Raw genomic sequence first — 288,358 nt, forward strand, 5'->3', positions numbered from 1 at the left:
TCCAGTTTCTCTATGGAAATACTTTTGTCTCTAGTAATATAAATAAACAGATACATACTATAATCCTAATAACCTTCAAAGTCCAATTAATCCTTCAAAGATTCGGGGGCGGGGGTTGATAATGATCCATATTGTATTTCCTAAAAAAGACCGGGTTCACATTTATTATGATGTGAAGTTCTTCCATGTTAAATCGCGTGGCAATAATTCTAGCTCTACCCACCACATGTCTCATTTGTGAATGTTTCCAAAATTAAATCTTCACAAAGCTTTTGTAAAACCTCGCCAAATACTGGCATATTACTAAAGCCAATGCGATCAGCTGTCATTTATTTACGAATTGTAGGTGTATACAGAGTGAAGTCGGTGAGGGAGGAGAGTGGATTAATATGCAGTGCTTAATAAACCACTTCAGCTTGTGGTCTTACTGTGGAGTTTGCACCTGGTCTGTCCTCAGCAGGTAACACCTCCCTTGGAACGACTGTCTGATATCCATCCAGCCCCACAGGGAAGGAGCGGCACTATGCCAAAGCACATGGCCAAAATATAGTAGCATCATTTCACCCACTTACTGTCATGGCTCAGTCCCTGACAGTGTTTTCATCACATTGTGCAGATACAATTACTATATAAATACATATGTGTGTACAGGTGTGTGTGTATGAATGTCAACAGTGACTTTAATTAACATGTGTATATAATCATACACAATGTGCCCACCAGAGATGAACATAGCTCTCTCCCGTTCTCTGTACTTAAAACATTCACACTTTCTATCTTTTGGTTTTATTGGTGACATTATTGACATGGTGAGTATTTAGATTTATGATACACAAGAGTAATTCAGAAAACAAAACAAAAAAGACAATCACCAAAAGTATAGTGTAGCTGTCTGGGAAATTATAATTTGTTTAATTCATTTACTTTTTTCTCAAGGCCCTTTTTCCTGTACAGGGAATACACTTATCCACACAGGTGTGTCGAGGAAAGATACATTACATTACATTACATGTCATTTAGCTGACGCTTTTATCCAAAGTGACTTACAATAAGTGCATTAAACCATGAGTCCAAACTTAGAACAACAAGAATCAAGCAAGTACAATTTATTCAATAACGTTAAACTACAGAGTACTATCCGTACGTGTCATTTAAGTGCTACTAAAGTGCTAAACAACAAAGTGCTATCGGTAAGGGACATTTAAGTGCTAATACAGATCCTTTGTCTCATAAGACATAATTAGGCAACATTTTTAGTTCAAAATTGCGGCGACTGTGGGTCAGTGGTTAGCATGCACGAGAGCAGAGATCATCTCAGAGTCGGTCTGAACAAAGAATATAAGTAACAGAAGACATTACACTCTTCAACATGTCATCCACTTTTTCACTTGTAATGACACTCTCAAAGAAATAAATGAAACAAAGGATTTTTTAAATCAAATAAATGTCATTACATTTTTCGGGGCTTTGAGTATATACGCTTTAAGTAATTGATATTCAGAGAACTCAAAATGTGGTGATGGGGCGAAAAACAAGATCGGTCAGACAATCTGAAAATGTATATTGAAAACCACTTTATTTGGAAGTAAAACAAAAATGATGGAGAGTGAATGTGTCATCATCGCACAGGAAAAGAGCGTGTTTTTTAATTCAGTTTGACTCTTCTGTCAGGTAGTTTGCAACCTTTCTGATTCTTGCCTCATTTGAACTATTTATGTGTTGTTTCGTTCCAAGACCTGATCAATTACTTTGGACAGTTGTTATAATAACCAAGAGAACTGATGGTTAACTGATGCCCCTTAAAACTTGCTTTCAAACCTTTTTAATTTCTGTATTTCGTGTATATATGTATATGCATGTGTATCTCTCTCTCGTATATATACACCTATATGTGTATATATATATATATATATATATATATATATATATATATATATATATATATATATATATATATATATATATATATATATATATATATATATATATATATATATATATATGTTTGTATGTGTATATATATATATATATATATATATATATATATGTTTGTATGTGTATATATATGTGTGTGTGTATATATGTGTATATATATGGATGTGTGTATATATATATATATATATGTATATATATATATATATATATATATATATATATATATATATATATATATATATATATATATATATATATATATATATATATGTATACATACATATATACATACATATATATATTCACCATACCTGGAGGCAAAATAGCCCCTCAACATAGCCTCAAAATGTCCCTGGATATATCCTGGACTGCAGGGTTTCTAAGCAAGCCCTCGCACCACCAGAGGGCTGCTGTTGGCCAGGATCTCCACGTGTCCCTGGCAGAATGGCGTGGTGGTGGTTTTGACCTCTGAAGTGTAGATAAACAAGACAAACAAAGTCTATCAGCCAAACTCTATGCCTCGTTACACTCCCTCTACCAGAAGAGGTGCCACCTGCTACCTCCTCAAGGTTGCGGTGTCCTTCCGCTACCACCAAAACAGCAGAGAGATGGCTAATTCCTTGCCTACCTTCGCACACACACACACACACACACTCTCTCTCTCTCTCTCTCTCTCTCTCTCTGTTTCTCTCTCTCGCTCGCTCAGTCTTTCACTCTGCTACAGACAGACGTTGGTTATCACTGCCAGAACTGCTGCCAGAACTGCTGACAGGAGTCCAGGGTGAGTGTCAGCTTTAGCCACAGTTGGAACGGGTGGAAAGATGGAGGGAGTGGTGGGAGGAGCGAGCGATAGGAAGAGTATTTCAACGGCCTCTGCCAAAAGCCCCTCTTGGTGACCGAAGTGATGATTTGGTCGATGACACAGGATGATAACGCAGCAGTTGGCCACTCGATCGCCATTTCACCATCCCACCTGCAGATTACAAAGATCAAGGGCTACTTTGACACTGTGAGGCAGACACTCGATGCCATTCAAAGTTGCACTTTCAACATGATAAGTAGATAGTACACAACTGAGACCTATTCTGAAACTATTTAGAAGAGTAAAAACACCGTTCTAAAAGTTTAATCTGATCAACTCAGTTTGAAGACGCAGCTCTGCAGGCTTGGCAAAGTAACACCGCTGCAGGCTCGCTGACTTTAACTTCACATTGATTATTTTTCCATAACTACGAGTGGTAACCATAGAGACTGAATTATCAAGCTCTATTCTTACATCTGCTGAGGGATGAATACCATATGCATGGCACCAATTTAGCATCAGCGACAGGCTTTGTGTGTTTCTCATGATGAAACAAGTGTTGACAGGATTACACACTTAACTCACAGGATGTCTGCACATCATGGTTGATGTTTATGTGTCTGAGTGCACCTTTTGTTACTCTTATTTGATTTCAGGTCTAGATTATGCTGTAGGCATCACTGACATTCAAAGGGGCTTTGTCGAGTAACTATAAAAATGATTGAATTACATTTGCAGATGTTTTCAATGTACAAGACATGTGGCTGTCTTGACTTTAGCGACGAGGAAGGGAAGAGACATTTTGGTGGCAGTGATGAAGTCATTAATACATTTCTTTATTTGACAAGAATGATGTGTTGTTTGTGAGTAATGGCCTTTTTCAGGGCAAATACTTGCCGCACAGTATAAATCAATCCGGTGATTGTACTTAATGCTTTGGGAACTACAACAATGTTTCAGAAAAAGTAAAACAAATTGTAAATCATCATCCCCAATTCAAATGAAAATGGTTGAACACAAACACTTGCTTGTAATTCATACACATGTTTTACACGTATATGAATAATACATTAATGCTTTCACAACCACTACAACCATAAATTAAAATGAAATGTTTGCACACATTGACATGCCTCAACATATACACTATATACATATATACATACATATATATATATATATATATATATATATATATATATATATATATATATATATATATATATATATATATATATATTGAAATAGTTTTGACTTCTTTGTGTATTTCACTGGGGGCTGTTGGCCAAGTTTTACACTGCAGAAGGTCAGCTGAGGCAGTAAGAAAATAAAGTTTCTTCAACAATTTGTTTGCAGATACAATTAATTGTGTGTGTGTGTGTGTGTGTGTGTGTGTGTGTGTATGTGTATAATATACCATGTATACTGTATATGTTTAATTTCTATAGTGATATTTGGAGAAATCAATTATAATGCATACCATTTACATTACAAACATTACAAAGCTAGAAGCAATACAGTTTTTAATGAACTGCATTTGTGTTTTACTGCCCTCTCTTTGGACTGCAGGCTGTTGGCAGTTGTCCAGAGGAGTTCACTGTGAAGCTTCTGTCAGGGGAAAAGGTCAATCGAGACACTGAGGACAGCTGTTTTTCTCAAAATCAACATTTATTTTATCTTATTATGATATGGTTTGGTTCCCATGGAAACTGCACTGGAAAATCTTTTTTTCTTTTTTTCCAACAGTCGAATCCACTGGAGGTGGTGCAGCACATCATGTCTGAGGAGCAGAGATTTTAAAGAACGCCTGCCTGTGTTCACTGTTGTGGGTGTGTGGCTACGGGGGAGAGAAGAATCCAGGCTGAAACCCAAAGTTTTAAAGTAGATCTTTAGAATGAGTTCACTGACGAAGAGGCACTTTGTGCTGCATGTTCATCCAACCGCTAACCCAGGCACACAATACCATGCCCAATACATTACGCCTAACATATACCTTTAATTGGGAATCTTCATCACCAATATCTTTTTCCTATAACTCCTATCTTCCAACGTTCCACCACTACCTAACCTTTCACTAGAAAACATTCGTAAATACAACTCTTAGTTCAGCAGTTTTGACTACGACATACTGACTGAACCTCAACTCACACACTTACCTTAATTAAGTTCATTTTAACTTTATACAACCCTACACCACATTCAAGTCACTTTCAGAAGCAATGACCAGAAATTCCTCACCTTTCTATTCCTGTGAAGACATTCAGTTCCTAATAGCCTGGAAGTACACACACACACACACACACACACACACATTCCACCGCACATGCTGAGCTTTTTCTACTGTAAGTGGTTACCATAGATACCACATGGTGAGGCTCATGAAGTACAGTGGGTCCATCTCACGTGGGAGCTATCGTGTATTTATAGAAGCACTGTGGTGTGGCCAGGAATGAGTTTAGACAATGCGCTTTTTGGGGCGATAAGAAGCTATGAAGTGCTGTCGCGGGTAAGAGTTACTGTGAGCCACATTGTACTTGTGTGTTAGCAGTGATGTTTAATCGTCATTGTATGCACCACTTCAGTTTTAATACTAATAGGTTGCACGTTGGAACCGTCCATGGTGCTGGAAGTAACGTGAGGCATTCAGAATATACAGATATTGAGCAAAATATATTTCTTCTGTTTCTTTCTTTCTTTGTCATCCATCTCTGCAGCTATTTGGTTACTCTTCCTCACGCCATGCCTTTGTGTATGTCAGTCTCTGTCTGTCCACAGTAAAATTAGAATGACTAGCACTAAGCAAACAGCTTAACAACCCCCCATCCACCTCCCACACCCACCCTCCTTTTTCTTTTTCTGCCATCTGAGAGCTCCTCTTCGTTTAAAAGGTCAGCGAGTTTTGGAAAGTTTCTTGTAATAATCTGCTAACTCTGCACCAAGCCGCGTGTTATTGGGAATCAAATACAGAGTACATCTCATGACATGTTTAATTAAATCCTATTTAGTTGAATAATGAACTAATTAACAAACTCCTACTGAAGGCTTTTTTTCTTCTTCTTCTTCAAAACACGTTGGATTTCCAAGTATGTCCCCTTATCTTCCCAAAGTAATTGCACATCCTAAACTGACATAATTGAATTGCTACCCAGCCTGGCATACGAGGTGTATTGTTCTCAAGGAATGAAGCATACGTAATTACAATCCATCATAATCACTGCGCCTTTTTCATCTCAATTCAGTCTAATAATGGTTCAGTGATTATGTTTTGTGGAAATATTGTCTATAAGATGTAATGGCCACCTATTATTTAACTTTGTGCCAATGACACAGGCTTTAAAAAGTAACGACCAGGTTACAAAGAGGCATGACATTGGCCAAATGCAATAGAGAATGAGGTGTCAGAAGATGTTGGCTATAGCAAGGTAATCAATAAGACTGAATTGATTCACCTGAGCCTACTATTACCTCTATTGGCTTTCGGTTAGTAGGATTAATATCTGTTTTCATGTAATGATGTGCATTTACACAACTCCCTATGTATCCAGACTAACCATCTGCTCCTCTGCCTCTCTGAAGCACTTATGTTTGGCCGGGTGCCTGACGGAGCACTTGCTTCAAGACACGGTATCCAGGAAGACAGTGATCCAGCCATGAAGATAGGCATTACTTTTGAGTAGCTGTCTATAAGTCAGTCAGTCTTCCAGACATTCAGGAGATGCATCTCAGCCACTCAGGACACCATTCTATAAATGAGCCATCCATCCTGCCAGTCAGATTATCAACCAACGATACTGACAGGACAAACGGGACACAGATGTGAGGCCACATCAATCATCTCTACTCTAATCAACATTGTTTCATCAAGTATGAATTCGGTGACGTGTCGTGCTAATTCTGTGGAGTTTGTAACATACGTAAAAAGCAGAGATTAATAATGACTGGGGTGTGCCCAGTGTGTGATACATGCCAGGCATAGAGGTGGATTAAAGAGTAATGGCTCTTGCCCGGGTCATGTGGGTATGTACACAATACACACACGGGTCTCTGCTTGCTTGTGATGTCAGAAGCCATTGCATAGCATGCTATGGAGCACATTCGCGACAACTGGGGAGAGAATAAGTTGCCCTGGGTCATCCACAAGCTCGTCTAGTGCCAGCAAAGTGAATCAGGTCAGGAGCCCTTCGTGGTTAGTGCGCTGTGGTTGGTCAGTTCAGCTGACCTCATGGTTGATAAGATCAAGTTGATCACAGCATTAGAGTCAGATTACTTTGTCTACCAGCAACTTGTTCGCAAATTATATAAGATTAATTCTCAACTGTCCGAGCAACTGCTACTATATACTCCAGTACTTTAACGTGTTTGAATACTGCTGCTGCTTCTCCTACTTGCTCTGTGATCATTCCCACTATTCCTACCGCTATTCTGCCAATGCCGCTACTTCTACGTCTTCTGTTGCTTCAACTCTTAGATGGTGGGTTGCAGTGAATCCTGAGAAAAAAAAGATCTAAAGTTGTTTGATTTTATCCTCCAGTACATCAAGCAAGGTTTCGTATGTCCCTGAACACACCAACATCAATAAACTAGTTTCTATATCATGTGGAACATGCAAAGAATGCTAGAATGTGCTGAAGCTTCTTGTTTTTTTACTATATGTGGAGCAAACTACTCGCCAGAGGTTTTTAGTCATCACCACTACGTCTAATCTGTTAAAGGTTTAACTTTGGATGCGCCTGATCTGAAAGTGATCCATTGTTTTCTGCATGTGATTTAAATAATATTTTGAGATCATTATATAACTTGTGTTTTCTGTCCAAAGAGACCAGAGTTGAGGGATTATGTTGCGTAATCAGTCTCCACATTAGAATGCTGTCAGAAGAATATCCTATATGTTTTCTCTCTCACATGAATTATTGATAACTACGATACCACTTGAAAAAGGTAATGTGCTGCAATAATGTATGCTTGCCAAATGATCAATAGGGACACAATATGGTGAAGATATTTGCTGAAGTTGGAACAATCACATTTTTTTGTTTTTATTTTCTTATTTCTGTTTTTGTTTAAAGGCTCAGTGAAGGTAAAGGTTATTAGTGTTATAATTAGCATACAAGTATAAACTGGTAGTGCTGTCAACAATCATTACCACCCTTGTCATAATCACTTGATGGTTGGTGTGACACCTGAAAGAGCAACTTTACTGAGCAACAGTTAAAATGATGCAATTTTCTTGAATTGTGTTTTTTGCAGCAACAGATATGAACTCATGTCAGCGCTGTATGAATAGCTGACGTCGTGTGGTTTCCCCTCGCGCTCAGTCGATGGATAGTGTGAGTTTGAAGTTGTACTAAATGCATCTACCACCTACTCCACTCAACCACCCAGCCACTATATGAATCACTGTTCATCACGCTTTACTCTAGTAAAGTAAGTATTTTCCGTCTTTCTATGGTCCAAGCCTTGTTGGTTTCACACACACACACACACACACGGACACACACACGCGCGCACACACGCAAAAGAAAGAAAAAGAAGGCGGTCGCAAAATGATATAATTTAAAAATGATACCGCACTCAAAAGGTCACTGGTATACTGTCCATTGATATGATATAGTATTTGTGCACTTCTCCCTTCAGTCTCTCTTTTTTTTTTCTTCTCGCCATCGCTTCTCCTCCACCTCCTGAAGTAAACGCGTCACCATCTCCATCAAACAGATACATATGTTGTTAATATACAAATTGCTGTCGAGACCGCGCAGTGTGTCTTGAAAAAGTGCCTTATTTCGGTTCATGCAAATGCCCCACCTCGTCCTTCCTCTTCACTCTCCCTAAAAAACTCTTCAGGTTTTTTTTCTAACTGAGCGATTCTGAGGCGGGCGCAACCGCACTAGAGGCAAAGTCAAGTCGTGCTGGACTGGCGCGATATCCTCGCACGGTTCGCAACTAAAAGAAGACCTGACCCGCATTTAATCATGCATTTAAATGATGGAATATGCTGATTTTAAAAGTTGACCAGGGATTTTTAGTTGTGGGGTGCTTGCGAGGCATGGCTTTCCTTTTAACTTGCTTATTTCTGTCTTGGTGAGTATGGAAACTCTTTTCTCCGCACGTTCTCCGACTTTTACGCACGGGAACCAAAGACCGTGGATTGACGTGCATTTGATACACTCTGTAATTTCCAGCTGTTTAATCATCTGTTGGAATGAGATTTCATTCGTGCATATCTTACTTTAGTTACAGTGTGAGCAGTGTTTGGGGAAATAAGCCCGGCGAAAATATCTATTTGGATAACATCACGCGCATATTGGATAGATTACTGGACGGCTATGACAACAGGCTGCGACCTGGATTTGGAGGTATGCTAATGACATATGATAATTTATACAATATTGCCTGATTTATTATTGGATCATTGTGTCTTTTCTCAGGAGATAAAGTTTTACTCCAGCAGCTCTGCATGTGCCTCATTTTCATCCAGCATTCATACTGTAACGCTTCAATATTTGACTGCATATGATAACACTACAACTCAACTCAGTTTGAGAATCAGCTGAAATCAATTGCATGTTCATTTTTTTTTATAGACTATGCATTACATATATCTTTGCTTTTCACTGCTTTATACATTGAAACAAATGGTCAAATGTCTGTACCAAAGTTGTTGTTTTTGTCTCTATCAAATCAACTACTTATCCTCCTGTTGTAGGTCCAGTGACAGAGGTCAAAACTGACATCTTTGTCACCAGCTTTGGACCCGTTTCAGATGTTGAGATGGTATGTAAAGCATGCTGACCCCCCGAAACACTCTGTGCGCATCGTCATGGCTCTCCCAGCCTTCATTATTCCAGCATTTGGGCAGGACGTCATTAGTGCAGCTTAGGATTTTAATCTGGTTGACAATCCCCCGTCAGGGAGGGAGAGAGAGATGTGGCTGATGTTGGGACGGGATAGGTTTGCTCTGTGTGTCATGGGATAGGCTGAGCGCTGTAGGTCTGTACCCTGTTCAGGCTTTAGCTTTCACGGCATCTAAAGCCCACTTGAACTGCCATGTGATAGGCTAGTTGCAGCTCTAGGGATGCATGCAAGGCTCTTCAGGGCAGCATGGCCACCCATTTGATCTAACAGCATCCCGGACTGTATGTTGGCTCTAGATAGATTAAACTGTCTTCATGTTCAATGATTGCAACATCAATCAATCAACTACTTTACTTGGTTTTCATTAATGGCAGTCCATAGAGAATATGATGAACATGTACATGTTGCAAATTATGTTTTTTTGTCTTGGTATCTGTTTGAGTTGCATTGAAATCATTTAATATCTAGAATGAAGAACACTTTTGAGAAGATGACAGTATGTCTGTGTCACACATATACTTGTATCTAAAACTATGAACTTTAATATCCACATATCCACAATAATAGAATAGTCCAGAAATGGAAAGACATATACATAATTATATACATATAATCAAAGGACTACCAACCAAAAACATGGCTCATGCACAAAACCATCTGCCATTTTCTCCGGGGGTAGTAAAGATAGTAGTGGCAGGAGCAGAAGCAGCACCGGCAGTGGGATTGGTAGTAGTAGCTGTGGTAGTAAATAAATCCTCAACCCACACTCTAACATCCATCCAGGAATACACCATGGACGTCTTCTTCCGTCAGACGTGGATTGACGAGCGGCTGAAATTTGAGGGCCCCATCGAGATCCTGCGGCTCAACAACCTGATGGTCAGCAAGATCTGGACGCCGGACACCTTTTTCCGGAATGGCAAGAGGTCGATCTCTCACAACATGACCACCCCCAACAAGCTGTTCCGCATCATGCAGAACGGAACTATCCTCTACACCATGAGGTAACAGTGCTGGACGGTGAGCTCCAAACCAAGCCAAGACCGGAATAGAGCACAAGCCTGGAAACCAAATCAAACAAACAAGCATCCAAGAATATGCACAGACATGAAATGAAAACGAGGCGTGCCATTCCAAAAAAAAACAAGATATGTGCCATCCGATATTGAAAACAGGCCTGGAAAGTGATTCAAACAAACATGACTCCAGCTTGGTTCCAATGTAGCATTAAAAAAATACGTTACGGATGGCACAAAAACAGATTTAGAAAATGATTTGATTATTTGAGTGGTATTTTAAACACTGAGTGAATAAGTTCAAGATCTTTATTTAATCAACATTGTTAACTTGTTATTTGCCAGGTGGTTCAGTTAAATGATTCTCTCCTCTCTGTACTTTTATTTTATTTATGTATTTCTTTTAGTCAGCCATTGTACTGCATGGCACCACAATGACTGGTTTCAGTAATTGCTTAGCAGGCAACAGTGTATCAAATATCAATATTAAACACTCCTTTCAACTCTTCTCTATTCTGACAGATTAACTATAAATGCAGAGTGTCCCATGCGTCTGATGAACTTCCCGATGGACGGCCACGCCTGCCCGCTCAAATTTGGGAGCTGTGAGTTTGTTTTTGTTAAGGTCTCACAGATGTTGTCACTCTCAGATGATCACTCTGTCACCGAGTAACTGACCGTCTGAACGCGTTTGAAATGTCTCAGACAGTAGGTTACATTTGGGGAACTGTAAAAAAAAATCAAAAAAATCTATTCCAGTCTTCCTTATCCGATAAAACTGTCAAGCAAAAAGGTTTATGAAAGGAAAATGTAAAAGTTATCTTCTCATTTTGCATCAGCAATAATATCACAGCCACCTACTTGCCCCTGCAATCTTGAATGAGGTTTTCGGATAATGCTTCAGTTGATTGCTCGGTTGTTTCATTATTCATTTTGCAAGTTTGTTTTTCACGGTTACTTGTTTGTGTGCTTATTCCGTTTATTATATTATTTTCATAAATCTATTTTAGTTAATGCTATTTGAATACTTATTTGTTAAGAATGTAGATAATAAAGTCCGCTTTGAAAGCCAGAAACATATTTTGTCCCTTCGCAAAAAAAGAAATATAAAAAGAAATCTTCAGAAGGTGGATGTTAGTTTGATCACGGTTGTCGTTCATCCGGTCCAGATGCTTACCCCATCAGCGAGATCGTGTACACGTGGAAGAAAGGTCCTCTGTCCTCTGTGGAGGTGCCAGAGGAATCGTCTAGTTTGCTGCAGTACGACCTCATCGGTCAGACGGTGTCAAGCGAGAGGCTGAAGTCCAACACAGGTGAGGAGAGATTCTTAGAAATATGCTCAGAATTGTGCTGTGCAATATGCAGTCTGTGCTTATGTTAATATATAACCCTTCAGGTCACCATTTCACAGCTCTTTGTTTATTTGTGTATGTGATGTGTGACGTGTTCTTTACGAGGTTTCTCTGGGATGAGATTGTATCTTGTGTAATACATTACTAGAGATATTATTTCAAACCAACAGTTATTCAAAAAGATACAATCATGTTACTCAAATCATTTATATACTATGTGTGTGTCTATGAATTACTGCTGTCCCACCATTAGAGATACAAATGTCTTTGCTGTTTACTCTCTCAGGTGAATATGTCATCATGACAGTCCATTTCCACCTGCAAAGGAAGATGGGCTTCTTCCTGATCCAGACATATATTCCCTGTATTATGACCGTCATCCTGGCCCAAGTCTCTTTCTGGATTAATAAAGAATCAGTTCCAGCGAGGACGGTGTTTGGTAAGATTTCTTTTAATTTTCCAGTTGAAGTTTCAAGCCTGTTTTAAAGGGAGAAGGGAAATCAATTTCTGCACATTGTTTTCCTGCTGGGATGGATATTTTTAATTTTAGCAGCCAATATTACAATAAAATGACTTGCAAATACCAGATTGTTTTTCTTATAGCCATTTCAGTTGTTATTTTACAAAAGAGGAGTATAATATTTTATAAAATGTAAATCACGTCAGTTCACTGAGTTGAACAGACATTTCTAAAGCTGTGCCCCTGACGGATCATCTAGTACGCAATGCTTGTAGCTCTGATGAGTCAGATGAGGTTTGTAAGAGTTTTCACTCAGTTTTCACCTCTAAAAAAAAGTATCAAAAACTCAAATAAATATGTATCAACTCTCCCACTGCTCGACCCCAGTGTGAGCTTTAAGCAAGCATACCTATCGCTATTTTGCTGCGCTCTGATTGGTTTGGACTGCACGGAGAGGTCCTTAAAATACAGCATTCCTGCGAGAGAACAAAGACAGACACAGTCAGCAGAGTGCGTGTTCACCTTTTCTTCATTATCTCCATTCTTCTGTCACTGCGGTGGAGCTGAATTAATTGGGAATAAATGTCCTTTTTGAAAATTGGTCATGCAAGGGCAGTGAGAGTGAGGATGTTTACTTGGCCCTCTTCCGAGCACTCACAGGTTCCGCTCGGTCACATTACATTACGCTACAGTTGCCACCGAGCTCTAGCCTCGGGAGCAGAGAGGGTGAGAGACACTGAAGAGAGACAGAGCAAATGAGACCGAGAGGAACGAGAGACGAGAAGACGGAGACAAAGCGGGGGGGGGGGGGGGAAACATGGGGAAAGTGTGTGAAATTCCCCTCCTATAATTCTTTTTCCCCTTACGTTCATTTCTTACAACAAGCTGCAGCGGCTGAGCGGAGTGACATTGTTGTATAGATGATGGTTCCTCTAGTCTGTGCGTGTATTGGGAAGTGAGCCAGCGCTTCAACGAGCCTGCCCGCGTCTTCAGAGAATAGATCCCAATTATTAGTGTTAGCATGAAAGTTGAAGCCCCCGTGCGGAAAGCACATCTGTGGAAACTCATCAACCTCTCTCGTCCTGCTGTTTTCGTTTCACCCCAGTATTGGGTATCGGATGAAAAGAAAACACCAACTATTCATTCTCTGGATTTGCTGTTGTTAAAAATGACTTTCGGGCAAATCAAGGGAGCGCTGGGTATTTTAGAAGAGGTTGTAGAGCAAAAATCAAATATCACATATTCAATGTTTCTTCGTAGCCAAACTTTATCTTCCAATAAAGTATGTATCATGAATTTCAGCACCATCCTTATGAGGTCTTAAAAGTACTGGTAAAAAAAAAAAAATCAAATTGCAAAAAGAAAGCCGTTATCTGATTTGTTTAATTAATACTCTCGATGGTGCATGTGTGATGGAACGTCGGAAACCAGGGAAAAGAGAAGACACATTATCGTATGGATGTGATCCACCCGGGCAGAACATTAAGTCATCGTATGTTGCGCTCGGGATTGTCAACAACCTCTCTAAAAGCTGAAAGTCCCTTGAGCACAAGTCTCACAGACTTAATTGAGTGTGCCCTAATTTGTACCTTGCTTCCTTTTTTCCATGTAAAAGCACATAAATGCCCTAAGCATTTAATTTCTATCCTGTCTTTATACTTCATCCCCCTCCCTCCTACACTCTTTCTTCCTTTCTCTTTCTCTTGCCTTTCCCTCCTACCCTGACAGGCTTTTCTTTCCATTCCCCTCCTCCCCTTCGCAGCCATTTAACTTGCGCTTGAGCTTGAGACAGTCGGCGTTGACTGGCTTTCGGAGGAGGTTGTATTTGAGAGCTACTTCTCTAGTGTTGTGTAGAGTATACTTTTGATACATTATGGGGTGCATTAACTCCCCCATAAGTTCCTACGCTGCGAATGAAATGTACACGACTGCAGTGCACATTTGCTAAAAGCACGAGCTGCGTCATCCAATGGCCCCCCATTCCACTGCTTGTTTTGAAAGTGAATTAGAAATGTACTTTGTTAATGGGCCATGAAACGAGTTTGTTCAATGTCAGCATCTGTATCTGACTTAACAGGGTTTGAATATGGGAAAGACGGAGGAAAATCCTTTCCTACTGATTAAGAGACATTATTCCAGAGGCAAAAATTGCACTTCGTATTTTTGTTTTTGTTGTGTTTTGGTAGTTTTGACACTTCAAAAGTGCCCCGAAAATGCACCTGCCATGGACCTTTTGTGTTCATTCCAAACTGTCATGTATCCAAGGGAATTCATGAACGGCCTGCATTCTCAGATCTATACGTTGTTGTTCTTAGTTTGACACACTGGCTCAAAAGGATCTTTGCACTCTGAGCCAAGGCCAGAAGTTGAGAGGAACTTTTGACCGACTATGAAAACTCTTAATTCAGCTGAGAAAGATATCAAAAACAATGTTGCTCTTCACTCAATTTATGCATACCTTTTGTTTGTTTTTTTCCACAACTCCGTAGTTCAGTCTGTTTATCCTTTCCTATCTGACCCATAGCTTCTATTGTGAGGTACTTATTAGCAGATAAACAAATATTAGCAAATGCTTTGTGGCTCGTGTCTGGGTCATCTTATTGGATGGCTTTCTGGAGAATGTTTACAGATTTTTGGTTTAATATTGGCGCGCCAGTGCAGGGCCACGGGTTAGTCTGCTTATGGACGGATTAGCTTCCGCTCAAGTGACTTTTTGGCAAAGCTTGCTGGGCAGAAATGCCACATGGCCGGACCTTCTAGTTATATGACATCGAACCGAGTTGCTGCCATGTGTCAAAGATAATCCATGGGAAAATCAATTGTGTACTCATCACTACAATTGACTTTGAATTTTTGTGTTAAATGTAATTACATTTCATGCTGTCCTCGTTATACTTTATATGTTTTCATAATTATTTTTAGACAAGAAACAAGATTTCTTTATTTTAACATTCCTCCTGTCAAAAGCATAATACGGGACTAATAAACTGCCTTCAGGTTCAATTAGATTTTTTGCAGTTTACACGCATATTTAAAAGTCTAATAAGGATCTGTCTATTGGAACATTTTAATCAACATAAAGCACTCAATCCAGAGCTTCAGTTTTTCTGTAATTAGGTTGTGCATGCCATGGTATTTAGACATGAGTAGACATAAAAACTAAAATGTAGCCCCTTTTTAGAGGAGGCAATAATTGGCATCTACACATACAAGTTCTATTTCTATCTCATGCACCTGTGAATCTTGTGCATTCACAAACGAAGCCCTCAGAAAATCCCTTTATCATGGTGTTGATCGCTGTCCGACCTGTAAGTCAATGATTAATTATGGTACATGTCAAGACTTCACTCGGGAGTATAGCTTTGAATCATTCTGCAGCATTTTGGTCTAATAAAAACTGAAACCACGAGGGATTCAACTGCTATCATCTCGGCAATGCTGACGTGATCACACGTTATTTGCCAGATGGTATATCTTACTAAGATAATTAAAATTGATTTTTTTTTTCGAAAGAGATGCTGCAGTTTTGTTCGTCACTTAAATGATGAACAAATAATTCCATGAGCAGCCCTGATATGATCTATTGATTTTATGAAAAGGTACTCTGAAGTGAAATGGCAGACTGAATGGTAGCTGCTTACCTTTATGTTGCTTATATCATTACATTTGTTTACATTTGTGTGTAAAGTGTTTATGTGCCTGTCCGAATAAAGCTGATTGCAATGGCCTCTCATAATCAAACCTCTATATTGTTATGTATTGACAAACATGCAGGTGTAAACTAATATTTATGGTTCCGTGAAACAGAATAATATAAACCAGCATGCAGACATTTCTCATTGTTCTTTATCTTTCTTTATTATTCTGCCACATTACTATTCACAACACAGAGTGCAGTTCATGGTAAATAGCCCTCCTTATATTAAAGAATATTGTATTTTTAAATTGTCATAGTCTTGACTATGTGTGTGCAGATATAATTGTTAATTAGTAAGGTTTTGGTATGGCAGGCATATTTGTTGGAGAAAAAAAAAGGAAGCTTTTTTCATATTCTTTTTCAAAATATCCAAAGCAAAGCTAACAGCCCGCAGGCTCCCGGCCCATATTTATCTAAAATACATGAGAGTGTTACCGCTCTTATCCTCTGACTCTCTGATAATCATATTTTTAAAAGGTCTGAATATTTAATTTAGACAAAAAACTTTTCAACTAACATACTACCACAGTATACTATGCCAGTAAACACAACAATATCAAGCCAAGTGCTATAGGATGATAAGATGTACCGAGAGCAGTGCACTCATAACCTCTGTCTCCTCCCTGCATCCAGGTATCACCACGGTCCTGACCATGACAACACTCAGTATCAGCGCCCGCCACTCCCTCCCCAAAGTTTCTTACGCCACGGCCATGGATTGGTTCATCGCCGTTTGCTTTGCTTTCGTTTTCTCCGCCCTGATTGAGTTTGCGGCCGTCAACTACTTCTCCACCCTGCAGGCCAACAGGGAGCTGAGGAAAGCAGCAGCCATGAAGGCGGCGGCTCAGGAGGCGGCAGCTGCAGCTGCCTCACCGGCTGCAGCCGCGGGGAACGACGGAGAGGTTTCCTCTGTAAGTATTGCCCCAGTGTTTCACACGTGTTATGCTTACATGCCATAACACATCAGCTCTGGCTCCAGTTCAAATGTGTGGAAACTCACTAAACTGTCAACTCAAAGAAAGGAAAACAGGTTTTCAGAATATGTGGTTGTCAAAATGCATATGTTACGTATAGCCATGCGCCATGTAACGTGTTCATCAGTCAGAGTGATAGGTAGGATGGAATAATGCTACAAATACCAATACCAATACTTGTGCTTTTTTCTCTCTATTTCAAACTCTGTAAACATCACTTATAGTTTCCATTCAATTGTCAAGCAAATTTTTAAGCGACCTTTAAAAGTGTTGCAAAAAAAAACTAATGTTCTGTTTCAATTGGCCAAGTTTTAAATGTTCTTGTATGTCGGCTGATATTGGCCATGTTTCATGTTGTCTGCGGATGAAGACAATATACATATTTTTCAGGTCATGTGAGTCAAAATGTTTCGCTGACTCAGCTCACATCTGGCACAGATGATTCCACATTCCATTTATTTCCGTTTTATCGAATGTTGTCATTTACTTATGCCATTCTAATGATACTTGAATAAAATACTGTAATGTATATACTGTGTCGAAGTAATTAGGATAATTAAGATCATTATTCTCTGTGTCACTTTCCGTCTCGTCTTATTAATGTGGTGTACATGCAGAGGTAGGATTACTTACTGCAGTTTCTGTGATAAATGATGATCAGTGCTGATGCTGCATTCACAGGAAAGGAAAAGGGCTTCACTTGGCCCCATTACATGCCTCTCCATCTCTTCATCAAACCATTCCACTGGCTCCGCCACAATTCTGTCTTTTTTCTCAAAAATCTCAACTGAGCTGCCAAATAACATAACTCTCCGCAGGGCTTTTTAACTACATTTGCTAAAAGTTTGTCAACATTTCAGTACTCGTTGTTCGTAGTGATGAGCTGACTACAAACACTACGTACACACCAAGGATGAAGCATCGCTCTCACATTAAGAGTCAGTGAAGCACCCGCAGAAAGGCATAGTTTTAGTATCAGCTGCCCTTCGCTATCTATATCGGCCAATTTCTGGAATTTTATGCACTAACAAAAAGCTGTTCCTATTTGCATTGTAATGATGCAGATTCCACCAACAATATGCTCCTCATGACTTATTCGTCTGGTTGGACTGACATATAACTACAATAATATTGATTTGTCTGGTAATGATTGTCATTTGGGTGCAAGGTGTTAACCCAAATGAGGGAGAATAATGCCTGTTCTGAAGTTGGATACTATTCTGGATGTATATATGTAATCCGTATGTCACTATCATCTCTCAATATATCATCTCTATTTCACGGGCCCTTTTCATCTTTCTGGTTCTCAGTTGTTGTTGTTGTTGTCTCTCGCTAAACAAGTCTCTATTTCTCCTCCTGCCTGTCTTGTTGTGTTTGTCTCTCTCCTTCTGTCTGAATCCATTCTCAGATGTTTGCTTTTATATAAAAATTTCAATGTTCTGCTCTTAATTTTTTCTCCAATTCCAATTATCTTTATTAGCATAACGTGTAAACACAGCTGTGTTGCAAAGCCGTATGAAATGAAAAGTGGATCGAGTAAAAGAAAGCAATTATAAATATAATACGAACTGGTGAACAGATATCAACAGTGAACATTAAAGCAAATTATTCAGGTGTGACTTGTTCAAATAAATTAATGTCACATGCTCTATATGTGTTGATTGCATACACCACACATACACGTACTGTATAGGTTTTTAAAGGGCTGACGTATGTTGACAGGCAACTTGTCATTGCTCTGTCTGGCCTTGTGGCAGCAGGTACCAAACAGCAGAACAGAAAATTACATTATCATTTTTTTTCATCATTATTAAACCCTGAACTTTACTCTCTTTAGCAAAAACTCTGATATTTATCTGTTGTGTATTTGGACACAAAACAGATAAATGTGGCAGCGGTCCTCTGGTGGCTTTCATCATATCATAGACCAACTTCTTGCACTCTCCGGTTCATTGTTGTTAACGCTCCATTTTGTTTCCGATTTTGCTTCCCTGCAGATGCGTATCATTTTCTTGTATCATTCCACCAGTTCAACATCTTTGTTGAGAAATTGGTGCTGCGTGGTTTTCTTTTCTTTTCTCCATTGTGGACTGCACTTTCACATGGCACTGATGATTCAAGAGAGGTGTATGACTGTGACGGATTTAGATGGTGTGTGTTATTTTCACATCACTCGTGGAGAATTTCTACTTCAGGACATTCCTGTTCTTCCTTCAGATCTCTTTACCCACCTATTCACTAATGTGCTTATTTGCAGTCACACATGCAGCATGTGCAATGTAAACAGAGCACACTGTACCGTGTTCTCTTTCATCATCTGCCCCGTCCCAGACCAAGTCGTACTCTCGCCTATCTAATCCTTGCATTCATCCCCCTTTCCTTTCTTCACCCTTAAACACATGCACACACACACACACTCTCACACACAAAACTGCACTAACGTGTAACATTATGATTCTTTTTGTGCCTCTTCTCTAGCCCCCTGCGGCGCTCTTTATTTGAACCCTCTATCCTTGACTCTCTCTCTCTCTCTCTCTCTCTCTCTCTCTCTCTCTATGCACGCACACATCTCTTGGCCATCCCTCTTTTGCCTTTTTTCCTCTCTTTTGGCCTGAATGTGCTGTCCACATATACACACACTGACATCTCCACTTTATCCACGCCTGTCCTCAGAGCCCCACACAAGAACGCACGTCCGCACATAATCTGCGGTACACACTCAAACCCACATACAGGCCTGTGTGTGTACGTATGCACACACGTAATCTTCAGCAATTTATGCCCCCCCACATCCACACAATTCACTCATCACTCTATATGACGCCTTATCCATCCATCCATCTACAGCATATCTATCATCAATCCATCCCTCTCTCCCAGTCCTCTATTCTGCCCTGTGACTGTGTGATAACCACAGAGTGACACGAGGAGACAGCCAGTGGCTCCGTGAACGATGTTGTTGCAGATTATGTAAGAGCCATAGATTAAGGGAATATCCAGCAGATCACTGCGGGCTCACATGAAGGAGGGCAGCCAGTCGAGTGGGGGCTGAGAAAGCTGGCCCAGTCCGTTTTGTGTGGCGCAAGATGGAGAGATGGATGTGAGGGACCAGTGGGGTTTGTTTTTGTGTTGCGTTTGTAAGAGAGAGATACACTGAGCGAAAGAGAGAGTGGGAGGGATGCATCATGGAAAATGACTGGCTTTCAACAAATATGTAGGAGGAAAGACTCTTTATTACACAGAGAAAAGGCACCAAAAAAAACACAATGGTGTATCGTTGGGGATAGAAATAGCCACCCAACAGTCACGCCGGCAAACACTACCTGTTATGACTGTCAGGTAAAGCCTTCACAGGAACGAACACCTCACAGCAACAAGATAATTGTTTTGTTTAATGAGTTAGATATACAACTGTAAACACAAAGGGGAAAGGGGGTGCTGCATGCGTTTTCTGTGGATTGTGTGAGTAGGCGGAGCAGTATGTGGTGCAGGAAATAAACAGAAAATAAAATATTGGTGGGAGGAAATACGGGAGAACACAGAGAGTAAGAGAGAGAGAGAGAGAGAGAGAGAGAGAGAGAGAGAGAGAGAGAGAGAGAGAGATTTATCCATCGGGACAGGTTTGATTTTTCCAGCATTTTGTCCAGTGTCCGGATAATTTGTCATAACATTTCATGTACTGTACATAAAGTGTACATAACTGTGGAGTTTTCTTGTTTGTCCCACAATACGGTTTGTGTATCCTTGAGGCCGGCCACTTTAACTGTACTGGGATCAGTGGAACAGGTTGAAAGCCACAGCCCCCTTTATGTTAATTAGGCTGTGTTGCATGGCTTGCGTGCACATACTCGTTTGCATTATTGACCTCTGCAATCAGCAGGAAAGGGTACTCGGTCAACCACCTGCTCATGCATGTTACCATGTGTCCCCGCTTGTGTCCTGTTAGAGAACCAGTGGGAATTAAAATGTCCTAATGCTCATCAGAAAGTGCCCCACAACAACACTAGTGAACAGTGGAAAAGCTCCACTGGGTATCTTTAGTCTTCATACAAGTTTAAGAATTTTATATTTATATGTTTGTCGGGATTATTAGTGATACAATATGGATAGGCTACATTCATAGTGTTGTTATTAATCTCATACAGAATCTCAGCACACATACATTACTCTGTGACTTGGTAATGCATTAAGGGTGCATCAAAATGTTCTTTTTTTCTTTACTTGCTCTCTTCAAAGGTATTTTCATGATTTCGCATGATGCCATAACCAACGTTTAAATCCGACATTCTCGCACGCCCGCGGCCTAGCAGACTTAACATTCGCTCAGCAAAGCAAAGGAGTAGAGCAGTGTCTGCTGAAATGTTGGACTAAAATATTATTTTTGCCCTGAGCGACCACTGTATCACTCCGAATAGAGAGAATGTTTGACTTTTCCTCTGAGCTTTGTGTAAGGGAGACCATATGACCGCAAATGGGGTTGTGTTATCACTTGTGTTTTTGGGATGCCTTATCATTTTTTTATAGTTCCCTTTTGGGCTAGTCACATGGGAAGCTTGTGGTTAATATTAGACCAGGGTTCAGCTAAGAAGAAGAAGAGCATGATTTGTCAGAAAAGTGTTTTTTTTTCTTCTATTTTTCTTGGATGTATACAAGCCAGTAGGTTTTATATTATTATTTATATTATGAATGCAGTGTAATATTTAGAGGATGTTTATTTGTAGCTGATGATCAGGTAATATTTCCCTTTTCAGCTTTATTACATATTGTACTGGTTCAAGTGCTTAATAATTAATATAATGGCACAGAAACCCAAATTCATGAAATACTCTTTGTTTTATTTTGAATCCCGACTGCTCCTTTTTATTCTCTTACTTTCTAAAACTAAACAATGGAAGTAGAGTATCATTGCTGATGTATTCAGGATATGTACTGCTTAATACTTGCTTCAAATATATTAACACATTCATACATACATATCCCCACCACTTATGATCATCTATAAGTGTATACACACCCACTCAACACCCACTTAGATGGACCTCCATGCTCTTTCACCCATAGCATAACGGTAGCACACATTTAAAGTGACCTTATTTTACACACTCGCACCTACCCATACATAATGAAACACACTTGCATGTAGCTCCCACCCACACAAATCAATACCCACACCCAAACAAACATCCATCAGTCAGTCAGTCAGCGCCCATCCTCCCAGAGTCAAAGTGGTTCTGTTGAAATCCTCAGCAGTGGATAAAGAGAAGAGGAGCTGATCCCTCTGGGATTTGACCAGGAAGAAGCCAAACAAGCCTGTTGTCATTACCAAAAATAGCCTATCGGATCAGCTGTGCATAGTACACCGCGCAGACAGGGCATGCATAAAACGTGTAGGATCTTTGACAGCAACGGGAAGCATCATAGTTCTATAGAAGCTGCAGCCTGGTGTTGTTACAGTTCCTGACACCAGCTTGTTACAACAGAAAACAATAGACCCTGAAGACCAAATTCCACCGAGGTTAAACGTACAAATGGGCAGTTATTCAACAGCAGGAAGTACCTAACTCACACATAGGGGCAGCAATGGTAATTGAGGGATGAGTAAGCTTTGCGCTGGGTTGACCAGCTGTTGGATCGCCAGGACCCACAGCCCCTGACTCACAGCCCCTCCCCACGGTCTTGTTGCTAAATCCCAATCCAATGTTTTTTTTCATCCCTCATTCCTCCCATAGACCTTTCACAGTGCCCTCGTGCATGTTAAGTCCTGATGGTGTCAAAGGTGCTATGCTGATACAATTGGTGTGCTCTAGATTGGAGCCCCTTCTCACACTAATAAAGATAATTAGATTTCTTTCTTTTTTTTCTTCTCTCTCTTTGTCCCTTTGTACTTGTCAATTAGCAGTACTATACCACAGGAACTAATTATATTGTGTTTTAAGGGTACCATTGATCATTATTAAGTTGTATGGTTTACCGAAGAAGAGAGAATATGTTTTTAGTATCATATGTAGCCAAGCCTTGCATCATACAACACCCTCTACCCATAGACATTCATGTTTTTTTCTTCATTTAATGTTCCCATGGTTACATGGTTTTACTCATGACATCGGACCTTCATACATAATTGCAATGAGGATGACTCAATTTAATCAAATCAGCAGAGCTGTTGCGTGAATTGTACATCTCAAAATGGCTGCCTTTCAACGACTGATGTATTTGTTGTGAAGATGAGCGTCAGGATAAAGTCCTATTACTACAACATAATTGAATGCTTGAATACACAATTTGTTTTATTGTGAATGTATTGTTGGGTTAAACCATTGCATTTGCAAACATTTCATGTTTTGGGATATGAATAACTTGTAGTTGTTACATTTTAAGATTGGCCAACATGCATTTTTGGTAGAGTCCCAGTTTGAAGCTGGACAAGTCAGTGAACTATGTATGAAGTATATTTTCTCCACACTGTGGTGAACATTATTCTGTTAATATATGATTTACTTCAGAATCATAAACCTGTTTTGGTGAATAGTTCAGGAAAACTTGATAAGCACATGTGGCATACACTTAACATTAATGGTTGTTGTGTCTTTTTTCAATTGATTTGGACCCTAAGGTTCTTTTATGAGTCTAACCTTCCTCTCCATGGATGACAAAAAGGACAGGGCCTCCTTTGGTATACATGGTAAACACATGGGTTAAGCGAATAATGAGCTTCAGGTGGTTGCTTCTGCACCATGTGATGAAGCTCTCTATAAGTCCTCTGTACTTCGCTGTGAATTATCCACTGGAATCATACGTGTCTACAGTGATACCTTTTATTAAAGATATAATATGTACTAGCATTGTCGGTTGTGTTTTGCAAACACCTCCTCTTCTGCTCAACTAGGGAGCAAGTGAGCAAGAGAGAGAGAGAGTGTAGCAGTGGTAGAGGGAGCTAGAAAGTGAATGGGAAGAGGCCTGTGAGGTCTGTGAGCCTAAGTACACTATAAACAGTCTTGCAATCATATGTCTATATGACAATATGCTAAATATTTGATTATTATGTTTTCTTTATGGAGAGAAAATGTATAAATGTTCTATACTGCTCATCTCCATAATAGCTTAATGGAGATACTGTTAGGTCCATTGATGCTGTATACCAATAACTTTGTTATAGAGTGTAACTGTGTACAATGTATATGGCACTTCAGATACAGTAATTTATAGAGTTTTCTTTGTTTTACTTTCAGTGTCTCTCTCACTACAGGCAACACTGTGTTCATTGACCCCATTTCCAAGATGTATTCTCCCTTTCACTCTATACACGTACTGTAGCCGATTTACAACTAACTGAGATCACACTAGTGTAATGAAAGCTGATGAGGCATAGCAATAACCATGTGTCAATATACTGCAAGTCTCTTTTGTTTAAGATGTTTTGTTTGCTTTCCATAACTGTATAAATCTTCATGGAACAGGTTGATTGAAATGACGTCAAAAGGAAAATGCAATATTATGGATTTCCTTTGTTGGGCTTAATTGCTTGTGGTACTCATTTCCCACATGCACTGATCAACTAACAGCCGTGTAATTATGGCAATAACATCAGGATAATTTGATTTATTTAATAAAAATATATATTTTCTGATATGAATACATTTGAACAAGTCGTCCCTTTTAAACAGTTTGTACTACAGTATCAATATTTTAGCACCTAACATATGATGATTTTATGACTCTGGAAACAGCACTGCACCCGTTTCATTATTAATACCCTCATATTACATAATGCACTATTCTCTTTAAAGTCAGTTTCCACAAAACCAATTATATACATATACATAATGTTCCCTCTCCAAGGTGGATGCCAGCAGTGTGCTGAAGAAGAGGATGAACTCTGCCCCAGTGTTTGACCGCCCTGCCAAAACATTTCCCAATCCACCCGTCAATGCCCAAGCCTTCCTGCAGCAGGGTTCAGCGGTGCCAGCCAACAACGTTCTGACGGGCACCAGCATCATCGACAAATACTCCCGCATCCTCTTTCCACTTTCGTTTGGCGCCTTCAATCTGGTCTACTGGATCGTTTATCTCACTAAGGACACGATGGAGATGTCCAGGTGAGGAGATGGCATGTTTGTTACAAAGAATTCCAGCAACCTCCTCTCTGAAAATATTTTGTTTGGGTAAATCTCGCAAGTGTGTATATTAATTAGGTTGGTTATAACAATATAGGACATGTAAACAAGTTTAACACTGCCCCTTTAAAGTCTTTGCGAACACGTTTTATTTTAACCTAATGGATTGCTTATGTGACAAAAAAATTCTAAACTGTCTGATTACTTGTAGCAGATGTTCTTGAGCTGTTTCAGGTCATCAAAGTTGTTGGATCTTACATTTGTTATTGTCTTATTCTTTAACATAGAGAAATGACCACATAGAGGTAGGCATGCAGTAAGTTATATCAATGTATTATCTGATGTTGCAATTTGTAGCTTTGGTCAAAAAAAGCCACCTCACACTGTATATTAGATCTGTGTGTGTATTGTGTATGCGTGTGTGTGTGTGTGTGTGTGTGTGTGGGCGCATGTGTGATGAGGAATAGCATGGGAATGTAAAGTATGCATCTGTCAGTATATGTATTTGTTTTTATTTTTTTATGTATGTTTGCCTGAGAGTTGATGTATTTTTCGGCAGCCACACAAAGCTCTCACACTTTCAGCTCTAATTATTTACCATATGGCTTTTCCAAATGGGTCAGCAGAGTGCAAGAGTTGGTCAGTAGTTATGTTACAACTGCAATACAAGACCACCAGGCAACACTGGCAGGCCGGGTATTTGTCATGCAATGCGTTCCACGTGTCTAGGACCATACAATGCCAATAGGCTGAAGTACTCCTGTAGGTGTCTCTGCTTTCCAGACACAGTGAACTGTAGTCTTAATGATTGCAAGAAAAGTGTTTTTGTCTTTAAGAGGCTATCTGTCTGACATTGATTAGTGATTATAAAAGTCTATCACACTCTAACCCTGCTGGCTGGTTTCCTATCTACTGCCGCTGAACCATTTTGAAACAATATCTGGGGTATCTGGTACTGTGTTAATCAAAACAACATACAATTCAAAAATCACTTGAAAATGAACACGATAGCTACTGCCAATGCCGGGCTGAACTATGGAGGCTCAGAGGCACATTAATGTCATTTTCAGAAGTGGTGTCTTTAAATGCACGAGACGTATATTTGATTCACAGTCGTAACGCATGGCAGTCTTTGTGGAGTTGTTATTGCCAAAAGCAATATGTCTGTCAACAGATGAAATCACTCTGTGGTATTTTGATGACACCCAGATATGTATGTTGCTCTTGTACATCACATCTTTGGATACTGTTAGTGCTGAAGGTTATGCCGATTGAAAGAGAACGCTTTATTTATGCACATGTGTGTATGCCAGTTTGTGAGTTTGATTTGTCCCAACCAAAATGCTACAAGAAGATGCACGTGCCTGAATGTGCATTTATGTGCATGCTATCGATGGGCTTCACCTCTCCTAACTCTGGGGCTTTTCAACTGTGTGGATGCAGCGCCTTTCATTCCCTGCATTGCTCTTTCTCTAAAAAGGGAACAGCTCTGAGGCCTGAACTGAGACAAGTCAAATGACGTGACAGTGTTGGCAGGCACTGTGATAGTTCTGTGTGACTAACCCTCTTAGTGACACTGTCTCAACTGTTTCTATTAATTGATTGGGAGAAAGCAGATCCTGACAAACTTGTATGAAAGCAGCAGCCTTCAGGCTGTGGCAATCAACAGAAATTAGAAATAAGGAAATAACTTGCAATCTAATTAGCATCTTTGTTTCTGCATACAGTTGTGTGCTAAACACAATAATGTATACATACATGATCCAAGTGTAGGCTACTGTATAACTGAACAAGTGCAGTGTGTGGGGGGGAGTGATGACAGGAAAGAGGAGGTGACACCACGCCCCAGGGCTGATAACTGTAAATCCCAGTGGTGTTTGAACCTGTAGCTGACCTTGCCAGTGGAAAGAAGAAGTACGACCACAGTTTATCACTGTGAATGATTTTGGTTACTTTACTCCCACCATGACAATCAAGATGTCTAACATGGATAAAAGCTGCGACACAGGGTTGCTGCAGATAGTGTGGTAGAATTTACAGATAAGTTCACTTTAACTTGAACAAAAATGGCCGCATACCAACAACTAAGTCTAGCCGCCACCAGGTCGTTTGGGGTGGATATTTATGCACCACAACATGATCTAATCACCTGATCTCTAATGGATGCTTCCCCTGAATGATCTGCATGGGCAATGGAGTGGTGATCTGCATGTTGAGTGAGTTGCCTGAGCCTGTGATGATGAGCGAAAACCACTTCATGTGCATTACCAAAACCCACTCGACTGGACTATAACTTGCCCTGATTTGTATATTTCCCGATAAAATAAAATCTGGCTACTGAAGATGAATATGAGAGACTGGCGTGGTAAGAATACAATACCACACATATCATTGAGTATGTTCAGAGTTTCGTAGAGACCAGCTCTGGTGAAAATTGAAAGTGTTCCTGCTCAGGGATCTGGGCCACAGCTGAATCACAGTCCACCATACAATGCTTCACACTTAATTAACACTTTACATTTCATAGCTATTTCTATGCAGCACCACCCACACTTGCAGCCCTTTGATTCTCTGTTAGATCCACTTTAATCGACATATCTCATCTATTAAATGTAAGCGGGCAGTTCTTTTCAATCCAGATAGATACACATACAGCTCCATTGGCACCAACTGAAAGCAGATAACAGCGCATGCAGCATCCCTCTTTATCTCTTGGTAGCTCTTTCCTTTTAATGTAGAGGGCACTCCTGCAAAGATGAGCCTGACCAGAAGAAAACACTCTCTGTTTGTGCGAGTGTATGTGACATGTGTGCAGGTGGATTTGTATGTGTGTGTGTGTGTGTGTGTGTCTACTTCCGTGAGGATACAGGCGGACAAGTGTATAAATGTGCCATGGCAGCACTGCCTACCGACTGGAGGCTATTTGAATGAATAGCACCATTCAGGGCGAGACATGAAGGAAACAAATTTACTGAAAACACTTCCTTCCATGAAGGGTCCCAGCTGGTTTGCTGACTGGTTAAAGGCTGGCTGGCTGGCTGGTGTATGTGTGTCAGAGTGGGTACAGCAGGCGATAAGCCTTGCCCCTCTTCATTGCCCAGCAGAGTGCCAGGCTTGAACAACAACTTCCCCATTGTTGGTCATGAATCAAAACTACTAAATGCTGTTTCCAACTCAATCCCTATTTTTTCGACTGCGGGTCCGTAGACATAACTTTGGTGTAATGATCATTCAATTACAGGCCACTCAGACAGGGATTGAAGAAGACTAATACATACAGCGTTCCCCTATCTATCATATTTCTCCATGGAATTGCGACATCCGCTTTTGTCACCTAGACTGAGTTTTTGCATGAGTGCATTTCTCACACATCTTGTGTTTACATGGGCGTCTGTGTGCCCACTCAAGCGTAGAAATGTGAACATTTACAATTCCTTATGAGATAAACTATCACACAAGAAAACTGATCTTTTGCCCCTGCTTTCTCTTCACATAGACAGGCTTTCTCTCTCGTCTCCCATCCCTCACACTCAATTGCGCTCTCTATTTCTCACTTTATCTCAGTGTCACTCTTTCAGACACACACGCTCCCTCTCTCTGCTACCCACTCCCTACCATGCTCCCCCCCCCCCCTCCCTCTCTCTCTCTCTCTCCCATAAAGAAATGGGTGTTCCATGCTTCCTCTTTGATAGGACAGGATGAGCAAAGATAGTGTCCCTCTACCTCATCTACTCAGCATTAATCACCCAGTCATTTTAGTGCAAAGCGGACTCTCGTCTCCATAGGACTTTGCAATTGTGTCTCGTCTTTCTGTCTACTTTACCGTCTGTATAGATGCATATTGGCCATCCGGCTACTTTGGCAAATACAGTTAATGCAGCACGGCAGCCTCGTCAAAAGAGAAATGGTCCCATCAACAAAAAGGTCAAGAGTTCAGTTACTGCAAGAACCATTATGGTTCTGTCTGTGGTTGAATGGCCTGTCCGTGTACACTAGAGCAAGACACTACAATCAGTATGTTCAGTAAGATGAATTAAACTGCAAATAATGATATCAACATGTTGTCTCATAGTGTGTCACTAGTTATTAACCCTCAGTGGTGACAATATCTAACCATGTATGACTACAGTGTGACAAAAGGTTTTGTGATTTGATCACTTTTGTCTTGTACAAAAATGCTGTGTGTCATGGAATTACTGGGTAGACTGCCAGTTCCCAATATAGCCACATGACCGACTATGGTCTGAACACTATTGGAAGACAAAAGTCTGTGACATAGTGTTTAAGATCATGTTGCCAGGTTGGCTTCTGGGTCAGCCAGGGGTTCTGCTGGCTCCAGTGAGCGCCCAACTGGAACCTGCAGCTGATTAGCAGGGAAATTGAGGTAGTTGACCATTGTAGGCCAAGTTTGCATCAGTCCCTGGGTCCCCTTGATTGCAGCCGATCAAGAGGAAGCTGAAGCTCACACCCCATGAAGGGCTTAGGAGCTGCCAGTAGTGGAGTGTGGTGTCGCCCGGTAGTACAGCAGGGTGCGGAGAAGTGCAGCTGAAAAAGGAAGGTCATCTGCCAGTTGCAATATGGCACTGGAGCTGGATCGGAACCTGTTGCCATTTTGAATGGAGGTTGTAGGCTGCCACCAGTGAGTGCTGATGCTGTGGGATGCCACGGAGCTCCCTATAGATGTCCATCTAGATTGGTTCCCAAGGCGTGAGTGGCTACTGCAAAGGCTACAGAGGTGGATTCAGTCTCTCTCTGACAATGCAGGCTGTGCCATCTTTACCAATTCCCGGCCACCGCACTAAGCCCCTTCCTTCACAATGTTGAGGTATCCTTTGTCGATATCATGGGCTGGGAGATGGAGGGGCTGTGGGTGCAACGCCAAACCAGCCACATATTCAGAATGCTATTTCCACCACATTTGCTTGGGTTAAATCATCAGGGAACATCACCAGTGCATCACTGAGTTGCAGGTTATTAGTGTGTTCAGCTAGCTGAGTTTTCTGTTCATCCTCCAGTGCCGCACACTTACAGAGGTTACCCAGGCACCCCATTTTGGCTATGTAATGGTGGACTGACTCACAATCCGCCGCAGTATAATGATCTGTAATGCAGTGGAATGTGAAGACAGCCATATGACACATGCAGCGTATCTGAAGGCGGGTCAGAGAGTCCAAAGAAATCAGTTGTCCCTCGCTTCCCAGGTTGTGGATAAGTATGGCTCTCATTGTTGCTGGCGTCTGTTATTCCGATGGCTGCTATGAATGTTTCAAACCATTAATGTCAAATGGAAAATCCAATCCTTGTTGCCAATGTTATGTCCAATAACTTGTGGACAGCAGCTTCTGTTTCACGCGTTTACCTTTATTGTGTGCTTCACATAACAACTCATTCAAACACAGCAAACTGTACTTACAACAACAACTATAACCACGAATAGTGTGGCTCATACACAACACTACATACATCATATACAATATCTACACTATTGAGCATATGGACAGCTTACCTATTATTTAGCTGAAAGATTCACACCATCCCACAGTCACTTAAAGCTATATACAAGCACACTGCATACTGCATACTGTTTGGCCTTTAAAGCAAATGAACACAGTAGCTATTGCATCCCATATAGTGCCTCCGTCACCTATTGACCAACCAACACAAAAAGTTGGCTTTTATTGCCAGAAGCCATGCAAGTTCTCTGGCTGAAAATGGCTCTCAGTGCTGTCAAAAGTATCTCCTGCTTTAGCACATCAGGTGGAGGAGGTGGAGGTGTGAACTACCTGGCAGAGGTTCCTAGACGAGTTTCACAAGGTCTTTGTGAACAACATTGGCAGCTAGGGACTGAATGAATTCAAATTTTAAATTCTGCCTCGAACGGATGCCAAGCTTCACAGCAAGACTGATCCGGAGCACGTCGTTACATCATACCAAATGTGCGCTGTACTGGCAGATGTGGACGCATGTGAGATGGAGTAGGTGTGTGTGGAGGTGTATGCATGTATATTTTAATATGATCAAATATATATAATCCGTGATTTGAAGAGAAAACCTTTAGTTACTCGTGGCAGCATACCAGGGTGTCCCTTCTTTCTCTCCCCGTCTCTCTTTACCACACACACACTCACACAGAGGCAATTATTTCTGCTAATTCTACATGTTTCTGTTCTTTCTGTCTTACAGGGATACCGTGTAAACCAAGTGTTCGTCTTCCTGGAAATGCACACACATTTCATACACCTGCACAGACACACACACACACACACACACGCACACACACACTAAATAGATGACGGACGCTTGCCAAGCACTGTTTTATGCCGCCTTAGTGCATTGTATTTCTTTTTTAAGTACTCCCCTGGAAAGTGAGTGTTTTGAGAGCAGATGTACCAGCTCCGATTGCCAACTTGACCTGGGAGCTCACAGCCTGTGGGCCCCAGGCTCTGGAATCATTTCAAACAGGTACAACATCTCTCTCTGTGTTCAGTTCTTTATTTATTTTCCCTAATATTTAAAAAAAAAGAAAGTTGTATGACACTTTTTGAGTGTCATTCCTGTATTCCCTGCCAGAGTGGATGGGGCAAGATGCAGTGGCTAAGCTAGCTAGGCTGCAGAACCAGAGGCAGAGCCACTACTTGTGTGTATGTATTTATGTATGCGTGCAACATGCATGTAGTTCCACACATAGTGATTTTGCATGTTTGCTTGAAATGACTCATTCCCTTCTATGATATTTAGAACACACTTGAGGGAATGAGTGTACCCATCGTCCTGACTGAATCCAATGTGACTGACCCAACTCCAGTTCTTCTTTCCACTTCTTTTCCACTTCTTTCCACTGTTCTTTTCAACAACACACGCCATTTGTTGGTACATTAGCTTCATTTTCCTCCACTAGTGGAGTACAGAGGATGTGATACGACATATTTCAAGGGTTTTTAAGGTGTGTTTCACAGATACATATGCCTGGTTGAATATTAACTGTCACAAGCATATATGGATGGAGAAACGTGGACATATAGAAAGAAAATTGATAGTATTCTAGGTCCTGGATTTCCTTTGATAGAAATATACTTTGACACATTAGTGCTTGACTATATGACCATCACAAAATAAACGCTAAAATCTGTAATCTATCTGGTATCAGAAACACACAGTACCTAGACAAGTGAAGAATACATGCAAAAAACACATGTCATTTATGACATGCAAGACACTTTAAATGATAAGTCCTTGGTAGTCCTTTATACGCTATAGCATTATTATAATTCTTCTTTTATATTGTTTAGACTTATTGTAGCATTTTTAATTGAAGTTAAAGAATGCCTACAGTGGTTGCCAATTCATTTTGGAGACGAAAGCACAGGCTTCTTTTAAAAAAGCAGCAAAAAATAGACACCTAAACCTATCATCATCAACTATACGAAAGGCCAAAACATTTGCATAAATAGTCCACTTGTGTGGATTTGCATATTATTATGCAGAGCTTCAAATTAAGTAGAGATTCTAATATGTTTAAGCCATTTGGTGTTTAAATATAAACTAATGTGTGTTTGCTTCCTCGTGACATCCATCATCCATGAGGATGTTCTCATTAAAGGTGTCTCTTATTAACACAGGCACCTTTTGAAATGGAAAAAATAAAAGCCTACTCATGGTGCCAAAAAATTACAGTACAGATGGAAACTGTACACCTCATCTTGTTGTTTAGTGGGTGTTAAATTTTGATGAAAATTCTCACTCAGACTTTATGTAACACAAAAGCTATACAATAGGAGGAATTTACCCAGTCGTTCTTATTCAATATAGACTGTACTAAGGGGCCTATCTATAGAATGTATTGAACAAAAAGCATCACGACATCCTGGTTCTTTATTATCGTGTTTTGGTTTTATTCTGGTTTGGAAGGAAACTCTTCAGTTGTTGTAATTATGTATATTTCCTATGAGTCCTTTGATTTGTGACAGGACTAGAACGGTAGAGCTCAGTTCAATAATACTGTTAGCATACATAAATAAAGCATGATTAAAACGCTTCATCAATAACATGTAGAATAAATATAATACAACACAATAAAAATACAATATAGAGTCTTGTTGGACCCCCAAGGTTCAGATTCATTGCTTAATACTGGTTGCAAACACGCAACTCTATCACCAGAACATATTGGACACTTCTGCAATACCTCAGATTACACGGGTTAGGTTACTAAAACATATAAAGGCAAAGTTGTGACACAACACAAACTCCAGTTTCCAGTGTCAATTATGGGATGCAAAGGATTTCTTCATTCAGAGGACTGTTGCTGCATGTTTTTTTTCTTTTCTTTGTACCCCTGAGGACTAAAGAAACAGTGGTGTCAGACTGTATGAACTGTCTTTGTATCCCTCTTTCTCTACTTCATTCATCACCTTCCTCCTCCCCTCTGTCTTTGAGGCAGAGGCTGATGAGACAGGGCATTTCAGCCCCCTTCTGCCCTGTATGTCAGGCACCTTTGCAGTTAAAACCTGACCGCCAGTGAACTAAGACTGCTCCAGATCTGCTGGCTCAAACCAAATGGAGCCTCAGAGCACCAACGACCTCCCACCTCCAGCAGTATGTTTCTGCAGAGTAAACTACAGTCGAATGGTCAGACAGAAAAAAAGGCTGCAATGGGATGGTGTGTGTGGATGCGTGTACGCATGACTGAGTCTGCTTTTTTTCTTCATTTGATTGAGCTCATTGGCTTTTATCAGTGACACTATTGATCTGCCCTCTAACCCCAGCCTAGCTGCTCAGCTCTATCGCACCACCGTGAGAACCGCACTTGCATGACCTCCGACCCTTTATGTGCTTGTTAGGGTTGCTGAATGTAGAAGGATGTGAACTCCATAGAACATAGACTTATAAACTAACTGTTCATGGACTGCGGCCATGAACAGTTAGTTTCGTTCCACAGGCATGGGCTTTATTGATTCTTTCATTTAGCCAGTGTTTATCTCTTTCTTTCTTTTTCTTCATTTTTACACTTCATAAGTCATTTGCCTAGAAATTGTGGACACAATTTAGAAGACAATGAATGCTCTACATTATTATTTGTATCTGTATATTTTGTGAATATGATTAAGTATTTATGTAGATTGCTATTTGTATTCCAACTATATGACACTGCGCGATGATCAGCTGCACTACATTAACATTTGTACTGGTTTGAATGACAAGAACACCAACTTTTGTATTTCTAGCATTTTAAACCACATTTTCTCATTGTACACATTCCTCTCCATTAGTTTTAACTGTCATCAGGAAGGCCTGTTTTTACTGGGACAGAAAATGATATTTGCATATCCAGGTCTCTTGTTCCCTGTTAATAGATGAATCCCTACTTACTTTTCCCACATGATTGTATATTTATATGTTCAATAAAGCCAGATTATGTATATAATGAATTAATTTCTGTAATCCACTTTGTATAAAACTGCTACTGTGCAGTGAGAGATACATCATTTAAAAGTAACATTTGAGGCTCTGCTTATTTTGAGAATACAATCTTTGTTGTAAGACTGTGACGATGCAATCTCTGAAGCCCTACTTAGCTGGACATTTTCACAACATTATTACCACACAATATTCATACGAAGATCACAATGGTTTAATCAAACCCGTTCCATTTTTTACTTTTACTCACAAGATATGAAGCCAATAATTCTCTTTTCACACACGAATGCTACTGGACACTAAATGTGAGTCCTTTACCGCTGCTGATGATGATAGTAACGATGATATATGAGATGTCATGACACAACTGTAGGAATGTTGTTTTAGTCAGTGACTCACACATTGATGTAAATCAGTCTCAATGTCTTCTACTCTGAATGGGTTATACATTACATTACATAACATTTCATTAAGCTGACTTACAGCAACTTACATCACATTCATACGCAGTAGACAAAGCTACGGTGAGAAATATAGGGGTTTAGTGTCTTGATCAAGGACACGTCGGCGTGGGCTAGCGGAGCCGGGGATCGAACCACCGTTCTTGTGATTGTAGGACGGACCTGCTAACCACTGACCCGCAGTTTCCCCATTGCCCCATTATACGACAGTTAACTACAGATTATGACACTGTGTGACACCCAAACACATGCACTCAAACAATCATGTTTATGCTGTTTATATATATATATATATAAACATAAACAGACATATATGAAGTACATTTACAAATAATAAAACCAGTCAAGTCGTTGTGGGGGTTATTTTAAATTAAAACACCTAATGGCACACATAAAGGCATGCTTTTAGCCCTCAAGGAAAGTAAGCTCCTAACCCCATCAGGGATAACTCTCCATTCAATCACCAAGAGTGGTGTAACCTCCACCCCCTCACCCCTGTCACACTGTCATCGCACTCTGCTTTTATTCCTTTACACTAAGAGCAGCCAGCAGCAGAAATAACTAGAGGCCTGCATAAAAGGTAGTTGTCTCATCCAACTTCGTGTTCCATTCGGATGAAAACACATGTGCTTTCAGACCTGTCCTCGGTCACCGTAGCCAATCACAAAAGGGTAGAGTGCCACCTATTGGTGCACAACCTGAATCCTCTTTCCTCTCCCTCCACCCACAGGCACGCTGGCGCTCAACTCCTACACACTGATTTACCATATGTTTTTTACACATGCACAGAGAAAATCACAGTTTGACTAAGCACAGTACCCGCACGCACACAAAGACTGACATGTTGTTCATGCATGCACTAAGATTAATTTGAGATGCAAAAACTTAACAACTCAACAATAATATAAAAGGTTACACAGCTGAATAATGTAACCATAGCATTTTTGTTTTATTTATGATTTTTGAATCATGGGTCTCGACTTGCCCTGGTAGCTTATAAGTGTTTAAAGTATCAATTATTAAACGCATTATCCCAGTTTGAGACAATCTTGGGACCTTTGTTATTTTTCCCCCTTCTTTGTTGTCATTGCTCCACTCTCAAATCTATAATAAAGGCATAAAAAACACAAACACTTTATATATATGTTGCCACTGTTGTCACTTCAGAATACATTTATTCAGTATTTAAAACCTCTAATTATGTGTTTCTTTAATCAAATTTAAATGCAATAGTTACAATTCAAAGGGTCTTTTGGTGACTCTTCTGGCGTAAAATCTAAACCACTATATTGAAATAATCACTATTTTTAAATTGTCATTTGTTCTTCATATGATAAAAATGTAAACAAATATTTTATGGAATTCAAATTATATCAAGCCTTTAGAAAACTTTAAAAAAAGAAACATTTAAGTGTACCCCAAAATCTTGATATATGAATGTGATGCTCCATTTAAGTTAACACTTAGTGTCAATGTAAATCAAATGTCCGTTTAAGGTGTTTTAAGTGTTTTTCAGCATGCTTAAAGCTTTGTCCATTATTTGCTGTGGTAAACAAAGTTCAGACTGAGAAAGACAACCAGAGTTCCCCACCAAGTCATTCACAGTAAGTCATTATCTAACATGAGGTTTGTGAGCACCTGCTTTGTTTCCTGTAAGGCAAACACCGTGCTGAGAGCTGGATGTGAGTATCACTTTAATTCCTCCAGTGAAGCTCATGTGCTATCACTGTCATGGTGTTTGGAACTCTTGAAGGAATCGCTGTTACATAAAAGATGATAAGTGTGGGCAGAGAAAAGGGAAGGCACCTTATTCTGCTGACCTTTGACCCCGCAGGAAACAAAACACACATACACACCTACACACGTACACACAATAAACACGTACATCCCCTAAGAGGACACACTAGCAGTGGAGTGAGTGAGGGCAGCGGGGCCAAAGTGTAGCCGTGTCTCAGTGCTCCTCCACTGTGAACAATTTCCAAAGCTCTGTCAGCAGGCACCATATTAACCACATCAGATTCACTCAAATACCCGACTGTCCCATGTTGTCTGATTCATCAACTTTCCACACTGTCAACCCAGGAGAAAAGAAGATAGAGCGACAGAAGGTGGGAGAGATGAAGGCGGCCGAGAGGAAAGATGCAAAGATGGAGAGGTGGGAGAATAACCTGAGAAGTGGACCAGAAGGAGAGAGATGTATTGAGTGGAACAAGGGATAATAGATGTTGGTTAAAATATATATATATATATATATAAATAAAAGGGGGCACACAAGCAGAACGCCAGCTCTCCTGTGCCTGACATGCCAAGCTGTTGCTCGAGGAGAAACACAACGGTGTAAACCAGCCAATAACCCGGGAACGCTGAGTGCTCCACAGATGGGAAACATTCTCAGTCTCTCTCTTTCTGTTTCTCCCAGTGAGAAAGAGCCACAGAATACACTCAAGGTGGTGTTTTGTGTGGTGGCGCTGGCCAAATTTCATTTAATTTTGTTCCGTCTCCTTTTCCTCTCAAGGATACAATGCGGTGCACACAGATCTCCAATTCCTTTTGCTGCTCAGTGGCAGTACGTTACATGAAACAATGCTTAGGACGTTTGACTTCATGTGGAGCATTTTGAATGAAACCATCACCAGGCATATCACATTTTAGCTGTTAAATATATGGAACCATATGGGCCTGACATGTTTTGAAGAGTGTTGATCCGGCAAGGCTCCTTATTCCGTCTGTCTTCTTTAGACCTGAGGAGTAAAAATCCTCAGTGTTAAGTGATATTATGCAATGTGTCACTGTTTGAAATGCAAATGAGGTATGCAGAGGCTCATCACAGATGGAGTGAATTTCTAACTGTCAACTTGTTGCAAAATAATGTTGAACAGGCAGGAGTTTGATGACAACATAATTGATGTGTCATTTAGTTTTTTAACCTGTTCCCTTCACACACATGGACATTGTACTGGTGTTAGGGTACTGGAACACTGTTGATACACCAGCAGGGAGGACATCGCCTCAATGTGAATACACTGGTAGTTGTAAAATATAGGACTATAACCTAAATTAACATACTTCATACCACTTGTTAGGCAAAATGTATTACAGCAACTGTCATAAATACTTTAGATTTATTGTCATAGAATGAGCTAATCTTTTCAGTTTTGATCATTTTGTTCATGCTAAAATCACAATTTTAACAGTTCAACCCTGTTACAGAATTACGTTTACATTTCATTGTTATCACAGGACCGTGAAAACTTTGTTAGCAACAAATGCAATGTGCAGGTGAGCACAGGTGAATCAATTACTAAGGATTCCTTTCACAAAATCAAAATTGTAAATATGTATTTTGTAAATAAATGACATACCAAAAACCCATAATTGTTTTAAAATCTAAAACAAAACTGGAGGCTCTAATGTTTAAACAGTTATGATATAATAAAAACTTTTATTTACACCATTTGCACTTAAATTTAAGATTGAGATATTTGCCAAAAGGTCCTTATCTTTCCACATAGTTGATTTGGAAAATAAAAAAAGGTGTATATTCAATTATCTTTCCTTTTTTTGTGTTGCCTTCAATAAAAATAAGAAATAAGAATTGCATTAATTTCAAATATGACTTTGTCTGTGTGTTATTGCCCCATTACGAAGTAACTTAACCTCTTCTGATTATCAGCTAGTGGAGAAATGGCAATATTCAACCCAGTAGGTTAACCCACCCGTGTGATTGACCCTATAGTTCATGCTAGGCTAAATGTACACACCCAGTCACATTTCATGACAATATATTCCTGGTTAATTTGATGAGGAACATCCTGTTCTGATTAGACGTGCACACGGGGGACGGTTAAAAATAACCCCAGAATCAGTGACGAACGACCTCCTTCGCTCCACACGCTCTTTTGGAACAGAAACACTACAAAGGGCAGATGAGGAGCTTCAATTAACATTTTAATGTGAGATCAAAAAAAGAGAGATTCTGAAAAGGATTACATTGAGAGCATTGTGTCCATTGTTCTCTTTGAACAACACACTGTTGCTTCATTTGATCAATTAGTCAAATTTTTTTAATTCAAACTTCAAAAAGATGCAAATCCTCAGACATCACAACCAAGTTAAAACAAGATCGTACGGATTCAACGCATCAGTTTCGAAAGCTTGTCGCTAGTGTTTTCTTTTCAGGCTCCACACCCACGGAATCTGATTGAAATATTTTGGCCTGGTTCAAAAGAGGTTAAACACTCAGTGCTTCATGTTATCACACATGTGACTGAAAAGCTACTTTCTGCTTTGTTCATTTGACAATAATATCTGAATCCGGGTCTGTATTTGGATATATACCAGAAGTGGACAGAGCCTAAACTACAAGTGGAAATCTTGACTGCTTTATTTTAAGAGACCAATAATTGTCTACTGCCATGTATACTCATCAGGTGTGCATGTGAATTAAGCTTCTCACAAAATGAACAACATATTATAATATATTAGTTGCACACAGTGTAAATGATTTAACAGAGGGGAAGATTCAAAGGGTGTGAGCCCTATTGCATGAGCCGTCTATTAAAAGAAAACCTGAGGTTACGTTGAGCCTAATTGGAGGAGGCCCAGATGAAAATAAAGTTGCTCTAAAGTGTCTTTCTCGTATCCTTCGCAACAGATTTACAGATGTTTATCCTCACTGGCCTCCAGAGATCCATCCACTATAGTCTCAAGACTGTGCCTGTGTGGGCCGATTAAACTGCTTTATGACTATGGGAAAAAATAGTAGTGTGACATATCTGTCAAATTGCATTAATTAGGTATCAAGGGAACAACACAATTCCAGAAGAAATGTGGACTCTGCTCCCATTTGTGCAAAATCCTTCAAATTTCTGTTTTTATGAGCATTTCTATGACACTTTATTTTTATGCTGTAGCAGCTCATGAGGATGAGTGTTCGTCCCATAAACCACAAGGTACCCGGTTGATCCCCGCTCTCCCCATAGTTGCATGTTGAAGTGTCCTTGAGCAAGACACTGAACCCCCAGTTGCTCCACGGGCGCTTCACAGCAGCCCACTGCTCCTTAATAACTAAGGATGGGTCAAATGCAGAGTATAATTTCCCCACGGGGATCAATAAAAGTCTACATTTCTTTATTAATTTCTTCTTCTTCTAAAGTGTTTTTTTTTAATTCTTTTATTAGTCATTTGACTTATGCATTGTATATTCATGGATACATGTTATTCTGTGCACTATTAACACCAATGGAGAGCAACATTCACCACTACCTGGGTTTTTCTTATTGCGAGAGGTCAGTTGGAGCTTGTAGTGAAGATGGCATGGTACCAACGACTGGCTCTCCAGTGAAAGGTCCAACAAGTTACTCAGTACACATCTGTTTCTTTATTTATGTTGGTAACATCAAAGCTTTATTTCACAGACACTCAGAAGCTCTCACTGAATGACACATGCAGATTTGTTGTTTTGGCTCTTGCTGTGTTTCTCACCATCTTCGTAAACACCTTTTGCACAAGACACTGCATTGCCTTAAATAAGATCAGTTTTGTGTTTCATACATTACACTTTGAAAAATATTTCACATGAAATTAGGCACAAATTAGCTACTATGTTAGTTAATTAAAATGAAAGTATTACAAATAGATTATCTACAACAGGGAAACACAATAGCATTTGGTATTGAGTGTAACATATTTATCTGAGTTGAAGGCTACACTTAATAAAGGAGTTGCTGCAGTTTGTATGACCAGTAGAGAAATTAATAGAAGCAATTATGTGGCCTGGGCGAAGGGCCAACTGAATCATAATCAAAACCATCTCATTGAAACAAGGCATTACAGCTGCTGTATATACGAGACAAAATAACAAAACAACTCACCTCTTCTATTTCATATGCCGTTACCACGCCTGGTAATGTCGTTTTTAAACGAAGTGCAGGTACATACGGGAAATAGAAAAGGCAGACGCAAAATCAAACTCGTCTTTTAGAGACAGACAAAATGGTTTGAAATGATCACAATTTGAGGGTTTTAAAGAAATGGAACATGTTGTTATATTTGATGATCTGTGATCCTCACAGTGTGTGAGTCTTACCGGTTGTTCACTCTCATAACAAAACCGCCAGGATGCAATTCATTCTGAATTGAACCTTGAATTGACTTGCCGGTGCCGCCCATCACGACTCGAGACTCACAAGCAGCCCAAAATATCGTCTTTGTTCGTTTACGCAAACCAGGGATGCAATGAATAATCAGAGCGAGTGACTTGGTGCAGCGAGCTTGGCATTGAGTAAGTGAGGGGATATATCGAGCGACCGCTATTGATCGTTACTAACGTCCCATGAATTTGACATGGTATAACGATGGGTAAGATGCAAAACAGCCCACAAAGGGTGGGACTGAGGTCAAACAAACACAGGACTTTCACCCAGGAGACCCTTGGTCCTGTCCTGTGTGACACCAAAAGTCAACGTACTTTCATTTACAGTAGTTACGTTGTTACGGACGGTGCTTTACCTCATTATTCTAAGACACACCGTGATATTTGTTCTCACCATAACCAGAGAGTTTAATGCCAAAATCGAACCAATTGTTTTACAACATTAACCCTGGGTCATCGTTTGTTTAATCCTGATTATCTTTGTTGATCATCAAGGACTACAAATTTGAATATGAATCATTGCAAAAAATGTATTTTTGCAATGATGTTTGGCATATATGCATCAAATGGTTGGTTTGTATTCATTATTGACACGACACTACACAACTACACAGTACTGCAGGTAGCTCTACTGGCCAGGGATGTATGCTTTAACTCTGCCCCATGTCCACAAACTGGTACACATAAATATCATATTTATTCTGAGTGTGAAGCATTGTGTTACCCCTGACACTGCAGTTTAGGCAAAAGACATTCATTGTGCGGATTACAGCGAGAGGGAGAGAGAGAGAGAGAGAGAGGGGGGTGATGGGGGAAAGGCCGATCTCTATACTTACAGAGGAACCAGTGCTATTAAGCAGCTTGGTGTGACCTCAACATCTAGATTATACTGCAGATATACAGTACTGTGGAGGCACTCGGCCATTAATCCACATAACATGGAGCAAGAAACAAGCTGATGTTCTCTACCTAAAGTATCAGAATGTAAACGTACACATAACAAATGAATGCCAACCATGTTAATGTTTGACATAGATACATTCATATTAACATGCACTACATGACAAACAAAAAGAAAAAGAGAGGGGGAAAAAGTAGTAAGATATACACACATCCTCTAACCTGCACTATAAACAGCTGCATAATCAATTCATAGCCTCCATCACTATATTAGGGCACCTTGATTTTTGCATTAAAGCATCTCTATACATCAACAGAGCTTCCTGGCTTCATGCACTCAAGAGGGGAAACTCTTGAGTGCATGAGCTACTAACTGCCTTCTTAGCAGTTAGTAGCTCCTTATTGAAATCAATGCATTTAGCTTTATTTTTTTAGGCATTTTGGCATCGGCCATACAAAAGGCAGGTTGAGACTGAGATGAGTAAAGACCAAACTGATGGAAGGAAGACAGAGTATATTATCCTGTAAAAGGAGGGATCTAATAAAAAGTTAAGCAGCTCAGATTTAAGGTAGTTGAGGGTTTCTTCTACGACAACCTTAATAAAGTTTATTTAAGTACACTGACCTTATCAGTTTAGATCACAGGCTGGAGTGGAAACTCATAAAGAATACTACCCAATACTTTATTTATGAAGTTATGAAGCAGTTGCATGCATCTTAGCCATCAAGGCTGGGCCGACCTGTGGACTTTATGAAACATAAAGTAGATATTAAATATAAACACCAAAATGATTACTGAAATGTAAAAGTGCTTTCCGTGCTTCAGCACAACTCGGGATTTTCAGAATCTGCAGAATCTGCTGTTTCAAAACTTGGCTGAAGAGTGAGTCTTTCTAACGATACGATATAGTCTTTGGACACATGGTACCGCTGTTTTTATTTACTAGTCGTTATATTACATTACATTACATGTCATTTAGCTGACGCTTTTATCCAAAGCGACTTACAATCATGTTGCATTCATACACTGTAGACACAGCTACAGGGAACAATGCAGGGTTAAGTGTCTTGCTCAAGGACACATCGACTAGGGCGGGGATTGAACCGCAAACCCCCTGATTGAAAGACGGGCATGCTAACCACTGACCCACAGTCGCCCTTATATCTTCAGAAGAAAAAAGTGCCATGCACCCGAAGACGAAATATTGTATCATAAGTAAATTACTTTATCTCAGAAACAACAAGGGGGAGCATAATGTAGTATTTGGTATCGATTAATTCAATAGGATTTGAATATTTAAGATATGCTCACATATTCAGCATGCTTCTTTTTTTTTTTGTGTGATTTAAAAATGTCAAAGTTGTATCACCCAAAGTAATAAAATTATATATATATATATATATATATATATATATATATATATATATATATATCATGTCAAAGTTAGTCAGGACAAACGGAGCTTGCTTCTTTAAATATGATGGTCCTATATATATATATGTATATATATATATATATATATATATATATATATATATATATATATATATATATATATATATATATATATATATATATATATATATATATATATATATATATATATATATATATATATATTGTGGCATTCTCAGAAATATAGTCTCTGGTGAAATTCACAAAGTACGCAGATCTAATCTGCTATCCACCATTAGACTCCGATTCGGCCACAGTCCTCTGTCTTCTGAATTTTTGTCCTCCTTTTTCTTGCTCCAAGTTTGCATATTTTGCATATTTTAAGTGGAAGATTGATGACAGGCCTCATGCTGTGGACAGAACCTATGCTAATGAGGTACACAGGAGACCTCCCTTGGGCTTAGAAAGCATGTTGAACGACAGAGGCAACTGTTACTCTAAGCACAGCGGCTGTGGGCAAAACGGGTTTAAACGTGTGTTTTTCTTGGTGGCTAAGTTAAATGTGTTTAGATGGATATCCATGTGAGTAAGTCTATATGTATAAAAGTATGGAAATAAATGTCGACATTGTTAAAGAATGGATTTGGTGGGAGAAATATTAGACACAAATAAGGTCAAATCCACATTACCATGGTAACCCACCAGAAGAGACCAGCTGGTCCATCTGTTCTTCGGCTAACTTTGACTCGGTTCTCCCACACCTCATACGAGCTGCTGTTGTTATAGTCATACAAGATCTGCTCACTCAGGCAGCAACATCATATGCAGTTTCACTGGAATCCAAATCTGAAGAATGTATTCAGAAAATGCAATAACAGAAAAAAGACATTTCTATCCAGTATGCATTTAATGATTATGGATCTATGAATATTTTTTTTTTTGCCTCTATTGTTGCTCCTTCATTCCGCATCCCAGAAAAAAACAACAGCGTCCTTTAAGGACACTTTAAGTTCAATTTTCCTCAAAGATCCAAATGAGATGTACATAAAATGAGAGTGGGGAACGAGAGAGTGAGCTTTCTTCCTCTAGCTGCACGCCGTGAGTTAGACTTACCAGATATATCGACCATTTTTGCTCAGCTGTCTGTATGAATACATCCTTTCCTAGCAAGGCAACTAAATATCATACATCAAATATTATCACAATTATCTTAAATTATTTGGAATCATGTGGAGGTGTAAATAATACAGTGCTCAGGCTGGTGCCTGTACGCAACTCACTTATTCAGGGGAAGTGGTAATGTTTTGATTTAGCATTTGATTTATTTCGCCACAAATTAGCCAATTTTTTATATATCTCACAATGTATAATGTGGCACACATGTATGTTCTATTAGGATAATACATTATATTATTTATGCATTTTCCACTTTTAGTTAATAATGGTTAAATAGGTTTGAAATGTTTTAAGTTACATTCCACACATATACCATGTTTTACAATCTCCTAACCGGTTCATGGCAATTTTCTATCCTCCAAATGCCTTTTTACCTTTTCCACTTGACGCAGCCATATCACTGACTGTGACACCAGCCCCTCCACCCTGGTCTAAAAAAAAATATTTCTCTCCATTCCTCCTCACCTGACCTTCTCCACCCACCTCCTCACCTGTTCTCACTTTCCCTCATCAGCCCTGCAGTTGACTGACCTTCACTAACCACCTGCTTCCCGTTTTCCATAATCAGGATATTGTACTTATACCGGCTTGTCAAAGATGTGATGCTACAATGATGTGCCTTTGTTTTCTCTACAAGTACCTGCCTATAAGGTTTTCTTTCAATAAATTCAATAAATCACTGAAAATCTTTTTTTCCTATCTGCATTCGGGTCCTTCCCCTGTTGCCTAGCACACACCAGTGACAACAAGTTCAAATTATAACTCAACTTAAGAAGTCATACTTACATTAAGTCAAGACATAAAGTCATTAATTTGGTCAAATGTATTTCCTCACATGAAAATCAGTAGTTGCTTTCATATGAAGCATCTTCCTGCACAGATTGTGACATTAAGTTCACCCTTTGTAGAAAACCATTCCCATAACACTGGAAATGTCAGCGCCATATGCTCCATTCAACCTCAACTGCTCCTTTGCTAACCATTGCAAGTGGCAGCTGAGTACAATAACAACCCTCAGTTGGGAAATTAAATTGTATCATAGCACATAGCGCTGGTGTCCCAAACTCAAGTTTAGGAGGTGTCTCTTGTGCAGAAGGTGCCAACAATTAAATAAAGCCCTTTTAATTAGTGCTCTAAATCAACGGACTGGCGTTTCCTGCCCCATAGTGCCTTCTTCACTGCTAGAGCGCACAGAGACCAGGGTCACAGTTGAATAATATTTTTTTCCGTCTGTATGTCAAATGGATATTTTTCTGGGTAATTTCTCACCATTGGCGGCCTCTCTGATTATAATATGAGTGTGGGGGGTCCAGAGCCAAGGAGCTAATGAACTGCTTACACAAAGTCTTTAGCCAAGGTCGTCTCTCTCTCTCTCTCCGGCAGGATGTTTGGGAAAAGAAGCTCACTGTTCACTGGAGCAGGGCGCTCATATTATAGATGGTCTTTGGGAGAGAGAGAAAGCGAGCAAGAGGTAGCAATAGAGGGGAGTGTAAAGAGCAAGGGGTAAAGTTGGAAAAATACAAAATAAATAATCTATCGCTGGAAGGTGGATGAGGGGATGAGGGGATGAGAGCGGTTTTCGATGAGTGGATACATGGATTTATACATTCCTGGATGTATGGTTTGGTTTTAGCTCAGAGATCTAGGCAAAATGAAAACTCAAACATCACAGACAGTTGGGGATTTCTTTTCTTTATTTTGTCAATTCAATCATTTTGTAAGTCCCCCAGAAAATACAGACAAATGGAGAATGAGATCAAGAGATCAGGATGCGGTCTATCTGTAATATCTGAGCAAACCTTGACCAACATGAATGAATGAACTAATCGTACTGAATAAGAAACCTTCAACTGAGTGATGAGCACTGACCAGACAGTTGTGTCACATGGGTCAAGGCACGGTTGTTTTTGCTTGAATGGTTTGCTGGTCTGTCTGGACACTTGACCTACTCTTGATTGCCTAACCCTGATGAAAATTAAAACAAAGACGAGAACAAATGTCTCAAGAGATTATGATTTGCAGTGTCTCAGAAATACAACATAGAGTTGGGGACCTGATTTGCCATTAAGGCTATACTGCAGATCAGGTTAATGAGAGACGCTGTTATGACCAATGACTTTACTCTTTTTTTGGCCTCTTTTTTGGAGGAGAGCCGTCTCTTTGTGTTTCAGGTCTGCCATCATGCCCACACCTGGAAGTCACCAGGCCATCAGTGGAGCCGGATACCAACCCCCAGATCCAGTCTTTCTGCCCCCTTTTCTTTTGGCTTTCGAGTTGTGTGTAGGCTGCTGCTGCTGTAGGCATTGCTACTGCGGCACCTCTGTTGTCATTGTTTCTTGGTACAGGTCTAAGTAGTGATCCTCTGTCTTGGCAGGCTTGTTGGTGGGGAAGTGTTTGGTAACCAGTCTGTGTAACTTTGAGGAATCCGTGTTGGGGTTGTTTGCCAATTACTCTGTTGTTTCGGGTTTCTCCTGTTTTAGTATTGTTGTGTGGAGCTCAGTATTGTTTTTCTGTTTGTTTCTGTAGGACAGTTGAACTCCTTATTTTCATGTTATGGTGGAGATTTGATGTGATATTTTGGCTTAGAGATCCTAACGTGCCTGCTTACATTTCAATTGGTTTGTTTCTTGTTATTCATTATTCTATTAAGAAATGTTACTCAAGTCTTCCAGATGGCTTCTCTTTTCATTTTGTTTACACTTTTGGAAAGGTTTTTTTAATAACTATGATACTCCACATGTACCACTAGAAAAGATTATCCATCCATCCATTATCACCCGCTTATCCGGGGTCGGGTCGCGGTGTTCAGCAGGCCGACCCAGGCTTCCCTCTCACCCGCAACACTTTCCAGCTCATTCTGGGGGATCCCGAGGCGTTCCAAGGCCAGCCGGTAGATATAATCCCTCCAGCGTGTCCTCGGTCTTCCCCGGGGCCTCCTACCAGTTGGACGTGCCCGGAAAACCTCTAATGGGAGGTGTCCAGGAGGCAACCTGACTAGATGCCCGAACCACCTCAGCTGACTCCTTTCGACACGAAGGAGCAGCGACTCGACTCCAAGCTCCCCCCTGATGTCCGAGCTCCTTACCCCATCTCTAAGGCTGAGCCCGGCCACCCTACGGAGGAAGCTCATTTTGGCCGCTTGTATCCGAGAAAAGATTATATTCAAAACTATTTTTTCCTCAAGCAGGGAGATTAATTAAATTATCACAATGACATTGCACAATGGCAACTTCATGTTATTTAATATGCACAAATAATGTAACCGTAAGTCATTGAGTTAAGCCTAATCAATAACATCACTTATTCCGGGCTACTTGCTGCAGGCTATGCAGTCAGCCATATGTAAATGCTGTGGATTTCCCACTGGTGGGTGGTTTTGCATGACCAAGCTGAAAGCGAAACCTAAATAATCCCTGTGTGTGTAAGATTAATATTTTTCACATTAATTTGGCAGCTATTTTTTATTTATTTTTCCTTCTGTCTCTTTTCTCACTGAGTAACAGGCTGTATGACATAATGTGGCTTGATATGCAAGCAACAAACATTTTGTGATAGGGTTTTACAATTATCAACACCAGCTTCACCAAGAAAAGCTTTTTCATGTGTTAATGTATGAGTCATTCCCCAATCAAGTAATGTATTTGTAGACTATATTTCAAGTTCTATTAATACAACATGCATGTAACATCAGTAAGTATTCAAACTACCCTAAATGACACTAGGGGGCATGTCAGATTGACTAATAAGGACAGCAGGGTGAGGGAGAAGAAAGGGAATGAGAGAGAAGGACCTTACATTTCTATAAATACATTTCATTATAGAAAGTAAGGGGATGGTTGTAGAAAAAAGTTGGGAAGGGGCAATGAAGGAATGATGCAGAATAATAAATTATATTAGGAAGACAGAGACGTGTTGAATTGCTAAAGGTGAAATAATGTGTGGGGCAAAAGGACAAAAGGAGCAAATGGAGGAGTAAAAAGGAAGAGCAGAAAGGGAGAGATGAATACTGTCAAGGGAAATCTGTAATTAACAGATGTGAAGGAAAGGAAGGAGAAGGAAAAATACAGCCAGCAAAAAGATCAGGGCCGAGGCGAAGAGGTGAGATTGTTTAGAGTGGGGTTATTGGTTAGGAATTGAGAAGGAAGAGAAGAGAGGAAAAATGGCAATAATGTAGTGGCAAGAGACCAAAACAAAAATGGACAAAGGGAACTATAGGAAATCTGTCTTTGTGTGCATCTAAGAAACCAAAAAATAGCAGGATGGGTCAGAAAAATGGTCCGAAAGAAGATACCAAGAGTGAAGAATAGTGGTGCGGAGGGCTGAACAAAGAGGGAATAGGAAGAAGATAAATTAGCATGGGGGTTGAAGTAGGGAACGAAAGGATGAGAGACATATACTGTAACAGCACAGGTGAACGTAGGATAAGGGATGACAGGCGGAGGTAATGGACACTGTGGGAGGAAGATAAAGAATTGGCTGGATGGACAGAATAACGTATATATGGGTGAATAAATTATTGGATGATAGCTGGATGGGTGCGTGGATGAAGGTTATAAAGGAGGAAAGAGGAAGGTAGCCAGACCAAACAAATGAGAAGGGAGGCATCTGAACATGGTCAGTGAGCTGAAAGGACAAGTGAGAGTGGATAAAAAAGCAAGTATTAAATGAAACTGATTGGAGCTAAGATACAGGACAAACAAATTGTATCGACATGCAGTGCAATAATTGGTAAATAACTATAACAAGGATGATGATGAGGATGAGGATGCTTTGCCTCAAAGTCCAAGCCCTCTATTTTGTGTCTCTCCAGCATGGTTGGCCTGCTTGTCGGAGATTGCTGCCCATAGAAATACACATATGGACTTGTGCAGCAGTATTCTACATCAACCAATTTATAGCCTGGTCCAATATGCTGACGGTGCTCTCGTGAATGCCTGCTCCAAGGAGAACCTTCAGGCCAATGTTGAGTTGACATATTTCACATCAGCATTAATTTAAAACTTTAGATTTAACACTCAAACCAAACAAAAGAAAACATCCCTTTTCCCATAGCCCTCAGAAGCACATCTGTCATATACCACAAAGGCTCATCCAAAGAGGGATACCTTGAAAATAGTTATTTCCAGGCAATTTAGTATAGACGGACTACCCAGTAAAAATAAAGGTCACTCGTTTGATGAATTCAGCATAAAGTGGAGTTCCAGTCAAACACTTTTTAGAGATGAACTTCAAAAAGAAGCCACATTTGAACATCAATGTAGATAGATTTACCGGCTCACAGTTATGCCTCCGCCAACCACTCAAGTTGCAGTTTACATATTCAAAATGTCATGACTTTAGATATACTGTGACCTGATGATTATATTTTATCAGATATTTTTGTGAGATTGTCATAATTAGCATATCTATTCTCGAATTAAGGCCAAAAATGTGTTTTGATTTGACCACCAAATGTGAATCAGTTCACGCTTTAATGCAAGTTTAGATCAAATTCAGCTGTAAAACAGGTGTAAAATGATTAATATACTTTTACAAACACTTTGAAGTGACCTTTAAATATATCCTTTTTTCTTTGTTTTATCCAAAAAGTCCAATATAATTGAAAAGTCTAAAATAGTAAAAATGTTTCTCTAATGTGCATGCACTATGGGTACAGTTAAAACCTTTTGATCTGAATCAATTTAACTGTAAAACAGTAACCAGCTCTCGTAATACACCAATTGCTGCTCTTCATTGTTTTGCTGTTGTCATGATTACACATAGTAACACCAACCACATGTACTTTTACTGCCACAAATCATTCCTCATAAGAATCAAATGGAATAGTGTCTGTTGAATGTTGTCTTCTCCCAAATAGCCACTGGATCATCTGTCAGTAGCTAAAATTACAGAATGTACGCCAGTCTCACCAAGTGTTTTAATTACTTATTCACTGCAACCTTAATCAAACTGACATTGAAATACCACTGTCAAAATCACAGCACGTATTTTGACTTCTCATTAACAATTATCTGTCCCCATAAGCCAGTGTGACCAAGAGCCGGCATGCACAATACCAGGGCCCGATTCCAACGTCCACACTCACTGACTCAGACTTTGAGGCACGTTCTCAGGAAGTCCATGAGGATTTAGGGCTGTCCCACTGTCAAATTGTCAAATGCTTGCGCGCAGACATCTTGAGCCCTTTCTGTAACTCCCCATTTCAGCCAACTTTGCCTGAGGGAATTACTCACAATTCATAAAGTGATGAGTTAAAACATAGGCATACAAAACAATAGTAAACCCAGAAGATGGGCACAGGAATATTAACGTTAAGGTTTTAGGATGCGTACACATAAAATGAAATAGCTTATTGAAGTTGTTTTGACATAAATTATGAAATAGATTATTGACAATAACCTATTGTCTCATAAGGCAAGAGCCTGGAAGATGTTCAAATCAGGCAGTAAAAAACTAAACTTTTGGTGTCATCAAAGTAATGCAATATGTTGTTGCAAAGTACTGTCCCATTTGAATTTATACAAATTGAATTGTTGTAGCCTTTCACATTCAACCATTTACCATGTCAGTTAAGTCCTTAAGTGGCCACGGCTTAACGTTTATGGAGGACATTGTAATTGGGCCCGCGACACTAAAATTGAAGCACCTATTGTAAACGGAATTCATCCATCGGTAATTGTAATATATAAACCCATGCTTTTCCTAATGTGACCTTTCAAAATGTCTTCTCTGAAAAAGACTAACAAAGAAACTCCAAATAATTCATACACATTTGTCCAAACTCTTTCTAGAGTTGTTTTAACTTGCAATGGCAATTCCATTTCGCCACTGTAGTTCCAGCTGTGAGTGGCTCCTTTATGTGCCACTCACAAAGCATGTGCATTGCTTTGTGAGAAAATAGCTGACAACAGCATTTCATGCCACAACCATGTCCTCAGGGGGAGTCTGTGCACCTGTGACTAGTTTGATACAGAGTTGAGTCATCAATGTGTTGATTTATTTAAAGTTAATCTACAAGATATGTAATGAAATGAGTTTTCCTTGACCAATTGTATGAGCTTGTTTGTGCAGTGTGTGGAATTAACATCTGATGTTCCCTTGTTTTTACCAGTGGCATTGTGGTCATTGGAAATCTGGGTTAAAGAGGAATGGTAGGGCCCAGTAGTCTCTTTGTCTTCTTATGTGTGACCCTACACTGTTGGTTAGTTAAGGGGTTGGGAGCAAGTTCATCGTCGGGGAAAGAGTTTATTAAGTAGTTGCTCACTATGAAATATTATTGGCATCCAAATGTTTGCTTTGTTCAGAATCAGAAACGGTGTATTGCCAAGTACGTTGCACATACAATGAATTTGGATTGGTGACAATAAACATTTTACAAAATAAAAGACATAATCCAAAAATAAAAATGATGAACAAGTCGTGGAGGGACGGTAGTTTACAAACCAATCACCTTCTTAGCAGAGCTAATGATACGCTGCAGTCTGCCCTTGTCCTTTGCTGTGGCTGCAGCGTAACAGGTAGTGATGGAGGAGTGAGGATGGACTCAGTGATGGTAGTGTAGAAGTGCACCGCCATTGTCTTTGGCAGGTTGAACTTCTTCAGCTGCCTCAGAAAGTCCATCTACTGCCTAGCCTTCTTGGTGATGGAGCTGAGGTTCAGCTCCCACTTAAGGTCCTGGGTTATGATGGAGGAAGCAGAAGGACTCGACAACAGCAACCAGGGAGTCACACAGGTAGATAGGGACAGGCGGGGCTGCGTTCTTCTAGAAATACATAACCATCTCCACTGACTTTAGAGCGTTGAGCTCTAAGTTGTTTAGTCCACACCAGGTCACCAGATGGTCGATCGTTCACCTGTAGGGAGGACTCAACCCCACCAGAGATGAGTCCAATGAGGGTGGTGTCATCTGTGAACTTCAGGAGCTTGACAGACTGGTGACTATTCGACTGCAGCTGTTGGTGTACAGGGAGAAGAGCAGAAGGGAGAGAATGCAGCCTTGTGTGAAACTGGCTTAACATGCTGCTTCCTGTCAGACAGGAAGTCTGTGATCCAGGTGCAGGTGGGAGAGCTCGTTCTAAATTTTAAACAACCTGTTAACGTCCCTCTGCAGAATAGAGTCGTTATTGTGGTGTTGGATGGGGGAGGGGCTCTAGGATAAATGGTTGTACGGCATGGGCCCACTTAGCTGGGGGAGGGGCACCTGGTGCTCTGGAGCTGGTGGATGCGGTCGTGGGGGATGGGACCAGGACGGTCCGATCGTCTTTCAAATCAACAGGAAAACTTTTCAGGTCGTATGCCAGGCGTAAGTCATTAATGGAGTGGGGGGCTTTATGTTTGTAGTTGGTTATCTGTCTGAAACCTCTCCATAGAAACAGAGTCACTTGCTGAGGACTGGTGTTGAGTACTGGTCGTTTAGCATCTCTAACTGTTTTGCTAAACACTGTCTCTTTAAACCTGTCCTTGTCCTCACTGTAAATGCATGTTCCTTTTCCAAACTTAGCTGTGTGAGTTTAGCTGTGAACACGGGTTTGTAAGTGTTATAACACACCCTGGTGCATGATGGTACACATCTGTCTTCATCGAAGCAGATGTATGATCCAGACTCATCCAGACTGTAGGTAGCAGTCCAGAAAACACCCCACTGTGTCCAGTCTAAGCATGCCTGATGATCCTCCATAACTTCACTGGTCCACTGCTTTAATATATTCACAACAAGCTTACCAAGCTTTAATTTCTGCCTGTTTGTGGGAATCAGGTGGGCCAGGAAATGATCAGCGTGTCCCAGTTTAGGGTGAGGAACTGCGTGATGGGCCCAGCTTATTGTGTTGTAACACTGATTTCTGTTCTCCTTTCTGGTTGAACATACACTCTCGCTATTTTGGGAGTTCATGGTTGAGGTTACCATTGTTAAAGTCTCCAAGGACAATAAATAAAGAGTCCTGGTTGGACCATTGTAAGCACAGTATCTGTCTCCTCTTGAAAAAATCAGAAACCAAATATTTCAGAGTGAATTATTATCACCATAAAGAGGTGAACAGCGCTGCCTTAGAAAAATACTGACCATCAACTGGGAAGTTTAACTAACCCCTGTGTCCTGGAATTTACCACCCACTTTGACACAAATGGCATCACCGTAAAGTGGATAGGTCATCTTAGCAGAGTGAACGGCTCCAGGTGTCCTACACAAATCTATTTCCTCTTCAGAGATTGATGTCTTGGCCCTGGAGGTCAGAAAAAGCATTAATATGACAATTCTAAATCATAGCTTGAGAAATGCCACAGGTGCAAGAAGCACACAGGACACAACTGGAGGATTACAGTGTTGCCTTTAGGCCTGGTGTGATATATGTTGAGTCAATCACCCTCTCCAAAGGCAATACACATTTTATCTTTCACATGCCCATTTTTTTCTCGAATGTACAACATTCTTACTGAAAAAAACCGCAACAAAAATTATTTTAAAAAGTAGAATGAATCCCATGACTATTTTAGATCGTGCCAAAAAAATATATATATTATGATATTTCTCTGCAGAAAATTGGAAAATGTGTACAAAACATAACTATATTTGAATATTTAACATCAATGCATTTCAAGAGTATCGCCTTTAGTCAAATCATTAACGTAAACCAACCAGTACTTCAAACTAATAGAGACAAACCCAACATGTCGTAGTCTGAAAACCACACCTTCGTCACAATATGCAACCAATATTGCTAAAAAACATATGATTTGAGCACTTTACCCCATATTTTCTGCTTCTCTCCTGCACATTTTCCATATTCGTAAACCTCTCTAAAAAGAAAAAAAGGCTGGCAGCAGCACAAGGATTCAGACATGAAAGGACATGAGATTGATGTAGGACTACCGCCAAAAAAAAGTATTTCACGAAATGCGAGAGGCTTACCCGTACTTATTGAAGAGTAGCATTGGTCATATATTGGGGAAATATGCCACACAGATTGTAATACATCACACAGAGGGAAAAGCGATGTGAGCTAGGATGACAAATCTGCAAACATCCTTATGCCAATGACTGCATTTATAACTAAAAACCTTTCTGAGGCAGATCTAGTGACCAAAGCTGAAATGTCAAAGCTCCGAAGTATTGGAAAATGTTCCTTTTTTTGAAATTATTTTTTTTTAAAAATGTATTAGCCTTTATTTAACCAGGTCGGTCCCGTTGAGATACAATGACCTATTTTTCAAGGGAAGCCTGGCCAAGACAGCAGCATAGAAAAATTGCCACAGTCACAAGACACAACAGAAATCACATAACACAGATAAAATCCATTAAAAAAAAAAGATACGGCAACAGGACTAAAGCTCCGGATTCACACCAAAACAAGAACAAGTGTGGTATGAAGCCGCTCCAATTTCTCTCACACGAGTCATCAAAGTTTCAAGGTTGATGAGCTCCTTTAACTTTAGAGTTTTTTTGCAGTGCATTCCAAGCAGCAGGTGCAGCGAACTTAAAACAGTGCTTACCAAATTCAGAGTGATTTTTGGGCATAATTAATAAATAAAACTCATTGGAACGTAAGCAATAATTGCTCTGGGATTTAAAGATGTAGTTACATAAGTCGTGGGGGAGCAGACCCAAGATAGCTTTATAAATAAAAATATGCTAATGTATAAGGCGGCGTGCTGCCAGAGATGGCTACTCAACTTGAGCATACAGCGGTGAGTGAATTATAATGTTGACAGGTATGAACTATCCCCATACTACATTCAAACAAACAGCTAAACCACAGTATTCATGTCTGGTAATGTTTGTATCTGTCATTAAAGACTGTTTGACTGAGATGAAAAGTACAACTCAAGGTTAGAGTAATTTATTCACAAAGTATACACAGAGATTAATGTTAAATCTTTCTAACAACTTTCAATATAGCAGATCATAATTTAATTAAAAATTCTCATTTATTCTCAAACAAGCAATAAAGAAAAAGGTCTTGCATTTCAAAATCAAGTAAGACTGAGTGCCAGAGCCATGAGCATCATGACAAGCAATGGTTATCTGCAATTGGCATCTAGAGCTTTTTCAAATCTAGCCTGCCAGAAATGCCATCCATACAGTTTATTCATTTCATTGTGTTTTGGGTATCTACCTTCTGGTATCGGTGTTACCCTTGTATTGTGTGGTTAACTGTTTAAAGGCCATTTTATGCACACTTTAAAGACGTATGATGTGTGTTAGTATGCATGCATAAACATTGTATGTACTTACATTCTTAAAATACAGGAAGTAATGAACAAAGAACAAAATAGTTGTAGGTGTGTAATATGTTCTGAAAGCAAACTAAGTGTTTTTGTTGCCTGAAACCTAAACTTCCTGTGAAGACTGAAGTAAAAAAAAAAAGGGACACTGAATATAATGGGAGTATTATAGACTCTCGCTATCACTGGCGCCCAACACTGACACTAGAAGAGTTAATAGAGCATCATAGTTTGAAGCTTAGGAACATTGATCATGCTGCATTATTTGATGCATTGCTGTGAGAATAGGTTGACATGGCTTTAATATATTAACATGATTGGTGGCAGACTTGTTTGACTGTGGAAACACAGCCTCCCTCTTTCATTCCTTCAACCACATGTTACAGGTCCATGGGAACCTTGTCATAGACACACATACCCTACAGAAATGTTAACATAGCCAGTTATCCAGAATCTTGACGAAGAAGTCATTAGATTTGAATGGGACGATTTTTCAGCAAGACCAGTAAGAGCATCCTGTCATATATTTAAAATATGGCTCTTTATTTTCAACAGCAAGAGCTGTTATTTTCTTGTGCATTGAGAACCTGCCGAATAACTTTTTCATACACGTTTAAGCCACAAGACTCTCAAACTGCCATAACCTGAAGGTCGTTTAAGCCAGAGCGTTTTATCCAAAATGGGATTGATGCTTAAAAGAATGTGAACCTACATTCAAGTGTATGTGCCACTAATACATTCACTGCAGCCATCTACACCACAATCACACCTTATTACTACCTCTGTGAGCCCCAGTGGTCACCTCTTCCTCACCATTGTGGTGAAGTGCCTGTCATCAATCATGCATCAACTAGCTATAGAGGCTGAATGGAGCTAATGTAGCCTAAACACACAACCCGTAAGCACTGTTTACAGATGATATGACATCTTATCAGAATGTAATTTACACTTCTGATACAGTTTTCTTGGGATATACAAACTCCGTTATTTTTTTTTTATACATGTCTGTCTTTTATTCTCACTTTTCTTTTTTTTTTCTCTTGCCTGTTGACACACAAACACACAGCCGCACACCAACATCAATCTTCATTAAGCATTTGACCTTGGATGTGGCCGGCGAAGAATGGATATCACCTACAGCACGAAGCTAGAGGGCCATCGTGCGCTGCATGCTTTTTTGGTTCATTGGTTGTTCAATGTGCAGCACTTCTTTATTCCATTATTATTTTTATTTCTGAGTATTGTTGATGCCTCTCTGTGACTGGCAAAAGCACGTGTGAGAAGACTGAGTATTTGTATTTTATGATTCTGTATGCCGACGACTCGGTCGGCCCTGGCTCTCTAATAAATTCAAATTAAGGAGCAAATTATGTTATTTATATTCCAGCAATGGGTGTAACAACTTGAAACCTTATTAGAAAATTTACTTGACAGACCACATCTTTTACTGGTTATTGATCGCTCCACAATTAGAGAAACTGCAGTGTATCTCATCAGTAGTACATCCTGTAAGCTGTTCATCCAAAAGACTCTTCTGTTGCCTGCTCTTCAAAACAGTTGCATGTCCGAAGGTCATGGATGAAGGCTGCTCTTTCTGACACAAGGCGATGGTGCTCGTGCTAATCTCCAAGCTTTTTGTCCACAGGGGCTTAGAGGGTCCGCTGAAATTAAAAGTCTAAGTCTGCTTTTCAAACCCCCCTGAACCACAGGATGCACTGTTTGTTATTGATTCGTTGACGGAGTCTGGTAGTGCTCTGAGATGTTTTATTAAGACTACTGCTTTTTGATTAGATTTGTTTGTGATTGGACACAACATTTTGTTAATGGCTTGTTGCATGCTGTAATGGAATTCATGGTAAGTGTGTTGAACATCCAATGAGACATATGAGACCTTCCACATCACAAGAGGCTCCAGTCTGGTCTCCTCATTGACTTCATGATTCCAATTATTAGTGACCCAGATTGCTATTGATGAGGCTACCTTATTTTGACTTTTAGAGACTCTTTCATTCCATCATCTAACTAATGCAAATCACAAGTTAATTAGCTGTTGCAATTGTGGTAGTTGGTTTTCTTTGAACACACTGTGGTCACATATGTGGTTGGAGTTGAAGATCAATTTATCAGAATTCTTTATTGGAGATGAATCATGGGAAAAAAAGCACAGTTTGCTGGACTGCAGAATCTCTGTTGAGAAGACCTTTATACCCTCCCGTCAAATAGAAGTGGGTGTCTTAGGTCGGAACATAGAGGTCAGCTATTTACATTCCAGGGAAAAATGCTGAGCACAGGCATGCCAGAGATAAGTCCATATCGGAAGATGGTCAGAAAATAAGTATGCAGGACATAGGTCCCTATATAGATAAGAGTTGACCCTACTGGGTCAACCAGATACATCTGTTCAACCAGAGTGCGTCTGGTCTCAGTTCTATAACAAAGCTGGACATATACTGTGGCAAACCAGGGGGTAAAGCCGAGCAGACAGAGCACAGGGGGCGGATCCCCAAGCTCAGGTTGGGGGAGGTGATCGAGAGAGTGTACTTCCCAGTGCAGGTGCTGGAGCCAATCGGCACATGGCAGTGGTCACACCTGCAGCCCATCAGGTAATTAGAGGGAGCATATCTTCTCGGAGCCGGGAAGCAGCAGGGGAGGCTGAACAGGAGACAACAAGGATCTCCTGAACCTCTGGAGAGGAGGTAACCAAGCGCATTCACCTCTCTCCTCTGCCCACACAGGACCAAGGAACCGGCTCACACCAGGCGTGAGACCGAAGGCCAAAGACCCCGACCGGGAGGAATCTTTTGTTGATGTTTGACCTCATAATATAAATGCTTATATATTGTTAGAATGTTATGCTTGTGTCAGGTTACTCAAGTTCAGAACAACACCTAGAAGGTGAAATTTGTGTCTAGGAATGTGCGGCTGTCTCGTCTTGGAAACACACCCGAATGTTAATGACCAGTCATCAAAACATGGCCTGGCCTTGGACGGCTCAGTCCTGTAAGAAGAGAGTATATGGAATGACTCTGATCATTCAGCACCAATTAGAAGTGAGGATAGTGCATACAAACCTGTGACGAAATCTTTGTATGTAAGGGCCGAACTTCCGGGTCTAGAGAGAGTTGTTGGGACTCCACTGTGATCGCGGTCGCAGCGCTTGTACTTTGCTTGTGATCAGAGAAATAAATCTACCAGAACAAGAGAAGTTGTTGGCTGAATTCTTCCAAAGGCTCTTCCCATGCAGACAATTTTGAACCACGCTAACAGACCCATCCCCCTTTACCCTATCCTATTTATAAAAGTACACTTTGTGTTACTCTACCACTGTCTCTGAATCTCCTGGTTTTGTTATGAATCTTGCCTACAAGTCCCCCCCGGGTTGCCACAATAATAAGTTGTGTGGAGACTGCTCGTAAGCTGCTATAATATGACATACAATATTATCAATCCTAACCTGTATATACAGAAGATATAACATATCTCCACACAGTAATTAACGAATTGCGTTAGTTCAGTCACCAAACTCACATGATATGGATAATTCTGTGAATTAATTATATGTACAGCGTTGATATTTGACATCTAAGCTCTGATCTCATCACTCCACAAGGAACCACCACAGTAGCGAATGGGAAAGGGACAATAATAACTTCCACCTTTTTAGTGGAGTGTTAGTCTTGGGCTACCAGACTGATTGTCTGGGAATTTCCTAATGCAAAGTTGATGCTATAAGATCAGCGAGAAAGGCCACTAACATGTTGCATTCGGACAGGCCAATCGCGTCTATATACATGCGTGGGGACATACGAGTGTGCCACATGGGGATAAAGCGCTCTAGGTTATTGGTCCACATCGTCTAGGACATGCCTAGATTCCATCCCTATTCTCAAACAACAAACTTGAGAACACCTCGGGATCCCCCAAGATGAGCTCCAGCGGGTGAGTGGGAAGTCTGTGTTGGCCTGCTGGGCTGCTGCCACCACGACCCGACGCCGGATAAGCGGATGAAAATGGATGGCTGGAGGTTGAACCGTCCTATAATGCACAGGCTGGAGGTGAAGAGCTAATACTCAGCAGCTGGACAGAAGGCTCACAGGAGCCTGAAGATTGAAGACCATGACTCACAGTCTAAAAGTAGGAGAACTCCAAGATAATTAGTTTTTCCTTTTTAAACTCTGCACAGCAGCATTAGTGAATAAACAGTCTCAGAGTGCCTGTTAGCAGAACAGCTGTTGTAAAAAAACGTTCTGTGCATGTGTTTCTGGTACAACAGTGTTGTACCGCCCAAATATGAAGGGCTGCCCTAAAGACAACACAAGCAGCATTTATTTTACTCTACAATTGTTTTCACCTAGTTTTAGCAACGAAACCAAGGAGATTGTCTTCGGCCTCTGGACGAGCGAAGCGTTTAAAGACTGACATTAACGGGAAACAAATGGGTGTCTATTAAAATTTATTAGTACAACCCAAATAAATGTCATAATCCTGTTATTTGTGCTATATTATAACTTTTCTCTCTCTCCACTTTACACTGTTTACCTTATCTTAAACAACATGTAAGTAGGGCTGCTAAAGGCCAGCAGCTGTATTTGAAAGCGGAGAGGCAGACACACAAGCAGACACTTGTTTTGCTGTATTCTAAATATCACTTCCTATTCGTCTATTTTGGTTCTCCCTCAAACATATTCTGAGTGGCAGCGGATTACGCTGAATGAGTGCTAAAAGAGAGAAGAAAAAAAAAAAGCAGCCATCAGGTTTGTTCATTTATGTCCATGCTAGACTTGGATCAAGGAGGGATACATGTAGGTATGTGTCTATTTGATTTGTTCATGCAATAGCAACAATACATTGAAGTAAGGATGTCTAAAGTATGGCAAAATAGAAGTCATATAATAAGATCTATGAAGTTGTGTCTGGTGGTTATGTTGTAATATGTGACTTTCTTTCCCGGCTTGATCTTCCCGTTCTTTGGTTACCTGTGTGTGTAACCAGTTTGTTATCCACTGCTCAACACGAGACAATGATAACACAGAAAGTGCTCCTATGTGTTGTCATTATATTATTTGCTTTACAGTTTTGTAGGCAGTTTATGTATTTTTATTCAATTGTCAGTGTATACAGTTTATACTAGTTCTTTGGATGGAATACAGCATACAAATTGGGATTTTTTTTACACATAAGACGATCCCTGTACTTTTCCTTTTTTTACCCAAAATGTTCTGTTTGTTTGTTTTGTTTGCTACTTGTCTTTCTATTTAGTGTTGTTCTGTTTGTCTATGCCTTATGTAAAGTGTCTTTGAGTGTCTAGAAAAGCGCTATATAAATTTGAAGTATTATTATTATAAGCAGTTTTCTTTTCTTTTTCTACAGTGACCGAATGGCAAGAGCACACAAAGCACACTGCAGTGCACAACAGCAAAAGAACTGTCACTGTCGAGTTCCAGTGGTGGTAGAAATATGTGAGGGTTCCAAAGCAATTCAGCACAGTACAGTGATCTTCAGAAGGACGAAGATTCATTGTAGAAATGTTTGTCGTTGCATTGTCTGCTGCCTTTATTCCATATAAGAGTGTGTACAGCAGACTGTTGTTCTTCAAAGCATACCATTTGACACAATGAGATATTCTGAGAACAACTCTTATGGCATTAATCACAATAATAATAGTCAGAAAGAAATATCCTCAGTCTTGGCTGCATGGTGTGAATTGAAGAGCAACTATTTTTGTGTGTGTGACTGCAAACCAGAATAGCACCTCCATAGAAATTCACAGTTTTGCTCAGTGACTGAATGATAGGCTCTAATGAGGTAGGAGATGTGTGAAAAAGATATATTTTCCCTCCATTCCCTCCCTTTATTTCTGTTTTGTATTGTAACTTTCTTTCGTTCACATTCACACACAAACACAGACACATGTATGCACATTCTGACACCATCCGTTTCTCTCTCAATCACAGAGGCACACACACACACACACACACACACACACACGCACAGGCACAGGCACACACACAGACGTGCATACACAAAACTCCTACACCTCCAGAAATAGAGGCAGCAACAGTCTCACTGAATCTCTCAGCCCACATCTTGATAATGTCACCTTTTCAGTGTTTCATTATCTTGTGCTAACAATCAGAGAACATCTCTCTAAATCTCTCTCTCTCTCTGTCTCTCTCTCACACTTTCTATATATAAAAAAATATATATATTCCATGTAATTGCCATAGTTACAAATGTATGAAGCTCCACTGCAATTTCTCCATTACATCTGTAGAGGAATAGGAGTTTATGGTGCATTAATGTGCACACGTGAACTGCACTCTGAGGAAATAGCGGACGTATGGAGGACACTACTGAAGCGAGGTCCATCGCAGAGGAGGTTGAGTCATGACTAAAGATGTGGAGGGCTCCTCAAATATAACATTCGGTTGCTCTTCAAAGCACTAAGGACCACTGACATGATCACACATCAGTTCATAGGGATGCGTAACTATAGGGTTGCAGCAGAAGCGCTAACCTTACTGTGACACTTTGATTTGAACATGGATGTCTATGTTACAGAGAGACGTATAAGGGTAGATAAACTGAGTGTAAGTTTACTCTTGACTGTATGCCTGTTCACAATTTCTCATAGACCTTGGGAAGACAAATGGTCACTGAAGGGTCAGCTAATATTAGAGAAGTGTACAGAAATGAACACCTCATAGGTTGCTGCTGGAATAGTATTACTTTTCAAGATCTGACTGGTTGTATCTCAGAGCTCGGACTTATTTTAAGGTGTGCTGCAAAGAAATGTGCAGGGTAATAAGGTGTCAGAATTTAATAAACATGTCCTGCTAAATGGAATGAATATGTAGATGGCCCTGTACTAAATTACTCCATTACTCCATTATAGTAATGTGTATATGCAGTGAGGAAGTTATAGAATTAGAATATCATATTAGCATAACTGAAAGGAAACATATGTGTTAACTACTGTTTCATTTTGTGAGATAGGGATTTAAGAACAAGTATTATAAAGTATGCTATCTATAAACATAAATGAAGAGAAGAGGCATCCGTTATCGTGAAAAATGTGTCTTCCATCACAAGCTCAAACAACCATTAGATACAAGAATGAATATAAATAACATATACTAAACATAATGGCAGTAACATAATATTAAATTACAGCTCTTTCTCATTCTCAATCAGCATATATATTCTGATTGAGAATGAGAAAGAGCTGTTGGGACATTTTATATATATATATATATATATATATATATATATATATATATATATATATATATATATATATATATATTGCAATTGCAGGACCATCATATTTAAAGAAGCAAGCTCCGTTTGTCTCACCAGCCCCTGACTAACTTTGACATGAAAATGATTGAAAATAGTGATCTGTCCCTGAATAAAATGTGGTTTCAATCTCCAGAACAATATATTTATACATTGCATGGTTTGAGAGTGAAATATTGATAACTTATCAGGTTAAAAAGAATATAACATCCATTTACTCAACTTAATATGTGTACCTATAAGATACAACTTTATTTTCCCCAATATCCAAATCAATTCGTCATATAACTGGCCTTTATAATAATGTATTTGTATTCATAATAATAATACTAGTTATTCATGGCGCAGTAACTATTTTTACCTTTTGAGCAAAAACAAGTAATCTGGTGTTATTGCTCTCTGATGTTTGAGTGGCAGTAGCGTACAGTTTCACGAGGTAGAATCAGTGCCCAGAAAAAGTATTTAAAAGAAAAGCAACTAAGCAGCGGAGCAGATGGTCAGTGAGATTTTTTAATGCCCAGGCCAAACTAAACTGTTGCACGTCGGTTGGATAAATCTCAGGGTTATAATCAGTGTTATGTAATCTGACGAGTGAGAGCGCTGCTGCTGCTGTGCAGTCGGCCTCCGCTCAGTGGCCCTATGCGCTCCATCCACAGCGCTGTGTGTGTGTTTGTGTGTGTGTGTGTGTGTGTGTGTTTAGAGTGTATTCACTTGCAGACATCCGTGTTTTTGAGGAGAGAGAGAGAGAGAGGCCAGCAGGAAGAGAACAAATGTACTCTGTGGAATTCAAATACGTTTTCTACATTAGAGGCATTTGAATGACGCCGACAATGTCAGTTCATCTCAGTACAACCACCATAGCTGAATGTTGTCCAAAGAGGCACTTCCTCTAATGGCCACTAGAGGCTGACCACAAAGAAACTGTATTGGAGTGACTAAGAAATCCCCAACATATCCACGAGAGCTTTAGATCATCTTCACAACAGGAACTTATTGTCATTTTGTCCCTTTGTTGCTCATTTTGTCTAATTGCGTCTCTTTGAAGTCATTGTGTGTATCTTGGTGGTCGTATTGAGTCTCTTTGGGTTGTTTTTCCTCTCTTTGTAGTCATTTTGTTGTCTCACTTTTATCATTTTACGTCAGTCAGGACATTTTGCTTCTCTTTTTATTGTTTTAAGTCACTCTGTGTTCATTTTGCACCACTTTATGGTCATTTTTAAATTTGTTTTTCCTTATAGTCATTTGATTTACTTTCCAATGATAAATATCATAAGTCACTTCATATAGATGTTCGATCAATAATCCACCCATGATACTAACAAGCCAACTTCACCTTCTGTCTTCTGAGTAAGTGCTACCAAGTTGGTATAGAGCTGAATATTGGTGCAGCTTTAGACTGCTCCCTTTGAAAATGTTTGACTATATGTATTGTATACATCTAATAGCATATTTTGTCATGGGAGTTCATTTATTAAATCATGGCTTGAGCCTACTGAGTTGATCTGTTGCTGTAAATGTAAATAACGTCATAGGACGCTGTGGAAGAGTTTATGAACAGCGAGTGGGCAACTACTGAATTGTATAACATGAAGAGGCAGTGGAACATTTAACCTTACTGAAACAGTACTGACTGTGTCACTGAATAACTTTAATTTAAAATAAATCCTTCTTAGTCTCCAAGCACTCTGATGTTTGCTATTCCTGTTGAATCCTACAGTATAAATAGTTGTTTTGAAAAGGAGTAACTATGTAGAAATACTGAGAAGTCCAAGTTTATGATATGTCAAAGAGTGTTTACACACATTTATGTACAGGGTATATTCATGCACACACCCACACCGTTCACATGGATACAAGTATGACAATGCAGTCCATTGGGGGTCTTCGTATACAGTAAATCAATGGTATAGTGTGTGTATTTGGTGGTACAAAGATTCAACAGGGAGGCCCCTGAATTATTAATCTCAGGTCAGCACATATACATACATAATCTCAAACATAGAGATGACCAGTGAACTTATTTTGATAATCACCCACATGTATTTATATATTATGGTGTTTTATTGGCAATCATGAATATTTGAGTGTAAAAGATCAATTGATTGCTTAGTGCAGTTGCCCGGACAGATTTACAGATTTACAAATCCCTCCTCTAGCTTTAGTTTTTAGATTTACTGCATGTATATATATATATATATATATATATATATATAGTTATTCACAAACCTTTACAATATGTATTTGTATGTGCCTTTTGTAAAAGTTACTGTGCAGATTACATTCTTGAGTTTATCTTACTTATCTATGTAGTGTAATGAAGCAGTATACAATAGACTGGAACCATTTCAGTATGGATTTAATGTTTACAAGTGTATTTGACTGTTGATTTGTGTCTATTGGATTGTATTTATTTATTTGTAAAGTGCAATATTCAATATAAATTTAGTTTGTGATGCAATTGAGGTTAAAACATACGGATGGAATTATTCATCTTCCTTTAGAGAGTTCCACTGGGCAGGGGGATTACACAGAAAAACCTTATTTCCCAAATGTGGTATGGCCAAAGGGTACAGTTTAATATTATACAAAATGTAATGATGTTCTCAGACCAAACAGGGACAAAGTCACATAACAGAGGAGAGAAAAGGTTATTCATCTGTAATTGTCTTAAGTCAGAAGGTTGTTTCACTACTGCGGTGGTGAAACAGAAGTTGCTTTTTATATGAGGTACAACCTGCAATGCCCACCACCACACATTTAAACACTGAGGACCTACTCACGCCTCGAAAGTGATTGACAGGTCTTGCAATACACAAGTAAACAACACTCATTTATGCTTTCCAGGGCAGTTACGTGTTTGTTTACATCAGTAATGATTATTTTCTCCAGTCTGCTGGTAAGTTGCAGCACAATGCAACATATGGGAAGGGATCAAATCATTTATAAATGCTCCATATTGGCAGCATTGATTAAAAAAAGAAGTCTAAAATACGCTTAGCTGAACAACGATGTTCTTTAATTCCTTCAACATGTTTAAAAAACAATGTTTTTAGTCTAAAATGATACCAAGATTGTAATACCAATCTTTTCACCTTGACATAAATGTCTGGCTTTTTTCATTTTAAGAAATGTAAGAATAATAAATACAAATTAACTGATCAAATCATGCAACAATCTAGATGTTGTAATATCGCAGCTGTGCACACTTCTGTATCTGTTTGCAAAAACAGAATGTTTAGTTGGATTTCTGTCCGTATGTTTATGTACAGTATGCATGCACAGTGCATTCCGGTGCCTGTACCTTCCTTTATTCGTATTCACTGTGTGTTGTTCTCCTCCTCTCGGTACCACCTGTGGGAGGTCTCAATTAGCCTGCTCCATCCAGATCGGATAGCAGCTGAAACCAGGAGCTCAACAGGAGGGAAATGAGACACTGTTAAGCAGCAGGCTCCAAGTCCAGGTTCAAGAGCCAGAGCAGTAGCACAGTTTCCAACCCGCTGGCACTGTGAAATGCAAAAGCCCATAGGGGCGAAAAAGGAAAGCACAAATCAAGCTTTACTGCAGTAATTGAACTGAAGTATGGCACTTGGGTTTATCTCTCTCTTGCTCCTGCAGCCTCAGTTGGAGGCCAGATCGCTGCCTGCTGTTGCGTACGAACAGTGAGTGGTCTTAAGTGACCTCTTCATCGAGGAGCGGACTCGTCCTAACCAAGGAATCTCCTATTCAGTGACATCACATGCCAACTTAAGACATCCCTGGACGGTCAAGAGTGCTCTGGTCCAGTCCAAAAAAATAAATAGATTGAATAAAACTGAAAATAAACCTCTCACACCACTCCTGTTTTTTATTCCTCTTACTGCCTGCAGACTCTATCTGACATTAAAAGAATATGCAGCTGTTTCGATTGTGAAAGAGTCATTACAAAACAAACAGAATTGAAATTGAATTAAAAAGGTAAACATCGATATGATATCATGCAGGTGTTTAGATCTGACTTTAAAAGAATATGCAGCTGTTTCGATTGTGAAAGAGTCATTACAAAACAAACAGAATTGAAATTTAATTAAAAAGGTGAACATCAGGGTCCCAAGTGTTCAAAGGGCCAAACATGAACCAAGCTGGTTCTCATATACTCTGATCAAAGGGCCTACCCGAGGAGCAAATGGTTACACACATGACAACACGGTGATAAACTCAGACTTAACTTCAAAAGGTCAAGTGGACACATATTACAAACACGTTTCAGATTGATTGTGCACAAAACATGAACGAAACACACATGGCCACCTGAACAGTATTAAAAACCCACTGACACACATGCTAAGTTCCATAGAGACCCTGCCACACACGGCTTCTGGATATCAATTCACCACATGTTGTCACTTTAAGTTTGTGTGAGGCAAATAAATTAGCACCGCATGATGGATGCACAAACAGAGGAGGGGGGGGGGGGGGGGCGTAGTCCGTCAATATCCCTTTTTTTCACAATTCAAAAGCACTGTTCCCAGGGAGCGATTATTTCTCCATAACCTGCACATCTCTCACCTAAATTACCGTCATCCATCTCTCTCCGTTTAGCCCTGCACACACGCTCGCGCACCTCACTCGGCTATCCGCTCCCCATCACCTGCAGAGACGGAGCTGCGAGAGAAGGCGAGTCGCCTTTGCTTGTCCTTATTTGTCTGAGCGACGTCAGTGAATATTCGCCTTAATTGATCACGCGCAGTGTTTTTGGAGAGGCTGCCTTCTGTTGCGCACGGAGAAATCCCTCCGCTTACGTAGAACAGAGGCGGGTGGAGAGACGAGAGTCGGCTACTTTGTTTCCTCCTCTCCACGATCCCTCTCGGGCGTGTGCGCCAAACACGACGCGCACGCGGGCACGTGTTGGTTATGCATGCGCGTACACACACACACACACACACACACACACACACACACACGCACAGGCAACTCCAGTCACATGCAGCGGTGGCGTCTGCATTGAGAGAAGCGAAGCAGCTTGAAGTGATCCTCGCGTGCGTGACAATAGCGTTTAAATGTACGGGAGGAGCTCGGTGCGGCTCTGTGGACGTGTTTTTGTTGTTGTCATTATTTAGATGTAGGCGTGCACCCGCAGCGTCAGGTTACGGGGACGAAATGTGAGCAGAGCACAAGACACATGGGGAAGAAGTCCATGTCAAATATGTTGATTATTTTCTTGTCATTTTTGACAATACTTTAATTGTGTGTATTTAGATGGTTTGAAAATGGTATTTATGCAACGTTCATATCATAAAACGTCAAACAATGGTATGCTTGATTGATTGATTGATAGATGTCTCATTGAATACATATATAGGCACAAGCCCATGACGTCCCTCATAACTAATCACGCTCATGCACTACTTTAATCACGCGTCAGGAGGCAACACACACACACACACACACACACACACGCACACACACGCGCACACGCGAACACGCACACTCAGAGGAGACGTTGCACTGCAGACCAGTCTGACGTGACTCCACTGAGTGCCAGCTCACTCTGCCTGCTCTGATGAAAATAAACCCCCAGTCAAAACTAAAGGCGAAAAAATGAGCTGCTCCTCTGTCAAAAGCATTCCAAAATCAACAGCTGGGATTTAGAGCAGTCTTATGCAACCGTGAATTACACTGGTGTGCTTTAAACTGCCCATAAGAATGCCCTTGCTTCCCTCTTATGCCTCCTGCTGTAGTCCTTGGCGATGAAAATGTCTTCTGATTTGTAGTTTAACTTGAAATACGCAGATGACTACAAAAATATACGCTGGGTAGGCTATCATCAGCCCAATTTTTTTTTTTTCTTCCTCCCTTGCAGATGCACGCAGATCAGCGCTCCTCGCCGTTCAGAGCTCAGTCTGGAGTGGCGCGGCTGTAGCAGCAGAATATTTGGCTGTAAACAGAGACACAGTGCTGTTGTCTCGATGCGATACGCAGGCTTTTAGAGACGGTGAGTGATTCGAGGGGGATTTTTTTTTTATTGCAGAGCAAGGCTCGTCGCATCAGTGCAAGCTGGTGAGGGAACGCGATTTTCTTACAATTTTGGAGGTGTCTTTCCCTCTTGCTTGTGTGCGCCCGTATCCGAGCCGTGCAATCCATTCGGTGTTTCATTCGCTCTCTCGTTATTTTTTTCCGTCGTTGCTTCGTCGTAAGTACTTACTATCCGTTTTATGACTGCTATTCTTGTCCATAAGATGCCCTAGCTTCTCTTGGTCGCGAGGCGATCGTTTGATGCATGCCAATTTCATCTCCTTGGAAATCATCACGCACAGTCGGAGTCAGGCAGCGAGACAGAGAACGCGCGATGGGGGGAAAAACCAAAGGATCCTAGTTGAACATGTAAGAGGATTTTTTATTTAGCAGCCACTGAAAAGAGATTAGGGCGACAGCAGTGGAAGTTAAATTGTGCTGCATGTAAAATGGGCGGACTAGTCTTTATATTAGGTTGGTACAGCCTATTCCAAAATTAAATGGTCTGAGCGTGGACACAGACTGTTTGCCATGCACTTTATTTACTGGCACGAGCGATGAACTAAAACATGTATTTGGGATAGCGACCTCGGCACAGAGATCAGATTTGTAAGTTTAGTAGATTTTTTTTTTTTTTTTTTTTGCTGACAGACTAAGAGAGTTCAACTCACTACAGCACCGCCAGTGAACAGTGAGAGAGACCTGCGCATATCGTCAGCAGCCGCTTCTCCAGCCTCAAGCTAAAATTCGTCAGATCTGAGATCACAGAGGATTTTTTCTCATTCAGTCCGGCAAGAAAAATATATTCTCAAAAGTTTGAGGATATAACCAGCGGACACCGAATATATACCCCGACTCATATGCTGTAAGTGATTTTCTCCATGTTTTTTCCTCGCCTGTTCATCAGGCAGAAGAAGGGAAGAGGGGAGCAACACTCGGATTTAGAAAGGGGATGGTTTGTGTTGCCGGACGCCGCTAGAATCGAAGACGAGTTTTATTGGGGAGAAGGGGGAGTTTGCCGTCGAAATTGGGACCGTTTAAGGGTTATTTTACGGGAAACCAGTGCCGTTTGATGTTTTGTAACGGGAGACGCCTGATTTCAGCACCATGGACAGCGCTCCGACTAAAACAGCATCAACGTACATTTGCTTAATTACTCCGCCACGCACGAATTGGATCGCAATGCATGTATTTAGACCAACCTTGCAGGGATGTCAGTTGCACGCTAAATGTCTCCCCGTGCTCAGATATATGTATGTATAACGGAGAGGGTGACATTTCCTCTGAATAACTTAGAAAGTGGGTTTGTGCGGGATTTTCTCCCCCAGTCGTTAATCTGCATCATCCCCGCCTCGTCAAATCCTTGTCAACCAAAGGATTATTATTTATTTTTGTATTTGTATTTCATTTTTAGCAGAGCATTGTATACGTTTCCCCCACGACTCCTATCCGCTCACAGTGCACCTTGGAACATCACACGCAAGTAGCACGGGCATTGTCTTTTATGTGGGCTGTGCTTCACTGGCAGGATCTTGTGGTCGTGTTTAGCGCTTTCAGATAAGTAAGTGATTGGTCCTCTCGCGGACACCTCGATTATGCCTCCGAAAATGGACCGTGAACCCGAGCATTGTGTTTCGCATGCACAGTAGCGCAGGCTAATTGCTTACATACTTTATGACCCGGCTGACATCATAGCTTATTGAATGTGGAGGATGCCAAATGCTCTTCTTTCAGGGGGATATGGTTTGATATTGCGGTATTGCGCGTCTCACATTGCAGGGGAGGCTGTGTACAGGTGCTACAAGCTCACACCGTGGTGTTATGTGGTCGATGATGTGTTGCCTCGTTGTTTCATCTTAATTAGTATGCGCTACAGATGTAGCCGTATCGCATATGTAATGAGCGTCAGTTATGAAAGTCGTAATATTTTTGATTATCGACATGATGACCAGCTTTTTAAAATGTGGTCTACCACACAGACTAGTTTGAGTGTAGAGTATGTCTCTGTCAATGTGACCCATTATTTAGAATGATGACGTAAAATCTTTGAGTCGTGCGTGTGTCAAGTAGTATGTGATGGCCCAATGCGTGTGGCAGAGGCCATTTGGTTTGATGCATGTCCTGTCAATGGATCTCTAAGGGATGTTCAGGAGCAGGACCAAAAAACGCATCTCTATAGGAACAAGCCTCTACGTTAGCTGTTGTTGTTTTAGCTGATCTACATGTTTATTTACCTCTAGCTGTGATGAAATGTTTGAGTTGATGGATCATTGGTTTATACGTCTTGGTAATGCTGTTCTTTCTCTCTCTCTTTGACCTTCAGCAGTGAAAGGTCCTCATATTGCAACTATGTGTGGACGAAGCAGGACGGCCTTTGTGTTTCTGTGGGCTGGCTTGCTTGTCACCAATGGCGTTCTGGGTGGGAAAAGGTAAGAACAAACTTTAACTTTACATTTGCATACGTGCCTGTATTATATTGGGTCCCTGGATCATTCTAGATGGTTGAAAGCCTCAAATGTCTTGCACACTGTTCATATGATTGGGATTTGAAGCCTTGCGCAGACTTTGACACAAGCGCCCCGCGAATTCTAAATAGTGCCGATATGATCAAGATTACTGGAACACTGCGATTCCACACAGTGACATTTGGAGGGCAAACTGTAAAGACCACACTGCATTTGACAACATATTGAATGCACTTTTTGGAAGAGGGCAATTACCTTTTAATGTGGTTTTCAGTGCTCGCCAAATGGTCAAACTGGACAATAAAAATGTCAGTAAATCAGTCAGCCAGCGAGGGCTGCAAACAGTAGTCCACCAGCTGAGATGTCTTCCTACCTATTTCTTGCGTTATTGGGTCACAACCCTTAAGGATATTCACTGTAGATGTAACTGGGGCATCCCCACAGGACACATGCTTATAATTGCATAGAGGCCATAAGAAGTGCAGTACAGAGAGAGAAGATGGGGAATTGAAATAGCCACTATCAATATTACCATATAGTATTACACAGTTGTCGATTTTCTGGTCATCTGGCCTTGTGGGAAAACATCTACATTCTCAGTTTTCACACCTGGGCTGTGTACAGTAGATGACTTGTGTTGCACCGGGATATTTTGGCACAGATGTGTGCACTCGTCATTTGACAGCGACTGCGGGGATAGTAGGGTCGATGTTCAGACACACTTCTCAAAGTCAACACTGAGGTGTCGGATGCCACCTAACCAGAAGCAGACAAAGAGAGAGAACGATTGGATAAGAGGTGGCAGCAATTAGATCCACGTTATGTGTCTGCACCTGCATTAATTGCCACCTGATTAAAATGCCGGCCAGCCACCCATGTGTAGCATGCCTCAAAACAACGATAATCTGACGCCGCTCCTTGGATTAACGTGCGGGCAGCTCTGACATTGAAGCCTTACAGTAAATAAACACAAAGACAAAGATGAGTACAATTCACTAGTGGTTGCGTGCGCATGAGATCATATTAGCTCTCATTCCGTTGTGGTTCTTCTCAATAATCCTGGAGGGACTCAAGAGATCAGGCTTTTCAACATAGTTGAATAATTCAGAAGGACCGTCAAAGAGAGTTGACTCGAATGGTGGTGTCTTGAGATGGTCCAGTTTGCTGCTCTGTCAGTGACACCAGAATACACCACAAAAACACACATGCAGACAGTATAGAGTATATTGTATTACATATTTTATTACATGCCCTGAGCACACGCAGAACACAGATGTGTCCTATTTTAATGCAGGATGCACTATGATACATTATTATTGCACACTGATTTGATCTAATGGATTAATCACGTCTATAGCTAAAGTTGAGATGCACTGACTGGCAAATGGAGGAGTTGATCTACTGGGTTTGATGTGCTATATGTTGAGCACCTCAGAGAAAAATCTAAAAGTACTGATCACTTTACTCAGGAACTGTCACTGGAAACTGCAAAGCAATTATCGCCCAAAGATTTACTGTATAATCCAGTCCCCCTTTTGAAGTCAAATACAGAATCTCTCTCACACACACACACACATACACACACACACACACACACACACCTTGGGGGATTTCAACAAGACACGGTAATCAGGAAGACCTAGCACTCTGCTACAGTATGTTGCCAACGATAGAAATTGCCTTATAATTAGATATCCGAGTGACGAGAGAGAAAGGGACCGAGAGAGAGAGACGTGCAGTAAAATGGAGAAAGGGAGACGGGGGAGAGAAAGAGAGACATTGGCAGAGTGAGTGTGAACGGCACTGTTGCTGTTCAGATGACCTGTAGATGGGGATGGTGTACAATGTTTTATGAGGAAGTGGCCCCTGGCTGATACACATGTGTATTTATCCACGGCACCTTTTTCTCACCATTTCTTTTTATTTTCCTTGACATACAACCCCAACCCCCCACCGCCTCTGTTACCCACGTACACTGGAAACAATTTATATCAAGAAGAAACACATCGGCCATATTATTCCATCTATTTCCAAGGTGTAAATAATATAGTTTTCTATGCTTGATATGAAACATTTGACTTGTCGGTATCTCGATTAATGGTAAAAAAAACGTAGACTATCATTCGAAAAAATTGCAAGGTCAAAGAAGTATGCCCATTGAAAGATCGTTTCTTACATTTATTTTTACAAAAGAGTGTTCTTTTCACTATTTGTGCCACTGATTAATAATTCCTTGTAAGGATGGATTATTCTCTTGTTCATCCCCCTATTATTTATAATTGTCCTAATTGGTTAACTTAAAAGAGAAAAGGGACATCCTCGCTTGTTTTCTCTATTGGTGGAAACTATAACAAGAGCACTTTGTGGCAGACCAAAAAGGTTTCTGATGTTTCTCTCTGATTTGAAAAAATTGGAAATGCCGAAAATATATGTGGAAAATAGGAATATTAATTGGCAATCGAAGAAGAGGTTGTGTTTTATTTTCGCTTCAGCTGATGTCCCATGGATGCAATTTACACTTCCTGCATTTATACATAACTGGCTTTCCAGACCTGAACAAAACAGCAAAATAATTATTTTGAATTTGAGTATTCAGAAGCTGTTACCTCCAAGATTGCTGCAAAAACTAAATTGCTCATCCCAGTTTTCACAGTTTTAATGCTGGCTTCAGTTCTTTTTTTTTTTTTGGCAGACAGAAGGACGCTTGCGAATAAAGGGGGAATTGGTGACAGAGAGATGCGCAATAACCCTTTTCATACAAATCCATGTGTGATGCGGATGCAGCATCCTTGTTTCCAAAGCAAAATGTTCAGCGGCTCACGTTCAAAGACGTGGGATTGAGGCGGACCCTACAGCTTTGAGCGTGAGCCGTCTCACCGAACGCCACACCCCAGTGTCACTTCACAATTTCCTCACCTTTTCCCAACCTCGCTCTTCTCCCTTTTATCCCCCCCTCCCCCTCCTAGATCTCCATCATCTCCATCTTTGTTTCTCTTCTTTGTCTTTTCTTTGGAGCGTTCCTTGCATGTTTATCCAGACGGCACTCGTCCTTCCCATTGCAGGTCCCTGCTAAATAATCTTGATGACCTCTCCCTCTCCTTGGAGCCGTTCAGCTTGCAGAGCTTGTTTTCAAACACTTGCTGTTTATTTAGCATGCAATCAAACCAAAAACGCTATTGGCGTAAAGAGAGGGAGAGGATGATTGCTTCAAGGCAATACAATGCATTGTGAGAGAGTTTCATCTCATTGATCTCAGCACTAAAGCACATGCAAACATATGCATGAATATGTACACAAGCTTGCATTAGCGCCCGGACCGTAAATGCATGCAATGACTCAAGTACGCAAACACACACAAGCAAGCACGCATCTTCCTGTCGCACCCCGCCGTTATAAAATGTAATTAGGAGCTGTATTCCTGATTATGAGTGCTATCAAATATTTATGCATGGAGATGCTGCAAACTCTGCTCTTACAATTACTGATTGGGACTGTTTTTGGCATTGCTCTAAGCATTTTTGTTTTATGTTGTTCAAAGAGCACATTCAGCAAAGGCATTTGTGGTCTAAAAGACCATATTAAGGTATAAATAATGCATTGTTATTCCTCTATTCTCTCTCTTTCTCTCACTCCGTGTGAGATTGTGCCTATGTGTGGGCGGATGTTCGCACGCACGCATGTGCTCTGAATGCCCAGTTTTACATTTCGATGAAATAACTTTTAACACTTGCCACACTTTCCGAAGGGATAATACAGGATAATGTGGCTCTGTGCAATGTGTTCCTTTCCAGTCTTAACAATCACTTGTTCATTCTTCTCATATGGATACAATATGAAACCTCATGGTCACTGAATTGTAAATTGGCATTGACACGGAAAGGCGTCCGTGTCAATGCAGCATTTTGGTTGTCTTGTTTGTTTCTATGATTAATTGTTTTATGATTAATATGATTCATGATGCATTCTGTGTTGCCCATGTACTTCAACAGACTTAAGATCCTCCTTTTTTTTGTCTTTGATATATTATTCAGTTTGTTCTTAGTCTTTTTGGCAGTTTTGACTGTGGTTTTTGGAATCTTGCTGTGACGACTTTAAATCTTCTTTTTTGCTTTGGCAGCGCTGGGCAGAACGGCATGACAGATGAACAGAAAGATAACACAACAGTGTTCACCAAGATCTTAGACAGTCTTCTGGATGGCTATGACAATCGCCTCAGGCCAGGACTAGGAGGTCAGTTATCCCAAGTCTTTGAATGTCTTTTGTCCTTCATGGTGACTGTTTGGATCTTTTTTTTCTTTTTGTCAATATGCAAATACCCTCTTGAAGGACTCCTAAAAATAGCTTACTTTCCACATTGTAATATCCATAGGAGAAAATCTTATGGAGATGAGTTTGCTTACAGTGTCAAGATTATGTGAAGGATAATTAACCGGAGATTCATTATTCACCTGCTGCTTTTGTGAAACAGTGAATTGGCATGAAGCAAACACGTCTAATATAACATAGTGAGTGACATTTCTTTGTTTAGGCAGCCCTTGACTCTATTGTCAACTGTCCATTGTTTGAGAGAGAGAGAAACAAAATGGCAGGGAGACTGAGAGACAAATCCAGAAATGGAAAATGAGAGAAACGGAGAGTGAAAGAGAAAGGGGAGAGAGAGATAATGTGAGAATTGGTGTGTGAAGGACACTGAGAATCCCACACTGTGATGCAGCAGGCATCAAACAGGCGAATAAAACCATGCCTGCTAGAAGTTCAGCGACCGTGGGGAAGAAATTATAGATTACGATGGGTATCATTCATAAATCAAGCTGTCATATTTCCGTTTCAGAATCAAAAGGAACGAACCCTCACACACACGCACACACACACGTACACACACATTGCTTCTGCCACCCCTTCCAATTGAGTCCCTTGTGGACCCATTTTGTCTATCAGTATTATGGGACCAAAGTGCCATTTTTTCAGTAACACAGTAATGTGCAAATGTATTAAGAGATTGAACCACCGTCCGGGTTATGGAGCTGACACTGAAACCAATAGCAGCAGAAATGGTTATCGACATTCAAAATGGGCATTTTTATCTTTGTTGGTTTTTTTTCCAATTTGTGTGTGTGTGTGTGTCCAAATGTAAAAAAATAAATAATGTTGAATAGATTGAATGGATTAGAGAGCATAGCCAGGTGGTCTTGTATTAACAGGTAGTTAGGAGCTAATGAATGCCACAGATAGTCACTCACTGGCAATTTCCTGCTTCAACAGAGCGTGTAACCGAAGTCAAGACTGACATTTTCGTGACTAGTATTGGACCCGTTTCGGACCATGAAATGGTAAGACTCCTTTCGCCTCCTTAAATGTCACTAGGTTCCGCCTGTTCTTGTCCCTCCACGCTCACCCCTGCCTTATAACCTCTCTGGGCACAACGGTCTCCAAACTGTAAAGTAATTATTCATTTAATGATTCATTTCATTAACTCCTGATGTGTTAATAAAACACATTTGTGATAATGTATTTTCTGGTGCATGGTTCGTAATCCCACTCTACATAAATGCCACCCCTACTCGTAAATATGACTGCATGTGATTTTTATGTGGATGTCAAAATATGCTGTGTGCTTCGACCCCAAACTCAGTTTATTTATTTTGGTATTAAAATAAGTATAAAAACATCCCTGCTTGTGATAGAGCATTCACATGTATAGATTTATAGACCCATGCTGATGTCTTTAAATAATCTGGAGCAAAGAAACGGTCGGATATTGACGTTCAAAGACTGAAGGTCCATATCTCTCCTTAACTACTAAATTGCAATTAATTTGCAACAAACATAACTAATATATAATATGTCAATGTGATATGGAAGGTCAAGCTGTTTTCATATCCCATTTTTAGATAATCGATAAGCACTTACCATATGATGAAATCTTTTTAACGTCAAACTAAAATGCAACATTTAACTATAATTGATTATTTTAAAAATGGCAAAAAAAAAAAATAGAAAGCCGTGGGCTTCTCAAACATGTTCATCTGATCTTTACTCAGCGCTGGAAACCAATTAATCTCATCCAAATGTCTCATTGCCTCTCCTTTGGATAGAAACCACTCCTGCACGTGAAGTGCTGTACTCCATTTGACGTAATCTCACTTAATTGCAGTCACAGACATGAGGGCCAGGACTATTTCGCTGCTTAGTTGAGGCCAGAAGGAAGCGCTCAAGAACATTTTCTCCATCTCCAGCCTTTCCATATCCCCCCCCCCCCCCCTCTATTACCTTGAAGCTGTTTCAGCTCACACTAATTATCTTACGTGGGCCAAGTGGAAATGGGGAGAGAAGAGAACAAAAAAACATGCTGCGCTGTAATTTTTACTTTGCCGGGCAGTCATGCATTAGAGTCTGCTCTCAGCTATAGTCATTAGCTGCCTTCAAAATGAAATATCCTGTTAATTCTGTGTCCCGTGCTTCCCTTTTGTGTCCAGTGTGATTTTGATTACAGAACAAAGAAGTTTCCCCAAAAGATAAATACAAACAGTGATCATTTTTGGCACTTACGTAACAATGCAATAAAAATCTATGCTTCATTTGCATCTTGTGTATTTAAAAAGGACCATACCGTAGATATGTCAAATATGAAATAAAACAAAATCAAAAGAACACCTCACATATTAATGAGTGAAATAAAGAACAATTACTAAACTGTACAACAGAGGCATACTTTTAGAAAAGATACCAGCCAGAAAACCGTGCTCCTCCATCCACTAGATCCTCGCCATATTTTGCAAAAGCACTTAACGTGAAGAGACAGTTAGCAGCAGGGAAACTAGGCCAAGACTTCCATAAGAAAGTCAAAGTGACAAGAGGAAGAGAAAAGGGAAAAAGTGAAAACACGAAAAAAGGATAAAACGGAAAAATAAGGTTGGATGACTCATTATCTTCCCCAAGCCAGCTTTAGTAGATGGCGGTGGAAGGAAAACAGCTACAGGGTCGAGGATTTTCTTTGATTGTCTCCTTTTTGACTTTTTCTTTTCTCTACCTGCCACTGTCCACCTGTAGGAGTACACCATTGATGTATTCTTCAGACAGAGCTGGAAGGATGAAAGGTTAAAGTTTAAAGGACCCATGGCCGTACTGCGTCTTAACAACCTGATGGCCAGCAAGATCTGGACCCCCGACACCTTCTTCCACAATGGCAAGAAATCGGTGGCTCACAACATGACCATGCCAAACAAACTACTGCGAATTACAGAGGAAGGCACACTGCTGTACACCATGAGGTAGGTTGACTGTATTTTACACTGGTGCAATGCAGACCTAGCTTAAGTTTGAGCTTAGAGTTAAATGTTTTTGAGCTGACAGTAAATATAGATTTATTTGTGGACTAGTAAGTATTTGCAACACCATAATGGTGTATGTGGAAACTACTCATGATACATTTCAGTTGCAAATTTACACATGTGTGTGTATAAGATAATGCCATTTTGCATATTCAATCATAACATTTAAGAAAATGTGTAGTACAAAAAGGTAATTGCCTTAACCAACAGGGGAAGTTCCATGATATATGAGTTAAATTGTATACTCTTCACCACTATTGTGTGTAATCCCCTTAACACGACAGTGTGTTACATTTACATTAAAGATTATTCACTATCATTATATATTGATTTATTTATTGTTCTTTAAAGATTGTAGTCAGCCATTTATAAGTTATGTGTACCACAAACATTTTCATTAGAATTTGTCATTTTCCCATTGGGATGTTCACCAGGAGAAATAAACTAGTTTTATCCTGTCATGATTTATCACTTTGGGGATGCTGTTTGACAGTTGCGAGCAGGAAGATAAGGTGCATGACCAGCTGAGCTGAGTGTAGAACTAGTCGTGGCACCTCGGTAGCCTTCAGCAGACTGTGGATAAATACATGCTTTACAGACAGTACAATCCTTGATGCACACCGCAGAGGGATGCTAATGTGAGATGTCTCAGGCAAGGATTGTACAACTTTTGTTTTAGTATGTTTACTAGCAGGGGGAGGGGGTAGAGGCGGAGCCCATATTGCTATCACAGATGAGCAAGATGAGGGATGGATGGGAGATTAGTGTGTCACGGGTGGCCTGACGTGCTGTTTTTCACAAAGCTGTCAGGAAAAGGAAACCCACAGCTCAGGGAACTGGAGTATTTCTGTTGGTTTGGGGGACAGTAGCTGGAGAGCTAGAGAGTCTGAGGGAAAAAACAGTACACCAAATGTCCCTGATGCATCATTGTACTAAATTGTCATTCCTGTGCCTTAATTCGTACAGTCCTCTTCCTGAGCCCTCCACCAGTGCTGTCACCATGATTTCTTTCTTCCTGCCTCTGCCATATGTTGTGTTTTTCATTATTTCCTTGCCTTCCTTTTGTTTTTTTTCATTATTCGCTATCAATGTCTGTTTGAATCTCTCCAGGCTTACAGTAAGAGCGGAATGCCCCATGCACCTGGAGGACTTCCCTATGGATGCTCATGCTTGTCCACTGAAGTTTGGCAGCTGTAAGTGGCCTCTGCACTCACACACAGCCTTATATACATGGACGTACATGCACATCACACAGACTCACACTCGCCTCTCTGACACGCTGTCACTACCTCATCCAACTGGAAGCACGACCCCAGCACCAGTCCCTGATAAGGGATGACAGTGTGGTAACAGCTGTTCTCCCAGAGGATCTGTCCATCAAGGCCCCTCTGGTCCCCCCCCATTCAACCCCACCAGGCCCTGCAAGACCCTTGCGGGCATGCAGCGCACAGACCTGTGTTTATCCAAGGCAGCGCTCTTTGTAACATTTCCAGAGCATCACACCAGCTGCTCACCGGTGACAGCTAACCCTTCCCGGCATCATCCTTGCGAGGACATAACGAGAGATAGAAAGATAGAGGTTGGAGACAAGAATATAGAATGAGAGGAAAAATAAACGGGAGAAAAACATAGGAAGGATGGGGGGGGGGGGGGGGCGGCGGAGCAAGCAGAAATACACGGAAAGTGGAAGAGATTAAAAAAAAAAAGTGAACATTACAATGTCTCTGTGCCATTCTTCAGGCAGCTGCACAACGTGAGTGAGAGTACCGAGTCTCCCCCCCCCCCTTTAAATTGAACTCACTCCCTAAATATTTCAGTGATGAGCTCTCTTCCTTATGCTGCAGTCTGCAGTCGAGCCATCTTTTCCTCTGCAGTGGTCGAGCCACACTGCAGCTTTGACAGGTTGGGTGGCCGGAGGGGAGAACAGACTGACTAGGCTGTTTTAAGGTCACGATGTCCTGTTGGGATCTTGTTTATTTGTTTTCCTACATTTCGAGGGATGACATGACACAATGTGACATGACAACGCATCACATGTTGAAATGCTAAATTGTTTGAAAGGAGACCAAATATGAGACGGGATGATCTTAAAAGGATTAGATGAAACAGTGGAAATAAGGTTAGCAGATGCTCTAACAAGGTGAGAGAAAATAATATGCTTAAATAGAAAATGAGACAAGGCTGGCATAATTGAGATGGGAGAAGAGTAGACGAGATAAAAGAAGACAAGCAGAGGAAGAGGAATTGAGTGGAATAACTCATTCCAGATTTGCCTATTTCTCAACTGGTATTCAACCCAGCAACTCGCTAAATAGCTAAAAATATAACCTGCAAGGCATCACGTGACAACAGACAACCGGCAGCCAAATAATTCATAACTTTTCACTCTGTCCGTCCTTGTCAGATGCCTACACTCAAGCCGAGGTGGTTTATGTGTGGACCAGAGGGGCTGCCCAATCCGTGGTGGTGGCAGAGGATGGGTCCAGATTAAACCAGTACGATCTGATGGGGCAGAGTGTGGATTCCGGTGTGGTCCAGTCCAGCACAGGTGGGTTTCAGTTGGGTTACAATCTGCTCTGAATGATTTACCGTGAATTATATACATGTTTTTTCGAGGAAATCTTTGCATTTTGAATTAAGTCATTGACGTGTATATTGTTCATATCGAATTACCCAGTTAAAGCTACTGAGAAATATTGAAGCTCAGTACATGCACATTGTCCTTTCCATGGCTCATTCGGACTTGTTCATCGTTCATCACTGATCAAACCAACTGGTCTGAAACAACACATTTTAACACAGCTGCAACAGTTCATCTGTATCTTCAACAGCTGTAGCTTTAAAAAAAAAACAACAGGCCATCCCTGGATATATAATTTCCCTACTTTCGATTACATAATTTTTCCACCTCCTCTTTGCTTTATTGATACAGGCAAAAATGAGTGACAGCATAAAATGGGTGACCTGTTTGCAGTGAAACTAGCTGCAGGCAGAAAGTAAATGCAAAAGACTGCCCTCTCCCCCAAACATTTGCCTTGTTTGCAACAAGCTCCCAAGTGACTGCAACTCTCAAGCTTGATTGACTAATACCGATCTTTAAATGCATTTATCTTTCTTTGTATTCGTTCCAGTTGTGTATTGTTCTGGAAAAGCCTCAAAATCAACTCATTGTTATAACCACATAAAACTCCAGTGTTGTTGATGTAGTGGTCGTTTCCTCTCTGCAACTGCGTCCTAAATGCATTGATAAAATAGGCTTATGCCTGTGTATTGAGTTTGTTGACAAATGACACCCATAACTATCCCAATAAATCTCACAATCTCACAATACAAAATGAAGGCCACAACACAACAAACCAGTCTACAGGGACAGGTCAAATAGATGTCCCCGATATATATATTGAAGTTTATTTGCGCATTCTTTCTGACTTTGTCTTTTGTCTGCTCACGACAGGAGAGTATATTGTGATGACAACCCACTTCCACCTGAAAAGGAAAATTGGTTACTTTGTGATCCAGACATATCTACCTTGCATCATGACAGTCATCCTCTCTCAAGTGTCTTTCTGGCTCAACAGAGAGTCCGTCCCTGCCAGGACTGTCTTTGGTGAGTTGTCTGCTCCCTTCTCTTGTTAACATATGTTGGTAGAGAAATGTTTACATTAATAATTATATATATGTATGCAAGCTTTACTGTGTTGCGGCAAGATAAAAAAAAAATGTAATTCTAATTTTGCATCATGAGACGATTAATCAATGGGAGGGAGGCTGCTTCCCAAACAAATGTATGAGGTCCTTGGTCGATTGTCTCATGGTAGAGTATGGTAATGGAGTTTGATGAAGTCTGATCTATAATCAAAGCAAAGCAAAGAGAATGATTGCTTTACTTGACCGCAGAAAAAGATTCTCCGATGTGCATATGGTTAACATTTTGGGGAGAGTTAGACAAGAGCTGGAAGGAGAAGGCAATTTAAAGTGAAACAAACGCCACCTCTTATAAAGCTCACTCATTTCCAGGTTGTAGCTCGTTTGTACGCAAACGGAAATGAAAAAAAATGTGACAACATGCTGTAACAATTTCATGAACAGTGGCCAGAGCATCTTTCTGGTGTCTCTGCTGGTTGCCTGGCAACCCGGCAACCTCGCAAAGATGACAGAGTGGCATCAATCTTCTCATCTAATTCTCAGCAAGAAAGCTAATAAGCGTATTTGCTAAAATGTCAAACTATTCCCACGGATATTAAATGGTAAAAAAGAAAAAAAAAGTCCAAACATCATTGTACGGTATTTCAAGTCTGTTCTCTTCTCTTCTTCTCTGTCTCTGCACCAATGAGGTGAACACGAGCTTTAATCAGTTGTGGCTGGCTGCAGTAGAATTTCAAGCACAAGGCTCAGTGTGAATTTAGATTTACGTGCTCTGAATGTTTGCCTACAAGTGTGTGTGTGTGTGTGTGTGTGTGTTTGTGCCTGCCTGAGTGTGATGTAAGTGTTTGTCAGTGTGTGTGTGTGTGTGCGTGTATTTAACTGTCTGTCACACTGAGGTCTTACATAATACCGCCCAAAAGGAAAGCTCTTGCTAGTCTGCAGCATGCTCTGTAGCAGCAAAGCAGAGCAGCAGGCAGAATGTCCTTGAGTTACCTCACTCTACACTCTTCCTTTTTGTTTTTCTTCTTACTCTCCCTCTCCCCCTCTCTCTCTCTCCCTCTCTCTCTCTCCCTCTCTCTTTCGCTCTCCCTCTCTCCCTCTCTCGCTCTCTCTCTCTCTCTCTCTCTCTTCTTCTTCTTCTTTTCATGGATGCCAGTGTCTCCCCTGGCCTACACTACTTAAAGAGCTTTCACAGAAACATTACACAGGCCCCTGATTTTGCAACTCTGCAGTCTCAAGCAGGTTTTTTTTCTCCCATTCCCGCTATGTTTTGGTGTCTGTTTGTGTGAGTTGTTAGTGTCTTCATGTGTCACAGCTAGCTACCTGCGGTGCTTGTCACGTGTCGAGGGGAAATGAGGATGGCCTGGATTAAATTCGAACAACTATCTAGGGCATGTGTGTGTCCCTCATGCTATCATCGCTGGTTCTGCTTCATGAGATTACATGCATGCGGTGCGCACACACACACACACACACACACACACACGCACACAATCACAGTTGAATAAGCACGTGCCCGCGCTTTTATGAAGACGCAGAGCAGCACAGCATCAAGGTATGCTAGGTAGGTCATTCATGTGATTAATATGCATCACCTGAGACAGCAGATGAATGAGGCTGTTCTTCAAAGAGGTTACCATGTCAATATCGCTGTAAATGCATCATTAAAAACGACATAGCAGACAATCAGGATCTTTCATTGCCATCTTAATCCAATGGCTATCTTCTAAGTCAGAGATTTATGTGGTATGTCAAAACCATTGTACACGTGTTTAGTGCTATTAGGATCAAAGAGTGCTCTCAGCTGTCTTCACACTGAAGGTCTAATATTCAGTGTGTCATTATCGTGGTGAATCATATACAAAATGCAACCTACATAACAAGCTACCTGGCCATATTCAACGTAAACCCAGGGATGATATGTTCATGTCAGAAAGAGGTTACGGTCTCACTGCTTGATGTGTACACCTCATGATGCACATTCCAATTGTTCAGTATTTCTCATGTCACTTTCCCAAGAAGTCATGACAGTATAATGTCAGTGAATCTAAATGAAATGCAATCCCATTAATATAAAGGCTAGGTTAAATACACAGAGATATATTAATTGTGCAAACTGTACCACCTTATTAAGCATACTGTGTTAAATGTATCACTTAACTACAACCTTGTCTGCACACAGAACACATTCTCCCACTCATTACATTACATGTCATTTAGCTGACGCTTTTATCCAAAGCGACTTACAATAAGTGCATTAAACCATGATTCTAAACTCAGAACAACAAGAATCAAGCAAGTACAATTTCTTCAATAACGTTAAACTACAAAGTGCTATCAGTAAGAGACATTTAAGTGCTACTAGAGTGCTACTACGGCTCTACCTTCCCTATTCAAGGTATAGTCGAAAAAGATGTGTTTTTAGTTTGCGACGGAAGATGTAGACTTTCTGCTGTCCTGATGTCAAACTCATCTTGGTCAGTGGCCCTACGCTTCATAATGTAACCCTAGTAACCCCCCTCGCATGTCACTTTCTGATTGATACATGCATACAGTTTCTTTTCAAAATAAACTGCCTAAATAGGTTAACCAGATTACTTGATTAGATTTAGGCATTTGATTAGATTTAGGCAACACAGACACACAGATGAAGCTATCAATGCTACCTATTCCATGTCTAAAAAAGGCTTTAGGAGTAAACACATTTTTTAAACAGTGAAAAAAATATGGGGTTTTAAATATTATATTTACAACGGAAGGATTAACTAAATTGCACATATGCATATCAGGCATTCCTCCAGCCGACACTCATTTACGGCTTGACTTGAATCAAATGGTGCGCACTGGTGCAATGGACACTAAATATATGACATTATGTTTCCAACACAGAAACCCCATAAAAAGGAACAAACTGAAGTCACTGTTTAATTTGCATTATGACTATGAAGCACAGCTCTGCACTAAAGCTTTTCCTTTAGATGAATTGGCAATTTAAAAACACAGCAGTTGGCAGAGTTATCTTATTTATCATTGTGCCGATTAGGAAGCTGATTAGTTCATAGCAAAATTGCTGCAGTGGAAGACTGTTGGCAATATATATATATATATATATATATATATATATATATATATATATATATTATTTTGTGTTCAGACCAATTGAAAACCAAAAGGAAACAGCCACTGATGGTGCTGATATCCCCCCTCCCTCTCCTCTCGCTTCTCTGTCTCTAAGTTGTCAGGGACAGCAGTGCTCAGAAGATTATCTTGCTTCCTTCTCGCCTCTTTAAGCATTTCGATTGGCTAAGTATTTATTGGTTCTCCCATGGTACTGTTTAATGTATCTGCTCATTAAGGAATAACACCTTGTGTGTGTGCGGGGGTCTATGTGTGTGTGTGTGAGTGTGTGTATTTGCACATGTTGGTTGTGTGAGAGTCGGTGCTCATAAATTCATGATTACTAGCTGACAACATTGTAGGCATTGCAGTTCCTGTTTGTGTGTGTGTGTGTGTGTGTGTGTGTGTGTGTGTGTGTGTGTCTGTGTGTGTGTGTGTGTGTGGGTGTGTGTGTGGCACAGTTCTCACAGCTGTTGTGCTGGCACAGTCATTTAACTCACCGGCCAATCAACGTGTCAATATATTTCTTCCTTTATGTAAATCCGAGGTGACGTAGTAATGCTGAATGGGATGTGTTTGTGAGTCAGGCCCCCCCGAGGCTTCAGTTATTGATAAGGCATGAATAAGTAAGATGTTAATAGACATCCAATAAAGATAGCTCCACTCTTGGGGCTGGTTGAGGCAATATAAAGGGTTGTTTGACAACTCCTTGCACAAAAATCATATTCATTAACAACTGTCTTTACAAATCATACAACAGTGGTATCCTCATTAATGTGTTAGTATAAAATCCTTCCTATGTGTGTTAAAAGAATAACTCACCTGTGACTAAAATGATCTGTTAAATGTTTGAATAGAACCTAATTTCCTCAAAATGTATATTTCTTTGCCAAAATCTAGACATTTAAATTGGTTTCCTTGTAACATTCTGTGCCAGTGAATAGAGTCCAGTAACAATAAAACGTATTATGACATTTGTAGTCTCCAAACATTAGGGACATGGCTGTCGCAGGAAAGATACAAGTTTCACTAAAGGTGTCCTCGGAGTCTCTTTAAAGCTTTCTTAAAGGCTGCCCACTGCCCTCGCTTAGATGTAGCAGTGAACGGTGTGTAAAAGATTTCATTCACATCAACTTTAATGCAAGCCCTCTTTAGCCTCCAACTTGTATCCATGCTTTAAGTCACACAGAAAGGACCGACTATTCTTGGAGTGAGCAGGGACAATGTACTTTTGACCTCGTCCCCACATTCTGATTGTCATGTTTGATTGGTTGCCTACTCAGTCGAAATGTTGTCTGAGGCAAATTTCGGCCCGGAACGAGGGAGCATAAGTGAGAGAGAGAGAGAGAGAGAGCGAGAGAGAGGGAGATCTAAAAGAGATTTTCCTCAGGGCTCACTCTCCCTCACAGAGAGTGTGGGATGTGTGGCTTGGCTGCGATCCAATGGCTCAGCAGTGCATTGAACTCACTGGCTTGAGACTGGTCAGATTAGCTGAAGCCTGTCATTCAAGGGGTCGTCAAACTGTAAATTGTAGTAAAAAACAAACAAATCCATATTGATTATAAACAATGACTTTGCACCTCACGCAGACACATTGTTTGACGCAAAGGGACAAACAAAGTTGAACTCAAAAAGCCTATTAATTTATTTGGAGCCAGATTTGGAGCAATTCATTTTTTAATCTGGAGCCTTTTACAGAAACTTGAGCGCTATATGTCTATCGGACTGATTACCCTGATAGACATTAAATCAAATTTCTTTAAGCTTTACCTTGCTGCGTCAGGAACTTATTAACCAAGTGGACATTATCTGCCCGACATTTTCCAAAAATACACATTTGTCTGCTTGCGTTTAGTGATTTCAAACTTTTCCTCGCCTAAGGCAGCAGTGACAGACTTCCCACCTTGAAATAGTCTGCCTCGTCTTGTCATTCATCACTTTAAGTCTAATTTAGTTCCCCCAAATTTGCTTTCTCACTCCATCGTTCTCTATGTCTTGACTTGTTCTTCTTTTTTATTTGATAGAGAGGCAAACAACTTGTTAGAAGATATGAATCATGTAAATCAAGTGTCAGTGCTTGTGCACACCGAGCTAAATTGAGTGGAAGGGTCTCTCAAAAATTGAGTTACACCACTATTAATCCAGTTAAAACTTTCCAGATCAGTGACTTTGTTCATTAACATCCTTCAAAGCCTCAAGTCTATTAGTTACAACATGTCAAATAGAGTCATTTAAAACCAGCTCTGGAGTTGCGTCTTAATGAATCAACTAACCAGTGCTCTAAATTGTTCCTAAGTAGGCCTAACGCTAAACAGACTCAAAGGACGACTGCTCTTCCTGGAGGTGGGAAACAAATACCTGTCCACCTTGTTAGCACACACACACACACACACATATAGACGTGTACATACATACACGCATATAACACATCATTGTGTGCGAGCAACAATGCAAACCAAATGTGATTCTCTTTGTCTTCATTTTTTTTGTGGTATAAAAACATTGTGTCGGAAGACTTGTTTCCATGGCAACGAATCTTGTCAAATACAGTAAAGAAAATATGATTCCAATCATCAGAGCGCCTTAGTGAGGACTTGTGTAATACCCAGTGGTACTGCCTTCCTCCTCCCCCACAATATTCAGCGATTTACTGGCAAACAAAATACGTGACAGATTGGCACCACTCTGTTGCCACCGATCTTTCCATCCACCTGCCTTACCTGCCTTCATTCCTTCCTACCACTGGACCGTGCATATCTCGAATGTCTTTATAGCCCTTATTTCTCCTCCCGCACATGTATTTGGCTTATCTAGTTGTTTCTCTTAACATTTGCACTATTTCCTTATACACCTTCCTCCACACCATCTTATCTCCGTAGCTCTCGGTACAGAAGCAATGATTGTGAGGCGTCATGCTCTTGTGCTCCAGTACCTGCTGAGGCCATAAGCACACATGAGTGCTGGCAAAATCACTTTGCACTGGCTTCTCTCCAATGGAGAATGTTCTGGCACCCGCCTCATGAGCAGTGACACCTTGTTGTTAGAGTTACACTCCACTGGAAATCTCAAGACACTGTTCTCGTTCCGAAAAATGATTTAAGCTGTGACAGCGAGTTGGTGCTTCCAATCCAATTACAGCTTCATGTGATGCACAGTATGTGTGGATTCTACCATCTCACATTTGCAGGCAACTAATTTGCAGAATTAATTTAGGTAAACCAGCAGCATTTAGTACCCAAGTTTTTATAGCTTCAGCCTTAGACGTTTGATTATGCACATCACATCATTCTTTTACATTCACTCTTTATTTATTATAACCAATAATACCATAATAGTCCGTCCCCAACCAAATGCAAACTAATATACTACTTTTGTATCGTATTTTTTACTTCTTCTATTCCCTGAGGGAAATATCAAATGTGGTCACTGTGAACATTTATGAAGATGTTGACATGCTACTTAAAAATAAAACACATTCCCCCAACATGTTATTTAACTAATAATAATTAGCTGTATTAAAAAAATGATCTGTGTTATAATGGAAGCTATAAAAAATTCGGTATGAATATGTGTCTTCATTTTATCGTTTCATATCTCCTGCTGCCATGTATTCCCATAACAGTATATCAACAAACCACTCAATGCCATGCTACGCAGTGGGAGCAGTGAAGAACGTAGTCATCATGTTACTATATTAATACACTTACTGTAGCATAGAAACGTTATTCCTCACATCTGAGGTGTGCTTATGCAAAGGAAAATATACCATCTGTGATGAAGAAGCAGATGCTATTCTTGATAACTCCAGAATGTCATTTCTAATCAAATTAAACAAAATACCTATCTGGGACATGTTATAAACAACATGTAATGAGAAGCTCAGAAATACAATTTGACAATAAAATATATCAAAACAAATAATTCTGATCTACTTAGTGTATTACTGATTATTGTTAGTCCCCTTTGGAGCCATAATGAATACCATACATGTGTACCAATTTTACATATACAGTTACTCCATTAGAGGTGTCCTATTCAGTTATGGCTAATGACTAATCATTTGTTTGGCTCTGACTAATGTGAACACAACAATCAGCCTTTATGCTTCATGTCACATTACCAACTCAGTAATGCCAAAACCATGTAGAAAAAGAGTAGGAGGATGAATAGTCTGTGATTCATCACTTAGCACTTACATCATAGCCGAGGAGGAAGAAGAATTCATAATTCCATTTTTTCTTTCACGTATGTCATCATTAAGCTTCTGAACTTATTAAGTTAACTAACTGTCTTTGTATATTTGTAAATAATAATTTTACAGACTATGGCATACGAATTACAAACGCTATTAAGCAGCTTTATTAGAGGTCTTATATTTGTATTTTCTTAATCAATATTAACTATAGTAGAGGCTGGAGATTTGCTGCATGACTTGGTGGTACATTAGTCACCATTTGTCTATACAGTAAACATCATAACACTATATTCCAAACATAATAAAGGTCCACTGGCAAAGTGGTGAGAGAGACTTAACAAAGCTTAGCCGTATAGTTGTAGAGTACTATTTGCTCAGCTTGAAGGAACAATTTCCTAAAAAAAAGACCATTCAAAAAAGATGATCATATTTTATAATTTAAATAAAAACTTACATAGGATGGATCATTTAAACATGAAAGTTTGTGTGTGTGCGTGTGTGTGTGTTTGTGTGTTTGTGTGTGTGTGTGGAGGTATCATGTACAGTACATGTATGTTTTCTACAGAAACAGCTCTCTCCACATGTGTGGGAGGATCCTCTCTGTATATTTTATAATTCCTGTACAAGTCAGCTGTCCCTCAGCTCCCTTCATGGTAGCCCAGGCTGAATTGGTGGATTGTTTGCTGCTTGGGCTGATGTTATTTGGTGTGTAAACATCTGCAGTAGTCTGTTCTGTGATGAGCACCGCATCGTTAGATGTGCTCTGACCCAGTTCCTCTCCCTCTCTGTACTCTGTCTCATCTCAGCTTTCAATGGCTGTGATGTCGTAGCTTAGAGGTTTGGTTTTCCAGGGTTGACGTGCGCTCCTTAATAGGAGGCACGTTGGCTATAAACGTGCATCAACTGTATTAATTTAAGCTTTTTCCATTGCTCCATAATTGCTTTAGGATCGGTGTGCAAGTCAAATTTAGAGATAAAGCCTATCTGGCCTGGTATTAGTCAGCAGCGGTATCTCCGAGGCCAAATGCATCTTCCAGCTCCATCTGTGGAAATCTCGACCTCTCGAAGTCTATTAAAAGCACGAGCTGCTCACGTAGATTAATGTGAATGAACTGCTTGCTCATTTGAATTTAGAAAACAAATATCTATTATCGTTCTGCGAAGTCCCTATATGATGCTACCGTTGATTGCTCCAGCAAATATAGACCATCTATACAGTAGAACTCCTACACAGCGTTGGCTTAGGTTTACCATGAATTCACAATCATGTTACTTATTATTTATATAGTTAGCAGCAATTCCTCCTAATCGATATACTTAATGTATAAGGTTTTTCTTCTCATGCATTTATGGTACACAAATGAGTAATCGTAGCAAATACATTTTTTTGAGATTTGATCATATTTCACATATCTGTCTTGTCTTGTCTCCCTGCAGGAGTGACCACTGTCCTGACCATGACCACACTCAGTATCAGTGCCAGGAATTCTCTCCCTAAAGTGGCCTATGCCACCGCTATGGACTGGTTCATCGCTGTGTGCTATGCCTTCGTCTTCTCGGCCCTCATTGAGTTCGCCACAGTCAACTACTTCACCAAGAGGGGTTACGCCTGGGATGGAAAAAGTGTGGTGCCAGAGAAGGTATTTGAAGCCTTTTTGTATATTACGTATGCTCCTAAGGGATCTGCATAGAAATGAATAGAGATACTAGACAGATATTTTAGTCGGCCGTTGTTTTAACCAAAACAAAAATTCCTCTGAGCAAAATGAGAGGAAATCCATGTATCTAGGGAACGAGAGACCCAGGACAGTTAGCACTTAACTGTTGAGGGAGCTCGACCAGGCAGGGGACATTTAGATGTTGTCCTCAGCTCATCTCAATTTGCAACTTGAGTAACATGACATGAACATTAATAGTTTAATGTTCATCTTGTGCCTGCTGCTCCGCTTGTCTCAATGCCGCAGTTAGCAGCACCATACTATGTAATCTCTGTTTTAGAATATTTTTATATATATATATATATATATATATATATATATATATATATATATATATATATATATATATATATATATATAAAGTGTCCAACATTTATTGTGAGATGAATTGCTTCTGCTTGGAAATGTGTTGATGTGATATTTCTGAACTAAACATCCATATTTCAACTGAACGTTCACCAAGCTGCTGAACGGCATATTGCTGAATGGCACATTCACATCAATAATAGCGCAACACATATCAAATACATCTTTAAAGAACTTTATTCATTTGACTTTCCCCAATGCTTTCCCCAACAAACACAATCAGCAAAAGAAGAAGAAGGAGTCCCTCCTCAAGAAGAACAACACTACAGCCTACCCAGCTGCCACTGCTACAGCCTTCGCCCCCAATATTGCCAGGGACCCTGGATTGGCCACTATTGCCAAAAGCGCCCCAGCACCCCCAACTGAGCCTAAGGAGGAGCCAAAGCCCAAGCCTCCAGAGGCCAAGAAGACCTTTAACAGTGTGAGCAAGATAGACAGGATTGCCAGAATAGCCTTCCCGTTGCTCTTTGGAACCTTTAACTTGGTCTACTGGGCAACCTACTTGAATAAGAAGCCCAAATTGCAGGGGATGGATCCACACTAATCCATGTTTCATTCCTTTAAAAGTATACCTGTGTATTTTCTTCTTCTTTCATTTCAGTTCTTATTCCTTCTAAAAAAACAGGTGTTTTATTTCATTTTCAGACAAACATGGTGTCCATGCTGGTTTGAACTCCCAGTTGTTGCATTGCTTCTATGTTTACCTAAGGTTTGAAGATTTTGAAAAAAATAAATAGAGAAAAAAAAGAAAGATAGCTATACAGACTTTTGAAAGGATGTTGTTCAGGTCTCGGGTGATGCTACTAAGAAAATGCTACTATAAATATATAGCCCAGAGAATGCTATTCTACAACTCCACATAGCCCAAACCTGTTAATGGGCTTTTATTTCTATGTTAGTTTTTTTATTTTAAATTTTGTTTCTGTTTTATTTAAACATGGAATCACAGACACGGTAAAGGGCACTGGTGTATATGCATGGGCAGGGCATCTTCTTATTTGTTTATTTATTCAAAATACAGATCAACACTGATGACACATAGCTTAGTTTATTTGATATCAGCAGCAACAATGCTATGCTCATTCTTTGTCAAAATTATTTGTAGATGTTTCACGAGAATAATTACGTCATTCTTGAAAATACTTTAGGGTTTCAGCAATAGCAATAACACATGTCTCACACTATTTATTTAGGGATTGAAAAAATGAAAGAAATTCCATCATATCTGTGCTCAGCATTTATAATATTATTATTTTTCTTTCGCAGCCATGTAAATATGATCAAAAGTTAGAGATGTCAATATTATGTTTAATCTTTGCAAAGTGTAACTAAAGGGTATGTTTATTGAAAACATGGAGAAGATAATTTATTTATTTAATTAGTTTTTAGTTTTGGTTCATGATACTTTCTACAAAAGGAGTATATACTGGTCTAATTCACGCTTAAGTGACTGTTCGCGTTCCATTCAAAGCTGCTTTCACACTGAAGTAAAATAGTATTCAACTGTGTGTTTGTGTACACACTGACGGCAACAACAGCAAAAACATCAACAGTGTATTCTGAGATTGGTTAGTTATGAGAAAGAATGTAAACATCATCTCGAATCCTGGAGTGCATTTGACATTTAGAATTAAATCACACATTATTTACTTATTTTGTATGTTCTATTCATGGTGGGGCCAAAACGCCATTTATAGCAAAGTAAAGTCGACATCGCTTAACAACATGTATGGGGGGGGGGGAGCACACTGAGAAGGAGGAGAAGTGCCTTTTTGAATTGTCAGAGTTGAAGCTGTGATGGCTACTACTTTGTTGATTGATGGCACATCTGGATTTTCCATCCCTTTGTGCCCCCCCCACCGCCCCCCGACCCTGTTTAGTCACCATCTCCTTTCAGTTGAAAATTGAGACATACCGCTAACACTCAGAAAGTACCAGCTACACTGCCTTCAGTATCACATGCCCGTTTGGACTCATTTGTTGCTGCTTGTTGGCGAGCAACAGCGAGAGACAGGGACAGAGACAGAAAGAGACAAAGAGGGAAAGGCGACGGTGAGTCGAAGTGGCACTGTAATCTTGCTTTAGCCGGCGCTGTGTTTCGCACAGAGGACTTTGTCTTGTAGTTCCACGATAGCAACGGAGATGAATATATTTTTGTAGCATGATGTCAATCCCTCTTCCGAGAAAAAAAAAAAAAAAGACTAGAAACTAACGTAGATGTGAAAAAGAAAATGCTTTTGTTTTTGTCTTGAACATTGCTTGCTCTTTTTTTCTTTTAACTTATTAAAAACACACACACACACACACACATTTTAAGGACACGCTTCTTCTCTGATGTGGCACGTTGAGGTTTCTGAACAGTCCATTTTAAATTACGTTAATGTAGCAATATTAATTAGCAAGGGCTTTTCTTAGGACCTGAACCTGACACTCAGTCGGGGGCTGTTATCCCTTGTAGCTTTACACTGACCCCTCGCAACTTGTAGTTTCAGCGATATACATAAACATCTAGGAATTATTTAGATTTGATCAAAGATAACAGGCATCGCATTGTGTGTGCATCTTGGGCTCCCACTCTAACCTTGTTTCACGAAATCTCCCCCTTACATGTTGGGGAGTGCCGGTGCATTGTGTTGCATCGTGGGCTCTGGGTGTGCTTTTTAAAATATGTTTCACAGGGCACTAAACAACTTAAATTACATGTAAGAACCCTGCTGAATTATCTGTGGTAGTGCGCTGGGGTGAAGAAATCATGCTAATGCCAAAGGAATACAAAAAAAGAGCCCGCTGGTTGTTGCTATTGTTATTATTTGCATTATCATTATGACCAATGCTGAACCGATCCCCTAATGGCAGATGTCTTTGCAGGCATATGCAAGTATGCTGTTAACAGCCACTTAACCTACAAGCAGAGGCTCAAGGAACCGGAGAGTTCAGGATGAAGAGTTGTATAAAGATATTTGAATTCTAAACTAGTGTATGTATGTTTATTATCATGAAGAAAAAAAGATATATATACATATGTAAAATACATAAATGCATACAGTATTTGATTCTATTAATGAAGTTATTAGCTAAGATGATGATGAATATTGTTTGTATTATCAACCTATTGTTATGCATTTTGCACATTTAGAAGAACAATAACATTACATTTATGTAGTCAGCTTTGTGCTATGCAAGGACAGCTTTGAACCACATCATTGACCTTCTCTCCCTGACCATTGTGTTCCAGATTTACAAGCTATTATAAAAAAAGAAATAAAAATAAGCTTAGCTTTTATATCAGCTGTGCACCCACTAGCTTTTTTTTTCTTTCAACCATGGCTATACAGGGTGACATCAAAGAAAACAGTGGATTATCTCTTTTGTTTGCGCTTTGGATTTGTCGGTGGTTGAAGGGAAAATGGCTCTCATTGTTGATTGCACTTTTTCTCCAGAGACATGCAATAAAGTGATTGAACTGAAAAAAAAAAAAAAAAACAGGAGCAAAACTGTAACAAGATCAACTTGTTAATAATATTCTGTTCATTTCTTGAGCTTGTTTGTCGTTACAAAAATGGAGGCAGGTGAATATGTTACTTTGCTCAATGGGTCGTTTTGTTTATCTTTTGCTTTCCAAAGCTCAATGATATTACAGGGTGTGCAAGAGAGTTTGACTTTACCAGAATTAAGTGAATTTTGTAAACTTTTCAGTTTGGAAAAATCTTTACTAAGCCCCTTTCTTGTACTCCAAGCAGGATCAAACAAATGTGATAGACCGTTACACATATTTTTTGAGCAAGGTCTGGTTTTGCTACATTTAATGCTCCAGAGAGAGAGAATGTGAAATATGAGGCACAGTGCAATCATGAGCTTCCAACTTTTACCTTCACATTCATATGCAGAGCATACATGTAAATATCACATTTGTAGGCACATCCGTCATTTCTTTCATTATGTTTGATGCAAGGTCCATTGCAGTTCTCAGCAGCACTTGCTTTTCAACATTGAGTCTTTGGTTATTCCTAGATACCTACTGGAGTTTTTCTTGTATTTTTATCGAGGAAAATATGTTCTGATTTTCACTGAAATGTAAAAAAAACAACTAATTTTCTAAAGCACAAAAGTTGATTAGGGAAAGAGAAACTAGAGTGAGACTGTCTACATATGGACATCGACAAACACACGTTCAAAACACACACAAACACACATAGCCACACACATACACAGGAATGTGTTGATAGTCCAACGATATTGGGTTCTAATGGATGTAGAAATGGTGAACCTTCTGTAAATGTTTTCTTTTGTTTCTTTCAGTTATGATATGGCCCTGTAGAATCTGATTCTCTGCATTAGTCTTTAAATAAAAAGAAAAGAACTGAAATGTGTGGCTATACCTCTGTCCTTGTGCTATGGATGACCAGGCAAAGACACACTCTGTCGGGAAGCATGACATATTACTTTTTGTGCACAGTTTACATCACAGGTAGTAAAAGTAGGAGTGACATATGGCATGTGATTTTAAAGTCGTGTCAATTTCAGAATCACCCTTTCTGTTGTCACTTTACACACACTGTATTTAATTATGTAATGTGTGTATTTCAATGTGTATACATTTCCTGTAAACATCATTTAAATGACAAATAAACAGGCAACATATGGTATATATATATATATATATATATATATATATATATATATATATATATATATATATATATATATATTTACATTTACATTTACACAAACCAGTGGAATTATTTGGGATACTCTTGAATGATTTCGGAGTCCCAGAACTCTATGAAATAGATATAGATATATAGATGTATTAGGACTCAAATTATCAGCAGCTCTGACATGAAGCCTTGTATTCCACCAGAAAATGATAAAGAAGAGTAACTGATAAGAATAATGTAAACCGGCCCATTCCAAATTTACATTTTAAACATTTTGTCTGGCTCCTGGGATTGTAAAGTCCGCCTGTCAATCGGTCAGTATGTCCACCACTTTGTCCAAGACAGAAAATAACTAACTAGATGGATTGCTATGAAACTTTGGACAGACATTTTTAGGGCCTAGAAGTTCAAACCTGACTTTAACTGGAGAAACACTAGCAGTTCAGTTTTCCTGTCAAATATCTAAACATTTACCAGATGAACAAACAGTTTTCACATATACTTGATGATCCCATGAAGTCATTGGACCGTGTTGGTATTTACCTCAAAGCACCTCTGCACACAAGTAGAACCTCACAGAGTATGCTAGTGTGGCTGTTTTGTATAAAATATACTCAACATCTCAGCCCTTGTATAAGATATGTATGATGAATAAGTACAACTGTCTTTGACTTTTGTCTCCTAACCTCACAGCCACATGTCCTTAAAGCATTAACTTTCCTTACCATCCAACCTCATATTAATTGGATCATGGTGCATCATTGTATTTTACTGTAAATCAATCCCACTCAAATCGGACACTTTCTCTTGATTTTTTTTATTATTATCCTAACTAAATATACGTAAGGAGATCTCCTACAAGACTTAAATTGGTTTAAACCGGTTCAAAGTTCCAGAGATTCATTTACAGTCTAATAGTGTTGCCAGGGCTCTCCAAGGCGTTTTCCTTTGATATTCTAATAATTAATTTGGATGTTTGTCTTTTTGTCTTTTTGTGGTTCAAACAAGGCTGCAGGCATGCATTGGTACATTTACTACATCCCTGTTTGTATTGCAACCTTTTAATTGAGCAATTCCGGTCCACCAAAAATATAATATATTTTAAAGAGTTTTAGCCAATGCAAAAACATTGATAAAAGCAAAGGTAGAACGACTTTAGGCTGTACCTTTATTTATTTACTTTTAAAATATATATTTTTTAATTCTTATTATTTATTTGGATATATATAAATATATATATATGTGTGTATTTTGTTTTGCTCATAGCCTTTCTTATCACTCTTCTTCTCTTACCGTCTCTGCTCTCTAGCTTCCACCTCATCTCCATCTTCTTCCACGCTGCCATGAGATTTCAGGTGCAAGGGAACGTGTGCTTCTTCCTTAAGAGCATGTGAGCTGCCAAGCCCTGAGACTGTTATGTAATAAAGCTGCTTCTCGCTGGCAGAAGAGCAGCGAGAAAAGGCTTTTTCTCTTTCTCTCTGCATGGTTCTCCTCATCCTCTCTCTCTCTGTGACTGTCACTTTTTCCCTCATAGGGGAGACTCATAGAGTCCCACTCAGTCTTGGGCACAGGATGAATTGTACTCCAATTGTTTCTGCTTTGAATGCAAATGCTGTGTTTTTTTCTCTTGATCCACATTTTTAGGCACACATTGAAATTTAACAAAAGCATTGTGTGAATGGTTATTGTCACAAGTGCAAACCCTCCTTTTCCCTTTTTAAAGAAAAGACAGCACTTTTCCTTGCCTCCTACGTAGAGGTGCATTGAACAGTCTGTCCATGGATCGTGTTTTTTGCAGGAATTAATGGGCCACCTTTATGCAGCACTGTCAAAATGTAACAATAGCTGTACAAAAGAAGCCACATAAGAAAAAAAATTCTTACCAGTGATCACCCTTCGTTACACAGAATAATCCAACTCAGAACCAATGTGCTTTGAGTCTCAGTTGCTATATTGGTAGCTATTGTGATTGTGGTGAATCAAATCTGAACAAAGCTGATCACGTCTGCAACAAAGGTTTGTCGGCAACAAGCTAAACATTGTTGTTGGTTTTTTCAGAACCAGCTTTCAGTGATTATTTGTTACTAAAGCATAGGTTTTTGTTGGGGTATTTCTTACACATTGGCCAACAATTATGTTGTCATCCTTAATTGAATGTGAAGAGATGACAACTAGCGCTGCATTTAGTTCATTACTGTACTCAAAACCATTTGATTATAGATGTATTATTCATCAGGTGTTTTCTTTGTTTACCTGAGGGTAATTGTTTAAAAAAAACTAACAATTAGTCTTTTCTTTACATCAATTGAGTTTAAGGAGTTATTATTTTAATTGCACTCTTCAAGGTGGCCATTGTCAAATCCATCCATTGTCAAAAGCTCCTCCTCGAAGCTTAGATGGAATTAAATGGTCGGTCCATAACACCAACATGTTAGGCACTAACGTGAGGTCGTATTATGACACCAAGCGGCAACTTTTTTACGTTAACTCAGTGAGACAGGCTGGTAAAAAGCCGGAAGTTTTGGCAGTTTTCTCTCCATGTGCTGTAACTTCACTGAGAGATTCATGTAACAAGATACAGTAACTCAAGTACTGTACTAGTAGGATGTGAAGGTGCTTTACCAGAGCCATCCCTTTTATTCTACGTACGTTTAATTTGCTGACAATTTTTATTCATTTTACTTTTTAAAATATGCTTTAGGAATAATCATTGTAAAGGATTAGTTGTTACACTATGGCATTGGACTGTGGCCGAGAACAGCAATACCAAATGTCTTAGGTCACTTGGTGGCAGTTCTAAACAAGTTATGAAAACTACATTTACATATTATTATATTTCTGTTGCAATCATCTCACTACATCCAGCAAACACGGGGCAAAATCAGCCGGAATTTTGGTTTTTAACTTTTTCTGTCAACCATTTGACGATGGGCAGGTAGCATGCCGGGGTTTTATCAAACCCTGGAGGCTGACGATGGAATTTGGGTTGACGAGAGCCTTGAAAGTCAGCCAGAATAATGACGTTGGGGGGGGTCATACAAATAAAACAATGAGGTGAAAGATGCTGAAACGAAAGTGAAGTTATCACATCTGCGTTTTCTGTACAGGATGTTCAATCCCAAACAGAACTTCAGAACTGTCCTTTGTTCATTTCAACCTCATTGGACGACGGTACAGTTCCCCTGAGGGATTCTGGTGCACTGCATGAGATTTACACAAATTACCAAGACACAAACAGCCCCTTGTAACAACAGTATCAACCTCAAATGTGCTTAGATGCAACTACGTCTCCAAAGAAGAAGTCCCTCTTGGGGAATGTTAGCATTTGGAGCCATAACGTTGCACACAGAAAATGACTTGCTAAACTCAGCCAGGCAAGCTTGTCTCAGCAGAACAATGCAGGCTTAAGCCCACGAGCGGTTCTTTTGCAATAAGGATAATGTCAGTCATATAAGACGACATTTGCAGAGCCGCCATTGTGATAGGTTTGTCTAAATGAGCTAGACATTAGGTATTGTTAGACGGCAGCTAAATATTGGGCATCAGCTAATGATGGTGGAATCAGCCGAAGGCAAGACTCGTCAGTCCAGAGGAAAAGCTCAGTGATGGTAGGGTTGAGAATGGGACATATCCTCCACGCCATCATGATATCATCAGCATATTGTCTTTGTTTCCTCCCGCAGCGCTCATTAGATCACAATTGCTTTATTTTATCTTCTCCCTTTCTATCATTTACATTTAAATGTACTTTCTAGGACCAGAGCAATGTGTATTTGTCTCCACAATTTTGTATTTCTGTTTGGTTTTATTTCCCTTTCTCCTTGTCTCTCTCGTGGTTTTGAAGTTGGCGCCCAGGGTCAGCCTGACTACTGAACCATTGATCTCCGATTCAACCGTCCCATCCATTCTGACAGCGGTTGATGTTTTTGTTGCTCTGCTCTCCAGAAGAAATGAACTTGTGCCAAGACTGAAATGAGGAGCGGCAAAGAGAGAGCATAAGTAACTAAAGGTGAACTGAAAGAATAGGAAAAAAAGGTAGGTGGATAGAAAGGGGATTGTAAGGTGTGAGGGGAGGGTGCACAAGGGCATGCATTGTCATATTCATGTAATGTGTTTATGTAACTCTTTAACGCTGTTCATCTGTACACATGACATCTATTGCTTCTGTCCATCCGGGGAGAGGGATCCTCCTCTGTTGCTCTCCTGAAAGTTTCTTCCCTTTTTTCCCTGTGAAAGGTTATTTTTGGGGAGTTTTTCCTGATCCGATGTGAGGTCCTGGGACAGGGATGTCGTATGTGTACAGATTGTAAAGCCCTCTGAGGCAAATTTGTAACATGTGATATTGGGCTATACAAAATAAACCAAATTTAATTGAATTGAATGTAAGAAGAGTAAGGGGGAGAAAATTTCAGAGAAGGTTGCACGAATGAAGAAAAGGGGGAGCAGAAAACAGACAGTATGGATGGCAAATGATACAATCAAGGGTAATTGCAGAGCAAAGTGAAGGAGAAGAAGGAAATATATGGAAGCACATATAGTGGCCTGGGAGGAGAAGAAACTACGAGGACTCGAGAGAAGGGCACAGAAAAGCCCAGTAACAATCAGGCCCTGGAGAACAGAGGGCAGAGATGTAGTGGAGTGTGGACGCACTTGTATAGCATAAAGTATGATGCCACTTTACCACATGAAAGTAATAAAAAAACTCAAAGAAGATGTTTTGAAAATGCATTGTAATTATTGTTGAAGGTTGATTGTATTCTGTGCTCATCTCTAATCAACTTTGCTCTTTTGACTATTATGTTTCCCTTTCACCTCACTTTGCTTCATAGACTTCCCTCAACTTTCTTTTCTTTTTTTTTGCATTTTTTATGTTTGACTTGCACATCTGTTCCCTTTTAATCCACAAACTTCATTCTAAATATGTTTGATTGACTTTAATAAGACAAGAGTCGCTTTGTCATCTACAAAATTGCTTTCCTTTTTCATGGGATACACATTCAGTTCAGTCTGTAGGGTTTTCCTTATATAGCGGGAGTTATGTAACATAATTAAAAAAGTTGCTGTTTTACCATGACTGGATTACATTTGTGTGCTCTCTCCACTTGCCAGCCAAGCATCCTGAATCGAGAGTCCTCTTAAGCTTGTTGCAATCCTTGGTTATAGTTAATACCAGACAACAGAGTGGTAATTTGCGTGATTTCCATTACCAAATGCATCCTGTTCCAATGAATTGCGTGAAGTGGAAGCTTTAATGAGGAATTAACTGTTTTCGGACTGCTTACAGAAACACCACTTCAACTCCAGCAGTTAATAACGTCACACATTATGAAGACGTGTGGAGCTCCTTGCTATTTTTGGACCACTGCTTCAACACAATTAGTTTTGCTCTTATGAAATAATGGAACTTTAATAATAACATTGGATAACTGAATTATCTGTCAAGTCGCACCAACTAAACAGGTACATAGTCATTAAAGTAATATGTATAGCTACTTTCTATTTGCAATGCACTTTCTCCTTTTCGCACAGCAGTGAGGGGATGTTTGTAGATTCTGTGACCATCTCGCAGCACACAATTCACTCTTTGTAATAATACAACCGAACAAATTTGACCCGTTTGCATTTTCTTTTCTCCGAACAATGGCCCTGGCTTCAGTTTTGCTGCAGTAAGCCAGTCGGCTATGCAGTCAGTAAACACTGCCTAATTCTTGAAGGTCAAAGAATAAATACAATGTGTTTGCATGGTTCAGTGTGAGGCTATTTGGAATTTTTTTAAATTTATTTTTATTTTTATAAATAGCTGTCTTTACAGGGTGTTATCACAATGTGTGTGCTGACAGCTGTCTTGTATTAAAGTAAGCTCCAGTAGGCGTGTTCAGTATTGAACCAAGCACACACACTTGTGCCCACAGGTACGACAAACATAATAGATGTATAACGTCACCTTGGCCACTGAGAATTTGTTTCTATGTGTCTGTGTGTTTTCTGGGCTTATATGTGTTTCATGCACATATTTCTTTGTGAATATGCATGTGTTACGCCCAGATGTGCGTTTCTCTCCTGTTCGCTGAAAATCACAGTGTGTAAACCCACTTTTACCACGGTCAGCACAAGCAATAGCTGGGTGTTGTTCATCTTAATCGTGTGTCCTGTTCAACCTGCACATTGTTTCCCTCTTCGTGGATTGAGAAGGGTTTGTTCCTTCTTTTGTCATATTCTTTAAACTTCCTTCTTTCTTTTACTTTCTCTCCCTCAGTTTTGAACGCTTCCATATTCCTTCTCTCTCCTTGGCCTTTCGGATGCTCTTTGTCTAAACCAATAGTTGCTATGCATATCTCTCACTAACAAGCTCTGCAGTAAAAAAGGATATGAAGCTTACTTCTGCTTGGCCACACTTTGGCATCCAACCATATCTTGTTGCCATCTTGTTGCCATCTTGTTGCCACCCCTTTGAAACCATCTATTTATGAAAGAAAACTTGTCAAAGTGCACACGTATTGAATTTAAACACAGTATAATAGTATAATATTTGTATTTTTACTTCTGATCACATTTATTTATTACAACTAATTTCACAATGGACTTTCAGAAAGAGGTTTGACCTGTTTTCCACATGGGGATTACGATGCAAAACTGACGTCCTGAAAATATAACACAGTGCTCGATCTATCCTTAATAAATGAATTGGCTTGTACAGGCACACAATATGATTTCCCCTTGAGGCCAGTGATTTTCCTGTCTCGAGAGCACGAATCAATAAAGAACTTAAAAGATAACACGGTGTGTGACTGAGGAAGCACAGGGTGAACCATAGATTGTTAAGATACATCATGCTTTTGCAATGCAATTATGAGGGGAACCATCTGAAGAAAACCAGATTTGAAGAGCACATGCTTCTCCACTTCTGTCGTCTTGTGTTCACATAATGCCACACAATGTCAGAACATGACCAACATGCACATAGCCTTTTATCTTTAGATCTATGGTTAGGTTTTCAAGCTGCTGGTCTGTGTGACAGGCAGCACATACTGCAGTGAGTTGAACCATAAATCAAGCCTTGATAGACTGTGTACACTGAATTGACACATATCTCACATCACCTCCCCGGGGATACATTGGAGGCGAAGGCATCCATCAACATGTTAGCAGGTTAAATGCAAATGACGGGGAAGGCAAATGGATCCTGATCAGACTGGAAGCAAATCAAAACATATGGTGTTTTTTTCCAGAGTGCTGCTAAATAGACCGCATAGCATTTGTTAAGTGTAGTCAAAAGATATTGTGTGTAGGGTGACAACACAACAGGGCTTAATACAAGAAACCAAACCAGAAGATTTACTACGAAATAAATGAGACTTGAGTTGAGTTACTTGAGACTGGACTGCCTAAAGACTCGACATGACATGATAATTTAATGAAAAACACTAAATTGCTCCAAGATCTATTAAAAAACATGTCGTGGCCATGTTTACTGTTTGCGTGTTGACTGTTTACTGGGAGTCTTTATTTCCATATAGCCCCAAAAAACATTGAAATAGTAATAAACTCAATGAATATTGATCAACATTTAGAAGGATCCACAAATGTGTCGAAACAAGCTGAATAGAATGATGTAAGACTTCTTGCTGTAAGTGTTTTGAAAACGCCACCGGCTGGACTTAAACAGCCTGAGCTCCCAGTAAAATATGACTAAGATGGCTGCTGACTCCTCCTTTAGGCTCACAGAGACTTTCCGTTGGCCAAAGCTTTAGCCCAAGCTTTATACGTATATCCAAAAGTAAGTAAATTGTGCTGATTTTGACAAAAAATGTAATATGCCTTGGTGAAATACTTTGACAAGTACATATAGGTATGTCAGTGTAAAATGTGAGTTTTGAATGCTTTACTTTACCTTTAACAGCGGATGCTACAGTATGTTATTTTCTAAGAGGCATTAAAAAGCTTGTTAATTAAATTTTTTCCAGTGATACCAAACATGTAATGCCAGTAGACTGACGAGAAAATGATCAGGGATCTGAACACAACAGGCTCTTATATTTACACAGGATATATATTTTAACGTCTTTATAACACTACATAATATCTCTTATGATAAGAGATAGGGCTGGGTTGGTTTTGTTTTCACCATTGTTATTCTGTATGTGTGTGTGTGTGTGTGTGTGTCATTGTGGCAACATGGGGTCCTGGAGACATGCACCTACTGAAGTATGAACTCAATGTTTTGAGTATATGCCGATACTTTGCCAGGTGTTTACAGGTATGTGAAATCAAGTCTGCGTTCGTAGATGGGTGTACTCCGATCAAGGGTTCCGGAAGCAAAGGGTATGAAGTGTTGAAGGGCCCATTAACCCCCCACTTTACTCCTCTGACCCAATTTGGCGTATAGTGGCTGCATGGATCCCATCACATGGTGGTCTTAGCCGTAATCGACTCTCCTGAGCAATTGCTCTATTCAGGGTACCTCAGAGATTCAGAGATTTCAAGATACAATGAGCAGCAGAGGGAAGATAGAAAAAAAGTCCTTCTGTTGTGAAATACAGAGGGCAGCAATTTCATATTACATGAGGGTCCGTCTGAGGCTCTCTCTAATAAAAAGCCTGCAGATGTCCTTCTCAAACGCGAAACATGTGTATGATTTAAAACGGTTGTATTCTTTCTCTGTCATGTCATGTATATGCATGCTGTGTAATCTGTACATGGACCCATGTGCCTCACACACATGCATACACTCATCTTGAGGACAAATACATCCAACATCCATGATAATTTGATCCAGTATATAATTGTGTGGTTGATATCATAAAGACAGATTTCAAAATCCTTAACAAACACATTTGTAACCTCTCCAGTCTCTCACATGCAAGTACACACACACACACGCACACACACACACACACACACACACACACACACACACACACACACACACACACACACACACACACAGGCACAGCTATTGCTGATGTAATTTGTTAATGCTGACATTTGTTCCATCCTCAGGCAATGCATTTTCCCTCTTCATCCACCCCTTAATGTGTCATGTGGCATTCTGACCCCGCCCACCATCTAAACAACAGCAGGGATAGAGAGGTGATTTATAGATAGATAGATAGATAGATAGATAGATAGATAGATAGATAGATAGATAGATAGATAGATAGATAGATAGATAGATAGATAGATAGATAGATAGAGAGAGAGATAGATAGATAGATAGATAGATAGATAGATAGATAGATAGATAGATAGATAGATAGATAGATAGATAGATAGATAGATAGATAGAGAGATAAATAGAGAGATAAATAGATAGATAGATAGATAGATAGATAGATAGATAGATAGATAGATAGATAGATAGATAGATAGATAGATAGATAGATAGATAGATAGATAGAGAGATAGATAGATACAGATAGATCGATCCTTGGAGAAAAAGGAACAGATATTGAGAGAAAGCTTAAGAAGAGAGAGACAGCTAAAGAGAGTAAGAGACTGAACGAATATCATAGAGATAGAGAGAGAGCCTCAATTATTCATCTGCTCATCTCACTGCAGTAGATCCAGCAGGGGGAGATGTTGCAATATTTGGTTGGTTTCTGGCGTCTGTTGCAAAAACACAACTAAATAAACAATCAGACTTAAATGAATCCTAAAAACCAGCAACTTGTTTTCCCCACACCTGAGAAGCGTTGCCTAAACAGAGAAATACAAAACTCCTTTGATATGTAATAGATATGTATCTTTTTGTCTCTCTTGCCTCTTCTTTTATCCTGCATATCTATGTATGTCTCGTTGGCTCTCTGTTTCCCCACTCGCTTTGTGCTCGAGTCCAACTCAGATGGCCGGGTTAAAGATAGGTTACGTGTGGAACGGGGCGCTTACAAACCATGAAAGCTGATGCAACCCTGATATTTGTCAGATCACCCAGTCCAGTGGACATTGGACATGCAATTGTCAGCTTGAGAAGAAGATGGCTATCATGGGATCAGGGCCAGATTCACCCTGAAGGAAGCCCAAGGGCAAAAAGAGTTATGGGTTATCCACTATGGAAAGCACACTATGTATTGTTCTGTAGCTATGTAAGATTCGTTATTATTTTGACACTTATGAATAGCACTGGTTAGCCTGGGTTGCTCCACTTACCTGTCTATTTTTAAGACTTGATTTTCTTGCTTCTATTATGGTTTAGAATGGGAATTTGTCAAATAAACACACACACACACACACACACGCACAGAAACATAACAGATGTAAGTCTTGCTTTTTCTGTGTCATGAAGTCAAAATCACAACAAACAAGCACCAGATTATATTTTACGGGTGGCAATTTTGAGATGTCTCATTTTCTTCTACATTACTAACACATTTCCCACAGCCAGGCCTCATTGTGCCTTTGGTGCCAGCTAATAATCATTCAGAGACTGGCCACGTGGATGCTCGTGATTTATTAGCACTTAATGAATCACTAAATTGCAAACCTGACCACTGAGAAATCTTCGAATCCTTTTGTTATTATCCTTTTCCAAATTATACATTCCTGGATTTTGAATTTTTCCTGACTTTTGTTTTGAGAGGAACTGCTCCCTCTGACTGAAATTCAATTAGGTAAACAGAGCAAATTGTGTTTCATAAACATGCTGGGCCACCAAATGTCTAAACAGATGGTTGTGTGTCAACATAATCTGATTTTTATTAATTCATATTCATACACATTGCCCTTACTGTAATATGCTTCCGAGTAGACACATGTAAAATCCAACCTTGGTGTGACAGCATTCCAGGTGAAGTATACATGACTCACTGACATGGCATGTCCATTTCCCATTGCCAAACCTCAAAAGAATCCCCATTTTATTGAAGAAGAGATATTTTATATTGTTGGATTGGCTTGAAAACTCTCCTGAAATGTACAGTGTGGTTTCCCTCTTTGAACCTCAGCACATTTTCTCACAGTTAATTAGTCGAAGCCACAGAAGCATTTTGCTCCTCACTGGGAATAAGAATGACATTTTTGTGAGCGGAGCATTCTCTGCACTTGCTGTCTGTGAATGTTTCTGCCAACCTTGCTTCATGATAGTTGTGCGGAAAGTAAAGAGAATTATGTGAAGAGAATCCAAAAATCACTAAAACTTTCCTTTATGCATTTGAAGTTATAATCACCGCATCGCTGCATTTGCAGTCTTGGCAGAAGTGTGTCAGTGGAGAAAAAAAGCGTTATCTCTTTGACCCCTAACGCTGGAGGCATTGTCCTCTGCCAAAATGTGCGTTCTTTCATCCCAGCTGTATCATATTCCTTCCCTTTATGGCCCTGTGGACTTGGTTGCTTGATGCGATTGCGTGCATGTTACTGAACCGAAAGTCTTTGTTCGAGTCCTCAATCTGTTTCACTGAGCTTTTACAAGGTAAAAAAAAAGGTTTTCTAATATAAAAAGTACAAAAATAAAATAATCTTGAACTAACTCAAACTGGAAAGGATCTACTCTAATGTATTCTGAAGGTACAGTATGCACTGAATCTCAATTAAGGGTCCGCTGTGGGTTAGCATGTGATTGACAGAACATCCGATATACGACCGCCAAGGCATAGCGTGACCGCCGTTATGTCAGATACCTTTTCTCACACTTCCAAGCTTGCAGCCATCCAAGCGGGTTTCATCCCAAGTGGCAGCACGGGACCAGGAGAGGCATGGGTGAAGCGAGGGGCAGAGAGATGGAGGAAAAGATACAGGGTGAAGAATGATGGAGTGAATGGTAGAGATGGTGGGGGGGGGGGGTTGAAATAATCCAATAGAGGTTTTGAATGCTTTCCAGAAAGGGCATTCAGAAAATACTTAGCTAACTCCATTATGCTTCCATTATGCTTCACAGGATGCGGCTGCCCTCCTACTCTAAATCAAATCGTGTCCAGGTAATTGTTCTCACATTTGAAAAAAGAACATCCTACCTCCATCCCCCCCGGATGCTCATTCACCCTGCCCCATCATCTGAGATGTGGGATGGATGAAGTGGGAATCAGTTGATGACGGTTTAAGGTATTATGATGCAATGAACAATATGTGGACGGCGTAACTAAAATCGTGCTAATCAGACAAAATGAAGTATAATGAAGCAGATACAACGACGACAAGGATGGTGATTATTGTGATGATGATGATGATGATGATGATGATGATGATGATAAGATTACCTCTCTTTATAGAGGCAGGATTTACTGATTATGCCTATGTTTCTGTAGCAGTTTCTTAGTTATACACTGTTATGCATGAAGGCTCCCCAGTAAAATGCCATAGTTCTGCTGAGTATCACTACAGGCAACTGTGAAGGATAAGTACTTTTCTCAAAGTCAGCATGATATTTAGTTTCGGGGATCCATTGAAAATGAAACCAGAGACAGGTTTAGAAAACCCCAATTATTTAAAATGTCAACAACGTATAGGATGTACTTTTCAGGTCAAGTTCACAGAACAACTGTAAAAAGCATTTCCAATGACATTCTAGGTTGGCAGCTATACATAAAGTGAGTTGAATTGCTTGAGTCGGAGATGGGCCCCGGCTCACTCAAAGTTTCCCAGAGTAACCAGATGCAACACATATCAGGACATCAGAAAGGAATAGTACACCACTTTTCATAAGGTAATAAAGCATAACAGTACTTTGCATAGTGCGCAAGAACTTCCTTAAACCATGCTTGGTCTCATCCCCTGGGTGTCAAACACCTACGCTTCTTCAGCATCTGTAACAAACGCACCATGCTTTCAACTGACTCCAACGTGAACCCATCTGCATCGTTATTAGACACTCAAAGTAACTGACTTAGGATGGGGCGGGTGGGCGTGGTGGTTATTGGGTCAAACAAACACAGGGCTTATACTCAGGCGACGAGAGTTCATGTCCTGTGTGATTTGGCACTAGGTCACTGAATCACATGTCGTCTCATTTTCTTCTACATTTTTATCACTTCTTTTCCAAATTATGCTTCAGACCCAAACTTATAACAACAACAAAACAGCGAATTGTGTTTCATAAACATGCTGGACCTCCAAACGTCCAAACAGATGGTTGTGTGTCAACATAATCTGATTTGTATTCATTCACAGTGCCAATGAACTGCTATTGAAGGTGAGAGTTTAGGTTTAACTGAACCATCTTTTTTGTTCTGCTTTCTTGCTTTCATACTCTATTTTAGGTTTCTTAAACTCTTTAGTTAATTCAGACCGTAATCTATTATTTTACTGTCATCTGGCGCCAGGTCACTGAATCACATGACGTTACTACTGTTCTTATTTTAAGCACATCCCAACCCTGAATTTAATTCTTTAAACCTAGCCGACATAATTTCACAACGTTAAACACTTGTAAGAACACTACCCGTTACTGTTTCATAACGTTAATCACATGCAAATCCTCAGCGTCGAGCTACTATGCAAAAATCGGCCTCTGGCTTCAGAATAGTGACACCTCTGGCTTCTGGCCGAGCGGCAAAATATGATGCGATCCCATTGCTTTTTTTGATGCATATTATTTTCTGGTTTATTTTGAAGGATTAAATTCTCCTGGCATTTAATTTCCTGCCCTGGTGTGTTTCCTGGCAGTTTTGATTATCCACACCTGCCCTCAATTACTCACCTTTTGCCATTAGTCGATACACGTTTATTTACTCCTTGTTATTTTCCCGTTTCCCCAGTCAGATTGTCTTTCTTCATCCGTGTAAGAATATAGCTTTCCAGAATTTCCTTAGTTAGTTGTTAGATTTTTGCCTTGACTTTTTGCGTGACTTGTTGATTTAAACTGACCACCTGAGTATAACTTGTCACCTCTATCTTGTATCCTGTGTCTCTGTGTTTGAGTCGTTACTTACGCAATCTTAACAGTAAAGTATTGTGCAAAAGAGATTACTCCAGATAAAATCAGTTTATAGTGCACATATCTTGTATAATTATGTCTGTTTGGTTGTTGTTTTTTTAAGTCCACTTACTAGCTCTTTCAATTGTATCTTAAGGGATTCTGCCTGTTCAGTGGTCATCACATGACTATGAATTATGAGATGTTGGTCATATGATAACAGTTAGTGAAAATGTAGCCTATTGGACATAAGTCCAACTCAATTAAACATTTCTTAATATGGCGATTGCATGATTTTAGAAACTCATGAGTCATCAGTAGCCACACGAGGTGAGCATGACTGTCCTCTCTGTTGGGTGGTCGACTTGTGGGTCTGTGGGCACTTTGCTGCAGTGTGGGCCGGCGTAGGTCGCGTCGGTTGGTGATGGTCGAGACTTTGACTCTCTGTCTTTGTAATGCTGTCGCTTTGTCCCTGTGGCATCGCAAAGTTCCCTTTCATGACTCGCGATTCCTTTCTGTACCTTTTCTTCCAGGAGCACTTCTCCAGTGCAATATGCTCCCAGTTGCTCAATGTGATGTGAAAAGTCTTTGGATATTGATATTGTGTTTGAAACGTTGCTTTTGTTTGCGGTTCTTCCTTCAGCTGGGAGTACAGTATCTGCTTGGTGGAGACGTGTGTTGGACATGCGGATGCCATGGTCAGTCCATCATAGTTGCTACTCTATTTTTGTGCTGGGGAGTCTGGTCCTGTTGGCTTCCTCTAGAACGCTGATGTTTGTGCATCTGTGCAGAACTGTTCCAGGGCTCTCAGGTGACTGCTGTAGGTGGACACTGATTTGGCTCAATACAGCAGGGCGGGGAGGACAATGGCTCTGTAGTAAACTCATGTGGTATTATAACACACTAGCGCGCACATCAAAATCTGCAACACACTGCATGTTGGCATCATTAGTCCTCATTCGTTCTGCTGCAAGTAAGAAAAATGACTGCTAGAGCAAATGAATTACTCAAACCTTAAATGTGTGAAGCCCAAATTGACCTTTACATGGCGCATATCAAAGAGGTGTCTTGCATAATTGAAAATCTTTGAAATATAAATGGACACTGAATCTCATCAACTTCCAATGTAGAACATCAACAGGAGGAGTGGACTGTGTGCTTCGAGATCAGTCCAGTTAATTGGCTTTAAGGTTTTTGTGCTAGAATATCAACGCACACACACACACACACACACACACACACGCACACACACAATCCTTTTTTGGCCAGGCCGATTACTAGATTTTTGTTTGAAATAAAGACTTTTCATACAAACAAATGCTTACAACTGCAACGTAATTTAAAGGAATATCTCTCTTATCAAATAACAATATCTGGTTATTTCAATATCTTCTAATACAATCTTCTGACATCATTTATTTGCACATATAAGAGCTTTCCAAGATGTAGCAAGCTGATCTAGTCAGTTGGAACAAAATAAACAAGATATATACCATCTAAACTTGATTAATATATTATGAATATATTATTCTGCAGCCTTCAAAAGCATCACCAAATCGAATTGAAGTCAAATTGTAAACTATACAGTATATGTCTCTATGACCTTGGCTCTGCAAACACTTTGGAAGTCAAAACAGAATGAGGACTAATCTTCTGGAGCTGTTCCATTCGCTGTATACAGTTTAATAGTGTAATTAATATGAGTTGCACATAGCAAGTGTAAACTGAGACAGTTGAGCATCTGCAGCGCTCTATTATATAGTCATATGGGTGCTTTTAATCATTATTTCATAATGCTTCAAGAAAAAGGAAGTAATGTCAATCAAGGACATTTTCTTTTTTTAATAGTTGAGAGAATAATGTTGTTGTTTGTTGGGCTTGGCAGTGTATAAAGTGCTGGTCTGTACAAAAGTTGTCCTTGGATGTTTTAGCTTGAAGCAAATTTGTCAATTATGAGTGAGAGTGAAAAACTGCCAAATTAACAACAGCTTCGAGGATTTCTGAATGCAGCAGCTCATCACACAACGCTTGTAAAAATAAAGCATAAATGTGGATTTTACTGTGAACTCAAGCAACTCCCAAAGCGGCTTCCTAGACAGCACCGTTTCACCAAATGCATCACTTGCAGCCCGAGGCACTTTACTTCCTATCTAAATTAGACACTCGCCATGTTTCAGCTCCCCAGGTAAGAGCTAATGGCCTTGAGTTAGGCATCTTGCATGAAGACACTCCCACTGATCCAGAATACATATCTGGCAGCTTTATAAACAAAAAACTCTTTGTAAACGTTGTGATGTGAGGAGTATGAAATCTGCAGCAACTGATGTGATGTCGTATTGTCAGGAGGGATCTAACAACGAGAGCCGTCTTTTGTTTATTTGCACTTCCTATTAGGTTTTCTCTACAGTAATTGCTTGTCTTTCTTATTCTCTCTTTCCGACATGTTTCAGGTGTGACTGTGGATTTCTGTCCTTGGTGTGTCCCCAGCACTGCACTTCACCTCTGATAACTCCACTGGTGATATTCATGCGTAAGGAATCAAAAGGATCTAAGCTTACAGAGACATACACGCTTTGCACACAGCAAGCCAGACTGGCACTGGCCTCTCCAGGCCGCTGGTCAAAAGAGCAGAAAGGGATACGTTAACACGGACTCCCCACTGCTCAGTTCAGAGGGATAAAGGCAGCGAAATAACCTGCAACTTACCAGGTTTACAGCCAAGCCTCAGGATACACAGGGTGTGTACATTACATTTCATGTCATTTAGCTGACGCTTTTATCCAAAGCGACTTACAATAAGTGCATTAAACCATGAGTCCAAACTCAGAACAACAAGAATCAAGCAAGTACAATTTCTTCAATAACGTTAAACTACAAAGTGCTATCAGTAAGAGCCATTTAAGTGCTACTAAAGTGCTAAACAACAAAGTGCTATCAGTAAGAGACATTTAAGTGCTACCAAAGTGCTACTACGGCGCTACCTTCCCTCTTCAAGGTATAGTCGAAAAATATGTGTTTTTAGTTTGCGACGGAAGATGTAGAGACTTTCTGCTGTCCTGATGTCAATGGGGAGCTCGTTCCACCAATGAGGAGCCAGGACAGCAAAAAGTCGTGACTTTGTTGAGTGGCACGAGCAGGTTGGAGAGAAAATTGAGCTGATTCTGTAGTATGATGACAGTAGATGTCCGACAAACCCACTGTATGTTAAGGTAAACCGTTATTATGGACTGTAAATGTCCAAGTTTATTTAGGCAAGCCCCTCCTTAAAAAAACACACGTCTTTTTGGCTTTAATTGATTGCTAGCAACAACTATTTTGGAACACACTGAACACAAGTTCAATGATGGACAGAGAATAATTGCATTGGGATGCAGGAGACGTTTCTATAGATGTTGGATAATGTATCTTCTCTTTTCTTATTTTGCCATGAACCTGAGTTGCCATTGAATTCCATTGTAGCTGTTGTGAATCCACGCTGACTACAGATGCCATCCTCTTTGAAGGACTGGGCAACACATTTTTCATTGCAAACTTTCAAGCCTACGGGGAAAGAGTGTTTCAGGCAGTGCATACAGAATAGTTTGAAACAATACCCTTCTTTTGTATTTGTCATGTGAATTTAAAGAACATCATTTTCAACATTTTGTGTTTTCATGGACTAAACTCTATGGATATGTGAACCCTGTCTGTTGTGGAACCTCTTAGCCAGAGACAGAATTGGAGGCCGCCTCCACCAAGGATGAGTAGATTAACAACTGTTGTGAGTAACCGATATGCCTGCTATGCACAGTGGGACAGAGTGCTGTGGCCTTGGGTTGAACAAGATGTTACGTAAGCATTCTGACGGAGACGCAGAAAAGAGTAATGAGCTTTGGATACGGCCTACGCAATGAATTTGAATCAAAGGCATTAAAAACTATGGAGGTGTGTGGAGATGTACTGCATTGATTAGGTGAAGTAGGCCTCATTTTCATAAAAATAAAACTATTGTGCTGAATTAGAGTAATTTATTTCTTCTCTAGTCCTTTTTCAAATGTCATTGGAACGTGTTGCTCTACCCCGGGAAAATTATGTTTCCAGTGAAAGCCACAGTTACACTTCCATCTTTGTCTCTTACTGCTAATAATGAATGATGAATAGCATTTCATAGTAAATGTTAGGCACTTTGTAGGAAATCCCGACAAACAGATTCTTCTAATTAATGCAAAATCTGTTGAATGCAGTCGGCAAACGGAGCAGAAAAGACTTTGGTATCGAAAGCATTCTGGTTTCCATCTGTAGTCCGCTTGTCGTCAGAGTAGTATTGACCAATCATGTTGTAGCAGGCTTCGGTTGCATGCAGGTAAAAAATAGGTTTGTGGAGAGCAAAAGAGGCAAAACAAAAGTTTAAAACCAGCTCGTAAACTGTGAAATAATCTGGTCATAGAATCTCAGCTCCCCTCAGTTATAGTCCACTCATGTCACCATATGGCCTCTCATCTGCAGTCACTGCCTTTGGCCACCATCGGGACTCCGTTTTGATATTATTATAGCGGAGTGAAACATATATATATGAAATATGTATAAAATATATATAAATATGTATGGCCTTCAGAATCAGTTGCCCTGCTGATTCAAAGACTGAGGTGACAAGCTCTTCAGCCATAGGATGTATAGTGTGGCAGGCAGAGTAAATGCACCAAATGGCTCTTTTTTTTTAGTGCGGTGCTTTGGATGCCATTAAATAAACAGAGACACATTTTAAAGCTGAGGATCGATGCGATGGTGAAGTGTTTCAGAGGGACTGACCATTTAGTGGACCAACGGGTGCTCTTTTTGACACATGCATCAAGCTACATTGGATCTTATTTATTAGCTGTTATCAAAGTAAAAATAGGCCAACAGGATGAAGTTTTTATGGAAACTCAGGTCTATGATGAATGGTGGACGGCAGACCATTCGTGTTCTTCCAATGACAAAGTGGAGCTCGGGCTACGAAAAAGGCAATTGGAAATGGAGAGTTCATCATGAAGGGGAAAATACCAGCAACACTTGCAATTCTATTTTGGTACAAAATTTGGTTCAATGAAGGCCACAGGCGGAAAAGCATTTGTATTTCACTGAAAAGTGATTCCCCAAAGCAATAAAAGCATTGCTGGAATTTTCATGGCGTTAGCATTCTGCCAGGGGAACCGTTAATCTTGATGGCGACTGTTGCTAGAATAATGTATCATACCGTAAGTACGTCCCAAAGCAGATAAATATTTTGGCATGTGTGGAAGCATTTCTGTGATGCAGCTTTCTCACGCTTCAGTTTTTTTTTTTTCCTCGCAAAGAGGAAAAAGCAAAAAAAAAAAGGCAGACACATTTCCGAGGGTTCAAGGCAGAAATAGTCAAAAAATAAAGCACCTCACGTATTGCACTATCGCTCTTACTTGGCAGTGCATGCTCTGCCTGTAACTTGCACCATTCTCCTATGTTGGCATTTTCTCCCTCATATGTAATCTGTAGTATCTGCATCAGTGACTTTGGGCTCAATCGTGGGTTGTGCTTGATAAAGCCGTGACCCTGAAGAGAACACAAAAGCCTCAGAAATAATACCAGAGCTGAAAGCAGAAACTCCCTGTGATCTACCTTTGGGAGTGGGGATTATACCTGCTTAACGTCAAGCAGACCAAATACCATATAAAGAGGCCATGAAATCAGCCAGCTACATTTCCCCCCTCATCACAGTGGAGAGGTTAGATGCTGGCAGGCACCTCCAAGCCACAGTGATGGAACATGTGTGCACGCCTCATGCAAATCAACTGAGCTTGATTGTTACAGGCTTAGAGCAAATCCTTATGGTTAGTTCAATCCATATACAATAGATGGTTTACTGAATCAAAACTATTTAGATAGAGCCAGATACATTGTCTTTTTGAACTTTCTTTCAACTCTATAAAACAAAATTGAAAACTCAAAATGGAACCTAAGATTTGATATGTATTTCATCACTTGGCTGATGAACTCTCACTTTGATTTTTCTACTCTCATTGTGATATCAAGGCCATTTGTCCAATGGAGGACCCTCGATTGGAAGGGAGCACACTGTTCTAGAGTTATTTATTTATTTCCGCTGTGCTATTAGTTATTAGACAAACTTTAAAAAGGCATCATGTTGAAAACATTACTATTTCTGTTGTCTGTCAAAACAGCTTCTAAACCCTCAAAATATAGATCGGCCTGCAGTAGTTTCACTGTCGATGAGATTGCACTTCATTGGCAGGTTCCTGTGGAAATGATCTTACGTGCAAGCGGCTACAATATATATTTCATTGCTTTTTAGTACGGCATCCAGCCCAACTGCATATTACCCTTGGTCTATACACATATCAATCATTCATCACATTGGCCTAAGGAGTTTCAAAACACAGTCCACATAGTTTACCGGGTTAAATCCAAACAGCGTGAGGGTAAAAGCTTGTTTGGTCATGCCGTTCTGACTGAGAGGTGATTGATTTGGTGGTTTGTGCCCCCTTCAGGTTGACAGATCTGAGAGCCCACAGGTCTGAAACAGTTCACACCCTCTGCAGCTGCCTTTCCACAGTGAGTGGGCTGTTGGCATCGCATATCAGGCATATTCTAGCGGTATTATCCCCCATGGTGATGACGTGGTTGTTTTTCAACTACAAATCTCCAGGCTCTGAATTTAAGCATTAGCTGGTAAAAATCAAATTGGGGGAGGGGGACTGGTAGTAGCATAGTAAGGTGTGTTTGTGACCACAGAGTTGTGTATTGGTGAATGAAACATATGTTCCTCTCATATACAGTTAGTAACCTGGGTCAAGCTGGTAAACTCTACTCGATTATTCCTGCAATCACATTGTGTTTCTATTTGACATGAAGAATAAAGTATGACAGGAACTGTTCTAAGCTTGAAGCAAGTGTGCACAAAAAAAAAAAAACTGCAGCAAATCAAGAGATGTGGAGCTGTTGCTCTTAATGGGGGCCCTCATTAAATCAGCAGAGAGCACCAAATGACTCAGCATGGCATGTTGTTGGATGAAGAAGCAATTTTCTAAATAGGGTCGAATGAGATTTTAAAGAAAGGCGCGCTTATACAACGGTTATGGTATGTAAAAGGCTAGAGTCAATTGGATTGAAGATGAGCAAGGTGGAATTCAGTCTGGTAGGATTTCAGATGTGGTTTAAAAATGTTAGTAACGTCAGACCACAGAGAGTGCGTTCTCATGTTCATGTCCGAAAGCTCTCAGTGAGGAGGGACGCGTTTGCACATTTGCGATGTTTAATAAACAGACCAACGGACCTTAGTTTCAGTGCTTTCTATTTCATATCTTGTCACCGCTGCAGCAGAATCTTTCAAAAGTTTCAAAAGTCGTTCTACTGTTTTTTTAGGGGATGTTACATCACAGTAGTCTGAATGCCAGACGAATATTCTCATATCCAATAGTTCTTACAGTGGATCATTCTGCTCCCACAGCTTGATGCTAACCGAGTGGGGCTGTGACAGCATATGTGTGGGTTGTAAAACTGGAATGATAGTGGAACTGGGCATCTGTGTGTTCAATGGTGCCATTATAGAAGACTATACCTTCCCCAGCTCTTATCTAAAGATGACTCAACATGTCATCATAGCCAGACTCACACATGCATCCTGTCTGCAGAAAGAATAGGTGCCATGAGAGATGAACTCATTATTGAATTGAAGTAGACATGACACAAAACTAAGCCTTCATATGCCAGTACTGTCACTGTTTTCATTTTGATTACCAAAATGAAAACAGTGGGTGCTTTGTAACATGCTGATTATATATTTAACTTACTACACATATTTGGATTAGGTTGGTGTAATGTATGTGTCTGTATAACACTAATTATACATGTAAGCCAGGGGGCTTATACAAAAAATATGGGTAAATGCCAGTAAAGGTAACTCCATCCATTTACTTTCCTAATGATAGAAAACACACACAAATGAATAGGTCTCTGGAGGTAGGTCGATGCGTGAGAGCCCAGGTGCACCCGTGATATGGGGATGCTCCAATTTGGTTCAAATTTCTGCTGTGACTATTGGACCAAGTGAATCTAACCTGACATCTCTCATTCTCTCTTCCTCTTTCTTTCTCCCTCTTTCGCTCTCTGTTTGTGTGGGTGTCTGCGTGAGATAGAATGAGAGTGAGAGTGACGACAAAATTTGTCTGGAAAAGAGGAACAGGTATATTAACTGACTGCCTCGTATCATCAGAATAAATGTTGGGTACAAACCATATATATATTAAAATGAAACATTTAGTAACATGCTGTAGTATCAATAGAAAAGCCTTTACCTCTGCACAAATCCTTCCAATCTAATTATAACTCAACTGTAAAGGTCTACCAAGAACATCCACATTGGTTAATTAACCGTAACAAATTACCAGCCCCTCGATGTATGAGCATTCTTCTAGATTACCTCTGCAATCTTAGCTAGATCGATATCTCGTACTGCTAACCAGTATCTCTGATGTGGACATTTGGGTCATGACCTGCATGGTCATGTCTCTGACAGCTATGGTGACGTGGCTGCAGGGCAGAGACAGATAACTGGCCCTGGGGACTGAATGATATGGGACATGCATGTCTGTGTGTGGGTGTGTGTGTGTGTGTCTGTGTGTGTGTGTGTGTGGGTGTTTTTACCAGTTTTATTTTCAGTGTATGATGAGCAAGGGCTAAACTTCTATTTGTATTTGCAAAATTGTAGATAAAACAGCCGCACTGCAAACTGGTTATACGAATATATTAAATATTACAAGACTTCCTGTCTTCATTTATACTGTTTATGGGAGCGGATGCTGGTTCACTCTCTTTTGAGGAGTGCTGCATGTCGGATGAAGCGTGTGTCAATTTTCTAAAGATGATTAACCACGCTGAGCCTCACTTGCCACAAATAAACACATGATGGTTATTTCAAATCAGACACAGCTCATCTTCAATGCGTGTCACATCGAGGCGGCGACAATCAACTTTGATTGCCGCGGTCGAATTTTAATAAGTAATGTTTAAAAACGGAAACCAGATGATGGCCGCTTGTCATTTAACCTCTTTTTAATAATGCTTTTGGTTTCTGCTTTACTGAAATTGACTGCAACATTTGTGCAGCAATTTTATTTGGTACCGGTACCGGTCTGTGGCCCGGTGGTTGGGGACCGCTGTCGTATTGTGTCTCTTTACAGTCGTTACACTTCTCTCTGGGGTTTTGTGTCTCTTTGGGTCATTTTAGTCTTTTTGTAGTTATTATTAGTTAGTCTGATGTTGTTTAGTCTCTTTTTGTTGTTGTTTAATAATATGTACTTCTCTCTGTGGTTTTGTGTCTCTTTGGGTAATTTTGTTTAACTTTGAAGTTGCATTAAATAATTTTGTAATTGTTGCTCTTTTTCTAGCAATGTTTGTACGTGTTTTTTCTTCCCTTTTTGTGGTTGTTTTTGCAGTAGTTTTGTGTCTCTTTGTATTTTGTTTGCACCTCTTTGTGTGTCTCTTCCTGGTTGGTATGTTTATGCGTCTAAAATAACCAGACATCCAGATATATATTTAATTCAAAATGACGGTTGGACTGGCAGGTCACGTTTCATTTAGCCTGTTTTGAATTTGAGGACAATTCTACACAGGCCAGTCAAGTAGCCGATAAAAAAAAAAACAGATGATGAAAGCAAAGCTATGAAAAGCTTAAAAAATACAAGTCACCATTATGCTGAATTATCGCGATATCATGAAGAATCATACATATACATATATATCTTACATATTATGTGAGAATCATCTGTAGCGATAAACCCGTATTTTTACGAAGGACTCCTGATATTGTCTTTTAAATGCAGCTTTTCTTGGAAGTCATCGGCTCGACTTCTGTCTCGGAAGGCAGGAAGAAAAACCTCAATCAAATGTTTGAGCAGCAGCCTGTATAAAATGTCACATGAACTGCATTTCTCATGTAGTTTTCTCTGTGTGGTCAGGACGAGCTGTGGAGGATCCAGGAGAAGCTGGAGTGTTTCTTCAGAGGCTTGGTGGGCTCGAACTTCTACATCACACCACAGGAGTCCCGGGGCCTTCCAGCCCACTATGATGACATTGAGGTACGCCACGCTACCCGCCGCTGGACTCGTTCCAAAGCCTCTTCATATTTATGTCCACAAAATGTCCATGACTACACCCTTGAATCACTCAGTCAGTCCCAAGCTTTCTCAAAGTACTCCAACCATTTGCTTGCAGCGTAATGTAAAAAAAAAGTGAACGTTTTTTTATATTATAAGTTTTTGAATATGCTTAAAGAAAAAAACATCCTGCATTACAACTTTCCATAAATGGAACACAAAGTTTTGTCTCAAAGAGATGGAGCTTCACACAGAATGCAGAGTGTGTGCGTAAAGTTGTGGTTCAAGCTGGTCCCCTCTGACAGAAGTCAATCGAGTCCAACAATGAGATAAATGCAGCACTAAGGCAATCATTATCAACATCCACATGAATATTAAAATCTCCTACAATAATAACATTATCAGGACTTTAAGGACTAAACTTGATAGAAACTCTGAAAATTCAGATATAAATTCTGAATATGGACCTGGTGGCCGGTACAGTATAACAAATAGAATTGGCTGTAATGTTTTCCAGGTTGGATGTGAAAGACTAAGAACAAGGCTTTCAAATGAGTTGTAGTTTAATTTAGGTTTAGGATTTATTAATAGGCTTGAGTCAAAGATGGCTGCTGCTCCACCTCCTCGGCCAGTGCCTCGAGGAATGTGAGTATTAATATGAGTTGATTAATTTAGGCCAGGGGTATCCAAAGTACGGGCCAACTGCGGGCCATGCCCCATTTCTTATTGGCCTGCAGCAAATTCTAAAAATATGGAATATGGCCCACACATGAAACTTGCACTTGAGTGTATTGTAGTTCTTAGGGTCACCACTAGGTGGACTACTGAATTCAACAAGGCATATTCTCCGCAAAACAAAAGGAATCAAAGAAGTTTTGCCACGGATGACAAAGTTTAGCAAATGGCAGCTAACCTGCTCAACAATCCATTCAAGTTTATTTGTTCGAGAGGAACAATGTACATTGATGAACACTTTAAATTAAAATGTAAATGCACCCAATTACAGCCTCAAGCCGTCCAAACAAAACACAGGAAACAGCCACACAGCTGCGAGGTCAGTCAAGTCATAGCGCGACACGGGGTATGTGGCCCTCAGTGAAAAAAGTTTGGACACCCCTGTTCTAAGTGAATGGGTTCATCAGGACTCATATGAAAAAACAGTGTTTGTCATGCATGGTTGTCACCTCGTGGGAAAAAGTGCTAATGCAGCATGTTCAACACCTGTATGCCCATGGAATAAATGTTGAGAGGGGGATTTGGGCAAATACACCATGACAAGACGATGACTCTGCTTCCACCTGCTTTGCAATTTTTGTATCGTTTATTTATCCTGATTTTATTTTTTTAAGTAGCATTTAAAGAAACTGGCATCCGAGCATTGTGTGGAGAGAGAGAGAGAGAGAGAGAGAGAGAGAGAGAGAGAGAGAGAGAGAGAGAGAGAGAGAGAATTGCAAACAGCACGATCAAAGTTATTTATGAGGATTGGCTACCATTCTGTATTTTAGATTATAAAGACATATTTTTCTCAAACATCCCCTCAAGGAGTCCTTGGAAATAATTTACACCCCACCAAAGCAGGAGCATTAGCATACTTATATAAGGATATTAAAATGGGTGAGAGCACCCTACAAAGGACTACGCAAACCTCAAGATGCTCTTTTTGGATTTAAAAAAAAAAAAAATGTCAAAAGGCACATATATCATTAAACAAATGTGTATAATGGCAAACTATAGACGTCGTCTGGCAAAGGTTCATTCAGTCATGCAATCAATTAGAGTAAAACATAAAATCAGCTCCTTTTTGGGGATGACAGTGTGTATTTATGTATTTAATGTCAGATCAACTTGGCTGTAAGAGCCAGTGCCCTCTGATCTGAGCAGCAACAAACTGACGGAAGCTGTCCGTGGTGCTGAATGATAATAGAGCTGTCCAAGGTGCTGAAAGCGTGACTGGACTCATTTAGGGTTTTAAATAGATGTGTATGGCAAAAAGGGTATCTCTCTCTCTCTCTCTCTCTCTCTCTCTCTCTCTCTCTCTCTCTCACAGACGTATCCACCTGACATTATTGTTTGTGTAATTACTTATAGGAGAGTTTCTTCAAAAAGTCATGTTGGGTGCACTTGCTCCTCATTAGTCTGCCAAGGGATTAACATTAGTCTCATTAGTCTCCCCCGGATGTCACTTAACAAATTGTGTCACATTATTTGGCAACTAGAATACTATCACCATTTTAACATGCTGCATATATGCTTACATATATATATATATATATATATATATATATATATATATATATATATCTTCACGTGTTCTTATATCTTTACGTGTTATACACTATTTGTGTGCTAGCAGTAACACATAAAAGCACCATGTTTTCCCCCTGTAGCACCAAGCTAAGTCTTTTTTACCCGAGTCAGTGCAGCCCTGCTTCCGCTTGGTGAAACCACGCATGTGTTGATCCGTGCTGCAGCAACGTGCATCAGTTCCTCTCTGACCCCAGTGTTAATCTGCATTCAGACTGAGGCTCCTCTTGTTTTTTTTTTCAGCTGCTCGGTGTTAGAATAGCATATTACGGGGGGCGGGGTGGGGGGTTTCGCCGTCTGTGGCAGTTTTTTTCTTTAGGGCCCAGTTAGACTGACACGCAAAAAAAAGAAAAAAAAAAAAAAAGAAAGAAGCGACGCGAAATCAAGCTTTCTACTTGCATCGATTTTTGTTTTGGCTGATTTTCACGTCACCGCCCGTCCTCCGCCTCGGGTCTAGATTCGCAGACCCGCTGCCGCTAACGTGCGTAATGTATCGTAGAGAGGAAACACAGTAAATAGACGGACACGTCCATCTGCAATAAAGAGGAAGCGAAGATGGTGATGATGATGGCTCCCACGAATTTTGCCTCCAAATGCTCGACAGCAATGGCGAAGCCTTCCCTCCCCCTGAAGCTGTTTCTCTGGCTCTTTATTGCCGTTAATCTTCCTACAAGGTAAGCCGTCGACGCCGTCATGTTTCCTCTCGAAAACGCGATTCTGTGTCGGCTTGTGTCTTCTTTGAACAACACGTAATTTGCGTTGCGTTGCCTCCCATCGAATGGCAACGCAACCCGGCTTTCGGTGGTCGATCCTGGGCGATTAGGGAGCTGAGAGGAATCTAATTTAATGGGGAAGAAAAGCGAGGCATGTTGCGCATAGATCACATGTTTGGTTCGACATCGGAGTGGGTTATTAATATTTTTGTGATACCTTTAAAGCGACACATGCATCGCATTACTGGGAGAGATTTTTTTTTTTTTTTTTCTTCTTCTTTTTACAGAAAACAAAAGCGACGAACAGCTCCAGTCTGACTTAAATAATCGGATGTGGAAATCAGATGATTTAATAGCGTGGAATGCTGCAGTTAGACGTGTCTATGAAGAGGCCAGTATCTCTCACAATCTGTCCGACGTTAGAAATAGCATAGTGGCAGGCTAATTTGCTTGGAGCTAAGGCTACATATAGTTCCGGCTAAGCTCTCCTTGAAGGAGCAGGTCTATTCTAGGAGTCAGAGAGACTGGTTTTTAAACGCAGGTGACGGATGTGGCATCATATGAACAGCTTTATGCAAACAGTCGTTTGTAATGAAGGTAACTTGAGTGTTAATGAGGGTTTCATCTCACGTAAAATAAAAAATAAATAAAAAAGCATTTCAAAATGGCAGACAATCACACAGTGAACACAAGTGTAAAGGCACAATAAGGACAGGGATAACACATATGGAGTCATCCCTTTCTTGAACACACACTTGAGCACACACACACACACAAACACACACAGAGGCAAAGGACTGCCATTTCAGCTTGAACTGAGGTGCAGATTTGAGTTTGTCGAGAGAAGCTGTTCGGTCGTCCCCGGTCGAGACATTATTCCTTGTTTAAGATGAGAGAAGTCAAGAGGAAGGATGGCTAGGCTCCTTTGCTTCGCTTTCGTCTCCTCGTGCTGCTGGAGGCAGATACATAGGACAACGTTCAATCGCTGTCATGCCAATCGCAAACCTCAGGGCCCAGGCTTCATTGTTGGGCCTGTGCATTTCTAATGGTGTGCCCAAGTTTTCACGATAGGCTTGAGTAAACACTACACCTTTCCCAATTGCATTACACCAACAATTAAGATATATGTGCAGGTTATGAATTTGATCAGTTGTGCACAAGTGATCGATACACAATTGAACTGGGATGTGACATGTTGGTACTTCTGAGATAATCATACCAAGGCCAAATGAGAACTCTATATGTGAACACCTGTACACACGTAATAAACGTGGCTCAAAGCTAGTAACCCCCAAGCACAGCAATATATATATATACTCTTTCAAATAGTCCTACAAGTCTGTGCATTGTATAGTTATTCAAAGACAGCTAATTGCTCGGTAAATTGCATGTAACGTTATTTGGGATTATTGTATGAGACCTCTTACATAAGGCATCTCTGAAGGCCTCATTGTGACTCATTGACAGTTACTATGCAGTGATGTCGGCTTGCATCGCCGTACATGAAACCCTAATGCCAAGTCCTCCCTCATGTTGAACTAAAAGATATGTATCAACAAATGTGTTGTCGTATTGTTCCTTCAGTCAATAATTAGGCTCCAGATGTAGTAACACCCTGATAGACTGGCCATCGCAGGAGGAAGTGATGTCAGAGTGAGGAAGTGTTCTGCTCAGGATTTTGTTTATCATGCCAAGTTACTGTTTAGTGAACTCAGCTCCAGCGTTCTAGATTGCACAGGAAATTCATCAATCATAATTTTGGACCCGCTGCACTTTACTTTCGTATACATTTAGTATTTTCTGTTTGTATCTGTTTTCTAACCATAACTGTAACCACACTTATTTGCATACTAATGTATATTCCCCATGGATCAACAAAAGCCTCTATTGGTTTGATGGACACGGATAATGAATATATACATGTGACATTTCAGTAAATCAGATTTCAGTGTTGTTGTTCAAAATAAGACATGCTAGTTTTTATTATTGTCATTGAAGTACCATTAACTGTCCATAAATCACATTTGATAGACACAATACTACTTCCTCTAATGCCTGACAAACAATAATAGAGTTCTTATAATCTGACATATAGGAAAAATATAAAGCTTAGTAGGTCCACCAGAGTAATACTTATCGTTAACGACATACTTTGTTTTTTGAAGTGAACAATAATCCTCAATGTGGCATAGCTTCACTAAATCTGTCAGGGTTTTATAACATCATTTCAGAATATAGCTCTGATGTTAACATGTGTTGTGAATTTAACTCTATCCCTCATCACCTAAGATGTCAATGTTACAAAGCTCATGTTGTGTCAATGCAAGCAAGGCAGGAATCCAATAAGGTAACAAAAGCATCTCCAACGCCCAATGTAGTAGAAACATCCACAACAACAGATACCTTGCCAGCAACATAAACACCCACACAGTTATCTATAGTTGGCATAATTGTGTATAAAACAAATAATGACAAAGTAACTGAAATTAAAAATGTCATTTTTTTACATGATACTTCTAGGTTTGCAGTGTAAAATTAGTTTGCTAGCAAGAATATGCTGTGGACATAACACAACATAAATGAAGATGGCAGATGGAAATCCCGACTGATGAAAATGACTATAGATTTGAAGTATTTTTTGGAGCTGCTTAGATACAATTGTGACCACATTTTGTGCCAATTTAATGAATTAAATCCTAAATTGTAGCATTCCAGTTATACCAAACCCAGTCATACTTGGTTATTATGAAATGCTCTTCCATCCATTGTATTATATTCCATCAAGCACTCAAACACATATGATTATTGTCACCACTTGGAAAGGGTTGAGATGTATAATGTTGACAAACATAATGACGAGCTTATATATTTTATTTCTCAGAATTCCTTAAATGTGTTTGATAGCATGCAGAGGTCAATCTTCTTCTTTTTTGTACCTGTCCATTTCAAAGGACAGTGGGAGGAGACAGTCTAATCTCATAGCTCCTTCTTGTTTACACTTTAGAGAGTCTGTCGTATTAATCACCCCGGAGCATTAAGGTCAGATTGGTTTCAGATTCCCGGGATATAGTTTTGTGAATTAATAACAGTGGTGATTACTCACAGTCAGCACCATGTGGAACCTGAAGAAGGGTCATGGATATTGGGACACAACATGTCCTATCTAATGTATTTTCACTATGGCTTTCACTAGTTCTACCTTCTATTCTAAGACATCATGTGGATAAATATAGATCTACTACCCTTACTCCAAAAGAGTTTGTGTGGTTCTATTTTAAGGACCCTGGTACACAGCAGGTGAATACGGATACTCCAGAGAGAGAGAGAGAGAAAGAGAAAGAGATAGATAGAGAGAGAGAGAGAGAGAGAGAATACTGTTAAGCTAGAACACAGATGTTTGGTTTCCTTCCACGTCACGTATATGGCCCGAATGTACACGCATGGAGGAGTTCATTACTAATCAGTTGTATCCTCACTCATATGAAGCAAACCGAAAGGGCACCCCACCTAGAGTTGGACTCTGCCATCACTTCCTTAATGATTGGCACGTATTTTATTCCACCAACGTTAGACAGGATGTTAATTACTTATTAATATTTAATGTTGCTGCCGCTGAGAGTTTGTTGACATATTTTCTTTTTCAAACCTCACATTTATATTCTCTATATATCAAGTTAAAGGGCCAATCCGTATTACCGTAGACTCTGAGGTAATACGGATTGGCCCTTTAACTTGATACATTGCATTGCCAACAATACTGTACTTGATTGCTGAAAGAAGCACATCAAGCTTGCATGTCAACATCAACTTATTTACAGGCATCTGAGTTTAGCCTGTAGATACACTCGTTCTTACTACCTGAGGTCAGTTATAGTAAGTAGAGCAGGCTGACGGTCCAGGTTGTTTTTTGTTCTTGATGCGAGTACCATAACAGCAGATGTTATTTTTTCTTGCAAATTGACAGCATGATCTATTAATCAGAAGCACATATATCTATTTTAAATAAGTACATTTAATTAATTAGTGAACAATAAGTGGCCAGTTCATTGTGTTGTATTGTTTTATTAAAGGCAGAGCTTGTGGGAGGAAGGTTGTGCTGTAGCAACGTCTGACGTGCACAAGCGGTTTATTGTGTTGTTTTTCATGTTGGTTGATTATTAGCACAAGGGTTCATTAGATGTGGTTCCTTTATTAGGTACAATTTAAAACATGCAAATATGATAGCTCAAGGGAACTTCATGTGTGTGCTAATGGAAGGCGCAGATCTGTTTCCATAGCTGGTATTTTCTTTCATTAGCCTACTTAGACCAGCTCATGAATGTGTAAAACTGCAGATGCTAGGGCACTTCACTGCTGCTTGAACATGAAAACCTGAGATGTGATTTTAAATGAGAGGTGTTTTGACCGTTCCATGTCGCTAATGTCGGCACACAAACGCATTAACGGCACGCACACGTACAACACACGCTGCCGCAGACCTCTCTGTGGATCTTCAGGTACCGCATTAGTAGGCACAACCTCAGATCTGCCTGCAGTGGAGAACACATGGCTCTTCCTTTGATCTGTGTGTCTTTGGAGGGTTTCCATGAGCACAAAGTTACTCTGCAAGATGATTAGCAACCTTAAAACAAAACACCCTTCTCCGCCCTTTATCGACCCATCTGTACATTCCAGAGACAGATGCTCCTTGCATATATATTTTATGGTATCCAGTTATTTACATCTAAAAGCTTACACCGGAGAAAAAAATATGAAGATTTAATGTTTTAGGCATTGGTATGGTGGTGGAGATGGATAGCACTTAATGCAGTCCAAGGAAGAGTGCTGGTCAAAACAGTATTCCTCGCACCCAGCCTAAGAACACGAGAAAGCTGTCAGAGCCTTGTGCTTTACCATTAAAACTGTTTTTTTTCTTTCACCATTAATGAGTCTTTATTATTTCATTCAGAAGTCTCTTTTTGTCATTGCTCTTAAGCTTTTCAATCTTTTCTATGCTGTTAGCTGATTCTTCAAACTATATATATATATATATATATATATATAACTATATATACACATATAGTTATGTATATATATATATATATATATATATATATATATATATATATATATATATATATATATATACATATATAACTATATATATATATATACATATATAACTATATATGTATATATATATATATATATAAAATAATGTGAATGAATAGTCCCAAATTGAATAAAAAGCAATGGCAAGCAGAACAGTTGTAATTATTGATTTTAAAGAACTGAGATTTGTAGCAGACCTCATGTTTTAATGCTCAGAAGCACTGCTACCCCCTGTTTAGTAAAGATATGAAGATATGTCTATATGTCTTTAACGAGACATGTTTTGTCTTTTTTTACATTTCATTCTGTCATTTCAATCTTTTTTTACAATTTCTTTGACAGTAGTATGACTCAACTGTTGATATGGAGATTTTTTTCAATAACAGTCACACATCATGTTTATGCTTTTCTGTCTACTCCTCTCTTTCTGTCACTCACACAGAGTGCAAACACACGTCACTCGTGGACTTCAGCAATACACACATTCCCTCTTACTGCAGACAACATCATGCAGTGCTAATCTCCTGACACTCGACAGTCCTATTTGATAGCAGCATGGTGTTGCCAGCATGAATCGGCCCTAATGCATTGTCATACCTCCATCTTCTATTCAGGTCTCAGAGCTTAAAATATAAATTTTATAACAGAGACTAACCCTTTTCAGACTTATAATTTACAGAGATCCCACTTGTCTCTGGGAGAACTGGACAAACAGTTACAGCCCAGCTGTGGTGATATTTGTGGTTGAGGGCTCTTGAGACATCAGTATCCTTTCAGTTTGAGGTGTCTGAGGTGAGGAAGTAAACTTAGAAAATTAGCTTGTGTTCTCCAGCTCTCACATTACCTTTTTACACTTCTGTAAAATATTCTGCCATCAAGCCACACAACTTATTATTTCACCAATTTGGAAATTGAAGGAGAGCTTTTGCCTTTTTTTGAAGATAATTGTGGAGGTTGTCGTTCAAACTCTGGGCCTGACCGTAATATTATTATATGCAATTCCTTTACATTTCTTTTGTCACACAATTTTGAGAAGCAGTGGGTAGATTATGCCTTCTACTTTTTGCAGTATTGAAAACTAGTAAATTGAGTGCATGTCAAGCTATAAAGACAAATACACCTTAAGGTGCCTTTATCACAATAGTCCTTTTGTGACACATGTTTTGGGGAAAGTTGGCCACCTGGATGGAAGCCTACAAAAGTCAAAACATCTCACTTAGAACTTGTTTTAGTCTCGACAGAGGAACAAATTCATGAATCCTTGTTATGGATCAGTCCAGGTGGCATTTAATGTTGCCTCCAATTTACTTGACGTCAACTCTAACATCTGCTGTATAAACTGCGGTTAGTTTCCATGACTGATGCAGACAAAGTTGCTGACTATCTAACCAAATTACTTAAATTAAACATTTGCAAGATCCCTCCGTGGGAAAAAATGTGTACGAGGCTTCCGGGAGGACCAATTTAATGATGAAAGCGATGTGTCTCATAAATGATAGTGGCTCTCAGCTGGAGTGGTGGTGCACACTGATATGCCCTGATGTATGTCCCATGGAAAATAAAGCAAAGAGTCTAAAACTCATATAATGAATTATCTCCTTTGGATCATCTAACCACGTGTCCCCCCTGAGAAAGCATAATTCCCATCAGCCATAAACTCACTATATAGATATAGTATATATCCTTTTAGATTTGCATGTGTGTACGAGCCTTGTGCCATTTTCAGGCTACAATTTATTTGTGCTTTGGTCTTTTCTGAATGTGTAAGTGTCAGGAACAAGACTCAGAACCATAGGATTATGAAAAAAAAACAAAAAACATTGACCTTCTGACTCCATGATGCAATGATCTGAAAATCCAATAGTGTTTTTTTTTCTAATGTGGTCTAAATGCATACAAGGATTGGTCTTGAAATACTGGTTGAGTCTTCACCAATATACTAAATTGTCCAGGATGTAGATGAAGTTTAACATATTTGATTTAAAGCTGAATCAAAGAACATTGTTTCAAGGACATTATTCTTGCAAATTAGAATGTATGCACAAGATGGCATTGCTGCAAGAACACAGACATCTGAAATACAAACTGTACATCTGGTACATAAAGTAGATCATTAGATTTAACAGGCGGTTGACCAAGACAACATGAATATGTGATTAATGATAACCTTACAGTGTGAACAATACATGTTGTTGTGTACCGTAGACAATTAATATATTCATCACAAAAATATTTTTTGACTGTAGCATTTGGCAATGGTGCACCTACTTTGTTTCACAAGAAATCCCATAAACATATTTCAGTGTTTCTCTACAACGTGATGAAGAAAAGTCCGAAAATATCCCTTCTGACCTTGTCTTTAACCTCCTAATATTTATTTGGAAAGAAAGCAGAGCACAGTACAAAAAACCCTGCTCGCTCTTCTTTTAAAATAAATTATTGATTGCATGCATTTATTTTCTCTCTCCTCCCCGCAGCTCCTTCCAGACTGATGAAGACGATGAGGTGGCTAACAAGACGTGGGTGCTGACTCCCAAAGTGTTCGAGAGTGACGTCACACACATCCTAAACAGCCTACTAGATGGATATGACAACAAACTGAGACCTGACATCGGAGGTGGGTGCTGATTCCTCACAGATGATTTGTTTGGATGCAGAATCGCAAAGACATACACCAACGTTTATGACCCAAATTTGCAATCGGACACGTATATGCACTCATTATCTGACAGACGTTCCCATACCCAAGCACTTTGTACAGTAACTGTAGAAAAAAAGATGTAGCGTCTGTGACTTACGGAAAATCCATGATTATACAGCGGTGTGAACCCAACCCCATAATACACTCCTCTTACCTCTCTCAAAATTGTTGCTAAGAAATACATAAAATGAGTTAATCAATTAGGGAAGACTTTCTCCTTTTTTGGAGAATCAATCAGCAACTAGAAAGGTGCACTTGACGTACTGCAGTTCTCGGCCCAGTTTATCTGCAAGGACAGATGAACACACACACACACACACAAAATCGATTGATGACTTTCCTGGCAGATAATAATTAGGTAGAATTGCATTTTAAAGAGACAATTCACTACAACAATGCATCATTCTTATTTTTCTGCTTCCCTGTGGTGCAATTTATCAATCTAGATTTTCTTTTCCAAGTGTTGGAGACATTGGCTAATGTTTTCTCTCCAACAAACTACACCTCCTTACTGTATCAACGCGAAGAAGTAAAGTGTGCATTTTACTCATGGGCGAAGCTCGTGCTGACAGCACTAGATGTAAACATCGATGGCGTCCTCCTCGGCTGAGCTGTAACGTTAGCTAGCTCAGTGGTGCTAGATGTGCTAGCGGTATTGAGGATAGATGCATACTTTCTTCTGTGCAGTGCTATGGTTGACAAGTTGGGTACGGTATAAAGAAGATAGTTCCGACATGAAATGGCTAAAGGTCTGTGGCTTATCTTAAGTAACTGGGTCATGATATCTAGAAAGAGACATTGCTGTTCAGTCAATGCTTTGAGCACCCCAAAGCCAAGTGCCATCTAGTTCCATTATATCTGAAAGAAAACCTCTCTAGGGCCGATATCTTTAACAGTCGGCAACTCACACAAATTTAAATTTATAAAGAACACTAAAGGCAAGAGGAAAAGTACTTTTTATTTTTATTTAGGGTTGAGCTGGACTGGAATTTGGGTACTTTCTTTTTTAAACACAGGCTATTGGTTAGGTTGGTCATGGTCATTAATCAGGGGGCTTTCAAATTATTTCATATGCCCAAAAGTTCAGAGATTTCCCTCAATAAGTCATGGCTTCTCACATAATAAGGGGAATATGTTTACTTTATACTTTACAATAAAAAAATTCTACAAAATAACTTGATCTTAACGCCATTGACTCGGTACTTTGCTTGGCCTCAACCATGATGGCCTGGAATTACTTGACATCCTAACCAAAGCCCAAAGATTACAAATCATGTCCTACAAAGTACTTTTAAATTAAAATTGAGCAAACATGACGGAAAGGTACGGATGGATTAGAACACCTGTAGCTATCTAGCGAACAATAATGTTGTGACTTACTACAGAATTAAACTTGGCTTTTCTCTGGATCCGCAACTGGATTATGACTCGTTATTTCTTAAAGTATACTCTACTGTTACTCAGTTTTACTATGCATTACATTTAAATCAACTCAAAACACAATGTTTAGGACTTTGACTTGACTTGTGACTTGCCTCACCTCTAATGGTAGCTAGTAATAATGTTACTCACGCCAACTGATACCCTTTAAATATCTCTTCTGCAAATTGAAAAACAATAGGAAATAATGACTTTTTAATTACACTGCACTGGATGGCCTATTCAATGGCTGTAGAAATTGAACATGGATGATTAAATATGGACAGCATAGAGTTCATTGTTACACCATACTGGGGAGTACATGGTGTCCTTGTGTGTGTCTTTGTGTTGTGTGTTGACGGGCACCCTGCCCGACTATAAATAATGTCTACCTGTGGCAATGTACATGCACGCATTATGGTCGGGGTAGCAAGCCTCGTCTTGTCGATGTGAGAAAGAGACAAGTAGCGTACTTCCTTCACTTTGACAGACAGCTAGGCTCCATTGTCTGCACGTATATCCTGAAGCCTGTCGCGTCCATCTGCAAAGCAGAATAGGGAGATATTCAGTACCCTTGAATACTGGATGATTCATGGGTCAGTATTCCCGGGAAACTGGTTTAAGTCAGAACCTGTCACATACTCTTACAGAATACAGACATACCACTTCATATGCTTGCAGTGAATTGCTTCGCCACTTACTGTAGGGGAACAGGTTAGTGCTTTATTAAAGCAGTGAATGCTAAGAATAGATTTTAATAAATGCCCTAGCAGGACGTTGCTGTTACATAGCATGCGATGGAACCCCTCAGCTGCTACCGTGCTCCAAAAATGTGTTCCTGTTTTCTGAGCAATTTGAAATGTGGTGTGGTATTTGTCACTGCTCCCTCCACTGTTGACCTACAGAGGGAATACATGTGCTACACCTGCCTCTGAGAGGTTCTTGCTATCAACCCCATCCTTGAGGGAGCACCGGTAGGCTTCTCTAGTGCGACAAAAAGAGAACAATCCCTCACTGGCTTCTCCGCCACAAACAATTATTTTTTACCACTGCCGAGAATTTGACCTGATGCAGTTTTAAAGCATGACTAATGAATTGTTAAAATGACGGCACAAGATGAAAGCAGCTGAGTAACATGGATGTATACAGTAAGTCTGTCACACTGCTTTCATGGTTTCCCCTTATACTATACAATGTGTACAATGCTGCATATAATTTGACACATTTAATGAAGGGCAGCCTCTTTATTCGTAAGACTTTAGAAGTGGGCTTGTGCTTTAAATTGAAGAGCAGCTCAGATCTGCTTTGAGCATCAGCCCAGAGAGCCGCTGCGTAGCTGGGCGGCTGTCTGCCACGACTTAACCGTCATCTTCAAACGCACTATGATCTTGCTCACTGGTGGTATTCCAGCTGCTGCCAAGTTACACAGTTACAGAGGAGTTATAATTAGCTGACTATACTGTCATCTGATCCACCAACCAATCAACCAACCAACCAACCATACCAAGGCAAAGCGAAGATTCTCGTCCACCCCTTAAATTGTTAAAATGCTGTGGATTTAGATTCATTTCTGGATGTGCCACATCCTCCCTTTGAAGTCCAATGTGATGCTCATTTAATTTCAATGCCCCTGGAGTCTACTGTAAATATGAAAAATGAAGCAAATAGCACAGAGACATTGAGAGAGATAGAGAAAGAGAGAAAATCCTTAGTTCTTCAATCATAATACATCCATGGCTTTGATGGAAAGTCATTGCCTTCTAAAAATGAATATATTGTTTTATTTTATTTCACATGTATAGAGAGCAATGGAGAGGACATGAGTGTGTACAGTGAGTTTAATTAATAGGTCTAGATAATGTATCATGCATGGAGCTGTATTTGGTTATTCTATGAGCTATTCTATGTATTATGACGTCTCAGATAGCAAGTTAGAAAACTCAGCTCACCCAATTTATATTCACTGGCATCTTGGAATAATATTTCCCTTTATGAAAGACATCCACTTTTCAGTTGGCTGTATAAAAGAATACAGCTTGTTATTTTTGTTTATTAATATTTTATTTAAGCCATGTATGTATATTTATATGGATTTTCTTATTTTTTTACCAATAATCCAGTCCAGGGTTACATATTTTCTGCATCACATTTTCAGTCTACACAAATTCTAACTATGCTAAAACAGTAATAAGCACTAGTATGCATAGCCAGTAGTGGCAGTAGTGTGTCTGTGTGTGTGTGCGTGTGTGCGTGATTTTGTTTAAAGATATGTGTGCAAAGGCGTGGTGGTGCAATGCACATGCATATGTGCCTGTGTAACCCCCCTCGATGTAGCTATCGCTCACACTCACTCCTGCTCCCATATCTTAACCCGGACTCTGTTCTCAGACATAACGTCCAGTCATCCATGAAGATACGCATTGTCGCGAAGTGCGCGCAAGTGTAGTGATCCAGGCGGACTTGGAAGGTCTGACAGAGCACGGCCGTCTGTTTGACACCCAGCTTTCCACTTTCCTGAGCCAAACTGCTTCTGACGTCTGCCCATCTCACTAAGTGTAGGCAGCAGACACCAAGGTGTAATGCATGGCGGTGGACAGATGTACACATGCGAGTGCTCAAGCAAAGATAATTAATTTATAGATGAAGAGTGCAACATTCAATAGTTTAACAAAGGAAATATAGGACAGCACTCCAATCTTCCTTTTTTATATATTGCCACATGGACGCTTCCGGCAAAATAACCTTCTTCAGCATATATTCTGGCAATTTCCAAACTATACACGCTGGATAAGGGCTTCTTGCCCCACACAAATTTTATAAAAAAGTCTAATTGGGATGCTGTCCTAGTCTTCCCCTTTTTATCATCTCCATTAAGGATCCAGCACCCAGTCTTCAAGGTCTAGTTGTGAGTTTGGTGCTTGTGTCTAAACATTAACCGCCGCTTGTTTTTTCATCTCCATTGGGCTCAGCATTGTTATCCATCCTCAAATATTGTCACGTCAGGATATTTACGAGGCACTGTGGGAGTATCCGGCATCAGCAGGTCTTTGAGAAACGACGTTAACGGATTGGCTGCAGAGAGGAGCTCACAGGCCTGAAGCATAGGAGGGTATGAAAGGGATGGATGGGATGTTGCAGAGGGCACAGAGGTATTGTGGGAAATGGGACAGGAGCTTGTCAGTAAATGCAGACAAAGCATGGGGTTTTCTGACATTAGTAGAAGGCCTGTTTGAAGAAAGTGCGCCTGTAGGCTCTGGTGGAGTCTCCTTGCAGACACAGGAACAAGGTTTTCCATTTCATTAGCGCCATCTGAAGCGTCTTACACCAGATGAAATGACGATAACGTGATACAGTGTCATAAAAGTAAAGTGGGATCATTTAATTTAGGTACATTAATGTTTCCAGAGTAAAGTGACTTTTGGAGTCATTAACTTTGAGAGCAAAACTAAAATGAATTAAGCCAGCAGTTACAATATTATGAAATCAACGTTGTTTTACTTTGGCCACAGGATATGACACAACAAACACCCAACACAGTTACAACAATAATGGTGAACACATATATATATATCTAAAAGGGTATACCACATGTATGAAGATTGTTTTATACACTGAATGCAATTTTCTTGAAAGCTTTTTGCTTGAAATATTAGTTTGATATGTTTTTGTAATACTATATAATGAAAGTCAGACGTAGGTTTTTTCTTTCATCTCCTCTATTGGTTTTATTGTGATGACCCCCCCCCCCCCCCCCCCCCCTTAGTTTCTTATTGCATTTTCTATTGTATTTGATTGATTTTTTTCATGTAGCATCAGTACAAATATGTGGTTTCATATTGAGGATTTGATGCCTGATAAAGAAACATGACGAAATGTTGCGTGTTCATTGAACTTAGTGCAAACATTCATTCAAAACTTTCTCATGATTTCATCATACGCACCTGTCAATCATGTGTGTATCAGATAAAACCTGGAACACCGAAAGCTAGCTGAGCAGTGATGCTGTGAGAGAGATTATTTCACTCTTTCTTAATTGATGCTGAAGATGTAGACACAACTGATCAGAAAACATCCTGAAACTTATCGTACATGTGCATGATAAATAATTGCTCATCTATAAAACTGTCATTCTTGTGCTTCTTTTCAGTGAAACCAACAGTGATCCACACAGACATGTTTGTCAACAGCATCGGCCCAGTAAATGCCATCAATATGGTGAGTATTACTGAACTATAGTGTTAATGTGGCGATGTTTTCCTCAATAATCGGGCTGAAACTGCATGTATAACTAACGGAGAATGAGCTCTCTTCGCTGTCTTGCTCAAGCACACTTCAGCAGAGCAGATGCTGGCTGTCATGGTGGATTGGTTGGTCCACATAATCACCGTTCTGCTCCACCGCCCTTCTAGTGTAGCAACACAATGCAGGTGTCAATCAGTTAGTTAACTACAGCACTGGCCTTTGCACCAGAGGGGATGAACGCGATCCATTTCTTGCATCTGCGTTGAACAATTGTGTTGCTGAACACACGGGACGGATTTCAAGAGCAGCATATTTGCAAATGGCTCCGCGAGTTGGCGAGCCCTAAGACACTCGCACTTTGTGGTTGCCAAGAATTGCATCAGCGACAATCTGAGGTGTCTCTTTTTACCGTTTTACTTTTGATCATGTGATCTGTTTTAATGGTGAAAGTGACACATTTGAGATGTGTACTGGTTGCGCTAATTGTAACTACAATGCTATTTGTTTTTGATGAACATTTATTTAATTGAAAAGGTTGCATATGAAACATTTAAAGTAATTAATTATCTACAAATAAATGATTCATTCATATATTGCTATCCATTTTGGAAATATCACTATTGGTCCTATTATAGTTTCTCTCATTGTTTAGCTTGTGTATAGAGTACAACTGATAAAGTGGAAATAGAATAAACAGAATAAAATCATGTTATTTTTCTTTATTACTTCAAGATGCAGGAAGCTTTTCATGTCCACAAAGCCGAGTCTGTGTAGCTTTTGTTTATGCACAACATTTTCAGCCAATACGAGTGGGAGCACTGCTTTTTTGTACAGTACCAGCTTCCAAAACCGATATGTATCAGTGTGGTCCTATTAATATAAATAACAATGTGACATGTTGGAACTGAATTTCAGCTCCCAGTTTCAGATAGAAAGACCGAACACCGTGTTTTTTCTTTGATTGCCATTGGTAATGATGTAACAACACAAAGTAACTAATGAATTCTGTAAAGGAAAACTGGGGAATATTAATGGAACACATATAGCTGTCATTCTGCAGTGACGACCAAGAGAAGAGTTCATCTGATGGTGGAGAGGAAAACATTTTTTTTTCCGTTGGATAGAAAGAAGGATTAGGAAAACCTCACATCAGCGTTGTTGTATGTGTCATTGTTTTCTGTAGCACGTCCCCACTGAGAACCCACTTCTATTGTTATTCTGCAGAGCAGTCTGCTCTCCATGGTGGTGGCGTTCCGTTTCACTTAATCTTAGCTACAACACCCACTCTTAATAACTGCAGTCACAGTGAAGCATTGATGGGATCAGTTAGAAAATGTGTGTGTTTGCGCTCACATAAGGGTGTGATGAGGGCATCTCGCTGACATGAAGCGATGACTGATCGCTCCACATTCATGTGTAATTACCGCGGTTTGGCCGAAGCGATTCGCACTGTGACACGACAAATGTGGTCGGTATGATGTTTCTACACGAGCACGAACATGATTTTGTATTCTTAATTATGCAGGAGGAGTCTTTTGAAATATTGCCAAATTGTAAGTCGTGTTAGCGAGGGGGAAGTGATAGGACAGACCAACAGCTAGAAGGAGTGGGAGAGATTTGAAGACGAAAAAGAATCGTACATTTATGCTTTGCAGCCTCCAGATCTGAACAGTTATTAGGGATGCATGGATCCATGCAGCTGTTTGTGTTCAAAGAAGTGTGATTCTGTGAAAGATTGAAAAAAAGATCTGAGTATAAATATATAGGTTAGAAAAAAAATAGATTTTCATCACTCTACGCAGGGCACAGATCCAAAGGCATTTAATCTTTCTCTCATCATTAGATTTGAACTCTCTGCCTGTCCTTTGGGGGGGGGGGGGGGGGGGGGGGGGGGGGGATGGGAACGTAGCCTGGTAAAAATGTTGTTTTTAAAATCTCGTTTAGGACTCTCATGGATTTACACTTTATTATTGGGCTAAGCTTTGTCCGGAAGTTAATGCCTCTATGCCCTCTTGCACACAAATCCCCAGATTTTTTTTTTTCTCTCTCATCCTGTACTTCACTTTGAACCTCAGGGCCAACCATTCCGAACAACACAATACACATGAAAGACAAGATAGATAGATCCCGTTCACTCACTGTGTCTCCTTTCCCTCTCACATTAGACCACATTTTCACCTTAGCCCATGCCGCTTTTCATCCCTCACACATATATTCTAACAGAGCTCTCACACGGGCTGAATAGGAGACAGAAGGTTTTGTCAGGCTCAGGCTGCCGCTTATGAGATTAGATAATACTTGAGCCAAACAAGGGGAATTATTAATTGCCCCGTTGAAAATTTAAATTTCAGGTTGAGGGCTACAAGATGTTCTTTTTCGACAGAGCTCTTTAGGACGGACAAAAGGTCTTCTTGGCCTGAATAGAAACCCTCTTTAAAAGTGTCTGTAATTGAGTTCCAGCAGTAAGTTTCCACTGTCATAGGAAAAAGTTCCCCTCAGACAGAAGAACCAGTGCTTTTGCAGCACACAATTCAGTTGGATCTCATTGCATATTCAGATCCACACATTGGCCCTGGTTGTAAACAATAAGGTTTCCAAGGGTTTCCTGACAAACGGAGACTTTTATCTAGTGTGTTCATATGAAGCATATTCAGCTTTTAAACTGAAAGTTTAACATAACAATTCGGATAAAAAACCTTGTTTTGTCTGTCTTCAGGAATACACCATCGACATCTTTTTTGCTCAGACGTGGTACGACAGGAGGTTAAAATTCAACAGCACGATGAAGGTTCTGCGTCTCAACAGCAACATGGTTGGGAAGATCTGGATCCCGGACACTTTTTTCCGCAACTCGAAGAAGGCCGACGCCCACTGGATCACCACACCCAATCGCATGCTTCGTATCTGGAACGATGGTCGGATACTCTACACCCTCAGGTAAAATATCAGGGATGCAATAACATGCAATAACATGTTAGTACTGATTTGGCTATTGCTCATTCATCAGACCAACAGTTGGATTGATTGTGTGGCAGAATTATTTAATTCACCAGTTAACACCATTTAATCCCATTCAAAGCTTACATTTTCTATTGTTTATTATTTATACCATTTTGGATCCAATTAATTATATTTTGTCTGAACCAAAAGATTAAAAAAAAAATGCTCATAATTTTAGATTTAGTGTTAAAGACATTTTTTTTCTCCTCTGTTGGAAAGATAGCTAAGATAATGGGTTCAAAATCTATTTATATAAACAATTAGCTCTAGTGCTCTCAGTTGAATAAAGCAGAAAACAATAGATAACAGTAAAAAATACATCGGAATTAGTCTCGATTCAACAATTTTAGCACTAAAGCTGGACTAAGAACTAACGATAACTGTGCAGCATTTAATTTTTCATCTGTATTATTAGCAATTTGTTTCCACCAAAGGTGCTTCCAGCTCTTCCTGGAATCCACCGTAAGGAACAATGTGTACTTTAGAGAGTAGACTGAAGTACCCAACAATTGATGGCCTCTTTACACAACACTGATTCATTTTAGTGATTACCCTGAGCAGGCCACTGGCAATGTTACATTTCAGCATTTTAAATTCAACATTTATCAGCCTAAGTGAAATCTGTCCGTTGTTTGTGATAAGGGAAAACTGTAACCGCATTACCCTAAACTGATGTTTTTTGGCACTCCTACACAGCATATTTTAATTTGAACATTTGTAATGTTCCTATTATATATTGTTTTGTAATCTTCGTTGGGGAGTTTCTAAAGAAAATCTAACTGTAATGCAAAATAATTGCTTTACTGTTTAATGGCCCGATCTTGCATGCGATTGATTAGACAAATATATTAATAATATAATAATAGTTTGACTGCATCCTTGTTATGAGTGTAAAACACATGAAGCTAGGAGGATAGATCTAAGGGGAAATATGAAGTGTGGTTATTATCATGTTTTGCATGCCATCATAAATCCAGCGGACGTGAATACTGACACCACAATAGATCATCAGTGATAATAAGAGAAAGTGAACCTTTCTGGACTCAATCAAGCTGTGATGGATGTTCTGCTATGCAGAACGAACACGACCCGTCCACTTCATTAATGTGTTAACGAACTCAGAATTGAACCACTGGTTAATTAGGATGACCGCTGTGATTGGGAGGACAATGATACATGACAATAGCGAGTGTGGATGGGTAAAGTCATTTAAGGTCATTCTCCCATTAAGGGAAAGTTTAATGACTTTGCCTTCAAACCCCCTCAAGTGTGAAAAAGAAGAGACGGAGTGTGTTGCTGTGAAAAACATAAATTTAGTTCCGTTAATATTGTGTTCATTTTGATTAACTATGTTTGTGTGATTATAAAAATGTATATATATATATATATATATATATTTACATTTACATTTACATTTACAGTCAGTGGATACAAATATTGTATTTCTGCAGGTTAACCATCGATGCCGAGTGCCAGCTTAAACTGAACAACTTCCCAATGGATGAGCACTCATGTCCCCTGGAGTTTTCAAGCTGTAAGTTCGTCCATATGCTGATCCCCGACTGTTTTACCTCTTCCTCTGTTTCATCTCAAACACGCGCTCGCTGTGCCCATGTATGAGCGACATATGAGCCCAACAAAGACATCATTTAAGGAATCATTATGCAACAAGCTTAGGGTTTCTTTTAGACCTCTCCAATCTACTATAAGACGAGTCACATGTGTATTTAGGTTTCACAGATTAATGTATGCATGTACACTATCTACAGTATGTATTGCATTCTTTCTTTGTCTTCAAAGAGGTCTGTAATATTACGATATGTAATTATGTGTTACAACATGTGATGTTTGAGGAAATCATTTCAATAATTTATAGTATATACTGCCATTAATCAAGGGGATTGAATAATAGATGTCTTATTGACCAAAGGCTAAGCACTGATAGATTTTGTTCTGCACTCTATCAATACTGTTCAAAAAAACATTTCAAAAATTGACAGAAGTCCAAACTGAGGCCCCCCCCCCCCCCCCCCCCCGTTATGCTAATGAGGTCGCTATGGATCTACAGAGAGATGCACCATGGGATATTGTCCAGAGAGAATGCTTCTTAAATAGCTCCCGAGCAACACGAAAGAGAAAGCAGAGGGGTAGCAGGCCTAAAAATGGAACAGAGGCATTCATTTAAATTTGATGAAAGCCGTGGATGTTTTCAGAACTTTGGAAATCGCTTGAAGTACGGTACATGAGCTCAATCTCAGAGGCAGCAGGCGGAGCACTGAGCAGTGTGCAGCAACGTATCACGCGGCCATATTTTCTCAACACGTGCCACGAAGCGTCGTAGATTTCCCAGTGCCTGAACCTCTCTTGCGGCGGTTTAGGAGAACGCTTTACAGACACGCTGGATGCATTGCCAGCGGAGGAGCAGACTGTCCGCCTGCCTGGCTGTAATGTGGCAAATGGGAAATTACTGGATGCCTGAGAGCACTTTAGTAATAAAGCCATTTAAAGTTCGAACTGGGGAAGCTTCATGTGCATTATTCAAGCCACTCCGTTGTCGACTGCCCACCGCTCATATCTAGACTGACAACAACCTTCACACGATAAGGAGATGCAGTTCCAAATTGAATGTACCGTATTATAAATGTACGGAAGCGGTAACAATGTGTTTTTTTAAATACAAATTTGGATACCGGACATACATTCAATATAAAGAAATAACATTTGATTATGTTAATGCATCCTGCCTCGTCTAGGTGAATTAGCATTCGTAGGATTGTTATGGTAATTCTCACAATCGGAGAGCTTCCTCTTGATGTAATACAATTTACTGGAATCCAAGTCGCAGACAGACGTGGATCAATTTTGTGACTTTTGCTTTTTAAGTCAGCCGATTGTTTCAGCTTTCATATTTTGTCAGGAGTCTGTCATACTGTATGAGGATTCTTTCATGAAGCACTTCCCCCTCCAAGATTACCGACTGTGTCAGAATGGATCCCTCTAAAATAGAACAGGCTGTGCTCTATGCTTTTGTTTTATTTTGAACAGTTTTCAACACATTGTTTTATAATGCAGAAAGCTCCTCGAAGGAGTCACGTCTTAAGGAAGGAATGTTAGTCTTTCCGATTACATTGTGTCATTTCTGCACTAAGTTTCTGTCCTCTCCTCGTCTCCCTCTGTAACAAAGCTCGATTTAACTGTGTTCTTGCCTGTTCAGATGGCTACCCCAGGGAGGAGATTGTTTACAAGTGGAAAAGAAGCTCAGTTGAGGTTGGGGACATTCGCTCCTGGAGGCTCTACCAGTTCTCCTTTGTGGGCCTGAGAAACACCTCTGAGATCGTCAGGACTGTCTCAGGTAAGAATATCTTCTTGAACAAAATACTAAATCATACTCATTCAGTAAAGGCTGACTGAATATACACATTCTTTGCCAGTGACACATTGCTTGTGTGCCATTAATAATGTATTGATCTGTGGGTGCTGCATGACACAACATTGATGTTGGGCATGATGTATTTAATCTGATGGAGGCAGGAGCGTGCAGGCAGCATCACCTTAATGTGATGATATCACAAGCGTCTTTGACGCTCTAGAAGTATTATTATTATTATTATATGGTGGAATTTCATTCATGAAAATATGAGAGGCATTATTATTATCAGGCTTCATTCACCATGCACGCCGGTGACTCTAAACTTGTTATGAAATAAAGTCTCAAAATTGCTCTTCTTCTTCCAAGTCTGATCTGTAAACAATCACCGTTGTTCCAAAGACTGACCTTTGGTCTGTTGCTAGAGGTCACAACGTGACCATTTAGAGAAACAGAGACATGACTCATGATGTTTTATCCACTTTTAGTTCACACTTTTTTTTTTCAAGTAAAATCCATAATGGCTACCTACTGCGTATATCACGACCCTGTGGGGTGGGCAGACAGATGCTGGGGGCGAAGTGCGATGTGTAGTTTCTACGATACATATCCTGTGTGCACTTTTCATTCAAAATGCACGTTATTTTTTTTATATGTCTTGTCTATCTTCTAGGTGGCTTTTGATTATATACTGTACCGTATGGACTGTAACATCTTCTTAGTTTGTTGCCACTTCTGTCATTAAGAATGTATATTTAAATATTTTTGAGCCAGAGGGCAACGTGACCTACAGTACAGTTTGTGTCCGGTACATTACATGCATATCTTCAATTCTGCTCCATTGTCTACAGATACAATAACTATAAAGAACCATTATCAGGAAAGCAATGCACTACAATAACCTGTTATAAATGTTAGTGATACATTTAAAAAGTAAAAGTCAGTAAAGTCCTTCAATATTCAATGCATACATTTCTGACTTCCCTGGTATTCTAAATGATGTGGTGCTTATGTTATTAACATATATAGGGATGACGTGCATCATTCATTATGTTGCACTTGCTGGATTCCATTCAGAATGAATGCAATAAAAAAAGCTGCTTTTCCCTGACAGTATTGATGGAGAGGGCTACTGTGTGTGCATGCATGCAATCATGCTTGTTTGTTTGTTTATATTCATGAGATATCGGTAAGTAATGCGTGTAATGCTCTGCAAGGAATTGTTTAAGCGTGTCTGTGGTGTGACTCAAAGAAATCCTTCCTGCAGAGATTAACTTTGGCCAGAGGTGAGTTCATGCTCATTAGATCAGCTGCTGAACTGATGATGGACATGTAAAACACGGGTCTAATATATACAGTATGTACAAGTAATATATCCCCTTATGAATCCTACTGTTTAATCGCTTGAAAAGAAATAAAGCCATTTTTGCATGTATTTGCGTAAACTTGCAAATTTAGTTGATAAAGAAAGAAAAGCTGTTTCCCTGTAAACAACTTTTTTTTTTTAAAAATCTCCAACTTAATCTCCTTTTTATGAGATGGTCAATTCATCCTAGTCTTTCTGTAATGCGATTATTGATCAGGGGGAACGGATGTGTTTTGGCTGTACTCCATCTGTTTAGAATGTGCTACAGGCTGGAAGGCCAAAGTCGTTGTTTCAGACATGTGACAGGAGGGTTGTTATTCTTGCCTTTCATTTGCAGCTCAGCGTCTAGACATTTAGGATACTGCTTACCTTTCATAATAAAAGCCCGGTCTGCCTTGTGAGAAGCACATACTGTAGCTACACAGACAATCAGTATAATGAAACAACTTTTGATACATACACACTCTAAAGATACAGGAAGATAATGCGTTGCCAATAACAGATTGTAGAGGCCTACAATGTAGTTTATTATTGCGTGTGTTTCAACAGAAATAGTTGTATCAGACACCGGTTACACTTGTCTTTTTAATGCGACTTTGTGATCGATGCGTCTGATGAAATGTCTGTACAACACGTTTCATTTCCCACACATGTTTTCCCAGTAAAATGACTAACCCCTCCTCCCTGCAGGATTAATTTATTATAAAAAAATAGCCACTAACAAAGCTGCAAAAAAAGTGTTGATAAACACATTTTCCAATAAATCCGTCACAATAAATGTCCCCCCCAGTGTTGAGTATGTTTGTGCCGCAGCCCCGGTTTTCCTCCTCACTTTCCTTTGCGCTTGCTCCGGAGAGGAACCCTAACCCCATGTGTTGGGAAGATGATGCAAGTCTTATGTTCGATAAACAGGACGGTTTGTGCCTCTGAGATCTCAATGCAAGCCTTTTTAATTCAAGTCCTTAATTAGTGTTATTTAGTTGTATCATTCTAGTATCTTAGAGTTTATTAAATCTGTTACTTTAATTCCCAACGTAGCCTACTCAGATATACGCCGAACATAGTTCAGGTCAGTGTTTAAAACAATTTTTTCGAATGGAAAAACACCCAACGTATTTCATAAATTATTATTATTCTACCGGTATTCAATTTAGGTCGGACAACTAAAGAAATTCCTTAAGATTTGCCTCCCGAGGGCCGACAAACCAAGCTCCATCAGACATGCACACAGTAGCCATGGGAGGAACTGAACTCACCCAACCGTTCTGTAATTCGCCACAGCTCAACAAAGTGTCACCGACATATAATGCTTATGCACAGCCTGTACACAGTGCATGTTGATTAAAAACAATATATACCGGTACTGTATATATATATATATATATATATATATATATATATATATATATAAAAAAGAAAACATGCTCTTCAATTTTCCGTCTGTTTCGATCACAACGTTTTCATGCGACAACATGAAAAGGCAATCTGTGTAGGAGGCTGAGCTGTAGTGGAGAATGTGCAGCGTCCTCTGACTCTCCATCTCTTATCTGGTTTGTTATTTCCACAAACAGCCATCTGGTCTCTTGTCAGAGCAGAGAGCCTTGGCTGTGGCTGCGGCTGCGAGACCTCTTGTCTCATTTTGCAGTCAGTTTGAGTATCTGACCTGCTTCAAGATTCATGAACACAACATCTGTCTCAAAAAGCAGTCAGTAAGGGCCTCATAATCATCCGGTCTATAAAGTACTCTCCATGCAGCGGGGTAGCATTCCCTGAAAGGTATGATGGAAATGTAGAAATATTCCTTAATATGCTGTATCAACCGCAACTACTTTTATACATTTCAACAAAAAGAGTTACTGTGAGCTCGATCTTTTCAAACAAAATGCTTATTGACACCATTGCATTTATTTGTTCTGCAGGAAATTCATTCAAAATCCTCGTTTACCGTTTTCAATTGTATCTCGTTTTCTGGTATTACCTATCAAATGTGTCTACGCATCTTAAATTACCCATCACTTAATTTGTTTGCTCATTTTCCGGTTGCTTCTTTGTGTGAAAGGTGCAACAATTGTGGTTTAGTTCTTTTATATAAAAGTTAGTTAGTTACATATTCTTTAATATCGTCCTGACGATTTTTTTAAAGAATCTTCTTTTGCACAATATTCCAGTTCAAGCGCTCTGCTGAATCACAATCATACTGAATGGAAATGGGTCAGGCAACAGAGGGACACACAATGGTAAGCTAAGCAGACAGACAGACAGACAGACAGACAGACAGACTTGCAGGCAGGCAGACAGACAGGCAGTGTGAATTGGCCGTATAAAAGTAATGAAGACTGCAGCAAATAGTCAGAGCAAGAGATTCCTTCTCATTCTGTGAGACAAGCCAGTCTCTCCCAGGCTCGACTTGGACAAAAAGACAACTCCCGCATTAAGGAATCTATGCTTGTACTCTCCGGGTATCTTTTTCTTTTTTTTTAATAAAAAAGTGATGCATGATTAAAAGAACGATTGAGTGATATTGTGATTAAAGGGGGCTGGGGCGGTGACACGCCATCTGCTGCTCTCATCCAGTTGTGTTGTAGCTGTTTGTAAAGGCTCTGTCGTTTTTTATTTTGTTCCTCTTCCTTCTCACAGCCAGAGTCCAAAGACCTGGTCTCTCAACATGTCACTTCACATCAGAGCCGCCCGTACTGCCTGGAAGCTCATACCTGCATTTACAAACACAGAGACACACACACACACACACAAGCACACATTTGGATGCACGTACACAATTGCATAAAAAAGGAAAGGGAAAAAGAAAAGAAAAAACATCCACTCAAGCGTCAAGGACCCTTGAAAGGATGCCAGTGGACAGAATAGAAGGTAGGATAGTCAAGGCACTGGATGCACAGCTGACGTTGCTGTTACGTTAACCCCTCAGTGGCTGGGTTAAGCTTGATGCTGGGAGCTGTGTTCTCACCCATCTGCCAGGCTGGAGTTCAGGGATGAACATCATAGTGCAGACAAGGACACAGAGAGAGGGGCAAAAAAAGAACGCAGTGGGAGAGCAGCAGCGGACAAATCATAGAGGGGTGACAGGAATAAAAATGGAAAGGGACGGTAGTTGTGGCATTTTATTGGTCCTGCAAAGGTGAATTGAAAAACAGAATCCATGTTGCCAGTTTGGAGGTCAAGTGTATCAGGATGTGCGACTGTGGGCAAAATGTGTGGATTTACTGCATCTGAGGTGATATTTTGGGGACTCGGTAACTCCACAAGCAACATGATATTAACTTATACTCCGATTATTGGTAGTTTTTTACAAGCAAAAAAAGTGGTACATTTGAAAACTTTAAGTGGATGACTATTATTACAGATTTGTATTATTCTCTTTCTCATGCAAATTACCATGCAGTTGACATTTGTGCATATATTGCATGAATATAAAATGATTAAACAGCCATCGTCGCTATTTACCAAATGTTATTGAATGTTTCAAAATAACAGCACAGCTGTTTTCTAACGCTTTTCAAATGGCTGTCCTGTTACTCACCAAGGGCCTGCTCAAGAAGACATTACCTCAAGAAGATATATATATATATATATATATATATATATATATATTTATACAGTATATATTTTACAATAAATGTAGTGACTTGAAATTACTAACACACATTCAGAGCTTGACAAAGCTATTTTTTACATTTGCACACATGAACACCAATTTGGATCCAACAACAACGGTGCAGTTGCATTAATACACTGTAGTGTTTGTATAATTGATAGAGAGGAGGTTAAAGGAGATGCATTGTGAGGGGTGACCAAGATGAATGATTAGTTTTATCAAGAAATGGGTGATTAGTCATTTTGTCTATTTTCTGATAAATGTAGTATGTGTGGTGCATTTACATTAATACTACCACCATCTTCCCGGCACATTAGAGGAACAAATGAGCTTAGAAAAAGCACTGCTTGGTTCGCCAAGAAGCTTTCCCTTTCGAGCATACAGGGAATCAAAGCCATTTGCCGTCTTTCTTTCTTGTGTTGTTTGTTACGAGCCCCACTTTTCTCCGCAGTGAATCGTGGGATGGGTTAAACAGGACTCGTGCTTAATTTGTTTGTTCAGCAGGGCACAGATGTACGCTATGTGCATCAGCCAGCAGTACATATCTGGGTGTTTGACAGTATTCAGAGTGCTTTGGTCCGCGCCTGTGTCCATGAATTAATGCATGCTTCTGTGTCCATTTGGTTGCATGCACATTTCCGCGTGCGCTCTCCACTGGATACGAGTCTTTTATTTTTTTTGTACGTATCGAAAGCTATTCTTAGAGTGACCTTCCAAAAGCCATGCCGTGCTGCCCTGTTGTCTGTGTGCGGCCGCCTGTGTGATTCAGTTTGAGTGGAGAACGCCCAGGGATACATCAGTGGCCCTCTCCAGATTACGGAGCGCCACAGTTTGCAGACGATTCGTTGATGGGGCGAATCTGGAGGCCTTGTGGTTGAAAGGAAGTGGCCCAGCGAGAGGAAGACCGTCAGCCAAACAAACACATGGACGCCCCATGCACGCGGCGTGTATATATAAACACACTCACTCTCTGACTCGCCAAAGGATTTCCCTTATAGCATGGCAGAGTGCATCTTTAGGTTCTGCGATGCGAATGGGGACTTAGACTATGATTGATTCCTCAGCTACACAAACGCAATCTTGCACACAACTAGAATAGATCCAGTTCTGCTGCGACACCGTGTCCTCCACTTTCCTTTTTCGACGTCACATTTGGGTCTGTATATTTTATAGAGGGTCCCCAGAAGAAGAAAACCATTGCCGTCGGGTCCTCGGATAACGTTTCAGTGTTGTGGCAGGAGTATGGAACGATTAGCCGTGTTTCATCAATGTTGTTGTATGCGTTGCTATTGTAATGCCAAACCAAAAAGCTGTTCCCTTAAAGAAATCAACTTAAAAGAGAGGCGGAACAAACATGTGACGATATCGTCTTGGTGTCAGGAGGTTTGTGAAATCCTTCGGGCGTTTGTGAGGCAACGGGCACGACGCATATGAGTTCAATAGCAGAAATTCTAAGCAAATTAAAGGGAAAACTGGTAACAAAATTATGCTACCGAGGCAAGAATGCTGGTCACCACCTGCCTGGTTTTATCAAGAGAAGAGGGAGACAAAAAGCAATAAAACCAGAATGCCAATAGCTTTTTAAAATTTATTTTCATATTGTGATCTGAGACATTGCATCCCTGATCCAATAAAACACGTGAGAGCTCCAGCATATTGTGCGAAATTATTCCAGTTTCCAGGTCATACATTGTCTTGATGAGTAACACTTCTTTCTCGGGAATAATTCACAAAAGTGTTAAAGGAGATGAAATATGAGATCGAGGAATATGCAGATGCAGGACGATGTTTAAATACCTTCATGTTTATGTGAAGTATTTTTGCATCATTCATTGTCACCTATAGACAGTATAACTGAAAATTTAGAGAAATTATTAAATCAGACGTAAAATGAAAAGACGACACAAGTGGTGCAGAATACGTCACCCATGACTTCATGCTGGATATGAAAACAGCTAATCACAGTAATAAAACTTTTTTTCTTTGTTTTCATCAGATGACAATCACTCCATCTTTGCTAAAGAAAAAAGGTCTGAAACAATCCATTAGCCGCGGTGCGGCTCTGTTGCTATAATAGCTACTCTCTCTAATCTCTTCCTCCCTTCGTTCTCTCTCTCTCTCTCTCTCCTTCTCCGTCTTGCTTCTGGGTGATAGTTGTGATGGGCAGGAGTGGGAGGCAAAATGCTCTGACTCAGCCAGAATCCTCCTTTTGTGAAGTTAAATACCAATTTACACTCCTCCCCGTTCCTTCTCCCATCTTCCACACGCACACCCTAACCCGCCCCATACACTAACAGTATTCACATTTACAAGTGTCTGCTCTATACCCCCCCCCCCCCCCCCCCCCCCCCCCACCCACCCACCCCCATCTCCCTTCACGGCTCACTCTTGCAAAAGAGATGGCTTTATTTAGCTGCCCGTGTATCCCTGTCCTATTTTTTACAACCTCTCTCTCTCCCCCTCTCTCTCCTCTCTCGCTCTCTCTCGTCTAATAAGCTAGTAATTAAAACCTGGAAACAGAGAATGGTGATATGCCAGAGGAGAAGAGATTGCCTTGGGAAAGTAAAGCTTTGGTTTCCCCCTCCATCGACCACCACCTGCACAATGCCTGTGGCGCAGCACAGATTTAGAGAAATACATTTAATTTGTCTTTGTGGTATGTTGGATTTGCCGGTTCTCTGCACTTAATAGATGTCTGTTCTTTTTGGAAGACATACCATACAGCTCACAGGAATATGGATTTGAAGACAGCGATTGAAGGTCGAGTAATAGAATAATATTCAGTGTCAAACTTCCTTCGGTTGTTCTGTAACCCCCTCCACCAATATGTGAATGTAACTGTCCTCATGAAGTGTACTTTTTCACCCACTTAAAGGACACCAAAGTTGCAACATGAGTTAAAAGTGATAAACTAGGACGCTGGAATACTTTGACGACAAAATTAGTCATCTAAATTGCAAGAGAGAGAGAGAGAGAGAGAGAGAGAGAGAGATAGAGTGGGGGGGACGTCAAGTTGTTTTGGTTGATGTTTTTCGGTTGAGATGCCGTTGGCAAAAATAGAGGTCGTGGGGCGGAGAGAGATCCAAGATGAAAATAAAAATAAAAGAAAGAAGAAGCAAAGAGAAAAAGAGGGGATGTTCAGCCAATACCAAAAGAGGTCAAAGCTGTTTGTGTCCTCCTTGACTTGTGCTGGTGCAGCTGTCATTTGGAAACTTACTCGAAGGAAGGAAGCACTGAAGGGGTTGATGGGGTTGCACTTAGATTCTGACAAGCGGGGAGTGAGAGACTTTGTGAGCCTGAAGGTGCAGGCAAAAGTACGGAAGTAATATACAGAAGTAAAAATAGTCATTATGCAAAATGCTTTCCTACAGTTATATTCTTATTATTTGATATCGTATACCGTTGTTTTAGTTTTAGTCGTGGCTTATTGTATGAACTATATTTTAATGTTGTAGAAGATGGAGCCAGAGCTGACTTGACTACCTTACATACTGTTATACATTATATGTTATTAACTCATTATATAAGTGGAATGGAAAATACCTGCAAAGTAACAAAACTATAAAATAAATAAGTAATAAATGCAACATGTTCTTGTGAAAGAAGTAGCAGGAAAACTACAAGTCCCTTAGAATTGTACTTAATATAGTATTTGATGTACTCGGTTAAACTCCACCACTTGAACATATAATACAAACCTAGGAATATTACTCGTACTCAAGGGCAACAACAATACACAAGTTCCTGAACAGCAAGAGTATACAGTAGCTAATGCGTAGCTCTTAGAAAGTACACATTATTTCTGTTAACAGTGCTTCTTTAAAGTGGAACAAGAAGTCAAATGTGCAGAATGGGCTACTTTTAAAATTCTACATTGCACCAGCTTTTACTACAGCCTAAATGTAGTTCATATGTGTACTGCTTGCATCTACATGCACACACAGAATTAATTTTAAGTCTCTTCTCGGTACCCTGGTGACACAGACAGCTGGTTTAGAGGCTAAGGGCATTCAAGTTGATGCCACTCGGTGGAGCAATTGTTCCTGGGCCAAAACCTCATTGCATTGTTAACATTAATGCTGGATAGCGAGGATCACGTATGACGCTAAGCACAAAGTGAACATTTGCATATGAGGCTCACTACAGTGAAAATATCAATTTCTTTAAGTTTGCACATATTTTTCTGGGAGTGCTGTTTTGGTAAAGCTGTGTGATTATTAAGGCACTTAAAATTAAATGCTACTTAGTATGAGTATGCACAGGCATAAATCAGTGCTTTAGTTTTGGGCAATTCATTCAGTGTGTTGAATATGATTAATTTGATTTCAAAGCTTGAAACCGGGGGCTCCAGAACTCTAATCTGTAATAGCACGAAGCCATTGGCAATGAAGTGGGGACTGATTGTCTTAGCTTACACAGCGTTTGTCTGATCTCATCTGTCGAAGTTAGAATTAAATTACAGTGTTGCTATTATACAGATCAATACATTGTGCCATTAGGACTGAAACATTCTCTTGGAAGATATCCTGTAATAGAGAGTCATTTAAAACAAATAAATCAGTGAGCATGTATGATTCATCAAAGTAGACATTACAGTAAGATAAGATGTAGTGAACTGATTCCTCTTCGTATTGTGCAAAACTCAAAAACAGCAATGCATAGGGTCTTAAAACTTCACAGCTCTGTGAGTCTGAAACAGCATGAGACCATATTGTTTAAAAATGTTCTGAGCAATCATATAATAAAGTTTTATACTCTGGTTTGAATTCTTAAAGGGGCCTGTGGGAGGTACTTGTATATTGTTCTTTTGCCGAAAGGCTTTTTTTTTTCTGGTCAGCCTCCTGCAGCAGGTGTGTAGAGCAGAACAAGGAAAGTAAAAATGTAAAATGACTCGAGTTGAACCACTCGTGTGTTATACCACTGACAGATGTATTCACACGGCGAACAATGGCAAATATTGTCCATCCATCTCCTGAGTGCTTGTCTGAACATGTAAAGTCATCTGTGCGGCCAATATTTGTTTTCAGGTTGTCCATTAAATCTTCTCACGCACACTAACCCCTAGCTGAATGGATCCCCTTCCCAAGAGGCCTCCGCAAACCTTTTCGTCTTGTCTGCTCATCTCTCTTGTTTTCTTTCACCGCATCACATGAAGCATCACATTCTTCTCTCCTTGCTTAATATTTAGTTTGAACTGCAGCTCAAGTAAGTGTAGCCGTAAGTGTCGTGACTGTTCAGTGAGACGAAGTCTCGTCATCCGGCCAGAATAGTTAAAACAGGAAGTAAGACCCAAAAAAAAGAGAGGAAAAAAAGGTGATATATTAAACATGGGGAGAAAAGAGAGCGAGAGTTGAATTTTAGAAGTTGGAGCTTATGTAATGAGTGTGTATCGTATCTTTCCTCAGTGTGTGACTGGATAAGAAATGATGAAGCCATTTTTAGACGAGGTAAGCCGGAACACGGATAACAGACTGAGAGAGAAGTCGAATGTGTTGGCCTGTTTTACTTCTTCTTCTTTTTTTTTTTTTTTATCACATGACGTGGATGGAAATAAACTCGGTAATGCAGTTGTCTCGTCAAATCTGTCGAGAAAGGTAGAACAGTTTAGGCGATGGTGAGAAATGGACCGGAAATAAGATGTAGCACCAGAAAGATGGCAGCCGCGGCTGGAGCGGAGAGACGAGCTGTCCCACGGCCTGCGCGCTAAATGTGCTGTGGCGAATGGATTGATTATACATGTGTATGGTAATACACACCACTGAATCACAATCGAATCTGGGCTGCCCAACCCTCCGCCCTGGCACAGGTGCACTCCGTTTTAAACATGCTTCCATCTGATGAAATGATGGTAAGAAAAAAACGTTTTGGCAGATTCTCACTACGAGTCATAAATCCTATAAACAGCCGCGCTCTCAATAATTTGAAAGCTATTATTAGTGTATCGGTGAGAGGAAGAATCATCGGTCTCTGTCACATTCAACACATTGTTAACAACAAGGCAATCAAACTCCACAGACTCCTGTCTGGTGTTTAATCATGCTGCTCGGTTCCCGCAGTCACTCACCATGGCAATGCTGTGCTTTTTTTTCTCCATGACATCATCTTGCCACCCGCTTTAGGGCAGGAATCGCTGCAGTGGCCTAAGGAGGCAACATGCACAACCACAGTAACTAGTTTATCACTGGCATATAGCTTTTGGTCATGTCACAGCAAGTGGTGAGTTAACATCCCCTGTGTGTATTGGTGACCCTGGCAAACAGCCATGGCATAACCCTGGTCATTAGCAAAGCTAAATGAAACACACACACACACACACACACACACACGCACAACAGCATCTGCTGTCACCCCTGATTTGGTTGACCCTTGACAGGAGAGGAGCTCAGTGAGACAGGCTGTCAGCAGCCCTGCAATGTGTCGAGCTCGTCTCCCTTCATTGGATGGCCAGCATGTGCCTCAGGTCTCCCCTGCACATCCATATTCACACCAATTTACATCCCGGCTGCCAGCAGAAAGAAATTCTCATGTGTTTTTTTTTTTCTTCTCTCCTCCTGGTCAGCGATCCTGAATTACCGTGTTTTATTCTCTTGAATTCCCCTGTGGCTGTTCTGCAACAGCCACAGGGGAATTTACAGCCACATTTAGTTCAACATTCCCTCTCGCAGGTTCAATACTCTCCTGTCAAATACAGAATGTAACTATATCTGTATTCTAATATTAATAAAACATTCACTTTGTATGCGTATTTCCACCTCAGTGGAAGGCTCATACTGAAAGAATGATCTTGTGTGTGTGTGTGTGTGTGTCTGTCTGTCTACATTATGTTGAGTGTGTTGTCTCTGCGGCTTTTAACAACAAAGCAACGCAATTCGGATGAATGATCGTCCCCGCCAAGTTTTTATTGCTTTTTTGTAGATTACATCAGCTTGTAGTAAATCGCTTTTGCTGAGGAAATGTATTATCCTAATGAACATACTTCAAATCATATGCAAACAATAGATTTGAGCTGTTGTCTGCATAGTTGATTTTTTTCACACCGCTGTCATCAGCATTTTTCATTCATGAAATATAAACAGAAAGGAGCGGATTGACTTGATAGTGATGTAATTGCAGCAAAAAGATGATAGGATTGGATGAATTTGAACTTTTTTTAATGGAGTAGCAAAGAAAAGAGGACAAATGCAAGGCCTCGACAGAGATCTGAACTCTAAATGTTCAGATCTGCACATGAAGTTGATTATGAAAGACTGAGGACCGCAGCTGCCGGTATATCACATTAGATGTGGGCGTTGTTAGATGCACGCCATGAGGCTGTGAGATCATAGCAGCATGCATGAAAGCTTCTATATATTAAATGTTGATCTAAATAGTTAAAATTTGACCTCAGTGGTAACACCCTTGACCAGGAGAGCTTTCTTTAGACCCTGTGAAGATGGAGTGTGAACACTCTTGTGAACGCGTCATCTGCTGGCGTTGACAGATGGGGGAGTTCTAGCTAAGGTTAGTTTGAGGGCTCACATCAGGCTTGAAGGCTCGGGTGCTTTGATATCACAGCTGCAGTCGTATGAGAAATAAACCGGTTCCTTTCATCCCACACACCGGCGTTGAGTATGTGAACCACCGTCCAACTCGCCATTCAGCACATTAAAGTGCAACTTGAACTAAATGTACAAGAGGTCAAGTTGAAGGAAGTTGAATCTGAAGTAATAAAAATCTGGTATTTTCATTTCTTTAATCAAAACGACAATAACGAGTAAATGATTTGTATGTTGGAAGATTTAAGGATGTAGTGGGGGGTGTAGGGAAACACTGTTGCTAATAATGGGGGATCAAGTTGATATTTAGGTATTTTTACAGTTTTGACAAGAAATACATCATTGAAAGTAAGGAATGATAAAAGAAATTAAACATGCATCTGGCCAAGTCTGGCCATAAGGAAATTAAATATAAAGTAAATGTTTAAACAAGTAAATAGGTACAAATAATAAGAAAAAAAAGTCATATCAACCATGCAACACTGTTTGTCAGTCACTCGTGTCAACCATACATTGACACATTACATTTTTTACATTACATGTCATGTAGCTGACGCTTTTATCCAAAGCGACTTACAATCATGTTATATTCATACACTGCAGACACAGCTACAGGGAACAATTCAGGGTTAAGTGTCTTGCTCAAGGACACATCGACCAGGGCGGGGATTGAACGCAATGCCGTCCGGGGTCGCCCGTCACCCAAAAGAGTCAACCTTTGGGAAAATGGGAAACGCATGTCTTGGCAATGCACATTAACACATTCAATTCAATTCAATTCAGTTTATTTTGTATAGCCCAATATCACAAATTACAAATTTGCCTCAGAGGGCTTTACAATCTGTACACATACAAGATCCCTGTCCCAGGACCTCATTACCACATGCTGCCACCCACCCCTCACAAAGACTGCACCCATTTTTTAACCTGGATTATATACTTACAAACAAACACAAACGTATGCTATCAATAATTATTTATTTATTTATTTAAGATTTAAAGATTCGGATAAGAACTTGACGCTCTAAGATTCACTCCAACAGGCCATCGGGTATAAATAAACAACAACAAACATGTCCGCATAGTCCACTAATTGTTTTGGGACTGTTTATCTGGAGCACGACACTATTTGCTCGCCATTCGGTAATGTTGCGAAATCACAGCCAGACACTTAAACCAGTGAAGGAACTGGAAACCCTTTTGTATTGAGTGGGATCAGGAAGTCATCAACAAACTGATGCATTACAGTATACAGAGTCATAATGGCAGGCAGGCTGATACAGATATTTCAGCCTGCCAGAATGGAGGGCAGCGGTCGATAACACCTCCTCAAAGTGTCTTCCTGGCAAGTGCTGTGCCCCGTAATGGAACTAGCGGAGAGATGCGTAAGGCAGGAGGGTCTTTTCGCCAGCCGACCCCACCCCTGTGGTGGCAATCCCATTATCATTAAGAGTCCGAAGAAATATGGAGGAGGCTTCATGCTGCTGACCGAGCTGAAATAAGTGTATTAACCGGCAGTTTCTCTGCTGTCAGGGGTCTCGGTTTTTGGCCTCTGCTAATGTAATGTTAATAAAAAACCAAATAGTGGGCTGTGGGACCCCTGAGAGCAGCCTTCATGTGTCTCCCGTACAAACCGAGGCGGCGCACTGTAATATACTGTGCACCTGCACGCGTCAGCAGAAAACACACATGGTGATATGAACAGTTATGGCTGCCGAGGTTATTGCACTTGGTTTATTTAATGATGCTATCAATGGCTGGGTGAACAGAGGCGTACGGTGGGTTGAATCTCGCAGACTTGGTCCCTGTCCAGGCACTACGTGGACTTACTCAGTGCACATCGTCGCCATAATGCATTCTGACAGACTCATCTCTTTCCCTTTCTGTTTCTCATTAACGCACAAATACCCAGATGTTGGCTGTTTATCAATAAACTGCAGTGTGTGTTGTGGGCATGAGGAAAATTATTAGCCAGCTGTTCCATCCCCAGCTGCAGAGACTATTCCATGTGCTCTGGGTGCTTGAAAACACACACACACACACACACACAGCATTTTACAAGCCATAGCGAGAAGCCAGGGGAGGTTTCCGACACCGGCGACAGTCTGATGTTAATCAATTAGCAGACAACTGACTGAGCTGGAGGCCGGCCGTGAACTGCCATTAAACCCAGGCAACCTGACAGACAGGTACACGTTTAGAGCGCTCAAGAGGACAGTCGCTATTGGCAAACATTGCTGCATCATCAGGCTGGCAGGAATGCTCCTGGAATGTTTGTGTGATGAATTTGTTCTTGTGCAGGCCTTGCGGTTTGGTCCTGGTTCGATTAAGGTGTTCGAAGCCTATTGTATTGTGTGTGTGTGTGTGTGTGTGTGTGTGTGTGTGTGTGTGTGTGTGTGTGTGTGTGTGTGTGTGTGCGTGTGGTGCAATAGTTTGCACTCACATGTGCACCTGTGCTTAGCATGCATTTTAAACAGACAGGCCAGGTGATCCTTATTGTCAGGGTTAGGGCAATCTGGGCTCAGCTAACCTCAACCTCTTAACACCTAACATCTGCTGGGGTCAGACAGCCAGCCAGCCCAGGGATGGCTCATCATCAGCTGGATGCTGGTGTTCATGGTCCAGCTAACTACTGGCAGGAGACAAGGGTTTGTTTGAGCGTGTGTGTGTGTGTGTGTGTGTGTGTGTGTGTGTGTCCAAGCAAGTCTGGCTCTAGCTCTCTCTCTTTTGTTCATTTTAGATCTCCACTTGCCTTGGGCATATACATGCTGTGGAGATGTTTTGTTACACAACATTACATATTGATCAGCCCAAGACGTATCAGTTTGTTTAATCCACGATTGGTGTTTGTGTGTTTACAGCCTATCATGGTCAGACAAAACGTACTTAAATCATACTTTTTAACATCAGTGCAGGGCGCTGTTCGATTAGTTTGTTCTTGTCTTCTCGGATGGATCTGGAAATCAATACTCAAGACTAATCACTAATCACAATTGTTTTTACTAAACTAAAACAAGTAAATGATATCCCATATAGACACTATGCTGTGTCATACATTCCACATTCCCTTACTCTATCTTTCTTCTTCTGTTGTTTTTCTCTCTCCAGGAGACTATGTGGTGCTGACCGTCTTCTTTGACCTCAGCAGAAGAATGGGCTACTTTACCATTCAGACCTACATCCCATGCACCCTGATTGTTGTCCTCTCCTGGGTCTCATTCTGGATCAACAAGGATGCGGTTCCTGCAAGGACATCATTAGGTAAACGGAATAAAAGAAAACTTTGAAGTCATTCCTGCTGCAAGATGTTTACCAATTGCTGTCAATGCTGACAATGTTTATAAAAAGAAAGGACAAAAAAGCAAAAATTATTCGAAAGAAATTAATGTTGCTTTTATTTTCCTTGAGACCCAATATCTATCTATCCTCTGTAACTGCTCATGAAGCCTTGACAGTGCCTTTGCTCTAGTTCATTTTTATAATCATTGCACTTGGCTCCAACACTCATATGCTTCAGTTCTACCAGTGAGGTTCATTAGCGACGATGGCCTTAATTACTCTGCTGTGAAACTTATCAAAAACCCTGTGGTGGTCGCACACCACCTCAAACGGAAAAGCAATCTGCCTCAGCTTCCTCTTTCCTGCCTTTCTCTCCTTCCCTTTTGTCTTCCCTTCACCGCACTTCCTCCTCCTGTTTTCCCCTCCGAGACAGGGCAGCTGCTTAGGAATCTAGTCCAATCTTGATTAGAAAAGCCTATCCTGGCACATATGTTTTCATACATGCCTTAATGAGGCATTCATTATGCAATACAGCAGGGAAGTTGCAGAGATGCAGCCTCAGCACAAAAAGAATGCAGGTGGCCTCCTATCTGAATGCAATAAGGAGACACGGAATGAAAAAAGAGGGCAAGAGTGAGGATTTCAAGGAAATGTATCAGCTTTTGAACTTGCCCTTGGCGTCCATTGGACATCTTCAGAAGTTCACTCATAATATAGCTGCATACATATTCCTTAGTCAGCTTTCCTTGTGGCCCCATAAGGCTCTAAATCCTGACCTCAAGTCAATGGGATGGCATGATTAGCCAGCATAATTCAATGTGAAACAATCCCTGCAGGAAGAAACCCTCCTTCTACCTCACTACTAGCATTACTTTGCCCATCATTAATCTCTCTAAAAATAGGTTGATTTGTTTTCCCCTGCTTATGCAGCTCCAGACATGATTTGCAGTCTAAATAATAACATTTTTAATTCCCTGCTAAAATTGTACCAACATTCAAACTATTTTAATTTCCGTTGAAAGACGATGCAGAAGGTACAGGAAGCCAGGTGGTTAGGAGGCGGATTAATGCAGATGACATAATTCCTAATCCTTCAATGCCATCCAGAAATATATCAATTCACTTGCAATACTGCAATGTTATTCTTGACTTAGAAGGACGTCTTTCTGTCGTCAACAATTTTAAACATAAATCATATCCGATATACAAGGCATGTGTATGGGGGTTGTAATGCTGCTATTGGTAATAATGTTGTATCAGTGTACTGATAAACGCATTTCCTCGTCATGTGTCATCACCCCGCCTCCATCCAGACTACATAATCATTAGAGACAGACACAGCATGAAAAGGGGGAGAGGTTTGCCAGATGGTGGATGAAGGGATGTTGTATGTCAGTGTGATGGTCAATAGCAGCTAAACCGTAAAACAGTAAACTATTTAGATCAAGGGGACAATAAAACAGCTGCTCAACTTGTCTTTATCGGCGTCTATCTGCAAGAGATTGCTATTAAACAGCAAGCAATAATCCTCTTTCATATACACACATATATATATATATATATATATATATATATATATATATATATATATATATATATATATATATATATATTTATATTAATAAATAAATAAATATATATATTTTGTTTTATTTATTTATATATATACATATACAAAGATCATTGCTATGCTATAAACCTCCAGCATTACATTTTAAGATAAAATAAGTATCTCACCTTCCTCATATGGAAGCTTATGATGTGCATCTGAAAATTTGAAATTTGGAGAATATCCTTTCTATTTTGTTTTGATTGAGAGCACATCTAATTGTCTGTGTTCCCTCCGATCTCATTACCAGGCATCACCACTGTGCTGACCATGACCACGCTGAGTACTATTGCCAGGAAATCCCTTCCAAAAGTTTCCTATGTGACTGCCATGGACTTGTTCGTGTCAGTCTGCTTCATCTTCGTCTTCGCCGCACTCATAGAGTACGGCACGCTGCACTACTTTGTCAGCAACAGGAAGCCAAGCGCCAAAAAGGACAGGAAGAAGAGAAACCCGGTGAGCTAAAACTAACTGAAGTGATGCTTTTGTTTTGTTTTTAGCTACAAACAACATGCTTTTTATTTATATACCATATCTTTGTGTAATATCTTCACAGTGCTTACAGTGTCTTTTATGTAGCTGAAATGTAAAGTTCTCCTGACTCTCTCACTGTCCCTCCCCCACAGTATTACACGACAGGATTAAGCCTTGGGAAAAAAAAAAAGCTAAACACTGCTTTCCCAAGGGAGCCTCTTCCCAGGGGCCACCACACAAATTACTCAATGAGCGAAGGCGTGCAGCTCAAACCTTTTCCTAATCCGACGCATATCTGTTACAGTTGTAATTTAAACCATGTCACATGACAGGAGAATCGGAGTCATGTGATGTGAGCCTTAAATCCCTCAAGAGGTTATGGCAGCGTGGTTCAAAAGGTGCCATGATTTCTCACCATGCGTGTGAGCGTTTATGGAACCGAAAACGTTTTCCCTCAACAACAAGACAAACACTTAACCAGCTAGAATAGAAAGGAAGATTGTGCATGGAATACGTGATTGGTAGAAAAGATTAACAACTTGAAGTCTTCTTCTTAGTGGAAACAAATGTTGTTTAACTGAAATCCATCTTTGTAGTCACGTAGTTTTATTGGGTGGGTGGGATTAGACTTGAACTATATAGAATCTTAAACCTCTGCAGTAAGTTTACTGTGCTTGGGTGAACAGGCGCGTTGAAGTGGAGCTTTGGGAAAGTAAGGCGCTCTACTTTCAGCCTCTGTAACTAAGGTTTCCAACTGTCTCGTGGACGAATGAATGACTAATGAAGTGGAAGGTGTCATGCCAGTTTGCCATCTCAGAGTGGCTTTTCTAGGTTCTCTGCATGACTTGCCAAGATACAGGAAGGAGAAAGTATGCAAGAAAACGAGGTCTTTGACTGAAAACCATTTGATATTCATGAATTGTTAAAAGCATGGATAGAATAGGAAATCAAGGAAATGTAAATGTATAACTTAAAGTTAAAGTTGATCTCACTACTTGTGAGCTGTGTTGGTTCCTTGTGATCTTCTTCTTAAGATGCAGAGGGATTTTTATCCTCTCAGTTTATGTAGTTTCTTCTAGGTTACCGTCATACATTATCATGAGCTGTTTTATTACATATAGACTTAATCTGTCCAGTGATATCTTTCCTAAGGTGATGCTGGCATAACAATCCTGTGAAATACATCTAGCCCACCATGCATCACCCCTCTCTCTGTATGTCTCTCGACAGTATAGTTCTTCTCTTTCCATTTTGACCAGCAGAGTGATTGCAAATTTCACACATTATCTTGTGTTTACTTTTCTTTTTATTTATGTTTTTTTTTTTTGTTCTCTGTTTACATGTGTTCTCTGTTTTTGTTTGTTACTCTCTTTCAATTCCACATATTCTTTGTTTCCTGTCTGGACAAAAGCTCCTCCGGCTCTTTTCCTCAAAGGTATATTGCCTGTGTCTGACTGCATGCGTCTGCTGCATTGTGGCTCTTTGAGCCCCCCAGCACCTCACTGCTTCTCTGTCTGTTCTACAGCAGATATGCCTCTATGTATTCCCTCTGTACCTACCTGCATTCTTACTGTACTCCTCATCAGTTCATAAATAGGTATCGGAGATCATATTAAAAAGGGGCGCTCTGCAGTGCACAGTGCGGAGGCAGCCAGCCAGACGTACTCATGGAGTTTTTCAAATTAAAATAAAGCATCCCAGACATCCCATGTCCAGAGGAATGTAATGGTCCAGGCACAGCGTGGACTCATTCTGGCTCCCTCTGTCCTGTTTCACTTGTTGTTGCTGTTGTAACCACGGTGAACTCGCAGCCGCTGCAATAGCTTCCTGTTCCTCCTGCCAGTGAATCTACCTGTGTGTTTGTTGGGCTTCTCAACCTGACGCTTCCTACAGAGTCAGCAGAGCCTTAACAGACTGAAACAGACAACCCCTGCACTGTTAATAAGTCCAATTAGAGATGGAGGTCCATTCAGAATTTTTTAAAGACACAAAAAAGCATCCAGGGCGGGTGGGAGATAGCAAAGATCTAAATTGAATCTTACACACAAGTCAAGATAATCTCCTTTTCCACATCAATATTTTATTGGGGGGGGGAATAATTTTACGGTCAGATCGATTTGATTTCGAGCATACACATGGGTCTAAATGTACTGCTGAAGAATCCACTTTTATTTTAACACTACCATCAAATATATTCAATTAAAGTCAGATAACCAAGGGATCCTCCAGCAATAATGCTCAATTGTTCTGCCTTTTGTCTTATCCGAGAGGTTGTCTACCTTCAGCCAGTTAAAGTTGCCAATGCCACTGTGTTGTTTCTTTGTCGTTGTTTTTAATTTATTTGTTGCTAACACCGACACAGCACAGCCTAGCTCAACCAGGTCGTGAGGCCGGATGCTGCTAATGCTCCTTCTGCTTGAACTCCCACCCCATTAGTTTTCAAGGGGACCCCAGGTTTGTGCACTAGTGCTGGGCAAGATGAGAACTTATTCAATCAAGTATTTTAAGCTTATTTGAGAATGCGTGCATGCATTTTATTTTCAAACTAAAACTGTATACATGCCAGTGCCAGTACAATCATGTATATATTATTATTTTCTATGTTATAAAGAAAAATACATAAAGAATGAAATGACAGCTACCGGCGTTTTTTTTTTTTTTTAAAGGTGGTGATGTGAAATTCTTAGAAGTTGAACTTTGCTCAACTCACTGTGTCATTTTTAAATGATGAGTTTGACACCCTAGTTTATCAGCAAGGTCAAGGAGCCTCTGCCATAGGGGGAAGGGAGGGCATTTAATCTGCCAAACAGCCAGCATTCCAATTTGTGCAGAGGTGGCATGGTATTTCAAGATAAAAGCTGATGAAAGCAGTCTGTTTGAATACTAATTGTCTCCCTTTAGAATGACAGGGCCACATACTCACTGATGTCCTATTTTAGGAAATAAAAAGGCACATGTCTCCAGTGGTGAGCACAATTTGAAAAGGAGGTTTGTTTCAACCCATTTAGTGACAGAAAGAGTGGGCTGGAGAAATATTGAGCTGTGTACCGCACATCTGCCAACACATGCTCCTCCCTAAGCTAAGCTTAATGATGTATCATAAGCCAGTTGCTACCTATCGTATGAACGCATTTCAGAAATAAATGCTTACAACATCCACACAGGTCCAAATTATGACATTTTGTTGAGTCACAGGGCCTCCCAAGCAATTTAAAGAAGTGCTCTTGGAACATGTGACTCACAGTCGTCTGATTGCTACAGCGTCTTCACCGCAGTTTTAAAGGCTCTCTATACGATATTCAGAATATTAATATATATGTAAAGTCATAGTAATGTCTACCTGAGCAGAGAATGAAGTCGTGCTCTCCTGTGTGTGTCTTGTACTACTCTGTTCACATAGCAGTGTGGCTGCACGTGCCTTTTAGTGCATGTTAGTGCATGTGAGCGCTACAATCTACTCATAGGGCAGTTAAAGAAGATAACCGCTGCGGTTCTCCCCCAGGTTAACACTGTTGGCCCCGTCAACGCTGTTGATGTTGTTCGCACTCTTAGCACCATTAGCACCATCAGCTGTGAGCCGCTGGCTCAGCCGTCGCCATGTTCGTTGAGAGGCAAGCGTAGGAACTAGTAATGCTCTGAGTTTTGTGTTGACCTTTTAATTCATGCGCAATAGCGTAATCAAAAAAATAATTAGAAATGGAAGGGGCATTGTCCATTCCCAGCTTTGTACAGTACAGCTGCTAATTAAAGCAATATGTACTAAGAATAGTATGGCTGCTTCAGCTGCCAGCCCAAAAGGTGTAATTTGCATCACAGGGACGACTGACCCTTTACCACTATAAGCTCACTAATTACAACTACAGGTGGTCGTCATGGCTCAATTTGTATTTTCTGACATTGAAAGGGTCCATTGACAAATTGAGGGTGCAAATTACATTTTGCTGACTAATGACGGAGATCGAAGAGAGAGACAGGAACCTGCAGCTCGAATTAGGTCCCCTGTTATGTCAGGCGGTTCTCAATTACGGCACTCTGGGGGCTCTGATCGCTAACTGTGTCCTTTTTGTCCTGTTAAAAGCAGACACCCACGGTAGACATCCGTCCACGCTCGGCCACAGCCATTCAGATGAACAACGCCACGCACATGCAGGAGCGAGACGAAGAGTACGGTTATGAGTGTCTGGATGGGAAGGACTGCACCAGCTTCTTCTGCTGTTTCGAAGACTGCCGCTCCGGAGCCTGGCGGCACGGCAGGTTGCACATCCGTGTCGCCAAAATAGACTCATATGCACGCATCTTCTTCCCCACTGCATTTGGTCTCTTCAACCTGGTCTACTGGGTCTCCTATCTCTATCTCTAGGCCTGGGTGTGTTTCCAGCCTTATCATATAGCTCATTACATTCTACATATGCTCCGTGCCAGCAAAGGACATTGTGAAGGAGGGGACCCACTGAAATACCCACTGATTGGATTTACAGCATTTCCTTCTAATTCCTTAGTTTTAATCTCTTGACATTTTTGTTATTTTATTTTAGAACTTTAACAGACATTGCAAATGTTGTAGCATTACATTTAACTGGTATGAGGAGGTTTGTAGATGTGTCGTGAAATGATTGATTGTGTAAGCAATTAGGAGGATTTGTTTTGTTTTTCTTTCTGGTTTTATGATATGATTTTTTGACTTTTTTTCATTTGGAATTTCCTCTCCATTTCTTCACAATGGGACTTCTACTAATTGCTTTATTTTAAGACAAATGCATCCCTTCCATAGAAAACAATTGAAATGAAAAGCAATTCATATCACATCACGCGCCTGAAAAAAAGAAGAAAAAAAAGACATTATTTATGTCTTATCATTCCTTTTCACTTTTCTTTTGTTTTTCACAAAAAACACTAAAAAACAAAATCTGAAGCACTTTAATAGAGCTATGTTTGACTGTGATGCTAATTTATTTTTCATTTAATTAGCTTTAGTATTGGCACAATTAAACATTGCATTTTTCATGTGTGGTCAGAGACTGAGAGACAATGCTGTTTATGGAAAATGCTTAACTGTACAGACACTGTATATATTTTACTACTACATAGTGGTTTACATTTATTGCATGCACCTTTAAGGCCAAAAATCAACATCTTTTATGGTCTTCTGTTGTTGGCTATGGAAAAAAATATAAAAAATTAGCACTGTTGATTAACATTTAGGATTTAATTAAACTATTTTCTAGGAAAATTGGAAAATGAAATGGTAAAAATGTGCCCGTTTTATCCTTTTCAGTTGAGGAATCATCTGTTCATACAGGTAGGAGCATCAGCCCAGAAGTTCAGGCCAGACAACTGGTTTAATATTGTTTCCTCACAGCTATCAGCTTACAGTATAGACAACACTGACCTCTCATCCTGCCCTCCATTTGCTTTCAAAACAGTGCATTTAGATAATGACACGCTGCTATTGTATTTTAGTAATGCAAGCTTTTACAAGAGAAACTGTCCTAAACAAGTAATGTTTTCTTTAACATTAAAGGGCAAACAAATCATTGTTTGCCCTTTACATTAACAGAGTGAAAGCTGCAACAGTGCAAGTGGGTGCGTTTCAAAGAGGAATTCAAACTTCTCTACACTTTGATGTGAATGTCAATACAGACAGCTGTTGGGTATTTTGAAATCCCTGCAGTGGGACAGGATTCATTCTATGTGTCATTCTTCTAAGTTGAGCAACAAAACAAAACAAAAAAAACCTGAAGAAATATGAATTGATATCAAAATAAACTGAAGAGCGTAATACAAGTATAAAAAAAATGCCTCTTAAGTTGAGAGTAAACTTTATTATCAAGCATCTCCTTTTAGGAGAAACACGTTGAGAATGTAACTCATTACATAGTGAGGACATTAATTCACTGGCTAGGCAGAATTTCATTTGTTTTGTATTTGTTTTGCCATTTTCCCGATAAAATTTGCTCGAATGCCATAATGTGAAGAGTATGAAGAGAGCAGAGCACACAGCGAAAGCATCTGAATTGTAAATGTTGTGTATGATAACATGTAACGCACATGAACGACAACTGCTTACAGATTACAATTTTGATAGACACCGGTATGCAACAAATGGAGACAGTGCTTCAGTATGATTTGTAAACTCAAAAGGAGTGGGTGTATATCACATTGTTTATGTACATAAATTATGAACGGAAGAAAACACTCGTCCAGCCCTTGGGATTTTGAAAAAGGGTATATATATTTTGTAATTTCAGCATTGTTACAGTATATCATCATACAGTATTTAGACTTATTGTATTATGCTGGACCGACCATGTAAAATACTTTGGGGGTAATTGGGTATTTATTTATTTATTCATTAATGGTATTTATTTATTTATTTTATTGAAAACAAATGTATGTTATGTTCATATAGCCCCTGAAAAGAAACACAGAATGCTGTCATTTATATCAAAGATACATTTTTGTTTGATGTGTCAATGGAGCTTGAGCTTATTTATCTTGTGTTTTCTATGTTGTGATGGATGTACACTACTCTCACAAAGGCCTGTCAAACTGTTATATATGTTGAATTAGTGAGTTGCAACATTTCCTTTTTTTTTTTGCAGCTTCTGAGTAGTAGACTGATTTCAGGGGGGGGAAAAAAAACACAAAAAACAATTCCCAAGCCACCAGAAGAAGAACATTTGCTTGTCTATGTGACTCTTGATTATATCCACTTTTTCCACCTCCACAAGGTCTTGGTCTTGGTATTTGCCATCTTTAATAAAGCATCCGTGATGATATTATCATATGCATTTACCAGATTATCTCATATTTCCTTACGTTCTTTCCCTTTTGTATTCCTTTGTGGCCCTGTTGTGTCCCGACGCCGCCACTTAGCCGTCTGTCTTCAGTGTCTACATCCTCCAACTCGGACATCTTTAGGGATGTAGGTGTGTCAGTAGCCATGTAGAATGGTCATCATCAGTGTTCTGTAGTTTAAAGTGTAAAAGAGTGATTACATCTTATCAAGTGCCAAACTGACACACATGCAATAGAGAATATCAAACTATAATATCATTTGTGAATCCACTTTTACTGCCTTGAAGAACAAAAAACATATGCTAAAATTGTGTGTGTTTCCTTGCAGCAAAAGTTGACCACACCATATTTTCTCTGACATTTCTTCTTTTTTTTGGTACTTTTCAATGTACGGTACTGATCCAAAAGCATCGGGACAATAGTTTGAATGTAGACTAGACTAATAAATAATAATCATTGTATCACGGCTAACACAAAAGACATTTCTGAATCTGACTTCCATCAGGATGCTGGGTTTGTAAATAACCAAGCATATCTTGTGTTTTGGATAACAACAAACGTACTCTATGGCATTTTATTATTTCCATGATGGTAAAAAAGCTTGTTTATGATTTGTTTATTATGTTTTTGTGCACTCTACTGTAAATGCAGAGCTATAAAGGCATATGGGAGATACGGTTTATACTCAGTGGCGTGCATGTTGGATATGTTTTTCAGAATTGGGACTAATTCAAGCACTGTTTCATCTGGTCTCAGTGCTTTGCCTGCATTGACATGTACTTTTATTACACTGTACTTACTTTTGACAGAGTGATTTTAGTTATTTTGGGACCCACAAATGAGACATAATATGAGAACCACACATGTAGATATTTTCTATTGATATGTTTTTTTGTCAAACAGATGAAAGCTAAATAATACTCACTAGAATTACGGCGCTCAGAGGTATCCAAGAACAACATACATTTCACATGATCCTCATACATACATTATGTTAGTTGTTTGTCATCTATGTATATTGACTATTGTTAAAAAAAAGATATTAAAAAAAAGGGGCACTGATCAATTATGTTAGGGTCTGCATTATATACTATACATGTACTGGAAAAAATCCTTTTCATAAGGGAATGGCACATAGCTGTGGACTTTTACAATAAAATGGTTGCATTTATCACTGGTATAGGTTCATCATTATTATGTATTTCTCTATGTGTACTATTATAAGTTCTTGTGGTAGCAATATTTCAGTGACACTATGAACAGAAGCACAATTCCTGCCAACAAAATCATACTTGATTAAAAATGCAGTTACAATTACATAAAGTTTGCTGGTTTAGTCCAATGGCTCCAACGGGTCACGGTGTAGTCATGAGATGATTAATGTGGTAGGCAAGAAGAGATTTGCTTTTTGGAGAAATATTGTATACTTTTACCTTTTGGGGCCTAGCACAGGTGTTTAAATAAAACAATGTAAGAAGTTTAGAGGAGGGATGAGGAAAGTGTTCCTTTCCAGCACTTTTTTTGACAACTTCTCAAGAACACAGATTGCGTAGCAGCAGACATTTCCGGCACAATTTGACTAAAAACATTAGATTGTCAGGAAAACCAGCTGGTTGTGAAGCATTATGATTTAACATTTCAACTAATGGGGGAACAATATTCCAGACAGTCTAAAAAGTAACAAACTTAGCATTTGCTACCGTGACATTATCTCCGATTGGTCATGTGTGTGCGTGAGTGAGTGAGCCCCTCTGTGTCTGTCCACAGCTGATCTTGCATACTGCTGCAGCAAACTACATTATAATTTGGGTGCCAGTCATGGCTGCATGTTCAAGGACCTCTAGTGGTTGCCGTGACTTCAAATTTTTTTTAAAGACATTCTATTGCGTTTTTTATACTGCTTATTGAATCACGTGTGTTTTACGACACCTTACAGCACATTGGTGTCTAAACAGTGGGTTAGGCAATTATAAGTTGTATTCATTCAATCACACAATACAGCAGTGCTCTTTGCAGACACCACCTGGCAGATATCTGCACTCTAATGAGTGCACCTTCCGAGTTGTAAATTGGTTTGACTGGTAATTCAGAGATTTCAGCTACAGCCTGAGGTTGATCGGATCAAACTCTCTAGAGTCAAGCAATGCAGTGTGAATGGTGAAAAGGAGTGGTTTATGTTAACAGCAATATTTTTTTTAATAAAGAGGCTAGAATTTGAAGAGCTACATAACTGTATAAGCACCACAATTAAGTAATACATAGTGGAGTACAGTGTTTAATGGCTTCTATAAGGCCAACAACTGCTGATATAATGAAAAGTATCCTCCACAGTCAGCACTGTACAGATAAATTACTTAATTTTATCCAGGCAGGTCAAACATAAAATATGTACCAAGCAATGTCCTGGCATGGATACTAAGATTAACAAATATACAGTGTATATATATATATATATATATATTATATTACATCCATACCAACTGGCCAGTTACAAACATACTGAAACCCATTTTCAGGCAGTGAGTTGTTTAACAAGCTGTAATTAAAGTAGACTACGATAAACACATTTATCCAATTAAATTGTCTTTTGATCAAATGTCATTTTAATTACATGTTTGAAATAAGGATGTCTCCGAATTGTCAAAAATATATTGATCATGTTGGAGCAAAAAACATGTATTAGTCCCGCCCTCCTCTTCCTCAGTTGGCCATATTAACACTTTAGCACTTGTCACTTGTGTTGATTAGCTGTCAACATTGAAACTGCATGTTTTCTGAGGTCGAGGTAACCATCATCCAAACAGCCACCGCACGTTTTGAGGAAGCAGATGATAGATGTTATATCTATTACGGTGTAATAATCAGGCTTTTGTGTAATTTTTATTGTCAACTTGTGCAGCGCAATATCAAAACATCATCATTCACGGATACAGCTAAGCACATTTGTTTGGCCGGAATAATCTTTTCATTGAAGAGGACCGTTTGTATGTAGCACAGTGTGTTCCTGTGCCGTCCAGTGACTCTCTTCCTTCCAGGAAAGTGCACACGAACCGGAGCAGCAGTTGGCTGATGGAGCCCTGTGCTGGCACCTCTCCCTCCACTGGGCAGTGTGGCAGCTACAAAGGACAGCCATGTGAATCCCTTTGATTATTACACAACCCTCTGCAATGTACCACAGCACAGAGCTGTCACAGCCCTTTCATCAGCCGAGGTACAGGCTCTTCAGCGAGTGCAGAGTTGGGATCGCAGGGAGTCCTGCATGAATTATGAAGTCTGCACATGGCTCATTTTTTAGGGACTTCACCTTATGCTTTCATCACCGTGCGCAATGAGATATCCAGAATATGAACATACTGCATCCTATTAATTATTCCACCTCTGTGATGTTTTCGGGTTGTCAATCCATCTGTTCCATATATATACTATTTCTTGAACTAATAAGAATGTTATGGTCAAACGTCACTGTGATCCCACACAACTCAAGAATTCAAGAAGTGAATTATGACAGAAGTGATCACATGTTATATCTAAAAGGTTAAAGGTCACATTTACTTTACAAACGTCTTGCAAAAACATTTTTCTAATGCAGGAACAGGAAAATAATGGAAGGTTGTGACCATATTTTACATTCGGTTGAATACAGAATAGGTGACTCTAATCATGGTGCACACCTTAAAATTGTTGTGATTGTGCAGATCTTCTGTATTGCCGGGATGAAAATGTGTGTGAAGCATCCGCACATCAGAATGTTTCGCTTCTTTGCAGCAGCATGTTTTGATTGTGTGGGAGAACATGAAGATGTTTTCTTATTTTCTTTTCTTTAAGCAATGGATTTAGTTATGTTACTGTTTCATGAAGCTCCGGTCTGTGGAGCGGATGGCTTGAAGTGGTCCCATGGACGGAGACTCCCATCGGGGTTATGCTTGGTCTCTTTGTTGACTCTTTGCCTGTCGTGAGTACTGCGTACAGTTTTGTTGTGGTGCCATATTATTTCCATTTTGTAATAATATATATGATGTTATTCCGTTAGATGATGTGCAAGATCATGTGGCAATTAGATTGCACACAGGTGGCTTTATTTAGCTAATTATTTGACTTCTGAAGGTAATTAGTAACACAACATAGTGTTGGTGTTAGGATCCCTGTCTGTTGTTAGTGTTGGCTCCCCTCTTTGTTCCCCTCCTGTCCGGTTTGTTGTTGTGTGCTTAATGTTTTGCTTTTTCAGTCTACAGTCTCCACCTCCGGTTTCCGCCCACTACCACGCCCCTCTCCTTTGGCTCAGCTGGGGCTCGTTGCCCTAAGTGCCACCAGCTGTATTAAGGACCATGGCATTCCCTGACGGGTTGTCAGATCATTCCGGTCACCAGTCTGGTTCCTACTGCATGTTGGGAATCACCAGGTCTCTACCGATCCCGTGGGTAGCAAGGACTTGAGCTCGGTTGAGTTGCCCTCCCGACTCCAGCGAGGGAAGACTCGCGCCTGATCAGCTGGTCAACTCTGATCATTGTTTTGTTTGTTTTATTCTTTGCTGTTTTTTCCTTCCCGATCAATTAGGGAAATAAAGATCCTGAATCTTAAGGTCTGCTGCGTGAGCGTGCGTTTGGGTCCTCCACACCACACAACCCTAACAGTTGGGGCTTTAGAGCAAAGGAGGTTAACTTCACCAATTGTGTCAATATTGTATAGGTTCATTACATAAAATCCCGAAATGAAACGTTTTCTAATTCCAGGATGAAATTATGATATTTTTTTTGTATTAAAGCTTTTTTGACATACTATACTTATTGACTTACCTTTTCAACAAACTATATTATGACTATTTACAAAACAACACATTATAAAAAAAAGATTTATGCAAACTATATTTTGACTTTCTCATGTTTCAATATACTATGCTTTTATAACATAATATTATTTGCATTCTTTACATCAACATATACCGCAGACTTTATTAGAGATTACATGTTGTGACTTCTGAAGTGTTCAATCAATGATGCACATTGTAAAATGTCAGAAATAAAATAATTTGACTTTTCACATGCATTTAGACCAAGGACTGAGGGCTTGTGGGTGTGATAACTTATGTCCATGTATGTAGTTTCCACCCATGTTTATGATATGTCATCTGGTTTTCTGTAACCCTCATTGACAGATCAAATATTATTTGCATGAACTCAGTAATAGTGAGAAGGGTAATAGATGTGATGGTTGCATAACTTCTTCCTTGTGCCAAGATAGTGGATTCATTAACTACAATTAATTACTGTCAAGGTACAATCAACAATCATCAGTAGGCAGATGCTGAATAAGATCCCGAATACATCAATACTACTATGCCACACACACATGTTGTATCACTTTTGACAATAATTAAATAAATAACATTAATTATATTGATTTACTTGTAAAGTCTCATATATAAAACATTCTAAGTGAATACATGTAATTTAACAAATCACCGTAACATCACTGTCTCAATGTAAAGTCCCACATCTCATGGATTTAACTTACAAAGGGTTTTAAGGGCAAATAGAACACACTGGGAAATTAAGGGCATGTAAAACAAACAAAAAATTGTTTTCCACATCTACTGTTCAACCTGATTTGCTTAATACCTTATTGTTTTCTTTCATGTTTTAAAGTTATTGATATCATTAAGTCGTGGCACAGGAAGCCATGTGTTCTACCAATTTGCAATGGCTGGTCTTATTTTGTATCCAGAGTAGCAAACCACTGGATCTTGTTAGTTAATGAGACATCCTGCATGCACCAACAAGTATGAAAACAAACCCTGTGCGGAATCCTGAGCCGGATATCCAACTCCCACAGTCCCAAGTTATCCCCTTCACACTCTTCTGATCCCCTCTCTAGGGATGCAACTTTCCGCATCAGACTTTTGCTAGCAATCATAAGACCATACACCTTTTCGCAAAAACAACTAAGCAAAATTGGAATGCCAGCAATGTACAGTATGTAGCAAATACTGTACATTCGATATGTTCTACAAATAAAAGCTTTTTATGAAGTGATGTCAAAAATGATGTCTGGCCATTTAGCTCTACTTTTCTTTTTGGTATTCTGTTACTATTTATGATGCAGTTGAGCTATATTTCCCCTCTGAAATCATTAAACATTCATTTTATCTGAAATATGAGGTGGAGGTGAAGTTGTTAGGTTGTTACTAGGGCATAGTTCTTCACCATCTTACATATTGTATACATTAAGGTTGTTTAAGGGCTGAGCTCTTTTAAGAATGCCTTAAGTGGTGTCTCATCAAAGGCTGGAGAGCAGGAGGCAAGAAAGTGCATCTTTATTTCAGATAATACCATGTACGTATAAAAAGTTGGATCGGTTCTAACTTCAATTGGGATTTCACTGTGTACATGTTTATTCATATCACAGCAATAGCAATGCAATGGCAGGTGCAGGTTAGTTTGGATTTCTCACAGTCAATCAATGCACTAACAACTAAAGAGAAGGTGGATTCTATTCTGAAGTCAAGTGACAGGAAAAAAAAAAAATGTGATTGTGATATATATATATTTTTTTGTGAGTATTATCTATTATTAGTATCATTATAATAAGGTTCAAAAGTATCCTCATTACATACAAAGCCCTTCACAACCTCGCCTTTTGATACCGTTCTAACTTCCTACACCGACACGCCCCCACCCAAAACCTCAGATCTGCTGACACCAAACTTCCTTACCCCCCCTAGTCCGTCCAAGCATCAGACCTGGGGGGGACAGGGCCTCCATTGCTGCCCCCTCCCTCTGGAACTTTCTCCCCCATCGCCTCAGACATTCTCCATCTTCACAACAGCACTTAAAACCCATCACCTGTGATGCTTGTTATGTAAGTTTTTGTTTTGTTTCCCCACTGTTATGTTATCTCTCTTGTTTATAATGTACTTGTTTATAATGGTTCTGTTTTTATCATGTGAAGTGCCTTTGAGTACCTTTTAAAGCGCTACACAAATAAAATGTATTCATATTATTGCTTGTTGTTGTCCTCGCAGGTTTTTTTAACTGTAAACTTCACTTGTTTAACATATGTACAAATACCAAGTCAGCTCACATTAAGTAAGATAGCACATGATTTAATGATTTCTAAATACAATCATGGCATTCAAAGTGGTGTTATATCATAGCAGCCACCAAATACTGTTGATGCCGATAGCTTAGCAGACTGACGAGATGTGTTTTTTCACAGAACCAAATCCCAATTCAGGGCTTTTGAGCTGTTGGGCTTAACATTATGTGATTTTCGTATAAAGATTCCTAATCACTAAAACCCAGCTGTAAGTCATTTAAATGACGTATAATGCAAAAAATCAAAATCATAGGGTGGTATTTCAGAGGAAGCCGAGTCAACAAAGTAAAAACATCAACAAATATGTCATGTTGTTGTCAGCAAGGCCAACATTTACATTGTCTTAAATCATATTTCATGTTATAAAGCTGGTTCACAAATTGTTAATTACACAATGTAATTGTAATGTAATGTGGCTTTGGTAATTGCACACTACAATTTCCATCTTGAAAGTATTAGTTTAGTCCGTATTAGTTATCATGTGAATTTGCATTAAATTTGGCTAAATACCAGGCTTAATAATTACAGGGAAATAATGTGAAATCAGCAAGTTTAGTTGTATTTCATATAAATAAAATACATATTTTTGAGCACATCAGAGCTAATCAGAACGACCATCATGAAACATTATACAACATTAAAAAGACATTAGGAACTACAATAGACATTAAATAAGTAATAGCATGGCATTGTGACCTTCAACAGTCCCATTAGAAGTCATTTATGTCTTTACTTACTTTCAAAAGATGAATAGCCATAAATGTTCAAATTAAAATCCATTAACCTTTTTTTTTTGTAGTGCATAATCCCACTTTCCTTCCACCCTTCAGAACTCCATGGACCCTGCGCGTCGATTCGATTCCTTTTTTAGCATGCTGGCCCTGCAGCGAGAGAAAGCTGCAGGTATGGAGATGTTTAAATCTCTAATCTCTCACAGTGACTGACTTCTTCACTGTGACTAAATCTGTGAAATTAGAACTCTCAGTAGCTTTGGGTTACTCTGCAGATAAGAGTACAGCCTGGCCGATGTTGATTAAAACAGCCTCCAGGAGTTTGGGAGACATTCCTAATTTAGAAACTAGTTTGCATTCTCTATATATGAAAAAAGAAAATGTTTTATGGCTCTAATAAAAGATGCAAGAGTTTTCGCTGTGATTTCATATTATCTACGCTTTACTTGCAGCACAGACACGTTAGCTCCCAGTCTCCCTGTGGGGCAGCCACCTGTTCTGCCGTTTCATTTCCACTACTGTAGACTCACTGGTCTGGCAGGTGTCCTCACATTTAGTTTTCCTGTGCATTTGCATCATGTTCCTCTACTCTTTACTAATTATGTCCCTCACAAAAACACATGCAGAAAGGATGGTGTTAAGAGGAACATGGCGCACTGACCCTCCGCACTTTCATCCTCTTGAGTGTGCAGCCAGTTTACAGAAAATGTGAACATTTGTTCAGAGACTAAACTTCTATCCATTTTAACAATCTAAATCACCGATTAGGGTTGAAATACAGATACCGTGGCCAATGTACAATGTTTTCATACTTGCCATCGATGGGTCACATCATCAGGAACAACCTAAGTGATGATGACGATGTGCAGCGGCAGTGTTGCAAACTTTATGCCCAAGCCAACATGCTGGCACGTAAATTTCATATGTGTACAGAAGATGTTCAAACTGCTCTCTTCAGAGCCTACTGTACTCCTCTCTAAACAGCCCACCTGTGGTGCAGTTATAGTAAAGCGAAAATGAAAAAAGATTCAGGTGGCATTTAATGATGCTTTCAGAATCTTGCTCAAGCTTCCCGGATGGACAAGTGCAAGTCATATGTTTGTGACTCGTAATGTTCCCACTTTCCATGCTGTGTTGAGGAATTGTATATACAAATTTAAATGTTGATTAAATGACTCAGAAAATGTAATTATAAAAGTCTTAACTGAGCCAACACAGAGTGATACAAGGTACTCTTCTTATTGGGATAAGCAAAACAGCAACAGTCTACAAGTCATATTCAATGGAAGCCAGTGACCTACAAATGCCCGGCACTCTAATAACGCGGTGAAGCGTCAATCGATCATATATTTTCATCTCTGCTGTGGTTACAAAAAGTTTATTTTAAAGATGTTTTATTTATAGAAGATATTTATGATATATTATTTTCAAAACATGGGGTATTCAGCTTTCAGAATCTATACAAACAAACTGTCCATGCTACGTATAATTGCAATGTATTTGGACAATAAAATTGTACAGCTATAACCTTCAGAAATATTACACTAAGTTGTGATCATAAGATCCGTTTTCCGATTTCCTGTTTCAAATCTTTAAATCCATTTGCTGTCCAGACAGTTACCTCTCCAAAAAGAAGAGATGGAAACTAGAAGAGGACTTTTTTAGTATGCTAGCAGTTAACCAAGTTTATCTTTTGAACCATTCGTGGTTGAATTATGTTTTTTTAAATCTTGTTCTTCTTAAGATATGATTAAATCATCCGTTCGATGTTCTCCAAAATGTTTTATGTATGTGCTAATTAATCCACATAATTCATCACTACTTTTGTGACGTTAATGCAAGTACAATATCAGTTCCTCATTAGCTAGCTAGCAAGACGTGTACACCCTTGCACCACTAAAACGAACCGATGGGATGCTTTGAGGAGCCCTGGCCATCAGGCCCCACTCTTATTATTGAAATAGATGAAAGCCTATAATGTTTTCTGTACAACAGCGCCCTCTAGTGGATCTGTGCCCCGCAGGTCCAAATGCAAAAAACGCTGATAGTTGGTAATAATGGTGGCATTGCCTTGGAAATTTAGATTTAGAACATCATTTTTTTATTTTACCTAATTAACTTACCATTTACTCAGCAATGATAAAATGAATAGGTTTACTTTCAATGGATTCGTATTTCTAAGCATCTTGCCTTTCAATGGAGAACAACAATATGCATCTAAGCCACATATAGGGGAGGATCTCTTCCTGTTTAATTTTGTGTATGTTATTTTAGGCGTTTTTTCCCTACGGCTAGGGCTTTGTGTTTTAGTTACCCGACTGTAACAAATGTTGCCTTTGCACAGATATTTTCTGAGCAAGAATTGAAGAATGTTGTAACTGATCAGTCAGGCATCTTGACAACAGGTTATTTTTTCTTTTCCAGCCGCTGCGATCCAGTAGCAAATGTACAGGCCCTAATTCAAACTGAGTCAGATTAATACCACACATGCTCGTACCATTGTGTCAAAATAAAAGGAGGCCTTGAAAAATACAAATACAAAAATAAAAGCCTTTGAGCATACATGGGTTGAGGCATGTTGTGAGAATGAAAGATGATGTGACAGGAGGATAAGTCTACACCCCACCACATACACGTCAACAGAACACACAAACTCAACCACATGGTCAACTACCTTCGGCAGCTGTCTATTCTAATCTATCAACTGAGTAGATGAGATCAGGTCTGTGCTTGGTTGAGGTTATGGTAACACAAAGGGCAGTCAGGTTTTTTTGAATCACTATCACAATGCTCTGAGTTTTGATGCATTTTCAGTTTAACTTCATCAGGCATTTGTCAAATGGTCTAGAAAAACAATGTTTTGGTGGTAAAGTTTTTTTAGAAACAGCTTGTTAACAGTGCTTAAGCTTCCGAAAAATAAACCAATGAGCCTGAGCTGTAGGCTAGTCAACTAATAGGCAGCCAGTGAAGTTGGACGCTGTAAAAGAGCAACAACCCCAAATAGACTGAAAGCGCTCAATCTCCATCTGTTGCCACATAGGGAGCCATGCAGTGTGACACGGAGGTTGATTATCTTGTGTATTTTTTCTGTATCTGATATACTGTAGACATACTGTACACACAAAATATATATATTCATGTTTTTCAAAAGAAATTACAGAGGATTATGTCCCAACACATTCAAGTTGCTAAAAAATGTAACTATGAAAGCAAACTATCTCTTCAGTGTTTGTTTGTTTTTATTTAATTATTTCTTTAAAGTGCAGTGTTTGCATTTGCATATTTGTGAGCACATTCTGTCAAATGAATAAATACTCTTAAATGTTTGTGCATGCATCAGACAGCTGGTAGAGCACACTTCTCGACCATACTGCCCTTGACACCTCTCTCCACGTGACCGCTCCTGCCTGGGCTCCTTGAGGCGATGTCGCTCCAGGGTCAGACTTGTCTAGTCGGGAAAACTGGATCTCAATCTCCCCACAGGGCTTAAGACCCATGGTTGAGTGCCTTGGATATCTCTTCCACTGGCTATCCAATCCCTCCAGGTCCCAGTGACTCGCCCAAGCACACAGCCGCGTCACTCCCATAGGGTGCACAGAGACAAGACAAACATACTGCAAAGGTAAGTTACATTTGACCCCAATTTAGGAATAGATTTTGAATGGGTTCACTTCAAACCACAGTTTGTAGTATTTGTATTATATTTGCTGTCAATAGGAAAATGTGAGAGTTTATCTCTAGGGACAACAACTGCTTGTCTGGGTATAAGTCAGTGGGTTAGCCAAGATGCCCTCCTTAAACACTCCAACTAGGGCCTTCTGGAAGTACCCGATGCATTCCCACAATCCCTCCGGCCTGTCCCAGTTGGATATTCAGATGCCTGAACCACTGCAATTGACTCCTTGGGTGACTACACACACTGCTGGCAATCCTGCATATGGATGGTAAATTTGTACAGTACATTAAGCTAAGAAAAACATGCACACACAAACATATTTGGATCCACATATGGATTTCCTAATGAGCATCACATAATGAATGTTCACCCTCTCAGCTTTTCTGTTCCAGTAGCAACATCATCCATGTCTGCACACTCAATATGCAATGGATACATGTCACACACATACGGTATGCAAACACCCTCATGCACACACATACAGAAACTGGTGACAAAGCACTTGTGCATGCCTAGAAGTATCATCAATGTGATGTTTAAATGAAGACAGGTATCTTCCAGGAATTTCCTGTCCAACAATTTGCCATGGCAGGGAGCGAGATGAGGGGGAAGGCATCTGGAACACTGCCTCCTTATATAACAGCGGGATAGTCTATTCCCTATCAGGCCTGTTTTGTTGTATAAGTGTGAGTATGTGTTACATGTGTGCAACTATAATTATGAACTATACCACATGTGGGGACACTTTTTTGATTCAAGCCAGTTGGTTTTAACTTGCATAACCTGGGACTAATGATTTATTTCCATTAAGTTAGAATTAAATGCTTTAGGAGTGCAATAATATGTATTGTCTTCCAGTGTATGCATTGGTTGTATATGGCTGCTCTAAATTGACACTACAGGTGTGAATATGAATGTGAATGTGCTCAGATTAATCTTTTAGTCGCGAGATAGATGCTTTATGGCAGCCTGTCGAAGATGTGCCACGCCTCTTCCCCAATGCCTGCTGGAAAAAGCTACAGCAACCACACAACCCCTGAGCAGGATAAGCAATTTTTCAAATGGAGGGATGGATTGACGTTTTCATTGGCAGTAGGTTACGGTATGTGTCAGCTGTGGTTGAGATCGGAATTAGCCACAAGGGCAAAGGTATACACCGAGGCAATGTTGCCTTCAAGTGCGCTAACACTGTGCGTTGGTGCATAGGTTTGTGCCTCTTCAGTGTCTGTCTGAAATGTGTTCTAAATCTAAATGAGAAAACAACAACACCAAGGTCAACAAGTAACTTGTGATGTCCCCCTCATTCAAATAGCATTAGCGTGAAGCCACTGTCACAGTCTTGAGTGAAAAATGTTGTCAGCTGTCTGATATAATCATTTATAAATACAAATGTCACAGCGGATGTTGGGAGGAGCACAGCCATTGAATTCAAATAATGTCTGTGTCAAGTCGGAGGATAAATCATAGGCATCGACAAAAGGTCAGGGGTTTAAGGAGCTTTTTTATTTAATTATTTACTCTAGACCTAAACATAAATCCACAGTCCTTGGGTGTCTGATGGCCTTTAAGAGTAGCCTGAGGAAAGCCGCATTGACTGATGAGATTCCCAGAGATGCAAATGTGAATTTTGTCTGATTTGCTTTGACTCAATAGCCTGTATGATTGGCACTCAGTGTCAAAAATATGACCTTCAATTGAATAAGTGGAAAAAAGAGATGAACAGAAATGACTGATTAAACACTTTGAATTTATTGTGCAATTTAGAGGTAGACCTGAGAGCTGCCTGATGAACCTTTTAAAATATGTCTTTAGAGGGCCAGCCGATGGAAATGTCAACTCGTGTATTGCGGCTATTCAAACAGTGTAACACAACAAGCGTTACACAACTTCTAAAAATCAGCTATGACTCAAGCATGACTTAGTCTAATTGAATATCATCGGTGCTCTATAAAAGATTTTTAAAAAAGCCACAGAATCATGCAAAAAGGTTTTGGGTTTTGAACTTTGAACTTCATCAAACAGCTGTTCCCCCTCACTTATCACTATACTATAATGAACTGTGTTTGATGTTAGACAATGAACAAGAAAACAACACGCATTTAATCCATCTCTATCAAGCATACTCTCCTCCTGCAATCAACCATGATAACAAAAAAGCATCGGAGTGATGACAAAATATAGCCTAAAAGCAAGCATGGAAATAAAAGAGTAAAAGACAACTAAACCCCAAAAAGGTTTGAGGGAAATTGAATGAGCCAGCTGTTGAAGCGTGTTTTGTCATGCACAACCAACAAGCATTAAACTTCAGCTCTTATTTGCATTGCTTGAAACAACTCAAATGAATATAACAGCCAACATTATATAAGAGAGAAAAAAACTGCTGAAAGTCATTGAAAGTTGACTGAGTGTGCTTGCTCTTCCGATAACTCCGATTACGTTCATCTTAGTTCACATCCACACCTGGAAGCTGCCAGTTCACCCAGAGGTGTCTACTGTTGATGAACATCTCAGCTGGAAGAGTTAGAGGTTTTGAGCATCACTCAAGGGCAAACAGTAGAGGGGGGAGCGTTTCATTTTCATCAACCCTAATTTGTTCAGGCAATTCATGAATTCATTCAAACTCAATGCTCTGACAACCAGCTAGGAATATCAAGCTGATTGCATACTGAAATAAAAATGCTGAATTGTCTGTCCAACAGCAGCAATTAAGAATGGTTACAAAGGAAGTATCTTACCACATGTCAGGAAGAAAATATATTTGTGTTTATAGCAAGCCTCATATTTATATTGTGATTTCCAATTCCCTCCGGGCAGTGGCAAAGTACGAGCATGAGTGTTTATTGTTGCACCTCACTATACATGGATTCTTTTAATTTCTATTCTATAAATCTGGAAAGCCCTTTGTGCTTAAGCTTGAAATGTGCTAAATGAATACAATTATTTGTAATTCTACTCTACACTCTATTTCCTTGTGTTAAACTAAAAATGAAGTGTTTGTGTTATATGTCACAAAAAGCCAGTCAGTTTAGTCGGTTGCCAATACCGGGATCAGACAGTTGAGGCAGCAGGGCTGGACCCACAGCGGGACTATGGTGGCATGGAGCGGACCTACTGCAGTCCGCTACGCTGTGACTGGATCCCGATATGTGTGACTGACTGCTGCTGTATTTCAGGGCTGCTACAACAAGTTAGCAGTTACGCTCGCTAACGCAAGTAGCTCGCTACTGCTAGAGAAACATACATCTGAAAAAAGGAAAATTGGACTTTGTTGTGATGACCAAGTTAAAAATGGATTTCTTTTAATGATGTATTTAAAAGTGGCATATCATTTATTTCCTAGTATGCTACCATCACTTTACTGCTATTTCGCCAAATATACACAGTGGTAGAGAATTAATGATGTCATTTAGAAATCATCAAGTATTCCTTTTGATTTTTATTATATGTGTCACTCAAGACGGCCTGATCACTGCCAACTGCTTGTTTTACCACTGACCTATAATTTTGAGCTTACTAGCTGAATAAAGCAGGTTCATCAATCAATAATCTACTCCTTGGCAACCGTCTTGATCTCCTGTTTGCAAACATGTATGAACTGTACCACCTTGATAAATGAAATGACTCTTTTAAGGGTGCAGTTGCACATGGAAATACTGTACATTATGGTAATAGAGTAGGAGGAAAAATGTTTTAATCACTTGAAATAAAGCAAAGTCTCTTCATTGTCATCTTGTTGTGTCAAGGTTGTGTTATCATTCCATGAACACACACTATTGTTTTTGATAGCTCTTATAGTGATTAAACCAACAACCTATAGTACTGAAAATGTAAGAAAGATTAGATAGTGTGTGGGTCAGTGATCGCCAGCAAAGAAGCAATGCTGCGGCTGACATGCTTGTCAGCTACAAAGCAGACTATTTGGGTTAGAGAGGCTGCAATTGAATTACCTTAAATGCCTTTTTAATCCTAGGCCTGGGTGGATAATAGGGTTGTTTATGGTCCAGACGGCTGTCAAAGCTTCACTTTACCCCTCTCTATTTGACTGATTCATATTTAATGTTGAGGAGGAGGACAGTGAAGTGGTGAGATGAAGATGGTGCACTTTCCTTTCTCACACAAAAAAAAAAAAATCAGCTGACTCTCCCTATGGAGGGAGTTTGATTGATGTTTTAACATTTTTTTTAATTTAAAGCCAGTGATTAAACACTATTGTATTGGTTTATCCTCACAGCACTCCTCTCTGTGTCTTTCGCCTTCTGTAACTCTATAAACGCTTCCATATATGCATTTACTAACACTGTAATTAAAAAGAAGATTGGTAAAAGATGTAAGTACTGGTGCCTGCATTAGTCTGCTTTTACCTGAACTCAGTCTCTCCCATTGAATAATAATATGGCTGGCTATAATTGATTAGACAGTGCAAGGGAAGTAGGTACCTATCCTCTCGCCTGCTAGGTCTCTGACAATGTAATTTATAACTCTCAAATATAAACAACTGTGATATTTTTAAATTATGGTCAAACAGCTCTCTCATCTGTACTGAAATGAACATCATTAACCAGAAGTTATTTTATCTAAGGTGTTCTCTACGACTGTTATTAAAAAAAACCTATGAACATGATGACTGGAATATGGCTAAACGTGGCAACAGCTAATGGCTATTTATCTTCTTGAACCTCATGTAGTTCCTTGTCACATACTGTTATTCTAGTTGGGTTAAATTTCAACAAACCCTCTATGGGTTCCTGCAAAATGCACACAAACAGCAATATTGTAGTCCTTGCCCCCTCAATAGAGAGCCTTTTCACTGAATCCCCTAGAAAGTCACAAACCCTATGTTATCATGGTTTAATGTGTTTGTTGGTAGCTAAGGCTGGCGATGTGAAGGTGCATTTGCCTCCAGCATTCACAGCCGACCCTCTGGGATCAACATTCAGTGCATCCAGAAGGCAGGGCTTGTATCTGAATACCAATACACATCTTAGATCCCTGTTGCTACCCAGGTCTTTAAGCCACCTTTGCTACAGCTGCTGGTAGGTACCCTGGTGAACCATAGCACCGCCTGTGTTATTGCTGGAGGCAAAGGCATTTGGAAGAGATATGATAATTAGCCCCAGTCAACATTCTTCTTGAAGTTGTCTTGACATTTACATAATCCACACCCTTTAAACTCTGTTAACCACCCCTCACATATGTGTGGGTCAGTAAAAGGCCAAGTACAGTTCAGAAACACTGTTTACATTTTTTTACACAAAACAACGTTTATAACAAATACATATATGTTAGGAATTTCTACTTCGCCACAGAAACCTTGAACCAACAGATACATTAATATGATCTGGGTCTGTCCACGGTTGCTGAAAAACTGAGCTGGAGGTGTGTCTAATGAACCTGTATGATTTCATCAGAGTGTGTGCAGAATCTGAACCAGCTGACAAGATTTAAAAATAACCATGTTGAAATAGCCAATCGTCTCGCTGATGGTCTCATTTACTTGTGTGGGTCAAATAAAGGCATCAGTATTAAATAGAGATCACAAACTATTGTGGAAAAATAGTAGGGATAAAGAGAAGCTGAAAGATGGTGCTCAAGAATGGCCGCAATTAAGCTTTGCTTCTGACAGTGGTCATGTTTGCTTGATTTAGCATGCTGACTTATTAAAGATATTATAGAGATATTATTAGAGATATTAAAGTGAAAAGACCAGACATCAGAGAAGAGAGAGTCCCTGAACATACAGACACACACATTCAAACACCACCTGTCTTGGCCTAAAGCTGTAGCCAACCAGCACAGGGATACTGCCCGTTCAGTGAGGATGTAAGAAGCTTTGCTTCGCTCTACAGATGTGAAGGTGTGTCTTCGTGTGTGTGGGTGGTGGGAGCTGGATTCTGGAAGTTCAATTATTTCAGGGAGATCAAAGTCGAGCTCCTGGCACTAACTGATCTAGAATGAGCAGCTGGCTGGTTTCCACAGCTGCCGCTGACCTGGCTAAAACATTTAACTTGGACAAAGATAGAGGGCATTATTTAGCTGTTCTCTGTTAGGGGACAGGCATGTTAGCAAACAGGTCATCAATGGGGTAGCTAGCAGAGCAGTAAGCGGCTCCTGAAGGCCGGCTGCCAATGCCAGAGACAATAAATACCAAAACATGATATCATAATAATCTCTGTGATTGCCCGGCGACAAGTTCAGGCTGTACACCGCCTCTCGACCAATGTCAGCTGGGACAGGCTCTAGCCCCCTGTGACCTTGCGAAGGATAAGCAGTTACAGATAACGGATGGATAGATACTTCTGCAGCAGTCAAACTATTTTGGCATCCCAGGAGCACAATTCAATTGTTAAGATAATAGTGTCAGTTCATCACAAAGAGACACACTTCTTCTTTTACAAAATATCCTGATGTTGGAGAAAAGTTTAACAAAGTTATGCATTTGTTATATTTAGCTCTTTCTAAGTCTTTTCATAATGAATCATGTTTTTCCGAACGTTGTATTGAACATTCTCTTGATGCAAACACCATGTTTTTCTTTTGCAGATATAACTATTGTATGAGCACAAAGTGGCAGCTGCAAACACCAGCAAGATAACTGGATTCATTTTCCCCCACTTACTTATCTAACTATACTCACTGTTGTTGCCAGACTTCGCTCAAAAGTCCAGCGTTTCCTCCCTTCATCCCCTTCCTTTGTCCGGACACACAGACCGCTGTCCTGTCCTGGACATCAGAGAAGTGCAATTTTTTATTTTCTGTGCCGTGGGATATCCTCTGGATATCAGCTCTCTTATTGTGAGAAAAGCTTGTGTGAGTATGACAAAGAGACCTGTGCCTACCAGAGAGCCTGAGCTGCCCTAATGGGGCTTGTCTGGATTTACAGAGGCTTTCGAATTCAGTGACCACACTGCAGTCAATTTTGAAGAGATACCAGCTGGCATTGCAGAGGGACTGCCACTCCCACGGAGGGTTTGAACCGGGGCAAATAGTACTTGTCAATAACTCTTTATGCTTGTTAGCGTAGTCAGGGAGTTGGTTGGGTGGCATCAGTAAAAATGTAGATGTCAGGTGTAAACACCGTCAAGGGGAGTACAAGTATTAAACGTCAATGTAAATAAGATTCAGATGGCCCGGGGCATTTGCAAGCTTCAACTTCACACACATCTCTTGAAAGGCATCTGTGTGCTCTAATCACCCCTCATAACTCACCTTTTCTAAACGGTTGAATGGAAAACTGCGAAGACATTAATCAGCGAGTGGCAGGTGGGGCAAACTAAAGACTCATGAGCCCCATGTCGGGGCAAATAGACCAGGCACACCTTCAGTGTCCCAACAATGAAAAAGAAATCAAGCAGCAGGTGGTGGCTATGAACCTACACATTGTTGGCTTTCAAAAGACTCAAGAACAGTCCAGGAGAGAATTAATAACCATGAGTTGTAAATCGGTCAAAAAAGCTGCATTCACGATGGAAAGCTGGTGCACCAAGATGATCTCTCATACTGTAGGTGTTGCAAGTGCTCATGTATGTGTGTGTTACATGCTGGTTACATGGTGTTCTAGTCTCTTCCCCAAAGCCTTGTCATTGAATGCTTTTTCTAGTAACATGCATGTTCATTGTTTTTTTTCTTTCTGCAAAAACCTGAAACTGAACACTGAGTTATTAAAAAGACATACATGATATTGGAGCACTAAAGGCTATGTATGTGGTTGCATGTATGTAGATGTAAATGAAAGCGTATAAGCCACTGAGAGCACACTGGACAGACGGAATGGGTAAAATAAAGTGCTTTTTTAAAATTAAAGCACTTAAACAAGTTCTAGTAGAAACCCAAAATACAAGTATGAAGCTGAAAGTAAGCATATGTCCCCTATAAAATCCTGGCTTATGTCAGGCTCTGAAACGACGATGCCCTATTTTGTGATTCATGTTACTTTGATGTCAAAAATCTCCTAAAATAGAGATTTATTTTACATAATTGCAAGTGCACAATCTTTCAGCCCTGCATTGCTCTGGGGTCCCAAAAATAACATCTGTTTGAGGTGAGAATTGAGAGTGCCCTAAAATGAATTAGGTCCATATGGCAGTGTGCTGTTTGCCAGGAAGGTCAGCAAGTTTTTAGTTTCAAATTCAAAAGTGTTACATGATCCAAATGAATGACTCGTCGAATGATATGTCGAAATACAGCATGGTTACAAATACGTTTTAATTAAAATCAAAGTCTAAAAATCAACTTATCCTTTCAGTTATAAAAGCGTGTAATATTCACAAGTAGTGTGCTAAACACAACTGTACAATGGAGTTCACAGGTCATTGGAAAGAAGGGTAATCAGACGTGTTTGAGCAAGTTTAACCCAATCATAATGAAAACCACTTATCTAAATGCGAAACCAAAGAAAACATTTACCAGTTGTTATAGCCACTTGAGTTCCCCCATGAAATTCAGTATTAAATATAGAAGCATGTACAAATAGACCTTGTCAGTTAGAACAATATGTAAAATATATGTTTTCTAATGACAATCATTTTCAGCTTCAAGCTTTGTCTGAAGTCGTTTAATTGTCTGCGCAGAACTAATTAGATTGATTTAATGAAAACTGATGAGGCTCAGTTCAGTTTGACATTTCCCATGTGATAGAACTTTACAAGAGGCTGCAATGATTATGTCATAGGCATCATGATATTGCAGTTCCATTGGTTGCGTCTTTTTTTCTGTTCTTCACTCTTTCATTTCTAATGAATGATCGCCGTTTGATCGGCGGTCTGGGCTTATTAGCATTCATAAACCCACTGCTCTCAGCTTAAAAGCTGTTCTTACTGTGATCCCACATGATTCCACTCCCACAGTTTTACACGGGTAGGTTGTTTCTAATGTGGTATCACATTCTGTAATACATGTATTAATATGTGACATAATATTGTGTTCCAGAGTGAAATACAAATCAATTTTTTTTTTGACAGAATTGAGAAGTGACAAGGATTGGTTTTCATGGATTTTGATTGATTTCATGGAAGTTATTTCTATTCGAGAGGAAGTTGACTGATAGTCAGCATGGAACCAGCAATCGCTAGCAGCTATGAATTTAATTAACTTGACAGTTGCATTTAGATTTTTGGTGTCATGGATTTCTTTATTAATTTGCTGTACTGGATTTTGCTGAAGTTGGTGTTACAAATGTGTTACAAATACATTTTCTATATATTTTCCATTATGAAAGTTTAGAGATGATGGTGCTTTTTACAGTATGTTAATAGTTGTCCGTTTATTTAGGATATTGTAAGGTTTAATCACATAAATAATTTGCATTACTGCCCAAATGCATCCTATTCTAAAAGCTTTGACAACGGCTTTATGCTTTAATTGACAGTCAGAGTAAAACTATGTACTACTACACATGGGGAGAGACAGGGCTGTGACATGTAACAAAGGTTTGTCGGCTGTCGTCTGTGCCTTAACCATTAGGTTATGAGGGCACCCTGGATATCCAAACCTTGTGACACCTCTTATTCACAAAGGCATACTATTTATACAAAGGCATTTTTAAAATGCTTTCAACACTAAACACTAAATCACTATTTTCAACTAGGTACTTAACCTATTTGTTTTTTAGTGTTTCTATCAACAACCCAATTAAAAAATATATAAGTGAGTTATAATATGAGTGACTGCTGAACAATCTACAGGAAACAGGATGTGTGGGGAATGGCAATGGTTCTATTTTCAACACCTACAAAGTTATCAAAAGTTCTTCACTGGCATTGTGTCAAAAAGAGACTTGGTGTACCTTCTTCTTTTTTTCACATTGACGCTTGGAGAATGACAGAATGAAAAGCTGAAAGACAGATCAGGAGGCCTTTATTCTGAGTGGCTTCTGGAAATGGCACTGAGAGACAGGATGGTGGGGATTCTGGAGAGAGCAGTATCAAACTTTTACATGCTAGCTGGAAACAAGACGAGGAGAGGAAGCAGCTCTCCTGGGTAAGCTTGATAGGGCCTTGGAAAACATGGCATCTAAGACATCTACTTTTCTGAGAATGGCCTAAGGGGAGATGAACCTCTCATGTTCGAGACGCCAATTATGGGAAACCTTGGCTAAGCAGGTAACGAATGGAGCCATGCTCCTCGATGCTAATGAAAGTCCTAATTATTTTAGACAAAGCATCCGGGATTGACATGAATGGTTTCTGAGGGGATTGACTCCCCATTCCTTGATGCCAAACGCCAACAGTAGCTTGAGGAAACATTTTTGGACTGGATTGCTAAGGACAGATAGATAAATAGATTGAGAGAGAATGAAAAAAAAGAGACGAGGTAAGGAAGATGGGAATGAGACAAGGTGTGGGCTGAAGAGAGGCAAGGAAGGGCCCTCTGTCACCGGAAAAAAAGAATGCAATCGGAGGTAATCTGCAGTCACGAAGAGCTCTCTGCTGAGTTGTACTGAAGGTCCCCGGGGAGCTGTCATGCCTTAACGGCTGCTGTTGCCTTCTAATAGCCTAATAGTGAGGAGGAATTAAACCACGTGTGTGCGTATGTGCATGTGTGTGAGTTGGATGTGTAACTTCGCCTGCGTATGATCTCTCTGTTTGACATGCTTGAGCAGGCAGAGCAAATAATCAAACCCATTAACCATGACTTCCTCAATCACTTCCATTATTGTCTGTGTAGCTGAGAACTGAGCGTGGGTCAAATGATAATCCTTTCATGAAGCTCGGAGGAACCACACAGATGAGCAAACAGTAACTCTGCATCCACACCATTAGCTACCTCATGTCAAGCTACTGCATATGCTACACTGTCAAGCCAATTACTAAGAGGTGAGTCCTAGCTATTGTATTGAAGAGTGGTGGGTTGTAACAAGTTGCTCAGTAATGTTTTACAGTAATGTCATCACGTTCTTCAAAAGTGATAACTTTCTTCAAAAGTGATAACTACCACAAGTGGTATCAGTATTAATTACATTACAGAACACTTGGGTTGCATTGCATTCATTCGAGAGATGCTCTTGTTCAAAGTAACTTACATATTTGTCTGTACATGTTGTGTCTGGGACGTGCTGGCTTGGTGCAGAGCCAGCCAGTCTCCAGCGAAAGCAATATGGACTCTGATGAATCTAAAATTGCCACATTAACTTGTGTGTCTTTGTACCCGCGTAACTAGCTAGCTGGTGGATATAGTTACAAGGATCGTAGGTGCTGCATGTGGTCAATGGAGCTAAATTAGCTGTTAGTGGTTGGTGATTAGCTCAGCTGCATCTCATTTAACCAAAGAGCCTCGACTTTAACAGCCACAGAAGTTAATTGGATTTTCTCGCTTTGGAGTTGTTGGAAGGCATTTTTGAGGGGATTGGAATGAGAAATGGTAAAAATGTAAAAAATTGTAAAAAAGTAATCAAAGAAACGTCACATATCATAAATTGGTTGCTCATGGAGGGAACAAATGGTTACATTGCATCAGATCCACAGATACACACACACACACACACACACACAAACACACACACAGTGTCATTGTTAGCAACGTGCACATCACTAAAGCTTATTTACTGCATTAGCTATCAGTGATTCCTCACTTTCCCTTGTGTAGTGTCTACCTCAGTGATTCCAAGATTTCTCCAGAGATTTCATTCTGGAGCATTTAACGGTTGACCTGGCGAGTACTTAGCCCTTGTTACGTGTGCATTGAGTATGTTGGTGATTAATTAAAGCAATCTATCTGGAGCTGGCGATTCCAGAGGGGAATCAACATTCTGTTGGAAAGATTAGTGGATGAAGAAGCTGTAGGAAGCCGGTAGCACTGTCCCCTCAGGGTAAATACTGTTCAGGCCAGGAGAGAATATTATATTATAGTACACCAGATAATTTGCTCGCATATTTTTTATTTCCATTTCGAGTTGCTATCTTGTTATAATAATGTTTACAAATACAACACAAACCACCAAAGCTCATAACAAACAATAGGCAGCAATGATCTGCAAACGTGATCACAAATGTGCCAGGTTTGTAAGAAGGGCCTTACATTTCAAAAGAGCTCACTTGCTGGTTAGGACAGAATCTCGAGAAGCACCTTTACAATCACAGCTAAATGAAGGTCCTATTAAGCAGTTATTATGTCTACTTTATTGGATACTTTAAGAAATAACTGATGGGATTTACAAGTGAAATTGCAGCAACTTTTTTTGTGCATACCAGGTTCCTTTATTTGTAGTATTTATGTAAAAGGTTGCCGTGATTGAGAAATGTCTTAACTTGAGTCGATCTATTATATATGTGAACAAAGTAACATTGGAGAGGACTCTCTTTTTATAGACATTTTGTCTGTGCAGGTTGCAGACCAACAAATGTAATCACTTGCAAAATTCCTCTCCCTTCTCTTCCTCTCTGGCAATACAGCAATCCCATTTCAGAGTTAATTCTGTTCTTGTGTCCTTCCATCCATAATTAAAATAACAAGCAACTAATTACTTTTGAATAATGTCAAGTCAGTCAGGCGGGTTGCACAATCCCTCTCCGTAATTAAAGTGCACCCAACACTTTGGCAGAGATTCCCCTCATAGCCACATCACTTTGCATTGTTTCAGTGAACCAGTGCACAGGCCAACCCTTTGGAAAACCTTCGAGATATTCCAGGGTCTGAATGTCAGCTGGCTTTCACTTGCTCCGGGCTTGAGTTATTTGAGGTTTGGAAATACAACGCGGCTTCATCTGAAGTGCCCCGAGGGCAAAAAAAAGCATTGTAGCAAAAAGTTGGGGATCTTTTACTGTATGCCAGCAAAAGAATCAGTGCAACGTTGAATGGGAGGAAGTAATGGAAGACTGAAATAGTTGCATACTGTTTAATCTTTTCAAGCGATGCTATCTGGGTGGCCACATGAGAGGTTGTCTTACAAGAAAGACCATAAAAGACCATTCTTTATGTCTATCTAGGAACACACACTTCACTCTCACCCTCACTCACTTTGAAATAACTTCAAGAGTCTCCATATCAATAAGAAAAAAAACAGCATTGAATATAGACAGATGATGATGTTCACATAATAAAGTACAGATATTTAGTTTGAATGCCTTTAGTTGATTTAATGCCTGTACACCACATTATTTAAGCTTGTCATTGCTTGTCTATTCTTATAAGGGATTGCCCCACTTTTACAACCGTACCACAATGCTGGAGCTCGAAAACATTGCTCCCAAAGACTGTGGGGAACACCGTGGTGTATAATCGTAACAGGAAAGGCAATTTATCAGACGATATTGCCTCTGTGTAGAGTGGGGGTCCCTAAGCTACTCCCTAGCAAGGACTATTGGGTTTGGACTGGCGGCAGAAAGTGGCGGAGGTCTCCTAACTGATCTTTGCTCTGCTACAATCAATCTTACGGAGATCCCAGTGCTTCGATGGACATGGCTACACGGGGCCTAATGAAGGCCTCACGCTGGGCGCTGTCTGCTGTAACAAAACATGTTTATCTCTGTCAGAGTGTGCTGGGTTAAAGATTAGTGGATGGATAGATTCTGTTAGAAGACATATGCTGGTTGTTTCACTTTGTTTACAACCTACCAGCTACTTTTAAAAAAAAGTTGTTTTGGTCTATTTGATCTATTATGTGATACATAGAACATTAAATAGATAGGGAATGTCTGCCTCTGCAAACACAGGAAGCCATGATGTATTGTTGTTAATTACTAATTACATTCCAGCCTGCATCCTCTTGTCATTCAGTACTTAATCGAGGCGCCATCTACCCAGGACGTCCTCGTCCGCCATTGTGTGTCTCTCCCTCCGTTGCTATATTTGGACAATGGCGTAAAATTAAATTGCTCGTGTACATCAGTTTACAATAGATATACAACATATTCAGAGGTTTTAATGCATCTGCATTTTCATTGTGTTGCTGTTTATTTGCTTCATATTTTACGGCAGTTTTCCATGAACTTCCATTGGCTAATACCCAGTAAAGGTTGTTTTTTATTCCCTAAAAAGCCAAATTAGGTGTTGTAGTCAGTTGATTCCACTTTATGTGACAATGAGGAACATATTAAAATAACTGGTGGAATACTATCATTGTTGGCTACAGGTAGGCAATCACCCCTCGTTCTAAACTGTGACTCAATGTAAATTAGCGGATAATGACATTTAGTCAAACTTTGATAGGCAAAAACCTGTTGGGATTACACCGGATCTCGTTGAATGTTGTCGTATTCTTTTCTTGATTATATGTCATCTTTCCTTACACTGTTAAATTGAATGGATCGGGAAGACTGGCACTATTGTATAAGTCACTAACCTGGTGACTGTTAGAGACACATTTAATGTTGAATTTAACTGTCGCTCTATGGCAGACCGCACTGAAATTGTCTCACTGTCATCTTTGTTCTTAATGACCAGAAAGACATGAAATTCCATATTAAATCACATTTAACAACAAAAGGCTTCTCACTGCTACGTGTTCATACACAAGGAAAGATATCTATTTGTGGTTCTCTGATGTGAAAAAAGTAACACTGTCAGTTAAAAAAACAACCGTGGGACTGGTGCTAACTGAAAACTTTCAACGGATGACATCCCCTCTGTGTGAGTATAAACAGCTGTGGGAGAAGCTTGTAAGTGGTTTGCTGTAAGATGTCAGCTTCATTCAAGGACAGTATGTTGACTTGTAGATGGTACTGCCACTAGGATTGGCAGACAGCTGTGGACTTTCAAGAGCAGGATTAAGACAATGTGCAGAAGAATGCCAGCTTGTATTACAAATATTATATTAGAAACTAGTAAATATTCAGCTGCCTTGAATATCAAACAGATTAATTTTAATTAACACGCACAATGAAAGTAATTTGTTTGCACAGCAATTCTGAGAATTCAGTTTTTCATTACATTTACTTACATATATGATTGAAAAGAACAGCCTGGCTGTACCAACAGCACAAAACAGCACAAAAGGTGAATATATGACTCCATAGATATGTAATAAAAAGAATTAGCCACAGTATAAATAAATCCATTTATTAGGCATGTCAAATTCACAAGCTTATATACATTTACGGCTTAATTTACAATAATCTATTAAATAATATAATTTCCCCTCATCTAGGATAATTGAAAGAGCAGTAATTACCAACAAAAACAAAGTGGCATCTCCTTTGTGGGCTTGTGAAAAGCTGTGAAGGAGATTGCTCAATTGCTTTGTGTTAATGTTTGCGTGGTTCCTGTCACCTGCTAATCGGTTCATAGTGCTGATGGTTGCTAGTTACATACAGTTCATAGCTAATGTTCGTCTGTCAGCGTCTGTTAGAGCAGGTTCTCTATAAAATCCCAGTGCTGCAATGTCAGGGTTTATTTTCTCAAACTTACTGCACAGGGTTTCTCTAAGTTATACTCTTTTTGTATCCATTAGTTTTAGAATAATTCAATGACAGTGTTTTTTTTTCTTTTCAAATAAAGTCAAGATTATTAAGTTAATTCAAAATAATCATTGGTGCTTTTCTATGTGTAAGACTGCGATGACACATGGCGTGTTTAATTTCTCAAGTTTCTTGCCTAAACTCTGTGACTTAATCTGACCTCCGTAGTTACGGGAAGTAGGAGGGGGGGCGTTACCTGTTTCTTCCCTTTCTGCAGCCAGGGCTTCATTATCCCCACCCTATAACAGACAAGCAGACAGAGTAAAGTAAGAACATTTTTAAACCCTTCAGATCCTCGCTCGCAGTGTCCAAGCCTATTAGATCACTGTGACACATGGAAATGAGGTCATGTACTCTCTGTGGGGCAGTCCTTATACATATTTCTGGGATTTCTTCTCAGTGGGTGTGGGAAACAGAGAGAGAGAGAGAGTGAAAGAGAGAGAGAGAGAGAGGAATGGGGAATAAGTCCCAGAGAGGATCATTAAAATATGAAAAACCCTGACCAACTGGTCCTTTCAGCCCTTTGCATCATGACAAATGTTCTGAGTGTATAGATCTGAAAGGAGCACCTTGTTCCCTGCGCAAAGCCTTTGAGTGTAATATATGACGTTATAATTTGTATGAATATAAAACAATAATTAGCTTAAGCAAGGCCACGCAACTAGTTGAACTGCTATCACCTCTGACTTTGATGCCTCAAGTTATTTTGCTACTATTTCTACTGTTGGAGGGCTGTACTAAAATACAGCTCTATCCCTCGGGAATATGTCCATATATTGTATACTGTGACTTTTTTGAACCGAAGAGAGTATGTATAAAACTATCAAACGCTCTGCTCTGATACAGCAGAACAGAACTGCGCAACTGCACCTTCATTTCAATATATTCATGAGTAATTATAAATCAAAATGCGGAGTGGTGCCATGTGGATCATGTGTGTTCGCCATCTTTTCAAAGATTCTCTATCTTTTCAAGCCTTTCAGTAATATTGAATGAGACTTCCGAAAGTCAGTTCATAGCGTTTTAAACACATTTGGAGTGGTTTGTCAATATATCGCTGCAGGATAGCTGTATCTGTGATGTTTTTTTAGGACAATATTTAATCAAATGATAGGTACAGACATGGTATAGTTCATGTTAGAAATCAGAGTATTAACATGCCTGTGTGTCTACAGAAGTCTGATACCACACCCAAACTTTAGTCAGACTCATTCATAATCACAACATATTTAATCAAATCACAATTCTACGCAAATGGTGACGCCTTCCAACTCTTGGACCTCAAGTGAACATATGACCTAGTATATCTGAAATATTCAGCTGTGGACATGTTTGATCATGAAATGCATTCATAATACACCTGTGACAATGTCTCCCTTCCTATCACACGGTCAGGAGTTATACTATAAGCTTTTGCTTCTTGGTGTTATGCATATGATCGTTTATTCAGCACATTAAAGTATGGGTGAGTTTATTTTGAGAAGAGTCAAACATGAAGTTACTTTATCCAATAAAGGTAGTAATGATACATTTTTTTGTCAAGAACTGTTTCACGCAAAAACAGGATTCTTTGGTTGAAAAGGGTTCTCAATGGAACCTTTCATCTCACAACCAACCCTGGGTTGAACTTCAGCCCTTCAGGATGAATGGGATTGGAATCCTTATTTCTGAGAGTGTAGGAGTTGAGACCAGTAAGACAAACCCCAAACAGATGGTTGGTGTTGCTTAACCTCACTGATTCGAAAATATCGATGTAAAATAATGCAGTATTATATATATATATAACTTAACTACCTGTAGAATAATTACAAACACAAGTCTGCCCATTTAAATTGAAAGTGCCATATTTTAATGATTAGAGCTAATTACTTTACAATGTTAGTATTTTACTCCAGCTTCTGCGGGAAAATAAAATCCTTCAGCTTACCTCGGCATCTAATGCTCTACAAAATCAGTTTCACACGTTATTTAAATGTATACAAATGTTAGGGGGCACCGAGAGCAGAGATGTTAAGAAATGCACAGACTGTTCCTGCACTATATCAAATAAATCTACGCCTCGTTAAATTCACCAAAATCTGTGGCCATTTATTCTTTAATTAAAAGACGAACCCATAGATGCTTGCCCTTCTACTTGCATTAAAAGCGTTTTATTATGCAGCCAGTCATGTTTAATTCACAGTATAGAAAAAGATACATTGCACAATCATGAAATATTGAGAAGGCCCCAAGAGGCAAAGATCGCAAGCTTGCTCTCTAAAAAAGATCAAAAAAATGAGATAACACACGAGCGCACATCCAGGGCAGCGGTGTATCTTTGTGATCCTCTTATCTCATGCTGCAACGCAACAACACATTTCATCGACAGAGCATGACCAGCACGGACGTGAGAGGAACTAATGCTCACAACAGAATGGTCATGCAGTGACATGCACTCACGAACAAACATGCACTACTAAGAGTTTTGATAAGGCTGCAACACATGAGACATACAAACATAATCGACTTCCTGCTACTCCAACTCTTTTAAATCAAATCAGATGCAAATTAGAGTCAATACAAGTGATACGTTGCCCTTGTATATCTGTGTGTGTGTGTGTGTGTGTGTGTGTATCTCTAATCCATCATTCTTTGATGGATTCCTCACAGATGAGGAGCAGCAGTTAACTAGGCTATTACAAAGGCTTTATTAATATTGTAAATAATGACAACGGGCAGTCCCAGTAAAGATTCAGTCGCTTCTGCTTAAAAAATATATGACTGCATCAATCATTAAACAAAGACGTACAAGTCATGACACTGCAGTATTTGCAGCTGAGGACAAGGGTGCAGGAGTTAACTGGGACAGTGACAAGATACCGGTCACACATTGGCTTCAATAAACACAATATATAGTTATTATTTTGTACGTGTGTGGTAATGTTAGGCTGTAACTACACACCAATACTTAACCACAAGTGGAGATGTTCATCCTCTCCGTAGTTATTTTAAACTCCACGTGCAAAAGATCTGTTATCTATAAGATAACTTTGGCAGCCATTTTTGAGCAATTCTCCTTTATTGAGCTTTGTTAAACATGGAATGATAAAGTTTAACGTGTGCAATGTCATGAATCACAGGTGAGAGAATGATACTGTTTCATTTGTGCATACACAATGTAAATGTGACTATTAATCTTGATATAAATTTCAAGTCATGTCTCCCTGCCTACTTAGGAATAAGAAGTCCAATATAGATATCCTTTTCAAGTATCACACAATCACATGTGTTAAATGTTATAGTTGATGGAATGACAATAAATATTCAAACTGGCTGTAGCACCGCACAAGCGAATCACAATCAATTGTTTCATTCATGAGGTGGTTAAATAAATGACTTTCTTGTTACATCTAATTCATTTCCCCACTGCTGCTTTATCTATTTTACCTTGTGTAATCCTCAGGTTTGATTCTATCAACAGATAACTCTTTGGCAAGAGCCAATCTCCAGATGGTCTGCTCTTTTCACAGAAACTAACTGATCTAAAAGCTTTCTTCCCCGAAATCTCCCCTGGAACCATGTTTCAAAAGATTTTCAATCTAGACTGTGGAAACTGGCAGCAAGTAAGTGGGATTTTTGTAGGGTGTGGAGTATAGATTATGCCTGTCTCAACCTCTAACATGATTGAGATGTAAGAGGAGGTGGGCAAAGTCAACTGTGGCCCCCGAAGGACATTAAAATTCCGTAAGACAAAAGTGACATCCGATTAACGTTGTCATTTCTCCTGGTTTTTCTTGACCTTTATTCAAAAATATGACTGTAAATTTTTAGAAAAAGGAATGAGGTCATCGGGGTGGAAACGGGGCTTTTAAAAAGGTTGCTGTGAAGGTCACGAAAGCTTTTCATAAGACTGCTGTTCTCCAGTCATTCCCTCTGAACTGAATGTATCATCTGAGAATTCCTTAAAATAATAGAATATTTATGAATTATATTTCTACCTGCTTGAATAGAACGGATATAGAATACACCCCAAGTTACCTATGTGTGTGCAAGTGAGGGATGGAGGTGGGAATGGTCCACGTATTTCTCAGTACGCCTGTGATTTGCTGTACTGCTAAATAATAAAGTATACCAGTTTTCAGTTAAGATTACATGAGTGGCTGAATTTCAAGAGGAGAAGAGATTTCCTTCTTCAGAAACATTAGCAACTAATTTGTTGTTCGATTCTCCATTCTCCAATTCTGCATCCTCCAAATGTTTTACCTTTTCCACCACACTGTTTGTCACTGGACATCTTGGCAATATAAATGCAGTTGATGGACTGCTGATATTGGGAAAAGTATCTTGTCTTTTTGTTAATTGTGGCCAGAAAGAATGCCTTCAATGTAACAAAATAATCAAGGTGCAATGTAAAGTGCCTTGATCCAAAGTCCATCCCACCTTGATGTAAAGTCCATCCCACTTAGCATGTAAACTCACAACTGCAAGTCAAATACATACGCAGCTGGAGAAAGACAAACATCTACCAAATCAAAGATGCAATCTGTCCATTTCTTCGGCGAAATAATAAGAAACATGGGACGAAAGAGCAATGAGTATTGCATCTATCAAAATGTTCTTTTCATCCAATTCATATTTCCATTGGAGACCAAAGCTTTCTACTCCATGTGTTGCTGTGAAATCACCAAAGATGCCAGCCTAAAGTTACTTTTAGCCCGAGGTGTTCTGAATGGGAGTATGTGGAGATATTATGGTATGGAAAGTCAAACAGTCTTAATTGGGCGTTGCCCTGAGTCCTTAAATCCCATCACCATTCAAACAATTGACATAAGAAAAGTCCAGGTCTCTGACTAAGCTCTTTTTAGCTCATGGACTACACTTATCCTCTAAAGTCATTCAGCATATATAGAGAGACAAAACGGCTCCTGATCCTAGACTGGGAGCGGCTGAGGCTATTCAATCTGACCCCGCCGTGGAGAGTCTGCTGATTGTTGCAGCGGCTTTAAGTCAGCATGGCATTGGCCCCTGGGAGGTGACACACACAGTCTTCCTCAAAGGCCACAAACAGGTGAGGAGACTTTATTTGGCTCTGGCCAGAGGGTGTCTGTCTGCTGACAGGCAAGCAACCGCATATAAGGACCCATGCACGAGCACTGATACAAACGCTCGCCAACTTCTTCATCTGCATGCACGCACACAATCTCTCTGCCTCTCTCTCTTTCTCTCTGTCTCGCTTTCTCTTCATCTGTAGCTGCACATGCATGTACAAACACATCCACACCTGGAATGAGTCAGAGCTGAAGAGGAGCAAGAGGTGGTTGGGAAGGACAAACTTTCCCTCAGGTGTCCGACTGTCATGGCAGCAAATGGGCAGCTCAAAACAATAGACTTGCACCCCTCATATTTAATCTCATCACAGTTATTCATCCTCAAGCAGAACAACAAAACAGGACTCTGTTGTTTTGAACAATGAGATGTCTAAAGGGGTGACAACTACATGATGAAAACTAAATCCTGTATTTATATATGTTTTAAAGCATTATCTATGAAATACTTTTTTGTCATACTAAGATAAGAAAAGCCTTTATTGATCCCCAGGGGTGAGATGCAGCACAAAGGAATAAATAAGTATGGGTACAGATAGAGATACAATGAAGTGAAATCAATATTAATAGTGGTATATACAACTACACTAAATAATAGAAGTAAAATAGGAAATATATAAGAGCAATAAAGACAATAGTGTGGTTAATAGCATTGAGTCAGCAGGTTTAGTATATTACCGTAAACAGCAAACACTAGAATAATATATGATATGAGTAAGTAAGGATACTTATGGTTGTTTGTATATAACATAATATAAATATAATACAGTTTAATATAGTGGTAGTAGGGAAGAGAAGATAAAATATAGTAATAATAATAATAATTATTATTATAGTTATAGTACAACAGTATTATATATATTAATTTCAGGTATATGGACTGCTGACCGTAGGAGTAATGTGGTCCCTAAAGCTTGCAGATGAGAGAATGAACTGATGGCATTCAAAGTCAATGTTTTTTTGTCTTTGTTTTGCTTTATTTTGTATGTTATCCTCTCCCACTCTTGAGATGTCCTTGAGCAAGCACTTATGCACAGCCCCAGTGAATGTAGCCGGCCTCTGTGACCAGACAAGCGGGAGCTCTCATTTGTAAGTGAGTGTAACTGTGTACTGAAAATAGGTCAATGCTATACAAAGAGCATGCAATTTCAGATTAGCCCAAAAAACATTTCAGTATTGTGTGACAGTATAGAGTCTGACAGCACAACATCTGATTCTTTCCTCGGACTGCCCGTTGTCATTATTTACAATGTTAATAAAGCTTTTGTAATAGCCTAGTTGACTGCTGCTCCTCATCTGTGAGTAATCCATCAAATAATGATGGATTAGAGAAACACACATACACAAACCCCCTCACACACACACACATAGACACATATACACCAAAGCACAGATGCTATTATGCAGGCAACATTAAGATGAAAGCTTTTCATTGTTATGGTATATTATCACACCCACTATTACAGTGCAGACACACACATTTGAACACGTGGGCAGCCACAGCGCTTCCTAGCTTATTCTAACCTTAAATATCAACTTCAACATCAACAGCGGGAGGGGCTCTTTTCCAAAGGTGCGCCTCTACTGATTATGAGAAATACATAAATGTACATATGCTGTCTGAACACACCTGGTGAGCGTGTTCCATCCATCCATCGTATACTCCATCATACCCTCACTTCAAAAGAAGGCCCAAAGACACACCTCACTTGGGGAAGCAACACAGTGGCACTCAGTTGGGGGTTCAGGAGTATCGTTATACCTTCATAGTGTTCACCTGCTGCTTCCCCACAGAGAGGATACTTTAAGAGACAGTTTTTAACACACAAAACTCCTTTGGCTAAACTTGCTGGTGGTGAGCCCACGTGGCAGTGGTCCAATATCACTTCGTCACGCTGAACCTCACGCTATTAGTCACATGTCACAAAGTTTCCTTAAAAGGTCTGACTTTAAAAGGGGGCTCCATTATCCCTAGACCAGGAGAAGCTGCTCTTACTTATCATCTCTCATTTTTAATCAGGTGTTGCAAATGTGACCTATCCAAACCGGCTATTGGCGGTTGGCTCTGCAAAAAAAATGTCCATGTCGGTCAGTCCACCAGTCAGTCTGTCAGTTATTACACCCATCCAGCAACTGGTCAGACTGTTTTGATATATGGTGCGAAGCATTCTTAATATGTGTTGCAGTATTCTGAGCTAATACCTCTTGTGGATGGTAGAAGTTAGATTAAGGATAAGCACATGCACAAAGTGATTATGAAACTGCAATGAATTGCCCAGAAGGGTTTATCTAAGCCGCAATGACCTGAAACAAGTCACAGAGCCCTACACACATCTGCATGGCAAACACACACAAAATCCTCGCTGACTCAGTGGAAATGCTTATCGGACACACTTGCCAGAATCGGATCAATGCACCTTATTAGTAATGGGAATAGGCTCTTGATAGGAATCTAATGGAGGCTCACTTAAGCAATTTATACTTAAACATGCTAGTACAAGCTGTTCCTGTAAAAGTGGCACTTTACCACGAGACAGCACTTACTAAGGATTCCTGTATGTTTGCTCCAACAGCTTAACAGACCGCTCCTTAAATCGGGGAAGTGAAATAGATATGCTTTCTATAAAAATGTTTCCAGCTATCATCTATTTAATTGTATTAAGTACACACCTTTTGCTGAATTTTATTTACACCAAACAAATATTTTACGCATCATCAGGTGCAAATTTCCGTGATAAGAATGTCAAAACCCAGATGTTCATGAATAAGGGTTAACATACATACATTTATGTTGTAAAACAATCTCAGGGAACAACACGATACCAGATTCAAGTTTGGTAATAACTACTGAATCAATCTGGCTCAGCGGGCAGAACTCAACTCATCAACCCATGAATTATTGGGAGCAAATCTCATGATGACGTGTCACAGTGTCTTCAAAACTCAAGCAACTTAATCGAGGCATTTTAGATGGATGCATTCAACTCTAAATGAAGCATGACTGTGTAATCACATGGCCTATTTCTCACTTTTAAACTGACTCAGAGCTACTAAAGCAAACTGCCTATAAAGTTAAGGAGCACGCAATTTTCTGAAATTATTGCAGCACGGCGGCTCAGGATATATGATGTAAGAGAAATATTTGTGCATTACCTCACTATGAAATTGCATGATCTGTAATACCAACACTACAAACAAGAACATATACATATCTCCTCTCACCACAAAGTGTGTCTTTTTATACAAAAAGTTTTGGGGAGGATGAAACCTCATTAAAGCGACAAGAGTTGCATGAGACAGCACAGAGAAGCTTTCTTAAACCCCGCCTTTGAAGTTGAAGTGCAGAGTGCAGAGTAACACGCACATCCTCATGCTCCCACTCGTCTGTGTGCGTGCGAACACACACAAACACACACACACTGCTTTAAAAAGTGTTATATGGGGAAAGCATACACTAAAACACACACAATACATGCCACAAAATAATGCACAACAGAGCAACAACAGCTAAACAACAGCTAAATAGATGCTGCTGCCCCGGTGCCTTGGGAGCGGAGCCTAGAATAAATGACTCGACTTCAAAACCCCTCACATCTTCCATATCCCTGCTGACTCTTCACCAACCCACCCACCCAACCAAACAACCAACCAATGGAACAAAAGCATTGTGCTTCTCACTGAGGCTGTTCATTAACAGCTCGGTTGTGTGTTTGTGGTACCCTCCACTTCAAAGCCTCCTCTGATTCCTCCCATCATCGCTGAGAGAGAAAATAAGCCTTTTGTGAAAGCAGGACAGCTAAGCATTATCCAGAAGTTAGAAGTTAGAGTAACACGCCTCAAACCCAGACAGACTTTATAATAAAGTGTTACCCGAGAAGGGAGTGTGAGTTGGTGAAAACTGCAGGTAGTACTATTTGTATTACGAAACATAATGCAGAAAAAAGCTGCAGTCAGATGTTTATGCAAAAAAGATGACATTAGCTCAAATTGAGTTACATGGACAAAAGAGAAGAAGAAAGTTGTTGTAACATAAAATAAACTAGACTGACAGATTGAAAGATACGGCATTGTAGATGGACTGACACACATTAATTAGGACCACACTTCCTTCATCTGCCCATCTCAACATACCAGAGTTTTAGTTTTCGCTTGAGATTGTGAGGATGAACACCACCCCCTGCTGGTGACTGTTCTGGCCAGGTGTAAAAGAGGAGGAACAATGTTGTGTTGAAGGTGATGCATGCTACAAGCCCCTACTCCCCCCCCCCCCACACACACACACACACACACACACACACACACACACCATCATCACCAACCTCTCCCCACTCCCTCCCCTAATCACACTTGCACCTCAATATCTACATATAGACACTTGCACCTTTAACTTTATTTTTTACATATTTAGTGTATATTATATCTGCATTGCACTTTTTTATATATACTACCTTCTTTGCACTGCTCTGGTCAGATGCTCTTAGTACCTGTACTCTGTGCAATGACAATAAAATTGAATCTGAATCTGAAGTAAATATGCTTTGAAGTCAAAACCATGCCGCAGCTGCTTGAGGAAGTGAACTTCTGTGGGAACTGATAGGCTCATGAAACCCTATATCAAAGACAATCTTGCAAGCAGGGATTTGGTGGTTGGTTGGTTCAAGGTTCCTCCAATGTCAAATAAGTACAAGCCAAATGACACACATTTACAAAGACATACCAGTTTTTTGGTGTACACAGATTTTTTTTGAAGATTAACTTCTTAAATCCAATCCTTTGTGTTTCAAATAAACGCTGATTGAAGATTAGTTACACAGGGGAGGAGGTTCCATAATCCACGCCACTGTGTAAAGTGCACAAAAGTATTTATAGAGCCAAATTTAACAGAAAGCGCCTGTTTTTTTTTGTTAGGCCATGACATTTCTGTCTCCAAACCCACTCTTCTCTATAATGCCGATATCTGCATGTGACACAAAGCTTTTCCAGATGATAATCCGTTTAAAAACAACGCAAGCATAACTGGAGCATAAGATATAATCTAATTTTGTTAGATTTTTGGTTTTGTAAATAATTACAACTACTTATCTTCATCAGGGCAATCATTCTGATGCAAAACAGAGAAAAATAAATTACATGTGTGCGTCTGTTAGTGTTTGTGTCGCACAATTTGAATCTGTAACTAGTGTAAGTCTTCTTTTTTTGATAGACACCTTACAACATATGTTCTATTTCAACAACAGACAAGGTTTAGGAATATGATTTTAGCTAATTGGGTGTTTTGTAAAGATGAAGATGAAAGAGGAAAGGAAGGGATTTCTGATGACGTGGATTCACTGAAAGAAGAGGGGATGTGTATTGTCTTAAAAATAGAGTCTTAAGCTGCATGCTTGCTGTGTAGGCAAAATGGATTTCCTGTCAGGAATCATTCTTATCCAGATCTATACTGCTTACTGCCATTAATGTTTACTTATACAATAAATATGGAAGGGATTACATTATCCTCCATTGGCAGATCTCAATGTTAAAAAAGACACATGCAGGTCTAAATTTGAGTGCTCTGTAGATGGACAAGGAAACACTGTTTATATTTTCAACATTTCGATGATTGCATGAGTTGACTGATGGCAAAATGTCTATTGTTAAATGGACAAGAAGCTGTGCCTCATACAAGTGAAAGGTTGGATGGATGGAAGTATGGTTGAATGGCTTTCAAGACATATTTAAAAATGTGTAATGTGTTGGAAAGGTTTGTGGTGGGGTTATTAATCTAGTTTATGTTTGGAATTGAGCTATTTATCTTCCTTACGTAACAGTTACACACAGTTACCATCCACTGTATAGCTTATCACAGTCACTTTATTTATTCTGAAAGCACATTAAACATAAATGCAAACATTTGGTTTATTAGGACAAAAAATGACTTGTGTGTTTTTAGAACGGTTTTGCTCAGGCAGTAATGTAATGTAGTTTAGAAGACTTTGTGTGACTCTTTGAGGGCTTAAGGATGTATTGAATTTATCAAGTTTCTTATACAACATTTCCGGCGCAAATATTTATATTTTTTCCTATCCACGCTTGGTTGCTTGCAGTCTCCGTCTACGCTGGCTTTGCAGGAACATTTTCATTGTGACTCGTGGGTGAGCGTGATACTTACCGTACAAAAGCTTCTCGTGGTCTACGAGAACCGAGTACAGCAAAATTACAAACAAATGTAGTCAAGAAGGTTTCAATGAAAATTCTTCATTTGTGACCACAGCGAAATGCTGCATTGCCTATTAATGCCATGAGTGTGCATGTGCTTGGCCAGCTGTGAAGATTCTGCACAGCTACCTTTCACCCAATATGTGATGTTCATAAAATCAATCTATCTGAGGCTTCAGGCCTTATGGATGGAATGTATGCCTTTACATGACCATGAAAGTTGGCACTCTACAACACTTTGCTACTTTACAGACAGCAAAGATATACGGCTTCATATTTTGTCTTGAATTTACCAAACATCAAAGCTGTTCAAGAAAAGAGAAGACGATTTTCTTTTCCACCCACATGTGTTATGCCTTTGTCATAAAGTTGACTGTCCTTCTGACAGCTGTATGGATAATCTGAGAGCTATCATCTGTATGAGAGGTTTGATACAAAGGTACTTACCTTCTCAAGGATTTCCCTGTCAATTTAGCATAATCCAGCACTGGACTTTTAGATCCTTATGAAATTCATAAACCCATTGAAAGGTAATCTGTCAGGTTACTAAGTAAAGGTAAAATAAATGTGGTGATGGGATTTATGATGATGTTTTTTCTGGATTTAATGATACACATCAAAAGGAACCAGCAGTTATATTTGACCTGAAAGTGTTTTCTTTATAGAAAATCAGCAATGGCCCTTTTTAATTGCACAATTACAGCAATTGGCTGTAAAAGTTTTGCCTGCGGACAATAAGGGAAATTGCACTTCATGTGTAATTAGCCATGCAGGGATGGCTCAATATGTGTGTCGTCCCATCACTTGATCTGGGTCCAGACAATTGGATGGATTTCCAATCAATTTTGCACCGACACCTATGCCTTTGGTGATCCCCTGACTTTTCCAACATGATATAGGAATAATAATAGCATCGTCGGTGGAGCAATAATGTCACTATTACCAATGGTGTGAACTATAATTTCTCAAAAAATATTCCTTCTCTCGGATTATTCAAAGATTTGTGGGATGTGCTACCTGACTGCTGAACAATGTCAGTTAGCCGAAGTGAACAGGAGACTGGTGAATAACACTGCATTTAGAGCCAATCAAAGGGAATCTTTTTCTTTTCTTTGTAGGAGTGGGTCCACTAAAAAAACAAAGGCATAAACACATATATAGTATATATTTATAATGAACTGCTCCAGAAGAGCAGGTGGTGACTTGCTCTTCAATTCAATTAGTTCTATTCAATCAGTCTGTGTATTTGTGAGGCAGCAAGATAGAAAGACAAAATGAACATGAGCTACATCCATGGAAGCTTTTGCAGCTCTGAAAAGATCATCCTAATATCTCTTCATATGGTTTCACCAATCCGCTTCAGGGTGTATGTCAGTCACCTCAAACATGCACGTGAGAGCCCCTCTTATGAATTCAGACATGTTTGTTTTTCCACTGTAGGTTTCATAAGCTAGTTCTGAAATGAAACTTATAACTGATTCAGCAAAAACAAAACAAAAAGGAAGCACTCTTTTTTTTACCTCCCTCTGAGTGTTAGAAATTGCTCTAGGGAAGAGTTTGTTGATAGTTGAGAAATTACTGAGAATTCAAGCACTTAATGAGCAAGAATATGGATGCTTGTAGGTGAGATGATCTCAAGATGTTGGTTTATGCTGTATTGATGCTCATGTGCCTGTAAATATATGAGGTGATTTTCTGTGTATTGTCAGTGTATGATTTCCGTACATATTTGTCTATGTAAAAAAGAGACAGAGCTTTATCAAATATGCGTGTTTTCCATCAGTAAATGCAGCTGAATTGTTATGGATAGTATTATGTAAGTTGTGTTGCTTGTCTTCACTTTACAAAATCCAAATCCAACAAGAGGTCCATAGGCAATTACCATCACTGTTCCAGCCTTTTTAATGTTAAGGCTACACATGTTTAACCTTGATATCAAACAACCTAGCTATGCCTATTTCTCTAAACCTCTTATCTCCTCTGTGAGTCCTGAGTGCAGCAGAAAGGATAAAGTGGATACAAAATGAATGTTGTTAAGATGTGTGCTTGGCATCACTGGAGCGTTTAGCTAGGACAGTAGAATGGGTCAGTATTATTAATTAAGGTATCATTTTCAGTTTTAACTTATTATTTAAATTTGCAGCATAATTGTGAGTGTGACATCATTACCTTTAACCATTGAATGGTTTTAAAGTGAACATTTCTGATATCATCCGCACGCGATTAATCCAGTGACCAGTGAGTAAACAGCTTACTGTTATGGTACAAGAGTATATTTTTTTCATTTTGCACAAATAGAGTACATATTTAGACAATTTCTTTTTAGACAACCATTAGTTCAATTTGTGAATATTGGGTTGTTTGCTGCACTTTTATGTCATAGTTGTTGTTCTCACAGATTTCAGTGTAATCTATTTGCAGCACAGTATCTCATTTGCACAAGTGAAAAATAAATATATATTCTATAAACTTTTGCTTTGAAAAATACTCCTATTCTGAAATTGTAAAAGACATTTCTTTGTTTTACCTATTTTTGGGTCACAAGTTGGCATGCTTGATTAAAAAGTTTGTGTTAGCCTTCAGTCTTACTGTGCACCATTAATCTCAGGGACACCAAGGCTGACAATCACAATTTATTTGACCTCCTTTTTAAAATATACAAAAAGGGGCTGACATCTTTGTTCCTCTGACAGTTCATGATGAAATATACTAAAAGATAGCAGAGACAAAAGGTCTGGGAATAAATATTGGCTTAGATTTCAGACATTAAATGAAATATGATTTGTAGATCACTAACTTGCATATGCATTTGGTTTATTATTTTGATAAACACCCTACAAACTGACACAAATTGTCTCAAATTAATTGTATTCTTTCAATCTTTCCAATCGTCTGACTTTTAAATATGTACGGGGTACCAAATCACTCTTTTCCACTGTTTGAAAAAACTTTGTAGCCTTCTCATCATTGTTAGGTATGTTCATGACCATTCTTTCATCTTCCGAAGACATTCTTATTCTTCACATTGTTGTGCAGAAGAAGTTTCAGTCGAGGGAAAGTGACACCAATCTAGGTCATGTGACAGCATCCACAACTGCTCCTGTGTAGCAAAGACACTTACGTGGCCCCACAATCAGACGGTAATGAATGGAGCAATTAGTGGTGATTATTAAGTGCTTTGTGAGGCTTCTCTTTGCCAATTTATCTTGCAAGAATGTTTGATTTATCAGACCCCCTCCGGGGATGATGATGGGCAGCCACATACACTGCATACACTGTCTGTGTGTTCACCACTGCCTTTGGCAACCGCAAGGGTGCTATTATTAGGTCTCTGTCTATTTCGTGGCCAGCATGGAGGACATGCTTGCCTCCCAACACCATGAGATGAGACAAGGGTACATACACTAAAACAACAGGACAGGTTAACAGCAAACAAGGCAAAAAATACAATCATGTGGCCTATTTGGTCTGCCAAATGAGGCTTGATGAGGAGGAAGGATACTACCATACCATCCAATGAAAGATAGTATTGATTTAGTCATACCTTGCTTGTCCACTGCATTCACGGTTCATTACGTTACTCAAACACTCTATGAAGGCCTCATTAGATCGCCCTCGTCCTTGTATAATTCATGTTGACTGTTGTCTTCTGCGGACTCACTGAGTGTCAAGGTCGTTTTCACCCGAGCTGTGACCCAGAAGGGCTGGCTGTCCCACACGATAGACGGATATTTGTTTTGGAGTGCCTGTTGTGTTTGATCGGGATGGGAGGTGGAGAACAGATAACGGGTCTATTGGATCTACTCACAAAATAACTGATTACAGTCCTTCTGCTGTGTGTGACCTCTTAAGGTAGCACCGCCTCCTCTCCTCCTTCGAAATCAGTTTCATTGTGCCATAATCTCACTTGATCAGTCTTATGACGAGATAAGAAGCGAAGGGGTAGTGGGAGAGTTTGATGTAACCGCCGTGATTCAAGATTAAAGTGCTTGTGGAAATGATACAGACTAGGCAATCCATTGAATGTTGTTGTCTGACAAGGGCACATCAAACTAATCACTCGTAAAAAAAGTCGCTCATCGTAACATTGGCAATATCCCGCACATCACTTTGACCGCTTTTAATGCCTCACCAAGAACTGACACTTTCTCATTTAAAATGAAAGGAAATCCATTCTGGGTGTCAAACAATTCTGATCTCTTCTGCTTGACAATGAGTTTGGCGCTGAGCCAAGCCACAGAGGACCACATGCTCAGATTTGAAGACTTTCTTGGGTAAAGCACAAGATAAACACAATTGGATAGTAAAAGCAATTTCGCAAAATACACATTTATGAGGGCATGGCATGATCTGGACTTCTCTATTTGCTCAGTCGTTTTTCAGTTTGCCAGGGCAAACGGCCTACAAGGGATCGGATTCTGGTTGTAATCTAATTTTGCTGAAGCTCTACTTTAAAAAAAACTGCAGATGGACGCAGATAGTAGTCACTCCTTTCCTCAAGGGCTGGTTGACATGACTACCTTCTAGCTTTTTGTTGAGCAGCTTGCAGAAATAGAAATGCTGCTATTTAATTAAACCATAGCTTGCAAAAGAAATGAATCCTCAATAGCCAGAAGGTAAAAGTACTGGAATAATATGGAGGTGAGAGCCAACTAAGCCCAGTGGACCAGATCAAATCCTTAAATTCAAGCCTTGGATATAAACCGGTGATCCTTAGAATTCTCATACCTCACGTACAAGTTTGGCACAGCATTAAAAAGTTTGAAAATCATTGTGATAGCATGTGTTATGCAGGACGAGCTTCCATTATTCAAACCTCTCCATTATTCTCACTGGCTTCAATCGGTGGTCTTCATGTCCATTTCCCTATACGACTCTATTTTTACCATGCTGCTATAAAGACTGACGGCATGCTTGGTAGATTAAATGAACTCGCCAGGACGCCTTACTTACCATTCTGAAATAAAATATGACATGATTAACTACACCATATTGCTGCTTAACAGATTAAATGTGTAATTACCATCATGTATGTGCAAGGTTGTGATTTAAACCTAATATGATGTACCGTCAGGAATAGTTCTTATTTAACTGCATATTAGAACTAATAATAAAATGTTGGCAGCGCTCGGGAAAAGTCACAGAGGGAGAAACATGTAATATGAGCAACATGACAGAGGCAGTGAGAAAAAGAGAGACACATAAGGCTAGAAGATGTCTGTGCCGCAAGAGGTAATCCATTTTTGAAAATATCAAAGCCTCAGTCAGGCATGAAACGGGTATCAAACTATTTCAAAATGTGCACTGTGAGGGGAGCAAAAGGATATAACCGTAAAAAAAAAGAAGAAGAAAAAACACCCAGCTTGCACTCCGTGACATGCTGGTGCAGTCCATACTAAAAAGGCTTGACCTCGATCATTTCCCTTGACTTCTTCTAACACCCAGTGGTGCAAAGTTGAAGTGAAGTTTTAAGAGAGCGTTACCCTGCTTAGTTTTCCTTCTCTTGGCACTGCGGCGATGCTTGGTCATTTCCCTTTGCAATGAATATTTGATCAAAACGGTAGGATGTCCATTTCAATATTGTGTCCGTTTCAGTGGAAAAATGCATTGGTTCAACGTCTTTAAATGCAAGTGCATATGAAAACTAAAAACACATCTTTTTCCACTATACCTTTAATAGGGAAGGTAGCGCCGTAGTAGCACTCTGGTAGCACTTAAATGGCTCTTACTGATAAGCACTTTGTAGTTTAACTTTAGTGAAGAAATTGTACTTGCTTGATTCTTGTTGTTCTGAGTTTGGACTCATGGTTTAATGCACTTATTGTAAGTCGCTTTGGATAAAAGCGTCAGCTAAATGACATGTAATGTAATGTAATGTAAAAATGTGAGTTTCCATTAAACCAACAGTCTTAACTTTATTTTGTAATGAGTTACAAAAGTTCTATACTTTTACTGACAGGCTGCAGCAATAGGTTGCCTGACATGATTAAACTTTGTATGAAGGTGTGAGAACTTTTCTTTGTACTTTGATACAAGTCCAAATCTCATTTACATTTTCCTTGATCAACTTCAAAGGATGGTTTTACTTTGATGAGTCTTAAAGAGTTAACATTTGTAAAGTTGAATGTGATCATTGGATTCTCACTTCTGCTTTGGTGAGTATGGAAACCTATTAATAATGCATCTCAAAGCATCATCTTTATGCTGTGAGGAATTTGCATATATATTGGCTTATCGTGAGATTATTATCCCAGCAGCCATCGCAGCATTCATATTCAATGAGCAAAAGATTACAACGTGTGTTGTGAATCACATGACACTGGTTAAGAGATATTAGCTAATTTAGGGGGGATATTGAATGCACGTGTTCTAATCTGTTGTGAGCACCTCAGTATTACATTTTAAATCCCTGTGTTGCACTTGGATCATTTTAAAATGTAATATTCAAGATATACTCAACTTAAAAAAATTGATGGTCACTTTAGTTATTCTTCCCTGTTGTGAATAAGTTAGTATTTTCTCACATGGCCACACAATAAAATACGAGAGGCAAAATCCACAGTCCTCACTACAAGCTAATACGAGCAGCTTGTATTTGCCAAACCGTGTCTCCTGAGAATTTCATCTAAAAACAGACACAATCCTTGTCTGTCTACAATGCACAGAGACTGAAGCTAAAGTGAACGGTTCTTAAGGTAGCTGCATTGGCCATTTGTGTCAAATGAACACGCACTACAAAAATAATCAAGATCTCACATTTGTGCAAACCAAAAAGGGCAAAAGTTCAGTTTTGTTTTAAGTTTTCAGCATAAGTGCCTACAAGCAAGCTGCTAGCAGAACATAACCCTCCACTGAAGCAAGGAAACAGTCTGGGGAACCGCAAAGGGAATTTTGCTCAACAAAGATCAACAATGGAAGATACATAACGTGCATACCTATCCTTTAACCAATCCGATACTGGCCTATATGTGAAAAATGTATATCCCTTAATCAATTTGTCTGTTGTTCTTAACTTTCTGCCAACATGTTGCTCACTTGTGGCCCTTTTTTTAAACAAAAGATTCCAGGAAATGAAGTTCACTAAGGAATACACTATTCACACTCCTGTTCATTCGTAATCTTTGTCTCTAAATCTCCCAGCGATTACTCCATCAGCTGATTGGGGGGCGTGTACGTTAAATGAACCGATCGAATTCGGCGCAGTTTCTGTAAACCATCCATCCATCCATACATTTTCAATACCGCTTATCCTCATTAGGGTCGCGGGGGCGCTGGAGCCTATCCCAGCTGACATAGGGCGAAGGCAGGGGACACCCTGGACAGGCCGCCAGTCCATCGAGGGCACATGTAGGGACATACAACCATTCACTCTCACATTCACACCTATGGGCAATTTAGAGATCAATTAACCTGCAGCATGTCTTTGGACTGTGGGAGGAAGCCGGAGAGCACCCACGCTGCCACGGGGAGAACATGCAAACTCCACACAGAAGGACCGCTCCGACCGGGAATTGAACCCGCGGCCCTCTTGCTGTGAGGCGACAGTGCTAGCCACTACACCACTGTGCAGCCCTTCTGTAAACCAATCACGTCGTTATTGTCAAACTTTTAAAATAGGTTCTCCTCTCTGCTGCTGTCGGTTGTCATTTGAGCTCAAACCGATGAGACCTCCTCCACCCCCGGCTCCTCCAGTCAGCATGCAGTCCTGCTCATCATTGGGTTACAGCAACTCCCTTGTTCTACACCACCACCAGTGTCTGGACTCCAGACACCTTCGCAGACATCAGCATCACTACCCCTTCCTCATCCTAATTCAGGATGGAGTCCAATCACCAAAGACTTTGCACTATTCAAATATATGCAATTGTAATAAACTCTAAAACAACTCTCTTCTGATTGAACTATGAGCATCGCAAAAAAAAAAAAAAAAAGTACCCTCTGATTGGCTGTATCAGACTTTTGTGTTTGTATTGCTCTCATGATGTTGGGTAGTGTCCTCTTGTCAGGAGGAATAGGTTCACGGGTCTATACTTAAAATGACAGTCGTACACATAACGCAACTGAATGCGAGACCAAATTTCTACTCTTTCGAGACCTCGGGTTCATAGAAACAGCACCGTGACAAACTGTCAGCAGACATCAAATCCACTGTGTGCTGTTGTGCGCCGTCGACAACACAGAAAGCTGCACTCGCCCACAATCCGCCAGCCGTGACGGAGGGACATCAAATAGCACGGCGGATTCCACATTTATCACAAAACCCTGAACAAGGAGACTACTGCTTCAGCCCACCTCTCTTCTTCCACCAGCTCTCACCTTTAGTCAGCCTGAGTAGTTGTTTTCCTTCTCTGCACGTCTGCCACTGTGATCGTAATAGCATGTGTGTGTGTGTATACACGTATACGTAAGCACCAATATGCACATGTGAGCATGCTGACAGTGACGCTTTGTTTCCACATGCCCCTGCCAGTTACAGTATCATGCGCAGACAGAGGAAGCTCACATCATCCCATGTGTGCAAGCGTCTGCTCCTGCATATGACAGCAGCCATTGTGTGCTATTGTATTCATAATCTCTCAAATGTCAAAAGGACCGTGGCTCTGTAACAGTAAGTTAAGAACCCACGGGTGGAATGAAACCACATTTCATCTCAAGAGCTTTAGAGACACCCTTGTGTCTAAATGGTGCATGGCCCATCGTTACGTGATTGTGGAATCCGATCTTGCATTTACAGGACACTCTTTCATATTTAAAAAGGCATTAGTTTCTCTAGCGTTTTAAAGAGGTTTTAATAAAGTGCTTGGAAATTAACTGCAAGGACAAAAGGTCAGCTCAAGGCACAATACAACATAAGTCAAAGTGTATACCTCTCTTGGGAGTAACTGCTAAATGAGTAACAAAGGACACCAAGGGTTAATGTTACCAATAGACTCTTCTAATTAAATCAGTAAAACCTCATCAGGCCTCATTTACCTCGGTGGAGGATTCGACTTTTGTATAAAAAGAAAATAAGTTGTGGTATTTATTATCCCAGCATTCATTTGATCCAATGTTGATGTGCAGTAATGAATAGATTATAATTGTCCCTAATATGGCTTCATTTGTTAGGCCGATGTGGATATTTCAAATCTTTATATTTACTTGATACGACAAAACGGATTGGATACAAAAACAGTTTGATTCGTCGGAATGTTGCCATCGTCTCCTGGGTGAAGCGTATCCCTCCTGCTGCAGCTGACCTGATCTGACATGTGGAGGTGTCTATCAAGGCATAAGAGGCTTGTTATTTTCCCAGCAGGCACCTCATTAGAGTTCCTATGACCTTTCACAATTGAAAAGACCATCGGTCACGTAACGTTTTGAATAAAGATATCCATTTCACTGACATTTTTTGCAAAAGAAAAGGACATTCTGCCTGGTTTTGAGGAAGTGTGGCCAAGCTGAACATTGGTTCAGCCTTGCATGGATCAATTATGCTGCGCTTCTGGCAAGTTTGGTTTCAGTTGGCTAAAATATGCCTCAGGATTACTCGACCCAATGTTGCTTTTCTCAACAAAGAAAAAGTAATTACTTTCCAATACTCTTTTCTGATGTGTCAGGTATTTCAATATTCTACTTGTCTACTGACACGTGTGCAGTAAATATTACAGCATACAGACAACTTAACTACACATAACACCACTCTATTTTTCATATTTTTCTTATCTGCCAGTCGCTAACGGATGAATAACATAATTATGTTGCACCAGTAATTTCGATGAAAGTGAAAACTTAATTGAATTCAAATGGAATTAAGTTATAGGACTACCATCTGTTTTATTTGTTGTAAAACCTTGTTTGAAGCCCCTATAAATTATAAAGTCAGGTCAATAAAATAAAATATAGTCCTTCAAACTCAGTAATACAAGAGATAAATTGCACTATTCCTCTCAAAACCACATTTTAATAGCTGTAATGAAAAGCTTGATTCGTGGGCTGCTTGCTTCTTCCACGATCTCCACTGCTGCTATCGTGTCCTGTCTCTGTCCTCGGTAGGCCTGCTATTTTGCATCTTGCATATAATTAGCAGTAAAAAAAAAGAAGAAAAAATCACTTCACAGTCTCTGCAATAGAGTTTGTAGCCTACTGCAGACGACCTTTACCTAAACCAAGTGCATCATCTGTACATTCAGGTCACGGTATTTTTAACCACATTTCTATTCTTCTCTTTACATTATCATTGCACTATTTGTCTCTTTTGTTACAGTATTCAGAAGAAGTATTATTTATTGTTTCTTATGTATACCAAGCGGTGCTCTTGTGATAGCAAAGGCTAAATATATAGGACCCAGTTGTAAATTTATTAGTGTCAAATGATGTATTTGGCTTTTTGTTGTATGATTTAATATATTTGCTCGAGCTTGCTTAAGTGCATTTATCTGATGAAGAAGAATGACACCCTTGTGCCACACCTGCTTTTTGAACTTTCACTTGGCCACAACTAGACTGTTTATCTGCCATGACTTCTCAGTTTACTTCTGGAGGTAATAGACTAACTCATTTGGGGATTAATCTTTTTCAGGAAAGCAAAACCACGTTGTAATATTCCACTAGTTTGTTAACGTGTTCTGATGCACAGCACCCTCATACGCAACGATTCAAAATACAGTTAATGTGAAATCTGCCTCTGTTTTAAACAGAAACATTTTATTCCACCACAGGATGGAACTAAATCAATATATGCAATAGTTTATTTTCAATTTCATGCTTTTCTGTTTCCATCACAATGTGTCAGTGGATGATAAATCCCATCCCTCTCTAATGCAGTGTCAACAGGATTTGCTGACTGAATCCCCGCTGTCATTCCCACATCATAAACATATTCTGGATGCTTATTTATCCTTCATGTGCTAATCAGGGTCATGACTTTGGAGTAAAATGTGACAGACAGGGAAAGTCTTGCGGTCTTTTTTTTTCTTTTTTTTTCAATGAGACGTGCCGATGACACGAGAGATTCTGATGTAATATAATAAAACTCATGAAATGGTGTTTTTTTTAGTGACTGTCGCTGCATGCGAGTACCTGCTTTACTATTTATCGTAAGCATATCTATTGTAATATTCTTAAGAGTATAACTTGTATGCACATGGTCCAGTTTACACCCTCGTGGAATTGCTTGATCGGCCTGCAAGATTATTTTTGAATACGTGCTGCTGTATGAGACTAATTTAAATGCAAAGCTGATTCACTGCTTTCTTTTTTCCTTAACTATGCATGTCTTAGGCAAAGAAGCACAACTAAGTTATTCACACCCTTGGGACCTGAATAGACTTCAAAAGAAAAGCGTGATTTACTTGGCCATTTCCAACTGAACCAAACTGAACAAGAAAAGATAACATTTGTGTTAAATTGCAATGAAACAATGAATTTTTCTCAACATGTTTCTATACAGAGACGTTTGATTCTGTATAATGGCAATACTTTCAATGACCCTTTGCATGATTTCTCCCCGGACCCAAAGCAATATCATTGGGAAAATGTGGCAACCCAGCAGATGATGGTTAATTAAAAATGAATCAACATATTTGCCTCTCTCTGTGGCCTGGTTTATAACTGCAGAGGAGTCCTCATCTGACTAAAGTGACCCAGCCTTTCTTATGAAATGGATGAAAATGGGCCTTGACCCAAGGCCAACATTATGATGATTGCCCTGACAAGTTAAATTCCTCCCTCGAGGTCCCCAATATAACCTCAATTAAACTGTCCCAGTCCCTAAACAACCAGAGGGTAGCCGGACTCTCTGGTCTCCAGTATATTACAGCTCATCATCATGTGTGTGCAATGATGCTTATTTTTTCTATCTAGACATTTTAATTTCACACGCTTTCAGTTTTTGCTGGTCAAATTCAGTCTTTGATTCATGAGATATCGAACGCATCAGTGAAGAATCTTCATTAGAAATGCATCTTGCTGCTACTTTTCATTTTGAATTGTGGTCCATTCCACGGAGTGGTTAAAGAAGACCATGAAGTAGAAATAACAGTAATCATATTTGGGGAGAAAAGTTGATTTTTAATTTCAGCCACTGCAAGAGCCAATCCTTTATAATAAAAAAAACTAATATTGTGATCGAGCCAAATATCTTTTGTGTGAGAAAATTAAACAGCATTTCATCTCTCTACATCTTCCCCCTCTGCTGAATTAAATGTATGCACTACTGTGGCTCATTGTGCATTATGCCATGGAGTTTTAATGAACCCAGTTAGAGGTAAGCACTGATGCAGTTTCCGTAGATGTATTTTCCTCCTTTAACACCTGCAACCCACTCACTCCTCAGACACTTTTTGAACTAAAGCAGAGCAGAGAGGGGAAAGGAGAAATGAGAGAGTACACACATTATACAAAGAGAAAAACACCAAAAGAGCACCAGCACAAAAATAACTGCAGGAATAACAAGAGAGTGAATCCTAAAATCAGGAGTAGAACATTATTTACATTATTTACATATCTTCGCTCAAGTCAGATAGTTTAGCAGGACCCCGAGGTGGCGTTGGAACATGTATCTCAACAACTCATAGGGACACAACAACATATTTGAATACTTTTTTACCTGGTCGTACACGGGATTGGGTATTGTACCAGTGACAGATCAAAATCATAACCCAAATAGTGTCTTTTCAAGGCGCTTGTCCACCTAAAAGCAACACGGACAGATTAAATGCTCCTGTATATTCTACAGGTTTCTCAACTCAACTGAGGGAATGAACACCATTCTTTCCAAAGATATTCCCTCATTTGGGGACTTTGTGCATGCACACTTCAGACCGGACATACACTTATTTTTTCCAGCATGATTGGACGTGAGGGGAATAAAGAAGTTCATAATTTGAGGGATGGAATCTACTTATTATTTGTATTTACACTCTTCACAGCAATTTACTGCTGTGGGATAACTGCTATCTCTCTTTTTCTAAGCACTGAACACAACATTTTCTTTTCTTTTTGGTTCATCTTATCTGTTTCCATATGAGTGTTTTAAACTAAATCTTTGATTACTGTCTGCTTTTCAACAGGTATAATGTAATGAAATAATGATACAAGGGCTATAAATAGCCATAGCTGTGATGTCATGCATCAAGATGGCTGCAGTGGCCTTGTTATGGAATATTTGATGAAACACAATGTGTATTTAAATTTTTTTAATATATATATATTTTTAATATATATATATATATATATTTTTTTTATATATATATATATTTTATGTGTTTGTATTTTATATTTTATTTTTTATATATATATATATATATATATATTTTTTATATATATATATATATATATATATATATATACACACACACATGTATACACATACGCAGATTGTTTGTATTTTTATATGATGAGAGCATAGTCATAGATTGTCTGGTCTCTGGGATTAACTGGGTTAAAATCTGATGAATGTCTCAGGGCCCCATTTAAATTAAAATCATTCAGTGACCCCCTTACTATTGTATTGTGGTATCGCCATGTGTTATCTTTCTTCAGTAATGTAATTAAGTTGTTCCTCTAATGTGTCACTTGTCTGTATATCGTCACAATGCTATTTCATTCTATATAATTTCATATTTTAATTATTTCTGTGAATAATACAACTACAGCAGCAATATGTAATTAATATCCAAAGACAATGGGGAGGAATATCACAGCAACACATTGGTTTTACCTCTCACTCCACAGTGACTTATCTCATTTTCTCATTGTGTTGAGCCGCTCTGAGGAGGACCTCTGGAACGGTGCTTCACATTGTAATATCTTTCCAGGTCAATTGATATTCTGCCTGAGCCTGGGGATAAACACAGCTCTCGCTGTCTCTCTCATTTACATTCTGACCAGTTCATAATGCTTTAAAGAACAACACACATCTGTTTGCATAGGGAGACACCAATCAGGTCCCCGATCAATTGCAGTTCTAATACACTATAATACCTTAATCAGTTATGATGATGTTATTCCCCTCAGCATTGCCTCTTCCCTTCATACCCATCATCATCCGAACACCGGGTGACCCCCGATGAAGCCGCTCTTAAATGGGATTCAGTCACTCCACCCCTGGAAGGCCCACATCTGTAATTAATCCTTCAATGTTTTGAAACACAAACAGCCTGTAAATGCCCGTTAAAATGTAGAAACTCATGCGTGTTGCTTTCGACGTGTTCAGTTGATGTTTCACTCTAAAGTTATGATGTGTGTGTTAATACACCGTTTGTAAAAGTAGAAAGATTCAATTGAAAAATGCTACTGCTTTACAATCATCAAATTATGAATAATAATATGTTATTGCAGTTACGTAGCAAATTGTTGCACATTTTATTTAAATTTATTTAACCAGGAAAAGCCTCATTGAGATTAAAAATCTTCTTTACATAAAACAGTGAGAGACAATAAAAAACACCTCAAGTCATCAAATCCCAGTTCACACATGGCATATTCATTCAATGCATGCATCAAATGTGCCATATATTATTGTTTTACAGACAAGTTACTCAGTTACATATGGGGCTACTCATATGGGGAATTACATCATTTGGCATGCGAGTAGTATTATGCAGTTTAATAATGCCATTTATTGTTTTCATTTGTTCATTAATTACTTTTTTTCAGTCAATAGCATTAACAAATCTACATTTTGCTGACAAAAATGTAATATATGGCTTTACATTTCCTTTATTAGTTCAAGCTCTTGGAGCTGTAGTAAAAACTATTTTAAAAAAACCCAACAACAACATGTTGGCCGGCATGTGAACAACAAATCAAGTTGTTTTCATTTTAACATCAGAAAACTGAAATGGAATCAAGCTGTCAAACTGTTTATGCAACACAATGAACCAAAAGTAATAAAGCGGCGCCCACGGGACTGTGTCCATACATTTATTCATCTCTGAAATCACAACAGCAGAACCAAGGGTGAAAAGATGGACAAACAAACACGGATCGAAAGAGCATCTGTATGCCAGATACAGGGACACATGTACAGTTCAACCACTATGCATGCACACGCGCTCACTTGTTCAGAGTAAATACAGTACACACACACACACACACATGAACAAACACGTTGTCTTATGCCTCGGGCACAAGCCACATTTACACATTTTACTCTTTGCAGGTCGTGTTCAAAGGAGACAAACAGGTCATCCGAAGCACCATTAAAGGCCAATTTCTTCAAATCCGTATAATCTCCTGCATTTGACCAATTACCCCCATGTGTGGGCAGCACTGAGGCAGAGACGGGGACAAGCCTAAAACTTGGCAAGCTTTGATTCCTGCCATTTGTGGCCCCGACTATACTGTGGCCGAGCTTCACAGATGTCAGCCGCTTGATTAATCCTCCCGTTGGCTGACTCCCTTATATTTTGCTGTGTAGTGTGTGTTCTTTCAAAATACAACCCCCCTCCAAATGTGCAGTGCAAACCACAGCAGCAAAGCTAGTCATCCACTAAATCACATCAAAAATATGAATATGCAAAACATCTGAAAATGATGTTTTCCCCTATGGGAAATACATATTTTAAAACACTTAATCTGCAAAAACATGGTATTTCAAGAGACTTATTGAACACTAAATGCACTGTGAAGTGACTGCTGCCTCTACACAGCGAATGATCCCCATATGCCTGGGCTCAAAATGGGCTCCAAACCCGTCTTTGGTCTCACAGTAGACCAAATTATCATCTAATAAGAGATTCTATGAATATACATGATTCAACAAAGATGTTCACACCGCCATATTGGCAAAGCATGCTACATGAAAAGCCAATTATGCATGTATGTGTATGTGTGAAATACCGCAAATAATTGAATGACTCACAGATTCTCCTGGGTGAACTATATATATATATATATATATATATATATATATATATATATATATATATATATATATATATATATAATAATAATAATAAGATTCGAATTGTGTAGGTTGGATGTAACTACAGCGAGAGGCCAGAGCATGAATTAAACAACACTCCACACTTCAAATGGTCAGCACAACATCCAGATGGATCAGCCATTTATGTGGACAAAGGAACTGGATGAGGGAGTGGAAAGAAAATTGAGGATACCCCGAAGGTGCGGTAAAAACAGGTAGAGAAACAGCATGAGAAGGCTCGATGTGGTGGAAGGTAGCAGAGATGAGTGATGATAAGTGGCTATGCATCTGTGGAGACTCTGAGAGTGTGTGTGTGTGTGTGTGTGTGTGTGTGTGTGTGTGAGAGAGAGAGATTGGCTGCTGGAGTGAACGCAGGGTGCAGATGAGAGAGCAGAGGTTGAATGCGGTGCAGAGGTTTGATTAGATTCTGGTGCCTAGCTTGTGGGGCTAAATTAGCGTGCGTGTGTGTGTGTGTGTGTGTGTGTGTGTAGTTGATGGCATGTGGTGAAGATAGAGTGAGGGTATAAACCAGGTGGCTGTGATTGTCTGAGTGTTTTAATAAATGTGGTGGAGCTTGGATGACAACAGGGAGCTGAGAAAGGTGGTATTAAAAGGGTGGGGCTTGGATGGCAGGACAAAGTTCGAGAGTAAACATAAAAGTCGGGTATGTCGCAGTAAAGGCTTATTGTTTTTGTGCATTTATACTGAAATCGTTGCTGAGAATAATCCCTTTTGTGTGCAACATGGCAATACAAGCTGTGGTAAGGCGAGAAAAGTGTGTTGCCAAGCCACTCAGATTAGGTGTCTTTATACTTTTATATACAAGAACATTATAAATATTCATAATTTAGAGATGAAAAACAAATTAAAACGTAAATAGCAAAAGGAATCAGAATAAAGACAACCAAGCAAATATTTTTGGAGCACCATGATGAGTGTTTTCATCGGAGTTTATGCCTTGATTCCCCATAATTTGCTTAATGCATCCAGATCACTCCAACAGCTGACATTTGTTTGTGTATGATATAGTTTATAGTTTTAAAAAGGCTAGATGAAATCAAGGACCTGTTATTTTTGCCAGGGGAAATCAAACAATCCTGTTTGTGTCAGCTGCATTAGAAATGCGGTAATTATTTTATTAGACAATAAGATAATGGTACAATCAATGGCAATTTTAAAAGTCTAACTGATACCTCACTCATGCAGCAGAATAGTGTGCCGGTAGATCAACCACAAAACTAATTAGTTCGGTTCAATTTGGGGTCAGAATTGTGTCTGCCAACTCTCTGGCTGCCTACAAGTGGAGGAGCAGTGTAAAAATTCTTTTCCTTGAGGCAATAATAAAACATCAATAGTGGGATATTAATGACAAATAACGGACCACTAACAATTAATGATAAGACTATGGGTTGCTTCTGGGTGAGGGTTAGAGCCCACAGAATGCCCCCAATACATTTGGCGAGGTTTGAACCCAGGCAGGAAATGGGAAGGGGGGGGGGGAACGAGCGAGAGACAGGAGGTAGATTGGGAAGTAAAGAGGAATGGAGGTTGGAAGGAAGTGGGGAGAGGAAGAGCGAGACATAAGGTGAGGTGGAGGGAGAGGGAGAGGGAGAGGGAGGGGTGTATAAGGCAGACATCGCTGGCACAGTGTGGCTGTGTGTCCTGGCAGGGCTGCGTTGACGGAGCAGTACACCTGCTCTCAGTCCCGTCCCTGTGGATCGATAGGCAGACTGTCATCTCTCACACTCTGACACACATTCACTAATCTCATAAAGTACACGCACACAGAAAGTAAATGCTGTCATGCTTATATTTTGAGTTTGCATCCGTGAGTCCTCAAAGGCCACGGACATAGTGTGTTTTCCTTTTTTCGCTGAAGCTGTTGCATTTTTTACTTTTTTGGTTATGAAACATCTAATTATTAAGGACAACAGCAGCTAAAATCCTAATAATTAATGAATCCTTTATTGAAGCGTAAGACAGTATTCCCTTTTGTTTCTGATTCTTACAACTTTGTTCAAAGCATTCTTTGATTTCCTTACAATGTTTAAACAAAAACCCAGATGAGTCGGCTGATCACATTCACCTTCTGCAGATGATAAAACACAGCCTAAAGTTGACCCCTCTCACCCCAGATGAGTAATAATAATTCACAAAACTCCCAAACACTGACATAATCTCGAATATTAGTGTTCTGTAACTCACACTGCTGGAGCAGACATTTCTAAAAGCCTCAGACATCTCGTGAATTATCCAAAACTAATTATTATTTTATTAAATAGAAAATGACGCCGATGCTGAGAGACACGGTGCTACTGCTTAACATGCACAATGACTATGTCATTATGAAATAGGCTAATTAAAACACTTTATAACTAATTATTTATATACTAACCACTTGAAATAGCATTTGGGATTTAGTTATATGAACATTGGTAACATCGATATTTCCTCAATAATATGTAAACATATGCAGAATGCACCAAATGCTTTATTGTAAATGCTGTGTCATATATTGTTGCGGCCTTCACAAGGATTCACAAACTGACGCACAGATGATGTGCTGTCGAGCGTGCTGCGTGGAAGGGGTGAAAACCAAGAGCAAAACAAAGTGTATCAGAAATATTCTGAATTTGATAGGTTCCCTTGATCCCTAATGTCTCACTAGTTTTAATAAGTAGAAAAAGTGACAGTGCTCTGTTGATGGCCTGCCGCCTTGAGGCAAGCCGGGGGAAAATGACCATTGTGGACACAGGTTGTTGACCAAAGGCAATCTCCCCATTGTGGCCAAATAGCCCACAGAGATGTAAACATTACATGGAAGAATGGCCTACTGATCGACCTCAGAGATTGCAAAGTGAAGGTCAATGGTTTGTCCAACAGCCTATCAGACGAGTGTGTGTGTGTGGCCGTGTGAATGTGTGTGTCAGAGTGGGGGTGCATGCGATTGGAGTGGGGTACGGGAGGCGACGGGGGTAAATTGAACCACCCAGTATCGAAAAGGACTTAAAAGTGACTGTCACAATTAGATAAGCTTGATCTCTTCACTGCTGCATGCATACCTGTGGGTAAAACACACGGATGTGCGCCCACGCTCACACGGTGGCCACAACAGGGCCGCAGGTGTAGCCCGTGATATCTGCTTTCCTAATCTCACTTCATAGACAAGTATGTGTTTATGACTGCGGTTATGCAAACGTAAAGTTCATGTCGTCTTAAGTTTTTCAAAGTATATTTTTTTTTTAAATCCGACCCGGTAGTTTTGACTGTTTTTTGTTTATTCTCTTCACTTCTTCGTTTCATTTTGCCTACAGGGACATCCATTTCTTTCACCTCAGCATGAGAAACGTGAATCTAGCACAGCAATTACAGTAGCGCTACCTTATGTTTAAGTTATTAAGCCATTGTATGAATATGGGTAGAGGCTAAGTCACTTCAATTTTGTGAGGAAATGAGCACCATTTGCATAACTCACTTGGCCGTGCTTTGCAATTATGCCCCCTGTTCCAACACATGCTGCATCGTTCTGCATGTAAATTCAATTTGCGTGATAAAAGTACCTTATGAATATACAGTTAATTGGCAGCAAATTCACCATTTCAATTTTCAATCAATCCTCAATTACCGGAAAAATCATAATGCCTTTTTTTCTACTCTTCTCACTCTCCTTCTCTCTTTTTCCCCAATAACAGAGCAAGACAAATACCAAAACAATATCTCCGTGGGCCATATCTCATTAATAGAAAAAGAAGAGAAGGAAAGAGAAAAAGATTAAGGGGAGAAGTGATGTGTGGCTCCTGCCTCCCAGTGCTATGTGCACACGACTGATACTGTGGGAGATTGCGGGCGACACGGCGTCTATGAGAGATCAAAGAGGTTCCTTGCTTTGCTTTGCATACCTCAAGCCCCATCAATAATGCATTTTCCTGCCCTACCTGTCGAGCGCAGGGCCCCCCGAGTGCATGCACGCATACATGCACATAAACAATGGCCAACAGCAGTGCTTGGCATTTAACTACACTGTCTGCTGAGCAGTTCAGGCGCAAAGATGGGTGCAGGTTGACAGCTACGTCGGGGCTAGTGAGGGTGGGTGAAGGAAGGTGAGGAATCTGGTTGGAATGGATTTTAACAGAACATGGTCCAGTGACTCGACTGATCAATCAAAAGACATTTCTCTTCACACAAATGGGTATTAAACTGCAAATGGTAAACTTATTCAGGTGAGAACAGGGGTTCACAGAAATATAAGGGGATTTTCTATTCATATTATTCATTGCTGTTTTTGATACATTTTCCCGTATGATACAGTAGAGGAGTGCACAAATAAGACTGCTGGTGCTATAGCGTTCAGAGAGACAGAAGTTATACCATTATGTTCACTTCCTTGGACCGGGTGGGGAAATTTAAGCCCAGAAAGTGAATAACTAACTACTTCACATAATTATTATTGATGAGGTGACCTTGAACGAAGCACTTTACCCCACTGATCCAGAGCAGCTGCTCATTGGTCCGGCAGGACTGCCGTCGCACTGGGCTGTTCACTGGTTAAATAAACCTTTTAAAGGGGATCTAGAGGGTTCAATTTAAAATAATAAAAAAAAGATGAAAACACACAGAAGAAACTTTCTAACTAATTCAACATTGAATAAACTTGTGAATTTACCCATTTATGATATGATTTAAGATAGAGATTGACTAAGGATGTTTGGCAAATGGGTTACTTTGTTAGAACATACTTGTTGATAGTCCCACTGCTCCTTCTAATTATTGAGCTATGACCTTTCCAGTACATATTTGTGAGTCTAACTCCTCGCCCTCCCTGTCACAGTGGCTGGATATTCATTACTGGCTTCTATGCTGAGCCAACAGTATTGAGTGGACTTACTTTGATCAATTCATTCTTTGACTTGTTTTGCATGTTTACACTCATTTTCTCATGCATGTTGTAAGTGTTTAATTTCAAATAGAAACTGTCAAATAGTTGTTATCGTCCAGATGCTTTACTGGCAAAAAGTCAATACATGTAATCTTATAAATTTAACTTAGAATGTTCTTTTGGTGAAAACAATAAATTAAAAAAAGCATATTCAATCTGCAACTCTACGAAGGAATTATGCAAACAACTTAAGCAAGACAGATCTGACCGTGGGATAACCGATTCCCTAGTACTTAGCTCCTGCAGAGAGGGAAAGCTTGGATTGTTTTTTTAAATAGGTCTGGAAAAGGTACTCATCCATAGTGTTAGCGTCAGTATTTACCTACAGCAGATGACATCAACCCCCAAACCATAAAGCAATGTTCTGCTGTGGACGGGGGCAGAAGACACCTAAAAGAAAGGTATATGTATCAATATATTTGTATCAAAGGAGTTTGGTAGCTTTGAAGAAAGCATAGATAACAGCTTGAGTTCCCTGTGGCTATAGGCAAATACCTCATGCAACCCTACTTCAAAAAATTCAAACTGTACCTTTAAGGCACAGAAATGGCATGGAGTCCCTCTGTGAGAAAACATGTTGCAGCTCACGTAGGAAGATTCATAGGTCACTGGAGCATTGAGGTGCTTATATAAACATAACATGAAGTTAATGTTCATAGCATACATCTTTCAGCATGCACAGTCACACACATCCTACTGTGTATGAATGTGTAACGATCAGGACTAGAGTTTTCTGACATAGTATTATTTTCCCCTTTCACACTGACATCACCATAGATACATACAACCATATATGTGGTTAATAAGCATGGTGGGTTCAAACATAGCTTTGTGTCAGCACTGGCTGATACAGTAGGCATTTGGCACCAATCAGGATGGTCAGCTATATATAATAGCAATTAAACTGTAATAGACAGGAAACACCTTGATCCACAATTAGAGCCTCTTATAGTATAATGAGGTCATAAAAAGTGATGAACTTGATAATGATTAGGCTAATTTGTTTCCTAAATTAATGGAGTGAAGACGTGCAACCTAAGCAACAAAATATGCGGATGTGGAAATCAAAGTTTAATCACAAACGTCTGAAAGTACTGTGATAAGGCAGTATCTTTATGAAAAGAAAGGAAAAGTAGAGTGCCTTTGTGATATCTTTTTTTTAGTGCAATAGCTGGAAGGCGCACTTCTGAGTTATATTTCATTTCATATTGAGTTTCATGCTGAAGAGAGCAGAAGGGAGGCAGGTCTTTAATGTCAAGGTACAATATCCCACCGTGACATTTTGAATTCTTTCGTCTATTATTTCCGATCATCAGGAACTTGTCATCAACATGTTTGCAATAAAAGAAAGTTTCTCATACTTTCACCTATGACATTCATCTGAGGATGAGAGGGATGTAGACAAGATTGAATTTCTGCTTCATAACTGTTTATATTGTCAGTAAGTATGTTATAAGAGGAAGGTATGCCATATTTTTTTTTATGAATCATTTTACCTTTTACAGTCTTGTCTATTGGCCTAGAGTTCAAAAGTCCAAAATGTGCCATTCCAGGAAAAGGTAGCATCATAGTAAACAACCCGTGAGATAAATCAATGCCTTGGGTGTTTCACATTTAAATCCAGGGATCTGGACTTCCTCTAGAAAATCACTTTAAAAACTAATGTGATCTGCCCGAGTGTCTGATTGTTCGTTGTAATCTGTCAATCACACCACGGGAATGCCAAATAAGAAGGTACTCGTTTGTTTGAGTTGAAGAGGGAGACTAGGCAGATGGATCTGTTCAAGTCAAAGAATACAAGAACGTGAATTAGTTAATTAATCTGCTGTTTTTAATCAATTCAGAGACTTTCAGGTAAAACAAAAGACAAAGCTTGACTTAAACTACCATCATTTGCTGCTGGTTTAAGATTGTACGTTTTTTAGGTTTTAATCCCTATGTTTTTTGTCCTCACACACTTAAAACATATACTCTTCAGTCCTTCTCTCTGTTCGAGGTGCAAGCTACATCTTAAACTGTCCACAAAGATGGTGTGCATATCCCTCAATGTGTAATATGGATTCGAACAAAGCCACGATTACCTCATTCAAATGTACACAAACTTGACTTCACCGCAGTTTCTAACATGACCTCAGATATCATCACAGAGCCAGACACATGTGCTGGAGAACACACAGAAGACATACTCACCCGGTCATGCATGTGCACACGCACGCACGCACACACACACACACACACACACACACACACACAGCAGACCATACATATTAATGAGAGATTGACATCATCTTCTGCTTTACCCCACTAAGCTTTTGCCCTTTTCTCATTTACAGCAAAGGACAGAGACTTGTCATGCATGAGCCTCCCCCACACACACACATACATACACACACACACACACATACATACACACACACACACACACACACACACACACACAGCACACTAACGGTCACAAAACTGCAGCATTGTTGTTCTCCTTCTGTCCACTTTATTCACACACAAGCTGGCACTCACAACAACAAATGGCAGTAAAGGCTGAAGAGTGCCCCCTGCTGTTACACTGAGTTTGAGTTCCGTCCACCTGATCCTGGTCATTCCACTGCTCTGTCTCTCTATTAGCTGAGGCTTACTCAGAGGTGGCTATCATACTGCAGCTGCCAGAGTAATAAAACCACAGGCAACCCCAACTGGTAAAGTAGGTGCGAGGATATAGGCAATGGCCGGGAGAAGTAAGGGCAGCGCAACTCCAAAGAGAGGCAAGATGAAGTGGAGAAAGAACAAGCGTATAGGTAATTCCATGAAAGAGGGGAAGTCTTGGGGGAGTTGAGAGGCATGCTGGGAAACTTGGCAAGAGAAGGGGATCTGCAGGAGAAGATGAAGGGTCTGCAGAGGAGGGGATCAGTGGACGGGAAAGGTTTAAGCACAGAGCATCAGCTGCCTCCAAGTCCAGTTTCTGAAACCTAGGAATCTATGGGGACAAATTATTGAACATATTTCAGATGTATTTATAATCCATCTATCTAATATCCTTCACACGTACAGTGTGAGTCTCATCTATGCATCTCATCCGCTCCAGTAACACTAACTCCTACGCTCAGACAACAAACTAGCTCTTAATTAGATCAGAAAAAGCTCAACTCTTCATTAGCAAAGGGCAGAGAACATGTAATGTGTTGTTGTGCAATAGCATGACAAGAGAGGCTTGCACAAAGCCTCAATCAGACTAAAACAAACATTGAAATAAATTAATAAATAATTAAATAAGACGTAATATCACAGTTCAACACATCTCATCCAATTTCCACCAAACTGGCATCAATTGGTTTACTCAAACAAGTGGGTGATCAAGAAGGTTCGACATTGTTCTTTAACAACTTTTTGGCTTCATGACTGTATGGTCATTGTTCTAAATAAGAGTGTTTTTAGGCTATTTCTTTTTCTTTACGCCAGTCACAGCATAAAAAGCAACGCTGTAATTAATGTGGCACTAATCAATGCTTATACGTCAAATGCCATGTCATGTGAAAGGAGTCAATGGTAGGGGCAGAGCAGCAAACTCTGCAGGTCCCCTCACCTCTAAACTCTTACATGTGTCAGGTGGACAGAAACACGAGGTGTTGCTAAGGTTACGTTGTGTGTTTTATGCACACATCACCTTTTAGGGTGGGAATAGGTCCGTATCTATAAGTGGTTCAAAAGCAATGTCTGACTAAGACGAGTTTCATTAGCCCTATTTTTTCTAGTGGAAAAGATCAAAGATTTTAGACTAAGAGCACTCCGAGCTATGAAATATGAATATGAAATCATAATTAATCTCACTAGTGACACCTGTTATTTTACTCCTATGAAAAGGCAATGTGTTGAAATAGCCTTTTGATGACATCAGTGAACTAAGTCCCTTCCTTCCTAAATCCCTTACACATGACTCCATCTTCCATAATTAGCAGTCTTCATTAAACCGATAATGAAGCAGCAATAAGAAAAAAGAAAAAAGAAATCAAGCAATCAAATTGAAATTAGTTCTGATGAAGACGGAAACAGGGGGAGGGAGTGCGAGGGAGTACAGATGAAGAGAGCGGAGGATGGTAACACAAAACAGAAGGTGGGAGAGTTGGTAGGAACTGAGGACAATATCTGACAATATCTAGGCAATAAAAAGTCACAGGGCTGGAAAGACAGTTGTAACTATCAAAGATCAATGAGAACGCTTGAAGGGCAGCCTGAGACCCAGAGTAATTACAGGGGATCAGGGACGTTATCATCTGAGGTCTCCCCCTCTCCAACTCCTTTCCTTTCCAGTGATGGATGAGAGACTTCTTTGCCAGCCAATGGACAAAAGGACCATTGAGATTAATCCCGCAATAAAAGGACCATTAGTTATCATTGGCATGACGAGAGGTCCATTCGTTATGGCAAATGTTTTTTTTTGTATGACTGTGAGACTGAGCTCTGAAATTAGGAGATTAGGAGTTCTTATGTCATCACCAGGCCAAGGACGATGATAGGCAGGGATCACGAACAAGAGCCTCAGGGAGAGGAAGAGAGAAGTGACTGACAGAGGGTGGAAGATCGGACAGATAGCAATTCAGCCATGTTGAAGACTTTTTTTTTTTTTTTTTTTAAATGGAGGAAACTAGTTGGAAAATGAGGGAAGAGATGTTTTAAAGCGAGACGAAGAAAAAGAGATGGCTGGCTAGCTGGCTGGCTGGCTCGCTGACAGGTAGTGTAGACACCTCTGTAGACAGCTCTTAAATGGCTGTCTGTCAGAAAAGCAAAGGCTTCCCTCTGTTCCACTCCTTCAAATGAGCTCATTATGGCTCCGGCCATTACAGCGTGGAGTCTCTGTTTGGAGGACGCTGAGATGTCATTAGACGGGGGTGAGAAAGAAAGAGGCAGAATGATGGGAGAGTCGGCGAGGAACAAAGAAAGTCACAGTGAGAGAAGCACAGACTGAGAGGTAGTGGAAGAGGGAAAAAACTAACCAAATTGAGACCAATAAGAGAGGTAGTGGTTGTAATGAGGGAAAATAGGATGAAAGAAGTAGTAAGGGAATTGAGTTACAGAGAAAAGGAGGTTTCATTTACATAAAGTGACCACAAACTTCTCCAATGCTCCACATTCTCTGTGAAGTAACTTGGATCGCTAGGAAGGTTTTCTCGACTGAATGAGGACTGCTCAGTATTCAAGTGGCTTTGGCTATTATCTCATAAGTCGTAATGTATACTGGCCTTAATTAAAAGTAGTGTAGCATGAACTTTTAGCCCACAGATACGTATAATATGTAAGAACAAACCCAAATGCAACAATAAGGCACACATTAATATAACGAACCAGCAACATTGTATAGTATGTATTCTCGCAACTAGAGGTTTATCGTCTGTTCAGGCTTTTTCACATGTACTGTATGTGCGAGCACAAAGTGGCTACAACTACTGATTATGTTTTATTTTCAATTAAATCTTTAATATTACAAATAGTGAACATTTCCCTCACAAATTACCAAATCTCGAGATGACAGTTTCCAATTGCTTGTTATTGCCAGTCTGATAACTACAGAGTTCAAAACCAGAGGAAATAAATAAAAAATATTAGAGAAATTGAAATTGGTAAATGTTTGGGAATAGATGATGTACTATTCCCAAACAATATAGACTTTTGTCTCACATTTCATATTCTGCATGGGATCGCTCCACAGCCGAACACTCGCGATCGAGAACTCAAGGTCAGGCGAGAATCACTGGATCACATATCAGATGAAAATTCAAGTAATGTGTTTGTGTTCGGCAAGCCGGAGCACGGCCCAACGAGCTTACTGGAGCTCCTGGCAGCGTGACTTGGGTGTGAGATGATTGCGGCTCCTGAAGAGGTTAGCATGAGTACTGCAATAGTATCAGAACTGGTAAACGCTTCTTTATTGAAAGAAGGGCAAAGCACAGCACTGAAGGTTATTTTGCGAAAGTGCCTGCATTCACCAGACGGTTTAAAATGTCGGCTACTGAGACGGGTCTGTGGAACAAACCATTTGGTGTTTCAGGTGAGTTTCTTTGAGACATTTTCTCACAAAACCTTTGGAAAGCCATTTCTTAAAGCATTTTAAAATACAGTATTGTTTGCATTCATTACATTTACTAGCTTGCAGTCTTCTTCTTCTTCCCTCCGTTCGTTGGCACATTGCTCCATGTCGTGGGGTTTTACCACCACCTGTGCACCAGTGGAATAGTGTGAAACCATGCACCGAGGATGTGGGGGGTCCTTCTGCCTGTTCACGAGACAAACAAAACCGGGATCCTGTCATAGGAAACAGCTCCCTATTACGACGTGACGGAAAACCTTTAAACTCAAGAAAACAAGTATTTGGCATTCACATAGATTGACTATGCTTTTTTGTGTTATACTAGTTTATTGTTTTGATCATAGACTGTTAGGACAAATCATTGTGATACATTTGCCCTGTTTTTACTCTTATTTTTTAGCTACTAACATTGAGGTTTTTCAAATGCCAATGTTAATTAATGTAAATAAACAACAATCTAAAAAACTCAACTCCCCATATACTGTATTGCCTATATGCATACACTGTATGTGTATGTTTAGTAATGCAAACTTTGCTATAAGAGCATTCCTTATTGGCCACAGTGCTGTTGTGTCGCATTTCTCTCACTTTTCATCCACAGAGCATATATTTGCATTCTAATACATTACTCCATTTAACTACATTATGGTAGACCAAGATGTGTGTGTAATTTGTGAGCTTACCCCTGAGGTGCACACACACACACACACACACACACACACACACACACTTCTGTAGAGACAAACATGCCAATGCAAAAAAACAGACATGCAAATAAACAGACCTTTACGGGTGGTTAGACAGTGAGCCAACTAAATGTCAGATTGGCAGATGCTCCATCTCAGTGTCTGGCTCCTTTTGATTTTCATCTGTTTACCCTATCTCACAAATACAAAACATGCCCTAATCAATTATGATTCAGCCACATGTACCATATAGGTGGAAGGCTCAATGACACTTGGCTTCATGATAGTTTGGTTTGTATCAGATTGATTATAAGTCTATGGATATTTGACAACCATTCTGTTCATGTTTACCAAAGATTCAAATTAAGAGATATGTTTAACAATGATTTTAGACAATGCATTCATGTCAAATCATTCCCTATTGAAATCCCTCAAGTAAATGAATCCCTGGATAATAAACATCATGTAAAAAGATTCTGATCACGTTTGGAAAACATTTTACATAACAGCAAGTATTAAGAAAGTCAGACGGATGTAAACATGGAACCCTGAGCACTGTGTGTAGATGTGCAATACAAAAGAAAACTCTATATAAACGAATGTCCTAAATAGTATATATGGCTGGTTTTGATATCCATAACATAACCACATCTGCTGTAACTGGAGCCTTTAAAGAACAGGTTTGATTGAGGAGGACATTTCCCATCAAATGAGTGTCCGGGAAAGAAAATGTGATACGTTTTGTCTGAAGTATGGTAAACTGAAAGTTCATTGGAACAACATAATGGTTATGGTTAGGATCATTATTATGGTTATGATTATGATATCAGTAGCTTATGTGACCCACACAACTTTTAATTAGCTCCTCCTTCTCATCCATTCACTGCGCACTTTACAGATAACGCTGCTGTCTGTCAACAGCTGTTGGTGTGTACTGATAGTATTTTGCACTACCACTTTTAAAGTAGAGGCCCTGGACTGATACAGAGTTGGTGGGTATTCAGTGATAAAATACAATCTCTAGAGGGATTCATAACTACCAAATTATCAGCGAGGCAAGATGGTTCTTTCTATTTTGATTTATTTTTTTCTCTGCTGCCGCCAACACACGACAGCAAAACTTAAAATATGCAGCATATTTTCCACTCTGTGTGCTCCGGAGCACAACAACCTCTCTGCCCCACCCACATTTCTCTGGGACTCAACTGTATTTAGAGAAACTGACTTCAATTGGGAGCCACGGGCAATAAGTGGAACATCAAGGACACAGTATTGAGTGCTAATTATTATAACTCCAGCCAGCTCCCCAAACATCTGCTGTAACCCCACTGCTCAGTAGATCAAGATCCATGACTTTGCACAGTGCTACTAGGACAGCGTGACTTTATGTGTCCTACTATAATGTATAACGTATTGGTGTCATGTACCCTATAGGATTCTCTGTACAGTATGTGAGAGAAAAAATAAAAGAATATACAATTACATATTTTACAATATTCCCTAATATGTTATGTGTATTTCTGCCAAATAATACAGTATATTGGTACAAAGAAGCCTAATATATATATATATATATATATATATATATATATATATATATATATATATATATATATATATATAAGCTCTGCTATCACATTGGCGTATCCTCATTAGCTAGCTACACTTAGGCGCCTTTTCAGAGGGCTAATGTGTCATCTTGATTGATATTACTCACCGAGTCCATGAGAGGAATCTTGCTGTGCTTATAGAAATCGGGGCACAATACTGTGACCTTTGATTTATCTTAAGAGCATCTCTACAGTCATAGACGGATATATAGTATGCTTCTGTGTCATACGAAAAGAAAAAAAATGAAAAGAAAAAAAACACGTCAGAGATTGGCTTAGTGGCATAGTTCATCATTACAGTGAACATAAAATGTGTAAAAAAATGAATAAAATAAAAACTTTAAGTGTCTCCTGCCCTTTACTGTAATTGTGTTAAACACGTATTTAGAATTTGAAACAGTCCTGACTAAGTACATGCAAAGACTTGAGTTCCTTGGCAGTGGTACATATCTATTGGGAGGCACTTGACTTTGGTCCACTGAGTCCACCCTCTCAAAAGATATACTTGCAAACAGAGGTGTTTTATGGGCCTAAAGTTGAAAGGGTTCTAGTGGAACTGGCTTGTTGCTAGTTGCCTCCAACCCCAACCTCGAGGGAGTAATACTCTGGGACAATGTTACTTTATGGGATATATGATGTATGGGCTAATAGCTGTGGGAGCTGGTTTCTCTCCCTGTGCTCTCAGATGTGATGTGTGTGAATGCCACATACTGTGACAGTCTATGACCATATGTCATGATGAAAAAAAAAAAATACGTATTGATCATTAGCTTGTGGCTGTGGGAAATGGAAGTTTCTAGCTTACTTTATAGAGTTTCATCTGAGGACTTCATATGTTGGGTTGGTCCCCCATTCGTCATATATATTTTAAAGTCTCCCTCCTTCACTTTCTTGCTTTTTTTCCATTCTCTCTCACTAATATATATATATATATATATATATATATATATATATATATATATATATATATATATATATATATATATATATATGATATTTTTGTATCACACCCTCTCTCCTGGCACTTCTTGTCCCCATAGATGTTCATAAGACCACTGACATCTCTCTTGATCTGTCCAGCAGTAGAATGCAGAGCCAATCGTTCTTCAAGAAACTACAGATGACTTATCTAATGTTTTGAATAAACAAGACACCTAACTCCTCAAGAAAAAACTACGCAAAACTCATATTTTTACAGACACTGATGCTTTTTCAGATTTGGTTTATTTAGGTCATGCCCAAATATGTCTAGTAAATGTGAATTGTACCCTGTGAAAAAGAACAGTAATAAAAGATATGTAAAAGTTACTTACATTGGGTTACTTTATTATGGTAGTCCCACATTTAGATACGGAGTCTCACCAGAAAAAAATAAATGATCAAAGTACATTATAAGTGGGTGTGTTAAAGGTTGTGACAATCATAGCCAATCACATTCTGCCCCTTTAAAACACAGGGCTCTCCCCGTCATGACACTGACAGTTTGTGAATCCTGTGGAGAGTTTTACTTAGAGGAAACTAACTCTTGAAAGGGATGAGCAGAGCTTAAAATATGAATACAGAAGCTCATATATACTGCCAAGAGGAGTTGACTCTTTCTAAGTTGATTTTTGTGAGCCATATATACAATGAAAGTAGAATTTTAAATGTGGCCATGTTAGATTTGACTATTTCACATTGCCAACAATCTGAAAATGAAACAGCTGGCTGCTTAATCTTCATATTGTTTCAGCGGCTATTTTGCAACAGCTGGTGGTTGTTGCACACAATTCAACTGGATCTGCTGTGCATAATTGTGGCTTGGCAGTGAGCAACATCACTCCAGTTAAAGACTGCAGATACCTGCTGTCACCAACGTAAAGAAAAAGGCCTCCTGTATAGACTGCTAGCTACATTACAGAGCTGGAAGAGAATCATGTAATCTGACATAAGTACAAGACTTATTTTTACTTCAGTGTAATCATGTCAGCAGCTTGAAACAACATAGCATAAAAGTGGAAAAGAAGACATGAAACATTGAGTATGTGTGCCTTCATTAACTGAAGTGACCAAAATATTAGGAAACCTGCTCAGAGAAGGCTCGCAGGTGACGCACTCATCCTTGGGACCAAGATTGCAGTGTGCTGCTGGATAGGCAATGAATTGGTTGCAAGGCTGCTGGGGCTGTGTCTGAATACCTGCATTGTTGCATGTTATTAGAAACTCACCTGGTGGCTGCCTGATGTTGCTCGGGTGGTACTGAGGGCTTCCTAGATCGCTGTGCACTGGAGACACTGATTTTCTTGTTTTCATGGAGAGCGACAGCAGGGGTAGTAGTCCATTGAAAAAGCACTTGGAAATGCACACAACAATCTACATTATTCCAAAATACCTCAAATGCAACCTGCCTGAAACCCCAGTATCAATTCAAATATTTCACAATGTAGTGTATGAGCCACAGCTATTGATCCTGACTGTGTGAAACAGGCTGTAAACAAGTGAAAGCTTTTCCCATTGTTTGTTGGGGATGTGTGAACCAGGCCATAGCAGCAGGGGGCTGCCTTTCATCTACACCTTATCCCTCTTTGTCACACACAAAACAAGGTTTTTGTCACCCTTCACTCTGCGTTGCACAGATCATCCCTGTCTCTCTTAGTTTTTCCTCAATTATCTCTCTCTCCTCTTTCATTCTCCTGTTACCGTTCTCTTGCACTGCCCTCTCTACCTCCATTCTGTTCCTTTTGCTTTCTTTCGTCGCTGCTTTCATCCACGTACTCCTCAACTGTGTTCTTTAATTTCCTGTGCATGAAAGATTAATCTGACTGTTTAATAATAAATAAGAAGGCACCCTTGACTATAGCAGCAAGGATCCAAAAGACAAGGAGAGTAATATTCCTGCTCTGGCTGGCCTTTATCCCCTTTATCCCTCCCCTCTATTCATCTTTTTTCCTTTGTCACTCTCTCTTTCTTTCTTTCCCAAAGCATCCTGAATGACACCCTCTGGATAAAGACAAGGCTCGGGATCACAGTCGATGGCACGAGGTCCTTGTTATCCACAGTATACTGATTCAGTGAGTCACTCAGCAAAAGACTCTGGCCCACTCACAGTTTGTTGTCTGGCTTGAAACCTAATGTTAAAGAGTTCTTTAAAGTGGGATTGTCGCACAAACTCCGACCTGATGCTTTTCCTTTTGAGACAAGTGACGTCGAAACTTTTTTTCAATAGATTAAAAAAGTGAGATGTGATTGCTAAAGGAATGGAGCCAAATTCAAGTAAATCTAATGAAAGTTGCCTATGAATGCAATAAAGGACGAAACAGAAAGCAAAGTGTGGAGGCTAATATAAGACTGTGCTTTGACCTTTAATGTATATAAATACGTTTTTATACTCAAGGTCAAACCACCTAAAAACATAATTCAGTCAAAAACATTTACTGAATTATTTTCTCTCATTGGCTTCTACACCATGTCTTATTGCTAGACAGTTGTGCATCAATGCCATTTAACCATATGTGAATTATGGGCCAATTTTTGGCACAGATGTGCAGTCTGATTGGAGGAAATCACAGAGCCACATGTAGGTGTCTCCATTCAATCCTATGGTATGGATAAATTGTATGTATATCCACATTTGATTGTTTTTAGTTTTCTTCCCACCTTGTGAAAATTTTTTTCAAAATGCATTTTGGAGTTGCATGGTTATACAGTTGAACAAAATGGTATTTCCTCTTGTTGGCCAAGCAAACTGTTCAAATAAACTGACAAAATGTGTTTGCCATAAGCACATTCACTGTTATTCACTGAGTCAGTCAGACTGACAATCAGTGATTCTGGCACTCCATCCTTTATCCTCCTTGGAGAGCCCTGAGAACCACTGGATAGCACCCAAAGACAAGTCTGCTAGCAATTCTTCATCCGAACACACTCTTCTTAACTTAGGTTGTGTTCCAATACCCCAGGAGCCTGACGACATGTCTTTGTCACCGAGAACAACCTCATCCCTCTCGTCGTCCTTACACTTCTACATGCCTGCCTGAGGTTATGGTGTGAAGAAAACTAAATCTGAAGAAGAAAAAAATAAAACTTCTCTGCCCTCCCTTACGCTCCGAACAGAAACCCCCTCAGTGCTTGTTGTAGCTCAACATTGTGCTGAAGTTTGGTCCATCATTCAAGGCAAACGGAGCAAAACATTTCCCTGCATTATTTATTCACTAAGGTGCGTTTACTTCGAGTCATTTACTCTTTAAAGGTTGCTTGTTAAAGTATTCATTGACCGCTACCCTCTGCTGAACGAGATGGGGAAGAAACACCCGAGTACACTGATACACTCGTTGGGCTTGAAACCCCTCAATATGGATGCAGCCGTGTTAGAACTGGTACAATTTCAATAGAGGGACTCTATCTTTAATTATTGGTGTTATTGTATTATCATCTATTTGACCCCCATCTCTACGTTTATGTCTTACTGGCATTACTTTCAGTTTGAACTTTAATGTTGTTCCATCAACAGCTATGTTATGTTATGTTATGAGAAGAAAATGGAAGTCCCAATTGTCATCCTTTTCCTGTATCCCATGCTTTCCAGTCCTACTCTTCTCTCTTTACTGCACTATTTATCATCGATAAAATGAAATGCATGAAGAGACTGTGACGTCTGACTATACATAAACTATGCAATGTAAACACACTGCATATTATACAATAAACCTATATTAGGAAGGCTGTCAGTGAGGATGTGCCCTAGAAATGCAAAGGGTAAAGCAGCTCAGAAATGCATTTGATGCGCTACACGCCCCATGATCATCCCATCAACTTTGCTCAATGTTGTGTGCGTGTGAGAGAGAGAGAGAGAGAGAGAGAGAGAGAGAGAGAGAGAGAGAGAGAGAGAGAGAGAGAGAGAGAGAGAGAGAGAGAGAGAGAGAAGAATGTTATAAATGGATTTCATTGACATGGGATTTTCAGGGAAAAGGCAGACCATTCACTCATCTTCATTAGATCTGGGGAGAGATGGTGAAGTAACACAAACTTTTATTTATAACTATCACAAAGAAGGGACACAAACAAAATCCTTCCGTGACACTCAGGCGTTAAGATTCGTCACGCCTCTTAGCCATTGGTCGCCCGCAAAAATATTAACACACAGAGAAAAAACAGCTTTTAAAAGGTTTTGTAGCAGCCTATGTTATGGAAGGGCGGAGGGAAACGACACCACTATACGAGCCACTGCCAGCCATTTTCTGTTGATGAGATGTTTCATGCTTCTTTAAGCACAGATTGCAAAATAAGAGTCACGTTGTGTCCTCCAGTGCTGAGGGAAATGATTGTGGCCTTGCGGGCAAAGCTGCCTGAGAGTATGAAATGAATGTGCCAGTGAAGCATACCACATTAAGATGCTATGGACCAGAGCGTGCACTTATTCTGCTGTTGATAATGCCCTTTGGTGTAGTAGACTCACAAAGAATTTACCACAGTCACAGCACACCATGACAGGCAGTTGTAATGCTCAGGATATGAGAAATCCGTCCCCCCAACAATAGAGAATCACTGACCTCATAACTCCACTTTTTTTTTAAATGTTACATATTTAGTGTTATGACCCCAAGCAATATCAAACCTGTCACATTCTGTTATGTAATATCTGAAATATCTTAGCCAACACCCACTTTTTAATTTCCTAAATACAGATTTTTTTGTTCCAGATACAGACAATAATTCCAGGCCAGTACACTGATAAATATGTTGCTTTCTGGGTTCAAATATTATTTTACAGTGCTAAGCATGTGATTTGTTTTCTGATTGGTTCATATTGATTGACACAAGCCCATCAGATTTAACTCCAGGGGCTCACATGAGACCTTTACCAGAGCTCTGAAAACCAGCTCCGAATCCCAGTGTCTTGCTCATTTATAATTAAAAAAACTATTAAGCACAATTAAACCACCCAATACATAAAAAACTCAACTACTCACGAAGTGAGAGAAGGGAAAAAAGTTAAACATAGCACACAGAGGCGCTAAAAGAAAAGAATAAAGTAAATAAAAGCATAACAATGGTTAAAAAGGAGGATTGGAGAAAAGTGGAACAGAAAAATATGCCTGCATAACTACAAATGTAAGGAGTTCCTTTTAAATAATTTAAACAGATTTTCCAATCTTTAGAGTCTGATGTGCTTTATAGATTTGCATTTGGTGTGAGACGGTTGCAATATAAAGCTACAGTCAGACATCAAACTAATAGCAGCATAGCTCTGAAATGCTGCCAGCTAAAAGGGTTATAATGGCCAGAGCAACAACCTGTCTACTTACACGTCTCAGTGAAACATGCATCCCATCAGTCTGTATCCTTACACGCAAAAATGCAAAGCGCAATCTTAAATCACTTTTTCCACAGTCACTCAAATTCTTCACATTATTTAGAAACATAATTACGTCCAAAGTTACTTTAATGATGAAGATTGTGTCACATTAAGGAACGGCACTCATACACCTTGGTGACCAATTCCATAAAAACTTTTTTTGGAGCTATAAAACTGCTTGGAAACTCTGCCTTCCTAATTTATTTTTCAATTACCAGCGAGGGGAAGAGGTGTCTTAAGCTTTGATTGAAACACTGGAGTGATGTTCCCTTTGAGATTCATTCAGCAGCGGTTCAACCACAACCTACTTTGTCAGACACGTTGGTCAGTTGTTGTCGAAATGCTGCTGATTAAACCACAAAAGTGAACATAAATCCAGTTTGACTCTTGTACCATCTCACATACTGTATGTCCTTGTTTGTGAAAGATAAAAATAACATATCAAGGCGGTTCCTTTGTTGCAACTCTACTGGGGAACTAAACAAATATTATTTTGTGATGACTGAGAAGCAGCTGATGCCGGTACACTGTTTAGAGCTCCTTCGGCTTTGGAAGTGTTTTGATCTTTTGTTTTGTTTGTTTTTTGTCTGTATTTTCCCTGAACAATTCATGTTTTGGAGGAATGTCAGTGCTATTCTAAGTCATGTTGCCTGTAAATCATGAATGTCTTAGTTGTAGCCAATGCAAAAATATCTCTCTCAAAGGATGATAAAGCGACATGTGACAGGAAATGTTTTCCAATGGTAATCCGTGTCCCTAAGATCATGCTGCATTCACTATTTAGAGTAAACTTTTATTTTAAAGAATTGAGAGTCCAGAATAAAAGACGGATTATGTTTATTCTGATTATAAACTAAGAGGCACTTTGGACTCTTGTTTTGGTTTGTTTGTTGACCTCTACATGCTGCAGTATGTGGGACAAAGAGGAGTGTGTGTGTGTGTGTGTGTGTGTGTGTGTGTGTGTGTGTGTGTGTGTGTGTGTCAACAGCAGGATGAAGTCAAATATCATTGTTCACATCAATACCCTCCCCTGAGTATTGGCCTCAGCGTTCAGACAATGAGAGGGATGGGGGAGGAGAGGGAGGAAGAAATAGACAGGGAGAACGAGGGAGAACGAGAGAGAACGAGAGAGAAAGAGAACGACGGACAAATCTGTCTGTTTTGGAGCATTCGGGTCCCACTGCTATTTGATGAAGATGAAGTGAAGTGTTAAAAATCAATAATTTGCTCGATATGTCCTCAGAAAGGTTTGACCACTGGGTACCCAACCAAGAGATTCATTTGAAATGCGGGTTGAATATATTGTGAGAGCTTTCGTCAATTTGGGTGCAAACAAACCTGATCTAAAAGTCGAGAAGTTAAAAATAATTTGACAGTTTGATGGAACGAATGAAACAGAGAACTGCAATGCACCAAAAAATAATAATAATAATAATAATCACAGCTATATTAAAGGTTTAGAGGAACTGGGCAAACTGAATAAAATGAGTTTGAAACAAAATCGAAAAATTAGGCTAAACCTTAAAATGACCAGATCCAATTAAGACCAGACGGCAGTCAGGCACACTTTTCCACCATTAAATGATGAATTAATGGATCAAATGTGAAAAGTCTAATCTCTCTGTCATGGTGGCTTTAATCAGCCCTCATCAGTCTTCTGCATAAAAATCGAGATTAAGGAAAGACCTTGAAAACAATCGCAGCGTATTATATTCTGAACCCACCAAATGTCAACAACAAGAGATATAGGTGGGATTGTTTGTATTTACAAGGTCAGAGCAGTTTCCCACAACCACCGCTTTTAATATTACAGTGACATTGTAACGAGCAGAATATACCAAAGGGAAATGCATCTCTACAGGGGTTCTGTTTCGCACCAGATTGGAGGCATAACCTCATAACAGGACCCATCAGAACATGACCATGCAAACCAAGTATTGATCCGAGTGGAGAATACTAAATATACGATCATAATGGCTTTGCTGAGTCTACAGGCTGTAAAACATGGGATCATCAAGCTGGGATGAGCTCAGGGGAGATAAGGCGGAAATGATAGCGTATGCATGTATGTGTGCGTGTAGATATAGGGGAATGGAGAGGGGTCTGTGAAAATGATTTAGAAGACTACAAAAGTCCCAGGACACTTTAAGAGGTCTCCGGGTAATCATTTGCATGCAATTAGACCTTATCTGCATGTACTGGTATATCTACTGTACGTATGATAATTTTAATTGGTTACAGTTGGTTTTCATCAAATGTCACTTCACTGCAGTCCTCTCATCTAATTAACAGAGTTAAGTGCTGATTTCAGAAAGCTGGTTCTCTTTTTCACAGTTTATATTAAAACATTTTAAACAGCAATGCTGGGATGAGTTTTTTTGAGCTGATCATAGTCATAAATTATTGCCATAGTCATATAACACGTTGGACCCCGACCAATCGCAGCTCTCCAATCATAGCTCGCCATATTTCATAACTTGGTTTATTTAGCTAATCAGTAATGTGCCTGGGACAGACTTCACTGTTCCCACTGACAGGAGAAACCAATGTGTACTTGTGTCGTCACTGTGAAGCAGCAAAGCGTGGCTTCTTCATCCTTCTCAATTGGGAGGAACAAGTATGTTGGTGTGGTATGTTTGTAGAGGGTGAGGTTGCACCCACAAGTGTGATTCCTTTGGTTCTGACCCGAGGGTCAAACGGCTACAGATTCACAGACATGAAATCAAGCATCATGCCTTCTTCTGTGCACAGAAGAGCGCTTATGCTGTCGTCAGGAAACATATTGTAGATGCTGTCAAACATTAAAGGTCGGAAAATAAATTATTTTACTATGAACACAACACAAAATAAAAAGGAGCAATTAGCTTACATTGTGTATTCTGAACTCGACAGATTATTTTAACACCATAGCTTTTTAAGGTGCATTTACTTAGACATGCTTAAATAACTAAATGCACTTATGCTAGTAGTCTCGGCATCAAGTGGTTGCTTTTTATTTCCATACAATATAAAAATGTATTTGTGGATCTGTGTTACATTACGAGCTACTTTATTGTGCTGAGGTCATTTAGTGCATGCTATTAAAATCAATCTGCACTTAAGCTGCTGCTTCCTGTAATGAAAGTGTAATGGTAACGCTTAACACCGACTATTCAATGTAACTGAACAGTTAAAATTTCATGAGTCTGCTAATTGATTTTCATATCACACAGAAATAAATGGAAACCAGCCACAGCTTAGAACTAGTAGGAAAAAGAAATGGATCAAAAAATGTAAAGCATTCAAAAATGTGAAGTACACATCATTTTGAAGTGTCAGATCTAAAAAGACATCAAAACGAAATAGTAATAACATAACCTGCATGCAGAAATATGGAGCCTAGTAAATCACCCTAGTACTGCTTTACCACAAGGTAAGGGTCCGGCTGGAGCCTCTTAAGTGCTTCCTTCTGCCTCTGAAGTTAAAAATGTGACTTCCACCTCAGAATAACATATTCAAACTATGATTTATGAGTCTGGGAGAGCCTTCAATTAATTTCCCATGCCAGTAACGTGAAGGTGCCATAGCCCTGGTACATTAAGCGATACTAAATGAAATAATGCAGACATTATGGTTCATTGCAACAACTAGGTTCTGTATCACCTGCAATCTATTTTGGCTAATCAATCTGCCAGCGCTTGCACAAAGATGAATTATCCGAGTATGGATCGAAGCCCCTACTCCGTTCCTTTCCTATTCCGCTTCCCTCTCCGCCTGCTGATACCTGTTCTGCCATAATTAGAGCAGAGAATAAAACCGGGACTCTGGAATCACAGTGCACTCTCAAGTGGACACTATTGGGACTACATGCCATCGTGGCTAATAATGACCGGTCCTGACTCGTCTTTGTAGTCAGCTATCTGCAGGTGTATTGCCGTCAGTCACAACCTGACTCTTTCTGCTGCCTGCTTCTCTGCTCTCTTAGACCCCGTTTACACGATGGGAAAACGCATATATTTTCATGCGTTTTGGACTTTCATTTACACAAAAACTGAGGTTTTATCACGGAAAAAAATCATTTCTAAAAACCGGCCAAAGTGGAGATTTCTGAAAACTCAGTTTTTGTGTTTGCGTGTGAACTAGGTCAAACAGAGTTTTAGGTTGTCAAACGTCACAGTATACGACTAAAAATGCTTCACGTCATGTGAGCGTCCTATGTTTACAGTTAGTTTACTTAGGCTACTGATCATGGATGGTGTCAAGGTAGTGCTCATTTGTGCGGTAATGCAAACCCTTTTGGCCTGTTTGTATTTACAAACACAACAGATTTTTTACATCGAGGAGCAGAGGCGAAGAACTGCACGGAGGTCAGCAGTCCTTCTTCAGCTTTCTATACTCCCAAGACGTAGGTACATTAACTGCCAACGAAAAGGAAGTTGATCGTGTTTTTCGTAGTTGTTGTTGGTTTTGAGAATTCTGATTGGTTTGCATGTCTTTATCCTTCTCGTTACACTGCCGACTACAGGGTTGGCATAGTTATGATGGCGCCCGGGGACGTATTTATGCGGGTTCATATAAACAGAAACTTTTTTGAAAACGACCTTGTGTGTACAACGTTATTTTTGAAAACGGATGGCATACACACACAGCAAACACTTGTGCTAATTTCCTTAAAGAATACACAGTTATTGCAGTTATTACAACTTGAACTAACCTTGTGCCTCTTCGGGGGAGTGCGAATACCTTTACTGCCTCTAATTTGTATTAAAAAATGACCATATTTTCTGTACCTTTGACATTAAATCTGCGCACAATGCGACTTCCTTTTTAACACGGCGAGCAGCCTTCAAAATAAAAGCATCTTATCTTAAAACAGGAAACAAGATACATTTAGCTAAGAAAGGCAAAAACATCCAACAACAACAACATTGATTGTTAAAAAGTTTCTAAAGCCAGAGCACAAATTAGGTTACTTACAATTGTACAACATTCTAAAGATTATATAATCAAAGACGTACCTGTAACTCTTCCGTAACTCTATAGGTGCAGCGTGTTTACTGTCAGATGTGGCATTTATTTGAGTTTAATGAGTTGCTTCTCATTCAGTCTGCACAGGCGTGTGCTGAATCGCAGGTGTGTGGCTGTGAGTAGATTGAAGCTGCCGAGAGTAAAAGAAGAGTTTAATACTTCAACTTTCCATCCATTAAGCTTGTATTTTTTAATTTGCAATATTTCCATGAAGCATATAACCAAATGAATACAACATCTAGTCAGAGAGCTGGAACCGTAAACATTTAAGTGTTTATTAATAGCTCGGCAGACTGTTGGCTATATGCTCGTACAGCACATTGGACCGGCAGTGTTTCTGTCATCTTGTGAAGCTCGATACAAATGCACAACAGTACCGTTGTTGTTCCTAGTGGAATTATGTAATCTAATAAAAGGATTTCAATTTGGCTTTAAATCAAGTGAACATTTTTGTAACAGTTTATATGCTGTCACATGCAGGTTTCTTCCCCCAGCACCAAAGAATGAGCATACACAGGGATATGTTTAGTAATATACTTTATTGTCTCTCGACTGTCCCTCTGCTCTCCCCTCTCGTGCCTCCAACTGTATGCCCCATATATAGGGCAGAGTCACTCAGGCCTTGATTCCCTGCAGCTGAGGCCAATTCCCGGCACCTGTTCCCTGAACCACTCCCCCACACCCCTCCGCAGCTGAGCCTAACCACGCCCCAGCCACCACAGTTTTTGATTCCACCAGGCAGATGGACAAGTCGGCAATCGTAGGAGGTAATGATATCCCCTACAGAACAGGACAGGGTAAATCTCTGCTTTCATTGCTGCTTGCTGGCCTCACTGTTGACTTGAATGAATCCCTTTGGATGACAGCGAATGTGAAAATGCTGCTCATGCTGATCCACCTTGATGATACAGATACAACCAATGAAGGTGTTCACAGACATACTTTGGGGTCAACGCGGGAACAAGTATGTGCACGTGCCACCTACAAATATTCCTTTTTAAAACCACAAAGTCAACACTGATGGAAGTCATAATGACTAAGTGTCACAGTTTAGAACATGGGCCTCTTTATTTATGTCCAATAAAGTCTGAATAAATCTCCCTCCTTTCTTTAATCCATGTTGGTGGTAAATCACCGCAGCGCGGTGTTTGAGCTCCACAGTTATGACCCATTACATCTGATTGAGAGGAGGCTGTATTTCATTTTTCCCTGAGCCTCATGCTATCACCTGACGTGAACAATCACATTTGTCCACTGTGTAGAGGCCCCTATAATTATATGAATAAGCCTGTGGTGAGGGAGAAACATGTCACAAATTAGGACTGACCTCTTATCCGCATCCATTCTTTGCATTACTTTTGGAGAAGTCCCTTTCTGAAAGGAAGAGAACAGAAAGTTGTATTGAATAATGAACAAGTGCAAAAAAATGGTAATCATTTCCATAGCACATACTGTGAGGAGTTTACAGTACCAAATAGGGAAAAGCATAAATGGACTTAAAGCTTTCAGCAGCTGTTATTATGACAGATGGTGGAAAGAGATGTCTCTCCTCTTCCATTTAGCAAAACAAAACAAAAGCTTTGACCAAAGCACTAGATCCACTCTGGAGCAGGAAGCAACAACATTTACAGGATTTCAAAAGAGTGTTGAGATGATATAGGACGGTGTGGTTTCTTTATTTACAGCTTGCACACCTCAAAAAGTGTGTGCTTTATTTGCTAGAGAAACAGAAAGTGGATCAGGCTTTCTTCGTGTATGCAAGACGTATATGCAACAGCATTAAAGAGCACAGAAAGCAGTGTTTTTAAAGCGTATTGAACATTGTAAAAGGAAGATGTCTAAAGAGGCTTGCATCATGTGTAAAACATGTGTCGGTGGTTTGTTTTATCATGCTCTGTTGAATTGACATTTTACAAGCCACTGGTTCCCTCCCTGGCTTCGCCTCTCGTCTCTTTTCGTGTGTTCGAGAGCACTTAAGCAGATGTTCCCCGCCATCCTGCTCTGCTTTTCCTGTCACACCTGGCCCGATGCTTCTGCAGCTGTTTTCCTGGCCTTTCAAATTCAACACATTACAGTATGCAATCCACCTGAGTTGTAGGAAAGAACTCCCTTCCTGACAAAGCAGATCAAAAAGGTCAGTTAAACAGATGTTTTGGAGAAGATCTCTACTTTTGCATGACATTGCTGAAGAGTTTCATGAGGATGAAGACGAAGGCTTTTTTTCCCCCAATGGAGTCCTTCAATCAGATGATTGGCGGTTCGATTCCCGGCTCCACTAGCCCATGTCAACGTGTCCTTGGGCAAGACACCTAACCCCAAACTGCTCACATAGCTGTGCCTACGGTGAATGAATGTTAGTCCTGATGAGCAGGTGGAACCTTAGCGCCTCCCATCAGTGTGTGAATGGGTGAATGACGACAAGTAGTGTGAAAGTGCTTTTAGTGGTGGGAAGACTAGAAAAGCGCGCTACAAGTACAGTTCCATTTACCGTCAAGGAAATGTTTCTATGCAAGATGCGCTGCACCAGGTGAAACGGTTCTGAATTGAACACATTTGCTGTGCAAATCCAAGCACAGCATGGATTTGCACATGAGGCTATCACCTCAACATAACATGTCAGGATTCAGAGGAGTCACTTCCTTAGGTCAACATGAAACTGATTTGTATTTTTTAGTGGTTTTATCTAACTCTCCATGGAGGTACAATTGAAAGAACTACACCTTTACTGTGACTTTTAACTATAACTAGTGGAGGGGTAAAACAAAATCTAATTGCTCAGAGACATTTAAGCAAGTGCACCTGTCCTTTATCATGTACTTGAAAAGCATGTTCGTCTCACTTACCCTTTCCAGTTGCTTGTGTGTGCAGCTGCACACATTTCTAATGGATGTATTCTTCTGCCGCTGGTATTCACCACCATTTAATGTAATGTCAGCCAGATGAAAAGCTGCATTGAGGGTGGGTTAATCGGTCAATCTGCCCAGATCCCCGTATGAAAGCCTTTAGTGCAGTTAATGCCAATTCATGAAATACAAGTAAATGTGCATGTTTGTTATATTTGGCAACTAAACAAAAAGCTAATCATCAAATTCATAAAAGGTGTAGCTCATGTATTGAATTTAAATAGATTGTACGGGTGTACCGAATAAAGTGTTTACTGCACATACAGTATATACATGTCTCAATTAAATATGTATAATAGAAACATTTCATGAATTAGGGAATGTGTGACTTATATTCAGATAACTCATGAACGTTGACATGATGTCATGTGCGTCGTGTGGGTCACTTGACTCTCTTTTCACTCTAACGTCACGTTAACGTCAACCACGCTCTTTTCCTCAACCTAGGTTTGGTTACCTCCACGTAACATCCTGTAAATACAAACGTCTATTTTGAAAAGACACTAAGGATGCAACGAGTGGGAACTGACATGCTGCTTGTATTCGCAATGGAGTGGTCGTCCTTCAATCAGAGGATCGGCAGTTCGATCCCCGGCTCCGCTAGTCCATGTCGATGTGTCCATGGGCAAGACACTTAACCACAAAATTGCTCCCGTAGCTGTGCCTACGGTGTGTAAATGTGTGTGAATGTTAGTTACTTCTGATGGGCAGGTGGAGCCTTAGCTCCTCCCATCAGGTTCTGAATAGAGGTGAATGATTTCATCGCTTTGAGTGGTCGGAAGACTACAAGAGTACGATACAAGTACAGGTCCAAGTACATGCCGTCGCTGCCACATCCAAAACTAACTCCACCTCCCCCATGTAAACGTCACAAGGGGGAGGTGCCCTTTCCTCTCCTAAAATCCAAGACAACCATTGTTGATATGCACTGCTGTGGTGTTCCCAACAGGAGAAAAACACCATGTACAATAGACCAACACTGTGATATAACATGACAGGGTTACAAAATATATCTGTATGTCATCTCTCTGCCTTCTTTATATTGTTATTGTTTCAGTTTTTACCATGTAAAGTGCCTTTGAGTACCATTAAATCGATATACAAAAATAAAATGTGTTATTATTCATTATTATTTTTTACTACTATTATTACATGAAGCCCGTTGGGCCTCTATGCCATTCTCCATCTCATAAAATAGATCCACACACTTTACACTGTTCTCTTTTTGACACAATAAAATAAACACAGTTTTCCATATTCAAAATATCTGATACATTTGCAGCTTCTTTGTTTTTCTCTTTTCATAGCACTCTATTCCCTCATTCATTCATTTCTTGCTCTCTCCCCGAGGCCATTACTCCTTCGTTCTCTCATCCTCATTGTATTTTTTTTTTACCTCTTGTTCTAAGTCATCCCCTCTTCCCTCTTTCATTTAGAGGCCTCTTGTTCTCGCAGTGACTCGTTATCTTGTTTGCAGGCGGAAACCCCTGGCTATCGATGTCAGCTGGATTATGTGACATGTTCATGTGTTGTGTTGTCCCAAAGGGTGGTCCCCTTGCCAGACAGTGAATTTATGAGTCCCCAGTGTGGGAGCATTGTTTTTGTGTGTGTGAGGGTTCACTAACATGAGGGAAGTGCTAAATTAAGTGTGGCTGTGTTCATGTGTTTGAAATGGGATTGGGTGTGTGTGAAGAAAAATGCACAGGGGCATGGCTTGTGTTATTCTATGTTGGATGCGTCAACATTAAGGACACCTTTATATGATTCATCTGCAAAGAAATGCAAATTCAGCATAATTACGAAGGCTATAGAAAGTAGAATAAATGTATTAACAGGTGCAGTGCCATCAATACTCAGTGTGCAATGACCTACTTAATGTGGTGTATGGTACATTGGATATCAATATTTGTTTGAGCAGGAAACAGGAGGGAGTTGAAGAACAAAAGGGTTACTTGCTGAAACAATCCACCGTCATTATTTCTTAAAATGTCTTAATTGTTATAGTAATGGATTAAAGAAAAATGTGGAAACCATCAAGAAAATAACTTAAAACAAGCAAGTGAGAGTTCAAAGACGATGGGTTTTTAATTACTCTGCGGTAGAGTGAAAAATGCTCCAGTTTAAGGAATCCTGGTGGAATAACACTTCCTGGCAACAATTCATCCTCAATTTGGCATTCGTCCATTTTCCACTCAAATATGATTGAAGAGCGTACTGTGTCAGAAGGTCTAATGAAATGGAGCACGGAGCAACAAAGAAAACCTCCGATGATGTGGATGAGCAGTAAATTCATCACCGATATAAAAACTGACGCTTTCTTTGTCTCAAATTGAGAGGTGCAGATGTTAGATTAGATGAACTCTAATAATTGAAGCTTGATCCGCCTGATTATTTCATCTCATTACTTTCCCCAATGTGTTCATAGAGTTATGTAATTACTCTGCAACAGTGCCCTAGACATTTGTACAGACACACATAATATTCCTTTACAACTAGTGCTAAAATTAGGACATTGAGGATTGAAGTAATTTCATGGACGCACCTCTGAGAAATTCTCTTCTGCTGTATCGGAATGATCTTGTCAACAAATGATTTGAAATGAGTTCAGACCTCTTTATGGTCCCCTGATGAATCAAATGAATCATTATAATGTTATGCTCATTAACGGTGAAGACTTCTCTGACAGTCCAGTTCTGTCCGTCTCACTCACTTGTCCCTCAGTTTATTCCTATTGTGTGTCATCAGCCTCAAACCAAGCATCCTTGCAAAAAAAAAAAATAATTGGGCTAATTGGGGCTCCATTACTTATTTAAAAGGTAACTTGTTTATGTGAGAGCAGAGGTATAAATTATCCAATAGACGATGTCTTTGGGGTATTTTGTCGAACAGAGCTTTATTAACAGCAACTGGTGAGGGCAATTTAATGGCATCCCAATTATTTTGAGTGTCCCCGCTGTAGCCAGTGCCAGCCAGAAGCAGACAGCTAGCACCCATTTAGAGAGGCAAGGGAACTGTATAGCACTTAATGACACTGTTAAAAAGATCCTCTGAGGAGAGATGTGCCTTTTATTTGGACCAGGGGACAGTTTTGTAGTAAAATAAGAGCCTTAGCTCAATGGAAGACAGAAAACTCATTTGTGTTTCTGATGCAACTAAACTGGCTCACACTTCCCAAGGCCCTATTACTCGTACCTGGCTAACGTGGTTAGCGGGATCATTTTTTCGGATGAGATTACACAAGTCAGGGTTTTCGGTTTCCTCGAAGCAAGTTTGGCAAAATCACCATAGCAACACATCCAAAAATTTGAACCTGCTCCAGCGCAGGCTCATAAACTGACCACTCCCCCTGAAGAAAATGGCAGCTCCCTTCCTCATTGATGAAGGAGCGATATTAGTTAGATTAACGTTTTATAGGGAGAGAGTTCTCCAAGATCACCAAGATCCGTTATCACGTGATGATGACTTCCTATACGAGCGATATCGATTCTGCACACAAGGAATAATTTATTAAAGACCTTCTCGAGCCGTAAATTGAACACTACACGCCGCAGCATTGACTGTCTCACAGACTGTTTGCAGAGCCTTGTGGTACATTGTTGTACAGTGTGGTACATTGTTGTTGTACATTGTGGTACATTGTTGTAAAGTGTCGGTGATGCAGAACATCGGGAAAGCCGCTGTATGCCGTGGTTTTGTTCTATATGGTCATCTCCACATACATGAATATATATCATCTACTTGTTCTGAAAGAGTTGAGTTATTTTAGATCTCATTGAATGATGCATGCCATTAAGCCGACTGCCAGCAGGCACATTTAAAGAATGAGGCACTTAAAATTAGCCGATACATTTTCCCAACACTTATGCTGCGTTCACACCAAAAGCGTTGCGAGTAGATTCCATGAAAGTCAATGCACAGACGAATGTATGCGAATAAAGAGGATTTTCATCCACTTATCTAGACGTAGTTGGTGAAAGTCACCGAGCTGTGTGAGCCTATGGCTGATGTTGTCGGATTTCCACAACATGTATAAAGCAAAAATAGTGGCTATTTCGTCCATTGTGGATGGCGGAAGTTATACATGTTTTCATAGAGATAAGCCACACCCCCTCTCCAGCGCGAGTGAAGTGAATGAATTGATTAGATTTTGCCATGATTATGGTCTGGAATTCCTCATATGTTCATGATCATCTCCTGCTCATCAGCCTTTGTGCTGTTAGAAAATCATGTTTCAGTGATCGACACTTCCCCCTTTTGAAGTCAGACAGGCACGCGCAATTATTCTGTGAACTGAAGTCTGGTTCAAATTAACGAGATGGTTTGACCACGGATTAGCCTTTAAGAAACCGGGATAGCCTGATGTCAATCATCGTGTTAATTTGAAGCTGGCTAATAGGGCATTTGAAAGTTAGTTGAGCCACGTACGAGAAATAGGGCCCAGAATATCATAGAAGCATTACACGACAAAGCATTATGTCAAGTCCCTTCTCTGTATTTGACAATTTACTCACCGGTTGACCTTCTGAAGAACAGAGCCAAGTGCTCTTTAAGAGAGCACTGCACTCAAAAGGCATAAACTCTGTGTCGGCTTTAGAAAAACACTTCATGGAGTTGGTTTAGTAACAACCTTGATTATGACTAAATCAGTGATGCATTCTGGGAGTTAATACCGAAGTGTTGCAGGTTAGAGGTGAATCATCAGATAATCAACATTGTTTAATCATATGTAGCGCTTATTTTGTACACCAAGATTTGTACTTTAGTGGCTAAAAAAAAGGAGAAGCTGGAATGCTGCAGTGATGTGTGCCTGTGAGAGAGAGATAACTGGTGGCTCTGTTATCAAAACGCATCAGGCGCTCTTAGAAGATGGAACAAAATCAGGATGAACAGGAAGGCGATCCAGGAGGACCTTCCAAAATCTTAGAACAATGAGAAAGAAAATAGCTGTTATAGTTGCTGAATCATATTTGGACCACTCTATTTCTGCCTGTGGTTTTGATTATATAAAGATGACTCACTCCAAACTATTTTGCATCGGTTAGTATGTAACTGAGGAAGTCACTCGGCTTTTCATCTCAATCTCCATCTCCATCTCCTCTCCCCCGGAGTCACCTGGCATTGTGCTCTCCCTTACCGCCACCTGGTCTGTCAAAACTCCTCCTCTCCGATGTTTTCCATTTCATCTGAAGACTTCAGAGGTCCTCCAAGCAGCTGCTGCTGCAGCTGCTTGGAGGCAGAATAAATTGCACACATGCAGCAAAATGGAAATGATTCACTCTTGCTGCGATGTTACTCAATGCGGTGAATAAAGATAGCAACTGCAATACCATGGTTGATGAATGCAGCTCTGTGGTTTTATGGAGTTTGTTTTTCTGTCCTGCATACAAGTCTCCAACTGGAATTTCGTTGCCTCTCCTTCACAGTCTTTGTCTTCTGGACAGCCTCATCAATTTCAAATTTATTGACTTACTGTAGGAACGATAACCAAAACACATTAACCACCATGACAGCTGGAACACAAGGCACAAGAGGTAGATTAATCAACCACGTACGTGGCATTGCCAAGGTGGCATCCTCCCGAGGCTGTGTGAGAATCACACAATACAGACTATTACCCTAAAACACAAATTCATCACATAGCAAATCTGGTGGCTATCCCCAGAAACACCGCCATTAAGAACGCTCTGAATTTCTTTTTCAACAGATTGAGTTCATGCTGTGCTTCGGTGCCATTTTTCAGCAGAGAGAATGAAGAGAAACAGATAAAACAACTGTTCTTTTATATATTTTCAAGAGAACGAGAAGAACAGAGAACATAGGTCAACCAACATAGTGTAGTCAGGGTAAGGGAGAACAGAGTGATGTCTGTCTGTCTGTGTGTGTAGAACTACTGGAAAGGTTGTACCCCACATTTGTGTGAAAAAAGTTTGAGGAAGACCAGTATGTATGTATGTGTGTGTGTGTGTGTGTGTGTGACTTGATAGGAATAGACAATAAGAAAATAAATAAATTTGGGCAAATCAAAACATCAATAAACATTTGCTTTTACTGTAATATATCACACAACCTGTACATGTGTGAACATTCCTCTGGTAGCTTGTCACCATTACATCAACACATGAACCTACACTGAACCCAAAAAGTACAAATCATAATAGTTTGTTTAATACTCTCAGCCGGACTTTGGCTCCACGCATCCTAACATTTGCTTTTTTAAAAGAGTGCCAGTTTCTTAACATACAAATATAAAGTTTTCACCTATCTAAAAGTAATAATGTAATAACCAGTAATGGTCTCTCCTCTATCAAGCACTCGCTGTATATACGTATTTCTCACACAAGTACACTGACATGCAAACACATAAATATGCACTTCACAGCAGACTCCTTGCATGTTGCATCCTCCCCTTAGAGAGATTGATGAAGCAGAGTTAGCGCGAGGCATCTCTCTCATAGCTGAAAGATTAAACACAGCAATAAGCACCGGGTGTGAATTAAGCTTAGTCACTGTAGAACTGCCTCACTGCTTCGGTTTGAGGTACTGTCAAAGGGAAGAAGAGAGGAGAAAGTGACTCCCAGTCCCTCCTATAACATGCCAACTGTCACTGTAAGAACTGCACCACCTCCTGTCCATTGCACCATTAGCGGCAGTGATACACATACTTATTTATGCCACATTGTGACATTAAATGCCCCTGGCAATAGGGGTCTACATTGATCCAAGAAAAAGCTGTAACATGTGCCGAGAGGAGAGGAGAGTGAAAATAAATAAGTAACCGAGCCATGCTGCTTCAGTGGTTGCTACATCCATTGTAACCTTTTCAGACTGAGCTGTCAGACTGAACATAATGGCTGTCATATTAAGGAAGGATCAATCAATCACAGCCTACCACCCTCTGTTGCATCCAAAACTTAAGTATAGTTGATTTGTGCCACACAAACCTGACAGATCATATGGTAGTGAAAAACAGATGTGCAGACAGTGCAGAGATGCACACATTTGCACAGTGACAGTGAGTCTGAGACGTTCTCTTAATCACCGAAAGAATTTTCTCCACACACACACACACACACACACACACACTTTTGGAAGTGATGACAGAACGAGCAACTGACACGACTGAAGGATTTTGGCTGTGTGGAGGGGGAGCTTCTGTTCCTTTCCCTTGTCAGGCTGCAGGAGGAAGCAGAAGAAATTGTGATTGAGCTGCTGTGACACCAGCAAAGGTCAATTCTGACTCCTTCCTGCTGTGGCAGCATTCTCAGAGTGAGGGAATTTCTTCACATATAAATTGATGTCTAACTATCTGGTGCATACACAGGGCCCAGCTATGGTTGGTGCATGGAAAAGGAGCCAAAGTACAGCTGGTAATCAGTGTCTGTATGGAAGGGACTATCAACTGGCATGTGATGACAGCTACTGCAAGTCAAGATTGAGAAATATGGTGGTCGTAAGAAGACAAATAGATTTCTACCAAAAAAAAGAAAGAAAAATGCATGGGTTTTCTTGGGTAAATGGCCTCCCTAAAAAAAACAAGATATATTCTATCACTCACCTTTCACTAAACTGACGTTGTTGTTGAGCAGCCTTTAATAAACTTTTAATAACACCACCCGCATCAGGACAAGCCTCATTAAAGGAGTGAGTCCTTTTTTATACTGTTGGATGCATGTGGAAAGTTTTATGTCAAGTTTACTCACTGAGTGATAGTGAAGGCCATGCAAATAAAAAAACTAAGTACAGTGTGTCACAGACAAATTAACACTAAAATAATGACTTCATTCACATATTACATTACATTTCATTTATTTAATTCAGGGTTAAGTCTCTTGCTCAAGGACACATTGACTACGATATAGTGGCAATCAGTAAACAGCGAAGTAGGATACACTTTTCTTGATTGATAAATATATAGCTCTTCACCATTGATATGTGGCTTTGGCCCATTGAACCTGTGTCCAGGAGGATATTTGAGGCCAAGGTGCTGTAAACACAGTGGCTTTTCAGCACCTTGGACAACGTTAATAATGCTGCAATTTCATTGGCTGTCAGTGAGTTCCAGCTATACACGACTTTCCTCAGCGGCACCGGGGATTGAACCACCGATGCTCTGATTGAAAGACGGACCTGCTTTCCTCAGAGAGCTGATACAAAACTTATTCAGGGAATAAATGCCTGCTCCTTTCACAGTGTGTGATATTATATAATATTTTTTCAAATGGCTTTCCTTGAGCCAAAAATGTATCGCTTCAATAGGGATGAGACATATAATGCTCTGTGTCCACTTTGAGAGGTTGGGGCTCATCAGGAAACCAAAAAGGGGTAAAACATATTTCCTTCATATCCAGATTGAGCAATTTAATCATGCAGATTTGAAAAGGTGCAAGCTTTTTCCAAACATAACACTTATTTATTTTTACCAGCATTTTCCCAGAAGTCTTCATTAAAAGGGCAGTCAAAAATACAATGGAAGTATACATTTAGGATTTGAATATACCATCTTTTGGGGATTAGTTGTGGATAAATTCAGAATAAAGAATACACTACAAAATCAGCCTTACAGAGAGGCTTAAGTTTACCAGGTTTCTGTGCTGCAGGACCTGCTGCAACAGGTGTAACAGCCATCAAGTTAAATCCATCTGGTTTAGGTGAATACTCATGAGGAGACAAATGAAGCCTGCTTGGTGCTCTGATGTCCTTGTACATTTCTAGATGGGGTGACAGAGCCTTCTCCACATCTGCCCCCTCCCTCTGGAACTCTCTCCCCAAACTCATCCGAGACTGCATTGATCTTTCCTCATTCAAATCGCAAATCAAAACCCACCTGTCCAGAACTGCTTTTAATGTGTGATTGTTTGTTTTTTTGTTTTTGTTTTCTTATCAGGGTCCGAGCGACTCAAAGTCCCTATTTATTTGTTTTACCTGTATTTTAGCTATTCTTATTTATTTATTTTTAGCTTTTAGGATGTTTTAATTATGTGAAGTGTCTTTGAGTATTATGAAAAGCGCTATATGAATTAAATGCATTATTATTATTATTATTAAAAGGTACTTCATTTCAAATAATTTACCTTTGAGACTTTTCTGAACACAAAACCCACTTTGGGAAAAAAAAGAAAATATCACACAGAGGGACCAGGGCCAAAAGAGCGCCTCCAAGTCACAAGGATTCAAGATTATATATAAACCAGCCTCAGAGACACAACCAAGATACAGCGTTTCAGTTCAACCAACATCTATGGGTCATGGCCACCTTACTTTACAAAAGAAATACAGATAGAGAAATGATGAGCTTAAAGATGAGTGCCTCTCTAATGTATCACTTAGTGAATATTTTCATTAACACTGAAATACATTGCAATCCATCATTCCACCAACTTAGTTCATTTGTTTTTAAAATGGTACCAGTCAGGCTACATGATTATTTTTGATGAATGGACCCCTCTGATCCAGATGTTCCATGTGTTGCCATTTAGGACCCTGTGATGAGGAAACAATCTTTGGTAACAGTCTACAGCTGTAAAGGTTTACATCTACCAACAAGTCATAGCTTACGTCCACGCCAAGAGCAAGTACAGTCATCTCACTCATGGTGGTGATGATGCAGTGAGCAAAGATCCAGAACTTGTTCATGCTCTGCTCAGTCATGATGGCCATCGAATGAAGTGGCCATATGTGTGGGTCAGCTCTTTATGGAGTCCTCATGGTGATGGAGCCTGGCAGGGGAGGATTTATCCGTGAAAACAGATGGGCAGGAAAAGAAGGAGGGAGCCATCAAGCTGAGAAAGCCCTGCTGGGCGTCTCCTCGTGTTAGAATGAATTACAGACGTCTGACAAAGCTTAATGGCAGAATGTAGCAAAGTATCTTTGATATATCATTTATTTATTGACTAATCTGACATTTCTATGAGTGCATTGATAAAGTACGATTCACACAGAGCAGATATGCATGGTGCAAGGAGTCCAGGAGAGGTTGTTTGTTTTCCTCTTGAGTTTGAAATCTCTATCCAGTTCAGACATTTAACTCCTTTCTACAATAAATATTGGATACTAGATTATAGGAACTATACAATAATTATGCTCTTGTATCGTGCCATTGATTGCTTGGCATGCATAACCTTCACAGTGAAAAGACCTAAGAGCCTTGCAAAAGAAAATACATTTATATTTGAACAGCATATGTTATGGGTTGACAGCGACAACATCAACAATACACATGAGCAGAAACATTGTCTAATTAGCTCATCTTCTTTGTTTCCAGCAGGATTACTGATGTTTACCCATTTCAATTAAAGGAACACCCATAGAGCCGAAGAAAAAGTATAAATGTAGCCAATTGCAAGTTAATGAGCATAGTAGACGGCAATGGTTTCACTGGCAAATATTGTTCACATTATTTTGTCACTTAGATATCGATCATTACGGTATTCACTTTTTAAATAGAAACCTTCCTTTTTAAGGATGACAATACATTTATACTGACCTAGAAACTCCAGATATTATTTTTGTTCACAGTAATGTTATGTAATAACCATTTGTAACTGATATATTCTGATTATTGTTTTACATTAGGTGTGGTGCAGGTTTGGTTCAGCATGCTGAATGTGGCAGTTAAACATTCGTTATACTTCCACTGAAGATATGGATACATTAATTTACCACTCAAGGTGATTCATGGGTTTCATTTGCGCAGCAAGATGTACGATTAAGCTAATGCTTAATAAACTGACGTTTTTTAAGGCATAAAAAGAAATATTATTAATGAACCACCAATAAACAGTGACGCCTCCGTCCTGTGTCTTCATTATCCTGAATTGTAAGCTTTTTCTGAGTAAGAGAGAAATATGAACATTACTTTTCAAAAACAGCAACTGCATAGTGATTGGTTTAATGATTATAAAGTACTGTATGGTTACATTCATATTTAATTGAAGAACTGTGGAGCAGTCGGTCACTAAAGTAGTTCTGTTATTAATGACAATATTTTCATGTATTGTTCCACAAAGCACAAATAATGAAAAATGTCCTTTATCTTTCCGCCGAGGGACATCCTACAGCAATGTCTTTGTCAAAACCTAAAGATTTCCGGTTAACTGTGATGTGAGAAAATGAAAAACAGAAAATTGTCACATTTGAGATATTTCAATCGTCAAAGTGTTTGGCATTTTTGCTTGAAGGCTTAAACGATTTATTGATGATCCAAATAATTGCCGACTATGCAGTTTCAGCTCTAAGACACTGGCCTGGCTAAGCAAGACTGTTACCTTTCACTCAGTGTTGGTTGCATGGTCAAATAATAAATAGTAGCCAGTGCGACAGCTTACATGCACAGAAGACTTATCTTTTGAAAAATGAAAAGGCTATTCATTCCTCTGGGGATAAACAAGAAGGAAATGCTCTTCTGGCATTTTCAGTGCAGTGTGGGATAATTCAGTGCCCAGTTTGTGAATTATGTACAGGGATCTCTGGGTTTTCACACCTATTGTAGTTTCTTACAACGTGATACATTATAGTCATAAAGCAATTTTTAGGACGATGCCTATCGATTACTGACATTGTATTTGGTTAGTGTGTGAGCATCCAGATAAATGAACTTTTGTGTCTCCTGTTCCTCAACACACAGATTGCTTTGCACTTGTAAAAATTGCAAACCTTGTAATGTGAGCAAGAAAATCAAACAAAACGTGTTATGTTGTTTCCACACTGTATTATGCATCATCTATCATATGTTGTACTGTAGACAGAGAGCATGTAGAAACCCTATACATTGTTGCCATCTGCTTGCCTTCAGTTTATGTCACTGAAAATGAAATTAATTTAATTAATAATAACCCACTTTAGCAAGCTTTCCCCCACGCTAACACAACCTGCTTCCCTCAGCTCTAATGGCAGCCCAATTATGAATGGTGGATGGGTCCCTAATAGTAGAAACTACATCTCACCAAGCCCAGGAGGGAAAGAAAACTGAGCAAAAGGGAAAGGATAAGAAACAAGATCTCCTGTCTACTTAATGCCGATCCACTGACACATATTAGATAGCGTTGAAAAATGCTTTCACCTGCGATATCAGAACTGCAATTATGTTCAGAATCTAATGTCAACTTCTCTTCCATCCCTCCTTGCTGGCTTTAGGCAGAATAAGACAAACTCTTGTATTGTGCAGTGGGAAAAACTAGAAGTAATAACACGTTGCTGAAGACAGACAGTATTTATATCATAAGATCAACCACAGCACCTGCCTCATGTCCCAAAGGAGCCAGAATTTGGAGTTATCCGAACAAATGTTCTTATTTTCCATCAGAGAGTGGCTCTGCACATCCAAATCTTGTGTGGGATACGCCTGAGCTTATTCATTGAGTTTTGTGTATCCTCTGTCGTGGTCTAGTTGACTTGGATCAATCACGAATATTTTAAAATATTTAAGATTCTCGATTGATTGATGTATTTTACAATACTAAAAACTGCAACCAACACACAGTCCTGGCACATAACTTATTTTGTTGCAAATGAAAGCACAATTAGAATAGTGTTACAATCCAAGATTTAACCAAACGTATGATGCATTTGAACTATTATGTAACATCAACTAATTCAGCAATGGAGGAAGGAAACAAATGACCTCAGACTGATGCAATATCCACAAAAGACACATATCACAAGAACCTTCTCAGAGTCACCTGCATCCTTTCTTTTCACTTTTAGTGCTACCTTCAAGCAGAGGTGCTAAACAGACCAATCTGTGCACAGCAGTTTACGGTGTAGCCCTACTTGTACTGAGGCCTGATGCCCCCTGAGACTCCCTAACTGAAGAGTGACTAACCATGAGTCTGTGAGATTAATCATGGTTCAGAAAAAAAGCACCATGAGTCAATAGCTTTTCTTTCACTGGGGGCCAATCAGAAGTGTGGAAGGCAGGAAAGTGACACACACGCACACACACACACACACACACACACACACAGTTGTCGGTAATCCAATCTCAACCAACGGCATGCTAATACATCACAATTACCTACTCTGTCTGGGTGGTGCCATTAGAAATACATTGTCTCCATTACCACAGAGAGTTTTGCCTGTGTGCGTGCAGTCATGTGGGAGTGCGCGGCCTCACAAGTGTAGATGTCTGTTTGAGAAGTGAGGCGCTCTCCATCACCCTGCAGACTATTTCATATTCAATTACATCTCCCTTACATCACTGGGATTGCTCTGTGTATGCCACGTCAATAATAGCCCAGATCACTTGTCTGGGGTGCAGAGAGACATTAGTAACATTTAGGTTGTTAGCACCTTTATTAGAGGGAGGCTGGACCAAGCGGCTGAAAAGGAGAGAAGGAAAGAAAAGAAGAAAACACTTGGATAGAAAAGCACAGGTTCACGTGTGCTTACATTACTTTCACTGGCATTACGTAGTCTTGATAAAACTCAGGCTGAGGAAGTCCACTTAGTCCATCATTGTACCTGCACAGTGTTATTTTCTAACAAATCATATTTGTAAAATGATGTAAGAAAATATAATTTTGTGAAATTATAGCACAGGCGATGTCTCACAGTTGTTCTCACTTCAGTATATTTATATTAGGGCTACACCTCTATCCCTTTCAATGAAAAACGTAGTGTGAGGTACTGAAAGTGTCGTGATGAAATGACAAATTGGCCAGAATAGAGCTGCGAGACTAGTCTTACATTGGCCCATAAAAAGGAACACAGACTGTGCGGTAGGTTGAGTAGGTTCTCATGGTTACCAGCAGAAAAAAAAGACCTGAGTCTATCCAAGTTTTGAATGTAGAAACTTTCACAGTCATTTCAGTGGGACAGCAGGTGATGGACAAATCGTGACATCTGATGTGATAGCTGTTACCATTGCATATGTCCTTTTGCAAATTGCAATTTCAATTAAGATTGCATTTTGTAACGTTTTGTTCTTGTTCCCTCAGGTTAATTCTGAGACAAACGGATTCAAGATCTTGTAAGTGAATGTACAAGAAATGAATGTTAAAGAACACATTTAACAATTGCTTTCGTAATGAAACACAATTAGAAGTGAACATGAGCTGAACATACAGCATCACACTTTGTGTGATGCTGTATAAGGTATGTTTATGATGAATAAATATGAGGAATATGTAGTACTGGATTTTAGACGAGCTGGTACAGGTCATCAGCTATTGGGGATCCTTTGATTGGCAGGCAGTTGGTGTCTCTGCATCATCGGCCCATGTTGATAAAGCTTTGCCTTTTGACTTCCATAATCCTTTCAGATCCACGCAGTGGAGGTTAAAGTCTGTGTGCATAACTGAGACACGTCATGCTGTTTTATTTAATACATTTGTCACCCATCTGTATGCTCCAATATACATTGTTTCTCCCAATTCTGACACCAATAAGGATGGGCCTTAAAATGTGAACATTATTAGACCTGTAAAAGTGTTTCAGTGGACAATTCCTACACCTTTCAAGCACTTACAGAAGCATCTGCTGTCTATTCAACAATATACCAACTCATCCCCTCCTAAAAATTGAATCTCCTTTAACATTTTATCTGAATATATATTTTGACCTATATTCTAAAATAAGTCATCCATCCTCAGGGAGGACTTAGCAGGGCAGGACAGCTGTGATGCACGGGCCATCGGACAAGCAGACACTTGCAAAACTTTACTGCTTGATTAGCAAAAAAATAACCCACGCCCACATGCACGCACGCACTTGACATAAATTTACTGCAGCGGTAAACCTGAGGTGACCTCTCAGAGAGGAGGAGTGACACACCAAGTCAGGAGAATTAGCACCGCCGAAAATAACATCATTAGTGTTGACACTTCATTAGGTGCAGACCGAAAAGGAGAGGCAGAGGAGGCAGGAAGAGTACGTCCGTCAGTCAGTGTGCATCCGGAACAGATGACGACGGCTCAGCTGGACAAATGAGGCGCTCCACCTACCATAACCTCAAACCCTTAAGATAAAAGGACACTTGTATAAAGTCACATTTCTAAATCGCGTCTATAACACAATATGGCATCTCCTGCTGGCACCCCACTACCTCCATCATACGGTGACAAAGTGACTCAAACATCAGCAGAAAAGGATTGCGAAGGCTATTTTAGGGACAAAGGGTTAGCTAGTTATCAAGGAATATGTGAAATGTAGATGATAAATACAGGCAATTGTCTAAAGGATACACTGAAATAAACCGCGGACAACATAAATTAGGCCTATTGACAGCATTTTTTTTTAAGTGATCAAGTATAACTGACAGCATTTATTACCGTTAAAAATGCTGATGAGGCACATCACTCCAGTGGTTCGAGTGAAAGACCTGTGACCTTGAGACCCACATGACACATTTTAAAGAAGCATCGAAGACAAAGATTTGTTTGACATGCAGTTTGATACTTAAACATTTTTTTTTAAAAAGGGGCAGTAATGAATAAAGACACATTATTTAGTTATCCTGTATATATAATCCGGTATAAGATGCAAGGAAAAGTTTAAAAAGCTTTTGGATTTTGAGAATTTGCAAGGCACAACAACATCTAAAGCATTTTGAGCTTTAGACTAAAAATTGTTTCAGACTTCTTCTGGTTGTCACTCAGAGGAATTCACTCAACCTCTTAAGGGTCCAAAGAAATAGAACATAACACCATTCTGGATGATCATGTTCATCCCATATATATATTTATTTTTAAATAAAATAAATTGAAGCCTTGAAGGCTTTTATCATGCATGTCGATCTGTTGTCAGGGTTTCAGGTACTGGACCTCACAAGCACGACTCAGAGGCAGATGGACAAGCAAAAGTCTTTTACTGGAGTTTCAGGCAGGGTCTAAACCAGGAGGTGAGTCGAAATAGAGAAACAAATCCAAAAAGGGGTCGGCAAAATTCAGGGTTGACGGGACAAACGGGACAGGGTTGGGACAGGGCACGATGAATTCAATTCAATTAAGTTTATTTTGTATAGCCCAATATGACAAATTTGCCTCAGAGGGCTTTACAATCTGTACACAGACAACCTCACATCGGATCAGGAAAAACTCCCCAAAAATAACCTGAAGCATTTGGCACTAACGCACAAGACAATCTGGCAGAGGACAAGTGCAAGTGAGGGGACCTAAGTACTGAGGGACTAATGAGGAAATGGGCTGCAGGGGAGACAGGCGTGAGGACCAGGTGAAGGGAATGAGGGAAGATCAGGTGTGACGGGCAGGATCTGAAATGTCATGAGTTAATTAACCACAGGGTGAAAACAACTGATATGAAGGGGAATTCGTGACATCTGTGGTGTTTATAAAATGTATGTAATGATTTATGCCCTGTATACTGCAAACCAGCTCTATCTCTGTGTACAAATAATGTATACAGAACCTGAATACCATTATGAAGGATATTCATGACAATCTTCAATTGTTTTATTTAAATATACAATATTAACCATGTGTTTATTACTGCAACTTTAATCAGGGAAAATCGTTTTTACAGCATAATACTCTAATATTATATTATATATCTTAAAAATGTATTTGAGAATGCAGTTTAGTTGTATGGAAACATAATTACGTAGGAAACAGTCAAATGACCAGAATGCCATTCAAATGTCATGACCTGTCAAATTAAAGTGTGCTGTTCGCTGCAGAGCCTCGATTTCTGCAAGGCACACCTTTTGGACAAACGTTGGCACAGCTCCACTCAGCTGTGGCTTCCTGAGTATCCCAACACATATCCAGCACCCGCCTATAGACTACTCTGAAAAAGGAGAAAATGTAACAGTCATTTGGAAGAACGGTTTTAGAGCCAATGCCTGTCATATTTAATTGGTACCACTCAATCTTACCCACAATTTCTTCACCATTCCACATGCTGATGAGCCTGTTTCTGTGGCTTGGGTTCAGTCCACCGAGGCCTCCATCCTCATCAGCTGCCAGACTCCCAACACAATGAATGCCTATTCCTCTTTTAAGATTTGTAATACTTCATGGTGGAGGCTTTCATAGCTTAATTTAAGTTTACCTCAATAGAGTTGGGTTCAATATTTGCCACTTCAAGCACTGCAAGCTCCACTTCTTGGCCTGGATCCAGGAGAGGACCAGGTTTCCCTTTTTTGTCATCTACATAGAAATCTTTTCTGGCTCCTCGTCTGTAACAAGTTTGCCACAGGATACCTATGTACCAAGAGTTATGTACCTTACAATCGCAATATTAATTACATCAAGAAAAATGAATACATTCATTATGAACAATTCCATTTCATCTCGAGAGTAGGACACACAGTGCATTGTCCTTATTTCTGACTATGTATATATTGGTAGAGAGAACAACAGGACCAGGTATATGTAGGCAGGTGTAACTTGAACTGAGACACCAGACACAACACTATCTTCAGGGATCTTTATTTCTCGACTACTCTTAAGGGATTTAGAGTAGTATTAATTTAATTTCGAATGTTCAATTTAGAATAGATTTAACAAAGATGGTCCAGTACATTTACACGGTGCACATAGAATCTCACTTGAAAACCTAACTAACTCAAAGTGCAAATAATCGGTGTATAATTCAAGTGCATACATTCAGTGTAAAAATACAGTGCAAAAATAACTGTAGAGGTAGTTCTTCTGTTAACACAGAAATAAAAGACAACAAACAATACAAAACAGTTAACTCTGAACTTAACATGAAACACCCGGTCCACTAACAAAGAGAAACCATGCAGCATACCACAATACATAACGAAAATAAACATTATTTTCAGTACAATGGACATGCAGTAAATGTGCTCGAACATGGATAATAACAGAATGTATCCCTGTAGGATGGTCTTAAGATGACACACATTATTATCTTTACATTCTCCTCATGAACACTCAGCACATGTAAATACAATCTGTAAACATCGGGCCAATTAACTCCCTAACGGTGCATTTAGCGTCACACAATACATTTCCCGACTTCTATACCCTCATATAAATGAACATCTTTCGATTGTTTAGTAAAGAAATAATATTTAAAACATATTCACTCACACGGAAAACAACCAACCCGTCACCAGCTCGTCACCCGATACAGCGGAGCCCACTTCCTTCTTCGCTCCCTGCCACTGGCCCCATCCAAAGTACAGTGCCCTCTAGTGGCTCCAGTGGTGACAACTCCCTCCCACTAGGTTACATACTCCCCTGCTAAAAAAGTCCACGTCCTCGGGGACTTAACTCATCGTTCTAACTTCTTTCACTGCTTCCCTGAAGAATGCCGCACCCATGCTGGTCAGCAATTGGGACAACACATCAGGACTGAGTGAAATGGCATTACATGCTGATTTCGGGACATGGTGAGGGTTTGAGTGTACTCCTGCATTTGCTCTCAGAGTCTTTCGAGGTGCTGGAACAGGAGCAGTTGTCTCCACATCCCCGCTAGAACAGCTTCCGGTAGTCAGAACAGGTGTTTGTACCTTAGTTTCACTCTCAGGAGATTTCACGTTTACTGGTTCAATGCCACCTCCAGACTCTGTGTCCCCTTGATCATAATCTCCAGGGACATCAACTCTCGCTACCCCCGAGCACAGGTTTGGACAAGGAACTTCCTCCAGCACTACATACTCAGGATCTACATAGGCTGGGACAGACTCAGAAAGGGCATAAACAGGTGTCAAGGTAGGGGCACTTGCTCTCTCTCTCCTGGGAGCAGGGAGAGGACCTACACAAGGTCTAAGATTTGTTCTATGGACCCTTTTTACCGGACCACCCTCCACAGGCTCTACAGCATGAGTAGTACCTTGTACCTCTACTACCCTATGAACAGTAGGCCCCCACGCGTCTTGGATCTTATTCCTGCCCTGAGGCCGGTGGCGAAGGTACACCAACTGACCCACATCCACTGGTGGACAGTAAACTTTGCGTTTGTCCAATTCAACTCTTTCCGCTGCTTTCTGCTCAGCATATTCTTTAGCTCTAGCATGGGCTTCCTTAAGACGCTCCTGATGCACTATTAGCCAATCATGTTTCTTGTCTTGCACTTGCTCCTGCCCTAGTAGAGCATCCACAGGTAAGTGTGGATGCACCCCAAAAAGTAGGTAGTACGGTGTGTAACCAGTAGTCGCATGAGGCGTCACGTTGTAGGCATGAATTAACTCTGCTAAGTGCTCAGGCCAACGCCGTTTCTTCTCTGGTGGAAGAGTACGCAAGAGATCATGGAGTGTCCTATTGTATCTCTCACATTGTGCATTTCCCTGGGGATGATGAGGTGTTGTTCGGGTTTTCTTTACACCATATAGTTTGCATAACTCTGCAACTATTTCGCTCTCAAAGTTTCGGCCCTGGTCTGAATGTAGCCTCTCGGGCACACCATACTTCATAAACCACTCCTGGAGGAGTATCTTAGCAGTAGTGTTAGCTTTCTGATCACGGGTAGGAAAAGCTTGGGTGAACTTTGTGAACACATCTGTCACAACCAAAACATTCTCTCTGCCATCTGAAGCAGGCTCTAAAATGGTAAAGTCTACAGCAACCACCTCCAGGGGCCGTGTGGCCAAAAATGCCTTCATAGGAGCATGTATCTTGGGCTGGGGCATTTTGGTAAGGACACATCTCCGACATTTTTTAACCCACTGTTCGACGTCGTCATACATGCCCACCCAGAAACACCTCTGTTTCAGAAGGTTTTGTGTTCTTTCTATTCCCTGATGCCCCATCTGATCATGCACACTCTCTAGGACTGGTTCCCTCAAACAGGTGGGTAGCAGGAGTTGGTTACATTCACCCACATGAACATCATCAATCACACGATAGAGTAAGTCATCAATCTCCTTGATTCGGCACCACTGCCTAAATAAGGAGACCACCGGCTTGGCTAACTTTGTCCTCTCCTTAAAGTTGGGTTTTTGTTTCTTTTCCCAAAACTGCCTGAATGTACTGAGTATGGGGTCTGTGTTTTGAAATTTGCGAAGCTCTTCCTTAGAGTAACCCGGCAAGGTGGGGATGTTACTCTGCCAGTCACTCCCATCAGTACCTTGCACGGCCTCTGAGGCACGTACTTGCCTCACTCTACAGCACTTGATCCCTGCAGCTCCTAGTTCTGGCCCTAAAGCTGTTCCCTTCCTCGCATTGCAGATGGCTACACATCCATCAAAATCTAAGTCATCTGGGTACGGTTGGGGCTCCCCCGCTAACGGCTGCCTAGAGAGGGCGTCTGCCGCAGTGTTACAGCGACCTGGCCGGTACTTAACCTCAAAGTCAAACACTGCTAACTGAGCTACCCAGCGCTGTTCGATGGCGCCCAACCTAGCTGTATTAAGGTGGCACAAGGGGTTGTTATCAGTGATGGCAGTGAATTTAGAGCCTAGGAGGTAACCTCTAAATTTCTCTGAAACCGCCCACTTAAGGGCAAGCAGTTCAAGTTTCATACTGCTGTAGTTACGATCGTTTTTCTCTGCATTACGCAGCCTCCGACTGGCATAGGCAATCACTCTTTTCCTCTTACCCTGCTGCTGATACAGGACAGCACCTAATCCCAAACTACTGGCATCCGTCTCAACAGTGAAGGGAAGAGAGAAATCAGCATAACCTAACAAAGGAGCACTGGTGAGTTTCTCCTTCAACAGATCAAAAGCTTCCTGACACTCTGCTGTCCATAAACTTCCAAACAGCTGTTTGGACCTGGATGGACTGTTGTTTCTGATGCACGTATTTACAACATCATGTAGTGGGCCTGCCAGCTGAGAGAACCCCTCTATGAACTTCCTATAATAACTACAGAAACCTAAAAATGATCTTAAGTCCTTGACAGTAGTGGGGGCTTCCCACTGCTGCACTGCAGCTATCTTATCCGGGTCGGTCCCAATGCCCTCAGCTGATATCTGGTGGCCAAGGAAACGTACCTCAGACTGCAGAAAATGACACTTCTCTACCTTGACTTTGAGTCCTGTCTCCTTCAGCCTCTGCAGAACCTTCTCCAGCCTCACTAGATGGTCTTCAAAAGACTGCGAGTACACCAAAATGTCATCCAGATACACAAGCATGATTTGCAGAACCAAGTCACTCATTGTTGCCTGCATCAGTCGCTGGAAAGTTGCTGGTCCATTACACACTCCGAAAGGCAACCGAGAATACTCGTACAACCCAAATGGTGTTGTAAAGGCCGTTTTCTGCCTGTCATCCTCATGTACTGCAACCTGATGGTACCCGCTAGCAAGGTCAATGGTCGAAAAGAACTTTGCACCATGCAGGGCATCAAAACACTCATCAATGCGAGGCAAAGGAAAAGCGTCTCGTCTGGTTTTTGAGTTTAATTTCCTGTAGTCCACGCATAGCCGTAGACTACCGTCCGATTTTCTGACTAGGACCACCGGTGAAGCATATGCGCTCGTGCTTTCATGGATAACACCCTTCTTTAGAAGTTGCGCGATGTGTTCCCTGACCTCGCTATACTGTGTAGGGGGTATACGGCGGTAGGGCTGGGCTACGGGTGTGTCATCCACCAGATGGATCTCATGTTTAACCCGGTCTGTGTAACCTAGGTCCTCATCCTGAGCAGCAAACACATCTGCATACTGAGCTAAAAGCACAGCGAGCTTAGCCTGCTCCTCCTCTGTACCACCTATGTGCAGCCGGTCCAGTATTGACTGAAAGTCATTGTCTGCTTTTGGTTTCTCTTTCTGGTCAACAGTCACCTCTTCCTGCTCAGCTGAGATACGCTGGAAGCGCACCTCTGTCTGGTCATTTTCAACACACTCCGCCGGAGACACTGTGCCCAACCTGGTCCTGGGCTGCAACCATACATCCTCCTGTGAGAAGTTCACTACCTGCACTGGGAACACCCGCCTAGTAGCCTCTATCAAAGTGGGCACTACCACAAGACCACCTGGCAAGGGTGTCTTAGCTGGTTCCAACACCATGTAGGTGCTATCATCAGGTTCTGTTTGCAGTCCTTTTGCATAAACCGTGGCAACAGAACAAGCTGGTATACGTACTGAATCTCTGCCTGCTATCCTAGCTGCCGATATTTTCTCTTTTACCACACACGTCTGTACGCGCTGAAATACTTCCCTCCAGTCTGGATCAAGCTCTCCCTTAAGGGTAGTGTCAAACTCTGCCGTAACCAATTGCTTGCATCTCTTAATTATGTTCATACCAATGAGACCTGGAACTGAATCCTGAAAACTCTTCGTTTGTGGTTTTAACTCTTTGTTCTCGGTACCTGACTCTTCTGGGACTGGATCTTTGACAACTAGAAAACCACACTCTGGTATGTTTAACCCCATGGCTCCCATATCCAGTTCAACATAACCCATGTAAGGAATCGGCAAAGAGTTTGCTGCAGTTAACCTGAGCCACTTGGCTGCAGGGAACACATCTTCTTCTTTCCCTAGCAGGTGCTTCCTAAAGAAAGACTCCGAAATAGTGCTAACCTGACTCCCTGTATCCAACAGGCACTTCACTGGAACGCCACTAATCTGGACTGCAACTTCCCGACACTCACCAACTGCGCGCTCAAGAAATTGTTCACGGCTAAAAGTCTTGGAGCCTTTAGTCTCACCTCGGATTGCCTGGCTCTTGGCGTCCGAGGTGGCTAGTTTTCCTGAATAGAAGCATTGTTGGTGGTGGGATGATTTTCTGGTCTACGCCACGTGCACTCCCTTGCGATGTGTCCCTCCCCTTTACATTTGAAGCAAATGGGCTTCCCATCTTCTGTAAACTGGGGCCTTAGTCTGGGCTTCCCACCCTGATCTTTGTTATATTTCTCCTTGAGAGCAAGGCCCTCTTTTAATGCAATAGTCAGCTCCCCTATAGCCCTGCTCTGTTCTGAGACCACCTTAACAATGTCTTCTAGAGTTGTATTCTTCTCCTGCGAATGACGGGAGCCCTGGCCCTCTCCCCTGATACTGTCACACACTACCTGTCTGCTCTTAGCAACCTTGGTGTCACAGGATTTGTCTTCAAATGACCAGGCAATGGCCTCTTCACGTACCTCTAAGAGAGATGACTGGGGCTTTTCTCTAACCATTTTACGTAACTCTCTTCTAAGAGAGGAATCTCGCACACCCTCAATAAATTGGTCTCTGACAGCTATCTTAGCATTGGACACAGCATCTGGTCTCTGTTTCAGGGCTAATCGTAAAATGTGGGAGAGTGCATGCGAGTACTCCTGAAAATCTTCACCCTCCCCTTGTTGGCGACCAAAAAAGGTGTGTAACAGCTGAGCTACGCTACGTTTCTCTGTGTAAGCCTCCCGTAGCAAAGTGAACAACTCACTGGGCCCTTTTGGTTCCCCCTCCGTGCATAATCTGACCTCCTCTAAGGCAGAGCCTCTTAAAAGAGATAGAATGAAATCAACCCCGTCTTCGGGACTCTGACCTCTGGCCTTGATTATACGGTCTACCTCCTCAATAAACTCATCAATAGAACGACCATCTTTGGCTGCATCGCCACTAAAGGGCTGGATCTGACGCTCTCTTGGTACATATACATATGACCTATTCGAACCCTTATTTAATGTGTCAATAGCTTCCATGGCTTTGTCATGTCTCTCCCTCAGTTCGTAAAACTGTGTTTGTAATTGTTCTAAAGCATCAGTCTCTTCTCCGACGTTCTGCTCGTCTTCACTGTCTCTCTCCGACATGGTGACTGTCTCTGTGCAAACTTAGCTCCACTCCCGTCACTTGAAAACCTGTAAGCTGAGGTGGGGCTGATGGATGCCTCTCAGGGAGCGACCTTCTCCCTCTCCGTCCTCTGTGAACTCCCGATCTCAGCCGTCTGGTCACTCGTTCTCCAACGCAACTCCAGGCAGGACTCTCCGTTACGTTGCACCGGAACCGCACATTACCGCTACAGTTATTTATGCACTTTACAAACCTAGTCAAACACTCCAAATTAGAGACCCCACTCCTGGTACCAAAATGTGTAGGCAGGTGTAACTTGAACTGAGACACCAGACACAACACTATCTTCAGGGATCTTTATTTCTCGACTACTCTTAAGGGATTTAGAGTAGTATTAATTTAATTTCGAATGTTCAATTTAGAATAGATTTAACAAAGATGGTCCAGTACATTTACACGGTGCACATAGAATCTCACTTGAAAACCTAACTAACTCAAAGTGCAAATAATCGGTGTATAATTCAAGTGCATACATTCAGTGTAAAAATACAGTGCAAAAATAACTGTAGAGGTAGTTCTTCTGTTAACACAGAAATAAAAGACAACAAACAATACAAAACAGTTAACTCTGAACTTAACATGAAACACCCGGTCCACTAACAAAGAGAAACCATGCAGCATACCACAATACATAACGAAAATAAACATTATTTTCAGTACAATGGACATGCAGTAAATGTGCTCGAACATGGATAATAACAGAATGTATCCCTGTAGGATGGTCTTAAGATGACACACATTATTATCTTTACATTCTCCTCATGAACACTCAGCACATGTAAATACAATCTGTAAACATCGGGCCAATTAACTCCCTAACGGTGCATTTAGCGTCACACAATACATTTCCCGACTTCTATACCCTCATATAAATGAACATCTTTCGATTGTTTAGTAAAGAAATAATATTTAAAACATATTCACTCACACGGAAAACAACCAACCCGTCACCAGCTCGTCACCCGATACAGCGGAGCCCACTTCCTTCTTCGCTCCCTGCCACTGGCCCCATCCAAAGTACAGTGCCCTCTAGTGGCTCCAGTGGTGACAACTCCCTCCCACTAGGTTACATATAGGAACAAGGAAGTTATTTGATGACACAAGATGCCAAGTCTGCTTTTTGTTAGACAGAGAATCACCATGACCCAAACACTTTGTCAAAACTCATTGGCCAATGTTGCATTCTGTCATGTGCAGGTGTGAGGTAGACCGACGGAGAGAGCGAGGATGTTGTCTGACAAAATAGAGTCCACTTTATTTAGTATCAAATCTCAGCAGCAGTGCAGATAAAACAGGAGAAGAGAAGAGAATGCAGAAAAGATAAGAACAAAGTAATCAGTTGGGGACATCATTGATAAATCTGTAAAGCTGCGATCATACAATATGATTACTGAACTCTTATAGCTCTACTGGACCATATACAAAGGGATATTTGTATTAGCATCATAGCTGGAAATGGCCAAAATGGAATAATAGGAAATCAATGTAATTAACAAGGTTGAGATGGGAGAAGAGAATGATGGTTTGTATTATACAATATAGCCGGTTTACATTTAGCCACATGAATGCCTTTAAATATGCAGTAGCCAATATCTGTTAGTTTAAGTCGTAATCTCTGTATTGATCCTTTTAAATCATATAAACTGGTTGATGAGTATCAATGGAAAACGTCAGTATGAGGACCACGAAAATATGTTTATCTTACCTCAACAGTACCTTGCCATGCCTCACTCTAACTTATGTCTTTCCTTGTCTTGTCTTGCGTGTTCTGTCCCTCCCTGTCCTTTCTTTAGCCTCCCTGCTTGGCCTCACCCTGTCATGTCTCGACCTATCGTGTCTCACCTAGTTATGTCTTTTCCTTCTTTTGGTTTGATTTGATTGTACAGCTCCTACCCCGCAGCTTCCGAACATCAGTTTAAATGTACTATATCTGGAAAATACCATGACTAAAAGCAACTGATTAACGGTTAGCAACACCAATTTCTTGGAACTTTGTTACAGATGGCATTATTCCATACTGTCATGGGGAAATGCTGAGCTGCTAATGTGACAAAAGTTATGTGATAAGATTGTTGGCTTAAGGACACAAAGTGGGAACAAAGGCTGATCTGTCTGTATAATGTGGGTCTCCTTGGGCTACAGTACCTTCATAAACATTTGCTGGAAGCATCAGGGTAGTTATTCTGCCAAGCGGTTGTCAGACCAAACATGGTGATGCATTAAGTAGATCAGGAAACATGTGCATACTGGTTTACATATAATTGAACCTGACAAGTAGTCATGCATTTCTCAGCTGCAAACAGAACATTCCTGGCCTGTGGATCTCGCCTGCTGTCTCCTATATTGTATTTATTTTGCTTAACTACATACAAAATGTACTTTTCGTTCATTTATGTCAAGCAAATTATGACTTTGGGAAACCTACAAGAACTTGTATGAAGTTCAAATTCAGATGGGCACATTGTAGAGATGCTCCCATCGATCGGCAAGTGGTGGAAACCAGCCGGTTGTCAGCTGATCCTTTACTGGTGAAGTCTTATATATCCAATTTGCCAGATATTGCCACATGACGGTTTTACATTGCGCACATACAACATTCTGACGATGTGGAGTAGTGATGTGCGGGTCATGAGGGTTCGGGTAAACATACTTAAAAAGTAACATGGGTTCGGGCGGACGGGTCAAAAAGTGACGAGCATTCCAAGTCATTAATAACTTACAGAAGCATTGCGTGCATGCGTCACTTTCCAGCTTCTCTCCCCCTCACTGTCACTCTCTCTCTCTCTCAAACGCCCACGCACACAGAAAGCACCCATCGGTCCTGATAAATTGTTCTACTATGATATATAAAGTTGATGATTTGTGAAAGGGGTTCAGTACGTTAAATAACGTAAATGTAAGTTATTTAATAGTAACATACATTTCAATTTTCCATGAAAAAAAAAAGTCAATAAATTGTGTGTGCTGTCAATTATACTTTGTAATTAGTGCATCTGAAGTTCATTGTAGACTAAATGACAAAAATGTGTGATCACCTTTCATCTAGGCCCAGGTGTCTTACTTTACTCATACTTCATGCAAAAAAAGGCTGTATTTCTGTTTTTTTATAAGATGTTCCTGGTCCTGAGATAATTACCTTTTCCAGAGCTCACATCTAACACTCCTTTATTCCACACAGAAAGCGTTCACAAGGTTTTCTAGTAATGAAAAATCCTTGCGGTTCCTTGTGTGTTAACACAGTGACTGCAAAATACCTAGTCTCTCTGTTAGACAGGGTTTGAATGACAGCCCCGTCAGGACCATGGATCTTGGTGCTTGAGTCACAGAATGGGCAACAATGGACAGGAGCAGATTTTTTACAACTCTAACCGTGTCAGAGTTGCACACATATAACTCGTTGTGTTACCGTACACCTCCATCTCTCCAGACCCTGCAGCAAAAAATTGATTTAATGCTTTTGAGATCAAGCTTTCATTCGACCAAGTCTTTCATCCTCCCTTTCTACTTTTTTCCCTCTCTGCTCTCCTTTAGCTTTTCCGCCTTCGGGGTTTGTGTGTTAAAAATGGTGTTGAAAGCTTGAGGGCTGAAAGGTGAATGGATGCCACTCTTGGTAAATTGCCCGTGAAGGACAGTCCGAAAGCAAAAGTAGGATGGAGGAAAATAAAAAAACATGAGCGATTCAGTGGGAGAAGACAAAAGAAAGAAAGAAAAAGTACAATGGGAAACTTAGAAAGAGAAACTGAGGGACAGAAATGGAGAGAACGGGAAGAAAAGGATGACAAAGAGAAGCAGGTAGAGATTGAATGACGAGAAGTGTTAAAAAAAAAAAGAATGGAAGAGGTGAGCGTGAGGAAGAGGAGAGGATAAAAGCTGTAGCTGCAAGTCACACTTCACTACTTTGTCAAACTTCGGTTCTTGCTGCCTTCAAGGCCCAGACATAAACTGGTGTGAATCAGCAAGAAAACAGGGAATCAAGGGCTCCAGGGACATAGACGATTAACAGGAAATTGCAGCGTGAAACCTGACAAATACAACTTTGGAGCGTAATAGAACACTGAAATTACATTACATATCATTTAGCTGACGCTTTTATCCAAAGTGCATCCAAACATGAATACAAACTCAGAACAACAAGAATCAAGAAAGTACAATTTCTTCAAGAAAGCCAAACTACAAAATGCTATAAGTAAATACCATTTAAGTGCCACTTAAGTGCTCATCTGTTTTTATTCAAGGCATTGTTGGAAAAGATGTGTTTAGTTTCCGGGGGAAGATGTAGAGACTTTCTGCTGTCCTGATGTCAATGGGGAGCTCGTTCCACCAATGAGGAGCCAGGAGAGCAAACAGTCTTGATTTTGTCGAGTATTTAGCTCGTAGTGACGGAGCTACAAGCCGATTGGTAGATGCCGAGCGGAGTGAACGGGCTGGGGAGTGAGGTTTTGATCATGTCCTGGATGTAGACCGGACCCGATCTGTTCGCAGCACGGTACGTCAGTATGAATGTTTTAAAGCAGATGCGGGCGGCCACTGGAAACCAGTGAAGGAAGTGGAGGAGCGGAGTAGTGTGGGTGAATTTAGGGAGGTTGAAGACCAGTCGAGCTGCTGCATTCTGGAGGAGCTGCAGAGGTTGGACGGCCTTACGGGGCTAACACAGAGTTGTTGAAGGTAGGAGTCAGGTCATGGGTGGGAGAGCCTTTCCCTGGGAGGAAAAGAAGTTCAGTCTTTTCAGGGTTGATTTACAGGTGGTGTGCTGACTTTCACTGCAATAAGTCAGTCAGATTTCTGTTATCTCTGTTTCAGATTGGGGAAATGAGAGGATCAGTTGGGTGTCATCACCATAGCTATGATAGGAAAAGCCATGTGAGCGAATGACAAAGCCGAGAGTTGGTGTAGAGAGAGAAGAGGAGGGGACCCAGGATGGAGCCTCAAGGGACCCCAGTAGTGAGAGGACAAGGTTCAGACACAGATCCTCTCCAAGTTACCCGGTAAGTGCGGTCGTTGAGGTAGGATAAGAAAAGGGAGATACACAGGTCCTGAACGGAGGAAATAAGGATCTGGTGCTTTAATGTTTCAAATGCCGCAAGGTTATGGTGGAGATAGCTTGCTCGAGAGTTTTGGAAAGAAAGGGAAGAAGAGAGACAGGTCTGTAGTTGTTGACTTCAAACGTGTTGATGGTGGGTTTCTTCAGGAGTGCGTTAACTCTTGCCGCCTTCAGACTGTTTTTCTCCTTGCCATCACTTCGGCAAAGCAAGTAGGCGAACTGCACACCCTGTCGTGAGTGAATCCTGTCTCAGGTGGAACTCAGATGGTTCGGGTGTCACACTATGGCCTAACGCAGCGTTTCTCCCTAAAGTGATTGCACAATTTGACCCCCCATTGGGAGAGGAGAGGTCAAGGTTCCTGTTCCCACTGCGGGCCCTCAGAACCTATGTCGAAGCGACCACAGGCATACGACAGTCAGAGCAGCTTTTCATCTGTTATGGTGGGCCTAGCAAGGGCTGTGCCTTTTCAAAACAGTGCCTGTCCCACTGGATAGTGGAGGCCATTGCCTGTGCATACAAAGCGAACGGCCGTGCTCTGCCATCCGGAGTGAGGGGCCATTCTACTAGAAGTGTTTCCACATCATGGGCAACCCTGAGAGGTGTGCCAGTGGAGGATATATGTGCTGCAGCCTCATGGGCATCACCAAGCACGTTCACCAGATACTACAGAGTGAACGTTGCCACCCCTCACCCATTGATTCCGTAGGACTGATCTCAGGATGACGCCGGAACTTATACCCGGCTGTGGGGCATCCGAGGTCACAGGTGACTTTGTTGTTATTAAGACTCGACGAGACGGAAGATATCCAGTGCTAAGCACCGTCTCTGGTGGTCATCCAAGATTCATAGAACTGTAGTTACATACGTAACTTTCGTTTTAAGCTGTTTAATGGTGTTCAGCTGACTAGCTAATTAGCTATCTAGCATGCAAACCAGCAAACCCCCAGTAGATGTTTTTTTGACTGGTTACTTTGCAACAATTTAAGTATTGATGGTGGACATATCCACTTATTTCAATATCAAGAAACAACACCATAAGAAATGCCTGTGACAAAAAGCTAGAATTCTGTTTAGTCCATACACCAGCACATTTAAGTGATATCTCTGCATCTCAGATTCATCTAGCATGTAGCATGATTTACAGTTCGAATAGGAACCAAAGCTGATATGAAGGATGGTGAGAGATAACAGAGTCGTGGAGCAAGCTGTTTTGCACTGCAGAGAGACGAGGGAACCTGATACAATCTCCTCTTCTCTTGTCTTCTCCATATATCTACTGCACCTGCTTTTTTTTACCCATGTGCTATATTTCTATCTCCACCAAATCGTGTCTGCAGAGTTTCGATGAATCAAGGAGTAGTGGGGTACCACTATGTTCTCACTTTTTTTTTTCGATTAAAAGAAATATTGCATTTTCACACAAAACAGCAACGATGACCCCAGTCTCACATCCTCTTAATAATACACAAACATGTTCTCACCAAAACAAAATCAGATTATAAAGATTGAAAGCAATGGCAGACTTCTAAGAGATTAACCTGTTTAATAAACACAGTGGAATGAAAACAAAAAGCTATAAAGCTCATCTGATCCAAATAGAGACAAATAAGGCTTTTAAATTGTATATAATAAATATATAATTGAACCCTTGTGGTTGCCTGCCTCCGCCAGACAGACAGCAAGTTGCAGTTTATTCATGGCCGCCTAAAATATCAATTTATTATTTTATCCTATTTTTGTGTTTTTGTCATAATTAGCGTATGAATTACTGAGTTTACGCTTATAAACGTCATAGTGATGGTCACAGTTACTTTGTGTCAGGATCTGTAGTGTTGTGTTGTGTTCCTGTTTTATTTTGAAGTCCTTGTCTCTCGTGTCCTCTGTTTCTCTGCATTCCTGTCCCTGTGATTGTCTGCCCTGTCCATGATGGTTTCCTCCTGTGTCCAATCACCTGCACCAGCCCTCTGTATTTAAGTCCTGTTCATGTCATTCCCTTTGTTGGTTCGTCTTGTCTAGATCGTGGAAGATCTTGTGTGTGAGACTGTTTTATATCCTGTTTTTTAATCCTCTTTTTGTATTGGGTTGAGCAATAAAGTTGCTTTTCTCACGTTGACGGGGTTTGGGTCCAGTGTTTCGAGCTGCACACATAACACTTTGACTGTTAACCGTCAAAATCTAATATTTTTCATCATTGAGGTCCAAGTGGACGTCTTTGCTGAATTCTAGGAAGTTTCCCGTCGGGCGTTACTAAGATATCATGTTCACGAATGTAGATGAAAAGACAACCAAAAACATAACCTCCTCTGACCACACCTACCGCTGGCATGAAGCTGCTTCAGTTTCAAGTATCGTGCAGGCTGAACCAGCACAAAACCCCGCATCCTGACAATATCACGACAGTGCACTATCACAATGTCGTGATACTATCAGGGTCCTGGTATTATGAATGCTGTCCCGCTGTCACGATCCAAAACGTGGTGTTCTTTCCCTCATGGATGTCGTATTCCTTTACTCCATTATGTGTAGTGGTTCCACACTATACTATATGTTATCACTTTGAAAGTGCCCGCAAACGGCTATGTTCATCTCCTACTACTTGGGATGAAATTCAGCTCCGCTCGTCTCTGTACATATTGTGGCAAACCAAGGGGAAAAGCTGAACAGACAGAGCACCGGGGGCGGATCCCCAACCTCAGGTTGGGGGAGGTGATCGAGAGAGTGTACTTCCCAGTGCAGGTGCTGCAGCCAATCGGCACATGGCAGTGGTCACACCTGCAGCCCATCAGGTAATTAGAGGGAGACCGACTGAACAGGAGACGACAAGGATCTCCTGAACCTCTGGAGAGGAGGTAACCAAGCGCATTCACCTCTCTCCTCTGCCCACACAGGACCAAGGAACCGGCTCACACCAGGCGTGAGACCGAAGGCCAATTACCCCGACCGGGAGGAATCTTTTGTTGATGTTTGGCCCATTCCCTTTTACCCTATCCTATTATTAGAGGACACTTTGTGTTACTCTACCACTGTCTCTGAATCTCCTGGTTTTGTTTTGAATCTTGCCGCTGAGTCCCCCAGGTTGCCACAGTAACTTTAGTTAATGCAGCCATTTCCATGTTTGTCTGATTTACATTTAATCGGTCAGGTAACCAGCGGATAGGAGGCGCCATTTAATTTTCTAGAACTGTAATCTGGTATGAAGAGCGATCACATACACACACAGATAGACATGCACTCTGGTTTGTTTGCATGTAAAGGAAAACACTCATGCGCGTGCACACACACACATTTTCTCACAAACAAGCGCTGGCAAGTGTCCACCGGATGAGACGGTGAGTTTTGATGGAGAGTTGGGTCATGGTGAACTGGAAGGGGGGGGGGCCACAGATTAAGGAATCAGGTGGTGTCTCGCTGTGGGTGTCTCAGAAGCAGCCTCCAGTTACTTTATTAGCCAGACAGAAACACTATGGGATGCTTTCTAATACCACCTGTGATGTATCCGTATTCAGGGACGCGGACACACACACGGTGACACAGTCGCCTCCTCAAGGATACACAAGACACAGACCAATGAGAACACACACACACACACACAGACTGAACCTTCTTGACAGCCCTCCTGGGTGTGTTTCTTGTAGGGCATTTGCAGAGATTAGCCATTATTTCACATCAGCAAGGCTGGAAAAGTTTAGAGAGAGTTGTTACTGTTATCTTAGACAGGTAGAAAAACCAACTCCCCTCTGCCCTGCACAGAGAAAGTGTGTGTCAAAAACAACTTTAAGCACTGGACAAAAATGTTGGTGTCATCCTGTCACCTGAGAGAGAGTTGATTGTTGGCTTGACTTCACTATTCAATCTAAAACGGTTATGTAACAGTAAATAACAATATGGGCACACAAAATGGAGATGCTTATTTAAATAAATTGATTGTTCACTCGTGGAGTTTGTTCTGCAAGCATCTTACATTTGTATTTTAATAAACAAAAGGGTTATTTGGCTACTTTAAATAATCATATGCTTTGAGTGCAGAAACCATTTGTTGAAATTACTATTTTAATAATTGATTTTTTTTGTTTAAGTCAAGCAAGAAATATCAACCCAGCTTCTCAAATGCAAATGAGTCTTACCCTTTTTAAATTGAACATCTTTGGGCTCTCCTCCTATGAATCGCCACCTTTAACGTGGTGGAGGAGTTTGAGTGGCTCAGTGATCCTGGGAGCTATGTTGTCCGGGGCGTCAGCCCCTGGTAGGGTCTCCCAAGGCAAACAGGTCTCGGGGGAGAGCCCAGACTAAGAGCGGTTCAATAAACCCTGATGAATAGCAGCCCACGGATTGTAGCCACCTTGCCCGGACAAGGGAAAACCGGGGGCACCCTCCCAGAGCCAGACCCAGGAGGGGGAGCTCGTCGGCTGAGCGTCTGGTGGCCCGGCTTTCGCCCATGGGGCCCGGTCGGGCTCAGCCCGAAAGAACAACATGGAGCAGCTGTCACCCTGTGGACCCACCACCCGCAGGGTGAATTATCGGGGTCGGGTTCTATGCAGACCGGGCGGCGGGCCAGGCGGGAGACCTGGGCGGGCCGATCGCCGGCAGCATAGACTAGCTCTAGGGACGTGGAACGTCACCTCACTAGCGGGGAAAGAGCCGGAGCTGGTGCAGGAGGTGGAGCGGTACCAGCTAGATATAGTTGGGCTCACCTCCACGCACAGCATGGGCTCTGGAACCAAGCTCCTGGAGAAGGGTTGGACTTTGTCCTTTTCTGGAGTTGCCCAGGGTGAGAGGCGCCGGGCGGGAGTGGGGATACTCACGAGCCCCCGGCTGAGCGCCGCTGTGTTGGAGTTTTCCCCGGGGAACGAGAGGGTCGCCTACGGGTTGCGGGGAGTAAGGCTCTGACTGTTGTTTGTGCTTATGCACCGAACAGCATTTCGGAGTATCCGGCCTTCTTGGAGTCGGTGGGAGGGGTCCTGGAAAGGGCGCCGCCTGCCGACTCCATAGTTCTCCTGGGAGACTTCAACGCTCACGTGGGCAATGACAGAGAAACCTGGCGGGGCTGTGATTGGGAGGAACGGCTTGCCCGATCTGAACCCGAATGGTGTTTTGTTGTTGGACTTCTGTGCTAGCCACAGTTTGTCCATAACGAACACCATGTTCGAAACATAAGGTGGCCTCATAAGTGTACCTGGTACCAGAACACCTTAGGCCGGAGATCAATGATCGACTTTGTAATCGTATCATCTGATCTGCGGCCGTATGTCTTGGACACTCGGGTGAAGAGAGGAGCAGAGCTGTCAACTGATCACCACCTGGTGGTGAGTTGGATCAGATGGCGGGGGACTCGGCTAGAGAGACCTGGCAAGCCCAAACATGTAGTGAGGGTGAACTGGGAACGTCTGGCAGAGGATCCTGTCCGGGAGGGTCTTCAACTCCCACCTCCGGAAGAACTTCTCACAAATCCCGAGGGAGGCTGGGGACATGGAATCCGAGTGGACCTTGTTCAAAGCCTCTATTGTGGACGCGGCTGCTCGGGGCTGTGGCCGGAAGGTCATCGGTGCCTGTCGTGGCGGCAACCCTAGAACCCGGTGGTGGACACCGGGGGTGAGGGTAGCCGTCAACTGAAGAAGGAGGCCTTTCGGGCCTGGCTGGCCCAGGGGTCTCCTGAAGCAGCTGACGGGTACCGGCGGGCCAAAAGGGCTGCAGCGACGATGGTCGCGGAGGCTAAAACTCGGGCATGGGAGGAGTTCGGGGAGGCCATGGAGAAGGACTTTCGGTTGGCCTCAAGGAAGTTCTGGCAAACCATCCGACGGCTCAGGAAGGGAAAGCAGGGTCTACCCCAGGCTGTTCTCAGCAGGGGGGGGAACTGCTGACCCGGACTGGGGACATCGTCGGGCGGTGGAAAGAGCACTTTGAGGAACTCCTAAACCCGGCCAACATGTCCCCCGGAGAGGGGCAGCGCCGGAAGACTTTGGGGTGGATTCACCCATATCCCTGGCAGAGGTCGCTAAGGTAGTCAAAAAGCTCCTTGGTGGCAAGGCGCCAGGGGTGGATGAGATCCGCCCCTGAGATGCTGAAAGCGCTGGACATTGTTGGGCTGTCTTGGTTGACACGCCTTTTCAGTGTCGCATGGGGGTCGGGGAACAGTGCCCATGGACTGGCAGACCGGGGTTGGTGGTTCCCATCTTCAAGAAGGGGGACCGGAGAGTGTGCTCGAACTATCGTGGTATCACACTGCTCAGCCTCCCGGGAAAAGCTTATGCCAGGGTGCTGGAGAGGAGGCTCCGACCGCCTTGTCGAACCTCAGATTCAGGACGAACAGTGCGGATTCCGTCCCGGTCGTGGAACAGTGGACCAGCTCTTTACCCTCGCAAGATTACTGGAGGGGTCCTGGGAGTTTTGCCCAACCAGTTTACATGTGCTTTGTAGACCTGGAGAAGGCTTTCGACCGGGTCCCTCGGGGGTTTTTGTGGGGGGTGCTGCGGGAGTATGGGGTGCCGGACCCGTTGGCACGGGCCATCCGGTCTCTGTATGCCTGCAGTAGGAGCTGTGTTCGTCTCCTCGGTAGTAAGTCAGACACGTTCCCGGTGGGTGTTGGCCTCCGCCAGGGCTGCCCTTTATCACCGGTCCTGTTCGTGACCTTCATGGACAGGATATCTAGGCGCAGCCAGGGGGCGGAGAGGATCCGGTTCGGGAGTCTCGGGATCACCTCTCTGCTGTTTGCGGATGATGTGGTCCTGTTTGCCTCCTCGGACCGTGACCTCCAGCATTCACTGGGGCGTTTTGCAGCCGAGTGCGAAGCGGCAGGGATGAGAGTTAGCACCTCCAAATCTGAGGCCATGGTGCTCTGCCGGAAACCGGCGGATTGCTCCCTCCAGGTGGGGGCAAACTGCCTACCCCAAGCGAAGGAGTTCAAGTATCTCGGGGTCTTGTTCACGAGTGAGGGTAAGGTGGAGCGGGAGATCGATAGGCGGATCGGTGCGGCTGCAGCAGTAAAACAGGCGCTGTACCGGTCCGTCTTAGTGAAGAGGGAGCTGAGCCGGAAGGCAAAGCTCTCCATTTACTGGTCGGTCTACGTTTCCAACCCTCACCTATGGTCACGAACTCTGGGTCGTGACCGAAAGAACGAGATCTCGGATACAAGCGGCCGAAATGAGCTTCCTCCGTAGGGTGGCCGGGCTCAGCCTTAGAGATAGGGTAAGGAGCTCGGACATCAGGGGGGAGCTTGGAGTCGAGTCGCTGCTCCTTCGTGTCGAAAGGAGTCAGCTGAGGTGGTTCGGGCATCTAGTTAGGATGCCTCCTGGACGCCTCCCATTAGAGGTTTTCCGGGCACGTCCAACTGGTAGGAGGCCCCGGGGAAGACCGAGGACACGCTGGAGGGATTATATCTCCCGGCTGGCCTTGGAACGCCTCGGGATCCCCCAGAATGAGCTGGAAAGTGCTGCGGGTGAGAGGGAAGCCTGGGTCGGCCTGCTGAACCTGCTGCCACCGCGACCCGACCCCGGATAAGCGGGTGATAATGGATGGATGGATGGATCTTTGGGCTTTAGATTGTTGGCTTGAAAATCTACATACCTTTAATCAACCCCTTTACGTCTCTTCATTGCACATTACTAACTCTACTTCTTCCCCGGAGGCTTTGTGCCTCCTCGTCTCATAGGGTCCATTGGACCTGGCTGTGTCTGAAGCTGATCCTGGGTCCTGACTCCTTGCCCCTTGAATTGAATACTTAGTTTGTGAAAATCTTTCAATATTATTGTTCTCAACTCTTCAACGGATGTCTTTCCAAGGAAATATTCAGAGTGCACAAATGCATTCATATGTGTTGGAAGAGAGGAACAACTTGGTAGATAAAATAAGCAGTGCAAAGGAAAATAGCACCGTAAAAATAAACTCAGACCATGAAGTCCACAAAGACATTGAAATGCAGGCTAACCATCAGACTGTAAGATAACCATTCCATCTCTTAGAAAGTATGAACTTGAAGATTTACTGAACAAACAAAAGCTGCTTGAAAGGTGGACTATTTTGAAAGATCTGCTTTGTGTTGAAATGGGCTCAGTCAACTACTACTTCTATCATCATTTTTTAATGGTCCACATTAATCCTTCAAGTCTACCTAAGCGGATCCAACAGGAGTTATCATAAGCCTGGAGATTTCAAAAATATTTCTTCTGAGCAGAGTGACTTATCTGATGCCAGAGGCTGAGAGACGTGTCAAATGTGGTGAGACGCACCAGCACCATCTCACCCCTTATCCTCACATGCAGACTCTTTCCAAAAGAAAACTCATACCCCACCCAGATTTTGTCTCACTTCTATTTTCTTCTCTATTTATTTGCCTTGCAGTGACCCAGTTCGAGGTTGCCTCGGTGAGAAGATCCGCTCTCCAACTATTTCACCCACGATATCTGCCACCGTGAAAACATGGTGCTGTTGATATATAGTCAGGATTCATTCACATGTCATGACTGGATGGTTTCTTCTTTATCTCACTCAATTACAATTAGACCACCAAGAGCCAGTAAAGGGACCCCACGATGGGACCCTCAAATGAATGTATCATGCATGAGTCTTATTCAATATCAATTCCCTTTAATATCAATAACTCATTCAGGGCTCATTGTCTCCAATAAATGATTGAATAATGTGAACGAGCTCAATTTCTTCCAATTGTTCATGCATGACACTGGTTCAATGCAATCAATAACTCATTCTCCTGAAATCTTCAGACGTTCCCCTCTTTAAAATTACCACATTCCTTATTGAGTGTTTGATGGTTTCCATCATCTGACTAATTTTGAGAACGTGGAAGTCACACCCTGTTTTTGGTTAACCTCTCATTGGAAGACTCAGAAACGACCAAAAAGCTGGCATGAAGCTCCCTGCTTGCTGTAAGTGAAATTCTTCATCTGCACTGTAATATAAATCAAAACAGTAAAACAGTGGCCATATGCCATGTCGTATAGTAAAGCCACGCCTTTATTTCTAATCGTTCCTGTTTTAAAACTTTTTTTACGAGCTCATCCAGCTTGCTGATTGGCTGCTATTCTAATTGACTGTTGGTGTCTCAACACCATATATACCTGTATTCAAGATATGTGAATTTCCACGACAAAAATGTCACCAGTGTCATATAATGCTCAAGAATACTGTTAATAAACTTCACACTTCCTGCCAAAAAGTGATTTTTCCATGCCCTCCAGAACAACTTGGGGAAGTTTTTTCTGACCAGATGCCTCTTTCGTCAGGACGACATTGACTTCCAGTGCCTTCCAAGTGTTGCAAATTACTCCTGTGTCATTCATTTCTTTTATAATGTGACAATGCTACGGTTAAAGTTTGGTTTGGGTTAAAATCACAACCCTGTGAAGATTAGGGGACCTTTATTGTCATGGTTACAAAAGGGTGTTGGGCACTGGCTTAAGCGACTGATTCTTCTTGGGAGGACAGTCTCCTCCTCTGCAGATGTTTCACATTCAAAGCCCACCAGGGAAGGGTACAAAGGTCTATTAGGATTAAAAAATAATATATAATCTTTTCAGAGCTGGGGGGGGGCGGGGGTAGCAAGAATGGAAAACCTTGGTGACGACAGCCGTCTGAATATTGTTATTCCTAAAGTATTGTTATTCTTGTAAGAATGTTCTGAAAGACACATCCGCTTTTTACTGTGTGTTCTTTCATCTTGAACAAAAATAAATACTATTATCCTAGATGTTGGAATGTAGAGACAAACAACTTATATCTTTGACTATGCGAAGGTGTGTGTCTTATTTCAGCACAGCTAAGAGTAAAAACTGTGAGAGTCTGCTATAATATAATATATTTTGATCTTCACTTTTTTCTCCTAAATTAAGACTTTATTCTCGGAATCTCGGAATTTT

At 40.3% G+C, this 288,358-nt stretch overlaps 3 protein-coding genes across 9 annotated transcripts; all 3 read left to right on the top strand.

Annotated features, from left to right (window-relative positions):
• Positions 1-8,019: 8,019 nt before the first annotated feature.
• On the top strand, positions 8,020-34,628 carry gabra6b (gamma-aminobutyric acid type A receptor subunit alpha6b). Of its 2 annotated transcripts, none has more exons than XM_034550049.1 (10): positions 8,020-8,161; positions 8,969-9,090; positions 9,441-9,508; positions 10,373-10,593; positions 11,128-11,210; positions 11,775-11,918; positions 12,244-12,396; positions 16,748-17,025; positions 24,928-25,184; positions 31,386-34,628. In XM_034550049.1, exons 1-10 carry the CDS (start codon positions 8,127-8,129, stop codon positions 31,396-31,398), a joined length of 1,374 nt encoding a protein of 457 aa, XP_034405940.1. In that variant the 5' UTR covers positions 8,020-8,126; the 3' UTR covers positions 31,399-34,628. The 2 variants fall into 2 exon arrangements, with proteins under 2 accessions (XP_034405940.1, XP_034405939.1); XM_034550048.1 differs by lacking the exon at positions 8,020-8,161 and adding an exon at positions 8,624-8,815 and having other exon boundaries at positions 31,386-34,626.
• A 36,937-nt stretch (positions 34,629-71,565) lies between these two features.
• Positions 71,566-92,597, top strand: gabra1 (gamma-aminobutyric acid type A receptor subunit alpha1). Its single transcript, XM_034549745.1, has 9 exons — positions 71,566-71,645; positions 75,799-75,911; positions 76,944-77,011; positions 78,732-78,952; positions 80,123-80,205; positions 81,417-81,560; positions 82,467-82,619; positions 91,407-91,609; positions 92,277-92,597. Exons 1-9 carry the CDS (start codon positions 71,566-71,568, stop codon positions 92,595-92,597), a joined length of 1,386 nt encoding a protein of 461 aa, XP_034405636.1.
• Positions 92,598-123,522: 30,925 nt separating this feature from the next.
• gabrg2 (gamma-aminobutyric acid type A receptor subunit gamma2) lies at positions 123,523-165,736 on the top strand. 6 transcript variants are annotated; one of them, XM_034549738.1, is made up of 9 exons: positions 123,523-123,641; positions 131,249-131,388; positions 137,039-137,106; positions 139,850-140,070; positions 141,585-141,667; positions 143,348-143,485; positions 159,123-159,275; positions 161,153-161,358; positions 165,455-165,736. In XM_034549738.1, the coding sequence occupies exons 1-9, from the start codon at positions 123,523-123,525 to the stop codon at positions 165,734-165,736; spliced, it is 1,410 nt and encodes a 469-aa protein (XP_034405629.1). The 6 variants fall into 6 exon arrangements, with proteins under 6 accessions (XP_034405629.1, XP_034405630.1, XP_034405632.1 ...); XM_034549739.1 differs by lacking the exons at positions 123,523-123,641; positions 131,249-131,388 and adding an exon at positions 162,788-162,811 and having other exon boundaries at positions 137,050-137,106; XM_034549741.1 differs by lacking the exons at positions 123,523-123,641; positions 131,249-131,388 and adding an exon at positions 162,788-162,811 and having other exon boundaries at positions 137,050-137,106; positions 165,458-165,736.
• The last annotated feature ends 122,622 nt before the right edge of the window (positions 165,737-288,358 follow it).

Source organism: Cyclopterus lumpus, chromosome 14 (assembly GCF_009769545.1).
Source record: "Cyclopterus lumpus isolate fCycLum1 chromosome 14, fCycLum1.pri, whole genome shotgun sequence".
Classification (NCBI taxonomy): Eukaryota; Metazoa; Chordata; class Actinopteri; order Perciformes; family Cyclopteridae; genus Cyclopterus; species Cyclopterus lumpus.

Excerpts from the sequence above, each read along its gene's own strand:
- gabra6b (XM_034550048.1), top strand. The coding sequence starts at position 8,727 with ATGCTGATTTTAAAAGTTGACCAGGGATTTTTAGTTGTGGGGTGCTTG. Across the intron at positions 9,091-9,440 it reads GCTGCGACCTGGATTTGGAG|GTCCAGTGACAGAGGTCAAA; the intron begins GTATGCTAATGA and ends CTCCTGTTGTAG. Across the intron at positions 10,594-11,127 it reads ACTATCCTCTACACCATGAG|ATTAACTATAAATGCAGAGT; the intron begins GTAACAGTGCTG and ends CTATTCTGACAG.
- gabrg2 (XM_034549738.1), top strand. The coding sequence starts at position 123,523 with ATGGTGATGATGATGGCTCCCACGAATTTTGCCTCCAAATGCTCGACA. Across the intron at positions 159,276-161,152 it reads TCCTGCAAGGACATCATTAG|GCATCACCACTGTGCTGACC; the intron begins GTAAACGGAATA and ends TCTCATTACCAG. Across the intron at positions 161,359-165,454 it reads ACAGGAAGAAGAGAAACCCG|CAGACACCCACGGTAGACAT; the intron begins GTGAGCTAAAAC and ends TCCTGTTAAAAG.
- gabra1 (XM_034549745.1), top strand. The coding sequence starts at position 71,566 with ATGTGTGGACGAAGCAGGACGGCCTTTGTGTTTCTGTGGGCTGGCTTG. Across the intron at positions 78,953-80,122 it reads ACACTGCTGTACACCATGAG|GCTTACAGTAAGAGCGGAAT; the intron begins GTAGGTTGACTG and ends GAATCTCTCCAG. Across the intron at positions 81,561-82,466 it reads TGTGGTCCAGTCCAGCACAG|GAGAGTATATTGTGATGACA; the intron begins GTGGGTTTCAGT and ends TGCTCACGACAG.